The sequence below is a fragment of the Sceloporus occidentalis genome, unplaced genomic scaffold (genome assembly GCF_023333645.1).
Source record: "Sceloporus occidentalis isolate IW3139 unplaced genomic scaffold, rSceOcc1.0.p SCAF_216, whole genome shotgun sequence".
Taxonomy (NCBI): Eukaryota; Metazoa; Chordata; class Lepidosauria; order Squamata; family Phrynosomatidae; genus Sceloporus; species Sceloporus occidentalis.
The window spans coordinates 461,962-741,627 of record NW_028317196.1 but is presented as its reverse complement, the minus strand read 5'-3'; the positions used below and the strand labels follow the sequence as shown (position 1 = coordinate 741,627).

General features: G+C 46.5%; 9 protein-coding genes and 1 pseudogene across 9 annotated transcripts; 9 read left to right on the top strand and 1 right to left on the bottom strand.

Moving 5' to 3' along the window:
- Positions 1-18,154: 18,154 nt before the first annotated feature.
- Positions 18,155-27,124, top strand: LOC149277360 (mRNA-decapping enzyme 1A-like). The gene is made up of 8 exons (XM_089503032.1): positions 18,155-18,289; positions 18,969-19,009; positions 19,729-19,856; positions 22,769-22,835; positions 23,403-23,544; positions 25,019-25,687; positions 26,675-26,875; positions 27,044-27,124. Exons 1-8 carry the CDS (start codon positions 18,155-18,157, stop codon positions 27,122-27,124), a joined length of 1,464 nt encoding a protein of 487 aa, XP_089359158.1.
- A 2,400-nt stretch (positions 27,125-29,524) lies between these two features.
- Positions 29,525-41,273, top strand: LOC149277359 (transketolase-like). Its single transcript, XM_089503031.1, has 14 exons — positions 29,525-29,631; positions 34,668-34,785; positions 35,346-35,459; positions 35,712-35,809; positions 37,064-37,255; positions 37,361-37,479; positions 37,968-38,161; positions 38,367-38,531; positions 38,852-39,008; positions 39,979-40,109; positions 40,222-40,305; positions 40,552-40,645; positions 40,872-40,994; positions 41,086-41,273. The coding sequence occupies exons 1-14, from the start codon at positions 29,525-29,527 to the stop codon at positions 41,271-41,273; spliced, it is 1,884 nt and encodes a 627-aa protein (XP_089359157.1).
- A 14,019-nt stretch (positions 41,274-55,292) lies between these two features.
- Positions 55,293-73,295, top strand: LOC149277358 (protein bicaudal D homolog 2-like). Its single transcript, XM_089503003.1, has 7 exons — positions 55,293-55,526; positions 66,689-66,901; positions 69,069-69,221; positions 69,483-69,923; positions 70,046-71,047; positions 71,436-71,587; positions 72,992-73,295. The coding sequence occupies exons 1-7, from the start codon at positions 55,293-55,295 to the stop codon at positions 73,293-73,295; spliced, it is 2,499 nt and encodes an 832-aa protein (XP_089359129.1).
- A 7,958-nt stretch (positions 73,296-81,253) lies between these two features.
- LOC149277357 (FYVE, RhoGEF and PH domain-containing protein 3-like) lies at positions 81,254-108,562 on the top strand. The gene is made up of 19 exons (XM_089503030.1): positions 81,254-81,293; positions 97,149-97,307; positions 98,597-98,774; positions 98,934-99,486; positions 100,769-100,858; positions 101,058-101,194; positions 101,622-101,778; positions 102,819-102,957; positions 103,119-103,177; positions 103,855-104,001; positions 104,377-104,469; positions 104,805-104,884; positions 105,028-105,058; positions 105,818-105,919; positions 106,134-106,199; positions 106,671-106,772; positions 106,959-107,114; positions 107,375-107,515; positions 108,338-108,562. The coding sequence occupies exons 1-19, from the start codon at positions 81,254-81,256 to the stop codon at positions 108,560-108,562; spliced, it is 2,655 nt and encodes an 884-aa protein (XP_089359156.1).
- Positions 108,563-115,420: 6,858 nt separating this feature from the next.
- LOC149277356 (sushi domain-containing protein 3-like) lies at positions 115,421-124,310 on the top strand. The gene is made up of 5 exons (XM_089503029.1): positions 115,421-115,493; positions 120,344-120,532; positions 121,928-122,075; positions 123,113-123,253; positions 124,136-124,310. The coding sequence occupies exons 1-5, from the start codon at positions 115,421-115,423 to the stop codon at positions 124,308-124,310; spliced, it is 726 nt and encodes a 241-aa protein (XP_089359155.1).
- A 5,454-nt stretch (positions 124,311-129,764) lies between these two features.
- LOC149277355 (caspase recruitment domain-containing protein 19-like) lies at positions 129,765-133,804 on the top strand. Its single transcript, XM_089503028.1, has 6 exons — positions 129,765-129,780; positions 132,009-132,151; positions 132,345-132,501; positions 132,731-132,790; positions 133,198-133,269; positions 133,689-133,804. The coding sequence occupies exons 1-6, from the start codon at positions 129,765-129,767 to the stop codon at positions 133,802-133,804; spliced, it is 564 nt and encodes a 187-aa protein (XP_089359154.1).
- A 2,527-nt stretch (positions 133,805-136,331) lies between these two features.
- NINJ1 (ninjurin 1) lies at positions 136,332-136,979 on the bottom strand. The gene is made up of 2 exons (XM_089503027.1): positions 136,766-136,979; positions 136,332-136,483 (listed from the first exon to the last, which is right to left on the bottom strand). Exons 1-2 carry the CDS (start codon positions 136,917-136,919, stop codon positions 136,332-136,334), a joined length of 306 nt encoding a protein of 101 aa, XP_089359153.1. The 5' UTR covers positions 136,920-136,979.
- A 14,013-nt stretch (positions 136,980-150,992) lies between these two features.
- On the top strand, positions 150,993-184,026 carry LOC149277353 (serine/threonine-protein kinase WNK2-like). Its single transcript, XM_089503024.1, has 26 exons — positions 150,993-151,634; positions 162,376-162,548; positions 162,735-162,955; positions 163,491-163,648; positions 165,770-165,858; positions 166,379-166,598; positions 167,981-168,248; positions 168,973-169,172; positions 171,461-171,592; positions 171,953-172,048; positions 172,355-172,798; positions 173,874-174,161; positions 174,342-174,463; positions 174,991-175,147; positions 175,229-175,345; positions 175,516-175,686; positions 175,858-175,903; positions 176,042-176,155; positions 176,429-177,447; positions 177,654-178,207; positions 179,907-180,121; positions 180,327-180,536; positions 181,326-181,424; positions 182,789-182,833; positions 183,436-183,680; positions 183,754-184,026. The coding sequence occupies exons 1-26, from the start codon at positions 150,993-150,995 to the stop codon at positions 184,024-184,026; spliced, it is 6,318 nt and encodes a 2,105-aa protein (XP_089359150.1).
- Positions 184,027-189,930: 5,904 nt separating this feature from the next.
- On the top strand, positions 189,931-199,088 carry LOC149277352 (constitutive coactivator of PPAR-gamma-like protein 1 homolog; annotated as a pseudogene).
- Positions 199,089-206,902: 7,814 nt separating this feature from the next.
- LOC149277351 (lysine-specific demethylase PHF2-like) lies at positions 206,903-252,550 on the top strand. The gene is made up of 22 exons (XM_089503005.1): positions 206,903-207,000; positions 231,529-231,614; positions 231,941-232,055; positions 232,762-232,922; positions 233,831-233,972; positions 235,131-235,317; positions 236,013-236,175; positions 236,868-236,955; positions 237,065-237,171; positions 237,522-237,613; positions 237,936-238,025; positions 238,679-239,095; positions 239,918-240,031; positions 240,288-240,403; positions 240,755-240,933; positions 241,115-241,188; positions 241,444-241,601; positions 242,356-242,621; positions 246,157-246,252; positions 247,688-247,797; positions 249,451-249,715; positions 252,462-252,550. The coding sequence occupies exons 1-22, from the start codon at positions 206,903-206,905 to the stop codon at positions 252,548-252,550; spliced, it is 3,213 nt and encodes a 1,070-aa protein (XP_089359131.1).
- Positions 252,551-279,666: the final 27,116 nt, after the last annotated feature.

The window sequence follows — 279,666 nt, the reverse complement described above, 5'->3', positions numbered from 1 at the left end:
AAAGCGCTCCAGGAACCGACTCCTTGCGTCATCCTCGCACTTCCTATCGCGGTGATCAAGACAGAAAGACGGAGGCACAAAGTCCTGCCGGCGGAATCAGAGACAGAATCCCGCGAGGGAACGCAAGTAATCCCAGGGTCAGCCTGACATTGTTCCTCAAACCTCTTATCTTCTAATGAGGAGCACAGAATGCATGCGGCATCGCAGCCACAGCCGTCCTGCAACAACTCCCAGCACGCGCAGCCGCCGAACCCGAGGATTTCTCAACAAATACACCTCCTGTTCTATTTCTTTTACTTCTCGATGACATTTTAATCCAGAGACGTGTACACATCTCCGACTACACGAGCCGGCAGCAAGCTCGGGGGCCCTGCTCTGATGTAACGGCCCCCCGAGGACGCCGCATATTAAATATTCCATCAGCTCGCAACATGAAGCGCTGCGTCTCCTCCATCCGAGACCCCGAGTCGTACCTGGAAGAGTTTAGAACTCCTGCAAAGCCAACGGCCGGGGTTTTCCTCCTTCCAGAGCTGCTCGGAAAAGGGAATTTTGGCCAAAATTTGCGTCCAGACTTGGGGTTCTCTGACCCTCCGTATCAGGTTCTAGGTTTTTATCATCACTTGGTTCGTTAAAGCGTTTGTTATTAAAGCGAAGCCGCAGCGTTTCACATCTTGCTGGGTTATTACGATGATCGGAAGCAGATACTTTGTTTCTCGCAGCCGGAAATGTCCCGTCTGCCCCCCCACCCCCCCGCGAGGAGTAAATCACTTTAAGGAACTCATCCGCACGTGCATTTTTCGGAGTTTCTTCCTTACATAACATTAAACAAAGCTTTAAATTTGGTGTCATAAATGTCACTTTGTCTGGAATTTCCAAATATTTGCGCGTTGCTGCGATTGGGGGGGGGGGGGTTGAAGTAGCGTTTATGATATTTATGTAAGCGTGACAGCCCGTCTGCTCATCATCGCCGGATTCCGGTACAAAGTAAAGCTCCGGGGTTACAGATCACGGCGTGCAAACCCAGCACCGGTTCAATGAGGGCACGCGGGGCAAACAGCGGCAAATCCCACCACCCCACCCCGGGCGTGAGAACGGACTCCGTCTGCACCTAGGGGTACGAGCCGGACCCGGAACATCGCCTGCAATAGTAAATCACCCGGGCAGACAATGAGGGGAGCGGACACGGTATAAAGTACGAACGCTGGGTTCTAGAAGCCGTACAGAGCAGCACGGAGGTTCTAAAGTCTGGGTTAATACCGCATCGGGTCCTATGGGCGCTGGACCTATGGGCTAGAACAGTTACCGCATGAAAGGCTGGAAAATAACTCGCTGCAGAGAACCCCCCCGGGATTCCAGAACCTCCTAGAACCGCTCTTGCCTCTGCCGATTCTGACCTTGAAGTCCCAATATGGAGGTTTCCCACCGGAACCGGCATCAGACAGCGAAACGTTTGCAATGCCAGAGAACCGGCATCAGACGGCCGGCACATGGAACGCGTCGGTGTAGCGAGGTCTCCGGGGGGCACTCATCGATCCGTACTTTATAAAAACAAATTCATCTCCTTCTAGATAAAGAACTGAGAACTATTCCCAAAAGACACAAATCACCAGCATTACAGCAAAATACCCCCGGGGGGTCCTGATGGGCAACAATAGGTGACAGCGTTACTGCGAGCGGACCCTCGCTCAGTGTGTCGCTCGCACCTCCGGCGCTCCAGGGGTTAAATGAAGTCCCTTCTTTCAGTGTCTTAAATCTTTTTAGCAAATTCTGATAAAATGATTTACCAAACTGCGCTCTCCTGAACCTTATCAGATGAAGAGATTATATATATATATTACACACACAAGCTGCTGCGCAACCCTTGGACTGTAAGCTCTTGGGGGCAGGGATCTGTATACCCCCCTGCTATCCCGCTTTATAAAGTCCGTATGATTGCCACACTGCTGTACTGCCCCTTATAGCACGAACTGCCCCGACCGCACGCAGAAAGAGTCCGTAACTCCTCCAGCGGCGCGCTCAGAAGAAGCCGCCGCTCAGCGGATGCGGCCGGTGAAGCCTCTGAAGCTCCACTTTCTCCTCCGTGTAATTGTGATCGACGGGGGGTGACTAATATCTGTCATCGGCAGCGAGACATGCGGGGGGCTCCAGGCTGATATTTCAGTAACTGGGGAAGTCACAAAAAATACAAAACACTAAAAAAAAAAAAAAAAAGAGGAGACGGGGATCCGGCACCAGGAGCCCCCGGGAGTCACCAGGAGCCACCCGCCGCCGCCTCACGGGGACAGCCAATCCTCTAACAGAGAAGGAAATCCAGCAGGGGTTTAGAATGTTCGGCCTCTTGATGAGAAATGCCCCCAAAAGCCCCCCATCTCTGTTATGATGTCACAGATTTAACAAACATCCCTGGTGGGTCAAAAGGGGGCTTCCAGCGCACAATAACCCTGGGGCAGGGTATTTAATAAAAGGGTATCCAGGGGAGGGGGTTCTGCGATAAACGAGACGCAGTACCCCGATTATGAGGGAAATAAAGAAAATCTGTAATAGCCGTTATATAACAACCCGGAATCTCAACATCTTTACTAGAAAAAGAACAAGCTGACAAATAACTCCATTCTCTCACATTTAACCCTTTTCTCTGCAGATTTCTCCCAAAATGCTTTAATATCCAGCCCAAAACCCCCCACCGCCGAGCGGATCCCACCCGATGCCGGATATTCGCCTATAGATAAAATAAACGTTCCGAGCCACGAATACATAGAACATCAAGAAAGATCCAAACATCGGACACGTTCCCCGACACCGGAGACGCGGGGGAATTAACCCCTTAAAGGAGCCCTGCGCGTTAAAGTCATGACCGGGCGACGCGACATCATGCGTGTGCGTGCATTCTTTAGGATTTCATATTAAGAATTTACATATTTTAGGGTTTTTTTGGCCGATAAAATGGTTTCAGCAGCTTTTTTATCATTGTGTCGAGGTTTTCCCACGTGGGGCAGCGGGGGCCACGCAGTAACCTTCCACGAGCCCGGAATCTCCCCCAAAAAGGGATCGGAGGAGAAATAAAGGCACTTTGATGAGCGGTGAAGACACCGCCGCCCCCCGCGTGATGAAGTCCAGGAGGGGGAATTATATGGACAGGCTGTACAGTCCTTAATCCATCACATAAACACAAAAGCTCTGCGGGGCCACGGCGTGCCGGAGACATTATACAAACCTTACACACGCGTGCACGACACACGCACACTACCACACACACATACCGCTTTATCCTATAAGCCGACGGAGTGATGGGGGACACCCGGGAGGACTCATAAATATATCACTCCATATATACGGCCATACGGCAGGCGCGCCGCCCGCTCCGGCTGTCACGGATATAAACACGTTAAGCTTTCCGTGGATCATGGAACATAAATCGCTCTCAGTTACTTGGAGGTAAAGAATGTAAAGAAAAGCGATTTATACAGAGGAGTCGGATAATGTATGCGACGCGCGGCTTGGCAGTGGAGGGGTTAATGCCGTCAGGTTTTATTAACGTGATCCGTGGATCAGAACACGGCGACTGCGAGTCCCAATACACCGACAGCTTAATATTAACTCTCTATCTGCCGTGTGTGAAAGCGGACCAGAGACGGCACACGAATTACCAGAATGGCTAAAAACAGTGGGTGGGGTGGCACGGTCCGGCAGGGGTATACAGAGGGGGAGGCACGGTCCGGCAGGGGTATACAGAGGGGTGGCACGGTCCGGCAGGGGTATACAGAGGGGTGGCACGGTCCGGCAGGGGTATACAGAGGGGTGGCACGGTCCGGCAGGGGTATATAGAGGGGTGTCACGGTCCGGCTGTGGTATATAGAGGGGTGGCACGGTCCAGCTGTGGTTTATACAGGGGTGGCACGGTCCGGCAGCGGTATATAGAGGGGTGTCACGGTCCGGCTGTGGTATATAGAGGGGTGGCACGGTCCGGCTGTGGTTTATAGAAGCGTGGCACGGTCCGGCTGTGGTATATAGAGGGGTGTCACGGTCCGGCTGTGGTATATAGAGGGGTGGCACGGTCCGGCTGTGGTATATAGAGGGTTGGTACGGTCCGGCAGGGTATACAGAGGGGTGTCACGGTCCGGCTGTGGTATATAGAGGGGTGGCACGGTCCGGCAGGGGTATATAGAGGGGTGGCACGGTCCGGCTGTGGTATATAGAGGGGTGGCACGGTCCGGCTGTGGTTTATAGAAGCGTGGCACGGTCCGGCAGCGGTATATAGAGGGGTGGCACGGTCCGGCTGTGGTATATAGAGGGGTGGCACAGTCCGGCAGCGGTATATAGAGGGGTGGCACGGTCCGGATGAGTTATATAGAGGGGTGGCACGGTCTGGCAGCGGTATATAGAGGGGTGGCACGGTCCGGCAGCGGTATATAGAGGGGTGGCACGGTCTGGCTGTGGTATATAGAGGGGTGGAACGGTCCGGCTGTGGTATATGGAGGGGTGGCACGGTCCGGCAGCGGTATATAGAGGGGTGGCACGGTCCGGCTGTGGTATATAGAGGGGTGGCACGGTCCGGCTGTGGTATATAGAGGGGTGGCACGGTCCGGCAGGGGTATATAGAAGGTTGGCACGGTCCGGCTGTGGTAGTCCGGTAGGGGTATATAGAGGGGTGGCACGGTCTGGCAGGGGTATACTGAGGGGGTAATACAGGCGGGTAGGATGCTGGGCGCTGTACAGGGGACTATAAATGATGCTCTGATAATGGGGGATGTGCTGGGGTCATACCGGGGGTGTGAGGGTAAAGTGCCCTGGGTACTGAGGTATCAGGGTGTGTACAGGGAGTATCATGAAGGAATCCCGGGGTATCAGGGGGGTCCCGGACATGCTGAACACTCACCTCCGGCCGGCTCGCCCGGCTCCTCCATGGTTGTGGACCCGCTTAGGCTGCCCTAGCCGCCCCCCATGTCACTTGGGCACCGGTCGATCCCCGGCAGCTTCGGCCGGCATCGCGCTCACATCCGGGCGACCGCCGTTCTCATGGTAACCGCTCCCCGTCTCCAGCCGCTACTTGCTAGTCTCCAAAGGGTTAATCTGCAGTGGGGGCGGGGACGACAGGATTAACGCCCTCTTGGTCACGTGACTGCCAAAGCGGCTTCGCGGGAGGCACGAGGGGAGGGAGAAGCAGTGAGGGAGCAGCATCCATCCTGTGATTGGCTGCCGGCTCTGCTTGTGGCCTGCCTATTGGCTGCAGCCTAGAGACACTTATCTCACTGCAGGATGGTTTATACTGGTCCCAGTCTCTGGAGTTTAATGGTTATACTGGTCTCAATAATATTGTAGCTTTCTGGGTCACAGGGTCCGGGTCAATGAAGAAAAATATTAGTGCAAATAAAGCGGGAGAAAAAAAAATCAGTTTAAAAAACTATTTACACTTTTTTCCCCCCATTAAGTTTTTACTTTTTCTGACATTAAACATGGAGGGTTTCGGCCCGTATCGCCATGCTACGCACCCAGTATTGGCAAACTTTTTATGCGACTGTGCCCTATCGCGGGGTATTTCCGTAGCTGAGTGGGATATTTAGAAGGAGAATAATGGGGTTTATTTACCCCGTTTAATTTATAAAGCCGTTTCCTGCTGTTTCTATACACATTATCGGGGCTTTTAGGGCCGTAGAACCCTGCGATACCCTCATACCCAGCAAACATTCTGACCTCCTAGACAAGAGGGGCACATAGGTTTGGGGTACAGAGAGGTGCCGGACCCTCCCCCCCCATATCATGGTTCAGCCCATTCGCAGGAGAGATGAACATCGATACGTGATTCGGGGAACATAAAGTTACTTTAGTTTCAGGTAAAACTCCAGAATGCAGGATTGATAAATAACCTCGCTCATAAAAAAAAAACACACATTTTTTTAAATGCATTTGGAGACAATGTCTAACTTTACAAAAAGCGTTCCGTCCGATCCTCCCGCCGGCGCTGCTTCTCACAACCGAAAATGCCCGCAGCTGACGCAGAACCTCTTGGGAAGGCAGGCTAGGGACGGAACGTGCGCTGCCAGCCTCAGTGATCGGGAAATTAATCAGCGCTGGGAACCCAAGCGGGATTAGAGGCTATTAATTAAACACAAATCGAGTTTGAGTCTTATAATTAAAATTCCATAATATTGGTTCTCGTCGGCACAAACTGCAAAAAAAAAAAACACGGAAAAAAAGAAAAGAGGCTAATTCCGCAAGGGAGCCTCGTTTGCCTTTCAAAAAAAGTTTCAAAATTCTTTCCTGATTTTACTTTCTGATTTTTTCTTTTATCTTTAGTCTCTCGGGTCGAAAAAGATTTCTGGTTGGGTTAAATCCCCCCCCCCGCAAAAAGAAAAAAAAGAAATCAATCAAATCAGCAATTTTTCTATTAAAAATAGAAACATAACGCCGTGCGCCCGTGGCTTTTGTTAGTCGGGAGTGGGGTATCTGCGTTGTTCTGAAGAGACGTCATTAGTCGGGAGGCCTTTGGCCCGTGAGTGCTGGGGTTGACGGGAGGGATGGCTGGAGATAGCGCTATCTGCCTCTCCCGGCCATTAACAGCCATCTGCTTTCCGAAGCTCCTTCCAGCCGCGACCGCTACTTATTTCCGTGAACCGAGGAGGAAAAAATCACAAGCGGCCGGCTTTCCGAACCTCGTTTTTAATTATTTCTGAGAAATATAAGATTGAGCCGGAACCCGGATCCTCCGGCACTTTACAGGCAACGTCTAAAGCGGATAAAGCATTAGAACGCTGGCCGCGCTTCAGATCTCCGGATAAGACGCGGCTTTTATGCACTTTGTCAGTTGCCTGATTCTCTGGTATTTTGCCTAATTCTCCGGAACGTTTTTCCCGATTTCTTTCCCTAACCAGAGAGCCGGAAAAAGCACCAAAAACACCAGAAGCGCAATATATTCCGCAGGCTTTTTACTGCAATCGCGTCACTTATGGAAGGTTTTTGTAGATGAACACCCCGTTTCCTTCGATTTGTGGCATAAATTGTCACCCTGGGAATGTTTAAACGGCTCTTTTACATTATTTCGGTCGCTCCACGGTTATTGGATCCTCGAATGCGCATGTTGCACGTACACGCCATGGAACACAGATAACGGAGGCACAGCTGTGATGGCAATAATAAAAAAAATGGGCCACTTTTATGGATTTGGGGGGGGGGGGAGTCATAAAAGAGCATTAATAAAACAGATGTTGTTACTGGACCTCCGCTGACTGCACCCTGCCGGCGAACCTGGGAGCTTTCTGGCTCCCTTGCGGGATGTGGATCGGTGGTCCCGCGGACATCGGGGGCAGCCCCGCTGATTTCAGTGGACGGCCCCATTGACGTCGCAGGACGCACACCATTTTTGGAGGGGAAGAGGGCAGGGAGTGGGGGCCGCAACCCCTGTAGAGTTTCCCTGTAGCGATGCGGAGAAGCGGCGATTTACCCAGAGTCTCCGGGTGAAACCCAGTAAGTTCCCAGGTATGGCTTCCTCCTCCTTTTAGGGAGACAGCATGTTGGAGGTGGCCTATGTACCCCAAATGTCTTGGACTGGGCCAATAGACTGGAATTGCCTCTGAAGTGCTTTGATAGAGCGCCCAGTGGGGATCATGGGAATTATAGTTAAAGTGGGGCTCTGCGGACGGGATGTGTATTGAGGACGCAGCTTCTCTTCCAGTTGGGTTGTCCATTGGCTTTTGCCGTCGTACCCCCGAGGGCTTCTCGCGTTACCCGGTGCTTTTACTGCGAATGCAAATTAAAAGAGAAGCTTTTCTTCCCAGTGTGAGTGAAAAGGATTCTTTGGGAGCACCTGCCTGCTCGCGGATCCTGTTAGCGGAGAGCGCGGGGCAGAATTACGTTACTCATCCAATATGCATGATGAATTTTAGCCCGGGGCTTTTCCTTTTTGCCAGCTGCGGGAATTTGACAAAACGAGAAAGATTCCGGGCTAATTACTTTTGTAGCAGCAGGAAGTATAAGTCCGGAAAGGTGAAAAAAGGCCAAACTAACTATCAACCCAAAAACTAGAGAGTTCTTTAAGAAGATCCTTAGATATAGCGACGTACCGATACACCGACCAGGGGCTCGGGGCACAACGAGGGCTAAAGCTTAACGTTCAGAAACAGGATTTGCACTAAAATTGTGGCTGCGTTTCCAATAAAACGTTACAACTCATGACGCACTTAAGGAATAAAGACGTGCCGCGTGACGCCGGCTAATGCAACCTGGGAAGATGGGAGTCTTCCTTGGACACTCTCCCGGTTTCGGGGTACCCCCAGGGTGCGTTGGCTTTGGTGTTTCAGCTGCTTCAGGCTACGTTGCCAGGTTTCAGCCAAGTGTGAGACCCCAACGAAAACTCCACAGTCAGTTCTACAGCAATCATCCATACAGCGACCCAGCAGGTAGACTCTGCCATGTCGCAAGACAACACTATTCCAAGAGGGCACTAAAGAGGCCAAGAGATGCTGGGGGCCTGGGTTGTGCGAAGCTTGGGGTGGTTATCTTATGCCCCGATTTCTCTGCTACATTGTGTATCCATGCGCTGTTTGTTCCTTAAAGAATAACCGTTTGCACACCAGCAAAAGGAAGATATCAGAGCCATAGGAGATACTTTCACGGGACAGAGGGACCTCCCGGCCACCCCACCTTTGGCAGGGGGCCTGGATAATATCCACAATTTTTTGGGTTATCTCAGAGGGGCAGATAACCTTTTGTCACGGAGAGACAGACGGGCAGCCTGGGTGTAAAAATAACAGAATATCGTGGATGGGGACAGTCAGTGACCGTCGGGTGAGACTGCAGAGGACGAGCAGCTAGCTGGGCCCACGATAAGAGAAGAGACAAACGCACTGATCGCGTGTATGTGGGAGGAACATGCGCAGGTTCTGTTCTGCTGAATATCCTTCACACCAGAGCTTCGGGGATTTCGATTTAAGCTGAATTCCTCCGATTCGTGCTTTTCTTTGAAGTTAAATCCCAGCCTGTATTTTTAAGCATGTTGGAGACACTTTGGCACAGATGGGTTAGAGAGCGCAGCCGACGGCAATTGAAGTGATAATCAAACAAAAAAGGGATTTCCTTAACCCTTTGTGTCAAAGACTATCATAATTTCAGTTCCAAGAACGATCAAATCCTTATGTTTAATGCACTTAAATGTGCCAATTCTTAAACGAAAGGATACATATTGTACTAAAATGTAACATTTATGTAAAATAATGTAATTTCTTGATTGTTAGAAAGCGGCAGTTTTTAGCACGCGTGACATCGTCACAGATCGGCGCATTCATCTCCTTGAACTCCCTAGAACTCTTTCCTCATTGGCTGTCTATTCCACGTCTTGTTACATTGTTACAGGTTGTTCTAGAACTTGCGCAGGAAACAGGAAGTAGGTGTACTTTAGTCACAACATTAAATTTCATAAAAAAGTCTTAAATATAAAAACGTTAAAAACTTCGAAACCAATGAGAGTGTTTTTCTGTTTCGTCTATATAGTATTATTTCAGGTGACAGTCGCGCTTTGAAACTCCCTTCGCCCCCGCGGAAGTCTCTATGGATATACGGATAACACGGTTTTTCTGCAACGTATTGTTAAGATCGCGAAGCCGTTGCGTTCTGTCACAGAAGGCGAGCTGCAGAGATGGTAGAACATGGAGCGGGAACCGTATGGATAACAGGAGAGGAAGATAGAGTAAGCGTGTACGTGTGTGTGGAGGCAGGGATATGTGTGTAAGTGTACAGTGGTAAGATGAGTGTGTCTATGTCTCTAAGTCCTTATGTGTAAGTGATGGTGTTGGAGTGAGTGTGGTTATGTGTACAGTGTTAGAATGTGTGTTGTTAGCATATGTGCATATGCGTATGAGTGTGCGTGTGGTATGAGTGTATGTGTGTTAATTTTTTGTGTTAGCAGAGCAATGTGTTTATCTATCTCACTGCCCTAGGCCCAACTAGGGCAGGATCACCAGCCGCCCCGACCTCAGTCTGCAGCACATCAAAAAGGTACGTCGTGCCTTTAAGACGCTGCTACCAGAAATATGACATGTTAGTGTGTATGTAAGTGTATGGCGTTAGCATGAATGTGTGTCACTGTATGGTGTTAGTGTGTCAGGGGTGTACGCATGTGTAAGCGTACGGTGTTACTTCTTTATATTTACAGAATATAACCTAAAATCACGCGCTTGTTGCTTGTATTCGCAAGCAGGGATTAACAAATAAACACCACAAATAATACATAATAGTAATATTATAAATAATAAGTAAGCACATACTGACGGAAATGCGCTTGGTCAATATTTCTACAATGTGTGCGATGGAATAGCATTCGCTGAAGTTGGGGGCTGCGCACAAACTGCTATAAATAGAAAAATTTAACTATTTCACAAATTTTTTAAATCCTTACCCAATCAAAACTGCACTGAGGTTCACAGCTCCCAGGGGGGATTTCATAGAGAGGAAAGCTTCACTTTCCCATAAAAATAGAATCTTATTATTTGTTGTCGCAATAAAATATATCTTTTCATAACCACTGATTTTTTGCCTTTTAAGTTTTTTTGGGGCGTTCTGGTGATAAATTTGCACGTTTTAACATAATCTGATCCGTGGCCCATCTCAGGATGTCTGTAATCAGCATAATGTCCTGTGTTCCAAAAAGCTCATTTTATTACCATTGAACGCTTGCTCCTAACTGGAAACAACTTGGAATCTCTAACGCTGCTAATAATTACCCTCCTCGCTGCAAAATGTTGGAGGAAAAATAAAATAAAGTGAGAACGCATCAAACGTTATTATTTGGGGAGCAGCAGGACGCGCGTTATGTCTGCCGCCGTCTTTTATTAGATGTTCCGTAAAAGTATCTCTGAGCTCAGGGAAAAAAAATATTTTTAGAAGCGGCAAAATAGCAGGTGTAAGATAATTACTTCCACACTTCCCATTGTGGATTATTTTAGTTTTAGCAGCAAAATTTCATGGGGTTCCGAGAACCCTTTCAGCGCCGGAGGGCTGCGGCACGTTCTTTCCGTAGGGATGGGTTTTGGTGGATTATTTTATTGTTTTATATAGCGCCATCATATTCTGCGGCGCTGTCTATTACTCTCTAACCTGTGCAAAAGGATTCAAATCTAAGGAGACTTTCAAGAAATTCAGATTACACTAAAATTGTGTTTTACGTAAACTCGTAACTACACTGTATCTATATACAACCTCTCTAGATCGTACTAAGTAGTAATTTTATATAAATAGCTAAAGTAAATAGATAAATAAAATAAAATCTGCACAATAACCCTTTAATGACTCTTTAGTCGCCTTTCATTCTTTATTGTAATTCTCCTACAGATTAAAATGTTCTATACATGCGCGAGGCTTAGGGTCTTCAGTCCCTGCCATGTAATATAAATCTGTTTTAATAAGGCCACGTGCTTAACTGCATGAGTACAAGAAGGATCATAAGAGAGAAATGTAGAGGTCATGTGACGACGAGCCGACTTTACGAGACGTAAAAAAAACAACGATATTTATCCGCAAAAAAAAAGAAAAAAATAATCGAGCAATTTCCCATTTTTGTTCATTTCCTTTTTTAGTTGCTTAGGAAATTCAGATGAGATTCTGCAGGGAATGCGGGAAGAATGAACAGCAGATACGTATGAATTTTACTGGCGACGCATGGAAAAACACGGAGCGGACACGCGGACAACACGCAGGTGACACGTCATCATTTTAAGCCCCGTCCGGACAGCTGGGGCCACGCGAGCAGAGATTTTTCTGTGATTTCGACTCTTTAAAAAAAAACAAAACATACAAATATTTTTTGGGGGTAAAAAGCCATGTTTGTGCAACATTAAAGCCGACCCAGACACGAGCGAGATGTCCGGGGTAACCGGGCTGTCAGCCGCCACGTTCCGGGGCAGATAAAGCTCCGCATCACGTTCTCATTAAACATTCGCCTTGATCTTTGCCGGAGTTTTCGCTTTGAACGCATTCTGCCATTTTTATAATCTGACGGGCGCTTTACGAGAAGGAATTACGAGCAGAAATTCTTTTGAAATGTCAACATTTCAGAAACTTTGACAATAACAGCAACTTTTGACTCGGAGAAATGGATTTAATTTCTAAAATAAAGAGAAACTTTTAACCCACAACAAGGAGCCGCTCTTCATTTTAACCAGAAAGACTCGTCTGCGCTAAACCCGCTAGAGCATTTCTCAAGCGGGGGCGCAGGTAACTCACGGGGTAATTGTGCCAGGCGTGGGGGGCAATTCATTTAATCTCTAATCACAAACTCAATCTGCGGTATGACTTCCCTACCCAACGTTATAATGGGGTTACCAACCAGCCCCCCCACACCGGTTACCCCACGCTCAACGCTGCCACCCACAGGCTGCAACGATCTGCCCATCTAACCCCAAAATAAACCGCCCCTTATCCTCCCCACAGACAGTGCCCCTACACAGCAAGGCCTGCCCCAGACGGTACTACTAGCAGAGATGCCCTGCAGACCTACCCTCTAAGAACTGCCCCTCGCACCCCCCCCCCCATGTACAGGGCATCTCCATGGCCAACCCAGCATAAAGACAATAAAGACCCAAAATAAAAGCCAGAAAAACATTTAAACCCCGATTCCCCGCGTTTTATGACGAGTTTTATGAGTTTTTTACTCTTTAGTATAAATTTGTTGATTGTGCTCCTTTGGGCAGGTCGTGACTCATAACTCCGCGTGAGACGTGCAATAAACTCATTATAATTAGAAATATCAGTTAACAAATAGACTTTCTCTGCCTACAAAGTATCAAATGTTTTTAACAAGAAAAAACCCGTTAAGACTGAATTTAAAGTGACTCATTCTGTAAGAACCGAGGGCGACGATGGAAACGCAGACGCGTTAACGGTTCGAGAGCCACGGAGGATCCCCCCAAAGGGAGACGTCGGAGACCCTACCGATTATCTACCCGTACGAGCCGGGTCACTCAGCTGCTTTCATGGAAACAAGGAAATTTCTGGCTGTAACATAATTGCAAAAGGGTTTTCTAACCATCAATCATCCTTTTAAACTTAAACTTGGATCAGCGAACACAACCTGCCATTGGAACGCAGGAGTGATGGGAGTGATAAAGGGCCATTGGAACGCAGGAGTGATGGGAGTGATAAAGGGCCACTGGAACGCAGGAGTGATGGGAGTGATAAAGGGCCATTGGAACGCAGGAGTGATGGGAGTGATAAAGGGACATTGGAACACAGGAGTGATGGGAGTGATAAAGGGACATTGGAACCCAGGAGTGATGGGAGTGATAAAGGGCCATTGGAGCACAGGAGTGATGGGAGTGATAAAGGGACATTGGAACACAGGAGTGATGGGAGTGATAAAGGGACATTGGAACACAGGAGTGATGGGAGTGATAAAGGGACATTGGAACCCAGGAGTGATGGGAGTGATAAAGGGCCATTGGAGCACAGGAGTGATGGGAGTGATAAAGGGGCTCTCTGTATGCCGTTTCCAGCTACAATAGTAATTTCCAACATTAACCCCGTCCGCACTGAAATCTCACCCCAAACCTTTAAACGGTAGGGTATATATTTACGTTGCCCGTGTCTCATGCGAGTGGAACCCCTGTATCCCACACAATTATCAAATCCTATTTCTGCAAAATCTTCGCAACAAATGGATGAAAATTCTCAGAATGGAAAGCGAGAGGCAATTAAGAGCCCTTGTGACGTTTTAGGGTAAATCAAAGGATTTTCTGGCTGATCGCATCTTCCTCACCTATACATCGTTATCTTGCTGCGTGGTCCCCGGCAGGCAGGCGCTGCTTTGCTGCGACTCCCAGAGACTCCCTCCGGTCACGGCTACCAAGCCGGTATCCGCCGAGCCCAGGATTTCTAGTTACTCGCCCCGTCCGGCATGCGCAGATACGCTGGGAACGGCCATCACACGCAGAGAGGGGCTCTTATCCCGTCCAGCTCGGTCACGGCACTTCGCTCCCTGTAATTACTTAAGTGCAGGTGCAGAGCCCTCACCTGTCGCCTGCGTCCCATTAACCCTTCCAGGGCTGCACTGGAGCGCGAGATCATCTGCACGGCGACGGCTCTTTGGACACAGCGTCCAGCATGTGCGGGGTTAATGCAGGTGCACCACGCCGCCGTGCACTCACTTTGTGTTTAGTTAAGTATACAAAGCAAGCAATCGTGGACTTAACCAAACACAGGGAACAATCGAGCCGTAATCCGAAGGGTCGGGCGCTCTTTCCTTACAGCTGAATCCAACTTCAGAACGGTGACACGCGGGTGACGACGCAAACGCAACGGAGTGGAAGGCATTACGCGCATCATTAGAGAGGGCAAAAAACCCTCCTGGGGTAACTTCGCCCAACCCTGATTAACAAAGGGGTACAGGAGTAGGAGATCGGGGGTAGCCGGGATAGGACTCTCCGACTCAGCTAGTTAAAGGATCACTATTAGTAGTCCTCGTAAATTTAGGGTAGCCAGGATAGGACTCTCCGACACAGCTAGTTAGAGGATTAGGGTTAGCAGGGCTACATAGGAGTTCAGGGTTACAGGGGTAGGATTATCGGATTTGGTTAGTTAGGGGTTCGGGGGTTAATTTAGCAGTATTAGGGTAATTAGACTCGGCTAGTTAGGGGATTAGCAAGGTGAGGGTAATCAGAGTCCGCTAGTTAGGGGATTAGGGTTAGCAGGGCTCGGGTGATTAGACTCAGATAGGGGATCAGGGTAAGCATTAGGGTATTGATGGATGTCACCTAGTTAATGAGGATTAGTTACCATGGGCTGGTTGGTTAGCAGGTCAGTGTTTAGTAAATTGGGGTTAGAGGTTTAGATGAAGTTATGATTGTTATAAAACTCCACTGATTTACCCCTTGGCTGCCAGCTGCAAGCCGCCCCCAAACACTGAAAAGGTTAATTCCATTATAATTAAAATGAAATCGTTCCATTAGCTGCCTCACATCTGCCAAATTACTAAACCCAGATCTCTCGTTTAATTTTCTTTTAATATTTCAACAACGTGATTTAATATTAACAGCAGTTTAATCCCCGGCTCTCCCAGACGCCGGCGCGGCAGCAGCAGCAACGCATTTCATTATCATTAGAGCGGCTGCTTTTACATCCTTTCTGTGTTTCTGTTCTTAGATGATCTTGTAAGTTTACTCACGATGAGCACCGACATTAAAATAAGTCAATAAAAAGTCCCCCAAAACGCTCACCTAATAAACATTTATTTACCGAGGAGTGCACGTCAATTCGGGGAATAATCCACATTCCGTGAATTAGAATTCACAGTGAACTGGCTACAGTATCACCGAATTTCAGCTGTATAACGGGTTGAAAAATCAGAGATGGAATACACTAAATACATTTCATTTATAGAATTTATTTTTCTAAATATATGTAGACTTTATATCAGTATAAATATAATTTAATGATTTTTCAAAATATTCAAAATGTATTTAAATAAATAATAATATTGAATATAATCAGTTTATTAATATTCTCTGTGAGCTTTAAATAGAAGAATTAAAAATAATAAAACTTTTGTTAAAAAATAAAATCGCATATTCTTGTAAAAAAAAAATTCTAAATCTTCTCACTGAAATAATTTAAGAATAAGAATTCAGGGTAGAATTTACCTTAAAGCACCTGGATCCGGGGTAACGTCATGCCGGTGAGCCTCGTCGTGCTGAGACTGGTCGCACGGTGCGTCCCGGTATCGGGGGAGCAGGCTGCCGGCGGGGAAGGTATCGGATATTACATTACCTGTCGGCACGAGATACGGTTTCTAGGAGATAGCTGATAAATTATTCATCCTTCCAATGTTCTTGAGCCGTACAAGGGTCGCTCTCTACCTCTTTCATTGATATAGTTTTATTTCAGACACTGTCTTATCTGCCCCCCCCCCGATATCACCCCACCCCAGGGGGCCTTAATATTATACCCCCTAAACCGGTAGAAAAGGAATGTTTTTTACCAAAAGAATAGTAACAAGGAATTTGATATTTAGCATCTGATACCCCCCCCCCCCCCGGGTAATAATAATAATACATCGCTGTTGCTGTGTTACTCACCCAGGGTAAAGGACTGGCACATAAACTCGGGGTGTTCAGCGGTAATGAAATAATATTATACTAATATTAACTATGTGAGCGCCAGGGACCTGCCCCACTCGCTGTTCTTTACGTTCCGGGGGGTTTCACGCGAAGCGAATGCAGTCGTCGGCTTTCCGAGTCAGTGGAGTCTTTCCACGCGATGCGGTCGGACACCAAGGTGAACGTCTCAGATTCATTCTAAACACGGCTTTTACACAACGACTTTTATATTCAGCGGAAAGAAGTAAAGCCGCGGTACCGGGGCCCGCGCCGCAGGTCACCGCCGTAAGTCGAGTTACAGAGAAAATAAACCGTTTTCACGTAAAAGCGATCCACTCCGATTACAGAGCGTCTACTCGCAGAAAGTGACTCGTTGTCGCCGTCTGTCTGGTCACCGGTGGCGCTTCTTGTAGGTTGGGTCGAGTTGATGGTGGAGTCTGTCGGTGGAGTTGGTTGTGAGAGTCAGGGTGTGAGTCTTACCAATAGTTGAGTCTCTCGGGTGAGTTTTTCGGTTGAGTCTCTCGGGTGAGTTTTTCGGTTGAGTCTCTCGGGTGAGTTTTTCAGTTGAGTCTCTCGGGTGAGTTTTTCAGTTGAGTCTCTCGGGTGAGTTTTTCGGTTGAGTCTCTCGGGTGAGTTTTTCAGTTGAGTCTCTCGGGTGAGTTTTTCAGTTGAGTCTCTCGGGTGAGTTTTTCAGTTGAGTCTCTCGGGTGAGTTTTTCGGTTGAGTCTCTCGGGTGAGTTTTTCAGTTGAGTCTCTCGGGTGAGTTTTTCAGTTGAGTCTCTCGGGTGAGTTTTTCGGTTGAGTCTCTCGGGTGAGTTTTTCGGTTGAGTCTCTCGGGTGAGTTTTTCGGTTGAGTCTCTCGGGTGAGTTTTTCGGTTGAGTCTCTCGGGTGAGTTTTTCGGTTGAGTCTCTCGGGTGAGTTTTTCGGTTGAGTCTCTCGGGCGAGTTTTTCAGTTGAGTCTCTCGGGCGAGTTTTTCGGTTGAGTCTCTCGGGCGAGTTTTTCGGTTGAGTCTCTCGGGCGAGTTTTTCGGTTGAGTCTCTCGGGCGAGTTTTTCGGTTGAGTCTCTCGGGTGAGTTTTTCGGTTGAGTCTCTCGGTCGAGTTTCTCGGGTGAGTCTCTCAGGTAAGGAAGCTGTGTTGAGTTATGAGTCCTGTCTGACCTTTACTCAACTCCGCTGCCAATTTGAATCAAGTCACAGAGTCGAGTTTACTTTAGTAAATGGACAACTGGCCCAGGTCCAGCCTTTCCAATTAATTGCCCCGGGGCAACTCTAATGTCAGCTCTTCAAACGCTAAACTTTGTGAACAGATCCCCCCCGACTCACCTGTTTGAAATCACTGGAGACAGAGCTTCCCGGGGAGGAAGAAATGGACGCAGGAGGCCGGTGAGACTAGTCCGGTTTGTGTCCGTGATCCGGCGGTTGGCGTGAGCTGGTTGGGAAGGTCACCAAAGGGTTACACAGACTGTGCCGGAACGGCGTTACCGACCCCGCCGTTCAGTGGTTTTACTTATTGTAACAGCAGCCAATAGATATCAAGTGCCGGGGCCCCTGACTGTGCATACCCAATATCACAAACGTCTTAGCTTTAGGGGGTCGGTTAGAGGCAGTTATTTGTGTAACAGGGAATTTAGAAGAATAATGGGGTTTATTTCCCCGTTTTGTTTATAAAGCCGTTCCCTGCCGTTTCTATACACATTATCTGGGATTTTAGGGCTGTAGAACCCTGCGATCCCCTCATACCCAGCAAACATTCTGACCTCCTAGAAAAGAGGGGCAACGGGGAGGAGAGAGAGGGGCAACAGGGGAAGAAAAAGGCCCTCAGGGCTATGGGAGAAGGACTACACAGACCAAGCAGGGACACTTAGCAGGTATTCATGCTGTGTGTACCCGTGTCAGTGTGGCCCCTGGCTGTGTGTTTCGGTAACAGTGCGTGGTTCCTGGTTGTGTACAGCAGTAATAATGTGGCCCCCGGAGCCCCAGTCCCGGACCAGGCGGAACGTTTCTACTCTAGGAACGCTTGTGCCGCGGCCAGGCGGGGATTTAAGCTGTTGCGCTGGTTGGCGTCCGGTCACCGAGATGGAGGTTCGGGGTAAAGCGGGGCAGGAGATGAGTCTGGCTGCCCTCCGCCTCACGGACCCCTACATCAGGAGCATCGTGGACCTGACCAGCCAGGTGGCTTTATACAGCTACTGCCCCGGCACCGGCCAATGGGTGAGCGGCACAGAGGGGCAGGGAGCCGGTACACGGGAAGGTAGGGGCATGGAGTGGGTACAGAGCGGGCAGGAAAGGGGGGTACTGGGATAGTGAGTGGGGGCAGAGGGGCACGGGGGGGTACTGGGATAGTGAGTGGGGGCAGAGGGGCACGGGGTGGGTACTGGAATAGTGTGTGGGAGCAGAGGGGCATGGAGTGGGTAGGGATGGGGTGCTGGGATAGTGAGTGGCGGGGCAGAAGGGCACGGAGTGGGTACTGGGATAGTGGGTACATAGGAAGGGAGGGGGCGTGGTGGAGCACGGAGTGGGTACTGGGGTAAGTTGTTGGTACAGGAGGGGCAGGGAAGGGTACTGGGTGGCATAGAGTGGGCACAGGGCAACTCGCCTATGAGACTCATGGGGAGGGGTAAGACGGCAGTTTGACTCCGGGCTCTGAGGGGCTGGCAGCGCAGGGTGAGTGAGGTCTGGTCACCCAGTAATACGTGCTAACCCACAAGCGGTGAGCGGAGGGTACTTTGGGGTTCCCGGGTTCGGTATTGGGGATAGCCGGCTGCCCCTCCCCCCACGTGTCTGACAATAAAATCGCCTGCCAAATGTACATGATTTTTTCTTCATTTTTAAATCTGGAATTTCTGTAATTCTATTCTTCTAGTTCTCATAATATTTTTTTCATGTTTAGGAGAAGACGGATGTGGAGGGCACCTTATTTGTGTACACCCGGTATGTGCGGGGGAGGGTTCTCCGAGTTACCCCTCAGAAATGTATATTAAAGATTAAAAAGAAAAAATGATTTCTACTATTTCCCCGTTTTTTATTTTTTTTTTATTTTTTATTTATTATTTTGTTTAAGCTTTTAATGAACTAAAAACCCGTAGCGTTGATTTCGTTATTTTTTCCCAAAATTTTCTGATCCGCAGCCCGTATTTCACTGTTTTATATAAATCTTCCCCGATAAAATGCTGTTTGGGGGGGTTTATTGGGTTTCTGCGTCTCGCTGCTCTGGACGGCCGGGAGCTCCAGGCGGGGAGAGATGTCAGAGCCGATTTATCGCGAGCCGCCGAGCCGGCGCTAACCGAGTCATCGTCCGCGTGTGAGCGGGCCCGGCATGTTCCGGTCTCTGCGTTGGCCGCGCACGTGGAATATTCCGGGTCACGTATGTAGAGTTTCTCCGTGCAAACTGCCCTTATGGGGCAGAAATGACATGTATTTGCCCCATCGAATAAGATAACCCTCTAAGTTACTATGTGACTGGCCGGCAGCGATGTCCCCGACAGACTGCAGCTAAACAGACCTGAGCTGTTCTTAGTTGCAAGTCGTGCGCGTGTTGTGGCCACGGAACCACGCCGTGTACAGAAGGGCTTCACGTGTTACATATGTGATGCTGACCGCTGGCTTCTACTTCCCTAACCTGATCGTTTTGTGGCCCCCTCCTTTTGCAGGTCGGCCTCCCCCTACCACGGGTTCACCATCATGAACCGGCTGAATATGAACAATTTGGTGGAGCCGGTCAACAAAGACCTGGAATTTCAGCTCCACGAGCCGTTCCTCCTGTACCGGAATTCCAGCTGTGAGTCCTGCGTGGAAATAATGCGTGGCGGTTAAATGTGTACAATTTGCCTGCATTTTTATTATTTTTCTTTGTTTGCCGTGTTACTCTGTGACGTGGTTCGCTCAGAGTTAGGCAGCCGTCGGCGCTGGTGATGCACTTCTGCCGTGGCACACCCTGACTGTTATCCCCGGCTTAGGGTTACAGGATTTATTCCTTGGTTCTGTGGTCAGAGGCCACCTTTAATAGATAATGGCACGAGGTCAGCCCACAGAGCTTACACTCTAGAGGCCGTTGGATGGGATCAGGCAGGTCCACGAGGCCGGATCGGAGGTCCGTGGAAGCTGTCTGGTGATCTGCGGAGTGTAGCGAAGACTCCAAGGGACATCTTAACTGGTATCTGTGCCACAAAATTCATCCGTCCAACGACGACGTGACGAGGAGGACACGCCGGGGGCCGCTCCAGCATCTCCAGGGGCCAAACGTCTTTTCTCTGAGTGATTTCTGTCTGCGCGGAGGGTGGGCGCCACGGGCCGTTTCAGCGGTGCCTGGTCCCTTCCTACGGGTGGATGACCACGAGGAGATGCGACTTGAAATCCTGTGCGCTGCAGTTACTATGGCAACCGAGCCTCGGGCTAATTCTAGCCGGGAAGCTGGAAGCCCCGTGCGCCGTCCTCGCTTCCATCGCACGTAGATCTCGATTCGTGGCTCCGTTTAACCCCTTCTCTGCTGGGACATTTTGAAACCTTCCATGCTCGTTAATGTCGGGTTCTGGGCGGGCTTTGAAGGAATTGCTGTTTGGAGCCGGAGTTGTCGGCCTCTGCCGGGCGTCAGATCACGAGACGTGGAGGGAGTTGAGAAACGTCTCTGTAGCTGGAAGAAGGAATCCGCGTCCGTTCTGTATCCCGACGCCTCGCTTCAATGTCCTCCGAACGTCGCCGGGCTCTGGAGGCATTGCTAGGAATCCGGTAACCTTTCCACGTGTAGACGACGTGGCCTTATTAGTCCTGGGTGTTAACGGTCATTTTATAGGGAATCTGCAATTCAATTCTTCAGGGCTTAGCGGGGGTTAAACGGAAACGGGGGCAACTAATTGGAGTTCTGCAGCAGGCCGCGGAATCTTTCTCCCCGCAGCGGTTTTAATCTCTCCGGGTCGTGAAATAATTCCTTCAGACGTCTCCTTAAAATTTTCTCGGCCGTTTATAGAGTTTGGGCGGCTGCGGGGGGACGGGGGTCCCAGGGTGGGGGTCCCGGCACGCGATCTGCGGGTATAAAACCCGAAACGCTGCTTCTATATTATTTTCTGTTAATGCAAAAAAAAAGATGCTTCTCTCTCTCTGATTGGTGGAAGTGAGGATCGCCGGATCGCTGCTAGATCTCCCCGCAGGTCCTCGGAGGTAGAAGTGCAGAATTGGCCCCAGGCGTGAGTTTGAGGGCAGATGCCTTCGGGGGCCACTTACTCCCCGGACCTGCGCGCCGTTTAGTGACGTTCCGCCGGGATCCGTTTTTAGCTTTTTAACTCTTAATAAACTCGGTCTTTGGAGAAAATAAATCCTCGCTTTGTCCTGCGTGCCTGAAACGCGTCGTGTATCCAGACGGCTCCGTTTGCCGGGATTATTCATTCTGGAAAGTAAACGAAGGTTTTTGTCCAAATCCTGTGGGATCGGAATGTTTTTTTGGCCTCTCGGTGTAAAAGAACCATTTGTGCAGAGAATGAGGCGGAGAACGCTATCTGTCGGCCCTCGTGCCGGCCGTGCGGACATCGCGTCCGGCAGAACTCTGCGTTGGCTGAACATTCGCTCCCGAAATCTATCTGCTGCGTAGATGGATTGTGATCTGCCAAGTACGTCGTGTGGTATTCCGTGCAGGGAATCGCCTGCCGGCAGATACATACCCCTAGCGATTGCACCTTTTATGGGTGTTTTGAGACATAAAACCGGTATTGTAGTGGGCCGCGCACCGGGGGTTTTTGGCCAATTTTGTTAACATTTGTGGGAATCTGAAATCGCGCGTCTCCCCCGCAGCCCTTTGAAAGGATCTCCCTGAGGGCCGACGGGTGCTGGGAGACCGACGCGGGTCTGGAGCGTGGCTCCTGGCTCCCCGGCCCTCCTGGCCCATTAAGCTGCCTCTTCTAATGTTTTCGCTCGACTTCAGCAAACAAGCTTAAAGCCACTCGAGTTTGTGATCCGTATCCAGCCGGGGGATCTCACCGCGAAGGACACGCGTGGCTTCCTCTGAAACGTGCAGTTGTCCTGGTAACGGGCAGGATTTATACCCCGGGGGGCAGGTAAAGGAGAGGATTGTGATTGTGCAACCGATGGATAAAAAGGAGCCGTGCACCCCCCCCCGGCCCCGCTTTATCCGCCCGCGGGGTGAACGCTCATTCTTTGCTTTCTGTGGAGGGCCACGTGTTGTGTTGCAGGAGATGAAATCGCGTTGTCGGTCGCGTCGGGGCTGCGCGCACAAACGTTATCACTTAACGAGACTACTCGTTTATCTCGGTTCTTGAGCCGCGCCGGCGTGTCTGCAGTCGTACCTGGATTCAGTTATTATGAACGCGGTGTTTGCCAGACCATAAGAATTGCAGGTTTCCTAAAATGACCCAACAAACTTTCCCGGCGGCTCTGAGGCCGCACGCGGCGGGCGCTGGCTGCCGAAGCGAGGGGCGGATTATTTGGGAATAGTTGGGCCGACCGGAAGAACGTTGTATCCGATGATTTATTGGCCGATTATCCGTTACTTTGTTTCCATAGAAACCCTTCCTTATCACTCACAGCCAGCCCAACTTTACTTAGCTGCGAGTCTGTTTTAATAGGTGTGAGTGACGGGACTGTGTACTGCATGCCCATGTTGCCCCCTAGCTGCACGGGGAGGGGGTGTCCGTGGTGCCTCCGCGGGCGGTTTGGGGTAATCTCCTCTCTTCTCTCTCTCAGTGTCCATTTACAGCATCTGGTTTTACGACCGGAGTGACTGCCAGCGGATTTCCAAGCTGATGGCGGAGTAAGTACCCCCCCCCCCCGGGGGCTTTACATTTATCAGCCCCCCCCCCGTGAGATATCGTGACGGCCACGCGCTCCTTATAGTGCTGCTTTAAGTCCGGGGAGTCGTTCTTTGCTGTATATTTCCGGTCCGCGTGCCTCGTGGGGTCTGCTGTCCAGCACTGGCACGGTGAATGTGTGTCTGGTACCCGTTTCGCATCTACGCCACGGGGTCTTTATGTACGGCGCCAGGATTTTGCCTGCCGGTGGCTGCACGGCGCATGCGCTGTCAGTGGCTGCGCTTATGATGCCACTAATGATGAGGGTGGCTTAGTTTCTTTAATGAGCTCCTCGTCCATCTGGAGGGTAGCGGCGCTCTGCGCAGGGAGCGCGTTGTCCTGAAAGAGATGGGCTTCCTTCTACATGACGGACCATGCGCAGCTTACCCCGGGGCGGAGGCGCAGCGGCTGCACCTGTTCAGGGACGAGGCTTTCAGTCTTTTTTTCCTGCTTCTCGACCTGAGCTCGCTGTGTAAGGAAGGGAAGGGGTTAATGGGGGATTAATATATATGTTTATTGTGTGACCGCAGGGTGGTGCGTCAGGAATCGGAGAGGGCAAAGAACAGGAAAAGCCCAACCACGGCCAGCGGTGCCAGCGATCGGCCCATCGACATCTTGGAGATGCTCAGTAAAGCCAAGAACGAATATGAGAAAGTAAGGAGGGGGCAACACGTGAAACGCGAGGGGCAGCAGCAGGCACAGAGACGCTCGCTTACATACAAACCCAGAACCTGCCGCCATATCGGCCCCATCCGGCCCGTCTTATCCTGCTGTAAAGACTCAAACCTTAATCAGTCGTTGGTCTCGTCTTAGATTCAGGAGCCGTATGTCTATCCCATGCATGTTTAATACCCTCACTGTATTACCCTCTACCACCTCTGCTGGGAGGCTGTTCCATTTGTCTACCACCCTCTCAGTAAAGTAAAAGTTCCTTCCATTCCATCTTAGTCTCTGGCTGTCTTCTCTTGTATTTTCCTCCTACATACAACCATTAAACCCGAGGCCGGGCCGGGAGGTGTTTGCTGAGCCTCTGCCTTCCAGATGGATCAGGCGGTAATCCGGCTGAGCTGCCCACGCAGGGTTTGGCGCGGTGTCCGCCTGGCGTAGCCGCAAAGTCATGGGGGCCGAGTGACTTAATCCTGACGTTGGAAAACATGTTAATCCCGCGAGTCCTGCATCCCATGCGAGACGCGGAGACTCCGGGGGGCGATGTGCGGCCGCGTTACTAGCAGCGACTATTGTGCCGCCGCAAGCTGGACGCGGTGTCGGTGACGTCGTAACATGCGCAGATGCAGCTAGGGGTGCGTCGTTTGTTTTTAATGCCCCGTTTTGTGACATGCGATTTACGAGGCTCCTTTTGCTTTGTTTTTAGGGCCATGTGTTAAACGATGTGAGTGTCAGCTCTGGGGCTCAGCCTGATGCACGTTTGACCAAAGCTGACTCCTTGGAGACAACCGAACCTCCCGGTTCATTTCAAGAGAAGGTATGAAAATGATACGGAATGCCGGGGGGTATAGGGGGATTAAGCGCATGTTCTGCAGACACGTGCTCGGAAGCTTTGGGGGGGTAAGTGAGACACATCGGGGGGGTAGTTGTCTGGCTGATTTTATTGAGTGTCTGTTATCAGCAGGCAGCGCCTCGTGCGTCTCTGTCTCGGATGGTGTGCGGTTTTTACCATATGCCGATAGATCGCTGGGTTTTTATTCACTTCAGTGACGATAACATCTCAGGCCATCTGTGAGCATTAGCCAGCGGAGTGCGTGCGCCCGTATGTGCCACGTTATCCCAAACGACAGCGGAATAGCATGGGGGGCGTTCTAGTGACGTATCTGACTGCGCCGGGGCGGCAGGCGCTCGTACGCCGCTTCTGACGAGTGCACGCCGTTCCCTGGTGGGCTGCTGCCATCTAGTGGACTAGCGATGTATTGCGATGTGAAGCTCTTGCTTGGTGAAATTCAAGTCCCCCGATCCGTGGCCAGGCTGTGTTACCCAGAGGGACAGGCGATACAAACCCCCGCTGATCCGGTCCTACCGGCCGAGCGCTCTCTGGAGATGCGCGTTCCGAATAAACTTCCAGGCCGGAAAATTGGTGAAATTTTGCTTTGAATGAAAGTTGTAATTTGTTTTTTTTTCCCAGCCGGTGCAGAAACACCTGACGGTGGAGGAGCTGTTTGGAACCTCGTTACCCAAAGAGGATCCTCCGCTGTCCAAGTACCCGGAAACGAACGAGCTGCTGCTGCTGCCGGAGACGGGGGGCCACGGGCTGTTCCTGCCTTTCTCGTGTGAGCAGTCGAAGCAGCCAGAGTCTCTGATCTTCAGCTCCAGTGCCAGTGACTACGGCCACGCTGCCTGCAAAGCTCCCGTATTAATCCCGCAAGCTGCAGCTTCACAACCAGACTCTCGGAAAATGCAGGCGTTCCCGGGGAGTTTGAGTCCCGCTCCGGGTTTATCGGATGCCCCCCTCGGTTCCACCTGCGTGATGCACGGCATGCGGCAGACGGGGAGGCAGCCGTCCCCGCTAATGGGCCAGTCGGTGTCCGACCTCGGCGACGCTTCCCGCAACCGCCAGCTCCTTCCTCCTGTGGTCCCTGTTGGCCTTGGCAAGATGCCCAACATCCCTCACCCGGACGCCGATCTCCTTCACAAGCTGAAGCTGACCCCGCAGGGCGAACCAACCCCGTCTCCTCCGATCAGCAAAGCCAACATTGCGCCCAAATTCCCCGCTACGACGAGCCGACTTGCGACACCAGAAAGCTTTAAAGGAACTTTGCCCAAGACGGCGCCGTCTGACGGTGTGCTGCCGGCGGCTCCACAGGTAAACCCGTCAGAATGATGTGTTGCTATGGTTACTGTGATCGTTTTAACACAGACCGTAAGTGTTCTTAATCCATGGGATCTTCTCCCGTTATCCGGGCGCAGCAGCTCACGCTTTCCCAACTTGTATTTCTTGCTGTATTGAACATCCGTCTCATCTCATGGCCCTGTCTGTCCTGTGGGGCCAAAACCCCACGATATATAGATAGATATATAATATAGTAAATCTACACGTCTTTACATTTCCTTTTCCATTCAGGTCCGGAAAGTGCTTTGTGCCGCGTTTCTAGAATATAGATTAGATTGGGTGTTCTGGAGCCGTTGGGTCGTTTGGCTTGTGTCCTCACTTACCCCCTGTGTGTACCGAGCCTCGCCCTGGGTGCTTTCTCCGGAGGGTATTTAAAGAGACGCTGCCCCGTTTGCCCAGCCCCCACGCGTTTGTTCAGGGTGGCGCAGGAGCTGATAACAGTCGGGACGCTGCCAGCCGCTCTATCTGTTCTCTGTAAAGTTGGCAGAATCCTTCATTATTGGGGATTTCATTCCATTGAAAGGGAACAAAAAAAAACAAAAGCCTCGGCTGACTAATCTATAGAAAGCGATCGGCCCCGAGCCTGACGGGAAGCTGTTTGCATTGGTGTGAAACGCGTTGGTTACTCAGCTCTTTTCAAGCAGGAAAACTAAATATAAATTGGTGGCAAATGATGTGTTAACCCCTGAGGGGCCGGGTTAATGGCATGCAGCACACTTTACACAAACTTCCCACAGCCTTTCCCCATTTAGGGCTCGGGGGGGACAGTTATAGTTTGGTTGGGGGCTGGGAGTACAAAGAACGGGGTCATTTGTAATTAGTGCTGCAGTATATGCGCTGTTTCTCTCCTTATCTTTAGCGGACCCCCGGTGGGTCTGTCTTTCCCTCGGTACGCCATCTGGCGTTGGGGTTTATTTTCTGTCTGATCTCCAGGTGTTTATACGATTCTCTTTCTCACAGTTTGTGGCGCCTACATCCACAGCGGCGGCGTCGGTCCTTTTGTCGCCCAGCGTCTTCGCGCAGTCAGTCCAAAAACTCCAGAGTCAGGACGGCAACGCGAGGACGTCCTCACCGGTGCCCGCGGCCGGCGAAGTGCTGAGACCCAACGCGTTGGCACTGAGCAGATCTCAGCTCCAGGAAACCTTAGTCCATCTCATAAAGGTAACGTCCCCGGGGGTCATTTAACCCCTTATGTGCTTGCGTAGCTTTAGTGAAGTATAGAACAGTTATTGATTTATATAGCGCCATCATATTCTGTAGTGGAGTAATTCGTGGCGTGGACACCCGCTGTGAAGTCATTTTCTGTAACGGTTTCCATTCTTTTTCTAGAACGATTCCCGCTTCCTCAGGACGGTTCATGAGGTTTATTTACAATCTCTCGCCAAGAGCTTCGAAAACATCCAGCTGTAAAAGCGGAGCCGTTGGGAAGCGACGTTCCTTTCTTACGTGGATCGGTCTGATCTCGTGCTTTTGGTTTAAGGAGATCTTCGGGGAAGATGTTTGGAAACCGACCTCCGAGCAGCAGCCAATCAGACGATGGAGCGCGGCGAAGCGCCGACATTCACGGGACTCTGACTCCTAAATCATTTCTTTCGTTTAAAACGATCGTAAAAGAAAACCCGTTGTTGCTGTTCGCGGTGCGTTTGGATCTATGCAGGAAGGCTGCAGCTGATGATCCCGCTATACAGATTTACGTTACGGGGGTCTGCAGAGCCCCCTCTATCCGTGTAAAACGTTGGGCGGTTCGGATAGTGGCACCAGCATCCTCCGAGTTTGGCTTTTTGTTTAACATGTTGCCAGGGTAACGGGTCATATAATTGTCTTTTAAGATGGGTTAAAGATTTAGATTTTCTTTTGATTGGCTGAAAACATTTTTTTTTAAATGGCTTTTAAAGCCGTCCTAGATTTTAAGCTTTAACTATTTGTATATTTCTTTTAAGATGAATATTAACAGGAAAAACATTTTTTAAAGCTGCCGCGCTGGACGCCGTCGCCCGTTGGGTGTGAAGGGATAAGGATCGCCGGCCCGTCCTGCTTTGGCTGTAGTTATCTGGTTTGTAAGAATGACTTTCAGTTTAAAGTAATTTTTATTAAAATGAAGCAATATTTTGGCTGCAGACTTCATTTTTGGAGAGAAAATGTTTTACGTGTTTTCTGTCCGTGAAGATAATGGCGGAATTTTAACGTTTCAGATCGCAGCCCGGAGTAACCAAAAAAAACGTTATCAAGAAAGATGTTAAATAAAAGATTTACTTTAAACAGCATTAAAAAGAAAAAAAAGGAATATTAAACTTGTTGTTTTTGGCACTTGCACGGACCTTGCACGCTCGTTATCGGGGTCACCGGTGTATCTCTGCGACGTGACGGGGGCTGCGAGCGTCCGGACGCGCTCAGATGCTCGCTTGGGACAGCGTTGCGTGTTGTGGACGCAGTGAGACTCCAGCACATTCCCTGCATGTAGACTGAAGCGTGTGCTGTAAATGCGGCGACCCCCCTGCTGTCTTAGTCCAGGCAGCATTCGCATGCAGCTGTTCTGTACATGCGCCGTTGCGCACTTATGGAAGAAGGAGCCAGTGTTTTCCAGCAATGCGTTAGTGTTCAGATAGCTTGCGTGTGATTGGCTGGAGTGGGCGCTCTGCGGAGTCCGTGTAAGAAGTGTACCCCGGTATGCTCCTCGCTTTCGGTAGAGCTGCTGGGGGAGGAGTTCAGAGACGGAGGAATTCCTGCGCCGTGAAATGCGCCGGAGTCAGAAAAAGGCCCTGGTATGAGAAATGCAGAAATGAAATACAATCTCGCTGCTTCGTCAACGAGGGGGAAGCTGATTCAAATAATAAAGTAACGATTGTCTGTCATGGGAGGGTATTAGATATACGGTGTGTGTATATATGGTATATACGGGGTGTGTGTGTATATATATATATATATATATATATATAGTGCTTCCGCGGCTCTGGCGGAGGCTTCGGGGCTCGGTTCCGTCTCCCGCAATTCGTCTCGTTATGATGAGTCAGCAGATTCATCGCTCGAAACAATTTAACTGAGAAACTTCCTGCATCGCGATCGGTAACAATGTAACCCCCCCCCCCCCAACAAACAAAGAGGGGGCCCCGGTTACTGGAAACAGCAGATGGGGCCAGCAGGGGTGTCCAGGAGCCCACGAGAAGCAGAATATATACCCCCTACTGTCACTCCGCATATACCCCCCTCCTGTCACTCTGTATATATATATACCCCCATAATGTCCCTCTGTATATACCCCCCCCTGCTGTCACTCTGTGTATATATATATATATATACCCCCATAATGTCACTCTGTATATACCCCCCTCCTGTCACTCTGTATATATATATATATACCCCCATAATGTCACTGTATATACCCCCCTCCTGTCACTCTGTATATATATATATACCCCCATAATGTCACTGTATATACCCCCCTCCTGTCACTCTGTATAGATATACCCCCATAATGTCACTCTGTATATACCCCGGACTGTCTCATGTTGTCACCCCCCCCCCCCCTAACGGCCTGTGCCTCCTCCTCGCCGCCTACCCCTTCCGTGCCCTCCCTAATGCTCTCCCCATCCTCTAACCCTTCCCCGGTGCTCTCCTCCCTCTCCGTACCCTCCCATTCTCTGTACCCAACCCTGGCCCAGTCCCCGGCCTCGGTGCCCGGCCCACCCCGTCACCCGGTGCCCACCCTCTCCGTCTCCTTTATTGCTCCCTGGCTGCTGCCCCACCTGCTGCTCCAGCTGCACGGACTCCACGCCTGTTACCCGCGCACTCCACGCTAATCCCGGCTCCTTCATGGCGGATTATCACAAACCCGACCAGCAGACCCTGCAGGGCCTGAAAGACACGGCCAACCGGCTGCGGATCCTCTCCATCAGGGCGACCACGGCGGCTGGCTCCGGGTGAGTTATGGCGGGCACCTGCCTTATATAGGTGTGAAGCGGATGGTACCACCTGCGGGGGAGCCCCGAACACATTGCGTGCAGTGGGGGTGACTCTGAGTTAGTGTGTAAAACCTGGGGTAAAAGATACCCCAGCGCCCCTCCTGCTCAGATACCCCACTGCCCCTCCTGCCCAGATACCCCACTGCCCCTCCTGCCCAGATACCCCAGTGCCCCTCCTGCTCAGATACCCCAGTGCCCCTCCTGCCCATATACCCCAGTGCCCCTCCTGCTCAGATACCCCAGTGCCCCTCCTGCTCAGGTGTCTCAGTGCCCCTCCTGCCCAGGCTCCTCAGTGACCCCTTTCCCCAGGTGCCCGCGATACAGTGCTGTTGCTGAGGTGAGGGTCCGGGGTTAGGGCAAAAGTGAGGAGCGTGCACTCTGAGGTGTAGTGTGTACAGTGAGCCATGACACGGAGTTGGGGTTTTGTAAATACCGTACAGGTGAACGGCCGCTGCTCCCTTCACCTGCTGACAGGAAGATAAGGGGTTAAATAGTTTGGACTCTGTACGGGTCGCTGAAGATTCTTTTATTCCGGTTTCGGTATTTTGGACCCCGTGAGATCCGCCCCTCGGCTGAGATGTTGGGGTGACCTTTTGTGGCCCCTGTGATGTGTTATTTATTATTGTTGTTATTATTATTTATTATTCTTACTATTATTTATTGTTATTATTCTTACTAGTTGTTGTTGTTAGTATTTATTGTTAGTAGTATTATTTATTGTTATTATTAGTATTATTATTTATTATTATTATTAGTAGTAGTGGTGGTATTATTTGTTATTATTTATTGTTTTTAGTAGTATTATTTATTGTTGTTGTTGTTGTTATTTATTAATATTATTATTATCTGTATACACCTCTGTTATATTCTAGCACCGGCGGGAATGAAGCTGCAGCTTGCGCGCGGCGCTCCGTATATTAGATCTCATTATTTTATATAACGGGCCGTTTATCTCTTCCGTCCGGCTTCATTATTTAACCGACGACGCGCTGGAGCAGCGCCGCACTCCGTGGTATACAGAGGGTTAAATAAACCAGCGAATAGGAAGCAGTTTTTGTGTTTCTGGTAAATGCCCCGTCGGGGGGTAAGATCCGCCGGTGGTAGGAGGAAGCCGTGGACATTACCAGGGTGTGCCCCCGGGGTGCGGCCGGCAGGGGCATTAAGGATCATTCTCCGGGTTGACAGTTTCTGCAATTCCAGTTGCATCTTGTTATGAGTCTGTCTACAGGATGATGGGAGTTGTAGTCCTCAGCAGCCGCTGTGCCAGAGTCTGCCCCTTTGTGCCTCTGTCCATAAACCCCTAATCTGTGGTAACTGCCCCATCAGCCCCCAGTATCTGTGGTAACTGCCCCATCAGCCCCCAGTATCTCTGGTACCTGCCCCTTCAGCCCCCAGTATCTGTGGTACCTGCCCCTTCAGCCCCCAGTGTCTGTGGTACCTGCCCCATCAGCCCCCAGTATCTGTGGTACCTGCCCCTTCAGCCCCCAGTAGTTGCGATGCCTGTCCCTATTACCCCCGAGTATCTGTGGTAACTGCCCCATCTCAGGCTCAGAATCAGGTAAAATGGGGACAAAGGAAGAAAAAACATTTAATTTTTTGACAAGTTTTGTATTTGCCCCCCGGAGATGGTAGATGCCCCTGGCTCTGGCCCCTGGCTCCGGCCCCCGGCCCCGTTTCGGTCCCTCGTTGAGAATGAGAAACAATCCGATAAAAACCCTGAGAATGAAAATAAAACGAGATTGGAAGAAATTCCTGACCTTCGGCTATTTTTACTCCGAGCACCAGGGCCAAAACCTTCAGGGGCCCCGAATTCTACAGCGGGTTACCGGGTGCCCACGGTGCCCCCAAAGCCGCCCCCCCAGGGTTACAAAGAAACCAGTAAGGTATTTATACACATTTCCTGCCCCCTGCCCCGGGACCTGTATGACGGGGCATTTTGGGCACTCCTTGCGGCTCCTGCTCTTTAACAGGATGCAAAATGATCAAACGATCAGCCAATCAGGAGGCTGCATTCTGAAAAAACCTTAAGAGCCATCATATCAGAACGAAAAGCGCGATCCGAACCCCCCGAGAATGGCGTTATCCGGGGGCTGCGTGTAAAGCTCTATGTTGTTAATATGTAGCGTGTTCGGCACACGGATGTTTTTTGTCCGGATTTGACAGGTAAAGGAAGTCGTTTTTTATGAAACTGGAGGAGATTCTGATGAAAGAGTAAAAAGTGATAAAAAGTTACGAGACCGGCTGTTGGGAAAGCGCTGGGGGGGAAAAACCGCAGCCAGGAACCGGGGAAATTACAGCAGCCCCCGGTGGGGCAACTTAAAGAGGAAATACAGCAGCCCCGGGGCAGTTTGAGGAAGTTCTTCTCTTTTATCCGGTTGTTAAAACAACAGAAACTATTCATTCACATTAACCACTGCACAGGGGGTATTTCTGTAACACGGGGGGCAGTTCTGCAGCACAGGGGGTATTTCTGTATCCCGAGACCCCGCTGACTCGCAGCGTAAGTGGTTTATGGAGTTGCTCTAAGTGAGTTTTAGGCAGGATTAGGAGTAGTCTCGGCTCCGGTCTGTGTTTCGGTCGGGGGCTCCGGTCTGCGTTTCGGTCGGGGGGCTCCGGTCTGCGTTTCGGTCGGGGGCCTCCGGTCTGCGCTTCGGTCGGGGGGCTCCGGTCTGCGTTTCGGTGTGGGGGGCTCCGGTCTGCGTTTCGGTCGGGGGGCTCCGGTCTGCGTTTAGGTCGGGGGGCTCCGGTCTGCGTTTCGGTCGGGGGGCTCCGGTCTGCGTTTCGGTTGGGGGGCTCCGGTCTGCGTTTCGGTTTGGGGGGCTCCAGTCTGCGTTTCGGTGTGGGGGGCTCCGGTCTGCGTTTCGGTCGGGGGGCTCCGGTCTGCGTTTAGGTCGGGGGACTCCGGTCTGCGTTTCGGTCGGGGGGCTCCGGTCTGCGTTTAGGTCCGGGGGTTCCGGTCTGCGTTTCGGTCGGGGGGCTCCGGTCTGCGTTTAGGTCGGGGGGCTCCGGTCTCCGTTTCGGTCGGGGGGCTCCGGTCTGCGTTTAGGTCGGGGGTTCCGGTCTGCGTTTCGGTCGGGGGGCTCCTGTCTGCGTTTCGGTCGGGGGGCTCCTGTCTGCTTTTCGGTCGGGGGGCTCCTGTCTGCTTTTCGGTCGGGGGGCTCCGGTCTGCGTTTCGGTCCGGGGGCTCCGGTCTGCGTTTAGGTCCGGGGGCTCCGGTCTCCGTTTCGGTCGGGGGGCTCCGGTCTCCGTTTCGGTCGGGGGGCTCCGGTCTGCGTTTCGGTCGGGGGACTCCGGTCTGCGTTTCGGTCCGGGGGCTCCGGTCTGCGTTTAGGTCCGGGGGCTCCGGTCTGCGTTTAGGTCGGGGGGCTCCGGTCTGCGTTTAGGTCGGGGGGCTCCGGTCTCCGTTTCGGTCGGGGGGCTCCGGTCTCCGTTTCGGTCGGGGGGCTCCGGTCTGCGTTTCGGTCGGGGGGCTCCGGTCTGCGTTTCGGTCCGGGGGCTCCGGTCTGCGTTTAGGTCGGGGGGCTCCGGTCTCCGTTTCGGTCGGGGGGCTCCGGTCTCCGTTTCGGTCGGGGGGCTCCGGTCTGCGTTTCGGTCGGGGGGCTCCGGTCTGCGTTTCGGTCCGGGGGCTCCGGTCTGCGTTTAGGTCGGGGGGCTCCGGTCTCCGTTTCGGTCGGGGGGCTCCGGTCTCCGTTTCGGTCGGGGGGCTCCGGTCTGCGTTTCGGTCGGGGGGCTCCGGTCTGCGTTTCGGTCCGGGGGCTCCGGTCTGCGTTTAGGTCGGGGGGCTCCGGTCTCCGTTTCGGTCGGGGGGCTCCGGTCTCCGTTTCGGTCGGGGGGCTCCGGTCTGCGTTTCGGTCGGGGGGCTCCGGTCTGCGTTTCGGTCGGGGAGCCCCGGCAGAGACATTATAATTGGCTTTTTTTCTTGTTTTTCTGTGTTTGGAGTCGCCGCCGGCTGCATTTCACGCTTCGCAGTCACCAAAAGAGCGAAGTCGCCCTGACTCTGCAAATCGCGCATTAAATGCATTCCTGCTGCTTGGAACGTTTGGCCCAAAATTCAGAAGTTCATGCGCGGCCAAAGCCCCCGTCCTCCAAATCACATTATTATTTTTACTATTATTATCATTATTATTATTCATTTTAATATTATTATTACTATCATTATTATGAATTTTATTATTATTATTATAACCACGTCTCCACCACTCGCACAGAGAATATATTTCCCAGAATGCCCCAGGCCACCCGCACCTCATTGGCTGCCTGATCCGTATTTATTGAATTCTTTGTAATTTATGCTTGACAACCGGAGGAGGACTCGGCACCAGGGGGGTAAATTAATGCCCTATTGATGCACTTGCTGGAAAGACGTTGCCATATCAGCAGCAAAGTACAGATTTTTTGTATGTGTTTAGGGTAAAAAGGCAGATTTGTTTTCTTTGCCTCGTCGGCCCGGGTTTTATTCCAATAATATCTTTAATTTCTGGAGTTTTATGTTTTTTTGCCTGCTCCCCGTTTCAGGTTTTGAAGAGGAGGCGGTCACCTGTGAGCACAGGACTGGGAGTATGAAACAAGCATGTTGGCTGCTGTGACTAATCTTTGTTTTGGTTGAAATAACAGATTTAAGCGAGTTTGTGTGTGTCTTGGAATTAACCCCGTCATCTGTGCTGTAAGAATGAGTAATCATATTTATGGAAAGACGTTTTTCCCGCGTGGAATGCGCCGGGCGCTCCCAGTGTCTCAGTCCTAACATGCATGGTAAATACCGAGCGATGTTTACCCCCCTCCCGGGATCTGTGGGGGGTAAATAACCCCGAGGATCTGCCCTGGCTGCTGGAATATGGGGGCAGTTAACAGCGGGGATTCTCTATTAGGAGTCCCGTTCTGCCTGCAGGATTCCTCACCTTAGAGGGAACACTCCGGGCCCTCCATAACTTTCTGTCGAAAGCCCGGGAATGAATTGGTTAATCTTAACACGCATGTTCTTTTTAACCCCTTAGGCACCCGACGTCATGCTGCAGCTCAGCGGAGATCATGGCTGTGCTGTTCTTCCACACCATGAAGTACAAAGCCCAGGACCCCAGAAATGCCAGCAACGACCGCTTCGTGATGTCCAAGGTGGGGGGAGATGTCGGCAGAAACCCCTCTAACCCCCCCTCGTCCACCCGCCAACCTGTTATCACGCCCAGCAAGGGGGGTGACGGGGAATCGGCTCAGTACCCAAAATACAGAATCCAAGCCCAAAATGTCTCATTCTGCCAGTAGGGCATTCGGGGTGGGATATAAAAGAAAGAATAGTTTGCTGGGCGAAAGGAGAATTGCAAGCTCTTTGGGGTAAAATCCCAGAAATAGACAGTTTTCAAGTGGCTTTTACATCCTGCAGTCTGTTCCAAAGAGCTTGCAATCTGTCAGCGGGAATGAACTCCACTCCATGAAATATGGAGCCGATCAACATTTTCTTGGGGTAAAATTATCATAAAAACAGCTTTGTTACCCCATCAGCCAAACAGGACGCTGCCGGTACCGGAGCAGTAAATTCCTGGACGCTTTCCAGTCCTGATTCCCGGGGAAGCTGTCTGCTGTGTTTTGCTTCGCTGTCCGTGTTTTGTCTCGTCCTAAAAAATGCGATTTGGAAGTGTGAGAACGATGGGTTTGTTTCCCGTTTCGTTTGCCTTCAGGGTCACGCCGCGCCGATCCTCTACGCCGTGTGGGCAGAAGCCGGCTTCATCCCCGAGTCGGAGTTACTGAATCTGAGAAAAATCGACTCCATCCTGGAAGGTCACCCGGTGCCGGTGAGTAATAACGGGGGAAGACGTTTTCTGCTGCGCACTTCCTGACGAGTGGGCGACGTGAGAATCCATAGAAGAAGCAGAGCGGAAACAATAAAAACAATAAAAAGAAATCAAAACAACACTTAACGTACAATTTCTGCCAGAATATTAAACTTTATAACAGTCAAAGCCCCTGAAATCCCCCTTTTTAACTCTTTTTACCGCGTCGCATCCTTCTGGGTTCTGATGGGGAAATTTATCTTAATATTTTAGAAACAAGAATTTGTCGATGTGGCCACCGGATCCCTGGGACAAGGTCTGGGCGCGGCGTGCGGCATGGCGTACACCGGCAAGCACTTTGACAAAGCCAGGTAACGTTTACACACTGGTGCAATGTGGTGCCATCGCTATGGCAACCAGATGAATATATTGGGTTATATTTACCAACGACTCCGGAGTAATGTGACAAATCGGGAGTAAAGAAGGGATTTTTATTTCTTCTGTATATCTTTTACTTTTATTCGCTGAGCCGATGTTTCCGTTAAGCAAAGGGTTAAGGACTGTCCCCGCCCCCCTGTATAAATACCCCTGTGTGTCGCGCATGGTTATTATGTAACCGGTGAACGCCTCAGTTGAGTCACCGTGACCAGGAAAGAAACCCGGCCGTTCCTGGGCTGCGGAGATCGCAGGGTTAATGAATTCCAAGCGTTTGCAACATTAATTCTAAAGAATTCTGAACATAAAGGGTGCCGAGTATCACTCGTAATATTTAACCATTTGTGAGTCAGGGATCCAGAGGTTAACGGCAGACGCTGGGATTTACTCCTGATATTTCCTGATCCTGGGGTCTCGTGCCCCAGCCCCCCCCGTCTCGCCTGCTCCCCGCGCGTTTGAATGCGTCAGCCCGGCGTGTGTTCACCTGCACAGATCCCTTCTCGCCTTCGCCTTGTCTGAACTTTGCTTCAGGTGTTTCTGCTGCTGTCGGGGCGGGAAAAAAACACAAAGCTTTTCACCGATAAAGAACTTTTTAATGTTTTGTAAGTTTGGGGGATAATTTATTTCCCAGAATGCACCGGGCCGGTTAATAATTTTTATATTGCTGGCACCGACAGGGCCGCTGTGTCCGGGTCCAGCAAATGGCCGAACTTTCCTCCCGCGGCGGCTGTAAATTATTGATGGGTCTCTTCGCTCGCTCTGTAGATTTCAGCCGAATGTCGGAATTATTACAATTCTATCGATACAAAGAATAGCGTTTGTTCCGTGGATGGATTCCCGCCCGATGCTTCGCGTGGATAGTATAACGATTATAACGTGTAGAATAAATTGGGGTACCGTCACTTTAAGGCCGTGTCATTGTTGACCCGGAGTAACCAACGGCCGACAGCAGAAAATCCAAACTGTTTGTAAAGAGCAGGGAGAGTAAATATTATCCTGGCCCTGACGGACAGACGATGCTAAATTTAGAACGTAGATAATATGTTAAGAAGGCGTTCGAGAGGCTTCTGTCTGCGATGGTGAATAATAGCGAAATAATAACGTTTAATAACCTGCATGATCTTTCCGTTTCAGCCGGGGGGCGGTAAGAACCTGGTTATTTGATACGTAATTATATATTCTTTCCTCAGCTATCGTGTATTTTGTCTGCTTGGAGATGGGGAGGTCTCGGAAGGCTCCGTTTGGGAAGCCATGGCCTTCGCAGGGTTTTACAAACTGGACAACCTTGTCGCCATCTTCGACGTTAACCGCCTCGGACAGAGCGACCCGGCTCCGCTCCAGCACAAAGTGGACATTTACCAGAAACGCTGCGAGGCCTTCGGGTAGGAATTATAGGGTTAATCTTTAGTAACTGTCAGCTCTCCGCGTCCTGTGTCTCGGGGGTTCCTAATCTGCCTGCTTTACTGAATCCGCCGTGTGGCCCCCAGGTGGCATACGGTTATCGTTGACGGACATAGCGTGGAGGAGCTGTGTAAGGCGCTCTGCCCGGTGAAGAACCAGCCGACGGCCATCATCGCCAAAACATTCAAAGGCAAAGGGATTCCAGGTAATTCATTCGATCTCAAATCCGGCAGAACACACGACGCGGCTGCCGCCCCGTTATTATTGTTGTTATTATTATTATTTATTATTATTATTTGGGAGAAATCAGTAAACCTGTTTAAAGTCCATCACACATAAAACACTGCAGAGGAACCCAAAAGTCACAAACTGCCATAAACATGAATTCCGCTAATAACCAGCGACCTCCTCCGCTTTGAAACAGATTAATTGTGCAAATAAAATAGAATTGTGAAATTCAGAGGGATGGAGAAATATCGCTGCTTCCCTTTAACGCGTTTCGCAGCCTCTGAGGTCGGATCTCACAATCTGAAGGTTTCTTCAGGATCCTGTTTTTTTGGAGAAGCTCATCGCGTCGATCTTGATGCAGATAATTTGGAGATAAAAATCAGATGGTCCCGGAAAATATGGCCTTGCCTTTTCTTTGTAATATTTGGTTGACGCAATAAGAATTGTTTTGTTCTCTTGCCGCAGGCGTGGAAGATAAGGAGAACTGGCACGGCAAGCCCCTGCCCAAAGATCTGGCCGAAGAAACCATCAAGGAGATCGAGAAAAAGATCCATAACAAGAAGAAGTTGTGCCCAACGCTGCCTGAGGAGGACGCCCCCGCCGTCAGCATCAAGAACATCAAGATGTCCTCTCCACCCAGCTACAAACTGGGAGAGAAGGTGAGTCCGCTGCTGGTGGGACCGGTTCACTGGGTTCCAGACTCGGACTGGACGTTAAATGCACGGCCGTCGGTTCTTGCAGGAATGTCTCATTATCCGATTATCTCATAAAAGACTATTTCTCTCTCGCCAATACATTTCCGTTTTCCGGAATAAGCTGTAATTTGTGAGGAAATCCATAAAATATGACCATCGTTTCTTGCAGATCGCCACTCGGAAAGCCTACGGGCAGGCGCTAGCCAAGCTGGGCCACGCGAGCGACCGAGTGGTCGCCTTGGACGGAGATACCAAAAACTCCACCTTCTCAGAGCTCTTCAAGAAGGAGCATCCAGGCCGTTTCATCGAGTGTTACATTGCTGAACAGAACATGGTAATGCTTTCCTGCGCGCTGCGGCCCAAGCGCTCTCCAAGACCAACCGGTTATTCTGATCGCTGCCAGTTTGGGCCCGAGCTTAAAATATGTATCTGGACGATGACAGCAAGCGATAGAACACAAACTGTATAAAGTTAGTCCAGTTTTGAGTAGTTTTGAGTAGTATTCACAGAGACAGGTAAGTGCGCCCCGGTAAGTCTGACCACAGAAAGCTGGGAGGTTATGGCAGATATGGAGTCTAATCGCTGATTTGTGGAATAAGATCCAGAAGAGTCCGGAATCTCCTCTTTGGCTGACGTTGTTTTATTTTGGGGTAGGTGAGTGTTGCCGTCGGCTGCGCCACCCGGGATCGCACTGTGGCTTTCGCCAGCGCTTTTGCCACGTTCTTCACAAGAGCTTTTGACCAGATCCGGATGGCGGCCATTTCTGAAAGCAACATTAACCTGTGTGGCTCGCATTGCGGGGTGTCCATTGGTGAGTTAATGTCTCATAGTTACCGTGTTTCTTGTCATGAAAGAGACTGATATTCGCCGGGGCGCGTTCGTGGCCTTGGCGTTCGTGGTAATGTAGTCTCGGGTGACTTTTGATGGAGACCCTCGAGAAGATCTGTTGGTTTTTGCTGCTACTTATAAGAGCTTGACCCGTGGATGTCGGGGATGCCCCGCTGGCGGCCGTTGGTGGCAGTTTGTGGATAGAGACACATCCTTGGTTTAGAACCCACCGTTACTCTGTAACAAGTGCTATTTCCTCCCCAATGGCCCTGATTTTGTTGCTTGACAATAAACCGCATCATTTCTGCAGCTCGTGTGGAAACCTAAAACAATTTTGTAACTCATGCTGAGAAATTGGGTGCTTCCTGAAGCGACACTTTCCTGCCACACGTGTAATAACCTTTGTGAAACTCCTTGGATAAAAGTAACGCTCTTTGCTAACTTCAGTCGCCGTCAGTTCAGAAACCTTAATCCCCGACATGAAATATTCTGTCCTCTTCCCGAAGCCGCGCAGGCGCTCTGTACTCTGCAGACCGCAGAGCTCGCAATTTACAGACTTTATCTGCTCTTTTTTTCAATCCTAATATTCTTTCTTTTAGTTTTCTTCCTGATTTTCTTCATTCCCTGCTTCTATCGCAAGCGGATAGGTGTTTCCAGGTAGATCTGTGTATTCGCAGCATGAGTTTGATTAACATGCGTGGATTTTGTGTGCAAACCTCTGGCCATTAAGGGCTTCATTGTTTCTTCTCTTATCCCTCCCCAGAAGGCTCCAGGTTTTTGGGTTTGAGTTTCCTATGTTACTGTCCAGGAAGTGAATGAATGAATGTTCTTTTTTTATCTCTCGGTTATATTCATTCTCTCTTTCTTCGCTTTGTGCGATCGTATGCATTCGTTGGCTTCTGACACTTTCAGAACAATCGGGTTCTCAGTAAACTGATCCTTCTTCCTTCCAGGTGAGGACGGACCTTCTCAGATGGCTTTGGAGGATCTCGCCATGTTCCGTGCGGTTCCCACAGCGACCGTTTTCTACCCAAGCGATGCGGTGTCTACGGAGAAGGCCGTCGAGTTGGCTGCAAACACTAAGGTGCAGACGGGCATTCGGGGCCCCTGTTTGACATTAAACATTTTCTGGCTCGTTAGATGTTGGAGTATCCGGGTCACCCCAACAATTACCTTTTATTTATTATTTCAATCAGGGAATTTGCTTCATTAGAACAAGTCGCCCAGAAAATGCCGTCATTTACAGCAGCAACGAGGAATTCAAAATAGGACAAGCCAAGGTCGGTACCCCGGGGCTCGCGGGAAACGTCCTCTCGATTTATTCAGATAGAGGGGGTGAAGCCGCATTAAAGACCAGATGATTTACATTTCCCAGGGATTTCTCACACTTTATTCCAGCCTGGATGGACATATAGATATATTTACACTCGTGTGTGTATATATATATATATATATATATATATATATATATATATATATATATATATATTGTAAATATATCCCTTTTCCCCAATTCGCTGTATCAGGTTGTGGCTCAAAGTAAAGATGACCAAGTGACGGCCATCGGATCGGGGGTGACTCTCCACGAGATCCTCGCCGCGGCCGAGCAGCTGAAGAAAGGTGAAAATTAGTCTTTTTTTTTTTTTTAGAAAGCATAAACTCTGTACATTTTCTGAAATTTACAAACGATTCACGATTCCATCTAAATAAATGACCTCAACCCTTCTGAGTTACATGAAACGATTGTCATTGCATCTCCTTTATAAGAAGGTCAGGAATGAGTTGTTTTATGAAATTAGCCTGTAAATGGTGTATTACATTGTTAAATTTTACTTCTGTTCTGTAGAGAAAACGTATATCCGAATCATTGATCTGTTCACCATAAAGCCGCTGGATCGTAAGACCATCCTGGAAAGCGCTCGGGCCACCAAGGGGAGGATCATAACCGTGGAGGATCATTACTATGAGGGTACGTAGGGTCCGGGCGGACGCTGAATGGATGTTTGCGGTGAACGGAGAGCGCTGACCCCAGACATCTCTTTCTCTCCCTGTCGGTTCAGGAGGCATTGGAGAAGCCGTCTCCGCAGCTGTAGTTGGAGAGCCGGGGATTACAGTCAAATCTTTGGCCGTGTCTCACGTGCCCCGTAGCGGGAAACCCGCTGAACTGCTCAAGATGTTTGGCATCGACAAAGACGCCATCGTGGAGGCGGTGCGTGCCGTCGTGTCCCAAACCACCAATTCCGTGTAGCTGACGGCCAGTAGGCGCAGAACGAGTCCGCAGCACTGTAATGACCGTGTAATCGCCATTTTATTTCAATAAAAGCTGTAAAAAATATGCTATTTTGCTTCCTCCGTCTTGCATATTCTGTGTATTATTTTAGAAATCCAGTAAACAGCAGATCGTTAATGCCAAGAATCACTTATATTAGTAAAAAAATAGTTTTTAAGCATTTTCCAAACACACTCTGAAAGCTTTTATATAAGACAAGAGGGGAGGATAATAACATTGTCAGGGCTGTAGGGAAGGGGTTAAGTTGTAAACAGTTTATAAACAGGGAATTATATTCTTATCACAGGTACAGCGTCTTCAGGTTCACAGTCTAAATGCAAGGACTACATCCCGTTGGTCTAAAATCTTCCTTCAATACTATGTTTTATTATCGCTGTTTTGGTAAACCTGCAAAAATCACAAACAAAATTAGTATTAATCACTAAATAGAAATATTTTGATGGCGGAAAAGCTTTGCACATTGTGACCGCGTAGCAATGGAATTAAATACATTATAGGGGCAAAAACAGTGAAGTCAAGACATTATTGGAACAGTTAATGCTAAAAAGCACTGAAACAAACGCAATCTGTACAAAACTTTACTAAGATACATGGGGGGCAAACTAGATATTATAATAAACCCTACAGAGTTTTAATACTCCCATCGTCACATCCTGCGCGGCGGCAGAACATGATCCAGGCGCTAAGGGGTGAGATCTGATTTAAATGCACTTTGTTTAATTAAGAGTTAATCTCTAAAAGAGGGTGAAAGTCAATTTACCGGGTAGGGGGGCTTTTCGGAGGAGCGGCAGAAAAGCTTCCACGACGCTGCGGATTCGGTGAACTAAAAAACAACAAGATGTTTTGGTTAATATCTGTGTTTGTGCCTAATATATATATTCTTATAGCTTTAGAAACATAACAATTTCTTACTTAAACCAAAGTAAAATCCAATGGTTTCGAGAGACGCAAAAGAAATGAGACCGATTCCCGCCGACACCGTCCAGTCTGAAAGACAAAAACACAATGGGGCTGGTTACGCGATCAGGGGCCCGGATCAGGGGCCCCGTCCATCAGACAATGGATTTGGGTCATTGAGAAAACAGCAGGTGAATCCTTAAAACTGATCAAAGGGGAGAGACGCCTCTCCAAATACGAGAATAACAGGAAAGGATTCCTCAGCTCAGTGCATTTATTCCGGGGGTTGCTGGTTAATTAAGGTGGATTAATTTGTCGCAATTAATAAGAAGTAGCAGACATTTATATCATTGCTCTTGAAAATGCCACCAAATATCGCGCCGTCTGGAAGCATGAAATCTCCTGCCGCCGTATAATAACGTGAGCTTAACGTGCACCCCGAGCCCGAATCTAGATCTACGCAGACGCTCGCGTTTCCGCACCCTGGGTACGTACCGGCGTAGTTATACGAACAGACCAGAGAAGCCCCGACCGCAAAGCAGATAATAATAAAATGGAAAAACTCATCTGGGGAAACAGAAAATTGTGATTAAAAATATGAAATAGCTGAGAAAACATTTCTGGCTTTCATTTCTTTCTAGAATAAAGTCCTGTCTTGGGTTATAATCCTGGCCGCACTCAGATGACGCAGGCATTGGGTCAGATGACCGGGGCCCGTTGTACAGCCCTGTGGAATATGATGGCACTATATCAATAATAACACCCTGACGGTCTTACCGTCCTTCCTTATGCCCCAGCTTTTCCTCTGGGTCCTTGGACGAGGCCTCTCATCTTTAGGGAAAATGAGAAATGTCATTAATTCGGTGGCTCAAACATCCAATAACCGGATTTCAGGGGCACAAAGATCTTACAGCCTCCCAAAAATGATAACGGTCCTCTGCGGGGACATTACCTTCATCGGGACTCTCCTCCTCTTTCTTTTCTTTCTCTTTCCCTCGACTTCTCTCTGTTGACAGTAAACACAGGTTTATAAATGATGTCACAGACGCCCCCCCGTCGTTACCGTATACCGGAAGGATCTGGTACCGGTGGCCTGCTGGGAGTCCCGATTCACTTTCCTGACATCTTTAGGATTGGATTCTAGAAATAACAGAAGACGGCCAGGAAAACATTAACTCTGTCTCCCGGCTCGTGTTGAGCTCAACGGACAATAACCAGATCAACCCGTCTCACCCTTTGGCTTTTCCTCAGTTTCATCTTTTGTGGGTGAAATCGGTGTAACCGGCGCTACCGAGGCAGTGGGTCTCGCCGGGCCTGGGGGTGAAGAACGAAGGGTTTGTTTTCTTCATGAGAAACAGATATTGGAGAGAAATTCAGAAGCTACAGAAATTCAGTAATCCCATGAAAGGTTAGCGTGGGGGCCGATCGGACGGCCTCTAGGTGGCGCCCCCTGACAGGTTTGGATTTGACCCAGATACGGAGTGCAGACCGACACCGATTACCCGAATTAAGTAAAACGCAAAACTGGGGACAATTCTTCCAATACCAGCCCTGGAATTTTATCTGTGACAAATATGACCTGCAACTGGCTTTTTTTTTATTATCTGGGGATCACGGCTCAGCCCCCTATTGCCTCATTTGCACCCGGGGTGATGTCACAGAAGGGTGGGGGGGTCAAATTACTTTAGGACCCATTTTTATTCTATTCTGTGGATTGGCTGTTCTGTATTTTTATGCTCTATACGTGAACAGTATGTTCGTTCTATTGAGATAGACGGATAGATAGATAGATAGATAGATAGATAGATAGATAGATGATAGATGGATGATAGATGGATAGATAGATAATAGATAGATAGATAGATAGATAGATAGATAGATAGATGATAGATAGATAGATAGATAGATAGATAGATAATAAATAGATAGATAGATAGATAGATAGATAGATAGATAGATAGATGATAGATGGATGATAGATAGATAGATAGATAGATAGATAGATAGATAGATAGATAGATAGATGATAGATAGATAGATAGATGATAGATGGATGATAGATGGATAGATAGATAATAGATAGATAGATAGATAGATAGATAGATAGATGATAGATAGATAGATGATAGATAGATAGATAATAAATAGATAGATAGATAGATAGATAGATGGATAGATAGATAGATAGATAGATGATAGATAGATAGATAGATAGATGATAGATAGATAGATGATCGATAGGATAATAGATAGATAGATAGATAGATAGATAGATGATAGATAGGATAATAGATAGATAGATAGATAGACAGATAGATAGAGAGATAGATAGATAATAGATAGATAGATGGAGAGATAGATAGATGGAGAGATAGATATATGGAGTGATAGATAGATAGATATATAGATGATAGATAGATAGATAGATAGATAGATGATAGATAGATAGATAGATGGATAGATAGAGAGATAGATAGATAATAGATAGATAGATGGAGAGATAGATAGATGGAGTGATAGATAGATGATAGATAGATAGATAGATAGATAGATAGATAGATAGATAGATATATAGATGATAGATAGATAGATGATAGATAGATGGAGAGATAGATGATAGATAGATAGATAGATAGATAGATAGATAGATAGATAGATAGATAGATAGATAGAATATTAGGAGCGTTGGGAGGCCCCAGTCACATGCCTGAAAATCTGGATAACTGGATGCTCTTTTTTAGTGACTGGAGGAATCCATCCCTTAAGTTTGAGATCAGATCCAGCTTCTTATCTACAAATAGGAAAAATGTTCAATGATACACTTACACACACTAACACAGTCCACCCAAAACACACACTCATTGTAACACACACACTCATTCTAAAACCATACACTCACATGCTCAAATACTATACACTTAAACACACTAATACCATGCATTTACACACACTCACGCTAATACCATACACTTACACGCACTCACTCTAGCACCATACACTTACACACACTAACACCGCGGGACACCCGTGGATACTCACCATTCTCTTTAGAACTGGGAAGTACTCCGTAAATTTCTTCGTTATTCATATTTAAGAATAAATAAAACATAAGTATCCCTTTCGGTCCTTTCTCCTTCACTGAGTTCAGGATTTCTGTCTGTTTTTCGGAGGGGTCGGTGAGCTGCTGAAGCTGAAATATAAAAAAAGAGACAAAAGTAGACAAAAAGCCTTTAATGCTAAAGAATATTAATTGGGATCCTTTATCTGTCATTTCATTTGGGAATTCCCTGTAGAAAGCCCCAGCATGTGGATTTATGTCACATGATGAATGTATGTATTACCCATAGCCTGAATTATTAACCCTTTAGATTAAGGTGAGGCTGCACACATGACCATATCTGCCATTATCCCATCCAATTTGTTTATCGGAGACTCACCGCCAGACCTTCCGCCTCCGTCAGCAGAGACACCGACTTCGTGTAACAAATCCGGACAAACAGATCGTAGGACGGATGATTCTCCTTCTGAATAGCTTTTAAAAAGTCTAAATCTTTGGCGAAAGCCTCTTCAAAAACATCTAGAAACAGAGAATACTATCGGTATCACGAGGCAAGGAGTGCGATTACCTGATGTGTAGATGGCAATTGTTTCTGAGTAAACCTGATGGGATACATTTCTATAATCAATCAATAATTCTAAAAATCTAAAAATGTCAAGAAACAACCCACGGAGAGTATCTTTGGGGATCGAATCTGATTTCTAAGAGTGGAAATGAAAAAGTATCCCCCTGGAGCTTTAGAGAAATGTATCTTAAGTATTTTAAGCCCGGCTTACCTTGCTGGTCCGGGGAGAGCTCGGGAAGCGTGAATTTGCTCATGTTGATTCCTGGGGAATATTTGGGAGTTTTATGGTCAGAGATCATTCAGTGAGAAGGAAGAGACGTTTGAATCATTGTTAGTTTGAGGGCGGCTTTTGGTCGCCATCCCTAATATTTTACAATCATCAGTCATCGTATTGCATCATTCAGGAATGTAAATCGATGAGAAGGGAATAATATTCATGTGACCATGTGACTCGTAAACCCCAAATCATCGGCTTTTTCACCCATCCAGCTGGGCTTCGGCTTATATAAAGCCGCGGTTATAGGCAGGACCGTCAGGGGCAGCTTGAAGACGAAATCTCCCGATTTATTAAGCAATTTAATAACAAGCTGACGGCCGGGACGGAGCTTTAACCATCTGGTTAAGGAGGTCCTAAGGGCTCAGCTTCCGTCCCAAGGTTATTTCCGAAATATTCCGGGGTTTACAGTAAATTTATCTGCCGCGTGATTCCCCCTCAGTAATCTCGGTCATTTGGCAGAAATAAAACAATCTATAACTGGTAAAGAAATGTTTCCTTCTCAGTGACATCACTAATGAGCCGCAGATCCCTGTGTTATTACATCACAGGGTTTGTGTGACTCAAATCGGGGTCTTTCTGTTGTATAATAATAATGAGAAACATTTCACCTCTCAGGCATCATTCCTCGATTATACATTAAAGCCCAGATTCTGTACAATAAAGCCCGGGATTAAATCCCAGCTCTAGTCTATACATTTAGTCTCCTATTTAAAACGTATTACGTCATCTTGGGTTTGCATTACTTTTATTTTACTTCTCCTACTTTCGGTTACACTTCGGAATTTAAATAACAGACGCAACTTACAACAATCTAAAAAGAGTCTAAGTCATCGTGTTTCCCAAAAACCAGAGAATTTACATTAAAACTAATTCCCGATTAGCCACGGCTGCCACAAGCAGTATAAACTTTACACGCCAGGTAAAACCTGCTAGAAGTCGCTAAACCCCGAGACATCGTTAAAGCAGATTAAGGAGGCTTTAGGAGTTCCTGAAGGATCCTCTTCAGAGAAAGGAGTAGAATTGAGGAGACCCAGCAGCTGGAACCCGGCCTGGGCACCGCAGGAGTTGTACTCACCGGAGCGGAGGGGTCCACGGGCCCTTTGGACAACGAAGTAAATGCAGGTACGTGGCTGCCGCGGGAGGAACGTGAATACAGGTTGTGCGAGTTTCTGCCTGTCTGCATTCTCCGGGTCGATGCTAATTTGCTTTTTGTGACGTCACGGCTGCTCCTGACAGATCTGTCATCCAAACAGTCCTCGGAGGGGACACGTGATTATATGACACGGTCTCCATCTTCCTACAGGACCCAGCGTAATAAACTCCATACCGACAAAGAGAAACCATCACATCCTTCAGAGCTTTCAGGGAAACTTTTATACCCAAAAGAAAGCCACAATCCACATGGGGTGGAGGAGCTATGGAGCTTTTTCCTCCCCTGTGCAGCTCGATAACATTAACGGAGAACATTAAAGTCATGGATCTAACCCGATTTCCCCAGCCTCGGAGAAAGGCCACAGACCAGACCTTTTATCTGTTCCTTCAATCACGTTATAAGCTGACATGCGCATGTTCCTCTACCACAAATAGTTATTTCTAATTCTGCTGCCTCCCAAATTACAAGAACTCAGCAGGTAGTTTAAAGGGACACGAGAAAGTACACGGAAAATTCTGCCTCCTCTGCCTGGAAGTAACACTTAATGGGGCAAAACTATGGTACATAGGTCAGAAAGCAACAAAATGATCACATAGGACGTAGTGGAAAAATACGCTTTGTTGATCCTGTTTCAGCCGAAGACGTTTTAGACCGAAGAGTTTATTGCCTAAATCTCTACCACCAAAACCAAGAAACCTTTCCATGTATCTACGACTTCTGGAATAAACATGATCTTCCGCATGTTTTGCTTCTTGTTCTAAGTTGCTGGTCCGGTATTTCCATCTCTCTGATTTTATAAGGAAGTTTATTACGCGAGGAGTTATCTGCCGTATTTTCAGCTATAAACGGAGCACCCCGCAGCCCCGGGGCAGAGGGCGGCAGGGCGGAGATCCACGTCTCTTGAGTCACCGTCAGGCAATAATGCAGCTTTACCTGATCCGAGGGAACCAGCCGTCCTGTCTGGGCAGGCCCAGGAGAAGATCTCAGCTCTCTACGATGTGTCGAAACACGGAGACCAATCGACAGGGCAGGTATCAACTGTGATGTGTATGAAAGAGACCCCCAACTGGAAGGAGGCAAAGTGGTTGGGGGTCTCTCCCATATCTATAAACACAGATGGAAATAAAATAATCAGATCGGCTTCCTGCTAAGATGTTAAACTGTTTTACATCAGACAATTTCTAAGTTCTAAAACTCAACTGCCCAGAGACCCCCCTAGAAGCACCAGAAAAATGCGGTACAATCAGTCCTCACCAGCCACTGTATCAACCTCTGTTAGTGGCCCTGAGCTTAATGGCCGGATGGTAGTAGATCCGAGATTAGTGGCCCTGAGGCTGGTGGTTCTGAGGTTAATGGCTAGAGGACCTGAGGTTAGAGGTTACTGACCTGAGGGCTTGGGGCCACGCAAGGACATCTCCTGAAGATCAGCCTCCCAGGTATTTGCTCAGACCTGGTAGGAAGACACAGATCCAGACACTTTGTATCATCCAAATGGATGAGGATAACGGCACTAAAAGTGCAAGATTTTCAGAATTCCAGGCTCTCCAAAACTTCAGATTCAGGTAATAAAGTACCGATACTTTGGCATGTCCACAGCTCCGCCTAGTGGCACCCCTGTGCATAGCAGGTTCACATATTCCACATTATTCCGATGACCGCGTATCTTTATAGCTTTTTACTTTACGGTAATGCTAGCGTTAATAATGCTATTGCAGACTTTTACAATGTAATTTATATTTTGCGGCAAAAAGCGGGAAAATAAAATAAAGAATATATATTTCAAAAATAACAGACTTTGCTGCTTTTTCTGCACGGATGGAAACTGCTCCCTCTGTTAATATTTAATATCAAACATTTCCAAAGTGCCGCCTGCGAGGTGGGCTTTAGCAGAGGAGATAATCACGCCTTTAAGAGGTGAACTAGGTCTGTCTTTAGGGCCCCTAGGCAAATAACGCATAGGGGTCCATTGAACACCAACAATTAACTTAATAAACATTAAACATATATTATATACAATATTACAGACAAACTAAGGAATGCACTGCAGTACCCGCATCCACATGAGATGCACACTGGTCGCTGCCATGATCTGAAACAGGAATTCAGTTATTATTAACCCCTCTATCTTTGACAAGAAAAAGCCTAATTTCTGGGGGTCATACAGCCCCGCAGACCCTGCACCGCTCTGGCCCTACAGTCATGGCAGCTTCACGTGGGAACCATGTACATCATGCCAAAAACATCGTACATAACAGCTTACAATCTAACATGCAGGCTGGTAAACAGTGAGGCAGCTTGGTGTCAGTAATGAAGGCGGACAGTTAAATGATATAATTCAATTTGTCCTTTAATTAACTAAATGCTAAAAAAAAAATCTAATGTAGCACTAAATTTTAAAAAGAAAACCAGCCTGAAGCTTCCACTGAACGCCCAGTAGATGTCGCTGTCGCTGTATATTGAATCATAGAGCATTCTGGGCAAATATTAACCAATGATAAATACACCACTGCATGGCGCATGGCGCATGGGGAACCACCGCAGCCTTCCTGCACGAGGAAGAGACTGATTAAAGAACCCCCCCCAAAAAAAACCAATACCCAACAATCACAGCCCGCATCCTAATTCATAGGGAGAAAAACAGGGGTCTTTTAAATGTTATTGCACTATCCAGGGGGAGAAGATTTCAGTCCGGTCCCGCGCTGTTATGGCTTCCAGTTCCTGGGTTAAAGGGGCCAATCTGTATACCCCAACTATAAGAGCTTTTATTTTCACTCCCTGATAGGAATTATATGGTCCCTAAGCAGCCGCCAGAGGACAGGGCTGCGTCTCAGTCATTTTCACTATTGATTTGTAACCATCGTGCAAATAAATTATTCAGTCCGGCAGTTCTGTCTTTCACACAATTTACTTCCAGCCAACCGGAGACTTCGGACTCCAACAAGCTTAGAGGGTCTTTAAAGGGATATTAATGATAACAAAGGAAGAACATAGGGCTTTGAGGCTGAGCCATAGTTAACCCCTTAATGACAAAGCCCGTACATTTACAGGCTCAAAATGCATTGCTTTCAATGGGTTTTGGGACCGCCCATTGTCCTTATTAAAGACAGGAGCTTGGCCCCTGGGACCCTTGAGAAGCGACTGATGCTCAGATCTTTGGGGCCAGGTTCATTGTCAATGGAAAAACAGACAATATTGATCAGTTGGCCGGTCAGATGAACTCATAGAACGTTGTGAGGATACTCGCCAAAAATTCAAGTTTTATAAAATCCACTGATGTTACTGATATTTATCAGTCTATTTCTGATATAAAAATCCATGAAACTGGGCCTTTTTAGTGTAAATAACTGGGTGCCCGCAGCATGACACTTCCGTTCTCGCCTTCTCACGGATAAACCGATGGTGTCCTCCGTGTGTTTGCAGGTAAAGAAACATAAAAGGTTGCATTTCGTTCTTTGTTAAAATGAAGCAATTCTTTGGCCGGGATCCGTTGTAATTAATCAACGTGAATCGCTCGAGAAGGTTTAATCTTCTTAGAAAATGCAGGAAGCCTCACTTTCTTCAGAAAGTAGGGAAGATAATTACGCCGTGAATCAGGGGCGCTCGGCTAACTTAATTATAACAATTAGAGGGAATGAACGCCGTTCTGCCGCCAGTCACCCATAATTATTAGAAATGTTTTATTTCCATTCATCCGTTCAGACAGGGAAGACAGGAGAATATATTTCATGTATTTATACAGAGAAGCCAAAAACCATCACACCATGTGAGGCTCTGTGCCGAGGAATGACTGATCCCGTCGAATGGGGGAAGAATGGAGACCGATGAATGGGAGACGCAGATAAATTGGGCTGAGGGGGGGGGGATTAATTTCATGTATCTGAAAGGCGAGTAAAGCTCGCGAGGTGAATGTTATCAGCCACTTTATAACGTGAGTTTAATATGTAAAGACGGAGGTATAAATTGCTCTGTAATTGCACAGCCAGGCTTGGACATGCCTGTAAACATACATCACGGCTGTAATCCTGGCAGCCACGGGGATCAGCTTCTGGCTGCACACATGAGGTGTAAACGCGTGTTCGCCAAGGCGCATTGTTCTTGCTGACGATGCACTTTGAGCAAGAACAACAATTACGAAGCAACGTATCGGCATTAAATCAGAGCTCCTTCCTCCCGGAATCCGGGGCCGTTCCACTTTTGTACTCTTTGCGTGTTAAATAAAGCTTGTATGGAGGAGCAAGCATGTGAGCGGACACGTGAGCCCTCCGTGCTCTAAATGGACTGTTTTATAGGATAGGGTATGTCGCTCAGATTTCTTTTAGAGTCTTTTAGAGTTGTCCTTCAATTGCCTCAATCGCTATAAGAGACTCCAAGTTCATTGTTTCATTATTCCGGTACAGGTTCGGGGGCACCCACATATTAATCTTCTTTTCTTTTCTATCAAAGCGCCCCCCTCACCTTCGCAAACACTCGCATTACTGAGGGTCGGCCTCCATGGTGACCTCAGCTGCGAGACTGCTGGATGCCAGACACTTGCCGCAGCCGCTGCCAGATGGCGGGAGAGAATTTCAGAGGCTGACAGTTGCCTGGGATTTCTGCGTGATGATCATATGCTGATCCACAATTAGATTTTCTGTTTGTCAACCGGATTCGCGGACCCCCGACTCTCCGAAACGGCAAAGACTTAATCCACCGTCTTCCCAGCTGCACCCTTCGGCTCTCAGATCTCTCCCCATTTGGCTGACAGCTGTAACTAAGTAAAATGGTGACTTCTTCAAGAGTTCTTCATGGATTCCACAATCTATGGCCAATAGCAGAACCCATGAACCATAGGAAGGGACTGTCATGTTTGAGATGGAGCCGCAATTAACCCCTTAAGGACAATGGGTTGTCCTTAAACCCATTAAAAACAATGCATTGTGAGCCCGTACATGAAGGGGTTAAATTGGGCTCTAGAACCCACCTCATTATTCATTGTATTTAAACTTCTGCATTTATGTTCTTCAGGCTCATATTTTCAGCTCTGACATACACCAAAGTGAAGGGCACTTCGTCCGAATTCTCCCCGCTGTGCAGATTGCAGAATCCATCAGCCTTTCTATAAACGTTCTATATACACGATATCGAAGCGTAGGAATTAGGATCATCCGGAACATGACGGCTCCTCTTCAACCACATTATTAACATGATTTTTTTACAAAATGTTTCCAGTTAAAACAATGTAACAATACGACAAATTATTTGTTCTTTGGGGATTACAATCTAAAGGAAACAATGATACTAATTATGATACTAATGCTGACGATGTTCCCGGCCATCGGAACCGCGTCCTCATTCCGCACGGAGCCAGTCGATGGTGTTAAGAAGGTGATTTTGGTAGAACTCGGGACGCGTGATTAGAACTCAGAACTCCGTCTAATAAAGCCCTTCAGGGTTTTAGCTGTTTACACTGAGCCGTCTCTGTCTTCACTTCGGTTACCTGAGTCCGGGTTCTCGTGTGGCCCCCGGGGAAGGCAGTAAAATGAAGCGGGTGTTGCCTCGTTTTTTTAGAAAAAAAAAAATAATCCAACTGCTTCGGCCTCAGGCTTCTCATCACAAGCGATTAACAGGGGATTGACACAGACTCCAGATGATTAAAAGCAATCGGGAAGAAATGAAACGTCAGGATTTTTAAAAACAGCAAAACCGAAGAAAAATATTAATTATACTATATATATAAAGGATTGCACTTATTATTATCATTTTATTTATTACCAAGCAACCAATTGAATCGCCCTGCTGATTGGATCACTCTTTTGGTTATTATGGTAAGAAGATAAAAAATTTTCTCTTTCAATTATAAATATTATTTTCATTTCTTTTTGCTTTCTTGGAAATATGTTCAGTGGCTGAGCGCCTAACGCTTACCTCCCCCGGCTGGGATTCAGGTCATGTGTCTGATTATTTAAAGAACCCGAACCAAACAATTAAAGTAATTAAATCAGACGCTCCTTAAAAAAAAAATCTAATAGTTTAAAGTGACACTTAACGTTTTAGCAAAGTATGCACTATGGTAAAGCGAGCGTTACGGCCGACAGGTGCCAAAACTCACGATAAGCCCAGCCATTCCCACAAGGAATTGTGGAATCCCCAATTATTTGGGTAAAATGTCGTCATTATGGAGCATCTTGAGGGCAAAAGCCGCATCATACAATGGACGAGCGTGTTTGGGTCTCTTTAATGACACCTGAATATGATTTCATTGATTTGATTTGCGTAAGGAGGAACGCTCCTTGAGACCGCGTGACACCTCGCCAGGGGATCGCCGAATTCCACATCCACTCGCGACCCCTCGGCAGCAGAAGGGCTGCTTACCAAAAGCGCAGGCCTCAGAAACACGAGCGTTAGAGGATTGGAGGAGGGATCCTCCAGAGAATGATGCGTCTCTGCTCCAGACGTATATTTTAATGAAGTCAATTAAGAGGCTAACGAGCAGCGTTTCCGCTGAGAGTTCAAGAAACACAACGTAGCAAAATATTAATGTGTTTCTTTGTATTTTAGAAAAGTTTTTGTCGTTTCGTAGCCGAATTGTTTTATAGTATTTTCACTGTGACGGTGTTTATAATAAGTGTTATTATTGGGGAAGCAGGAAGTAGAACGTTGACGCTCCGGCACAACAGGAAGTGAAGGCAACAAAGGTGCTTTCATTCCGTGAAACACGCTTTGTAACAATGGCGAGCCGCAGAGTGCCGTGTACGGAGTCTTCACGCCGTGGCCGGTTCTATGAGTCCCGACGTATTATTATAAAACATGCTCACTAAACGCAGCAACGGAAGAGATTTTCATAATTCCAAAACGTTTCCCAACTTCCCCGCGCTTTCCCTGATTTTTGGGTCTTTAAGTACCAAGTAAGCTTATAATTCATCGCTGAGTCCTCTGTTATTCAGCTGTAGTCCTGTCAGACACTTTCAATGTAGGGACTGTAGGAAGCGGTACAGGAATTGTTGGCGCTATATAAATAATAGTAACATCAAAACAGCAAAAAGAAAGCAAGATTTCCATACCCACATTTTTCAAAGCATCAGCTCCAAATCCCCCTAAACGTGCATTATTTGGGGAAGTAAGCAGTCTGCGGGAGCATTTGCCGAGGGCGGGGGCAGATAGTTTAGAGGAATGCTGTGAATTACCCCATATTCCGGGCATTAACCGCTTTCCTCATAAACTCCTCTTTATCAGAGTCCCCGGAATCGCCAGCACCTCTTACTTCCCCGTCTGAACCAAAAACATACAGATATCCGGTTACGTTTGGTGAAGGGTAGATACCAGCTGACGCCATGGGACGATCCTGAGGGTGCCGGTCGTTAACAGCTACTTTTTCCTGTCAAGGGGCCCTTGTGGCCTAGTTTTCCTGACAGGGGCCCTTTGCTGCATTTTGGCGGTAATTGTCTTCCATATATTCTGTTTCGTGCTGGTATTATGTACAGGGTTATGATATATTTATTATTATTTTATATAGCGCTGTCATATTCCACAGCGTTGTACAAACCCTTGTATACGATCTGAAGCCCCTCCTAGAGGTGTCTAACTAAAAAGCCCATCATTAACCTTTAGTGACAATAAACCCCCGCTGATTCCATCATACTTGGCTGTTTATTGTGGCCACAGGGCTAGTTGAGATAGTGGGGCACTGCAGACTAGGCTTGTGGCGATTGCCACCCCCTGTCAGACCCCAGTCTTCCTCAGCAGCACGCTCCCCACTCTCCCGCCCCTGCCTACGGTCAGTGCGCATGCGCAGTGCCCTCACACACGTTTTCTCCCTGGCCCAAGCGAGTTAGTGCGCACTCTCAGTGCCCTGAGGCGGCAGAGGGAGCGTCTGCCAAGCGTCAGCCCCGCCCAGGCTGCTCTAGCTCTGCCCATTGTATGCACTGCGGCCGCCCGCTGGGTGTTGGCAGACACTCCCCGTGCCTGCCCCTGGCTGCGGCTCCAGGCCAGTGCGTGTGAGGAGCAGGGGCCCCGCACGGTGTGTGTGTGTCAGGAGCTGGGGCCCCGCCATGGCCGCGGATGACGAGGAGTACGAGCGGCTGCTGCTGGACTCGGGGTCGGAATGGCTGCGGTCCGAGGTGAGGCGGCTGCTGCGAGAGCTCAGTGAGACCACTCGGGAGAAGATCCAGGCGGCCGAGTACGGGCTGGCGGTGCTGGAGGAGAAGCAGCAGCTGCAGCAGCACTACGATGAGCTGGAGCTGGAGCACGACACGGTGCGGCACGAACTGGAGCAGCTCAGGGAGGTAGGTGCAACAAGAGGGGTGGCAGGAAGAAGGGGGGACAGGGGCAATAAGATGAGTGGGATGGGCAGTAAGAGGGGAGGTGGGGGCAAATAGAAAGGAGCTTGAAGCAGTAAGAAGGTAGACAGCGGCAATAGGAAGCCCCTGCTGTGCCCCATGACCAGGGGACATTAGCAGTGGCAGTGGCAGGGGTCAGGTACAGGGAGGTTGTACCTATGACAGTGGGGTGAGAAGAAATAACAGCAGGGCACAGCTACCCTGGGGGGTACCACATAGCAGGGGGGTGTCCCTGTGAGGGGTGCGGGGTTGTCCCTGTGTGCCAAGAGTAGGACCCCTAAATAAGTGGGATCAGGGGACCTGTCCGTGGTTCTGGAGAGACCCCTGAGTGACGTGGGGGAGATCCCTGAGTGATATAGGAGAGACCCCTCAGCCGAGTATTGGCAGAGTGGAAAGCCCCTTACTGCTGCCACACGGACCACCTTATTGCTTCTAGGTCCACCCTTGCATTGCCAGTGCCCCCCCTGTGTATACAGCTAACCTGACAGTATACGCATGCCCACAGTACAGAGCTGCGCAGAATTCCCCTTACAGCTTTATAAACCGCCTCCTGCATTTGCCCCGGAGGGACCCTGTGCCGCCGGAAGGCAGCTGCAGCCCCCATCTTCTGCCCCTCTCCTCCTCGCTAGTAATGTCCCTGGATTTTTGGTGGGACTGCCCAGCGTGTTCGGGAAACATACGTGTCCGTGACACCCGTGGAGCTACTGCTGCTGCGTGTGGCTCTGGCAGGGAGGGGGTTAATGTTTTTTTGCATTTGTGGCAAATCGCGCTCTTTTCACAGTTCTGGAAAAATGTGGGACAGATTCGGTGGGTTTCACCCGCAGGAGATTATGACGGCTTCTTATTACACGATTTCGGGGGGATAAATGAGAACACAGACCAGAATGTTAAAGCCCCTTTCTGGGCACGCAGCGGGGATCCGGGGACCCCAGCAGACACGAGCCGAGTTATAGACGCAGCACCGAGCAGATGTGGCACCGTGTCGGGAGCCTGCGCAGAACGTCTCAGCGCCCTTCCCAAGACATCTGCTCCCCGGCCTCCCCTCCTCCACTCGGAGCCGGAGTATGCGGTGGGATTTCCTCGGCTGTCTCACAGACGTGAAGAGAGGACTCTTTCCATAAACCCCCTTGTGAGGGAAACATGCGCGGGCTGACGACCCTGGCTCCGACAGAGTAGCTCGCCGGCGGGGCGCGTCAGGGGGGATTTGGCTTCGATGGCTGGAGCTTCCTATGGAAATATTGACAGATCGCGTTTTCCGGGATCCACGATAGATAAAAGCTGCGCCTGAATTTGCTTTGAACAGTAAAGGAAGCAGGGGGGGCTTCCAGAGGCATGCGCATGCAGGGCTCCCGCGCATTCGATGCATTCTGTTTGCATGTTTGAGCCCTTCGGCCCCTGCTCTGGTCTGTAGGGTCCCTGGCGGGGGATGGGTGGTCATAGAACATAGTTTTTGTTTTTCCAGCTCTCGTAAAGTGGGCTCTGGCCGAGGATCTTCACCGGGCCCCGTGGGCCCTTGTCTCGGGGTTCCATAGTAAAGCAGCCTTGGAGGACTTTTGCCGTCCTGTTCGGATTTACTTTTCGTTCGGTCGCCGAGGCCGGCAGCGAAATGTGGAAAATTCTCATGTGTTTGGATAGCGTGTTCCATGTTTTTATAACACAAGTCATGGCGCAGGGAATGCGGTCGGACCGTCCCGTCTGCCCCGCCGGCTGCAAGAACATGTTTACCTTACACGGGATGTTTTACGTGTTACATGTGAAGAGTAATGACTGGACACAGAAGCCCTGCAGTGGCGGTATATTTACTAATAAATCCGGGGACGCAGTAGCCCCCGGCGAGCGGGAAACGCGCAGGTCGTCGGTGGTTTCGGGGCCGGAGCGTCTCATCTGTAAATGTTCAGCGAGATAAGGAGGCAGCTTGTTGGGGCATTCGTGGTATTTCTGGAATGCCAGCTGAATTACCTCCGGAGTAAGGCGGCCCCGGGGTGTTTACAGAGGTGCAGGGAGTAGGGGTATGGCCAGAGAGAGTGAGAGTTGGACTAGTAATTACCAGTGAGCGGCTGCGAGGAGTTCTCCATGCGCGGGGCTGTGTAGAAGGCCGTCCTTGGAAAGAACACAGAGGGTCACCGGATTTCCTTCTTATTCTTGCTCTGTTTATAGCGAAGGCATCGAGTCAATTCCTGCCGGGATACCTAGACTGGCAGCAGAGAGCATGCTTGGACGGGATGTTAAGTAAAGGGGTTAATAAAGTAGAGGAGGGAATTTATTTCAAAAGGAGGAGAAAAGTTACAACGAGACCGGAATTTAACGCTACAGGATCAGAGACTGAGATGGAACGGAAGGAAGTTTTACTTCTACTGAGACGATAGTAGATAAGTGGAACAGCTTCTCAGCAGAGGTGGTAGAGGGTAATACAGTGAGGGGATTAAACATGCATGGGACAGACATCCGGCTCCTGAATCTAAGACGAGACCAACAACTGATTAAGGTTTGAGTCTTTACAGCAGGAGAAACGGGCGACTAGACGGGGGCCGTCGGGAGCTCTATGTGTGGAGCCGGTCCGGTCAGCGTTTATGGTCGGTGTGGGCAGAGCTTGTGAATGAAACGTCTCGCGTTGATACATTTTATTTCTCTCTGGCTGTGAAGTTGATTGTAGATTTTCGGGGTAACAATGTATCAGAACCTCGTTTACACAACACAAAGGGGAGACGTGGATATGGAGGACGGACCCCCTCGGCCCCCGGCGAGAAGAGAGGCCGATTCATACGCGAGGCTCGTGTTTTTGGGGGGAAGGGAGGCTGTGAATGGCGGAGGCTCATAGCCGGACCATCTCCCTGGAAACCCCAAATGAACGGCCTCTTTCACACGGCAGCCGGGAGGGCCAGGAGGGCCAAATATTTCTGCAAGGCTGTTATTCGGGAATGACGTGCGTCATAGTAAACAGTTCAGGGTTAGGAGGGGATCAGGAACTAACCAGAGATAACTGCCCCTGTAAGACATCATAGTCAAGACTAACTAGGCAAGGGCCAGCGAGTGAGACGGTTATATATATATATATCCTGATGAATGGAAGCCTCGGGCTTGGGGGTCCCATCAGCAATCCCCCCCTGGTGGATGATGTAATAAAGGCTCGAAGAAAATGGGTTCTGAACCCCCAAATCCTGTGATCCTCTAACAGAACAGACATTTACAATGTATCGTCTCACGGCCTGCAGGGAGCTTCGCGATGACATGGATTCGAGTCCCCGGACAGGTGTCCTGCGGGAGCGGCGGACCACGCAGATAACACCCCTATCCCGTCATCACTTCTCCTCTCGCTGTACAAACTGTCGTTTTTGGCAGCGGCATGAAAACCTCCCGTTTTTTAAACCTTCCTCACCGACTCCGAGCCCCTACTCACGTGCTTTCCTAATTCCTTATTGTTTTGTTGGCAGGGCCCGGATTACCATGTCAGAGAGATTCTGCCCCGGTACGTGGGGGCTTTAGGGGTATTATAATCCCCATTATTCTGATTAATCAGGACCGGCCGGAGCGTGGGACCCTTCTGTGTCTGATTCACTCCTCCGGCATCCATCCAGCTCTGTGCTTCTTGTTACTGAGCAATGCTCTCGGCCGTTGAGAAGTATTCGAGGTCTGGACAGCTTGTGCTTTTTCTTACCCAATGATAATAATTGCACTGAAGTCTCAGTTTGGCCCCCAGAACCCCCTGACTCTGAGAGGCTTCTGTAGACTCTAGGCCCGGCGGTCAGCGGCAGGCTCTTTCCCGCCGGCAGAATCGAAATATTTCTTTTTAAGAATGAATTAACCCACACGACCAATAAGACTTCAGCAAACCCCTTCGCTGCCGCTGCTTGGTTTCCTCCGGTGAGGATTGGCACCCACAGGCTACCGTCATCTCAGTCTGTGATAATCAGCGTGCGATTCCTCAGGGGTTAGCGTGCATCTCTGTGCTATCTCGCCTTCGTCAGCCGCGTATGGACGTGATGCGCTGCCGGTGAAACACCTTTTAGACGGAGACCGGAGCTTCGCATCGTCCGAGGCGGCAGAGAACCTCGCTGTTACGCGATGTCACGGAAAACCAACACGTGGAAAGGTTTCCGCTCGCGACGAAATTATCCGGATTAGAACCGTTACGTCTGAAGCTGAGAGTCTCTTTCCTGCATCTTTCCGTCTGCGTTGTTCTTTGTTCCAAAAACGGATTATTTGCCACATTACAGAATCCCCCCAGCTGTACTTCAAGCAAGCTCTCGGGGGTCCTGGGCAATAGTCACGGCTGTCCACCGGGAGCTGCACACATGACGCGGCCCCGTCAGGGGAGTCTGTTTTTGGGGCAGGAAGTTGGGATTTTGGATGTGTTGACAGATGTTCTGTAATCTGTATCATCAGAAGGCTAGGTTACTCCAGATTACGCTCACTCTGGCTGTTTGTGCGCGACATCTCGCAGCCCATCATTGGCCCGTGGCAGCGAGTCTCATGGAGCTGCCTTTCTGTTTGAAATTCTTCACATAGAAATCTGGAGTGTTATCTTTGCTAATAACCCCGGGGTCAAGGGCGTCACTTGAGGTTCCGTGAGATATTTCCGGCATTCCGTGGGTATTAAATATCCAAAGTCTGACGGCAACGTTTCAAAGTTCTGATTGCGGCAGCAAAAATCTCGTCCTTATGTGTGCGTCGCAGCCGGAGGGCCGGGTCGGCCCTTGAGGGATCGCCCGACTAATGTGTAAATAGCCTGTTCATCATAAAAGACAATAACCTGTTGGCTTTAGTCATTTAGACACCGTGTACGAGAAATGCCGATCCACCGAGGCGTGGAGACCGGTTTGTGGCGCCCGGTAACTCGGTGCCAAGTTTGGGTCAGTGAGGTGACAGAAGATTCAGCCGACATAATGGGAGGTGATTTAACGCGGCAGCCTAATCCTGATTACATTCATTCACGTTTGTCTCAGACGGCGTGTGATCCCTTCCCAGTAAGTAATACCTTTTGGGGCAGGCAGGGCCACAGATACCCCCCCCCCCTTCCTTGTCTCCATGGGAGATACATTTCCGTCTGTCGGCCATCGGTGATGTGTGTGCGGATAATTGGTCGTGACCTTGCCGCACCGCGCCGGCCAATCTGTTTGAATGGATCGCTGTAACCTATTTAAAGGGACACCGCTTGCCCCCTGTAGCTCTCTGTAGCCTCTCTAAGCTAATTTGGTCGGACGTTGTTGATAACAATGGACCCATCAACAGATTATTTTAATTAGGCAGAAAAAAAGCGTGACCTGAGATCACACAGCGAGCGGGGAGAGGGTCGGTGTGTGCAGAGAGCACTCCCTCCGTGCCGTACTCACTCCCTCCGTGCCGCGCTCGCTCCCTCCAGGCCTGCTTCCGTCTCTGAAAAGCATGCCGTTAAGAGGATGATCACCTAAACAGCAACGTACTCTATTTCCTCTTTTTTTATGCTCCTTCATTTGCATACAGTGCCGCGTGGTGATGTCACGCAGAGCTGATGTCACGCAGAGCTGATGTAGGCCGTCTTTATCTACCTCTTTTCCAGTCTTCTTGTTCCTGTAATCTTATCCATCCATCCAGAATGGATTTGAGACCCCAAAGGTGCGCTTTGCGGAGGCTTTAGGGCTCGCCCCGGTGGGCTCTCAGCGAATGGCTTATTTTTGCAGATATTTTGCAATATTTTGCAGAGGTCGGGGGGGGGAATTCATTTGGGGACCATTCACAAACATAGAGCACGTGACTCGATAATGTGTTTTGATCACCGTATCCCACCAAAGCTTTACAAACCCCCTGGGGTATCCTCCAGCCAGGACAATACTACAGCCCCAGCCAGCAGGGAGGCAACAAATGGATTTATCTGCCCCGGTGCAGATGGGGTCACCTTCCTCGTAACTTATCCATAGTTAGTATTTGCCATTTTTTATTGTTATTCCACCCATACCCTCCATAGAGCTCAGGAACCGGATAGATTAGCAGGAGATGCCCCGAGACTCTGCCCGCAGCTGGCCGCTACGCAGGGGCTTCTCATTTGAATGCCGATGAATGGAGGTTTGTGTCCAAGAGACAGCAGCTGCGGGTAATTCTGAATTACCCCGGCCGTCTCATGGGCAGGCGGGTTAAGACTGGCAAACGTCTCTGCCGGCGGTGCCCGCGAAAGCTCGGTGTATAAAAGGCCGCGTGTGCCGGATTCGCTTGCAATCAAACCGTAATCTCTTCTAACCGGCGCAAATTTAAAGCTAAATCCCCTCTCTGTGCTGCACGAGAGGACGGATCGCTGCTATTGTAGAGACAGATTAATGCTGCGGGACGCTGTCCAGCCTGCCGGGGTGGGGCACACGCACTGATTGGCTGTTGTGACATGAATGTAGAGTTGGGTCTGTTGTGTTAATGGGAAGATTTTTCACATCTTTGTGTAACAAACGATAAGGAAAGTGAGGAGCGGAGTGCCAGGAGTTGTGTGGTGTGTGTGGACGGATATACCCGCAGAGATTGCGACGTGGTTTCTGTACACAATGCGTGTGTATACAAGTGAGGGCATGCGCAATGGGGATAATATGCATTAACTTCACGTCGGGCAGCTCCGGGAAAGGCTCGCTGGCCTCGGGGACACTCTGTGGATTGTATGTGGATTCAGAGGCCCTTCCAGCTGAAGATCTCTGAGCGGCCGAGCTGAGCTCCCAAGGAAAAAGCATTTGTAACGAGGTTGTATAAAAATAGCCCGGAGCCAGACTCCGGATCACGTGGCGGCAGCTTCCCCTCCTGCCGGGGTAACGCGAGGGGGATGGAGCGCGAAAAGTCATGTTTCCTGCTGTGCTCCAAATCCAAACAATGCTCCTCCAATGTTTCCTGCTGGACGCGCGCGGCAGGGGCCGTTTAACCGATTACCTAATCAGTGGAACCACAGCAGCATAACCCGGAGAAGGGCTAAAAACTGGAGTCCTGACCGAATGGGTTAATTCCACGTCCCCTGGTTACTATCCCAAAGCCGCCTGGAGTAGCCATTCATCATAGTCTATGACATAATACGCTAGGTAGCCTTCCAGCTCTTGGTGTAATTAACCCACCCCCCCCTTTCGGGGCTATAGAATCGGGACCTGGTTCTGTGGCCCCTGCAGGCCGTTGGCGATACCGTATTTAGCAAAGAGAGACAGACAATTCTAAGAATGCTGCGGCATACGCTGCCAGACGTAAACATGGAGCCGGTGACATCATCTGCTTAACTCCTTCATCCCTGAAACCATCAGCCATTAACACTTTCTATTACCAGCAGAGTGGAGAACATCTTCTAATGTTACATTTTAACAGCGTGTATCGCCGGAGATATCACGGACGCGGCTGCCTCGGCTCGTGTATTAATCTGAATTCGCTGCGTTTGGCCCCGTCGGCCCGAGCTGTTCCATCAGGATCGGGTTTTTTTGTGATGTTCTCAGACTCTGCTTTGATTCCTGGATATCTGGAGTCCCACAAAGTGTCTTATTAGGAAACGCTGAACTCTGAAACTCATTTCCACGATCGTTTCAGGAAAAGCAGATTCCAGACCAATATCAGGACTGAGCTGCGCGTTCGCTAAATCCGTCCGCCTAATCGGAGCCAAGAGATTATATTTACTGTGAGCTGCTTGCGATATGCGACCAGGGGCGGGGTGGGGGATTGGTAGTCAATTATTCATCAAAATGCACTTTTGTGTTTTTACTGGATTTTGAATAAATTTGACTTAAATTCTGTTTCTGAGACACGTTTGTTGCAGTGGTTGCCGCTGGTAACCATTGGGTTTCCTCCCCATGACGTCTCCAATCTCGGGACTGAGGCTTAATTTAAATCCCCCAAGTAGGGGTATTTCTCGTGTTTCCCCAAGCCTCAAGTATTAAGCCGGTATCACAACCTCATGCTGACGAGTCCCATTAAGGATGAAACATCGTCCACGAGTGGTGATCTGGCTATTGCACCTCTTACCCGATTTTTGTCTAAAGGCTGTCCTGTACAGCGGGGCAATTACTTTCAAGGGTTCCATGTATAAAGTGGATATAGAGGCAAAAGGCCTTATTTGCATGTGCCTACCCAGAATGCCTTGTGGTTGTGGCAGCCGCATGAGATTTATGAGGGAAAAACAAGCCTTCTGGCTTGTCTGGTGTCTGTAGATGAGTGTTGAATAATAATACTTCTACTACCCCCTTACATTTAAGTGGAAAAGTTTCCCATCACCTTTACTCACCGTAACTTATGTAATATTAATATAATAATAATGGATTCTAGCGAATCTTGTTTAGGAGTCTTTTATAATATTATATACTAAGTGTATGTTGTCTCATTGGCTCTTATTTAATATAAGATGGATATTATACGGCACTGCGCCATTTGGCTAAATATTATGATTCAATTTCATTCCTTTAAAAGAAAAAAAGGCGAAAGTGGTTAATATATTCAGATCATTCATTATAACGGGAGGCGACGCGATTTATTTTCACGGGCTTTTCTTTGAATTGTGTAAATGAAGCACATTTGTCATCTCATTCAGTGTTTTCCCTGCTAGTTTCCATGGTGATTCCTTGTGTTGCACAGATTTAAGTTTCTTAAAATGTTAAAAAATTTGGAAACTATTTTTTCCTTTGTTTGTAAATTTAAAAAAATGTAATTTTTTTTTTTTTTTTTTCATACACAGGTTTTCTTTATTTGTTAGGGAAATGCAGCCGATCTGCATATAATTCACTCGCTAGTACCGGCAGCTCGCGTGATCCTTTCTTCTGCTTTGAAATGTTTTAAAATCCCTTTAACGCTCTGTTGATGAACCCAATGAACGCCAGCATTTAGGAACCTGCGTCTGTCGTCATGAATAAGAGTCGCTAATGCCGACTGGTTGGTATTTATAGCGGCTCTGACTGTTTGGGGCAATAAGGAAGTTTCCCTAAAATAAACCTCCAGATAACATTACAGCGTTTTCATCCACGTTATAAATAGCGGGTTTTCTGGGTCTGATGAAACGGGACACCAAAAAGACCAAGAAATGTTTGTGTTTTGTACGTAGACATCGGACACAACTTGGAACGCAGCAGTGATAGGAGTGATAGGACCCCATCACTCTGCAGCTACGTCCCGACATATCCTCGCGCGTTAAATAGTTAAGTGGGTGACGTCTGTCATTTAATGAGCAGTTGTACCCGGCGCCTGCGCGGCTCTCTGCGGCATTCTGTCTGTAATCAGAGAGCGCTCGTTACAAAAGGCTGTTTGAGGCGGCCCGTGCCCTCCTTGTCTCTGGCCCAGGACAATCGGTGTCCTATTTCAGCCGTGAAAGGGGCAGCGTGGCTCGTGTTAAAGAAGCCTCCGTGATGTCTGGAGCTGCATTTGGTGTAACGGAATCCAGAACGTCTCGTGTGGCTCGTCAAGAAGTGGATAATGATGTCACCGTGAGCTGTGATGTCAGAGACTGGGGTTATTCTTCCGGCACAGATCGTAATCGTTCTAACAGAGCGGCTCAGGGACTGATTGTTACAGAATGTCAGTTTTTGGCGTTATCTTTGAATAAAGGGGTTAATGTTCCGGTTCTGTCATTAGTCGGCTGCCCTTAATTAGCCCGGGAGCCTTCGGTCAGCAGAACCGCTCGCTCAGCATTAATTACACCTAAATACGCCTAAAATAGTAAAAAAAAAAAAAAAAAATCTGTGATTCGATTGAGTTACATTTGGAACATTGTGATTGGCTGATTGCTGAGTAATGGAGACGCTGATGGATAAAGATGTCCTAGAAGAGACCTCCAGACCGAGAGACGTGGAGAGGTGAAGAGGTCGCGCGCGTTTCAGCGACTTCTGCTCTCAACCTTGTTGTCTTTTAATCCAGGGATTAGTCCTTTCCATGCGCGACGCCACGCACGGTGCTTGTGACAGCCGTGGTTTGGGGGGGTCTCATCTACTTAGACAAAGCCTGTGATATTTTGAGACGTCTCTTTCGGAAGAGGAGCCTGGAAATTACGGGATTGCCCCGTAACCAAACCCCGTTACTGGGCAGCGAGCGTTTCATTATCGTTAATTTGCACATATCGGCCCCCCGTGCCACGTTCTGCCCCATGGCTGCGCGTTGCGACCATCGCTGAGGGGCAGCTATGAATTATCCATCGGCTGCTGACCTATTTTCAGCCAAATCTGTCTAAGGGGGTCATTGGATAGCCTGGGGGGACGGGGGCTTTATCTGCTAATGTGCAATTAACATGATTCTGTGTCGCTTTTTCCATCCTTGGATTTTGGGGATTTGTGTACCCTCTACCACTTCTAATGGGAGGCTGCTCCATTTATCTACCATTACTGTCCAATTTGAAGCCGATAGGTAACAATCTCCATAAACATTTTATTTTTGAAAACCTTCCATTATTGTGTATTTTCTGAATTTATAGACTTTGGTGTCGCCGGCGGAGAGGAGCTGATTGCAGCCGCGTCGCTGCGATTTATTAGTGGCAGCCCAGCCGCCTAACCCCAGAACATGAATAATACATACAGCGTGGCAGCGGTAGACGAGGCGTTTTGTTGGAACGATGGCTGATTTTTACTTCCGCACGTCATTCACCGTTAGCACAAAAATGGCAACAAAGGGTTCGAGCTGAAATAAGTCGTCGGTTCAGACGCCCGTCACCCGTTCTTTCCATATGATTTTTTTCTGATCGCCATATACCAGCCCCGCGTGGTAGGAAGGCACGGGGGGGGGGTATAACGTTGCCTACGGGGCAGTAAGACACGCAGAGGCTTGTTATTAATCACGGAAGCTGTTCTTGCCCGTGACTGATGGCCGCTGGCCGCCTCGCTGTCCTTCAGGGTCCCTGAATTCACTGCATTGGGGGATTCGGGTCGTTGTGTTCCGCGGGTTGCAGAATTCCTCCATCTCCGGCTTCATGACGATGACCCCGGCTGTCCTCGCAGCCGACCTTTCCTTCTCCGAAGGCTGTGGATTTCTAGACATCTGAGTCTGATAGAGAGGATTATGTGACGTGGGTCGGGGCGCTGGCTGTGAGGGGGATTCACTAAACCGGCAGTTTAATGCACATGATGAAGGGCTGAGTGACGTGTGATTAGATTGCTAGCCCTTGAGCCTGTGTTCTCGGGGGGCTGTCAGTAACGTTACCCTCTGCTCCCCAGGCTTTCGGACAAGCGCACAGCAACCACAAGAAAGTCGCGGCAGACGGGGAGAGCCGAGAAGAAACGCTGATCCAGGAGTCGGCTACGAAAGAGGAATATTACATGAGAAAGGTCCTGGAGCTGCAGACGGAGCTCAAACAGTCGCGCAACGTTGTGGCCAATACCCTGTCTGAGAACGAGCGTCTGACCTCCGTCACCCAGGAGCTGAAAGAGGTGAGACTAATTCCCGCAGCCCGGGGACGTAATCCGTATCCGCACACGTCCACGTTATTAACCCTTTGTACATGTGGTATCCTCCCTTCTTCGTTCAGAGAGCCGGGGGGGTCTGTATTCAGAATAGCTGCACTAAAGCGACAGTCTCCCCATCTCATTAAAGCGCTCTGCAAGTAACCCCAACGCACCTTAATAGGCATCCTTCCACTTACCTGACACAGAAGCCCTGCGGCAGCAGCCTTCCTCCTCCGAAGTCTGACACTGATTGGCTGCAGCATTAACCGAGCCAGAGCTGACTCGCGGAGAGTTTATCGCCTGCAGGGAGATGTTTTAGGCTGAACGCGTCTCCTTCACTGCCTGGGGAAGGGGCAAGTGCACATGGGGGTGACGTGCGGAATCCCCCCTGCATTTACGTAGCCGTCTTATGCATTAATGTACGTACGGTGGCCGAAGCGTCGGGATCCGGATCTCTGGGGACCTCGCAGTTATCGGGTGTTCTGCCGGCTGCTTTTCCGCCAGACCCCCTTCAGACGCGGGCCATGCAAACAGAAGCCGCGTGAGTTAATGAACTAACCCGACAGAAGTTACCCGGCAGCTAAACGAAAAGTGTTTGCTCAAGAGAAATGCAGCCAAGTTCTCCGCGTCCTTCTGCAGACGCCTGGAGCGATGAGCCCGAGAATCGCGATTAAAGGGGAAATGCCAGGAAATAAACACACATAGAGTTAAAACTCCCCAAAAACATTATTCCCAGGACACCTTCCCTTTAAATAGACGATCGGAGAGTAAACAGGCGCTGCTGGCTCTACGGACCCCGCAGATGCAGAACAAATTGATTTGGAAGGGAGGACCGACTCTGGAGTGAAATGGACACAGTGATTACCCGCCATTTGTGCGACAGAGGAAGCTGCAGCGTGATTCGAGCACCGTAACAAACCGTGCAACGGGATACTTTTTAGGGAGAATCCAGACAGACACAGATGTTTCCAATCAGTAGCGTTTGTATCAAATCCCAGAAATATACCCCAAAAGCTTCCAAACCCAGCATAATTCTCCATTTTATAGTTTTTTTGGTAATTAAACCCTTTCTTTGTCTCTTTTACTCGTCTGCGTTCATTTAGCGCTCGTCTGCTTTGATAATTGTCCTAATTATGGGGGAAGCTGATTGTGATGCTAATTCTGTCTGGGTTTGCGGATTCAGATGTTATACGTCCGTCTTACTTAAGCTAAAGCTGATTTAGCACAATGACTCCCACTACGCTCAGTCAGCCATGGCGCCGATCAAATCAATTAGATTAATTAACACGCCATGAAAACTGCCTCCGTGTAACCGGTCGGGGGGGTTTACAGGGTATTTAACCACCGGGGGCTGTGGAATGCCGCTCCCTGATTGGCTGTGCAGTCCGTATATTTTAGAAACTTATTAAAATTATGTATTTAAAACATTTTTTTAATTAAATGGAGTGGTCCATCGCAGAACGGTGGTCCCGCTGACGTGCAGAGCGGCGGTCCCGCTGACACGCAGATCGGTCGTCCCGCTGACGTGCAGAGCGGTGGTCCCGCTGACACGCAGAGGGTTAAGTTGCTTGGCGTGCAGAGAATCTGGAACATGATGTCATCGGCTGGAGTTATTATCTTGTGTCTGAAGTTATTTCAGGGAGTGACTCATCCCGGCAAAACAACTCAACTTCCCTGTTTCCCGACGGCTACACAGCATGCGCGACGTTGTCTTTCAGGTGGTTACAGTGGGTTAGGTTACTGGACCGCGTCCAACCAGCACCGATCACTCGCAGGACTCCCGTGTCAGAGGCGCGCCTGCTGGAAGTCATAGAGAATAAGGATGGAAGAAACGACCCGTGTGTGGGTGGTTTTGTTATCTGATATGTGCTGAGCTTTAGTATTTTTTTATGTTTAATAAAATCATTAACATTATCTGTATGTTCCATTTCTGGCTGGTGTACCCGCCGGAAACACTATCCTCGTGTTAGGCCCCTCCCGTTTTGAGTGACATCATCACCGCGCGCTGCGCCACTTGAGCTTGTGCTTCCCGCTGAGCGGTCAGGTTGGAGAGCGCTGGGGTCGACTGTGTGTGCCGGAGGGGCTTGTGCTTCTGATTTAATGTTGGTTTTAGCAGCCCTGACATTGTCTTTTTTTTTTTCTTTTATTGTAGCTTAACCAGAACGTGGAAGCTCAGAGGTCGCGCCTGCGTGATGACATCAAGGAGTACAAATTCCGCGAAGCCCGACTCCTGCAGGACTACACCGAACTCGAGGAGGAGAACATCTCCCTCCAGAAGCAAGTGTCCGTCCTCAAGCAAAACCAGGCAAGTGTCCTCCAACCCTTCAGCTTGTGATCATTATAAATATCTCCGTCTCGGTGTTTATAAACTGCTCCGGGGTCCTGAGATCTCATGCATCGAGCTGCTCCATAAATCAAACTCCGTGTACGTCTAGCACTTCTTCCCCGCACGGCCCCATTGGGTGGTCTTCTACTGTATGGTTATTAGTCCTTTAAAACGTATAATTAAATCAGGTGGGAGTTTTTCGTTCTTTTCAGTGTGAATTTACGAATCCCCCTTTTCCAGGTGGAGTTTGAGGGTCTTAAACATGAGATCAAAAGGCTGGAGGAGGAAACCGAATTCCTGAATAGCCAATTGGAAGACGCCATACGGTTAAAGGAGATATCTGAGCGCCAGCTGGAGGAAGCTCTGGAGACGCTAAAAACCGAACGGGAGCAGAAAAACAACCTGCGGAAGGAGCTGTCCCATTACATGAACGTAAACGACAGCCTGTACAGCAACCACCTGAACTTCTCGCTGGACGGCCTGAAATTCAGCGACGAAATCACCGAGCCCAACAACGATGACGTCGTCAACGGATTCGAGCAAAACGGCATCGTTAAGATAAACGGCGATAACAGAATGTCCACCCCCAAGAAAAATGACCCGGCGCCAAGTCTGGTCTCTGATCTTCTGAGTGAGCTGAACATCTCGGAAATACAGAAGTTAAAACAGCAGCTGGTGCAGGTAGGACCCCACATCACCCGCTCGCTCCAACGCTGTATAGACCTGTAGTTTTTTTAGGTTAATGTAAATGAACGTGTCTATATGTCTTAATTTGACATTGTGGTTTTTTTTATATACATCAGATGGAGAGAGAGAAGGTCAGCTTGCTGTCTACGCTTCAGGAGTCCCAGAAGCAGTTGGAGAACACCAAAGGCGCCCTCTCGGAGCAGCACGACAAGGTGAGCAGACTCACGGAGAACTTAGATGCCATGAAAAAACTCCAGGCCACCAAGGAACGCCAGTCTGCGCTCGACAACGAGAAGGAGAGAGACAGCCACGAAGACGGGGATTATTACGAGGTCGACATCAACGGAGCGGAGATTCTGGAGTGCAAGTACAAGGTGGCAGTGTCTGAGATCCACGATCTAAAGGAGGAGCTGAAAGGCATCAAGGCCAAATACGACGAATGCGAGAGAAAATACGGAGAGGAGAAGAGCCGGTATGAGAGCGAAACGCGCGCCATGGCCGAAAAGATTTCCACGTTGGAAAAGTCGACGCGTCTGGACAGAGATCAGGTCGTGAAACTGGAGAAAGAATTGAAGAAAGTGTCCGACGTAGCCGGAGAAAGCCAAGGCAGTCTGACGGTCGCGCAAGATGAGCTGGTTACTTTTAGTGAGGAGTTGGCCAACCTGTACCACCACGTGTGTATGTGCAACAACGAGACCCCCAACAGGGTCATGCTGGATTATTACAAGGAGGGTAAAGGTGGCAGAAACAGCCCTGAAGGGAAAGGTCGTAGGTCTCCTATTTTGCTTTCAAAGGGTCTTTTGAGCCCAGAGAACGGTCCAAGTGACTCCGGATCCCCAGTGTCTCCAGTACCGTCTCCGGTTTCTGACCCAAGAAGGGAACCCATGAATATTTACAATCTCATCGCCATAATCCGTGATCAAATCAAACATTTACAAGCGGCCGTGGACAGGAACACTGAGCTGTCGCGGCAGCAGGTGGCCAGCCAGGAGCTCGGGCCGGCGGTGGACAAAGACAAGGAGGTCCTCATGGAGGAAATCCTGAAGCTGAAATCTCTACTGAGTACCAAGAGGGAGCAGATCGCCACGTTACGCACCGTGCTGAAAGCCAACAAACAAGTGAGTGGGAATACGACACGGGGGTCCCGTAATGACCCCTTTAATGCTAATTTATTCACGGAGTGACGCGCTCCAGAGAAAGTAGCTTCAAATTCTAGACGGCGGGAAAGTCCTTTTGCAATTAATCTCCAAAGCGTCAGAATGCAAATCTGGGTTTAAATGATGGATATTGTGCATTCTAACATATAACATTATTTCTCCATGCATGAGGTCTCATTTATATCATTTTATTAATTATATTGTCCTCTGGTACCCGGTCCTCTCGGTTTTGGCATCACTCAGGGTCCCCTCTCGATCACTGATGCCCCCCATGTGTGGACCTCTAGCTGTCTCGGTAGACATTGCGATACGGGGACATTCCGTAACATTGTCTCTGTGTTGCGTTTAGACGGCGGAAGTCGCGCTCGCCAACCTGAAGAGCAAGTACGAGAATGAGAAGACGATGGTCACGGAAACCATGATGAAGCTGCGCAATGAGTTGAAAGCGCTAAAGGAGGACGCGGCCACCTTCTCATCTCTGCGAGCCATGTTTGCGACCAGGTGGGTAGCCGATCACAGCTGAGGAATACGCATCCCAGCTGCTATTTTGTATGTGACACATTTTAATAGAAATTATGCAGAATTCGGGGGGGGGGGGGGGTGATGTTCTCATTCAGAATCCTGTTTATCATCTTGTTGGTGAGAATTCCCAGTTATAGTCAGTTAACGATAATGTCCGATAACCAGAAGAGAAACCGGGAGAGAAAGTCTTTGCCTCAGAGTTTAATGAGCGTTCATTGATGCCCCGGGTCACGCAAAAAGGTCACAAACAATGCAGAGGTCGTTCCGTACCGAGGGTACTTCTCACATATTATAAATAACGATCTCAATGTGAACTAGAAATGACTTCCCTTCTAGAGCCAGAAGTCTGAGACAATGTATCACGTAGCTGCCATTTCTGGGACCGAGGCAGAGCTGGCGCGAGTTATTATATTATTACTACATTATTTGTACATCATTATTACATTGTTACATTATGATAAGGACACAGCGGTCGGAAAACCTGGGAACCCCACAAATACAGTTCCCCGCATTTGAGGCACTTATAATACATAATATATAAATGCTAATTATATTTTCTGCTCATTCACTCGCCCGCGAGAGACGAGTTATCGCTGAGCTCGCGACTTCCACCCCTTTTCCCCTAAATCCGGCACAACGTCCTTTCCATTTGATTAAAATTCTCTTCACGTCAGTAAATTCCATTAGAGCCTCAGATTTCGTCTTTCGCTTTCTCGCTGAGTGCCAATATGAATATTTCATGTACCGAGAGCCGCCGTAGATTTTCTCGTGTTTGTAGGCGTAGTAAAAGCCGCTGGAAGGAGGATCACCTCCCGGTACTAAAAACCCCAACCCGTCTTTTGAAATCTGGCTTTTACATCTTTGTTTGTTCTGCGCTCTGGATTGCGAAGGGTTATTAGCCGGTGTGATGGGTTCTGCTGCACTCTCTGCAGGGTGTCGCACATGCCTGCTTTTAGTGTGGTGAGCTTAAGGATCGCTAACATACTCTGAGGCGCAGTACGAAGGCTCTGTACCTTTACCCAGACAGGGAGAATCCATGTTAATCTTCATCAGAGTGTTATGTATCACTATAAAGCTCCTAGCGTGTGATTTGGATGTCAGAGGTGTGACCGGAGCGTGTGTTAAGGGACAGCTCCACATCTTACTCCGCACCAAACATACCTGCCGTAGAGCTGAACCTCCGCTTTCTGTTTTATTCTTAATCCTAGAAAAGACTCAAGTAATGAACGACATCCCGAGCAAGCTTGGAAAAATGTTCAGACACGTTAGGAAGTTTTACTTTACTGAGAGGGTAGCAGATAAGTGGAACAGCCTCCCAGCAGTGGTATGCATGTGGTAAATTCACGTCCGTGTCTTCCCCGGTGCTTCTCTGTTCTGTTGCAGGTGCGATGAGTATGTGACCCAGCTGGACGAGATGCAGAGGCAGCTGGCGGCCGCCGAGGATGAGAAGAAGACTTTAAACTCGCTGCTGCGCATGGCCATCCAGCAGAAGCTGGCTCTGACCCAGCGCTTGGAGCATCTGGAACTCGACCACGAGGCCAAAAGGGTCCGCACAAAATCTGCCTCCAAGCCCAAGAGCAGTAACCCCAGTGTAAGTCAAATCCGCTCCTGCGCGGACAAGTCCGAGGGGTCTGTCCTCAACAACCAGGTTTACTGCAGCGAAAAGTACAAGATCTGCTGTGATTAGCCGAGGCGGGTCGCAAACACTCTGTTTTTTATGCTTTGGGTAACCGCATGAAGCCCGCTGTCTGCACTGTCGCATTAACTGTCATAACGTGTAAAGAGGTGACCGCCGGGCTTGGCTGCCGCTAACAAACACGCATGGAGCATGGAGGACCGGGATCTGCCGCGACTAACACGTCTCCGCTGCGTCTCATCGTATCTGTTACGCAGAATGGGAAAGGGCCCAGCAATGAGCTTCTCGTGTGGCTCGCGGAGTAGGCTGCCGGGGGGCTTTATAATTCCTCCTCCTGGAAGCAGCGGAAGGTGTAGTGATGGAGGTGAGCGATGTGTCCGTCCGGGGCTGGTTCTCCCTGCAGGCGTTGAGAAGACGTGTCCCTTATTGCACTGCATGGTTTGCTCTTTCCGTTTAGTAAAGCACAACGCGGACCCTCAGATTAGGGCCACATCCTTTACTATATCCCACGTTATTAATAAGCCGTGTCTGTTGGCTCGTAGTCGGCTAGGAGTTGGCCCCGTATGTGTCCAGCCACTAAATGGTGGGTGACGGCCGGACCCGGATCAGCAAGGCGTCACCGGCTTGTCTGACCCAACGATGATCAGTATTTCCGTGTGTTGCTTTAATTGGGGAATGCAGATCTGGTGTCTCCTCCGGGGCTTAAGTTCCAAGACGTGAAACATTTTAACCATTAATAAACCACAAACTCCTACCCGGGTTTAAAAAGCTCGCGATTCACCCCTGAGGCGGGAGAGCTTGCCGGAAACGGGCATGCTGTCGGGGTAAAATACGGTGATTTTTGTATATAAATGTTACTGAACCTGATTTTTAACCCTTCCAGTGCCAGCGGAGCAAACTGCAGAGCAGAGTGCTGCCTGCCCGTGGCATTGAAATAGTTAAATAGCAATCCCGCTGTTTCCTCGCATTCTTTAAAAGGAAAGAAAAGTCTGGTTTCATGAACTTTCTTTCCGGAGATGAGGGGAGGAAAGTGCTGGGTGCGTCATGCAGGTTACGGGGCTCTGCGTTCCATGCGGAAGCTACACGTTCCGCAGAACCGGGTATTAAAAAAGCCCGTTTGAGGCAAAAATGTGTACTTCTCAAATTGTGCCTATGCAAAAAAAACGTGAATAAATTGAGAGATTCGGCTAAAAGCAAAGTTCCTATTTGGCAAAGTAATGAAAATAACGGCACGTTTTCTGGAAACGGAGGAAACCCGTTGTTTGAAGTGCCTGCGTTTTGTACGCGTTGCCCCGCAGAGCCGTGTTGGGGGGGGGGAGCCCCTGGGCCGTCCTGTCTCCTCATCCTCATAGATTGTAAGCAGTTCGCTCCCTGTATTACCTGCCTGCTTTCCGAGTGCGTCTGACCCCCTCGACGCATGCTTTAACCCCCGCTTGACATGCGCTTTAACCCCCGACACACTTTAATCCACTTGACACGCTTTAACCCCCACAAGGTGCGCGGCTCTGCCATTGGTCGATTTCTAGATCGTTCGTGGAACTTTTTCTCACCAAGCACTATCCCAAAATAGGTTTCCAGTCGTTTGGTTTTAAAATTCCACAAAAACTATATTTATTTGTCTCATGTAACTAGTTATAAAAAGTACAAATAATACCACAAAGCAAATTATCCCAGAAACCCTTTATTGTCCTTAAAAATGGATTGTAAAAGCGCCGCTCGTAGCATTTCTTTCCACAGATTTTGGGTCTCATAATAAAAAATATATGTATCTGTCCCAGAAGCCCCGTATCCACAATGCATGTAATTTGTCTAAAAATTCAGCAGCCATTAGCAGGCGATGGAACCCCTTTGGCGACTGTTGCCAAGCACGAATCTGATAGAAACTGCCCCAAATATATTCCCGGGGGGCTGGGTCGCCCGTTCGCCATGCTGTCGTCATAAAACTTCTGTGATTTGTGAATCTTGTGATCCAGCCTCCGCTGCTTGGGCTTGTCGATTTAACCTACCTCTCCGTCGGGGCCGCACTTATTCGGTTTAAGAGACCCTCGCCACTTCTTCCCACTGTATCTGGCATTAGCCCCCCCCCCCAGACACTAATATCTGCCTCTTTGGGGTACTTTTGCTTCGCTTTCAAACTAACTTTCTCCGGAGCTTCTTCACGGAATGCGAAGTATCTAACGTTGGTTTTATGTTTCCGTTTCCAGTTATAGAGTAGTCCCTGAAGAAGACCGTTCCGTCCGGTGCATTGATTTGCACAGACCCTCCACTAAAGCCCCTCCGTGCCGCTCTTAGCAGGGGAGAAAAACCACTTCGTGCTCCGGTTCCGTGTTACCGGTTGCTTTATCACGCGGCGATAGAAATGTCTCCATATAATCTCTAAGCTTTACCGGTAACGTACACTCCCATCCCCCGCACGTTCCTCGGACGGGGTCGCCGCTTCGTATTTTCACGTCAGATACTCCGCTTTGGTTAAACCCGTGCACTTTTTATATTAGAGTATTTTACTTTTTTTTATATTTCATGTAGTCGTGTTTTGGATCGAGGGCCGTATGGATTATTAGCCCAAAAACGGAGGATTTTTGTTCGTTTCTGAAGCTTTGTACTTGTTGATTTTTTTATATCAGCATGATGCAGGGAGCTCGGCTAATGTTCCGATTTAACACACGCTTTGGCGTTAAATATATATATATTATATAAATTTATATGTTCTGTGCAACTATAGCTTTCTTTTGCTACAATAAGTATTTTTTGGTGTTTTAATTACTGGTTTTAACTGCCATGTTCATTAAATAAAATCCAGGGTCTCCAAGTTTTGGGGTCGTTCTCATATTATTATTCTTAGGAATAGTTTAACGTAACAAGGAAAAACTTGACTTGCTTTTTGGTTAAAAACAGTAATAGGCACTTGAAAAAAAAACTGTTTAATGTAGTATTACCTAAAAACACCAGAATATCTGGTTTTTAGGAAATGAAGAATTGCTGACGAACTGAATTTTCTACAAAAGTTCCACTGAAATTCCAAATTGGAATTGTTCTGTTTCCTTGTTTATCGTGCCAAATTCTGGTACATCTAGAAAACGTAAATTCTAAAGTTGTCCATTAACGAGCGTTCTTATGCCTTTGTTACCGATGACTGCCGGCAGTGCCTTTCTCAACTACCAAGGGAATTTTAGACAAGTTTTGGTTTCAAAAAAATAAATAAAAATGAAACCAGTTTTTTGAAAAATTAAGGACAAGAAAGAGCAATAAGTGCAAAAAAAAAAGGGAAACACAAAAAATTGCTTATTTTAAAATTCAGTAAAATTGCTTATATTTACTGAAAGAATTGTAAAAAATTCTGTTGGTCGGCGATTCTTTAAAACGAGAGATCTTTGGTATTTCAGGGATCCGGAGAAAAAAAAATGAAAACTTTGTGAACCAAAATGAAAAGCTTTCACCTTTTTTTTTTTTAAAGCGATACGAATCCTTTGCCGTCCACTTAACGGGGTTCCGGGTGTCGCGCCGCCGGGTCCCGCGTCAATGTCGGCTTTTGCATGTTCTGTATAAACGCCGTTCTTTTCAGGAAACAGAAGCTGGAAATGGCATCAACAAGCGTGAAATGCGTCGGCTCTGCACGTTTGTCGAGGCCGCGGCAAATGTTTGAATTGGTTACTCTGTAAAATGACAATTTTTATAAAAAAAAATTTATATAAAATCCAAATTCCACTTAAGTTTGAAAAAGTGGGGAAAATTCTGTTTGCTGGAAAAACGATCTTTTGTGGGACTTTTCTTGGTTCTCCTCTTTTTCAGTATTGATCCTTAAGCTATGATTTTATCTGTTTGTGGGTATTTATTTAAATGGTTTGTTACGTTCTGTATTATGTTTCTGTGCATTCTAGTGACAAAGTGTTTCCATTTTTTTGGGTTTGCACGTCCTCCTGCCAAGTAACCTTTACACAGATCCGATTGTCAGCTCATAAGCCAACACTAAGTATAACGGTGTGTCTCGTGTGTTAATGACATGTTAATGCAAGGTTTGTGATTAGAAGGCGTCTGTGTAAAGGTAATCACGTATCAATAAAGGTGATTAAAGGCATCTGACCCGTCTCTTTATTACTCGGAACGCTCCTGCGTATGGCCGTTAAAGTTAAATAGTTAAGTCTGAGGTCGTTCCATTGGATTCCCAGGAAAAAATAAGACGTTCAGGAGAAGCCGACACGGTCTGTGTTACACGCCAGCCGTTATCAGACGCTCCATTAAACGGTTAAAGTCTGCGGGATGCCTGCGAGCGGCCGGTGAGTGCCAGGGAGTTCATGGCCGGGGACGCCGAAAGCTGTGCGTGTACTGATAATGATTTGTGTAGTGTGGGGGTGGATATTTCTAGTAATGATACCCGCGAGATATTAATACCGAGCAGCTGAATATTCTGCAGGCCGGACGTGCTGCGCTGCCATTAAATGGCCACTAGATGGAGCCCTGGCGCTGCATACAGAGAGCTGCCTCCCCTGCCCCGGGTTAGCGGTTGTGCGGGGCGATCCGCACAGGTTTATTACTCTTCACACGGGGACCGGCGGCCGGGTCGTGCTCTGGGGTCCGGTATCCTAACTGGGAGCGTCTATCACTTATCCGGCTCACAATAAAGAGAGAAACCCCCGGGGATCACTCAGCCGGCCCTCGTCTAAGCATTGCGGGTATTGCCGCAGAAAGGGCTGCGCATGATGTGAGTTGTATAAAGTTCTGCACCCCCGCAGCAAACCAGTGAAGGGTTGTTTCAGTGCCTTCCCATGAGCCTCCTGCGCATGGGGAGGTAAATGTGATGGCTTGACAGTAACTGAACCCCCTGGGATTAGAAATGAGTGATTTAGACACCGTGAGCCCAAGCGGGGGGATAATCAGCTCTCAGTCCCCGGTATTTCAGGTTAATCGGAGGCGTCCGTCAGCCGAGGAACATGTTATTCATTCCCGCGGTGCGAGCACTACCCAGAACCGCCCCCCGCGGCAGGTAAAGAGGGTGCAGCTTCTGCCATCGCTTTAACTTTATGCTGATGGGTGTGAGAGGAGAACTGGTCTTGTATCCAATTCATATCCGACTAGTTGCTATGGTGAAAAACATTTAGAACTTTGCACCAGAATCCCTTTCTCTGTTTGTACATTGGATAAAGTGGGCAACGTGCATCTGCCCCTTTTGGGGGTGCGATTCAGTAAGCCCCCCAAATGTCTTCCAGACCATTAGACAGTTTCAGAGCTCGGTCCCCCCGATCCATCAAATAGTCCACGTCACGTCAGAGCACGTCGTTAAATGTTAGTGAAACGCGTGGGGCGCGTCGTTGCTGAACCTCACGTAATCCTAACCTGACCTAGCTATATAATAACCCAGAGACACACCGTCCTCCGGGCCAATGGGGGGATTTTCTGCCGGTGACTGACACCTTCAAGCAGCCAATCAGTGGCAAGAACTGTCAGATCACGCAGCATGGCTTTATTTTTATTATTTTATGTATTGCCATCATATTCTGTAGCGCTTTACTACGGGTAGACAGGACATAACAAGCAGTAAATAACATAATAATTCGACTTACAGAAACAAGAGGTTTTCAGTTTTTGCCCCATTAAAGTCCTGGCAGAGGGTTAGGGCTTCTTTAACTCGACGGGGCATTAGGCTGTCCAGGTAATTGTTTTGGGGTTTCATTAGGTTCATTGCGGATTTGGGACTGAAGGGAAGCAGCCGGCAAGACGTCTGGCAAAACTTTGGGGATTTGGGTTAAATATTTATTGCCCTTTGAGGTCATTTTTAGCCAAAGGCTTTTCCTTTCTACACAAATCGTCAGTTTTGCAAACAGATCCGAGATCACAAAGAAGTTTTGTTTTCTGAACGTTCTCAGAAACTGGAGAAAAGCACATGAGAGTCACCACCGGAACCGCGGCGTAACCCGTGAATGCTGCGGGGTTCCTGACGCCTTTCTCTGCACCCGTCTGGCATTGAGTGGAAATCGCGCATAAAAACGTACAATAAAAGCGTTAAAAATCCGCCTCGTCAAAAATTCTTTGTTCATTGTAACTGGGTCGCTCTCCGTTAAAGGCTCTGGACGTGGGGGAGGTGTTGGGTCTTGGGCTGTGTCTGTAAGATGGAGGATCTGAGCAGAACTTTGGGGCCCCAGGAGCCGGTCCCGGGTGGCAGCTCTAGGCAGTTAGGACACTGATGGGGCTTTAAGGAGTGAGGACGGCTCAGCTGGAGGTGGCAGGAATGGTCTTCCAGGTTCAGGAGCCTTCAGCACCCTGGACAGCGACACGCAAGAGCGCCAGGAGACAATACAGGTGAGTAACGATACTGGGGTATGACATCATAATCCAACAAAAGCCCATCAGACCACCTGCTCATAAGGGCATGCACCCCACGGCCCCTGTATAACTGCATTGAATAAGAACCCCCTCGTCACACAAATAGCCCCCCGGGGTCAGGATGCAGGAGTTCTAAAGGCAATTAACCTTCACTTTTATTAGAAACATCTCAGTTTAACTCCCTAACCCACGATTAAATACGTCGCCTGTGCTGGGGGGCAGCTAGAGGAGCTGATCAAGAGGGGCATTCTTTTCAGTGGGTGTGGCTAGAGGCATGGATGGGACAGGGCTTTCCCAGACATTTTATGTGTGTAACATTGCAGGGCATTTAGAATAATGGGGTTTATTTACCCCGTTTAATTTATAAAGCCGTTTCCTGCTGTTTCTATACACATTATCGGGGCTTTTAGGGCTGTAGAACCCTGCGATACCCTCATACCCAGCAAACACTCTGACCTCTTAGAAAAGAGGGGCATCAGAGGTTTGAAGGCCAAATAGGGACTGGCCAAATTAAACAGGGACACTTGGGAGGTAATTTCCCATCTATAAAAAAAGAGTTTAAAGACATCATTAATATGCAATTAATTTCTTATTAACCCTTCCTGCTCCTCTTATATCACGGCCTCAGATCCACTTAGAAATTAAGAGCCCATCTTTAGGCCCCCCGGAAGCGGTCGCAGCTGCTGCCGTCTCTCACAAACACCCCGTCCGCTCCTCGGGTAACAGTTGTCTCCGGCCGGGTTACAGAAAAATTTATAATAGTCCGATTGTCATCGCGGTGTCGCTACGACGGCGTTGGGCACACTGAGAAATTAGGGGCTGTTAACTCTTCAGGACCTGGCACACAGGTTAAATTATTGTTTGGTTTGTAGAGCGTCAGATGGGCAACAGCGGGTTTGGGAAAGACTGGCAGAAAAGGGCAATGATCTGCAGATTCCCCCCCAATAGCTGCACCCCGAGTCACCCTAACCAACACATTCTAAAAACCTATGGAAGGAGCACTGAATGGTTCCAGTTAAGGAAATCCTACAAACCTGCCTACAGCTCATTCTGGGGAGGCCTTTATTTATTAACGCAAAATAGGACTGATTATGGGACAAAATTCTAAATGTAGAACAATCACCATGGAAACCATTGGAATATTGCAACTTCTCCGATGACCAGTTGGGTCAGCGGACAGTTTCTCCAGACAGCGGTATTCGGAGCCCCCCCCCCCGAGACCCTTTCGCTTCTCAATGCCTTAAAAATCTGAAATAAAGGCAGGAAGTGGGCTGTGCTTGGTCCGAACCGCACAGGTGGGAGGGGTGGGGCTATTTTCAAACAACACCTATTTCCTGTTTGGCTTAAAACAGATTTTCATGACCGATTTCACGGCGGGTCCTGCGGGGGCAGACAACGGATACTAACCCCTTCATAATGGTCATAATGTATAAAACACACTTGGCTGCCTGTGAGTGCTGAGAGTCAGGCTCGCTGCCCCCGGCCCCAGTGATTGGCTGTCAGGAGTGGGTTGGGTTCTGCCTGTTAGAGGCTCAGCTGCAGGATCTCCCGGCTCTTAGTGAATACAGACAGCTTCTTCCGATCACATACTGCCCGGGAGCCCTGTGATGCCAGGGATGTAAGGGCTTGAGGTAACCAGGAGGTTCGGGGCATTCATTCCAGCAGAGAAGGGCAAAAGGAGAATGAGCACCATGACCGGTAACAGAGCCGTCAGCCATGCCGGGGCAGAGGGTGAGTTTGGGAAAAATTTTGGGATTTTACTGGATTTGGGATTTAACCCTTTATTTCCGGCTCTGACATGGAGGCTCTCGGAAGACGTTGGGATTCGGTTGGATCTTTAATAGATTCTCAATGATTTAATGTCCTCTGATAACAATCTTATCTATTAACCCATTGAGAGCCAAAGGGGAAGCCTCGCTATAAAGTGTCTCTTTGCTCTCCGGCACTCGGAAGGTTAAGATTTGCCGTATTTTATTTTTAGAGTCTGCGCTCCCGGGTGAAATGAGTCTCTTACAGACATCTCGCTTTATTCGAAGGAATCGGACGCATTCCTTTTGGTTTAAATAAAGGGTTTATTGTCTAATTTTGTGGGGAGTTCTCGGGGTCCGGGGGGCTTCTCCGCTGACGGTACATGGAGTTTGCTGCGTGTTTCCATACATACTCCCTACAGTGCTTCCTGGTAACAATGTATATAAAAGTTTACTGGAAATTGCCAAAATGAACTGGTTTTAACAAATTTATGGTTAGTGAATTCAGTGACCTTCAGCACGGAAAGGGTTAAGTGAGATGTCATAGCGCTATATAAATAATAATAATAACACACATTGTACAGCGTTGGAGTATGACAGCGATATATAAATAACAACACACATTGTACAGCACTGTGGAGTATGATTGCGATATATATATAACACATTGTACAGCGCTGCGGAGTATGGTGGCGATATAAATAATAACACATTGTACAGCACTGCGGAGTATGGTGGCGATAAATAATAACAGCACACATTGGACAGCGCTGCGGAGTATAACGGCGATATATAAATAACACATTGTGCAGCGCTGCGGAGTATGACGGCGATACATAAATAACACATTTGCGCCTCAACGTGGTATTAGCGGTTGCACCAGGGCAGATTGTGCACGTTATGGGGGCTGCTTGGTAGGACAATGAAATCCCACCAAATCTGCGCCCAAAGTGACTCCCCGGTAATCTCCTCCTCTAGATAAGGACTGTTTGGACTTCCAGGACACAAATAGTTAAATCCCATATTTTTCGTTTTTGACACAGAACCCACTGGGAGATCGGCCCCTGTCAGCCCCATCCGGCTCCCGTTTTTCCTGCTGTAAAGACTCAAACCTTAATCAGACGTTAGTCTTGTCTTAGATTCAGGAGCCGTATGTCTATCCCATGCATGTTTAATACCCTCACTGTATTACCCTCTACCATCTCTGTTTAGGATTGATACCTTTCTTGCAAAAAAAATACCTGCCATGCTAATTTGCATAATTATATATGCGTGACATTACAGAAAGATAATGTGCACCTACCCCCCCAATATTTCCTGTCACAGAAACATAATGTGCACCTACCTTCCCCCCAATATATCCTGTCACAGAAACATAATGTGCACCTACCCCCCCAATATTTCCTGTCACAGAAACATAATGTGCACCTCCCCCCCCAATATTTCCTGTCACAGAAACATAATGTGCACCTACCTCAGTTTACTTTTATCAGTGCAGGCAGGAGTTGGGACATAAGGCTTTTTCCTCCACAGGCAGCGAGCTTGCACAGGCCGGCCGGTCTGCGGATGCTGCCAGACTCCAGAGCGCTGGGGGAAGTGACGTCATGAAATTAAACATCACTTCCCCCCAGCGCTCAGCCTCCACCAATCACGCCGTCGCGGCACGTAGCGCTGCGCTAAAGACTCTCTGGGTGCTCCCCCTCCTGCCAATCACCCTGCCTGCCCTGCAAAAAATACTGATGCCGGCAGGGTACTCTAAATACCGGCTGTGCTGGTGAAATACCGGCCAGGTGGCAACCCTACCTCTGCTGGGAGGCTGTTCCATTTATGTGAAGTAATCACACTTGATTGAATCCAGTTTGGCTGGTAACTTGCTGCGGTGCACGGCCACCAACATTTGCTTTTTTAACAGCTGTGGGGCGGATAGCGGAATATTCGGCAGATGTAGGAAGCTTTGGGACGACCGGCTGGTGAACGCTGAGCTGCTCCCCAGGCTGGCGGGGGGTTAATAAGGGAGGTAGGTGGGTAGTAAAGATACTCGGCTCTGGAGCGGCCATCGGAACTTTGCGCGACATCTTTTTATAAATTGATTTGCAGGGAATGAAGAGGAAATACGAGTGCGGGGGGGGGGGGGAGTGTCTGTGAAACGTTTTGGGGATGATGATTCTCTTCTCGCCGAGGAGCCCCGTCACACTTCACAGGAAGGTTGTTATTTAAAGAGATTACCGGAGACGCGTTCCGCGAGGCCGCCACGCCGATCACACCATGCGATGACACGCTCTGCGAGACGCGGAGAACAAATATATGGCCGATTTATCGTTTATCCGTTACGATTGGACCCGCCGGGCCCTTTAAACACATCGCCGCCGAGAGCACCCCTAAATATATCCCCCCCATTCCTTCCCACCGGTCTGCGTTATCACCCTAAATATCCCCCAAATCTTCACTCAATCACCAGATCGATTTCTTTAAAATTTTGGGTTATTTTAGGGGAATTTGACCAATTTCTGTATGTAATTGGAATAGGTCAGTTTAGTGGCAGCGACCGGCGGCATTTGAGGCAAACGGGGGCCAAAGATCCGAATCTAAAGGGCGTCCGTGGCTCAGAATGACGTCGGAAACCTTATCGCCCGGATTCTGCTAATAACTCGTTCCAGTGTTTTTCCCAGTTCTGATCTAATAAATCCACGGAAAAAAAAAGTTTCCAAAACACAGGAAGGTCCCCTGAGAAGCCCCCGACCTGCCGGCCCCCGGTTACATGCCATTAACTGCGTCCTCCCCATTCCGAAACCTTCGTTATTTCGCTTGGATCCTGAGCGTCAGGTAGATATTAACCCCCCCCCCCGCCCTGAAAACATTCCCGAGGAGGGTGAGTTCCCGGACCCTCCAGAACCTGCCGCCGAATCCATCGCTTTTTGACGCAATATTTCCATCGGTGAGTCGCCGACCTGTTTAGTCCTAGTTGGAAGCCCCCCCCATTAGGCCGGCAGCCCCCCTCCGTTAGTGTTATTCACTAAAGATCTCTTAGATTAAGGATTAGATTAGATTTATTTAATTATACACCATTAATTTGTGACATTCTATCCCCGGAACGGCTTCAGCCTCCTGATCACTCGATACGCTGTAACCTGCAGTCGCGTTGGTGGAGCTGTATTATTTTTCTTCGTTCCAGTCTTTTAAAATTTCTTGTCATTTTCCTCATTCCTGCGCAGTTGCTCGCTTCTCCCTGACAGTCCCGTCATGGGACATTTTCATCTGGTCGTGTTATGTTTCAGGCGCCGCCAGGGCAGGTTGTACGAGTGTTTGCATTGACCCAGCGAGGGGGCAGGGATGAAACCACCCTACGGGGCTCATCTAGTAGCTGGGGCATTATGACAGATCGTTTTCAGCCGGCGGATCCTTGCTGTGCTCCCTCTATAGTTTTTGCTGTTTGTTTTTCCCATTGTACAGCGCTACGGAATTTGATGGGGCTATATAAAAAAATTAATAATAATAAGTTTGTGCGGAATGAGTCTCCTCCTGTGCCTGCGATACTGCGCTCCACCAGCAGGCGGCTCCATCGCTTAATATTAAACATCCGTCAATGAACCGTCGCCGCTGCAAAGGGTTCTGGGAACGGATTGTCGGAGCTCAATGTATCACCTTTTGATATTGAACAATATGTATGTATTAAAGTTTATTAACCCTTGGAGGTCTTTAAGCTTTATTATCAGTATTATTATTATATTAGTATTATTATCAGTAGTAGTATTAATTATTTTTAGTATTATTATTATTGGTATTATTATTATATTAGTAGTGGTAGTATTAGTATTATATTATTATTATTATTATTAGTATTCTAATATTATTATTGGTGGTAGTAGTATTTATTATTATTAGTATTTTATTATTATTGGTATTATTAGTATTGTTTAAATCAATGTGTTGAATCCAGGACCCCCAATAGCCCCCCCCCCCTTACCGCTGGCTGCTCAGGATTATTTCTTCCTAATTTTGAGAATTTTTATTCTATGTGTTTTTAAAGCTGCGACGTGGCAGAAATTCACGTGTTTTTGGTGAAAATATTATTGTGCTTTTAGTAAATACCCGCTGGGTGGGAACGCAACGTTTTTATTTAGCTGTAAATGTGTATTTTCTAGCAGTAAAACCGTATGTGTGAAGGGTTCTAATCATCCCAGCCATTAATATATTTAATTTCTGCTGAGGTTTGACTCGGAATGATGAGAGTTGGAGGGACGCAGGTGGCCCATCACTTAAAAATCTGAAAACTTCCCAATCGGTGGATAAACGCAAATTAATTGCGCCCTTTGATCAGATGTTGTAAATAAATCAATTGCTCTCTGACCTTTTCAGTCCATTCATTTATCGCCCCAACAAGGTGTTTTATGGTGACTTATTTGCTGAATTCACTATTGGGTCAGGTGTTACAGACCAGCACCCGAGGGGTTAAGTAAATTGTGTTTTTTGAAGACGTCTTTGGGGGCTCCCGGAGGGGGGGGGATTTGTGAAGCTTTTGGCCTTTTAATAGATGAATGAACAAGAAAAAGCCCTTAGTCAGAAGACTGAGCGGGGGAGGGGAGAAGCCTCTGTTGCTAGGAGACAATAGATAATCTCAAAATGTTTTCAATGAGTCATCATTTGGAGTGAAAACACATGCAGCCGCGGAATATTAATGGGTTACTGTCTCTTTAACAACCCCCATCCCAAAAGGGGGGGGGGTAAAACCTTTCCCCCATACCACCTGCCGGTACCTACCTGCTGGCCAAAGGGGTAACTGGGAGCCTTTACACCAATTATTGGGGTCATGGGGCAGATTCTCGGGGTCTCTGGGTTATGGGGCAGATTCTCGGGGCTATGGGGCTGATCCCCGGATGGATATAAAGGTGGGAGTCTTGGGGTTGGGTAATTTTTTATTTGTTTTATCCTCATACCCCGGCCGTGACCCGTCAATATTCTGAAGGGCTGGGTGCAGCGCGCTCCGCTACCCTCTCGGGTCCCAGTGAAGGGATCTCCTCCGCAGCCGCTGCAGGAGCTCTTGGGGATTTGATTGACAGCTCTGGGTTCCGAGAGGCTTTGCTCTAACCCGGATTTGCGCGTTCTCCTCCCGCCGAAAAAAACTAACCATTAACTCTTTACAATCCCGGGTCCAGAACCACCGCGGTGGGTCGGAGGCCCCAAAGTCCTCAAACAACAAACTGCGAAGTTCTAGACTCCAAACCCCAAAAGGTTGCGACGAGGTTCTCTGCATCCCGGAAAAATTCCCTTTTTTTTTTATTAGTTGACAAAAAGGGCACTAAAACTGTCGCAATCGGCAAGATGGTACCGCGGGTTACTATGGCGACTGCTCTGTTTTTATCACTTTGGGTCCCCCCCTGCATTCATATCATTCTTAACCCGGTTTTAAACCGAGGAATCTTTTCGGAGGCCGCTGGACGAAAAGCAGATGTTTCTATCCGGGATCAACGTCTCTTTTTCGCCTGCACTCGTCCTCCCCGAGAGATTTCATCCGTCGTTCCTCACCCGAGTGCCGGCTTTTGTCATCCCCCCCCCGCACATTTATTGCCATGGCAACAATTCCAAGGCATTCTGCAGCCTGAAAGTACTTTCTCCCTTTCACGCGCATGCTGGCATTGTCAGAGCTCAGGGCGTCCGTGCCGCTGAGGATGAAGGACGGGGACCGGCCACTGGGCTGAGGGGCCTCGCTCATAGATGAATAAATCGACCTTCAAATGACCTAGAGAATAACCCCCCCCCTGCTGCGGATTTACCCCCTGGATTTTATCGGAGAGGGAGATATACCCGGTTCCCGAAGGGGCAGATGGTCGGCTGGTTGGCGTCTGGCGGGCCGTGTCGGGTAAGGTCTGACGTTCTCGTTCGTGGTCCGATGAGGTGGGTTTTTGTGTTTCTTGTCTCGTTGTGGCGATTCTCTGCGGACGTCGTTCGCTGGCTCTCCGGTTACACGTGTCGTTCAGGTGCCTCCGACGGGAAATCGCAGAAAATCCTTTCGCTTTGTTTTATTTACTAATAAAAAAGGATGTTTGGAACCGATCTCTGCAAATCGGGCTTTCCTGCGTGAGATCTGCTAATGTCTACATGTATGTGTAGAGACGTGTGTGTGTGTGTGTGTATATATGTGTGTATGTGCGTGTGTATGTATGTATGTGTGTGTATATATATATGTATGTGTGTATATATATATATATATATATATATATATATATATATGTGTGTGTAGAGCAGAGACGAGCGTGTGTGTCTGTGTGTGTGTGTATATATATATATATATATATATATATATATATATATATATATATATATATATATATATATATATATATATATATATATATGTGTGTGTATGTGTGTGTGCATGGATGTGCAGACCGGCAAGCCCAAAGCACAACTTTAAGGGATAACCCCCTTTTAACCCTTACAATGATTGGCTGCATGCACGGCTCCCATTTCATCTGAAGGAGAATATCATCCTCTGCACTCAAAAGGTTAAGCCCAATGACATGTTGTGACATGATTTCGATGATTGGGTTAACCCTCGCAGTCCACGTTCCAGCTGCGCAGAGGTTTGGGTTTGATATCTCGTTATCGCTCGATGTATTTTTGTCACGTTTTTCTGTAGATCGCTCGTCGTTACCGTTGGCGGCCGAGTCGTTCGGATTCTGTGGGGCAGAAAGAATGTGAATCCGTTTCCCATCAATGGATCTTTTTCGATGCCAAAGTTGCCCTGGCGACTGAGAGACGTTTGGGGGGGGGGGGGTCGTTCTGGGAAGGTTTCTGGGGCTTTATTGTTGGCGTTTTGGCTGGGGGGCCCTGGTGACTGAACCCCTAGGGTTGCGCATGCAGGCTTAGGGGCCAGGGTTTGATTGTCTGCGTGCCTCCGGGCAACCAACAGGCCGACATTTACATGTCAATAGTTTGTCTGGTAATATATCAGACAGATCTGTATCTTTATATAAAAAGCAGGACGGTAAAAGTGATTTTAGAACTTCTCGGGGGGGGGGCTTTATACAATATCTGTGATTTAAGGCGTTGTATCCTCTGTATTAGCAGAGTTTAGATCGTCGTATATGGTGTATAAGGGGGGGTGTGTTGGCCGCAGGTCTTCCGTCATTGTATATTTTATGCAGGTTTTTATAATCCTCATAAATTGAATCTTTATCTTCGCCTTTTAATCTGCAGCACTTTAGAGGGTGCAGTACCCTCGGGAGCCAGCAGAGGCGCTCCGTCATATCCGGCTCTGTCTGCAGTTTAACAGACCGTAATCAGACGGGAAACCGGGCGACGGATCCGGGGCGCTCCCCGCGCATTCCCCACGCATTCCCCGCGCATTCCCCACGCGCTCCCCGTGCAGATAGAGGATGGTGATGGCACCATGACGTCCTCCGGATACCGCGTGTAAACACGCAGGGCTCTAATAGCGGCTCCGCGTTACGGAACCATCTATACAGGATTTATATAAATCGTCTCCGGAACAATCCCCGTAACCGCTCGTCTGGAATCACGCGGGAATCCCTTAGCCGTGGAATGTTTTATTAAATCTATTCTTTTAATCCCATTTCAGGGTATTCTGGGTAACGTTTTGGCGAGCCAGACATTTGCTATTGAAACCGGTTTACAGATTACGGAGGGCCCAACGCCAGCCCTCTAGGGCCGTGACTTTGGTGTCCCAGCTCACGCCTCTCAATTTAAGAATCTTTAAACTAGTTTCTTTTATTAAAATGTAATCATTAAACTGTTCCGTTTTCAGGCTGGGATAGATAGAATTCCTGGCCCGTTTGCGGCCCTCGAGGACCATGGCTGTGCAGCTCTCTGTCAGGGAAACTATAATAAGTGAAAATGTCACAAACATTAAATGGCTTTGGAAATGTATAAATCTGCGTCTCTCGCTGCCCCACGCGTGTAACACCCAATTTCCCAACCGTTTTTTATTTATTTATTTTTTTTTTTGTAATTCAGCTTTTCGTCTTTGAAGGTCAGAACGACCGGCCCGTTAATCTCCGCGGTTTTCTCTAATTAACTAATAATCAGCGATTACTCGGCTCTCCGCTGGGTAGGAGACGTTGGCCCGGTGGGTGCGCGGCGTCGGTGGCTCCCCGAGTGGATTCCGCGCTGCTGGGAAGTGTTTGCCGGAAGGTTCCGGATCCTCGGCGAGTCATTTATTTATCAGAATTTAACCCATAAAAGGCTTTGTCTCGCAGGCAGGAGCGTTTGGCTGGGAACGAAGTTCTCCGACCCGAGAGGCCGACGAAGCCGGAATCCCAAGAAACAATAAAACAGATTGTGCGCAGGCTGTAAATCTCCAGAAGCGAATAAAGCCCTTTGCGGCCGGTGAGGATTAATCCTGAAGCCGCTGCCGGTTCCCGATCTCTATTTAATAACCGCGCGTGACGGCGGGCGGATTACACCGTCCGCCATGAGGGTGATAAAGCCGACGGAATCTAGAATCCTACAAGCTGGCCCGCGGAACGTCTCTTCGGAATGTTCAAAGGTCGCTGATTAGTGATGATAATGCGGGGGCCGCAGGAGAACGTTCCGTTAGTTGGGAAGCTGTGACACGTTTCATGTTTGGTAGACTTGGCTACTTGTGCCGATGGAATTTTGCCATCATGAAGAACACTTTGATGCTCGTTATGCGCTCGTAATACCCACGGCCCGGATTTAATGACTGTCGACTACATCACGATGCATAAAAAATATCGATCTCTGGGCTCTTGGCTCCGTTTTCTGGTATAATTCATGAAAATGAAGAAAAGTCACCAGAACATCAATCTACGTCGATGGCCTGAAGTCGTGGAGGTTCCGCGTGAATAGTCATGGAGTCTCTTAAAATCGATTAGAACGCTGAACAGTAATTCGTCATCACGTGGCCCCCCCTGTCCATAGGCCCCCCGTCCAGCACTCCGGTCCATCGCTCCGTTCAGTCAAAATATTTATTGAAATTGTCCGGAAGATTCATGTCCGAGAAATTCTTTGCCTTCCTAGACGTCTAACCGGAGAAGGACCTTCGTGTCTGGAGAGTAAGGACTTGTCTCGTGGGCCGTGGATCGCCGGCGCTTCCTTCCATGGTTGGTAATGAAATGTTTGCGTTACGAGGCTGTTAACGTGTTGTCCCAAGAGCTGATGATTGGACGGAGACACCGTGCGTGTTACGGGGAACAGATTCTGCCGCGATCACTTTGCATCATGTTATAAAATGTTTGTCGGGATGCGTTGGCCGCGCGCGGACCCCCGGGGCAGTGTCTGCCCTGTTTGATATCCATGCGCAGTGACAGCACGTCAAGTCTTCTCCCGTCTACGAGAGAAGAAGGCGGCCCCTCGGACACTCCATGTGTGGCCCTCGTGCTGCGGATGTAATAACCGAGACCTTTGTGAATTTTCACTCCAGGCCCAGAATCGTGGAATTAAATGGCGCCATCGCCAGGCACTCGGGGGAACTGCAGGGACTGACATGAAGACTTCCTTCTTGGCCAATTTCGCTCATTTTCTTTCTCGCTGCTGCGTTTCCTGTCTTTTTGGTAAAATCAGATACTGAAGTAATAGTGTATTTTTCTCAGCGCGGGAGCGGATGACTTTTAAGATCCGGCAGATAGCGCCACTGGCTTCGCGTGTTTGTTGTTCTCGTACATGTGGACGGGGGAGGCTCGGCTGCTTCAAGCTGTTGCCCTGCGGCTACACCGAACAAACGACTTTCAGTAAAGCAGAGGTCACGGAAGTCTTCGCTCTGAACACACTTTATCTGCGCAGGAAATGGCTGCGCTCCCTCGGCTCCGTGCAGAATACCGCGGGCACGTTCACTACACGGCGCAGCCATCTGCCAATCACAACTTCACGTTAAAGATGGTTGGTGATGGGCAGTAAGTGCCCCTGGGTGGAGGGGCAAATTCAAGGGGCAAAAGAATCAGATTCCAGGCATGAAGGGCCCGTCCCAGGAGCGACTCTTTCATAAAAAACACAAAACCAACCCAGCCTGGGGTCAGATTACATCACACCTTCAATCAGATCAAATTTAAAGGTGATGATGTCATAAGCGTAGATGAAGCCAGGATTAAATGTTTGTCCTGTGTGCGCCGGGTGCCACTGACATCATCGACATGCTGTAGAGACTCAAATATAGTCGTTGGTCTCGTCTTAGATTCAGGAGCCGTATGTCTATCCCATGCATGTTTAATCCCCTCGCTGTATTATCCTCTACCACTTCTGCTGAGATGCTGCTCCAATTGAAGTATAATAAAATGATTATGAATCATTTCTAGATGTTGTATCTGTTTTCTGTAACGGCCGGTTATTTGTAAGGTTTGCTGGGGCAACACCTGCTGTTAGTGCAGTCTGGCAGAGCCCTGTGTCCCAGGTGGGGCTGGTATTGTGAGAATCCCCTTTGTGATACTCCGGCGGTGGTTCAGGTTCCAGTATGGGGGTGGGGGGGGGTAAAGCCTTTAATCTTTCCTCGAGAGGAGAAATCCCGGATTAATGTATTTCCGGCAGGAACTGCACCTGAGCATTTACTAATACTGCCTGTGTCTGGGGTATTTACACAGAGGGGCAGCTCAGGAAATAATCTGCATTTATGGAGGCGCTATCCGTGACGGTAATAAAAGGCACTTTAAAAATCAGGTTTTTGGGGCCGACGCTGTTTTTTAATGAAAATCATATGATTTAGTCGTTAACATGAAGGGGTAACATAGATCATGCCTCCCAACTTCTACCCTGGGGGCGGAACTTGGGAGGTATGATCTGTCACTCAAACCGGCAGCGCTACTGTGCATGTGCGCAAATCTAAGCATGAGCAGTAAGCTGCGACCCCCCCCCCGAGCCGAGAAGTGGGATGGGGGATAGAGCGGGAACATCGGGACAGTTGGGAGGTATGCATGTCTTAGTATGTTGCGTGTGTTTATTCGTGACACGTATCACCTGACCTGTTGCAGGTTTAAACAGCGTTTGAAGTTCATCAAAGGGAATCATTTTTCATTCTTCTTTATCCACGGCCCGGGCTGAACGGATCCAGCAGAATTACTGCTTTAAAGACGCTCAAACAAAAGCCTTTTCTTCCCTCCTCCAGGGGAATTTACCGTTCAACGGGATAATTCACACGCCCCGTACAATGTATAGTTAAATCAGCGAGCCGGCCCCGGTGTAATGTATAGTTAAACTGGTGTTTAATGCCCTGGCTGTCATGTGATTAGTCGTCGTTGACGGTTGCCGTCTGTAGAGCGCGTTGGAAATGTTTGACGTTTTATAATCTCGGCATGGCGGTTATTTGTTTTATTTTAGCAAATTCAGAGCCATGTTTTAGTTATTGTGTATTTTTAGTAACCTGACCTGTTCTTGGCGCCGACCGACATCGGAGGTCACGCAAATTCAAAGGGTTAATAAGCAACCACAGCCCCAGGCCTCTATATACCTCGTATCATTTTCATAAAAATCCCCATGAATGGATCCGCTTATCTTTCTGTAAACTCATCGTTCTATCCGTGTCATCCGTACGCGTTTCCCGCCGTTACTTCAGCTCCACCAATCGATGCGCATTTTCTTCCTGTCGCCGGGCGCTGCTCCTATGTGGTGATTCAACGATGGGGTGGGGTCTTATAAAGTCAAAATGGTTCCATACATGCTGGGACCCCAAAGTAATAATGCTGGCTGGCTTTACGACGAGACACCCGTCTGTCTTATTTACTAAGGTGAAGGAAGAGACGATGAATTCGGTGACAATGTCAGCCGTTCCCCGGTGGTCTCTGGTGGCCTCCGGTGGTCTCCAGTGTTCCTTGGTGTTCTCCGGTGTCTGAGAAGCAGATAAAATGTTTTCACGAGGGGTTCATTTCTGCAGCAACACCTGAATGACAGCAGTTCCTGGCAGAGCATCGCGTCACGAAGCAGAAATGTAAACGTTCTCCTCGAGCTCCTCGCCTTCAAAATAGGAACTGAGTGCGAGATGCAGGAAGTGTGCGGAGAGCTGACAGCGGCCGCTGCTTCGGGGAGGTGAGTCACCGGGCTCCAGGCTTCACAAATTAGGTTAAAACACAGGATTTCTGCCGCTTTCTACGGGGTCAGAAGCCCAAACGTGATGTTTTTGGTCCATCATGACGTCGGAGCGCTGTCTCCTTTCCGTTTTATTCGCCCGGGGTTGTTAGTTTTACTGTCAAAGCCCCACCGAGCTGTGACCAGCCCGGGCTCTTTGTGACGGTGATGGCCGGGCGGATATAAATGTGAAGCTTCTGACCCTGCAGGGTGAGCTTTTTGGGTAACGAGGGGCCGCGTTCTGGAGACCCCCAGGTTGGTTGCCGTCGGAGGTGAATGGGGGTGGTTGCCGGTTGGGTGCAGGATGTTGAGCTCCTCTCTTTGTTCTCCGGGCACCGGTTGGGTCTTTTGGTTTAGTGATTGACCCTCTGTGGAGTTTTGATGTTGACTTTATTTACCCAAAGCTCTTTATGTGAGCTCTTTGGGACAGTGTTCAGAAGGTAGGTCTGAGCCTTTTACTGTCACCACACTCCGTCCCAAAGAGCTTGCATTCCTCTAGGTTTTTGGGTTTTTTTGGGGGGGGGTGAGCTGATCAGAGGATGCTGGGCCCCTGACCTGCCACCTGCTGCTCCTCTGGACCCCTGGCTTTGCACCCCGCTGCTCCTCTGGACCCCTGGCTTTGCACCCCACTGCTCCTCTGGACCCCTGGCTTTGCACCCCACTGCTCCTCTGGACCCCTGGCTTTGCACCCCGCTGCTCCTCTGGACCCCTGGCTTTGCACCCCGCTGCTCCTCTGGACCCCTGGCTTTGCACCCCACTGCTCCTCTGGACCCCTGGCTTTGCACCCCACTGCTCCTCTGGACCCCTGGCTTTGCACCCCGCTGCTCCTCTGGACCCCTGGCTTTGCACCCCACTGCTCCTCTGGACCCCTGGCTTTGCACCCCGCTGCTCCTCTGGACGAGGGGCTGCAATGTTGTCTTAATAGAATTTCACAAATCAATCTGATTTCCAATAAACGGCGTTCAGAAGCCCAGAAACGGCAGGAATTGTCTCCGAATTCTGACTTAAGGGTGACTTGGCTGCGTTTTTACTGAATAAAGCGTTTAATTGGCGACTTGCGGGGACAAGAGCGAGAATAAAAAAGGAATCCAAGCCATCCTGAAAGACGGGTTTCCCGCCCCGAGGGCCACGAGTTCAGATAACGGAGCCCGGAATAAACGCGGGAATGTTTACAGAGTCCGTCCGTCTCGCCCGACGCTTTATACGGACGGGTTATTCTCACCGAGACCTCCAGGGCTGGAAGGATTTCATCTGGAGAACCGGTTGCCGATACGTTGTTACCGATGCGGCTCAAGGAGAAATGTAACCGGCGACAGGTTCACGACGGAGTCTCGGGGTTAATGTGATGGCGCGGTGCGCTGCCTGCATTCAGGTGGAAACGATGTATCCGGTTGGTATTGATATCCGTGCAGGAGGGATCCGGCGGCTCGAGAACCTTCACAACTATTTAGTGACGTAAGATTTGGGCGGTCAGGAGACCGTGCGACGGTCTCGCTCCTTCCCGATGACTGCGGGGATTAAAACCGAATCGATGACTGAACGCAAACAGAATATTTTAGAGAAAACAGACATTCCTTTAAATTCAGATAATAACCCTAAATCCAACGAATTTGTGAAAATCCTTGTTTCTTGTTCGTCTCCCGCGTGTCCCGGCCCCAAACCGCTCACGTTCTCGGGCATAGTTTTATGATCCGATGAAGTTTCATGTATTTTGTTTTTGGGGGGTTATGACATCATGGAGGCGACTTATAACGCCTTAAACTGCGGCATCAAAGAGATTCCAAAGATTAAAGGACCGTCTGGAGGCCGAAGCTTCTTCTCAGATATAATTGGCGTCAATGTCTCGTATTTACCCAATTCAATTAACCGTTTGAACGCCTGCCTCCTATGCACAGTATGCTTATAACGTGTCGCTACGTCAGTGTGTCCGACGTCGGCCCCTTGTTGGTAAGCCTCGGTTCTCGGGTTAAGTTGGGGGTGGAGGTTCTGATTTTAAAGGAAACGTTGAGCGATTCGGGCAGCAGAATCATGATTTTTTTGTATTTGTGTAAACTTTTGGAGTGTTTTTTGTGAACGTGAGCGTCTCCTTCCTACGATCCACTAGCCATAGACGTCCGGCAGGGCAGAGACTTCGAGGGCGCCCGGAATGAGGGAGAACCGTGGCTTTTATAGGAAAACGGTCTGTGCTGAAAGAATTAAGCTGCGTGGATGAATGAAACGGAACCAGATACCGGAACCACCGGTGACTGTTTGTCGCACCCAGTAAATCCGGCTCTGGATGTGACCGTGTGCCACCGGACAAAGCTTTTGAGCCTTGGAAGTGTTTGTTTCCCGGTCTGCCGGTGAAGGGCAGTCAGCCGGTTGAAGGGGGTCTGCCGGTGTTGCGCATTCCCCTTTCTGTCTCGTCTGGGTTTATTGGCACATCGATGACGAATCGCTTTCCTTCGCCGATCTGTTTTCCTGTCAGCGCGAAGATCGAGGGCCGAACATGAAAGTTACCTTAACGTTCAGTCCCTCTGTGACGGTGATATATAAATCAATAACACACATTGTACAGCGCTGTGGAATATGATGGTGATATATAAATAAAAAACACACATTGTACAGCGCTGTGGAATATGATGGTGATATATAAATCAATAACACACATTGTACAGCGCTGTGGAATATGATGGTGATATATAAATCAATAACACACATTGTACAGCGCTGTGGAATATGATGGTGATATATAAATCAATTACACACATTGTACAGCGCTGTGGAATATGATGGTGATATATAAATAATAATCACACATTGTACAGCGCTGTGGAATATGATGGCGATATATAATAATAATCACACATTGTACAGCGCTGTGGAATATGATGGCGATATATAATAATAATCACACATTGTACAGCGCTGTGGAATATGATGGCGCTATGTAACTTAATAAAGGACCCCCAAATCCCCCTTTTGTATGACGGCGGCCGAGGGATCTCGTGTTAACGATTCTCAGCGACTTCATTGAATTGGCTCTGAAGATTCCAGACGGTTTTCTCCAACATTCCGGTCGTTTCCATCAGAGAATTCCCGAAACTCGGCTCTGAGGCGCAGAAACGCGGAATATGAAAAGTTCATTGGACTCGTCTGCCTCTGACCTAAATACCTCCGCCGCTGTCTCATCCGCTTCCCTGCTCGTTTTAGGGAGAAAATTCTGGTTTTAGAGATAAAAAAAAAAAAGGCCTGCGTGTTTTTATTTAACCGTTTGCTGGAATTGGTGCCTCTCTGGCTTCGATCTGGTTGCATGGTTAGAACATGCGCGGCACTGATTGAGTTTTTTGGGGTGTTTTGTACAGCCCCCCGTGATATTAATATATTTCACAGTAAATTCACTTCTTGTGGTCTCGCTTTACAGAGTTTTAGGGAAGCTGAATTATTTAAAGATATTTGTTTTAAATACCGCAGGCAGAAAAGGGGAACAGATTCCGAACCCAATGATATCGCAGTGCGGGGGGGCAACCGGTTGCCCGATGATTGCCCTTCGGCGCCTATTATTATTACTATTTATGTTATTACTGATATTATTATTATTATTACTACTATTTGTTATTACTGATATTACTATTTGTTATTACTGATATTTATTATTATTATTACTATTTATAATATTACTGATACTATTATTGTTTAATAATAGAATGCGCGTCCGGCCGAGTGCGCTGCGGGCGTCAGCATGCGGTGTGGGAATCTGTCTGCGTGATGCATGTGCGTCGGTCTGCAGACTTTAACTTTTACACCCTTTTTATTTCTGTGTTTCCAGGTTTCTGTTCAGCATCTTTTCAGCCGAAATGCCGCGTTGATGGGGGTCCGCGTGGGAAGCTGCAGCCGGCCGACCCAGTAAAATGCATCCAGCAAACTGGGAGGAAATGGAAATGCAGAGCGGTCCCAGCGAGAAGTCCGGCTGCAGGAAAACCGCAAGGTGAGAGCTTTCCAAATAAATGGGGCTCAAGGAGAGCGGCCGCCGGTTCTGGGGATTCCGGGGTCACAAGAGTTAATAATGAAGAAATAAGAGGATCTCCCATCGGGTTAATAGATTGTAAGCTCCGAGGCGCAGGGCCCTCTCCTCCTCTCCGATCTTATTGTCGATATGTCGACCGTCTTATTGTAACTGCGCTACAGAGTCTGCTGGCGCTATATAAATGCGTGTTTGGCTTCGTCACCCCCTTTATACACGCGTGTTCACCCCCTTTATACACGCGTGTTCATCCCCTTTATACACTCGTGTTCACCCTATCATACATGCGTGTTCACCCCATCACAAGCGCTCTGCCTTCACACTGAGCATTTAGTATGCTCTATTAAAACCCAATAGAAAGGGGCTTTGCCGTGGGTTTGCTCGGCGCTGTAGAGACGTTTGGTAAGAATGTTACTTAAAGCGGAGATACAAACAAACGAGGAAGGAAGGCAGATGGTGGTTAGCCGCAAGCTTCGAGAAGGGCCGACGTGGGAGGAAGCGGGGGCCTGGCAGAGATCCGCGCCGGGGGCTCAAACCTTCTGCACGTCGTTCAGATTATTAGCGGGATCTTTCGTAAGACTTTGGAATAATTTAACCGTTTGGCTGCCGCTGAGGATTGAGGTAACCGTACAGCCGGCGGGGCAAAGCCAGCAATGTGAAATGCGTCGGGTTACTTACAAAAGTGAGATCGTTATCCGGAGGGAGCGGGGAAAATGTCTGTTAGGGGAGCTGATGGCCAAATCCAGACCAAAAGACCGGGCTTTGTTTGGCCCCGGTGCCCGGCTGATGACATCATCCTGAACCCATATGCAAATGATCTCCTCCAAAGACCAGCCAATTTGCATGTCGGGGCGCGTTGATGAGCTCAGGGGTTTACGTTTCGTCTTATCTACAGATCTGCTGCATTTCTGACATAACACGGAGCGGCGCGTTCCCCGGGCTGTATGTATTGTAAACATGTTCAGTGTTATTCATGTAAACTCAGCCCAGACACGGCTTTGCCAGTAAACACGCTACATACACGGCTCCGCATCAGCCAGGGTTCTGCACAACTTGGCCCCAGATTAATCCTTTGTAGCGCCCGCCGCGGCAGGGGAGTCTGGGTCACCCGTCTGAAACCACAGCCTCCTGGTACAAAATAAGGTCATGCAGGGGCAATTACCACCTGAGTTCAAGCAGGACGACACTGTGCTTTCTCTGCAGCTAATTAAGACCTTTGGATTGTGATCTTTCTTTTTCTGCGTTCCCGCTAGTACCCCCTAAACCAGATCACCTGAAAGCTGGATTCCCGGAAAGGACCAGACAGCGGATTCCGCCAGCGCCATCCAGACCCCTGCCCTCCGTCCCCAAACCCCCTCGACGTCCCGGGGCCCGGGAGCAGAACAGGCCGCCGGACATCAGCATCCTCATCGAGAAGTTCGAAAGTCTCAGGTAAATAGTCTCTGCCCCGCGGAGGGGCATCTGTGTGATAAGTGCCCCCTGCTGCCCCTAAAGATGCCGTACATGATGTCTTAGAAGCGCGTTTCGGGGGCCGCGAACGTCCGTAAAACCTAATCACCCGCCTCAGTATTATCTTTTTCTGTTTCCTAGGCAACCAGTCCAACCCGCGAAGAAACAACGTATCAATATTAATATGGAATTAGGATCTAAATCCTCGAAATGTCCTCGTCTGTCCTGCAAAGACTCGGCCGCAGAGATCGCAAGCGAGGAGCGGACGGCGCCGGAGGATAACGAAGCCGCCAACTGCGAGGCTCTGAAATTCAAAGGACTGAATATCGCCGACGGCAACGGGGAGAATCCCGACGGGATCCTCGAAGACGAGCCCCGGAGAGATAACGGCAACGAAGACTTAACCATGGACCCCAACGACAACGGCAAAATTCCCAACCGAGACAGCGGGATTGACAGCCCCTCGTGCAGCGTGGTGGGGGAGGTGTTTTCTAGCGACGACATTGCGGACCCCAAAAAACTTACTTTGCCCGTCAACGCCATGGAGACGGGGAAGGACAGAAAGGATCAGGCTTCGTCTGTGGACCAAAAGCAGGACTTTCTTCAAGAAGAAGACAGCGACATGGACGAAGGAAGCAGTGAGGAGCACGACTCCATCGACGCGCTCAAGACGGACCCCATCGATTCTGTGAAGGTAGGAACAACGTCTGTAGAGCATTCAGTCCATAAACTGAAGGAGGAGAAGTGTTAGAACCGGAGGGCCAGAGATTGAATGTAAGGAAGTTTTACTTTACTGAGAGGGTGGTAGATAAGTGGAACTGCCTCCCAGCAGAAGTGGTAGAGGGTAATACAGTGAGGGGATTAAACATGCATGGGATAGACATCCGGCTCCTGAATCTAAGACGAGACCAACGACTGATTAAGGTTTGAGTCTTTACAGCGGGAGAAATGGATGACTAGATGGGGGCCAGATGGGACAGGCAGGTTCTCTGTTTCTGGGGGTAACGTTCCTGATCATCTCAGATATTTTCGCTTCCTCCACAAGAGACTCGGGAGGCTTCGGTTATCTCCGGCCATCGAGGGCATCAGATGGAGGCAGAAGGTTTAGATTTCCGGATGGGGGGAGGTGCTGCGTGGTTTTAGAGACCATAACGTTTCACAGGAGGATTCTTCTAGATTAACGTTCCGGGTACAGAGAGGACGCCAGGAAGAAGTGAATGTTCCGGAACAATATCGGTTACGCCGCGCGCTGCGTTCGCCCTCCCCGGGGACGTTCTGGAGCCGGATTAACCTTTAATTCTAATTCCCGGCATTTTATTCTGGGAAGAAATTCTAGAGCAGAGAGTTCAGAGAACGTCGGGATGTGTCCGGAGCTGCGGTTCCAGGGCCGCTGGGGGGAGTTGCGGGGCGATAATGGAAATATTGATCGCCGGCCTGGAAAGCAATCAATAGAGGAAGTTTAACGTCCCGTCAGATTCTCTCTAGAGACTCTCGGAGGGTATCGGTAACGACCCCCCCTGCACCCCGTCTCTCCCCGTCTCTCATTAATATATATTATTAATCACTCTCTCTGCGGGTTTATATTTAATCAGATTTAATGTCTGCCGGGAGGCGGTGAAACGGTTTCTTGCAGGTTTTTATCCGCACGTTCCCGGTTATATTATCACAGAATCACATCCCCGGGGCAAATATCCACCGACACAAATACCCCCCCGTCCCTGACTACTTCCTGTGCTCGGTGTTCGCCGCGTCCTTATCTCGCACGTTTATCTCATGTTTTTAATTCTGAAAGTAAATTTCCACTCCGGGGTCACTTCCCAGAAACAAACCCACGCGTTTCACTCCCGTCTGGAAAAACTCAATCACTCAAATGTTTAGAAAGAATTGATTTTGATCCCAAGTAGTGAACTGAATCCCCAAAATATTAATAGCATTTTCTGTACTCTGTAAAGTATATTTTTCTGGGTTTTTTTCAGTGTACGGAGCCCCAGAAGCTGTTTAATATCGCCAGCGAGCTTCTTCATACGGAGGAGGCGTACGTTAAGCGGCTGCATCTCCTCGACCAGGTACCTTCTTCTGTAGTAAATTCATTGAACGATCCGCAAACCTGTTTAAGGCGGGAGCCGCTGGGTTCTCTTCGGGGAAATTGGTTATTTTTCACTTCTTTCAGATCCTGATACTTAAATATTCAGATAAATTCACCCCCTTTATTCATTCATTCACTTTATTTATTCATTCGTTTTATTCATTCATTTCTACCCCCAGGTTTTCTGCACTAAGCTGGTTGCGGCCGGAATTCCAACCGACGTAACGAACGGAATTTTCTCCAATATTTCCTCCATCTATTGTTTTCACGGTCAGTTTCTGCTGCCGGAGCTGAAGACGCGAATAACGCAGGAATGGTGAGCTTTCTTCCCCGTTATTATTGGTACCTTTTTTGGCTAATTCAGTTTATTATCCTTAACCCCGCGTGCGCCTTGCATTCGGGCTCCTTAGTTCTCTAATAAACACAACTGGCTCCCGAGAACTTCTTTGAGAATGTTGAAGTTGTTTATCATTCTGTGGTTTATACGTTAGACCGGCGGACGGTGAACGCGGACCCCGTGCGCTTCTCGCTGGTTCTCGCGGGGTCCGGCCTCTGAGCCAAATTTAGCTAAATATCAATTATTTGGATAATGAATAAAGTCCGATAAATCGGGAAGTCCTGGGATTGTTTCCGATCCGCGGCCCCCTCGGTCGATGCCGTTACGAGGCGATGTTATGGAGAATTTATGAACAAATGATGGTGTTTTTTCTGTAAATTTGGCTTTATTTCACGTATTTTTTAAGGGACTCCAATCCGCGGATAGGCGACATCCTCCAGAAACTCGCTCCTTTCCTGAAGATGTACGGCGAATATATAAAGAATTTCGATAAAGCCATGGAGATGGTGAACGCCTGGACCCAGCGGTCGGCCGTCTTTAAAGACGTCGTTCACACCATCCAGGTTTCAGTTTTATTCTTTTCGCTTTTAAAAATACATAAACTTTTTTCTCATTTCCTAAAAATGTGTAGTAACTAAACGTATGAGTTTTATACCCGAAATTTACTCCGCGGCCTCAGAATTCTAAAGGCAAATCGCTTTATCGACCCAAACCTCGCAAATCAGGAGGAGCAGAGTGAGGCCTCCGTTGAAACTTTTATTTGTAGGATTTTGGGGTTTTCCAAATAAAAGCGAATCTCTGCGCATGCGCGACGTTCTGCCGCTTGGTTGCCTCTGTTATCAGCGGCTTGTTCGTTAAATGATTTATCGCTCGGTCATTCGGCGGCTCTTTGCGGCACTCGGCAGATTGAGTGTTAAATCCGCGGCCTCCTTATTTCCCTCGATTATTGACGTTTCCAACAATTTCTACGACCTTCATACGAAACGAGCCCAAATCAATAACGCGGCTAAAAGGCGTCCGTCGCTCGCACGCAACGTCTGATCCTTACAGAACCCGTAAATAATTCACATCGTTCCAAAGGCAGAACCCACCAGCAGATCGGCCCCATCCGGCCCCCGTCTAGTCTCCCGTTTCTCCTGCTGTAAAGACTCAAACCTTAATCAGTCCTTGGTCTCGTCTTAGATTCAGGAGCCATATGTCTATCCCGCGCATGTTTAATACCCTCACTGTATTACCCTCTACCACCTCTGCTGGGAGGCTGTTCTGCTTATTTAACCCCCACCTTCTAAAGCAATGGAACGTAATAATTGAAAGAGGAGCTGCGTGGGAATATCTGTAACTACCTGGGATAATAGAGAACGATCCCCGTTAGATATATGAATGTTATTTCCGTTTCTTCGCCCCGATTTATACTCAGAGCTGGGAATTTAAGGCCGTTTTGATATTTTTGTAGCTTCCGAACGCGTAACTTTGCGTAACTTTGCGTAACTTTGCGTAACTTTGCGTAACTTTGCGTAACTTTGCGTAACTTTGCGTAACTTTGCGTAACTTTGCGTAACTTTGCGATACTTTGCGTTTAGTTTTTGCTTTTTCCTCCCCGCAGAGGGACGACGTGTGCGGGAACCTGACGCTGCAGCATCACATGCTCGAGCCGGTGCAGAGGATCCCGCGCTATGAGTTGTTGCTGAAGGATTATCTGAAGACGCTGCCGGAGGACGCGCCGGACAGGAAGGATTCAGAGAGTGAGTCTCATGGAGGGAACGACTCCCATTATCCTCAGCCCCCAAGTCCGTAAAGCTGACGGTATCGGCGGGTCCATCCGTGGGGGGGTCACTTACGATCCTGCCGCGTCACGCGTGTTCCTGGGGCCGGTCACCGGCTGAATGTTTATTGTTTGTTGCAGAGTCCCTGGAGCTGATCTCCACCGCCGCCGACCATTCCAACGCAGCCATTCGGAAGATGGTAAGAAGCTGCCGGACGCCTCAGCCGGCCGTATGTTCAGTGATCGCGTTCTGCGCGGGTCACGTCCCGCAGAACATACTAATGTCACGCTTACGCTTTCTTTTCATGTATTCGGCATCTAAACGCTGTTCATGGTGTAAGCCTGTGGGCCGAGCCGTCTGCACCTAATGTATTGGGTCGTCTGTCAGTTCTGGTTCTGTCCGACCCTTTGGATCTAGGGACTGTAAGAAGCGCTGCGGGAGTTATCATTTATATAGCTCCGATTCCCGTAGCGCTTCTTGCAGTCCCTACATTCAAAGGGTCTGACAAAACTAGAATGGAGAGACGGGCAATTCCTCTGATCTGTCTCTCTCTCTCTTCTTTCATGTGCGTCTCTGCGCCTGCGCATCACGGTCTGTCTCTCGTCTTATCTGTATGTGTATGTGTATATATATATATATATATATATATATATATATATATATATATATATATATATATATATAATGTGGGTCTCTGAGCCTGCGCGTCACGGTCTGTCTCTCGTCTTATCTGTATGTATATATAGGCGCAGAGAGACACATTATATATATATATACATACAGATAATACGAGAGACAGACCGTGATGCGCAGGCTCAGAGACCCACATTATATAAAAAAGCTGATTTTGTGTTTTTATTTATTTTTGAACGAAAGGAAAAGATGCACAAACTTCTGGAGGTTTACGAGCGTCTCGGGGGAGAGGAGAATATCGTGAATCCGGCCAACGAATTCATTAAAGAAGGACATATCCAGAAATTATCTGCTAAGAACGGGACCACCCAGGACCGCTACCTCTACCTGGTGAGAGGATTCTCCTGCAAATGTATTCTGGATAATAATAATTAATACATAAAAATAATAATAATCTACAAATAATTAATAAATATATTCATATTATTAGTGGATTATTATTTAATTGTAGATTGTTACTATTAGTAGTATGTGTAATATTAATATTAGTGGATTATTATTTCATTGTAGATTGTTACTATTAGTAGTATGTGTAATATTAATATTAGTGGATTATTAACAAATACTAATAATAATAATCTACAAGTAGTTAATAAAATAGTTATCTACTAATAATAATAATGAATACTACTAATAATACGAATATAACAAATACTATTACTAATAATAATTAATAATAGAATAATGTGTTTTCTTGCTGTTTAGTTTAATTGTATGCTGCTTTACTGCGTCCCCAAACTGCGGCTGATGGGGCAGAAGTTCAGCGTGCGCGAGAAAATCGATGTTGCCGGACTTCAGGTCGGTGTCTGTGGAGTTTAAATCATATGCCGGCTAAGTGTGTTTGGTCTTCAGACCAATCTTAAACTTCATGGAGAGGGTGGTAGATAAGTCGAACAGTCTCCCAGCAGAAGTGGTAGAGGGTAATACAGTGAGGGGATTAAACATGCATGGGATAGACATACGGCTCCTGAATCTAAGACGAGACCAACGACTGATTAAGGTTTTACTGCAGGAGAAACTGGCGACTAGACGGGGGCCGACGGGGTCCAATGTCCTGGGGGGTTCTAGGCTTCTGTCTCCTGGATACAAACCTTTTTTTTTTTTTTTTTTTTTTTTTTTTTTTTTTTTTTTAGGTCCAGGAAATTGTGAAGCCGAATGCATCTCATACATTTCTAATAATAGGGAAGAAGCGGTCGCTGGAACTCCAGGCCAGGTATCAACAACTGTTTAATTACATGAACCGTCTTGGGAGCGGATTTTTCTGGCTGGCTGGGCAGTATGGGAGTCGGAGACCAGGTGCCAAAAGTTTGGGTAACTGTTTGGAGGACTTAGTAACTGTTATTAATATTATTGCAGGACGGAGGAGGAGCGGAGGGACTGGATTCAGGTGAACAGACTTCTTTTTTTTTATTGGTAACGTTGTGTTTGTTCTGCTCGGCGGGACTCTTCTCAATCATCGGGTTTTTTTCCAGGTATAACAGGTTAGGTTTTAGCTCCTGGCCGTGTGCTCCGTATCCGCATCGCGCTCCGTATCCGCATCGCGCTCCGTATCCGCATCGCGCTCCGTATCCGTATCCGCATCGCGCTCCGTATCCGTATCCGCATCGCGCTCCGTATCCGTATCCGCATCGCGCTCCGTATCCGTATCCGCATCGCGCTCCGTATCCGCATCGCGCTCCGTATCCGTATCCTTTATTAGTAAATTATGAAGTATCCACAAAGTGAATAATGATTCTCGCAGAGATGTAACGTGGAGCTGCAGCTGCCCGTCCTGATCCTGCAGGGGCAGCAACTTCCTCCTAAAAACCTAGCTATCCAAATATAACCCCTCCCCCGCGGAGCGAAGAATCCGAGCCGCTGAATCCCCCCGAAGCGACGCGTTCGCAGCGAGGGGCTTGGAGATTTGCTTTTGTTGGCCAATGGGATAAACTTTCGGCTTTCCTTCCCGAGGACGCCACGATGATAAATACTTTTACTGGTCAGAAGTCGGCCAATGGGAACGCTGCCTTCCTCCAATCGCTTAAAAAAAAAAAAAAACGCAAATTGGGCGCTTTAATTTTTTGATATTCTGTCCCAATTGCCAGAGTTCCGTGTTCTCCATATTATTATTATTATTATTATTAATTATTATTTCTCTCCGTTTCAGGTCATTCAGGCGACGATCGAAAAGCACAAACAGAACAGCGAGACGTTCAAGGCGTTTAACAGCTCGTTTTCCCGGGAGGACGAACATTGTCCCGACTCTCCCGTAAGTCCCGTCATTCACTAACCGTGTTCCCACCCTTTCGCTGCCGGAAGGGGGGGGGCGAAGCGGGGCCGGTGGGACTGAAATGGTTAAATTGGGCATCGGGACGTAAACGTGGATTATTATCTCCGTCACGCTTTAATTATAAAAAAAGGGTTAATGAGCAAAAAGTGTAAATTAGAGTGAAACATAAATGAATATATTTGAATTCTTCCAGATACCGGCGAGCGGCGCTCAGTACGATTCTACCCCGGGGTCTGACGGCTGCGGCTCTCCAGGAGGGGTAAGTGCGTCTGATAATTACGAAGCGTTTAGGGCTCCAGCTACAATTATAGAATTTTCTTCTACTAGAAAGGGGTTATTGAGTCAAAGTCGAACTTTCTGCGGGTAAAATTTATTTATTTTTTTCGTTTTTCACAATTTTTTTGTTGGCCACAGGGGGGCGGTCACGCGCAGAGACAACGGGGTGCTTTAAAATAGAAACCGAATTAACACATTTACCCCCCATCAGTCGCATGCGTGGAAATCGCACGTTACGCAAGCAGCGAGATCCGCAACCCGGCGGCCGCCTTCCGTACATTTATTAGAATTATAATAAGTGGGATTTGTGCACCAAAATAATTGGGTGTATTTATCATTTATTGTGCGGTTTAAGAATTGGAATCTTCTGCCATAAAAAAACCAAACTGTTTTATTGACGTAACCACCCGGCCCCCAAGCCGTTAATCTGCGGTGTTTTCTTTCTGTTTTGAAGCCGGACTACTTCAGAAAATCTAAAATAAAGAATTGTAAAGGCTGCGGAGAGAGCTTTAACTCCATCACGAAGCGGAGGCATCACTGCAAGCAGTGCTCGGCGGTAAGAGAAGACCCCCCCCCCGCGCCCGCTGTCTCCTCTCTATCTAAACGGGGAAAAAACTCCAGTATTAAATAAAAGAATGAATGAAAAGTGAGGTTTTTAATGCTGGAAACCCCGCTGTGGGACGTCTCGTTGGGTTTCGTGGAACGAGGGGCCGTCTGACTCAGATCGTTTTCGTTATTTTAGGTGATTTGTGCGAAATGCTCCGAATTTAAGCTTCTCCCAGAAAACGGGAGGCATCACCGAGTCTGTAAGGAGTGTTTTCCGCTGTCCGCGGCCGGCCCCTTCTCTCCGGGGGGAGCAGATCCTGCCGGCGAAATAAAGAAGAAATCCAATTTCGAGGTAATTTTTCCGGGGGAAATGAATGAAATCGATGAGTAATGACGGAGTCCGCCCGGTCGTACGTTTTAGCCTCGTTAGGATCCCCGTTTGATTAATTTCCGTAACCGCCGGTTTATTAACCCGTTCTCGTCACCGGTGCCGACGTTTCAGCAGCGGCTGCCGGCCGGTAACCTGACTGATTGTAGAAAACGTTTCTTTTTATTTGTTTTTGTAAATTCTGTATATCTGGGTGGATTTTAGTTCTCGTTTTTTCCTTTTAGACGAGAAATTCATTGTCTCCGGAGAACAGCGTTTTCTGCAGTAACCTCCTTTTTCTGGAGAAGGGGAAGACCTGGAGCAGGGTCTGGGTCTGTATACCCAAGGCTGAGCCTCTTGTGCTGTATCTTCAGCTCTGCGGTCAGGTGAGCGATTTATCGCGGGAATAAATGTTTAAAAATGTCATCGATATCTCCGGATTCTAAATCAGAACGGAGAGCAGCCAATGGGAGACGAGCCGAGCGGTGATGACATCACTCGTTCTCTGTACGAACGTCCGCTTTATGATGGTTTTATATGTAAAGTAATAGACACCCCGAATCAAACTGGTCATTATCCTGACATCATCAGATCGGGTCCAGAAAAGCCCGGCAGACTCAGTGACTAAAAGCAGAGCCGCGGAGTGAGGTTTAGCTGAGCGGAGGGGAAGCCGATACGATTTACTCGCTTATCGGGCAGGCAGAAAATACCTAAACATGAAGAATGAAGTATTTGGCCACGAAAAGAATGCCCGGACTTTATGTTCTGCGGAGTTTACTGACGAGCGGATCAGAGAGCGTCGCGACGCTCGCTGCCTCCATTTTATCGCCGCCGTCATTTCTAGCCGTGAAGCCGCGGCTTGTGGGTTTTATCGGATCCATAAAACGTCGGATGCCTCGTCCGGCTCGCCGTCGCCAATAAATCCACAGATGTTACCGGGGAGATGAAACTTAATTCGTGGTCCGTGTTACGAGCCTGGAGTTTAAAGGGTTAAAGAAGTTCTCAGTGAGGCGCTTGCGCTCCGTGGAGAATCTGTAACCGGCTCGCTGCGCGCGGTACGTCCCTCGTCTCCGTAACTAGGGATTTATGGGGAATATCCGGCCCTGAATTCGGCCCCCCATAAAGAGTGACTTTGCGCTAAACCCGGTTCCTCCTCGTCCGTCGGAATTTAAACTCTGGATTCTAACGATGTTTCCGTCTTTTTGCAGGACGGGAAATCCCCCCGCGCCGTACCGCTGCCCGGATACGAAGTGAGTTTAGCCGGCGCCGCAGACAAGCTGGACCTAAAGCACGCGTTCAAGCTGAGCCAGTCCCAGCAGACGCTGTTCTTCGGCGCGGAGGATGAGGAGTTACTCGGCAAATGGAAAGGAATTCTCAGCCGGGCCTCGAAGGGAGAGGTTTGGGATGAAACGGACGAGCCGGACGAGGCGTAGGAGCCGCTTCCGATCTTCTTACAAAGTGTCCTCCAAACGGCGGGTCCGGAGCCCCATCGCGTAGCTTGCTGTACGTTCTTGTGTTGGCCGACCCGGGGCGCTGCGGACCCTCGGGGGCCGTTTTCTGTGGCGTTTATCCCGTCAGGATGTCGTATTTCCTTGAATGGGTCGATCCGTTAGATGTTACGCTCTACGGCTCCGCTGGTTTTCTATATAAGTCTATTTAAAAAGAGCTGCACCTTGTCCGGTGACGACGTATCAATAAATCTTTAGAGACTTGGCACGGCGTCCCGTGGTGCTGCGTCCCGTGGTGCTGCGTCCCGTGGTGCTGCGTCCCGTGGTGCTGCGTCCCGTGGAGTGGGAGTCCTGTGGCGGAGTCTTGGCTTCCATAAAGTTAGCAAAGAAGAGATTGTGGCCGGCCACGGGCGTCCCTTCCGCATAGTCCCGCTTCTCGTGGAAGCCGCCATCTTTTGGGATGAAGGACTTCTCTATCGAGTAGCGCTCTGGTCTGTGTTGACGCTCGTGGAGTCATGAGACTCAAAAACTCGGGGGGGGGGGCGCTGTAAGCATTAATAGAGGGGGCTCTTGCTGTCGGTGAAATACCCCCCCCCAAAAAAAATCTTCCCCCAAATGAATCCAAAATCCAAGCACCTTCACCACGTTTCAAGACGTTTTATCGAATGTTTGTTAACCCCCTGTGTGTCATTCCCACGAAACGCGTTGCCCACGTCTGGTGCTCAGAGGGTTAAAACAACATTATCAGTACTGCTGGGAAAATATTTTTTTCTTTGTTGTTATTTCGGGTTAATCTGGTGTAATTTGTGATTTTATTTATGATTTGTAAATAATGTTAAATACAGATTTTCAGACATTTAAGAAAAAAAAAAAGTTTAAGACGTTGAGCACAAAGCGAGGGGATTTTACAGAAAATTGTCTTTTTTTTTTTTTTTTTTTGTCTGTTTTTATATTTGTCACTGTTTTTTGTGTGTTTTTTTTTTTTTTTTGTTTTTTTTTTATAACTTCTTTAGATGACTTGCAGGTCCGGACTATAAATATATAAAATGTATTTAAATGGTAAAAAGCACCTCGACTCGCGGTTTAATAAGAATAAAACTTTTGAGAATTCTGAAGATGTATTTTAATGTTTTTGCTTTCATTTTCTAATCGCCGTGGTGACGATATATCTTCTTCCTGAGTCAGATAATGCGTTTTAATCAAAATCACGTCCTTTTCCCCCGTTGTCTGAAGTGTAATCCTCGTTCTGCGGATCCCCTCGGCTGGGAGGCTGTTCCACTACAACCATCATCCATTCATCATCTACAACCATCTCAGTAAAGTTTATTTTTGGCAAAGAGTCGGCTTTAAACCGTCCTGAATGAACTAAAATTCTATGACCCCTTTTTACCAGAATCAATGGTAAATGTTTAAAATGTCTTTTTTTGTAAAACCATACACCTGGCTGGCTATCTTTTTTTTTTTTTTTTTTTTATATATAAAAAAATGCTATTTTGAGACTTTTAACAGAATTGTTGCCAATAATAGCGATTAATACTCAGATCCTTTTGTTTCTGATGCCGTCGCAGGTCAGGCGATGTTATGAGTAAATTTTCTCTATTTCTCTGTAACCCCCTTTTTAAGAGAAATGGTTATTAAATCCTCCGTTATCTTTTATTTAATATCCCAAATTAATTTAAATCGTATAAATTGCTCGGGTGACGCAATAATAAACGTCGAGTGTAATAATGAACTTCTCTGGAAAATAAAAGTCACTTCTTTAGGTCGCCAGTGCGTTTCTTGATATTTGCAGTTAATTGCCGAAGTCTCGGGTTTCCGTGGAAATCTGTTGACATGTTTTTTTTTGACTGTAGTAGCCTCGACTCCCGGGCTAGGCCCCCTGCAAGAACCAACCAACCATCCCCCCAATAAAGACACGACAACCATAGATTTTGGGTGTAAAAAAGGCCACAGCCGAAATTTATTTAAATGCAGGCCATTGCCACGCAGACCTAAAACCAAAAATAGGTGCGTTAACAGGACAATGACCAACACACAGAACAATAAATAACATAAATTAACATAATTCAACATTAACCATTTAATGTAAACCATCCCAAGCTTACCAGGTTATCCAGGAACCACACAGGGAAGGACATACCGAGATGCCCAAACCCAAACCTGAGGTTCCCAGTTCCACCTACCAGGAAACCTCCCAAAACCAATGCTCTCCCATCAGCATTAACCCCCTAGATACCTGGTAAGCTAACGCACGACCGTGACAACAAACACACACCAGAAGAACACACACACAAAAGGAATAGGGAGGGAGGGTGGGACAAAGAGTGAGTGTCAGGTGAGCCAAAATGGAGACTGCTCCATTGGCGCCAAACCCCTAAATAGCCCACCGTTAACCCCTCCCCCCACATTCAAAAAATGCCGTCAGGACCTATCCCTGCTCGGCACACAGTCAACGGCCCACTAAGGCCCATTCTGAGCACGTGGGCTTCATTTTGCTTTCTGACAATTTTTTTGGTTTTGAATTTCATGAAATTGCCTAAAATGTGTTTGAAGAAGATAAATGCGTGGCGGGGGGAAGGTGAAGGTGGGAACTGTGGATCTGGGTGGGTTTTTCCATCTCTCAATCTTTCTGTCCAGATGGAGCCCCCCGAGCCCCCCCAAGCTGGAGGCCGAGATAACAGAAGCCGGAAGTCTTCCTTCTGGAAATGCCGAGACCTTCGTCTATGAGCCGCCTGAAAAGAGCGTTTATTTTACGAAGAATGTAAAACGTGCGTTTGCTTGGAAAACAATGATGTAATGATGTCATCAAAAACGGATACTTTACCGGTTAACGAGATTAAACGAGCGGTGCATGAATTTCTAACGAGGTGTGTTTTCGAGGTGTATTTGGGTTATCAGTAATTGTTACACTTTTGCCGTCTTGAGCGTTGTTGAACTATCGCTTTACGATAAAAGGCAGAGAAGCCGCAAAACAGCCAGAATTAGAGGCTCCTTCAGCTGCCCCTGGGGGTAAATGGAATTCACGAGACTCTAAGACATTACGAGCTCCACAGACAACGAGGTTAGACCCTTATAGCCCCGTATTGGGGTCATTGAGTTAAGTCGATATACCATAGAGAGGAAGAGGCTGAGATACCTCCTGCCGGCAGAGATAATAACGTCTTATCCGTTTCATAAAGCTGACGGAGGACGCCGTTCCTCGGTTCCTTAATGTCCGTCCCGTGTTATAGATGATTAATCGGTGTTCTCGCGTTTCATCAGACGGCTCCCGGCCTCTGTTTAGAGTGATTAGACGAGGAGCTGAATGCGTCTGCCCCCCACCCAGGCACCGCTTCACCCGTAATGGATCCGCCGCGTACCCTTAGTGTGTCGGCCGTCACGTAGACCGCGCCAGCCGGGAAGCCTGATCTCCAATCAGCGAGATGCCTCGTCCCGCCTGCTCCTCCGAGTTCCCAAAAAGCGAAGGGAATCCGATTATTTTGCTCTTAATCCGCGAGAATTCCTCCCCAAATTGATAATAGACCATACTAGGCATCCTTAATAAAACCTAAACACGGTGCAGAGTCAGGTTCTTTCTCGGAGACGGAGACCCTCTAACACTTTGAGATTAAACGGGGGGCAACAATGGCCGTTAATCGGGGGCCGCAGCTGCACGGCTGCTCCGAAAATGTGTAGTAAAGACATGAAACCCAAAGCCAGAGACTGGGGTAATTGGCGGGGGTGCGATGCGGTCGCGCATGTGCTCAGTCAGATGTTTCATGGATATTGCGTTTTGAATTTCCGCATCATTTTACAGCTCGGAACCTAAATTCAGCAGAAATATCAAATTAAATGCGATTTCGTTCAGAAAAAAACCAAATGGTGCGTTTTATATTATACCTTAAATGATGTATATTTGCCCGTTTCTGTATATTTTTCGTGGGGTAATCTTTGACTTTTTTTTGCCCCTGTCTGATTTTTGCCCCCCCTGCGCGCGGTAACAAAATGCCGATGGATCTGTGAATGGGAAGCATTTGGGAAAATCCCTTGGTTTTGATGAGCGAGATGTTTTCTTTGTGTTCCTGCCGGTGATACTCGTTACTTCATTATTTCACAAACCATTTCCCGCACCAAACGAACAGTCGCTTTTGAGGATAATTATGATCATTTCAGTAAATGGGATATTTCCAGATGCATTTTTGCCCCGGCTCCAAATAGACACCGGGGTATTTAACCATTTGTTTGCCGAAGGGAATGTGCACCCCATTCCTGTAGAATCTTTATACCGTATGTCGGAGCCCCCGGGAGCCCTCCGAAAAGTCTCATTCCACCAAATAATTGTTTCCAGTTCTTATTTTCTAGGATCCTTCCCGTATTAATGGCTGATCCGGTACTCGGGAGACTTACTGGAAGATGAAATCCATTGATTGTATTTTATCTGCGATTCTCGAATTTAGAAGAAAGTGTCAGAAAAACAACAATCGCTTATTAAGGATCCTCGGAAAGTGTTCCTTCTCAGGCGAAAAACCAGCCTGACGAGGTTACCCTGTCGCATTTACACCTTTGGAAAGAGAACCTAAGTATTTGGGGATATTACTAATATCTTTATTATTATTACTCATATTATTAATAATAAGGACTCTGAGACTCTGTGTTGGTAATAAAAGCCGGGACTTGCGCGTTTCTCTCGGAGCCGCGTAAGGTGAGAGGGTCCGGGGAAGAAAGGTCTCGATCTGTGAGCGGAGAGACGCCGCGCTCCTCAACACAAAGACGCCATTGATCGCAGACACAATGGGGCGCGAAACCTCCTTCCAGGTCATGCTCGCCTTCTCTCGCTGCTCCCACCATGCACCGGCGCTCAAACCCAGCAAGTAATGGGTTAAGTTCTTTGTCCTCAGAATGAAAAATGATGCAATAAAAAACGAGTGCAGGTTCTGTAACTTTATTAAACTTCATTAAACTTCACCGATTTCTTGGTTTGTTTCGTTGACATTTCAAGAAGCTGTTAATCCGGAAGCCGCCGTTATTCGATCAGAAAAGGAGACTTTTCCGGGGGGGGTGATTGTGGTGCAGAGACGGGGTGAACGATAGAAGTCAAACTGGAAATAATAATAATAATAATATCACTTGGTCTCTGACTTTGGGGTTCGTTTTTTCTCTTATACTTTCTGCGATGACCTCACAGCGAGCGAACGGACAGGAAACGAGATCATTTCTCGGGTTGGTGGATGGGTAGGAGAGAGGTAGGGAGGATAGATGGATGGATGGATGGATGGATGGATGGATGGATGGATGATGGGTAGGGATGGATGGATGGAGGGTGGATGGATGGATGATGGGTAGGGATGGATGGAGGGTTGATGGATGGTGGATGGAGGATGGGTAGGGATGGAGGATGGATGGAGAGGATGGGTAGGGATGGAGGGGGGGGGGTGATTGGGTTGGGTTTGTGTTTCTATAGATAAAGGTTTATCACAGACATCCAGCAATGACATTCGATGTAATGTATGAACGCGAAGCCCCCTTTTCTGCCGCAGTCTGCGTTTTGGTGACTTACGGGCAGATCTGGTAATGAGTCCTCCGTGTGGGGCTATTATCTGCCCTCCTGTCTCTGAATTACCCATCAGGCACAGGATGCAGGCGTGTCGGAGGGGAGTCCCTGCAAACGGGGAAATTATTTTTACATGCGTTGTGTTTTAACGTCGATTGTTTGAATATTAAAACTCGTTTTACTGTTTCGCTCAAATAAAGCTTCAGATTTCTTTAAAAAAAAAAAAAAAATTCCAATCGTCCATAAAACAAACTGAACTTTTTTGGGGGATTTTTTTCTTAAATTTCAATTTTAAGAAGTTGGTTATGTTTTTGCTTCCAGGTCTATGGTGGCTGAACCAGGTTTATTTCTTTGTATAATTTTTCTAGTTCCGACCCCCACCTGCTGATCCCCACTCACCCCGAGTCAGGCGCTGGGTGATGATGTCATATCCGTGAGCTCCCAGGCATTACCCCGAGGAGCTGGATCTGGGTTTCTCCCTGTGCATGCCTGAGAAAGCTCCCACATCTTCAGACTCAGGGGAGGTTCAGGGGATGTTATTTGCGGGTGCTCAGCCATAAAGTATAAGGGTCACCTGGTAATCCCCAGTCCGGCCCTCTGTTGGCCCCTCGTACTGTAGGGTTAATGCGCTGACGTGAGATGAAATTTCCCAATTTAGTCAAAGTTCCAGTTTAAAGAATGGAACGGAATTCCAAGCCAAGTCTCCATAGTGACAGAGCAAACACGTGAATTGTGAACCATATCGCCATAGTAACACAGCGAACCATCTGACTGCAGTTTGTGTGCTGTAGCCCCGCTGACCCTTCCAGCCCGAATAGGTAGCGGTGACCCTAAGCGGCGTGTAACCCCCCGGAGGACATGACCCGCGGCACAGGCTGCAGACCCCTAACAGCTCGGCCCCCACGTTAGATGAACACAGATTCTAAGAACACCCGCTCCGCTTCCACTCCTGCTGAGCCTTGGGCGGCGGTGATGACACTCGGTGGGTGTCCGCAGTACCCCGCGCTGGCCGGCAGAGGGCGCTCACACACCCCGCACACACCGCTCTCAGGGGCAGATCCAGGCAGATCTCTCGCTCCTTAACTGTTTCTGTCCAATCCAGATTACAGATTAATGCCCCAGCAGGGCAGGACCCGGGCCAATCCCCCCCCCCCCACTCCCCATGCATCCAGAAAGAAGATTGCTGGCTCATTAAACCTCTGACAGGGCTGGGATCCAGCAGGTAGGGGCAGATTCCCGGTGTGCTCCGCGCAGGATCCTCACCTGCCTCCCTCTCTGCCCTCCCCGGGTGAGGACGGGGCTCCGGGAAGAACATGCAGCTCGCAACAGCCTCTGTTCTGGATCTTTCAAGGACTGTCCTGATCACAGAGGGAAGAGAGACCCCAGGTAAGCAACAGCCCCTGCTAATACCCCAGCATGGGGCCAGGTGAGGGGCAGGATTCTACCAACTGCCCCTTACTCCCAGCAGGGCATTACCACCACTGGGGCAGTTAAATCAGGGGCTGTGAAGGTGTCACCCTACAGAATACACCGACTTCTTTTAACTGCTTGTGTGCTGGACTACAAATTATACTATCTCATGAACTACAAAAGGTTAATACTTTATTGGGATTATTACCCCCCCCAGGGAATGGGTTAATGATAGAATTATGACTGTATTTATGTGTTTAACCAGCTACATGCCAGGGTCTTGGGTACAGCCTTCCACTCTGGCACTCAGAGGGTTAAAGTGCATAGATACTGGGGCATTACTGGTGGGGCTGTATTTAGTCCCATATGGGGCGGTCTGATAAAGCAGCTGTGGGGGGGGGGGGGGTAGCAATAATGTTTCCAAAATGTAGCAATCTGTACATTGTGTTCTTTGTATCAGTTATTGGGGGTTACATTCGCATTGAAAGCTTAGAGTTTAACCCATTTGAGGGGCTTTAAAAGATTTTGTGAGCCAATCTGGGGTCTGCATGGGGTACTGGGGGGTATAATTATAGGATTCAGGGCAATATCTCCAGCTGGCGTCCACCGAACCCCCCGGCTTTCTCATCAGGACGTGTCCGTGTAATCGATTCCCATATCTCACCCTCTCTGTTACGGGATTATTTTTCTGATATAAACATTAAAGGGGTCCCGGGGGTCAGCCGGGGGTCAGCCGGGGGTAAGTATTAAGCGCAGGTCGCGAAGTGTCAGGTGCTTCCACCCGCATGCCGCTATCTTCTGAAATCCCCGGCAGCTTTTCTTATGAAAACGTGAAACATTCTGTGTCCTTCGGGCGACTCGGCAAACATTTACCCGGAGGGGGCAAAACTCCTATCCCTCCACGGCGTGCGGCCACCAGCGGCTCCGGGTGACGGGAATCACACGTCTAATGAGTGACCAAAATCGTTATCAATTGACTTTGTTGGGCGGAATGTGCCGGCGCCGTGATAACTTTTTGTAAACGATTGTAACCTTTTCTGGATTAATAATCAGCGTTCTGGGTCCGAGCGGGAAGATTTGGGGCGCAGTCATTGATTTACATTAAATACATACGATGGCGTTAAAACATTTATCGTGATGTAATATTACTCTAGATCGCCTGTACGTTAGCAGCGGTCCTTTCCGCCGTCCTTCCAGAGATCTCTGGGGGTCTACGCAGCTGCTAACGGATCCAACCTGACGGAGATTGGGCTTCGTTGGGGGTCTCACGCCAATGCCCCCCCCCCCGGTTAGATCCGCAATCCTCGTGGTCTCCAGAGCGATGGGTCGGGTTCCAGCTTCAAGAAACCCACCACGCTCACGTTTGCTGCGAGTTCCACCGCTGTGACGACTCTTTGGGGACCGTTCCTGATCTCCACGAAGTGAAGCGTTTAGCTCTTGAGTTTTAACGATCTGTTCCCGGGCGAGAGATCCGCGGCAGAGAATTCTAACCTCCGCGGATAAACGGATTAAAGTAAACGCGGCGCATGACGGCGATGGCCGCGCTCCGGGAAGGCGTCTGTTATTACCCAGAGATGGTCCGTTAACCCGGAGTAAATTTCAGCGTCTGGGATGAAGTCGCATCGTTTCCGCGTGGCTTGGGATCCGTCATACGTGGGAAATGTTCTAAAACACGTCACCGTGGCGCGTTACATAGTTACAATGATGACTGATTGGGTAACTTTTCACATACGGGACAGTTGCGTAGAACGTGAATGTTCTAGAACGTGAACCGATCCGGAATCCTTTTAACCCGAGTGATCTGTATTGGGTTATTTTTGGAGGTTACAGATCCCGTTATCGTCCTCCGCTGGCCGTTTATTGGAGGAAGCCCTGTCGGCAGATTTAGTTGATTTATTGGCCGTCCGGCGGAGGTTCGGGGTAGAAAGCGGACTCTTTATCACCATAAGTTGCCCTCACAGACACTTTGTGATTCCGAGGAGTCCCGCGGCGTAAGGGTTAACAGTCTGCGTCAGCATTTAACATATTAACACATTCTCCGCCAAGTGAGCAGAGTAGCGGTGTGAGGGTCCCGCGTTGACCCCGTCACATTCGTAGCTATTCATTGGATGGTGAATCCAACATGGTGGCCAATCCGATGTACTTCTCGTTCATAATTGTAATTGTGATATTTGGTGACGTTTACGGGCACTTAACCCTTTTATACCTGTTGGTTCCGATGTGACAGATCTGGGATATGTAGACCCCGGGGAGCGTTCACTAAGCCGGCACATTTTCTGCCGGGTGCCGGATGCACAGAAACAAACGGTTTGTAGTCGCACAAAATGTCAACTCATGAAAACAGGAGCCAAAAGCATCGAACATCTGGTCTAGAACTCATTAAGGGCGACGGTTTGCGCAGGCAGGGCCATTTACTCGAGAAAATGTACCCCTTGTGGCCCTGGGTAGTTGGGGTAGGTGGCAACTTAATTTCCCTTGAAATGGGATAATAGCTGCATTAATCAGCTGTTCCGGGGGTCCTAGGGGGAGAACGTGGCATTTAGAACTGTTTTTTTCTCTAAAAAGTGACTTTTTTCGTTTATTTGAGGCCTCGTCGCCTCCATGTTTTCTCTGAACAAAACTTTCATATGAAATACAGAAATATCCTCTATATGGGGGGGGGTCTGTTTGCCTGGATATAAAATATTCTATAATAATAACAATGATATGATAATAATAATAATATAACAATAATAATATGATACTATAACAATTAATTAATAACAACAATAATAAAATGATATAATAATAAAATAATATATAATAATAATAATAATAATATTTATAATAATAATATAATGATATAATAATAATATTTAATATTTATAATAATAATAATATTTATAATTAATGATAGTAATAATAATATAGGGTACGCAACACGAGGATAAAGCTTTCACTAAGAAACGGTCCTAAGAGACGCTTTAAGAGGATCACCCGCTGAGATTAAAAGCTGATTTTCTCCGCTGCGTCTCTCCGTGGAACGCGTGAGAAACATCTTTCTTCTGATTAGAGATCCGGAACAGATAGAGAGGGGGAAGTTCCGGTACCAGCTCTGGGGTCGGATCCGCCGGGGCGCGTTTTGCTGGGATTGATGGGCGCTCGGCGATCAGAGATTAAGTTGGTGTCTCCTTTGGTCTTCATGTTCCTGGTCTGGTGGTCACTCTGGGAATGAGACCGTTTGGTTTGCTCCTTGCTCCTACCCAAGGGCAGATCGGCCCCATCCGGCCCCCGTCTACTACCGCTGGAGTGAAATTTAGCACCAGGGGACATGGCACCACTAGCCAACATTATGGGGTACGAGCCCCCAATGTAGTCCAGCTCCGCCCGCCCTGCTGTGTTAAGAGGACAGTCTTTAATAGAAGCCCTCTCTGTATTTACAACATTAATTTATTTATATTGTGGCCCCCGCTCCCTGTGAATGCAGGATACCGGCATTTATTCCACCCCACCGTAATCATTCTAGTGCAGATCCTGCAAATTCTGGAAACTCGTTGTAATAAGATGCTGTTTCTCGCTGCAGAAAAAGCTGAGTCTGCATTAAGAAGTCAGAGCCTCGCCGCGCTCTCCTCACCCGGCGCTCGGAATGAGAATCCGCTTTTTTCTCCTCTGTTTAATCCGCGCCGCGTTAGATCCGGAATTTCAATTCCGAAAAGCTGCCAGCATCGCAAATTGAAAGCCTTTTCCTGTATTTTTTATCCTTTTCTTCGGCCGGCGGCGCGCGGAGAGTCTGATTATTTGATGCCGGGTTGGATTTTGGGGTAAATGCTGCGGCGGCTCCAGCGCATCCCATGCAGATTCTTCAAATAAAAAGATCCATTAAATTTGGTGTTTTTTAAAATTCTGCTTCACTGATGCCCCTTGCACTGGGTGTGTGTGTGATGTCACCGATGCCCCTTGCACTGGGTGTGCGTGATGTCACCGATGCCCCATGCACTGGGTGTGTGTGATGTCACCGATGCCCCTTGCACTGGGTGTGTGTGATGTCACCGATGCCCCATGCACTGGGTGTGTGTGATGTCACCGATGCCCCTTGCACTGGGTGTGCGTGATGTCACCGATGCCCCATGCACTGGGTGTGTGTGATGTCACCGATGCCCCATGCACTGGGTGTGCGTGATGTCACTGATGCCCTCTGCACTGGGTGTGCGTGATGTCACTGATGCCCCATGCACTGGGTGTGCGTGATGTCACTGATGCCCTCTGCACTGGGTGTGCGTGATGTCACTGATGCCCTATGCACTGGGTGTGTGTGATGTCACCGATGCCCCATGCACTGGGTGCGTGTGTGATGTCACTGATGCCCCACACAGAGAGGACACGGCGGGTCGGCAGAACCTCAGCGCTGGGTAAACATTCATTAGCAGATCGGTGACCTCATCACGCGGGGAGTCATTTCATTGCGGTTCAGGAACTCAGGCAGGTAAACGGCGACCGGCTGAGCAGGAGGAATAAAGAGATTTATTGGGAGCTGAACGAGAATCTGTGCTGCTCGATCCGTACAATAACCTGATCCCCAAATAATGATCTGCTACCGGTGACGCGCTGGAGATGTTTGGAGCTGTTTGACCCGGTTCTCTTCCTCCTCTCTTTCCTCCTCTCTTTCCTGATGAGCATGAATTACTTTCGTTTGCAGACGTTGCCGGATTCTGATGTTCTCCACGTTCTTCAGAACATTTTTCGGTCCATTGGATGGACTCTTTCAGTCTTGGTGGCCCCTTGGCCACGGTCCAGTCGTTGGGTTCTCTGATCCGTAGCCATACCTGCCACTCTATGCTTCCTCCTAGGACAATGCCGACAGGTCATTCCCCCGGAGTCCGGCTCCTTCCACGTTCTTCATGGGAACGGTACGTCCGTTGGGTCTGTCATCGGGTTCCAGTGCTCCCCAATGCACCAGTTGGTGGGCGAAGGAACGACGACGTGTGTTTGGAGAGGAAACGGCGTGGCGTGGACGACGGGGACCCCAACGTGCAAAAGTAAGGAAGCCTGTAGCTCATCAAATGGATGAACCCAAAATGTACATTTCTGAGGTGGTTTGCTGTGAAATGCTTTGGGTTTTGGGCGGTCGGCCATTCGGCCCCCAACCAGTTGCCCGTTTTTCCTGCCCTTAATCAGTCGTTGGTCTCGTCTTAGATTCAGGAGCCGTATGTCTATCCCATGCATGTTTAATACCCTCACTGTATTACCCTCTACCACTTCTGCTGGGATTCTGTTCCACTTATCTAATCCCCCCCCAGTAAAGGGCTGCTTTTGAGAAATATATGGAACGCGACAAACCCCCCATGACCTGGAGCATTTCTGCCTTGAAAACACGCGCTGTGAGTCATTAGTTGATAGCGGCCCAATTCCTGACAGATGGACGGACTCTCAGTTTATCTCACACCCCAGCTGTTCCGTATCTATCACACAAAAACAAGGCGCGGGGGGGGCAGCATTATTTACATAATAGGGGGCGGGTCCCTGCATTATTTACATAATAGGTCTCTTCACCTTGAAACAGTCAGCGACATCTCAGGGGCTGCGAGAGCTGAAATGCGGGGGGTTTCACCCAGATACGTGAATTAGACCCCCCCACTTACCCTGCGGGGTAGAAAAAGTCTCTTCCCACCGAAAAAAATTCTATACATATTTTTTAATTTGTGTTTAAAATGAAAAATCTGCTGAGTAGATGTATGTAGACTTTCTCTCGCTGCACTGTAACCCCCCCCCCCCCGGATTATCAGGAGTCGTGGGAAATTAAGCTTGCGAGCAGGGCTCTCTCCACCAAATGTATCGGTTTGTCTTAGTCTGTCAATTCTTGTCTTGTCATATCCCTTGAATTTATGTATTGTATTAAGCGCTGCGTAAACTGTTGGCGCTATATAAATAAAGGATAATAATAATAAATAAATTCATCGGACGTTTATTCAGCAGAATTTCCCATTTATGTTCAAAATAATTGAACTTGAAATTTTTTAAAGATACCCTGTTATTCTAGGTTTTAGCGCCCGGACCGCGCCGTTTCTTTTAATGAAGTTTGATGAATAACGAGGTGTTTCGGCGGAGTCGTTCGGAGCACTGAGCCACCGCTGACGCCGCTCTCCATCTGTCCGCTGCCCACGGAATCACGACTAAAACTTTCGGGACAAATTAATCACAAATAAAAGAATTTTGAATAAACCAAAAACAGACTTTGGGCTGTTGGGGGAGACGCATGAATGATGGGGTTACCTCTGCCCTGCCCCCCCCGGCCTGCCCCCTCACTTTATACAGGGGAACGCCCTGGCTTTTAAAATAAAAAAAATAATTAAAATAAATGAAATACATAAAATATTTTTTTGATATAAAGATTTTTGGGAATTAGTTGTTTTCTTCTTTTTGCATTTTTTTAGCGCTGTTGAAGTCCGATGCGCTTGGATTTAAGGTCGCGGTAATCGCCTCCATCGTAAGCTGCGCTGTCATCCTGCTGATGTCGATGGCGTTTCTGATTTGCTGCCTCGTCAAATGCATGAAGAGGAACGAAAGGAAACGCTCACAGAGGTGACGGGGAATAGATGAAGGAGTCGCGGCTCCCGGCGGCCTGAGCTCTCCGACTACCTGAGCCCCCCCAACGGCCTGAGCCCCCCCCAACGGCCTGAGCTCCTCGACAACCTGAGCCCCCCCCGACAGCCTACGCTCCTGACAGCCTGAGCCCCCCCGACAACCTGAGCCCTCCGGCGGCCTGAGCTCTCCGACAACCTGAGCCCCCCCAACGGCCTGAGCCCCCCCCGACGGCCTGAGCCCCCCCGACGGCCTGAGCTCCCCGATAACCTGAGCCCCCCCGACAGCCTGAGCTCCTGACAGCCTGAGCCCCCCCGACAGCCTGAGCCCTCCGGCGGCCTGAGCTCCTCGACAACCTGAGCCCCCCCGACAGTCTGAGCTCCTGACAGCCTGAGCCCCCCCGACAGCCTGAGCCCTCCGGCGGCCTGAGCTCCTCGACAACCTGAGCCCCCCGACAACCTGAGCCCCCCGACGGCCTGAGCCCCCCGACGGCCTGAGCTCTCCGACAGCCTGAGCCCCCCGACAGCCGCTCCAACACATGACACTCTTCACAAATAAACTCGGGACATGAGTTGTATGTCAGGTTATTCCCCCTTGGGTAACGGCTGAGGGTGATAGGCGGCGGTGGAAATGTCTCTGGAAAGCGTCAGGATTTCATTCCGATTAACGATGATTTTGTGTTAATTAACTGGAAAGCAAATAATGAAAATGGCAAAAAACAAACATTCTAAGCCGTTAATCTCCAGACGCCGGGGAAACTCTGTGATGTCATCTGGGTTTAATGCAGCGAGAATGTGGGGGTTACTGCCTGGCGCCCCCAACACAATTTACCCTCCAACAAACCCAAACGGTGATATCGGCGAGTTTAGGAAAGATCTTCTTGATCCCGAAAAGGTGGAATTTTGGTGAATTTTGATTTCCCTTACTTTATTTCGAATGATGTAATAGTAAACGGAAGCTGCCTGCGCACAGGTGAGTTTGTAAGAACTCGCGTCTCCTTCCATCCTTTAACCCTTTGGGGGGTTTTCTTTCCGCAGAGAGAAGGTCATCTGGCATCAGATAGACTGCGAGGAGCTGGAAAACATGAAGGGCCGGAATAATAATAATAATGCGGAGCGCCGGCGGCCCCCGCTGGACGACTGGCTTAATATGGTTTACGAAAACCGCGGGTTCTGCAGGTGAGGAGAAAATAGAACGACGCGCGGCGGACATAAGACTTCTGTGACGCGACCAGACGGCGCTCAGGCCAAACCGTGCTCTGCATCAGTTACTTTGTAACCTTTAATGTATAAACAGGTAGTCTGTGCAGAGCTGGACCTCCTGCCGCCATTCCACAGATACTTCTGTTCGGCTAAACGGGGCCTAGCGGCCGGCAAGCGCCCCGCCGGATCTGTTCTGTTACTTCGTTTATTCCGCGGGGCGCGGGGTGAACACGGACTGGGCAGCTTCTGTAGGTATTGGGGTCTTTAGAACGGCCCCGTTACCCACGGGTCACCTCCTGAGCGTAGAGACAATACATACTGACCTGGGGTCGTGGGGTCGTGGGCTAGGGGTCACCCTAGAGGTGTGCCAATGTGTAGCAACCCTTCGGCACCTAATGGGTTAACGGTATTTATTCTACAGATTTAGATCTTTTCAAGCCGTTTTTTTGCCGGCTGAGGTTTCCGTTCAGCGGATTTCACTTCCTTTCAGAAACTTCAAAAAAAGAGACAGGTGTAACCGGAAATTCAAAAAACAGAAACCCACAGCCGTGTGTGCTGAAATCTTCATTAAAACCAGACAATGCGGGGTGGAACATCCTCCCAGCAGAGGTGGTAGAGGGTAATACAGTGAGGGTATTAAACATGCATGGGATAGACATACGGCTCCTGAATCTAAGACGAGACCAACGCCTGATTACAGCAGGAGAAACGGGCGACTAGACGGGGCGACTGAGGGGCAGATTGCGCTCCCACCCATTCGTGGGGCAGTAATATACGGGGGGGGTTGTGAAATGATGTGTTTGGCTGTTACTTTAATGTTCTATGAATGATGTAAACGTCCCACGTTTCCTCCGCCAGGGGCCACGAGGCGCGGGCCGGGAGTTTGCACGCCGCTGGCTGCACGGACGGTAACCGCGCATGCTTTCCAGACAAGCAGATATCCGGCCGCCACATCTCGGTGCAGACGGTGAGTGGCGTCCACGTGGTGGAGGTGTACAGCAGAGACCAAGACATTCACCGGCGATACGAGTGACGATACCGACGGAGCCGAGGAATCCTGTGCCTTAAAACTGCCTGCGGCTCTCCCTGCGCGTTTCACTCGACGTCAGCGGAAGCGAAGTGCGTAAAGTTTCATGTGTTTGAAGACACGGCGGCAGCCACGGTTCACAAGTGGATTTCCACGCCTGCGCCACAAAAGATACACCAGATCTGATGAGAACCAACTTACCTTATACCACATGGTGTGTGTGATGTCACTGATGCCTCAGCCACAGGATGTGATGTCACTGATGCCCCATGCACAGAGTGTGTGATGTCACTGATGCCTCAGCCACAGGATGTGATGTCCCTGATGCCCCATGCACAGAGTGTGTGATGTCACTGATGCCCCATGCACAGGGTGTGTGATGTCACTGATGTTGGACATCCTTCGAATGGTACTTTTGCAGACTCGTCCCTGTTGGGTACCGGGTGAAGGGGTAGTTTTCAGACCGGAAGAGGGTCTTGGCCCTTCTCCCTGGAGAAACCCGTGGCTTCGGCCCCCTGTAATCCATAATGACTCTCAGTCATAAACGTGTCTCGCTGGTCCACACGGGGGACTCGTGACTTCTGCCCATTACAGATCTCATTGCGTTTTGGCCGCGGTTTTGGTGGAAAAATCAGCCGACTGGACGAGCCAAATGGTTCTTCTCTGCGTCGAATCCGGGACGTTTCCCAAAATGTGAATTTCTGGATCTCCTTGAGGCCGTTCTACAGAAAAGCTCAATTATTAAAACCGTCTCAACTCCAAGGCCATTTTAATGCAATTTTACCCCCAAAATAACTGCCACCTAGAAAACAAAACATGGTCTCAAAACACAGGGCGGCCATCTTGACATTTTATTGGGTTAACATTATCATTAAAGAGCTTGCGATCTATACCCCCCCCCAATCGGCTGCTAAAAAAACAAAATGGCCGCCCGCAGGGAGCATGTTCTGCTCTTATTGCCCCCAATATGTCAGCGAGAGGCACACATTGGGGGGGCAGGGGACCCCGCACGTATTATTAAAGCCGCTTTAGGTACAATTCCCTCCAAATGACGAAAAAAAGGAAATTCTTATCATTTTAACAATTTGACACAATTTAAAATGTAAACGTTGTATAGATTCCAGGCGTTCTGTCTGTTTTCTAATTGGTTGGGCTGTGTTCTTTGCACATATATGATACATACGGTATATGGAAATGCAATTAAACATCTTCTTTTCTGTACCGGGTTGTCTTTGAATTTTTTGGGGGTCTCTCATTGGATCACAAACATAATGGGGGTCTGGCCGTCGGTTCCAGCGCAAACCATTCATTTTCCCAATTTTAGCATTGGTGCCGCCATTGCGAGTCTCGGTCAGGGCGGCAGGACGACTGCGTCTTATTGACCGCGATGACCATCGATTGCTGTGGTAACAACTACACTTTTAAAATGTTGCACCTGAATTGTTCTTATAAAAAACACAAATAACATTGTTTTTAAGTTGCAGGAGGGGAATCATCGCGCGGCCCTGGACGGCCCTCGGCAGGGAGTGGAGGCAGAAAAAGAGGGGTGAGCAACAAATCTAAACAAACCAGATAAATGCGCATAAAATATTTTACCTGCACAGGAAACTCAACGAAGCGGCTGGGTGACCCCCAGAAACAGACTGCGGTGCCAAGTAACTGAAACGGGGCAAATTGAGAATGCCCCCCACCGCCCAGATCACCCTCGCACTCTCTATGCCTGCCCAGAGTACTTTCTGGATCCAGCCAAGGGTTAATTGTCCTTTGGGCAGGGCTGGTGGGCGAAGTGTAACTGGTGTTTGAATGTTTATGTTGGCGACCAGTTACCTCCAGGGGCAGTTATTCCCTCTGCTGGGCAGGTGGGAGAGGGTATTAGCTGCAGCCTTTTAAAGAACCAAAGCGCCACCTAGTGGTGTAATTTCAGTAGGCGCCTGAGATCATTAGCCCCTTCGTGACAAAGGCTGATTTTACTTTTTGTACCCTTTGTGACAATGGCCGTTTTAACATTTCTGCGCTGCTCGTGTTTAGCTGTAATTTTCTTCTTTCCCGTTTACTGAACCCACACACATTAGATATTGTTTTTTTCAGGACAAGAAGGGCTTTCTTTAGATGACATTGTTTTGATTGTATCATATGATTTACTATTAAAAAAAGTATAAAATATGGTGAAAAATTTAGAAAAAAATGACTGTTTCTAACTTTTAGTTGAAAAATCTTTTTCTCATCTATAAAAGGTAATAAAAAAACCTGCTAAATAGATTCTAATATTTGTCCTGAGTTTAGAAATACCCAATGTTTTTATGTTTTTTTGGGTTTTTTCTGCACGTTATGGAGCAATAAGTACAGGTAGCGTTTTGCTATTTCAAAGCCATTTTTTCCAAATCTGGTAATTCTTCCCCCCATGTGCCATTTCGGGTATCTTTGAAGCCGGCCAATGCAATTTACCCCATCAAATCATATATTTTTGAAAACTAGACAGCCCAGGGTATTCCAAATGCTGGTATTTTAACCCTTTCCAAGCACTTATTCTACCATCAGCCTTTGTCAAACTTTATGGTAGTAATTTTTTTGCATTTGTTTTTTCACACACATTTTACTTTAGGTATGAATAAACAGGTTCTGGTATATGTCACTATCAAAAAACACCCCAATATGTGTTTAGCAACATCTCCTGAGTACAGCGATACCTCACATGAATGATTTTGCCTGGCTGTTTGGGGGCAAAAGGGCCACATTTGGGGCATGCACATTTTTCAATGTTGAACTTTGGCATTTGGGGATCCACTGCCCATGCCCTATTTGGTACATCTTTGGGCCGGGCCATTTCAGTGTACCCAATAAAGCTATATATTTTTGAAAACTAGACAACCCAGGGTATTTCAAATGCTAGTATTTTAACTCTTTGCATGCACACATTTTACCACGAGCATTTTTTCAAAGTTTGCAGTAGTATTTTTGTGTGTGTATTTTTCCCACACACACCTACTTTATGTATGAATTTACAGCTCCTGGTATATGCCGCTGTCACACGACACCCCAATATGTGTTCAGCAACATCTCCTGAATACAGCGATACCCCACATGCATGGGTTTATCATTTTTGGGGGGAACTAAAAGGCCACATTTGGTACGTGTGCATTTTTCTAATTGGAAATTAGATGTGTGGCCATCCTTCCCCCCGTGTTAATTGGGACCTTGTTGAACCCAGTCAATTCAATTTACCCCATCAAATCATACATTTTTTAAAAGTAGACACCCCATGGGCATTTAATATGCCAGTATTTAAAATATTGTTTTAAGCTAATATGCTAATTTTAGGACTTGCTCACAAAAATATATTTTTTATATATATATATTTTTTTTTGCCTTTTTTTTTTATTTTTTTAACATTTTTTTTCAACTTGAAGGTTCCCCTGATAGTGACATCAGTGGGAAATTATTTTTACATTTTACTGTTTTTTTACTATTTTTTTTCTAATTATTATTAATTTTATTTTATTTTTAATTTATTTTTTCTAATCACACTGTGATTAGAAAGCTGAGCTCCATTGACTTGCATGGTTGAATGCAGTACCTGTAATCAACCTGCATGTGGAGCCAGAGTTCTCTAGAGGGTCAGGAGACTGTCTAGCAAACTTTTTAGACTTTATTGTTTTTCTTAATTGAATTTTCCCGGACCGCCGCCATCTTGCTGATGGCGAAGATCACCGGCAGCTGCGGCTGTGACCGCTCTCCGGAGCGGTCACAGTCCATCCCCAGGTAAGTGTTTGGTGTCGCTGGATGCCTCCTGATCGAGGCATTCCAGCGACACCATTTAAGTTGATCGCCTCCTAAACGCTTTTAAAACGGGCGTCCTCCGCCATACAAAGTATGGCGGATGTTGACGCCCCGGGGAGGGGCCAGAGATGGCCCCTTTGTGCCGATAATGGCGTTGCTGAATGCCTCGAGGTCGAGGCATTACAGCAACGCCGTTTCGGTGCAGAAAGCGAAAATAGATCGCTTTCTGCACCCGTTTAATGACGTGCCGGTCCTGGCACGTCATTTGTCGTTATCGACTTGAATTTCCGTGACGTGCCCGGACCGGCAATTGTCATCAAGGGGTTAGAAATACGAATTATTATTATTATTGTTGTGGTTGTTATTATTATTATTGTTATATGATATTATTATAAGAAGTAGTAGAAGTAGTATTCTTGTTATATGATATTATTATTATTATTATTGTTATATATTATTATTGTTATTATTATATGATATTATTATTATTATTATTATTATTATTATTTTTGTTATATATTATTATTATTATGATATTATTATTATTATTAGTAGTAGTAGTAGTAGTAGTAGTATTCTTGTTATATGATATTATTATTATTGTTATATGATATTATTATTATTATTATTATTATTATTATTATTATTATTGTTATATGATATTATTATAAGAAGTAGTAGAAGTAGTATTCTTGTTATATGATATTATTATTATTATTATTGTTATATGATATTATTATTATTGTTATTATTATATGATATTATTATTATTATTATTTTTGTTATATGATATTATTATTATTATTATATGATATTATTATTATTATTATTAGTAGTAGTAGTAGTAGTAGTAGTAGTATTCTTGTTATATGATATTATTATTATTGTTATATGATATTATTATTATTATTATTATTATTATTGTTATATGATATTATTATTATTATTATTTTTGTTATATGATATTATTATTATTATTATTAGTAGTAGTAGTAGTAGTAGTAGTAGTAGTATTCTTGTTATTTATTATTATTATTATTATTATTATTATTATTGTTATATGATATTATTATAATGTATCCCCCCCCGATTCGGATTTTGACACCAGATCCCAAATCCTGGCTGCTGTATGAGACGGTAACAGCACCAGGGGATGCACTATGATGCCCTCAGGCCTCATATGCCAGTAGTAGTAAAATGCAGAACTGTGCAGCACATGGGTGGAGGGAGAGGAGAGGGGAATCACACTTGGAATGGAGCAGATGTAGTACCAGGGCTGGAAATGGCTGACTGCTTATTGGGGCTTCGTTAACCCGGTGTGGTACTGGAACCAGCGCAAAAACCCGCTCTGTAACAACCCTGTAATGGGTTTTACATACATGCCGGAGTCTCTTTACCAAAGGGCCCACAGTTTGATTTCACAGAATTACATGCATGGGATAGACATATGGCTCCTGAATGTAGAGAGAGTGGTGATAAATGGAACAGCCTGCAAGAAGGGGTGGTAGAGGGTAATACGGCTGCTTAACCTACCATGAGACCAACGACGTGTGTTTCTATGTTACTATATAATTGTTATATTACTACATGATAAGTTACATTATATATGTTACATGTTGTATTATAGGTGTTACATGTTGTATTATAGGTGTTATATGTTATATTGTATATGTTATATGTTACATGTTATTCTATAAATGTTATATTATATATGTTACATAGGTGTTACATGTTGTATTATAGGTGTTATATGTTCTATTGTATATGTTATATTGTATATGTTACATGTTATTCTATAAACGTTACATTATACAACATGTAACATATATAATGTATTACGCTCAGGGTTTAGAGAGGATAAAGTTATTGGAACCGGAGATTATTTGATGCCTTTGGCTCGGGATGTAACATGGCCGCGCGTGCCAGTGATGCCTGAGAGCTGAGGGGTTAAAGTGCAGCTTCCAGGGGCAATTGACTGTTCCACCTTAAATGTGCCCAGGCAAGGGGCGGATGCTGTCGGGTGTAACGTGAAGCTTTTGGGTTTGGCTTTTGGCTGCTGTCACCGTCAGTCACCGTCAGCCATGGGAGGGACTCCGTGACTCAAACGAGGAAGTCCTCGGACTCCCAGCACAGGAATCCTCCAAAGGTGCCCCTGTCTGTGACCCCACCATGACGGGTGAGTGATCGCCCCCCCCCCCAGCTCTGTGCCAGCGAGTGGGACTGTGAAGGGGAGCTGGGCAGAGGAGCTCACACTCTACTACATTGTATCTGCAGGGAAGGGCACTCTGTTAACACTAAGTTCTTTGTTAACCCCTTAATATCCAGCTGGGCCTGCAGGGTTCTGGTGGCTTCTGCTTCACTGGTTAAGCCGGTAGTTGGAAATTTATAGAAGCCTTTACTTTTTTTTTGCAACCCCCCCCCCCAAAAAAAACCAGTAACTGCAAATGTGAAGGCGGTTAAAATAACTCCTTCAGCGACTGCAACTCCCAACATGCTCAGCCAGAGACTCCATTTGCCTGACAGACTCGCTAACGTATTCCATAGCGCTATTTAGTTTAAATAATTGCATGTTTATGACGGGGCATTAATAAATAGGGATATTTTTAGCATGTAATACCCCATCGTACAGATTATAGGCGACTCACAGGGGTGTGTAGTGTCTGTCACTTTAAGAACACATTCGTTGTGATCCCGCCGTTCCTCAGCATTAAGCAGACAGAGTCCTGTTATGGGGAACGGTTGGAAAGGATGCATGAGGCAGATAAATGGCTCCTGAATCTAGTTACGTGGAACAGCCTCCCAGCAGAGGTGGTAGAGGGTAATACAGTGAGGGGATTAAACATGCATGGGATAGACATACGGCTCCTGAATCTAAGACGAGACCAACGACTGATTAAGGTTTGAGTCTTTACAGCAGGAGAAACGGGCGACAAGACGGGGGCCGGTGGAGGCCGATCTGCCGGCGGGTTCTGGGTTTCTATGTTTTATAGGGGAGTCCGAAGCCCCTCCGCTCTTTATAATAATTTGTGAGTCTGAGATCCACCTTAAACCCGCTTGGATTTTTCATCTGGAAATAATTTCATTGAGCGACCCGCGCGGCGCTGCCGGGAAATGCCGTTTGGGTTATTAATAAAACATGGAAAGCGGGTTACGGCAGAGCGGCCGCTGGTTGCGTTTCTGAGTTTGAGCAGATTTGGTAAAATGTTCTGTATTTTGTTTTTTCTGCCCGTCCACGAAGGGTTAATGCTCCGGATTCCTGACATTCTTCGCTTCCTTCCGGACTTTTACCTTCCGAGACGCTTCTCATCACCAATAACATTCCAGTCAAGGTTCTAAATGTGGGGTTGTTACCATGGAAACCAATATGCTTCTTTTATTAGTGCGTCTCACACCTCTAGGATTAGTAACGGCCACACATGTCTAAAAACAGCCAATAAACAGCGCTTTAGGAAGATCTATACTAAAAAACAATTATAACATTTTAAGTTTCGGTTTGGGAAACAGCAAAATGTTGAATATTCCCAATTAACCCCTAATTTTCATTCAAAAACTTGTCTTTTCTTTTTGGAGCAAATGCTTTTAAGGTTAGGACAGACTGAAGGCAAGGTCAGGGGCCACGCAACAAACCAAGGTCAGGGGCCAAATCACCACCAAAGAGTCCCGTGCTGACCAACAAGCCGTCTACTGATGGCCCCATGAAGGCCAGGGCGACCGCGTTCACTTCCTGTCATGGCTGTTCACAGGAAGTTATCAGGCAGCCCTGGGATGTCACCGGAATGACCAGGTGGAAGGAGTGACCGTAATTCATTTTCACCACCTGGCGGACGGCACAGAAATACCGCAAATTATTGGCAGAACAGTTCCCATGCGCTGATAGCGCTTCCTCCAGACCGTTTCCTAATCCCCCTTTTTGACGTCTGTTGGCAGATAATTCGTTCCGCGACCGGCTGCAGAGGGACGCCGCGTATTTAACCAGCTATGGGAGGCTCAGCGAGCACCTCGTGGACAGAATCGTTTTACAGCTGAATCGCGTTTATCCCCAGATCCTCTCCGATAAAGAAGCCGAGAAGGTATCGTGACGCAGTGTGTGCCGTGCCATGTGACATCACGGTGTGACATAGTGTGAGATTGTGTGATGTCACGGTGTGGCATAATGTGATGTCACCGTGTGACATAGTGTGACATTGTGTGATGTTATGTGTGACATTGTGTGCGACGTTACATTGTAACATTCAGAGATAAAGCCCAGCTTCTCGCGTCCAGTTTAGAAATCCCAAAACTGCGGTCCGGACGCGACTGTCGGATCTCCTGAAACATCTGCAGAGAAAAGGAGACCTGGCGTGTCAGGAGTTTTACCGAGCGCTGCGGAATAACGGCGAGAAGCTCTACGGCGCTTTACCGAGCCGGAGAAACATCGCTAGTGAGTCACACAAAGCGGCGCCGACGACAGTAATGTGGAACCGACGCGTTTCTTTAATATCGTTAAGGAGGCCGCGTTTCCCCCGTGTGTTCCCGGCCCCCCTCTCTATCCTCGCCTGTTATGGTGGCGGAATCTCGCGTGGCGGCGCCCCCCCGGGGGACGATATGATTTCGGGGGTCGTGTGTTTTTTGGGTTTTATTGCCTTTTAAACCTCTTTTTGTTTTTCCAGAAACCTCTGATCCGGTGGAAATTATCGGCCCCCAGGAGAAAATCGTTTTAAACGACCGGGGTGAGTACGGAGAGGGGCGGACGTGCTCAGGATCTGGCGGTGGCCCCGATGGACTCCCCCCCGACATACGAAGGGTGGGGTATCAGCCGGATCAAACAGATTGAACCCGTCCCTCTGACTTGTCTGACACCTTTTATTGGGCCAAACAAGATAAAGCCCTATGAGCTTCCAGGACCTCAGAGGTCTCTTCATCAAATGATTTAATGTAAAGGAGAGACTTCTGAGGTCCCAAAAAATTGTGTGATTCCAAATCTTTCCGTATGTTGGCCCAATAAAAGGTGTCGCTTCCCACTAAAGACTGATTCGGCAACATCGGGAAGTCCACTTGTTCTGCAGTCACCGATCGCGCGGCGTGTGCCGAGACACGTGTGCGGTACGCGCTCTGATACATGCTGTGCTGTTTCCAGGACCCGTGTTTTTCCTGGCTTGCTTCGGCGTGGCCGCGGGGTTGGCGTTCGTGATGTATCACAATAATACAGGTAGGAACCGGTTAATCGGAGGTCTGATCACATTACATGTATTTATATAGCGCCAGCAGATTCCGTAGCGGTGTTCAGCGGACATGGACCTCGCACGCAGATTTATATATATACGGGGGGGGGGGGGGATATGGCGCTCAGAATACGGCAAAACCGGAAACCGTTTACAGAAATATCTGCCTATTACACAACGCATCGCGATTATCGATAAATACCTAAAAAGGTAAAAGTATCCGAAATTCTAAATAGCTGGAAAAAAGGTGCGACCATTAATACCTTCCCCAGCGAGCTCATCTTAAAACACGTTTGGCGTATTAAGATGAGAGAGGTCTCTACAGTCTCTCCATCACCCGGCTTAGCGCATCAGGAGTGCACTCGCTTTAGTCATGTGATTAAAGTATTTTGTTTATTTTTTTTAGAGGTAAAAACCGCAGATGCATCTAAAAGGGTGTTAGAATTCACCGCCATCGGGTTCGGGCGACACATAAAAAATATTTTAATTTCCTTCCTGGACGAAGCGTCGCCGATCGAATGAAAACCGTCCATCCAGGCCACGCCCACTGTGGCTTTGTGGGAGGGGCTTCTTTCTACGTGGCATTTCGACAAGCTTGCAATGACCAAAGAACTGCGACAATGGTAACCGACGGCATTAACCCTCTGAGTTCTGAAAGAGTGCATCAATTCTCATCCTGCTCTTACTCGAAAGGGTTAACACAACGTGTTTTTTTGGGCTACGCTTTAAAATGTAACCATGCACTTACTGTATATGCAAATGTATTATTATTATTATAGAAAATGGGTCAAAACGGGTAATTTCTCTCGTATTTATGTGTGTTTTTTTTTTTTTTAATATCGGTAATACGTTTATAAAATTTATACCAACGTTTTCCTGCATCCAAAGAAAAAACATCTGCTGTTGGGACGCCAGGAAGGAGTAACCGTATTATTTGCACGTCTGGCGTGTAAAGGGTTAATGCTTGTGATATGGGCTGCACTGGCGCACGCTCACCCCGTACGGTAAAACTGGCACGTTTTTAATCTGTTCTGCATATTTCGGCAAATCATGCATTTCCTGCACTGTTTTTTTTTATTATTGTAAAGTTAGAATTGTTTCCAAACCTCCTGTTTTTGTTCAATAACTTTTAAAAATGTTTTGAAACAAATTCCGTGATTTCCCTGCCGCTGCTCAGCCGGAAGAGACGGTCACATTGTGTATGATCCTGTGTATCTTCGATTTTATCGCAATAAAGAATACTTATTTTTAAACTTTATTACTCAAAAGTAAACGAATGGTTTTGTCTTTTTTTTGTGCAGATAAGTAGAAAGTTTTTTGTTTTTTTTTAATCTGGTGCAGGATATTCTCTGGGTACTTATTTCTATTATTATTATTTTACAATGTTTTAAATCTATTTGTCTTCAGTCCAGCTCCTGCTGATTGACCCCTCGGTGTCTCCCTCTAGTGGCCAAACGGATCATTTACGTCATTTTATTTTAAGTTACTACACGCTCCTTTTTGGTAATTCGCTAAGTGGAGAGGCCGGTTCAGTTAAAGGTTAACTGACCCGACTTGCTCACACTAGTAAACAACTTGCGGATTCACTAATCTTTTATTTGTTTGCAACGACACGCGAGAGTCTTTAAGTCTAAATTTTGTGAGCAACGGACGAGGGCATGCGACTTCAAAAATAATAATTATAATAATAAAATAATAATTAAAAAAAAGTGAAGCGATGGTTGGACAGAGACGCCTTCTAATTGACATTAGATTATAGGATCATGCATAGGGTCTGAAGGATAAGGAAATTTCATTATCTGTAAGCAAGAAAGAAAAAATTTTTCTTAAAAAACACAATTTAATAAAAAGTGGTTTCAAACCAGTCTCTACAAAAAAGAAGGCAATGCATGTTATAGATTGATTCTGTCGGACACAAAGCATGTGAATAGATCCAGATTTGCAGCAAATGTGTTGTGATATATAGCACATTCTCTATAACGTGTATCTATCTATATATTATCTATATATTCCTTCTGTAAGTGCGACTTTAATGCTGAGAAATATCACTCATTTATGAGAGCCAAGAAACTAACATCATGGGGTACGATAAAGGCACCTCTCTGCGCCGGGGCGCGTATGCGTCATACATGTTACAGGTAACCGTGCACCAATGGCATTATATGTGACCCCCCCATTATCAGCTGGTGGGGCAGAAGCTGCAGCCCTGCATGAAATCTCGCCTGGGCTGGAGGGAGAGGCACGGGGCGAAACCCCAACCCAAAGCCGCAGTTTAAATAAGAAATATTTACTCCCCATATTCAGAGCCAGACCAAAGTACGGGACGCCCTCGCCTGAGTGCCTAACAAACGAGCGACGGCTATTATATTATATTATAAACCATATTCTGCTGCAGAGATCTCAACCAACTGCGAAGCGCGCGGCTCCTCAGCAGCAGAAGCCCCGGACGGGACCCTCTTTTGGGGATTTGGTCATTATTTTTGCATAATTTTTTGTTCAGAGTCCAGAGACAAACGAAGAATCCTTTGCTCGGCAGATTACAGCGAAGCTGCGGGCGCCATAATAATTCTATTACCACGCAGAGAGATTCACAAAAAACCCTTCTGATTTACGGCCACGTTGGCGGCAGTCCGAGCGTCTTCAGCCTGTGCCCGCCGTACGCGGCTCTGATGCCCGGGTAGGAAATATTAAAAAAAAACAAAAAAAACCAACATATGGCATTGTCGGCCGGGTTATTACCGGGAAGACACGCGAGGCTCTGCGTCACGGCCGGGTGATCCGCGTCGCATTCATTTATTACGCTGCAAAATAAATTAAAGCCCCGGCGCCTCCGCCTCGCCCAGTCGGGATCAGCACCTGGAACGTTAAAAGGAAGAAGGAAGGTTATCGTCGGCCGTGGAGCAGGTCACAGAGGTCACATGTTCTGCATTCGGTTCTATCAGTCCGGCCCCCGTGGACCGACCTCGGAGCGACAGCCCTGGGCTACCGGCTAACGCTCAGCCGTTATACTTTACGTCCCTGATGCACTTGGTCCGGGACTCACCAGATGTTACGACTTCGTGGATCCGTCTGCCGGCTTCTGGACCCCGAACGCCGTAATGAAAATATTCACCACGACGATGATGAAGACCAAGCCGGTGGCCGCGTTGTTGAGGTCGTCCAGTTTAGCGTGTTTGGCCGGGTTATTCAGATCATATTTCACTGAAAAATACAAGAATGTCGCAATTAGTGATTTACAACGAAGCAACGCATTTCTGGTTTACGTGGCTACACAAAACAGGGCTGCAGAACTACTGAGAGGGAAGTAGATAAGTGGAGCAGCCTCCCGGCAGAAGTGGTAAAGGGTAGAACATGCAAGGGATAGACATACGGCTCCTGAATCTAAGGCGAGATACAGCAGTGGAAACGGGTGACGAGACGGGGGCCGCCGGGGGCCGATCTGCCGGCGGGTTCTGGGTTTCTAGTTTAGTTCTGGATACAAACCGATAAAAATGAGCAGAACTCCGACCACGACCTGCAGCGCGAGGGAGAGGCTGATCAGGACGATGAGGGGGATGTAGAAGTCGAAGCCGGGCCCTTGCTCGATGACGGCTTTCAGCTGCGACGCGTTGGCCATCAGCAGGGCGACGTCCAGCATGCTCTCGGCGGCGCTCTTCTTGTTCGCGTAGTGATTGATGTTCAGGTTCCGGTGTCTCCTCTCTGTTGGGCTCTGAAACCGAAACAAAGAGAACGCGTGAGATACACGGGAAGCCATCGCACGCGCTGCTTTTATTGTCTCTTATCTGAATCAGCCGCTGGGAGTTGGTGGTCCCCGGCGCAGCGCACACTGACGGCTTTGTCTCTGGAAATTCCCAGATATACAAGCGGTCTTTGTTATATTAAAACGTTTTCTGCGGACCTCCGGATCCCGGAGACCTCCAGCTTCTGGTTAAAAGGGTTTCTGAGGTCATTGTTAACCCTTTATGTAAATGATCATTGGGGGGACGTGGAAATGCCCAACACTGGATGACATCACACAGTTAATTACCCCAGCCCGAGGGCAGCTGCGTAAATAACACCCAGTGTTTCCCAGACAGTCGCGGCGGATCTGGTGGCGCTTGAAGTTATTCTGTATGTGATAGCGTGACAGCCAAGCCTGTAGCATGTTACACGCATGTCAGGGGGAAGCACGCAGAAAAAGAATACGCTGCGCGGCAAACACAACAAAGCCGCCGCCGGGAAGCCTCGTCCCGTTTATCTCACGGATAAATTTACCGATTTCCCCTGATATTTGGGGAAAAGCCTTCGATGAGCGTTAGAAACGTAAAGCAATTCCGAGGCTCTGACCTTTGAACGTTTTCTGTAAACTTCATCCTCCGAGAGAAAAGAAAATCCGGCCAAGCGGAGAAAAGGCGAGAAAAGGCGGCACCGACCCGCCGACCAGCCGAGAAAGCCGGGAACCGAGACGCAGCTCTGCCTCCTGATACTGTGTGAAGATACAAACTAACGAGTGTGCTGGGGTGCGTGTGTGTGAGTGTGTGTGTGTGAGAGTGCATGTGTGTGCGCGTGTGTGCGTTCGTGTCGGGGGAAACCACCTAAAAACCAGCGCCATAAATCACTGCAGATCGGTCTGACGTCCGGACAGAGCCCAGGCCCAGTGGGAATTGTTTTTATATACAGAAAAAAATAAAAAAAAAATAATCACTGAAATGACTCGATAGGAGTCCGAGGAGGCCTTCACTTTATGCGCGTTCAGCATCTCGGTGCCAAACGGTGCCACGCGTGACATTTTATTAACTCCAAACGAAGACAAAAAAACACGCGGGGGCCACAGGGAACCCGAACCCCCAACCTGCGCAAACACATGAACAAGTCTAAGAAGATAATTCTCACCATAACCCGAGAGCCCAAAACGGCCCCCGGCCCCTCGCACGTTAACCCTTAGCGCTTTCTGTATAGGCGTATAACCCGCTCCATCACCCTAAGGGCCCCTCACAGCAGCCCCGGCGACTCATTCCGATTATTTACTAAACTCAAACAACGAGAGCCGCGACACGAAGCCTCCGCGCGATCCCGGCGTGGTTATAAACCCTGTAAACTGTATATAAAGCGGTGCCGGGTACGACGCGCCGCCCACAGCTTCATTAATGTTTCCAGTTACAATGCTTCAGAAATTCCACCCCCCTCCCCGTCTTTAACTCTTTGTGCCCTGGAGGGGGAAGGGCCGCTCTGCTGTGTGCGGGAATGAGCTGCCCTCTCCTGAGCGTTCTCCCGGCAAACAGGAAATCCCGACGGAAACGAGCGATCTCTCCGCTGCACTCTCTTCTCTCTCTCCGCTGCGCTCTCTGCCCTCTCTCCGCTGCGCTCTCTGCCCTCTCTCCGCTGCGCTCTCTGCCCTCTCTCCGCTGCACTCTCTGCTGCAGGGGCCGGCTCAGTGATTTAACTATACATTATACATGGCCGCCTCAGCCCCTACTGCAACCTTAGTGAATAAACCCTGTGACCCAGTTAGATTTCCGGCCCCAGACACGGCATTCATAATAATTGTCGTTTCAGTCCATGTATAGGGGGGACACGGCCTGTGTATAGGGGGGACGCGGCCTGTGTATAGGGGGGACGCGGCCTGTGTATAGGGGGATGCAGTCTATGCATCATTTACAGGAAAAAAGGCACACAATTTGCATATGGTCAGTGTTGAAAGGGTTAAAAGGTTACCATGGACGCTCTAACATTGTAGCCGGTTTGGGGACATTAAATATTTTGACTGATGAAACCAAAATATTTTAACCTCCTCTCGAAAATGTGGTGCTTTTAGTAAAAAGGTTCCATCGTCTCTCTAACTGATGTCTAATTACCCCAATTTACTACCCCTTTCTCCGACGCTCACTTCCTCCTAGAAACCCGTCCACCCATCCGGCTCGACCGAGAAACCACCGACGCTGCGACATTTCCACTCTCTCCTTCCAGGGAATCTCGTGAGAGCGGCCAAAGAGAGCCGAGCGAGTATAAGTGTACGGTGTTAGAGAATGTGCGTGTGTGAGTGTACGGTGTTAGAGAATGTGCGAGTGTACGGTGTTAGAGAATGTGCGAGTGTACGGTGTTAGAGAATGTGCGAGTGTACGGTGTTAGAGAATGTGCGAGTGTACGGTGTTAGAGAATGTGCGTGTGAGTGTACGGGGTTAGAGAATGTGCGTGTGAGCGTACGAGGTTAGAGAATGTGCGTGTGAGCGTACGGGGTTAGAGAATGTGTGAGTGTACGGGGTTAGAGAATGTGCGTGTGAGCGTACGGGGTTAGAGAATGTGCGTGTGAGCGTACGGGGTTAGAGAATGTGTGAGTGTACGGGGTTAGAGAATGTGCGTGTGAGTGTACGGGGTTAGAGAATGTGCGTGTGGGCGTATGGGGTTAGAGAATGTGTGAGTGTACGGGGTTAGAGAATGTGCGTGTGGGCGTACGGGGTTAGAGAATGTGCGTGTGAGTGTACGGGGTTAGAGAATGTGCGTGTGAGCGTACGGGGTTAGAGAATGTGCGTGTGAGTGTACGGGGTTAGAGAAAGTGCATGTGAGTGTACGGGGTTATAGAATGTGCGTGTGAGCGTACGGGGTTAGAGAATGTGCGTGTGAGTGTACGGTGTTAGCGTAGGCTTTGTTTTTGTGAAGCGGTTCTCTAAATGCAATCGTTTAATCTTTTAAAACGACTCCCATGGACAGCGACGGGTTAAACTCTCCTGCGGCCCCTGCCTGGTCGTCTCCTCCAGCGATTGGCTAAAGACTCGGACCCCCCCCAAGCCTTTCGGATGTCTTGGAATTTCCAGAAATGAAAGCGAAAGGGAAGAAAATTCCAGACGTAATGCGGGAACGTACCCCAGAAAAACCGGACTCAGGGGGGGCAATAAATATAATACCCCCCCCACACAATAAACCCAATTAATCGGAGCAAATCTCATAGTGATGCACCCTGCCCGGGGGGTCATTTGGGGCACTTTTACCCAAATCACATAACGGATTTTACGTGGTTGGAAACGCCTTGCTGGCCGCTATGCAAATGAGAGGGCTTCAAAAGAAGGTAATTTGCATATGGTACACAAAGTGGGAGGGGCCAATGCTTTCAAACCCATGCCGCTGGCATAATGACTGCTATTATTTATTGATCAATATAGCGCCATCATATTCCGCAGAGCAGTACAATGACCAACACCAGACAAGCCAAGTATGGCGTTACGGACACACAAGGCGATTGGCTGCTTGCCATGAGAATCACCGGGCCGGGGGGGGGGGAGGCGAGGAGCTGCAGCTTCTCTGTAAATTTAACCCTTAAAGGATTCATATTATTTGTATTTAATGGTAATTTTTATACATGTATTCTTTTTAGTGAGGCCGTCTGGGGCATTTAACTGCCCCTCTACCACGAGAACGAACCCCCCCCAAACCCCAAAGGAAAAGCTCAGTAACTTTATGGTCCTCCAATCACAGCGGAGTCTGGATTTCGGTGTCATTTTGGTTTAGACAGCAGCGCCACACGCCGGCCCCCGGGGTTAAAGCCGTTTGCAGCCACGTTGGGGTAGTTTGTGGCTGCGGAAGCAGGAGGTACATTTTATAAACATTATTGGTCATTACTTTTTTTCTGTTTTTCCCCCCCAAAATCCAGCCATTTGTCGGCAGGCGACGGGAAGCAGTTTCTCCTTTTATTAAACGCTCAGCGGCGGGTGACAGAATTACCCCAGAGGTCACGTGACCCTGTGAGATTCCCCGCGTTTAATCAGCGTAGTCACCATTGTCCCAGTTCAGTGGGGGTAAATAGTGAAACTCCCCCAAACTTTACAAGCGGCCGCTCCTGGACACAGAAACCCCCACCGGGGCCGGCCGTGGCGGGTGACAGAGAGTGAAGAATCCACGAGGGATCCACGCGCTACAAACGGGGCGTAAAAATATCCCGGGAGGGCAATAGTGACGCTCGTGCTGCACCTGCTACATAAACACAAACCCTACACAGCGTGCGCGATACATACCATCCACGCGAAACTGACACAGGGGTCACAGAGCCCCCCAAACCGGGAGACAGACAGTCATGGGACCCCCGAAAACCGGGAGACAGACGGTCACAGGGCCCCCAAACCAAGAGACAGAGAGTCATGGGACCCCCGAATACCGGAAGATAGACAGTCATGGGACCCCAGAAAACCGGGAGACAGACGTTCACAGGGCCCCCCAAACCGGGAGATAGATGGTCACAGGGCCCCCAAACCGGGAGATAGATGGTCATGGGGACCCCCAAGCCAGGAGACAGGCTGTCACAGAGACCCCCAAACTAGGAGACAGTTAGGGGCTCAGTATAAGTCATGGGGCGACCCCCTGCCCCACGAAACTCACTCCTGATAATCAGAAAGCCCCCCCATCCCGGGGGTATTACAGACCCATAAAACCCCCAGAAGGAATGAGGTCCCAGCCGCCTCCCGGGGGGCAGATGCTGATTCCGCGGCCCCCCCCCAGATGCCCCCCACACACCCCGCTCACCTCCTCGTTCAGGAGGCCGACCTCCCGCAGCCCGTTCAGCTCCATGTCCCCGGCGCCGGCGCTCATTCTGCGGATTCTGAGAGCCGGAGAGTCCGGGCAGCGCGGCGCGGGGCGGGGCAGGGGAAGTACCGGGCGGGGCGCGGGGTAACGGCACGGAGACAGCTCGGAAACACCCGGGGCAACTACACGGTGACAGCAGAGAACCGGGAGTACAGCACCGGCTACACACATGGGCCCCAGCATTACTGCCCCGGACACACACAGGGGGCCCCAGCATTACTGCCCCGGACACACACAGGGGCCCCAGCATTACTGCCCCGGACACACACAGGGGCCCCAGCATTACTGCCCCGGGCACACAGATTGGGGGTTCTATCAGTTCTACCCCTCACTATTCACTAAATAAATTTATAAGGGTAATAATAGTCACTAAAGCCCCCGTCCTGATACTCTTTGTTCGGAGTATTTTGGCCCCTCAGATACACGATCTCGGAGAGGGGCCACTGAGAGCCCCCAGCCAATCAGAAGAGGCCAGCGTGGGAGAAGATGGGCTGTTTGGGGCCCGGGGTGTATACAGGGGCCCCTATCTGTGTTTTAACCCGGAACACTGACTTTCCCGGCAGCAGGCACCCCCTCTAATACCCCTTGGTCCAGCAAATACCCCGTTCCCCCCAGCTGTACCATTGGCAGTAGTACTTTGGATATGGGGGTGATCTGCTCCAAAAAGCGAAAACGGGTCACAGAACGGTCACCAGCCACGTGTCGTAAAACGGTGTAAAAACACAGAGAAAGCGTCGTTATTCTTTAATCTTCGGGTCTCGTGGCAGAAACTGTAAAACCCAGGAACGCTTCATAACCCAATAAAAGCAGAAATTGCCCCCGGGGCAAAATCACGGCCTAGTATTAAAAAAACCCAGCACATTCCTGTGCAAGCAACAAGTGCAGTAACTAAGAAGGGGTTAAAAGGCTGGTTATCCATTTACATTATTGCCCCATGTGACCCCTGCTCGTGTCGCCTGAGTGCGCGTGGGGCCCGGACCTTCTTGGGGTTTCCTGACCCCGGAGCGCCCCACGGACTTTCCAGGAAAGAAACTGCTGGTTTTAGGAAGTGGATAAGTGGGGGGGATTTAAGGCGGAGGGGGAAGTTTTAGGTCTTTTCGGTGTATTTTCTCAAAAGAGAAAATAGTATCTGAATCTAAAGGCGCAGATCATTCCGGAACCTGCAGAAAGTTCATCTTTAAAAAGGATGAGGTTTTAGGACAAGATTTAGAAAATTAAGGGTTAAAGTGAAATGTCGGACGGAGCCAATTGGCTGATTTTAGGGGCTCCTCGAAGCCCCTGGGACCCACAGTCAGGACGCCACCTAAAAATTAGAATACGAAGAACTGCACTCCCCACGGGAGAGACCACCCTGTTTATGCCCCCCCCGGCACTGGCATTCACCGGCAATGGCTTATGGGGCGTTCATCCCCCGAGGGCGTTTATTACGGTACAAACGTGCCGAGTGCGAGGGGACGCGGCTGCCATTCGAGAACGGGTGATTTGATAAATAATAAATACCAAGCCCCGTATAATATATATATATATATATATACACACACACACACACACACATACAGGGAGGCTTCGCAGTCCGCCACGGCCCTCGGCATCATGTACCGACAGCCAGGGATTCCCCGGAAAGCGGCCCCCTCCTGATGTATGGTGTAGTTAACGCTGGCGCCACCTCTCAGCCTTCGCGAGAATTCAGAGATGAAATCTACTTTATTGCGTGTGTTTATTGGAGCGGCGGCCCTGGAGCCTAAAGCCCCACCGCATGAAATCCCATTGAGTAAAATGAGATCGAGACCCCGCGCCGCTCTATAAACCGCTCCAGCCCTCTAATTCCAGGAAGACCAAAAACCTAGAATTTCACTTCCACTAAAAAAGAGGAAACGAGATATTGTGAAAAAAGAGGAGAAGCGCGATAATCAGGAACTAACGCCTTCAGCTTCTAATTCTTCTTAAAAACAGGCCTCGGGTTCCCAGAGACCAAACGGACATTTTCCTTCTTAACGGCAGATCGTCCGGCCGACGTTTTTACGGGAGAAAAGGGCGAAATCAGTGAATTAATCATTTATAACGATGCTTTTCCAGCTTCCGTCGCATTCCAGGTCGTTTTCTCAAGTTTTACTCGTTTTCCCAGAGCTCCGGAAATCAATCCACAGAAAGCAACTTCTCTCCGCGGGATGTTAACATCTTCACTGCCAGCGAGGCCGGCGGCTGCACGTCGGGGCCACACTGGACGGAGATACAACGCAAAAGGCCGAGGGGGATCAATGACATCACATGTTGGAGAACTGATGGCATCGAAAGTAACGATATCGCTCAGATAAAAGAAACATCGCGACATAATTCCAATAAAATATATTTCTTTAATATAAACACGACCTTCCGCTAACATATTATCATTATTATTATATTATTAAATATCATCTTTATTATATTATCATCATTATATTATTAAATATCATTATTATATTATCATTATTATATTATTGGTATCATTATTAAAAAATATTTGTCTTTGACGGATTGGATACAAGACAGAGCCCGAAAAAGCAGAGTTACAAAGTAACAACAATAATAATAACAACAATAAGAATAATAATTACAATCAAAACAAACAATAATAGTAACAATAATAGTAAGGAAACGCAGTAGGATCATTTGATTGACATAAAATGCATCAGAAATGGACCAATGGATGATGGAATCTGGGTCCGGCTTCAATCCCATTGGACAGACAGGGTTCTAATGTAAGGGCTGTTAAAGTCACCTTTAGGGGTATTTATAGTGATTATGTCCCCGAGGATACGTCCCGTCTGGCTGTGATGCTGGTTTATTGAGCATCAAACATGGCCAGAACTTTCTGTGGCTCCTCATCCAAAGATCATAAAGAAATAAAATGAAAATAAATACTTTGTAACTGTATTTGGGAACGAATCAGAGCGCTGGTGGAAACGGCTGATGAATGTACCCAGAGCACTTTCTTTGTGTGCCTTAAAAAAGGCAAATAATAAATATCCGGGGTTTACAAATAAAATAGTTTACTTAGTTTTACTTTACTGAGAGGGTGGTAGATAAGTAGAACGGCCTCCCAGCAGAGGTGGTAGAGGGTAATACAGTGAGGGGATTAAACATGCATGGGATAGACATACGGCTCCTGAATCTAAGACGAGACCAACGACTGATTAAGGTTTGAGTCTTTACAGCAGGAGAAACGGGCGACGAGACGGGGGCCGGATTGGGCCGATCTGCTGGTGGGTTCTTGATAAATACAAACTGGCATTAACAAAAAAAAACCAGACCTTGGATTTCAAAGGTTTTTTTAATCTTTTCTTTTTTTGGAAACATTTGGGCAAAAACGTGACCCATTGTTTTTATCAGTACCCAGACACATGCTGCGCTGACAGAGAGCGCTTCCTTCGCAGCCGTTATCTTTATGAAATTTACTCTTAAAATATAAAGGCTTCTCGCCCTCAGGATCAGTATCGACATTAACTTTTTGTTCTGATTGCAAACAGTTATTCTTCGCTCTCTGATGATGTTTTTATTTCGGAAAACATTTTAAAAAAGGAGCTATTGCAAATAAAATGTGAATGTCTGTCCAAAAAATGGAATTTGCGCATGTTTTTCAGTTCTCAGGGTGAAAAGAATCTTAAGCATTAAAACCCGTTAATTCTCTTTTCAGCCACTAGATGGAGCCTGGAAACTTCCCATAAAAAGTCAGGATGCAGCGTCGGTATCCGCCTTTTAAAGGGACAGTGTCGGGGTCGGGTCGCCCGCTGCGCCAAGGCCTTAATAGCTTATTTTGGTTGGGTAATCTCAAAATAAATAATTTGTTAAAAAAGAAAAAAAACATTTAACTATATGCTGCAGACCAAGAGAAAAACGGTGAAACGTGTCACAAATTCAGGGACTCACATTAATCCGGGGAGGATAACAGTCTGTGCTCCGGCATCCCATAGAGCAGGGGCGTCCAACCTGCGGCCCTCCAGCTGCTGCAGGACTGCATCTCCCATAATGCTCTTTCAGCTAAGGGGCTGGCTGAGGAGTATGGGAGATGTAGTCCTGCAGCAGCTGGAAGGCCGCAGGTTGGACGCCCCTGCCATAGAGGCTCTGCATTTAGCTCACATGGGCCTGTTGGGAGGATAACCCCATAGATTGTTCATCTGCTGTAAACGGCTTTCTAGGCCCATAAAACTAATCTGACAACAAACAATGTGTTCTCTTTCAGACTTTACATCCAGATAATTCTAAACAATTGCAGCGCATTATCCGGGGGGGCATTCACTCCGTTCCCCGAACTCCTTTCCACGACACCTTTCTGACGTGATCTGTAATATTTCTTCAAAGTCTGAAGACATGAAAGCCGCTCTGAGCCGACACAATAATAAATTGGCTTTTCATTTGGCTTTGATTACGTCTGCCGCTGACACATTCACAGGAGGTATTACGACTCAGCAGTGATCTGTCGCGGCCAATGGGCTTTCTAGTATATAAACTACAGAGAGCTGACGGAATTACCGACAATTCTTCTATAAAATGGGAACGTTCCCTAAAGCCGAAGTTCCACTTTACTAAGCGGTGTTTAAATGCTCCTGCTGCAAGGGGGCTCTGGGCTTTTCTAGAACTCCAACCATGTCTATTCACTAAAGTGTGAACGCTTGTGAACTGGGGAAAAATGTGTGTTTGCAGCAGAAAAAGTGCAACTTGAAATCTCACTAAAGCTGACTCACATTTGTACTCACAAAACATTAAAAAACAACTTGTATGCCCTCGCCTGTAACGCACAAATTTGAAAGTCTTCTGCTCTCACAAAACAGCAATTAGTGAATCTGTGGAGCCGAGTTAACCCTTAACCAGGTGCACAAAAGATTCAGCTATGGGAGATTCCGGCCTGGCCTTGGCAGACAAAACCCAGACTAATTCAGCCCACAATTACAGAATAAGGATTTACCTCCATCCACCAGGAATCATAAATGACATCACTTTCTGATGTAAGAGAGAGCTGTGGACTGGTTTGTGCCAAACTAAAACATCTCCAGCAGAGTTATACCCCCAAATACCCCATCGATGTCAGAACGCCTCCTGTTACAGGGCGAGATTATTCCTGCCGTTTTCTAATTTGCATAAAATAGCTCGCATTAAACGCTTCTCCAGAGTATTGCGGGGTCTTAAGCGTCTTGCGTTTTCATAAAATTACTTAAAAGCAAATCCTTTCACGCTTACCTTTGAAGAAGCTACAAGACTCTCCCCACAGACGGCGTCTGGGGCTCTCTGGTAAAAAGGCGCTGAAATCTTTATAATAAGATGGAAAGATTCGTTAATAGGTGAGAGCCCCCTAAGACGAGCTTTTAATGAAACGCGACGGCTTCACATCCAGCAAACGGAAATCGCCGCTCTGAGGCTTCTTGTAGAGACGTCAGTCCGTTCCACGCCACGGAACCGCTCAACGTTCATGTGAAAGGTTTCGATTCTGACACGCGTCACGCAGTCACGGCTCATGACATCATGGTGTACACGGCTGCGACTGACATACTGCAGCTTAGAACATGAGAGATGGAAGAGGAACGACTCGTGTTTAATATTCAGGAGACGCACACGACTGATGCTGTAATTACTTAAAGAGCATCTAATGGTTCCGGTACCTGAGGTTACGAAAGGGTTAATGTGCTGGTTATTGAATAACATACAATAGCCATGAGTGTAGGATGGGGATCCCGCTTCCCCTTTAAATGACGTCACACGACTCGTTCAAACACCACATGCCCCTGCTGGTGCATTTTGGGAAACATTTTGATTCAGGGACTGCCCTGACGATTTCGGGACAGATGGTCCATATGTTTGTAAGTATCCCTCACTATATGGGATTAGTGATCACACAGCTGGGGATAAAAATCCAGAGAGGTGTAAAATTACACCGGATACAAGAGGTGCTTTAACCCTTTAATCAAGCTTAATTCCGGACCTTTCACTGGGCAGATCTAAAGTTACAGAAGCATTTGGAGCCTCAGAGGTCTCTTCAGCTTCCTCGTTTTACGCGCCCGGTGAGTATTCCTGCATCTCAGCCGCAATAAAACTCCGAATAATGAATGCCTTTAATCAGCGTCTGTAAAAAGTTTGAGCAAATGAGACATTTTATTCATAAAATAACCCAAAACGGTCGGAGACGCCCCGGACACACCTCTGATCCGTTTAAAATATCGGGGCTTGTTAACTAAACCAGACTGGGGCATTTAGGTCCTGGGACGCGTTGTTTGTACCAGAACCGGACGGTTTTGCTGTGGCGGAGGTCGGTCGGTGACTCTGGCTGATTGGGGGTCCGGCTGTTACATCACCTGGAGTTACCCCGCAGTTTATACAATAAGTGCCCCGTTAGGGAAGCAATAATCTGAATGCAGGCCTGAGATATACGCGGCCTCTGGAGCTCTTCTCACCGCCGGGTTTATGGAGAACCTTCTTCCAACCATCTTTGCGTGAAGACCAGGCGGGCGATAGAATTGTAACCCTGATCACCAGGTTAGTCTTGCGGCCCCTGCCGGTCTGGGCCACGCTGGAGACCCCGTAAAACCTTTAATGTTTGTAGAGACCGGGTGGGAGAGCAAAAACGGTGAAATTAGAGCTTTGTTGGCCTCGTTTCACCCCAAACAAGGGTCGGCACCGACATTGCTCATGGCCGACACTTACTGGGGTCTGCGGTGGACCCTCGGTGCAGACACAGGTGCCCTCATACGGATGCTTTGCCTGCCCCTGAATTATATATATATATATATATATATATATATATATATATATATAACTACCTGTTTCAGCCCCGATCGCGCATCACTATCGATGTATTGAAGATGGTTTAATAAAACTGTGCTAAAGTTTGAAAGTCCCAATTTGTGGGATATTTGCTACATTCTCCTCCAATCCACCCAAAAAAGAAAGAGGGAAGAGAAGAGGACGTGTAGGGGATAAAACCCACCCAAAAGGTGTGGATGGAGACCAGCGATTGTTCCTGTGAGAAATTTATTCTAAGATATGTAGATATTCTGTGAATTGTGACTGCTCACCTGATGTCAAGCAGGTGTATGTGATTTAATATGGGTTAGACCTTGTAGTTACTCACTGGATTAACCTCTGCCACCTATAATGGATGGCTGTTCCACTCATCCACTACCTTCTCAGTAAAGTACAATATCCTAGTTTTAAACGAAATCCTCTTTTGTTTCTGGTGTTGGGCCAACATCTTGAGTTGGGAGGAAAGCCGGAGGCAACTGAATTGACCTCCTGGCTCCTTTCTCGGCTGCCCCTGATCCAGCCCCTCGTTGCCGTCAGACTATTTTTAATATTGAGGGTCTGCAGCCAAAATCTGCGTTACCCCTTCCTGTCCCACCTGTGCTATCACATTAACTGCCCACCATCAGCAGCTAACCACGGAATGGGTTAATAGCCGGTCCCGGGCAGCCCTTGTTTGTATTTTTTTTTTATGGTTATTTGACTCCTCTGCTCTCCAAGAGGTTCTGCAGCAGCCCCCGCCCGCCCGCCGCCTCTATTATATTAATCAGGAAACAGACAAAAAAAGACACACAAAGGAAACAATGAAACAATCTGCCGATAAACAATGTTTCTTCCAGAGATTCTGTATGGGGGGGGTGAATGGCAGGCAGCAGGGGGGGGTCCTCCCCACCTCCCATGCAGTGAAGCAGATGATCTGGGAGGGGCAAATTCACACAATCAGCCCTTTTTGGTCCAGGGACAGAGAGATCCCTCCCCTGCTCCACCTTCTCCTCCCTGTATTGGCCACATCTCAGCATCCTGGACCAGCAGCCGGTCTGCTTAATGGGTAGGTGGGCAGGAGACAAGCCCCCCCAGGACACTGTGCTAAGAAGGGGCAGAAGGGGCTGCAGAGAATACAGGGAGCTGTCAGCGGGGGGGGGCACAATGCAGAGCCCTGGGCATGGCCGGTGGGGGGTGTACTAGCCCAGGCTGGAGGGAGGGGGCTTTTTATGAAAAGGGACAAGTTCAGTCTCCGCTGCCGGAGTGTCGCCGGATAAATGTGAGTATTGTGTTTCCCCGGCATGCATCCTCTGTGTATTCCCATCCAGCAAATCAGGAGTTAACAGCTGGCCGTGTTGCTGCAGCTGCACATGGAGCCCCCCGGCAGCGCATGCTGTCGCATCACAATATCACGAAGGTTTAAATGCAGTTTCAGTGCCCCCCCCCACACCCTGCTGCAGGTATACTGCGTGCCAGCGTGCCAGGCCCCATAACCCCTCAACCCACTGCGTGCCAGCATGCCAGGCCCCATAACCCCTCAACCCACTGCGTGCCAGCATGCCAGGCCATATGCCCACTGCATGACAGGCCCTGTTACTCTCTAAACACACTGCGTGCCAGCATACCAGGCCCTGGTACCTCCACTCACACACCTATGCCCACTTTGTGACAGTGTGCCAGGCCCAACTACCCCCACTCACCTATGTAAACCCACTGTGTGACCGTGTGCCATGCTTTTGTACCCACACTTAAGCCCCTAAATTCGCTTAGTGCCAGGCCCTTGTACCCCCACATACCTTCTAAACACTCAGCATGCCAGGCCTAATACCCCCTGTCACACCCCTAACCCCACTGTGTGATAGTGTATCAGGTCATAATGGTACGAGAAACACCCCAAAACCCATCTATACCCCCAAACTATCCCTGGAGGCTGCCTGGAAGTCTTTTATATATGCAGATCACATGATATGTTTCATAGCTTATTACGTGATGCGCGCGGGGGTTGCAGGCCCTTGATGCCCCCTACATTTCACTGCCTATCGGCTGATCTCTGTAGGGGGCAGCCAGCTCCCCGCGTGTCTTGTGCCGAGGGGGGTGGGTTCTGCTGCTGGCCGGTAACGATCTGGGTGGGTGGCTTTGCCGAGTGTCCGCTTTGTAATGATGTGTTTCCACCACACAGGCTCACTATGGCTTCGTGACAGCCCCTGCAGCACAAACACGAGGAGGATCTGCAGAGATCAGGGGACAGCTGGTGGATCACCTTTCCATGGATGCTTTCGTTACTGCTGGTGCTGGTGGCTGCGTCGCAGGCTCCTGCAGGGGAATCTGTTAAGTTTTTCGACGAGCTGGAATGAACCATGACTCCAGAGGACTGGGTAGACTGGGAGCTCAACCTGCCCCCTCTGATCTAATGGAAAGCGGCCTTGGTGCCAGGTTGGACCCAGATTCGAGAGTCCTACTCACAGCCGAATCCAATGGGAAAGTCAAAATCCACGTTCATGGGCTAATGAGTGGAGTGGACCACATGGATGCTGCAATGTTAAACTCTGGGAGTGATGCCCAGCTGGCCCCTGCGGTGAAGGACAGCAAGACGGTCAAGCTGAGGTTCTTGAGAAGGACTGTGGTGGACTCTGACCAGGAGGAACCCCCCGTTTTAGACTTGACTGATTCAGAGCACCAGAATAAAGTAATCCCCATCTCCAGAGCCAGGAGAGCTCTTGCCAAGCGGACACATGGCATTAGCGACCAGGACTCTGGCACTGAAACCCCTGAACCCAAAGCTAGATCTTCCAAGGGCAAGATCCCAGATGAGCCTCCAGAGCTGCCTGGAGAGCCTCAGAACAAACCCGAACCTGGCCTTTCCAAAGATGCAGCAAAGTCTCAAAAGGAGGAAGAGGAGGACAGCGAAGAGGCGGACATGAAGGCTGTGTCAACGTCTCTCGATGGCAGGTTTCTAAAGTTTGACATTGAAATAGGAAGAGGTTCCTTTAAGACTGTGTACAAGGGTCTGGACACGGAAACCTGGGTGGAGGTTGCTTGGTGTGAGCTGCAGGTGAGTGCCGGGGCTTCCATACCTTTTTGTCATGTCCTTCTGTCCTTATGTTTGAGTCACCAGAGGCTCGTGCTGCTGCCGTTACTCATGTTTTTAGGGTTAAAGTCGTATGTCAGAGTTTAGGTACTGATGAGCTTTCTAGTGCAGGGACTATGCGCATGTCTTATTACAATTAGATTGGCCATTACAACGCAGCTAGCACTTCTATTATAAATGTAAATATATTTCCTATGGTTTTTTTTTAGTTTTTTACTGCATCTTAAATCATCGAGAATTTACAAAATCCATGGCTAAGCTTTTTCTGTGCCGGGCTGTAAGAAACGCCAAGAACCCGCAAGTAAAATAAGATCTAATTGTGATTCTGGTGCAGTAGGTTTGCACCAGCCGTTGCACGCAGGAGGTGGTAGATAACCTTGTGTAACGTTTTGGAACCTTTGAGGTATCCGGAATCCCCAGGTTCTCTGTATCGGCCGTTGCACCTTCCTGGCGTTTAAAGAAAATTTCTTCCCTGGGCCCTTCTCTTAATCCCGTGAATTAAGGCAGAATGCCCGGTGTACTTCAGACCTGTGGCTATCAGAGGGTTAACGCCTGGGAACTGCAGCATGTTTGGCCGATAATGCGTCGATTGTTAATTATATGTCTTCTAACTCGGCGTGACAGTCCCTGGAAACTGGTTGATAGTATAACATAGATGTATCTGTAATACCATAAATATTAGTTAATTGCCCCTTTTAACCCGGTTCCTGCTCCTTGGAGTTCTTCAGATGCTAATAAAATGCCCATCGCTGGAGTTGAGGTTATTGCTCAGGATTTTTCTAGAGCAACTTCCAGAGAAATAAACCCAAAGTGGACACTAAACGTCTGTAATGCCCCCCCCCCCCGATGCTCCGGTTATAGAATAGTTTGGATTAATGACGATGAATCTTTCCAGCGTCACACTTTGGGTATAATGTTTATTTGGGCCGAGCGGACTTTGTTGTTCTCGGCGTCCACGGATTTACTCTGTTGAGGGATTATGATAATACAACAAAAATGTCCCAAATAAGGTTTGACAGAGCAGCCATGTTTAATTTCTCACTTACTGCTATAAATAGTCCCAAAGACTCGATGTTCTCTGTATCGTGATCTCCTGTACAGTTGGTGGAAATCGACCCTCTCCAGGAGTGCCTGCGTAATAAAACAATTGGTGCAACGGGTGAATTTTCACATTATAGTTGACTTGCTCGTCGGAGTGATGCTAAATCATCGAATTCGCAGTATTTGGCCTGTATCATGGGCACCCTCGGCCTCTTCGCCTGCCTCGCTGTCTCCAGGTTTATTTCATGTTTTTGTAGGTTTTCTGAGATGTGAATAAGTTTCTCGATTCTAAATAACGATAAAAAGAAACTTATATTGTGAATCCGACTCCAAAATCCAAACTCGGTCGATGAGCGATTTGCTGTGGTGGGAGGATTGAGAAGAAGTCATTGTAATAAAGAGGGAGAGAAAGAGGGACTTTCAACCCTAAATCTTTGCTGAGGAAGTGGTACTTTGTTGGCTCCTTCAGGCAGAAGTATCCTCCAGAAAGATTCCTGACGAAGGCCCTCGTGCCTGAGCCAAAGAAATCTATGAGTAAACCGAGGAAAAAGACACAATATCAGGTTCTTTGTCTCCATGACCAGGTTGGACATCAGAGGAATGGAGCTCACCTGCAGTTCTGTTCGTCTCTGTTGAGGGAATCACGTTCTAGGTTCACCTGGATGAAAGGACCTTCCTGAAAGTGATCGACAGGATTAGTTAGTCCGTGAAAATCTAATAATCCTGTAAAATGTATCAAACGAAAACCTTGACTGAATAGATAAACTTTGGTCGTAAATCCCCCGCTTCTGGAGAGATTGAAAATTTGTGGACGATTCCAACGTCTTTAAACCCTCTCTGAAGTGGCGTTAAAATGTTGTGGTAAATCGGGACTATCTCTGAGTAGTTTTTGGAGAGCTCACGATCCTGCGCCGTCCCGTCATCACCGACCCTGATCCGGACAGCCTGCGCGTGTTCCACGGCTGATCTCTCGCTTTGGTTCTTTGCTGAGACGCAGAACATGAATGATCCACAAACATGGGCTGATCTTACAAAGAAAGTCGCGCTCCTCGTCCACTTACACCAAGGGCTGCTCGTTGGGGTCTCAATGAATTCCTCCTCATTGATGTCATTTCGAGCTGATTGTTGTAATTAGATCCGCATTTGTTCTTTATGTTAATGACGTGTTATTGAATCAGAGCTGGATTGACGATGACGAGGGGGCCCTGGCACTCTGACCAGGGGCCCCCTGATGATGTAAACGCAGCTGATGGCTGAATGTATAGGGGCCGCGCTCCTACATTTTTAGCTTTACGCGGCGAGTGGCCGGCCATATCCAGCTGGTGGCCGCTCGCTGCGCTCGATCTACTGCTAGAGGTCGGGTGAGACTGTTGGCCAGCTGCCCGTCGGGCATTTCCCGTGTGCCAGATGGCTCATTCTGGGCCTGCTGGGAATATTGGCGACACATCCCAGAGAATCTATATGGACAATTTATCCTTATAAGAAGGGGAAAAAAAAGAATCCCGCTGAATTTTTGCTTATACTCTAAAATCTTATTGTTTTATTTTTTTTTTTATATAAATATTCCCTTTTGAACTTTTTTAAATTATTTATAGCAAAGACAACCAAGAAATTGGAGAAACCTACTTCTGCCCCTGATGACGGCATATTACCCATTATGGGTCTCGTTGTTCCTGATCAGGTCCTGTACAAGTTGCACTGAAGGACGGTCTGTGGAGTCGTTGCCCTCGGGAAGAGAATATAAAAGTGAAATTTTGATAACAGAGCTAAACGTTCACCTTCTGCCTCTCCGGACTCATTATTTTAATCAAATCTCTAAAAATGTGTATTAAGAAATATTTGGCTCTATATCCCTTCACATGTACTGTGTGACTGTTTGTCATTTGAAATTTACCATGGATCTGACACTGCATTTTATTTTTTGTGACCCCCCCTTCTTTCTTTCTGTATCCTTATCGTGACGAACCAAAGAAAACATAAAAAAGAAAAAAAACTTTAAATAAAAAGTTTAAAAAAAAAAAAAAAAAAAAAAAAAGAAATAAGCTCTGATTTATAGAGTCTATAATGGGATTTAAATGAGAAATATCTTATGTTTCTCCTTTTTTGGGAGGATATTTTTTATTGGGTACTGTGGGGAGGAAATTGAGGCAATAAATACTAATTTCTTGTTATAGCTATAGGGCGCACAAGTAAACAATTAATCTGCTTGTTTTCAGGTAGGGATACATAGTTGCTGGAGCCGGAGAGAGAGTCTGCCTTACGGCAGCCGATCTGGAGGTTCCGAGGCCATGGCAGTTGTAAAAATTGCTAAAAAGTTCTAAAAATACAGCCAGTGGACTAGAGGAAAAATGCAGGTATAAGTGAGATGACAAAATTGCATTGAAGGGAAAGCGGTGAATAAAAGGAAAGTTTGAAAGTATTCAAGAAAAGTAGAATCTTTCCTCTTAAAATCTGGGGCGGCCGTCACATCGACGATATCGGCTCAAAATCCCATTTTCCGCGTGTTTTTTGTAGAGGGTTAGGAAACAAATATGAAAGCCTTGGAGCCAATGTGTCCTTGGGTGACGCCGGCTAATGTCTGAAAGCAATTAATTAAAATTACAGTGGATGGAGCATTAGGGACAGATGGAAAATCCTCACAGGTATTTAGGGAGCTTTAGTCCTGTAACGGTCACAACGCTCTTTCAATCTACAATGAATTGTTTCCTTTTTTAATGGTTTTTTTGTTTATGTAAAAATTTAAAAAAAGAATAAAGGGGTTTTGGGAAAATTACATTTGACGTTCTAACATCTGTTTTGTTCTTCACTTGGAGACATTGGCAATACATTTTTTGTGTTGTAGAAAAATATTGTCCCTTGGATTCAAACAATGGATAAAACCTGGATATTCCTCTGGGGACAATAAGACATCTAAATAGTTGGACATTTTTAAATATCCTTTTCCATTAGCAACCTTTTCGAAGATGTAGAGGATGAATCAACATAGATAAAAACAAGGTTATGCATTTTGTAGATCAGAATGAACTGGTAATACATTACAAATGGAGGTTACTTTTGGGGGTTTTCTGTCTTTAATATAGCTTAAATAATTTTTACATTAAAGTCGCCCGGTGACGGTGTTCCATTTAGAATGTGGTTGATGAGTCCACATCACAGTAGCTGTTGAATTGTGGATAAGCAGATTTGGGGCCTAGTGGAAGAAAAGGAGCATTTATCTTTTTGAATGCCGTGGGGTGAGTAATGTGTGGTACTTAAGAGTTACAATAAGAAAGACCTTTAACCCCCCCCCCCCAAAAAAAAGGCACGAAAGGCATTTTATATGATTTATTAAAGAGCTCCAGTGCCGTGTGAATAGGATACGTGTAAAACGGCTTATTCTGTGAGAATCCCAGTTTTATAGGCTGCTGATTTCTCCGAGCTTGTGAAACGGTTGTCGGGTTTAGCTGGTTTTATGATGGAAATGACTGTAAAGTTACCTTTTGAAAGTCACACTTTCAGAAAAAACCTCCACAGGCTGCAGAGATGGGTGATTTGGGGAATGGATATTTGATGAGCCGTCGGGAATATGATCAGCCAGCCGGCGTCGGCTCCACGGTCCGGTTAACGCCGCTCGTGTTCTGATCCGCTTTTATTGCGTTCGTAGCACAAGGTCGTCGCTTTGTTGCATTTTACCCGTTTTACTGGATTTTACTCTCTTTAAGCCTGAAATCTCTCGCACGGTGACTTGTTTGGGCCCCCATAGCACACGGGCCAGTTAGCGAAAGTCCTTTGTATGAAGATATGGAGTCTTTGGTAAAGATGATATCTGAAATATAATGAATTTCCAGCTTTTGAGACTATTTAGGTTTCTTCTTTTTATCTTTGTTCCAATTTATTGGTTTTCCCCAAAGATGTTCCCAGGAGCTTTTCCCCAGACTGTTTCTTGAACGCAGGTGATAATCAGGCGCTCTGTTTACAGGATATCCTTAGGAACCCGGCTGGCCTTTCAGGAACGTAATTGCTAATCCCCAAATTAAATGAAGTGAGAATTAATCTCCTGTTTATGAAAGCCGGTCTTAAAGGGACGTTCTCAATATGTGAGAGATGACGTAAAAGTGCACATTTCTTATAACCCCCAAATATCGGGTAATCTAATCAATAACGGCCCCTGCACTGGTTGTCACATCTGTCGTATTTTAGAAACCTGCAGAGAGAACGGGTCCTCCTCTGCTGCATCCGGGGTCCTCTCCCTGCCCCCCATTGCATTTCGGAGATTCCCTCTCGCTTCAATGCAAACCTCGGCAGCAGAATGATTGATCTGGAATTGGATGTCGATGCCGCTCATGAATAATCAGGTGTTCTGCGTCCTTTGCGAATCGTTAGCAGGGACCTGGCCTGATCCCTGAGAGGCGTCACGGAATGAGAATGAATCCCGGCTACCTGTGGGGTGTTATATAAACCTTGAATCATCGGGCTGGTTGACCTTTAACCTTATACTCGGGGAGTTAAGTCTTTGCCCTAACCTTTCAAGATCCACTTTACCTAAATCCAGTAATCAACAAACTTCCGAGGTCACGAAAGCTCACATGGCGCTTCCTTCGTGCTGCCCGATAAAATGCATCGACTTCCACTGAACACTGTGAGACTTTCTCCCTTTCTCATTTTTTTCTCTTTTTTTTTTCGCTCTCTCACGCTCTCGCTCTCGCTCTCTCACTCACTCACTCTCTCATCCAAGGCAAGATGGTTCTGACTCAGAAGTGATTACGTTCCTATAGATCTGTGTCTATTTCCAGAACGCGTTTGCGATGGAAATGGCCGATGGGCCCACAGACTGATTTCTATCGCACGCGGGTAACGTCCAGGCTTTCAGGAGATCTGTCCTCAAATAATTCTGTGTGATCCGGTAACTACGGCTCTCTCTTTATCTCTGGTAAACCTCAATTTAACAAACGTGTTACTTTCTATTTTACTGAATATGCTACGTTTTAAGGCTTTTCTTTGGGTGATAATCCTTTTTTGCATCTTTCCTGTCGCCTCCAGAAACACATTCTAGTGCTTATCGCCTGAAATAACCAAATCACGAGTTGCATGATGTCTGCTCCAGCTTTAAAGATATGCCTGTGCATGTTGGGTGTGGGATTCCCTAGTATCCGGTAACGCCGGTCATTGTGCTGCATTTGGTAGACCAGCCCCGCAAGTCACTGCATGTTCTTTAGCAAAGTATTTAACAGAAAATAAGGCCCGCTCGGCCCGTTGCTGCAGTGCGATGCCGTGTCCTGCCTCTTGCAGCCTCATGTCCTGCGTCATACATGCGCTGCTTTACATCGGCCTAATCTGCATCTCATTTATGTTTTTTTAATGACCCGATAATGAACGCTGCTGCTTAAACAGGTGCCGACAAAAAACGCCAATTCTCTCTCTGCCTTTTCTTGACTCTTTGCAGTGAAAAGCACCCGGCAGGGTCTGAGATTTCTTGTTTGGCTGCGTTGGCAATATCTGCAGTCTCCGGCGTTGTAGCTGCTGGCGCGAGTCCCAGCCGAAGGTTCTCCACCTAATAAATATTTGATGAATTTATCTAGATAGCAGCCAACGCTTTTATTACTGGGGAAAAGCTTCGCCGTGCGGGGAGATCGCGCATGCGGCGTGACTTCAGCTGCGGACCCAATCTCGGCCTCGTATCTGGACAGGTTCTGTTTACCTGTATTCAGTAACGAGCGCCGATGTATAAAGAGACGCACAACCCTCCGCATGACCCCATTACTGCAGCCGCGTGGGGGCCGAAAACTACTACAGAGAATATTCAGCCTCAGATTATTGCAGAAAAAATATATTTTTTATTAAAGTAAAGAGCTGTTTCCGGATTGTACGACAGGCGGAGAAATCATAATGAAAATAGAAATGTCGTCTTTTTCTTGTCATGGTTATTAGAAATCACTAGCCTGCCAGACATAGACTTTGTATGAGGCGCCTAGGGGTGCCGTACATACAGGGGGCTTCAGGCCATGAGATACAATGTTAAACTCCCCCCCCCCCAAACGGGTGATTTACTTTTATTATCTGAGCTTCTCTTGGTTTGACGTACCGGCGGAATCGCGCCGCCGCTTGGCTGTGTCTGTCCGGCAGCTCGGTGTCCCTGGGATTATTCTGGCCCCTGCTGCCCATAGGCGCTGATACTAAAACCGCACCGGTAGCCGTTTGTGTGACGCTGTCATAAATGTCTGTTTTGTTTATGGCCAAGTCTTTAGAGGAAGGACATTTCCGGAGCTGGCACTTAGGTGACTGCTCATTGGGCTATAACATTGATTTGCGGCCTTCCCCAGGCTGCGCGACCTTTTATAACGTCCCTCCAACTTCATTTAAATGTAACTTCTGTGGAGCTACAATTCACCCCGGAACTCACGGCAGCCGTGTCTAAGGATTCTATATCTCTACAAAATGGCGGTAGCCCCCCCCCCGGTTTAACCCTTTTATGCCGCTTTACCGACGCACGGCCTCCAACGCATAGACCGTTAAACTCCATCTTGGAGTAAATATGGAGAACTCTAATATCTCGGTTCCTCGGTCCAAACATTAAACTCTTTAAACGCACTTGTTGAGTGATTTCTGCCAATTCCATGGGCTGCGCATGTTTATTTCTTTGCCCCCCCCATCGCACAGAATGAAAATCTAATTTCATACAGAAACCCTGTAACGTTCTCATTAACCCTTTGGGTGCCGGCAGGAGGATTATCTGCTTCTTGGGTTAATGAAAAAACGCGGTTTGCCTTCTCCGGGGAAATTACAGATCTCTGTGTAACAGATGCTGGAGATTAGGGAATGAGGACGTTTCTGAGACCTCCGATTGCTTTTTGAGTAAACGTTCTGTTGGTTTTATTTGTTTTTAACCTGGATACAGAAAATGGGTTCTGGGTGCTGCTCTAGAACCTGAAGGATTCCGACATATGTGGAGCCCGTGGTGAGGAACTTTCTCTGCACCAAAGGCCGTAACAGAGGCCGCTGCGCATCGGGCTTCCCGCTTTTAGCTGCTGTTACACAGAACCAGATTTTATGAATTTAAATTGAATTCATTGGACCCCCAACACCCCTATAAATAGTAACCCCGGCTTATTGATTAGGCGGAGGTTCAATAAACACAAGGACGCCAGTTTCCATGGCAATGTCTTTGAAGGTCCATAGACCATCAGTTAATTGCCCACCACCGACCCCAGTAAACATACGCCACGAGCACGTTGGTGCCGACCCCCGTCAATAAACATGGTCCTGATTTGCTCATAGTGGCCTGGGGGTGTCTGCTGAATGCCATTGAGAAGTTAGACGCCGAGGGTGAACCCCGAATTCCTGGACGGCTGTTCTGGATACACTCTAGACCAGGGGTTCTCAAACTGCGGCCCTCCAGCTGCTGCAGGACTACATCTCCCATACTCCTCAGCCAGCCCCTTAGCTGAAGGAGCATTATGGGAGATGTAGTCCTGCAGCAGCTGGAGGGCCGCAGTTTGAGAACCCCTGCTCTAGACCCTCTCTAATCCCAATGCTCCCGGTACGTGGCGTTGGGGAGCGGGGGTTCTGTACCCTCCGTCAGATTCAGGGTTCTCACGTCTATACGGATTATTTTACCCTAGGAATCTCATATCCGCTTTACTTACTGTGGTTTTTAATTCTCTTCCTTTATTGCCTTTTTTTATTTTTTCAAAACATACTATTTTGGAACAAAAGCTTTTCCGGAGAGAACATTGATGTCCCGAGGCTTTAAAGTCTCTCTTTTTTTTCTGTTTCTCACAGGAATCCCGGTATTTTTAATGTAAGGTAAGGACTCCCTGATATACGCGGAAAATCTATATATTTAAGGCCATGTTTTCATCCTTTTTTATAATCTATTTTGGGTTGGGGAGAGTCGATTAAAGTGCGTTAGAGTCACATGCAATAAAGGATCGGCGGAATATCGAGTGAAATGGGTTTGGGAACGCGCAACTTCCTCATGTGCCCAAAATATCGGATCGATGTATCTGATGTCATTTAATGCTCGATGCGTTCTCTTGTCAGCCGGCAATATTTAATGTGAAGCCGGGCCAAGTTTGAGTGACTGAGAACATAAGGAGAAGGGATCTGGAAGATCTCCAATAATAAACAATTAAACTCAAGCAAATGAAAGTGACTTTTTTGAGTGAAAGGATCCAAACTCCTGCCGGTTGGGAACTCCGGGGCTGGTGCCTCTTACCTTTTGTTGGACGATGTCCGTCGTGCGTTATTATTACACAGTAAATAGGTTCGCTTCTAGATATTTCCCTGAAGTTTTTCTCCATTGCGCCAGGACTTAATAGTTTTAATAACGATGATTTTGAAAAGTATGTTTCAGACCGGACGGGCCAAATGGTTCTTCTCTGCCGACTCATTCTATGTTTCTGTTACTGGGAATACTGATTCTGAACTTTCGCTGCCAAAGGAAGGATTTGTAGGATTCTACCGAGGTTTTCCCCAAGATACTGAAATTTAGATTTTTCAATTGATCCTTAAATGCTGGTTTCTCCAGCACCGATTTCTCTGACTCGGTTGGATGTCCGTGTTTTGTAGACGGCAGTCCATCCCGCAGCGCGTGGTGTCTTTGTTCAGTTACCAGGACAGGGATAACGATCGCTGTTTGCTGGAGGCAGCGTTTCCTTGGTGGAAGAGGCCTTGAGGGACTCGGATGAGAATGGATTCTCTGGCGGCTGCTGATGTGTGCCGGCTGCGGACGGACAGACTGGGATGAGAAGCGGCTGGAGACGTCGCCCTTCAGGAAAATGCTTGTTCTCTTGATAAACTTGGAGAGTTTAAGTTGCAAGTAACTGTATCCAGCAGGCGGGATAAAAATGTCTTTTATAACTCCGAGTGGACACGTCGTTAAGAGGATCGGTTGCAAACCAACACTTAAAATATTTTCAGTAACAATAAGAAAAGTATTTCCCCAGATTTTGTTTAAAAAACAAAACAAAAAAAAATGCGCATCAAGCAGCCAATCTGAACAGAGCTCAGGTTCTTGGGGGAATACTGTTTAGAAGTCTAAAAGTTATTAAAAATGAATTCATATTTTTGACACCAAAAGGGTTCTGTCGGAAGTTTTTATTCATTTTTTTTTTTTAATCCGCGCGCCTTTTTTCTGCCATGTGATATCTGACTGGGGCAAGTAGGGGTTTCCGGCATAAATATTTCATGATCAATGCATTGTGTGTTCGCCTTCAGCTTTACGGCCGTGATGGGCTTGTGTGTGTTTTGTAGATGTTGAGTGATGGCTTTTAATAATAAGTCCTCGGTGTCCCCCCCCCCCCCCCCCCCCCCAGTGCCGGGAACGCTCACCGAATTACCTACTAATTACTCGGACTCTGCTTGTGATTTTCAGATCATTCTGCGCTAAATTACACTTTTAACTGTAAATCTCTGTGTTCATGCAATGGTTTAGAGACAACCTTATTTTTGTAATTTTAAAATTAGACTTTATTTTCCCATCGTTCTGTCTGTGTTTATTCACCAAATTAAAAGGGAACTTCTCATCAACCAAAAAATATATGATTTTTTTAATTATTTTGCAGGAAAAAACAAAGCAAATTACCTTTCGTGTTCCTGTTTGATATGATGATATAGATGATGTGATTTATATGGCCGGATAACTGTCAGACTTTGCATACGATAATCGCCTGACTTTACTCCTCAGGACCGCAAGCTGACCAAACAGGAGAGGCAGCGCTTCAAGGAGGAGGCAGAGATGCTGAAGGGTTTGCAGCATCCGAATATTGTCCGGTTCTATGACTTCTGGGAGTCGTGTCTGAAAAGCAAAAAATGTATTGTTCTGGTTACAGAACTTATGACATCAGGGACACTAAAAACGTAAGTCCTGCTTTGATTAATGTTGGTTATATTTTGTCCAGAAGTAGCCCACGGGATGTTTCTCAGACACTCGTAAACACTGTATCCAATGTTATATTCTTTAGCTGTGAATGAGCGCATGTCCGACGGCTGGTTTCTGTAATAGAGGTCATTTAAGTGACCCTGATCACTTTCTGATCCTTTCAGATACTTGAAGAGGTTTAAAGTCATGAAGCCAAAGGTTCTCCGAAGTTGGTGCCGGCAGATCCTGAAGGGTTTACACTTTCTGCACACGCGAACCCCACCAATTATTCACAGGGATTTAAAGTGTGACAATATCTTTATTACGGGACCTACTGGCTCGGTGAAAATAGGGGACCTCGGATTGGCGACTCTAAAAAGAACATCATTCGCTAAAAGTGTTATAGGTAATAACGTCGCTTAGAGCCCAAAACATACCTTTGGCTAATCGCTCTGCATTTCATAGGTTTTTTTTTTTGGTTTTTTTTTGTTAAATACTAAATATGCTCAATATGCTTTAGAAGCCGTAGTCCGACTCTTTGTAATGCAGAAGGTCCCGTGCAAATGGTGGAACCCATGCTCAGGAGATCATTGGGGGTTTTTTCAAGGCGGGTTTGAGGCCATTTCTGCCCCAGTTGGCCGCCATTGATTTGAGTTAAGGATCTAAAATCTAAACCAGAACTGGAGGGCAAAAATATTCTTTGGAAAACATTCAGGTTCTTGGAGTAAAGCTCAAGAGAACGTTGTAGTTATAGAGCGAATCTAACTGGTTCAATAACCCCAAATGAGGGGATCTTGGCCATGTCTTTTGGATGGGCCAGAGACAAACAATTGGTTTTTAATTAGTGGTGGTTGGTTTGAGGAACTGACAAACAATCCGTGTCAACGTGAATATGTTTTTAAAAATGTCCTTGCTTTTTTCTCGATTCTCCTTTTGCGCAGGAACGCCCGAGTTCATGGCGCCTGAGATGTATGAAGAGCATTATGACGAGTCGGTAGATGTTTATGCTTTCGGGATGTGTATGTTGGAAATGGCCACGTCTGAATATCCGTACTCTGAGTGTCAGAACGCCGCTCAGATATATCGGAAAGTCACCAGTGTAAGTCGGGGACGCTATTTTTATTGTTTCTGTGTTTAACTTTGCTGCATGATGCACTTTTGAGTGAATGGGTGGAATAAGGGGTAGGGTAAAGGGTGCTAAATTCGAGGCAAGAGCTGATGTGAGCGGGCAAAAGAAACTAGGAGAATAGAGAGAAATTGCTCCAAATTCAGCACTCCTTTTATCCCCTGAATCTCTGTGATTCCAGATCTTTGCCGCCGCTCCTTCTGCTTCTCCATTTTTTTCCTGAACATCCCATTTACTTCTCCTCCACAATTAAGAAAACAATCCTGAAAAGCAAATGTAATAAATTCAAGGTATCCTCTTTAAAGACAATTCTGAGATGAGCTCAACGGAAATCAATACATGTCTCGTCTCTTCTCTTTCAATAAATACCCGTCCCTGCTGATGCAGCACCCCCCACCCCGGGTTTTACTCTGCTAATCAAATTTGGTTGGTTTAACCCCTTAATGCATAGACACCGATGATTTAGATACCGCATTCATTGACTCATTCTGGGAGGGCTGTGGGGGCTCTAATGGAGCCGGCCATATGCTGTATCCCTCGGGGGGCCGTGTAAAGGCACACAGCTTTCACTATAGTGCGGAGAGGTTTGTGGTGGGCCCAAGGGAGCCTTAAAGTGACATATATGATGAAACATTTAGATTCATGGGCTAGCTTCGCCATGTGTCACACTTCTGCTCCAATGTATGATAACAGAAACAAATGATTTGCAATATTTTTCATGAAATCTATAACAGATCTTGTGTCTGTACAAAATGTATGTTGGTCTTAGAACTTTCCGCGTGTTCCGACCTCTCGTTAATTTATGGTCCGTGCGTTGGATAGAGATTTGGTCAAATGTGGACTCCAATTCCAATAATCCTTTGCAATGGATTCAAACACCTACAGGATCCAATCCCAAATCAAAAAAACCCTGAGAAAGTAGTTAAGGTTTGAGTAAACGCGTAATAGGTGACGGTTATTGATTCCGGTGTCCTTGTTGAGTCTGATAAATACATTTCTCTGCAGCTCCATGTTAGCGGCCCTGCGATAGGGAACTATTAAGTTAGAATCCAGTGAGATTTATTGATAAGACTGTCCCAGAATGGCGTGTGACACCGGCCACCGGCATAAGCCTAGACCCTGGGATGCGGTAAACCTGGAATTCTCAGGTATCGCGGTTTGTTTTTGGTGGTTAAGGTGCCAGTGATGCCTATAACCATTACCGCGCTGCAGAGGGACCCGAACTCCTGCGCATCATACTGTAAAAGATAATTCTCTGGATTCTAATATTCTAGTAAACGCCTTTTTAATGCTGGAAACGGATTGTGGTGCTTCTGACGGCAGTTAATGATTATATTCCACTGCTGGACAAGTAGCGATCAATCTGGAAACGATGAGCCGCCTGGTGTCTCGGAGCTCCCCGCTGATCAAGGTCAATTTACAAGCTGCTGAGGCATGAAGCGTTTCCTCTGTCTTCCAATTTACAGGACTCTCCGGCCAGCCGCTGGCAGAAACGCCGTCACCGGGAGGATTCCGGAACCAGCTGAAACCAACCTGTTCCGTAGTGTGTCTAACCGGCCTTCAATCTGGGGGTCTCCATCATATAGGGGGGTTTTGTAGGTGCACCAAAACTGCACCAGCCTTCTGTATCTTTTCGCTTGTATCCAAAGCCTTAGTGCTCCTGTTCGTTACAGCAAAGCTCCAGGACACAGGGTTTCTCCATCAGGATTATGAAGTTTTGGCACTTAATATCTTGTGTGTCCCATTTAGTTGAACTGAAGGATAAGCGAAAGGATGAATGATCGTGATATTGTAATATAACGTGTGTACGTAATATCATGTAGGTCTGCAGCCATCGCGTGCTCTAGAACCGGTCTATGCCTTCAGCTATCAGAACAGACCGGGATGCGCATGGCCCAGCAACCGTGCATTTCATAGAATATGTTAAACGCGGTATTATGTATGCATTGTAGTCCCGCACCATGAATATATCCATCCGCTATATTTTGCTTGTCTAAGCTTTAAAGGCTTTGGTTTTTTATTTTCTCGATGTTATTTGACTCCACAATGTTTGCATACAGATGTTGGTACTTTTTTATTGTGTGCTTTTCACAGGGTGTCAAACCCGCCAGCTTTGAGAAGGTGCCGGATCCAGAAATCAAAGAGATAATTGGGGAGTGCATCTGCAAGAACAAGCAGGAGAGGTGAGTACAGGTCGCGTAACCCATGAAACGGAAGCGGCCGATGGTGGAATCATCGTAATAGAGATGTGCTGCTTCTCGTGCAGGTCGCGTCTCACCAATTTATTGGCAGTGAGTCAGCTAAAGTTCGGACAGCCTGGCTAGATAATGCTCTGTCGTCGAAGGTAGTTTATTTTATCCGGAACAAATACTCTCTCCAGGAAAGAGAATGTACAGCCTTAAAAGAGCCTAAATCCTAGACATCGGCCTCTAAATTCTGTAAATAAACATTTATCGGATTGTGAGCTCAGCGGGCCGGGGTTTCTGTAAACTTGCACTAAGCAAATCTGTATAGATCCAGATGTTTTGTTGCGATCGGTACGAGAGCCAAGTTGTAGACGGCATTTGTTAAGTAAGACAGACAAAAAACACGGAGGCCGTGAAGACCGCATATTTACCTGTAGCGTGTAAAGCCGCCTGTACTGTAACACTGTAACTTTACAAAGAACTAAATGATTTTAACCAATGGCTTCTCCTCCTCCAGATACGAGATTAAGGATTTACTAAGCCATGCCTTCTTTGCTGAAGACACAGGGGTGAGAGTGGAACTGGCAGAGGAAGACCACGGTAGGAAGACCTCTATTGCCTTAAGACTGTGGGTCGAAGATCACAGGAAATTAAAAGGAAAACCCAAAGACAATGGAGCCATTGAGTTTACTTTTGATCTGGAAAAGGAAACTCCTGAAGATGTTGCACAAGAAATGGTAAATATCCTTGGAACATCCAGGTTCTTGGCAGAATTTGACAGCCTATATTTTAAAAAATTAATGGTGAGGCTAAACTTTCAGCGAGTCTGTTTTGAAAACGGGCCCCCTCAAAAAATTCCTATTAAAACCTATCCCGAGAGCTTGTAGCCACAGAGAAGAACGTGGTGCCAGATTACCAGTTTGTGCAATGGACTTTCACCTTAGGAGGAACACTGCTGTGGAGAGACTCTACCAGAGCAAGCGGCTTTTACTGTAGCGATTACCAGTTCAAGAGCATCTCGGTAGCCAATAAACTTAACTCGGTAGCCAGTAAACCGGACTGAGAAAAGGCTTTCACAAGATGACGCTTCTGTGCTGTGTTTTTACATTCGAGAAGCCGGAAAATGTTTAGACGCAAATGCAGCCCCGGTGACCGTGTGTTCCAGATCAATAAAGCTTTTACTGAGAATAATTCTAGAGTAATTAATACCGAACAACATGACAGCACCAGGCGAGGCACAAAACAAAAACAGTTTTTAGAATGGATTTTTTTATTTAATTTTTTTGCATCTGCAAGATCTTATTTAACCATTTTTAGAATTTGACCCCCATGTAGTATAGGGTTATTTGTACTCGGACAAAGCTTATCATGGGAAAAACTGACTTTGTTTGAGATGGATTTAATTTTCTCTTTTTCCGATATTATTTTCCTGTCTAACTCGTCGTCCTGGACGAGATGCTGCGTTCTTTCACTCTGACTTATAAGTAAATTGGCCTGAGCTCAGGATTAATTCATTAATTGATCAATCTGTGGATTTGAATTTGTTTTCATTTAGAACAATGTTAGACTTTCATAGTGATTATGAATATAAAAGTTAGAAGTTATTTTAACCAAAAAAAGGAAGAAATGGAGCAGAGCGAGAGGCGAGTAAGGAGGATTTAACTCCGAGACCATAAAATAAAAGGAAATGCGTTTGTCTAATTATTCCAATAATTTGCATTCAGAGGATTATCAATACTGTCCGCATCAATCATTAAACAGACTGTGAGGCTATTTTCCGGTCAGGGTAGCGCGGCTACGTTTAGTAGTCCGGGTGTTTAGTTCTGTACATTTGAAGGTGACCTATATTGTGAACCCCAGATTCGATACGTGGCAGTACAGCGTGTATGAACAATCCTCATAAAGACTCTTAATGACCTCACTTAGAACAGCAGTGTTTGCTCTTTAAAAGGCGTTCTTGTTGGCTTTTGTGCTGTAGGTTAACTATATTCAAACTAAGCTAATATTTATGACCTATTGATTTTTAAACACAGAATCAATATCAATATCCATTGTGCACTTAGCTCATTCTTTTAAAGAACGCATAAAAAAGCCACCACTGACAAATGTTTCTCCTTAGGTTGAATCTGGATTCTTCCATGAAAGCGATGTGAAGATTGTTGCCAAGTCTATAAAAGATCGAGTTGCGTTAATCCAATGGCGGCGGGAGCGGATGTGTCCCAAGAATGGGGAGCACGAAGTTCTGGACCAAGGGCCTCAACATCCAATGGTTCCTCTTGCCCACTCGTCCCACGTTGGCCAACATGTCTGTCCAGATCAAGAGGAACTAGATACTGACCAGCGCGCGTTTCGTTCAAATCTTCCCGCCAGCATCACGTCCGTGGCATGTAAGCGCATTGTACGGGAATCAGAGATAGGAAGGTGTGATGGTCCATCTGTGGGATGTCACCACCTTATCTAGCCCCATGCATGTTGGAGGTTATGGTCTGACCATTGGATTAAATAACGTATTAAATATTTCACTTCTCAGGAACATGTTCTGTATTTCAAAGAGATGGATCCTTATTGTGTTGGTTCATAAAACAGTCTTTTAGGAGCCTTGAATGTTTCGGGTTTTATGAGCCTCTCGTAAAGAAAACAATTGGATTATCCCCAAAACGCTGCATTCATGGTCCTTGGGAATAAGTGCAATGGGACTGAAACCATTTAAAGCAAAAACAGATTGGTAATGCAATTAGTTTGGGGGGCAGGTGAAAAGCTTTTCTTCATGGTTCTCAATATTAGTCACTTAAATGTATTTCTTTGGGAGGGGCAAAAGGTTTTGCCCATGCCCCAGCCCAAATGCCAGGCTATACGGCAGTCGTACATGTACCTGGTGCGCGATGCCGTGTACATAATGACCATAAAGCGATGACCTCATGATGGAATAATCCTCGGGGCATGTGTCCACGGAATCCATAAATTCAATAAATTACAAGATCTGGAATTGAGAGTTCAGCATGATTTGCGTTACTGATGTGCCGGTGCGTTGACGGGTTGCTGGTGACGTTTTTTTGTTTCTTTTTGATCAATGTTTGAGTGTTAAATTCTAAACACTTTTTTGTTTGGCAGCGGACAGCACTTTTGACAGCGGTCAAGGGTCCACCGTGTACTCTGACTCACAAAGCAGCCAGCAAAGCGTGATTTACTCGTCTCTGCCAGACTCTCTACCCCCTGCTATCCAACGAGTTTATAGTCCACCCATTATGGAGGGACAGACGATGCCCCAGAGCCCTCAGCATCAGCTGGGACATTGCCAGCAGACGCCAGCAGTAAGTATCACCCTCTTCAAATGCCCAACGCCGTCATTCATCCTGTGGTGCTCTACTGTGTTAAATGTCATTATTCTGTTATTCTGCGTTTGTTTTACTTTCTCCTATTTTGCATCTTCAAGTTTTATTGAATTTTCTTTTGTATTTTCTCACTCTTTTTCTTTGTTGACGACTTTAGCTGTGTATTGTTCCGTCATTTGCTCTAGAGCTTTTTGTGTCAGATATTTCCGCTGATTGCTCTATAGAAACTTTAACAGATTATTTTCCTGACCCTTGCCTCGGGCTCTGCTACCGTGGTGGATGTAGTCGTTCACCAGCTGAGCTGTCCGATACAGACAGACGTTCTGAGCGTTTACTCGGATGCTGCATTGGGCAGAGGGAAATGCTGGGTTCTTTTGCCCACAGATGTAGTCCTCACATTGATAGGGAATCCAGTGTAGGTGGAGAACTGAACTCTGCTTGTTCTTGGCATTCAGACAAGTACTTGGTCACTGATAAAAGCTTGTTGCATGTGGTTCCTTTTTCATATTGTTCTTCACGGCGTCACAGTGACCCTTTTGTGACTTCCGCAGCAAAACTAAGCTCAAATTCACCCGTTTCTATGGCACCCGTTCACAATAAAACTTCCAAAGATTTGGAGACTGGTAGCGCGACCGTGCCCAATCCCATTCGTTTTACGAAGTCCATGGAGTTTGAGATGCCGCGCTGCGAGACGTGTCTAGCCCACAGTCCATGCAGGAGACATCCAGAAGGGTTATGTTCCATTTCACATTCAGACTCTTCTGCTTCGTCTGCTAATCACTGCTCCTATAATCTGGAAAAACATCCCGTCGCCCTGACTCCGACGAGAGGTCACAGAGCTTGTGGACAAAGCATGGACTTGCCAGGACTGCATGAGTTACTCCACCTTATAATTGACCAGAACCCACCATCTTCCAGAACAAAGCAAAAAGGTGGAAGCCTTCCCCAAAAGGAAATCCAGAAAAGCAGGGACCAAAAGATCTCACAGGCAGATACTAAAAACGTAAAGAACGATGACACAGACTGGAAACTAAGGCGTTCTGTAGAGCGTTGTTGGGCTAGACCGCCAGCTGAGAATACGGGTCATGAAGGGGTATGTTGGAACTTTTAAAGAACGTCTGTCTTCATGCCCTAAAAGTATATCGTAATTTTTCAAGTCTCCCTACTGTTCGGGCTTCTTGGCTACCGCTTCCCCTCTTCTCCTGATGTTTAATACCTACTCCGTTTAGAGGTTCTGTAACCCGATTTTACCTGCGACTAATCCCAGAACCCCACTCTGTAAATGTACTCGTTTCCACTCGGAACACAGCAATAATTATGTAGATTGACTGCGGTAAATGGTGTACCAAAAAATGGTCTCCCACACACATTCATCGAATCTCCTTTTCTACTTTCCTGCCCATGGTAGAATTGTTTTGGGGAAGGTTTTTTTTTTTTCTTCTTCTCCCCACAAACCGATCTTGTTGTTGCCTCCTGCCGTTGATTTTACTTTCATAATCCGATGGTTTTTGGATGAATTTGATCTTGTTTAATCATTCCCAAGTTTTGTAGTAGGTGCTTTTATTTAAATCTCACCCCGCCAAATATGTAGCACCTTTTCCAAGATTATAAAAAAAACTGGAAATTTATATCCAGCAGAAAAAAAAAAACCTTGACGAAACTTCCAGATTTAAAATAAACAGCGGAGGGAATGGAAACTCAAAAATACTGATATTTAGGCAAATTCTTACCGGATGTTAGTGCCGGCCGAATGATCTGCGCTGAAATCAGTGTTTTGTGTAATTAATTACGATTTCAGACCTTGCTTGGAGTCTGACCTGTTATGAGATTTCTGGACACTTTTAATACGGATCATTCATAGAACTTTACCAGTAAATGAACCGCCTTCTAATCGCTTCTCGGCACCGGGGTCGGCGGTTCCCCTACCAGCCGCTTCGTGGTGTGTCTGCCAGATTAGCGCCTAGATGGGAACATTCAACGTTTCCTGATTTATTTTATATTCGCGTCTCCTGTGTCACCCAAAAGAATCTCCGTATATTCGTGTTCTAGGATCTCTCCTGCACCCAGCGTCGTCTCTTCTTACATGTTGTCTGTCTCTCCCAAACCAAGCCCAAGCTCTCGTTAATGTTGTTTTCCATGTGTATGCCCGTTTTATTGTTTGCGCGTATTGGATTGACATTTTATGGGCCGTATTTGACCTGAAGATCTATAGAATTGGCCCCCAAAGAGTGCTCACTTTTTAAAGGAATTTTTTTGTTAACTTTTAGCACGTGATATCGGCACCAGCCCCTGTTCTGGCGCAGCAGTCTTACCCAGAACTGAGTGCGTACCCAGGGATGCAACAAACCTCTGCCCCACCAGTGCAACATGGAGCAGCCCCGAAAGGAATACCCAACCAGGTAATACCAAAACTGCCCCCAGGAGCGGGCTGACCGTACAATAACATTATATAAAATATAGTGTCCTCCAAGCCGGTCTTTTCTGAGTTTTTATTCAATTACAATAGATGAGGTTGCTGGGAGCAGTTGGCCAGATCGCTATTTCTCCTTTCAGTAAAATCGCACAATTGTTGTCGATGTTGTTGCAAGTCAGCTGTTCTTAAAGCAATGTAATCACGAACACTCGGGGTCTGACACACAAATATATTGTGTTTTTTTATTTTTCTACTATCTTGCTTTGCTTATTCTGTGTTACAGCAATCCGTGCAGCACCCCTCCGCCTGTCCAATGCCCCACTCTCCTCATACCTTCTTCTCTCAGTACCAGCCCCAGATGCCCCAAGCGGCAACGACTCCGCTAAAACCATTGCAGATTACTAATGTATCTCTCCAACAGCAGCCACTGCCCCCTTCGCAGGTAATTGGTCTCATTCTGGACAGAATAACCAAAGTGGGAATGGGGTAGATGAAGGTGGAGCCGTTCCATGAGTCTTACGGAGTCCTTTAGCGGACAGATTCTTTGTGCATGTTTAATGGACGCTTATATTAGTTACGAATCCAGAAATGTTATGGGTGCTTCCCTCATGTTGCTTTTTTCCATATTAATCTAAATCTACATGCATGCAGTTTACTAGAAAGCGCCATTTATCAAAACGCTAAATTCACAGGTCAAAAGGTAGATTGAAAACAATTTATTTTTTATGTATTTTGCCTTGTTTTGCAGCTTTCCTCGTATCCTATCATTCCTGCAGTTACTCCTCTTTCAGGATTTGAGACCCTCTCTGACTTAGCTGCTGTGTGTATGACCCCCCTGCCTGCTCCCCGTCACTATGTCCCGCCAGGTGTGGTCATGCCTCCCGCGGTGCCTCCACCCCAGCCGGTGCCACCAATCAACCCACAGTTGACGTTGCCTTACGAGGCTAACGTTATGGCAAATATTCCTTTGTTAGCACAGACCACCATGCCCACATTGCCAACGCCGCAACTGCTAGTCCGGCCGCCCCAGCCACATCAGACCTCGATTCAGCAGATCATTCAGAGCGACGCAGCCTCAACCCATCACCTCCCAAATATTCAGACAATGTCACAGCAATCACTCCTTCCACCTCCACATCATCCCAGCATAAACCATCTTTCCGATCAGGGATCCTCGGGGGCGGGTAACAAGGTAACTCTTTTCCTCTACAAAACTAGTTATTCTTTAAAGTCGCTGTTCTTGCCGGGCAAAAAGGCTTCGGCAGGATATGAAACTGGTGGATCCAAGAGATCATGTGTGTCATTTGGAGAGAGGGCAACCGTACACGATATGACTCCAATCATATCAATTACACGGCATCTGCCGCACACCTTCATCTGGGCATGTGTATCACATGAAAAATTTCAAGTAGTAGTTCATTTTTAACCAATTTGTGTGTTTTTCAGAAAAAATCCACAAAAACAGTTCACCTTTTTTAAAGTATGAAGATAACCAAAGGGCAATGTCCCATAACTACAGAGAATATATACAAGGCAACGCTAGTCCTAAATTACTGCTGATCAGAAACCTGAAGGCTAAACAATAAAATATTCATACAGATAAATAGACACTGGTTCCTTTTAGGTTGGAGGATGGCTACCCCATAAATACTGGATATCGGGGCCGGTGGTGGTCCCAGGCAATCATTAGGGGTATACAGAGTGTGCAGAGTATGGACTGTTGGGTATTTTTCAAACAAAATGAACTCCTACTTTAATATTTTGACATTACCTTTTGTGAAATCACATGCTGTGAAATATCCATTCATGGGATATACTATATATCAAAAAAGACCACAATTCTTCCCTATGACATCATTAACTGGTCTTTTTTTATCCCCCTCTCTCCATTCCCCTCATGTCTTCATATTAAAGATCTGTTTAATTTACTGTATTCAAGCCTATGACATCATGTGAATTTCTAGCTATGTGTCTATAACAGGAAACTGGTGTATTGAAATAACCTAGCAATGGTGTATTTGTTTGGGGTGTTTTGATTTTATGTTTATATATTTTGTTTGTGTGTGTGTGTATGTGTATGTGTGTGTATATATATATATATATATATATATATATATATATATATATATATATATATATATATATATATAAGCGTATATGTGTGTGTATGTATTATATATAAATGTTGTCCCTCCTCTCCCTTTTGCAGAAGGTTTTGATTCCTTTATATTTCTTGTTCGCATATTTAAATTCTTCGTACACCATAGGTTGCTGGGCTTTCTCGGTATTCGGTGGACATGGCAACCCCCGTCGCAGTAATGTCCGTGGCACCGTCCTCCATCATGTCCCCACCTGTGCACTTCCAGTCTGAAATGCCCCTTTTGATTCAAGGACAGGAGGTTGTTTCTCGGATGACTTACACGCACACAATGGCGGAACCTCCGAGCATGCCTGTTTATTCAGGCAGCCTGCAACCCGACATATCCCAACCATATGCGCATCCAAACCACGTTGTGCACCCAGCTGCCGGGACAGCTACCGACTCAGGACAAGAGGTAGTGTGTTTAAATCCAACACGTCCTTGTAGTCATCTTAAAATTACAAACTATTGAGAATTCTAGATTTCTGAATCCAGTGAAGTCAATCGCTAGTAGATGTGTCCTCACAATGGCATTTTTATCCCGAGCTGAATTATCAGTAAAGTCTATTACTTCTGATGTGTTCTCTCGCTGTAGATTATATTATGTGTTGTTTACAGCAATTTTCATCGTGTTGCTGAACACCACTGGAATCCTTCTCTGTTTCAGGAGCTGATCGTGCAGGAAAACCAACCGATCCCTGGCCAAAGCTATGAGAAGTAGGTTTCCTTGTTATATATTTTATTTTATTTAAGAGGTGAAACATCTCAGGCCCTTCGCTATTCATATTGACCGCCTTCCCAAGTGCTCTTCTCCTGCAGGAAGGGCCAATGGACAGTTGGATATTCCTTCAATGTACTGGAATAGAATAATACCTTTACAACCCACTTTATGTAATGCAGCATGGCTGTGTTGTGGCAGACAGTCGGTACAGGCCCAGTAGGGTCCAAACGCCCTGTGGGATCTGTTCTCTTGCGCAGAGGGATCAGTTGGTGCTTATGGACCCTGCTGGCTTGGCCTGTACTTCCAACGACCTACTCTGTTTACAGCAAAAGAGGAATAAAGTGGGTGGCAAAGGTAAGTTTCGATTTATTGCATTTAGAACTTGCTGTTAAATGAAATGGTTTGCAATATTTGATTCAATTGCGGTAAATTAATGTCTCTTTCAAATATAATGCGTTTATCACCAGATGGCCATCATTAGTATTCTAAACATGACCACCTTTGGTTTCTGTCCCTCTAAAAGCTATGTAGGTTCAGATGCTGCATCTGGGAAAGAAATGAGTGACGCCCCAGAGAGCACCCATGGCGCTGGCAAACAAACAAAGAAACATCACCGACGGTCCTCCCGAACGAGATCACGCCAAGAGAAGACCAGTAAACCCAAGCTTACTATTCTTAATGTAAGCTGGCTCCCCCTGACAGCCCCGTGTCCGTTATTATAGCTGGAATTGGGTGTTTAAGCTATAAAATGTTTCCTGTAGGTTTGTAACACTGGTGACAAGATGGTTGAATGCCAACTGGAAACACACAACCATAAAATGGTGACATTCAAGTTTGATTTGGATGGAGATGCCCCAGATGAAATTGCCACTTACATGGTAGGAACTCTGTCCTTATCCATTGAGGTTTTTTCTTGCTTTTTAATTCTGCAGACTTCTCAAAAAGCAAACTGAAGCTCTTTTTGTATAAAATTAAAATTCCTAGTAGGTTGTGGTAGCTTTTTAATTGCTAGGTATGCATAAAACAGATTTTCTGCACCCTCGTGTAGGTGGAGAATGAATTCATCCTGCAGTCCGAAAAGGAGATTTTCATCGAGCAAATGAAGGATGTGATCGACAAAGCAGAGGATATGTTAAGTGAAGACACGGAAGGTGAAAGGAGCTCCGACCAAGGGGGAAGCCCCCAACAAGCCAACGCATTTCACGCAGAGACACAAGAGGTACAATACACTTTCTACACATTCAATTTATGGTTTAGCATACTGTCGACCTGACCCCAATACCGTAATGAGATCTAAACATCTCACAGAACATCCGTTTTAATGTATATATTCATGCATGTATAAAGTCATTTTATAAAGTATCATTGTGTCTTTGTAATCTTTTCAAAGGAAAACCACCACAGCAAGGCAAAGACGCCCGTTTACCAGCAGAATGGTAGGGACTTTCAAATGCTAATTTATCATATAATTCATAATCTCCTGTATTTGTAGAAAAGTATACTTCATAAAGCTGCCTTCATTGTACCGTCATCTGATTGTTCGATACATACTAACATTCTAATCTTTCTCTTAGTTTTGCATACAGGAAAGCGGTGGTTTATTATATGTCCCGTGGTCGAAAATCCCAACGCTGGTTTAGAGGAGCAGACAACCGCACTTAAAGGCCAACAGCCGAATAAGCTTAAAGGTACCGGCTCCCAGAAATTAATATAATTATACTTTTTAAAGGTATCTGTGACCACCGGGCCGGTACCGAACGTTAGTCCACCGGTTACAGGATGAGATAAAAAATACAAACAAATTGTCAAGATTTGAGAGGGCGGATTTTAAACAATTATTGTCTTACTTTTTCCATAAATACGTCTGCAAAGCAAGATAGAACAGGAATGTCTCTTCTGGACTAAAGAAATCTCACTTGTAAAATCACTTTTTTTCATGTTTTGACTTTTTTTGTTTGCAGAGGAAGAGGTTTCTGAAGGTTTTCAACTGACGCGTTCTGTGCAAACTGATAAATCGACTTCCTCTGTGTGCCAGCTTTCTGCGTTAGATCCTGGTGAGCCCACCATGGAAATCCTTGCCTCTGTTACACAGTCGTCTTCTACGATATCGTCATCTGATTTACAGATGCAAAGTGAGCTGTCAACTTTGACCCTTCCTGAATCCCATTCCTTCCTCCACGGTGATTGCACAACTCTTGGAGTATCCAGCACTTCACAGCCAGTCAAAGAAATTGAAGCACACTCTGCAGTTGGGCATGCTGCTTCACCAAAAGATGCTTGTGACCCACTGACTACTTCGCAGTCTTCAGCAAATGTGATCCAACCAGCTGAACAGGAGGCTGGTACCCCACCTGCCGATTTATGTTTCCAAACTGCCAAAAATTCAAGAGAAACCGCGCAGTTGGATTATACTCCATCTGCCAGGGATCCACCGATCAATATTCCCCAGGAAAAAGAGCATCGGGCTGAGCATTCTGTGTTGTTTGAATCAGATGTTGGCTCTCCTGTTGTAAAACAGATCACATCAAGCACTTGCTTGGACACATCTTCAGATATTACAGAAGGTCCACCAATTCCTTCCCAAGGCTGCTCCTTTCCGGCCACGGTCCAGACTCTAACATCTTTAACATTACCAGTTGTGAACTCCGGTATTCAAACTGGAAATCTAACTGAATCTGATGGGGAAGGTCCACCCAGAGTGGAGTTTGCAGATGACACGATCAAAAGCTTAGATGAAAAGTTGCGTACGTTGTTATATCAGGAATATAATCCGGCAAACATGAATGCGGGAACCCCCGACAACTCTCAGAGTCTGGAAGGTGCAGCGGAGGTCATTTATTTGCAGCCGGTCAATGGAGGGATAACCTGTGACCACAGAACTCTCTACAAATCCCTCTCTGCGCCAGAGGATTCGGCTCTGTCTGCAGAACTGCTCAGTGGTGTTACCGACGCAAGCAAGTACCACTTACCGGAAAACCGGGTAAGTGGAGAGTGATTTTCACTCGTATGGGTAGAATATGCATTATTAGGAGCACCTACATAGTAACAAAAAAAAAATCTTTCTTTACGGTAAAAAACGTTTAATAAGTAGTTATTTCTATATATTTGGTTATAGAATTGACCTTAGGTAAACTTGGTTTTCTTGTCATGTCTTTAGAACATGTTTTTTCTTCTTCTTCTAAAAAGGGGGATTCAAGGAACTGGAAGATACAAGATCAAAATTCCATGGACTCTCCTTCGCAGAAGGCAGATGGTGTCGACGGGTCACCTAAAACTATTGGCAGGTTTTCTGTGATGAGCACAGAGGATGACGTGACTGCAAATTCACCAAATTACTTAAGATTTTCTGCCCCACCTGATGTCTACTTGGATCAGCTCCCTTCGCATCCAGTAAAGACCTCCGTTCCACGAGCACACACCTCCTCCCCTATTAATTCCCTCTTTTGTGGACATGTTTCCAGTGATTCTGGTGATGAGCTTCCTCTGTCAAAGTCCAAAGATGCCCAACCATCAACCCCGAGCAAAGGGTCCACCAATGACTTTATCAAGAAGGCTACTGCTTTTCTTCATCGAAAGGCCAGTATGAAAAGTCCCGATTCTCCTCACGGACCTAATCCACCCAAGACCCCTTCAATAAATGTTACCTCTTTCCATTCACAGTCTTCATACATGAGCAGTGATAATGACTCTGAGTTTGAAGATGCAGATATGAGGAGAGAACTCCAGGGTCTTCGTGAAAAGTATGTAGAACTTTTTATTCAGCATAATTGTATTTATTTCACAAACAAGTATGGAATATAGATTAGAAAATGAGAACATGTTAACTATGATATATTTATGTGGTCATCTAAGGTTTAATTCCCCTGTCTGCTTTATAACCCATGTGGCACTTCTAAAGTTACCTCCAGGGCTCATATTGATGGTTTGGAGGTTTTGAATCATCTGTTTAGGAGGTAGAGCAAATGGGAAACCTCCTTGTTTCCGTAACACAGAAAGAATAAGAAAAGGTTCTTAAATTATTTAAACCATTTGTAGAGAGCAACATGGCAGATCTGGAAATGTTTTCCTTGTTTACCACACCATGGCACTTGCTTTATGTTCTATCTATAAGGGATAAAAACTTCCTACAACAAATAACTCCTCACCCAAAAATAACCACAATCCTTATACGCAGGATCTCCTTTCACCGATTTCAATGGTTTCCAAAAGTTATTGTCTAACTTTGAGTCACCAACCATTTCTCTCCGTCCTCCTACGGAATTGATGTGTCTCCATTTAAATAATTACTCCAGAAGGACATCTAATCGCTTGCGTTTATGGGCACGTTAATTATGTAACACAAAAAGCCATATATGTTTTCGGAGTACGTTCTTTCTAGCGGGATGAGTCACGCCACAAAGTGCCTTTTGTTTATTTTTTCCTTTGTATAGAATTGGAAATTAGAAGTGTGTTTGACAAGTAAAATTACTATAGTAACTTCTAATGGAGTATAAAAAGCACTGGTGATTCATGTGGATTTACAAGTCTTCACTAGAACATCAGACATTTCAGGATTCCTCGTAAAACAGGGACACAAATTGTCAGGGATTGCAAATACTTTGGTCGATCATATTCTAGTGAATTATATTTGAAACTTTATAAAACGTGATTCGAGCAGTTGAAGTATTGTTGGAATAGCTCATCTTGGGAGCATTCTACTAAAAAATGGGCCCCCATGTAAACTTAAAGATTTTGGGTTTCTTATCAGATTTGTAATAGAACCAAAGGAGGAACCCAATAGATTAACTTTTTTTTTTCCTTGTTAAATATTAAATCTCATTCAGGGAAAACGCAGAAACATTTTAGCCACGATATCTGCAATAATGATTTGGATTTCCTTTCAAAGAAAGTTGTTCCGTTACACAGAAATGCATTGATCCAGAATTATGCTCACGCTGATGTCTAGCAAGGAAGGCATCCATTACGTTGCGTTTATATCGCAGATTCTGCATAAAAATAAAGTCCTCCTTACTGCGGACATCATGCTGGTTTAGGTGGTGGCTCTTTCAACCAGTCCGGTCTCCCCTGATGGATGTCTCTCCTTCTTCCTTATAAAAATAGGGAGTCACACACATGCTTTAAATCCACAAACTCGGCCCTGGTGAAACCAAAATATTGATGTTTTAGCTGTGAGTGTTAAGAGTTATGTATAAACCAGTTGATTTTAAAATTCCGGATACAACGTTTCGAGATGAAAACCTCTTCCCAAAGCTGCCATCTTTTGCAATTCAATCTTTTTGATTCAGATCAGGTCAGGTATCATTTAAATCGATTTAAATAGATTTGGGTTTCTCCCTGTTTGAAATGGGTATTATTCCCAGCACAGGGGGTGCTTGTAGGTGTCCATTAACCCCTTGTTTCTACTCATCACCTGATTTCTGATTCTTGTTTCCTCGTCAGACACATGAAGGAAATCACGGAGCTGCAGGTGCAGCAGAAGAGGGAGATCGAAGCTCTGTACATCCGGCTGGGGAAACCGCTCCCCCCAAACGTGGGATTCCTGCACGCAGCCCCCCCAAGCAGCCGCCGCCGGAGGATCAGCAAAAATAAACTAAAGTCTGGAAAACTTCTCAACCCTTTAGTGCAGCAACTAAAAACCACGACAGCTGCTACTGGTACGCGGTGCTATATTATATATATATATATATATATATATATATATATCATTACTTTAAATCCTGTATAATTAATAGTAAAGATCAATGTGTTCTGTGGCTTTTTCTCTCACATTTAATTGTCTGTATTGAATGCACAAAGGTTTTACTTAACCAAACGCTAATTCCATGCAAACTGCCGGTGAAATGTATGTTTTTGATCCAGGTAACATCTCTGTGGATTGCAATGGATCTCCTGCCAAGGATATTGTTAAATTTCAGCAGGTCGCAGGCTCCTCTCTGATGGCGGCCGCGTCCCCGAGTCAGGGGGTACTGACGCAGCAGCCTTGCTCAGTGAAAGTCACTGTGTCGTCTGATCATATCTGCTCCGGGGTGGTCCGCGAGGGCGTTGACCTGCATGGCGTTCCTGGGCAAGGTGATCTGTCTTTGCTGCTCTTGCCTTTTTAATTTAAGATTTTGGTCGCTGCATAACATGCTGCATTAGCCAATGGGCGGGGGTGATGGCTCTGCGGCCGCCTGCTGCTCTGCATGTTTCGGTCTATCAGGCGCCATGTGCATCTCAGGCATCGTTTCCAATGCTCCGCTATGCAGTCTGCCGGCTCCATGCTTTCTGTGAACCTTTCACAATGCAAATATTATTCTGTGCGATGTGAACTAAAGGACTTCAGGACATGCAGATAGAAATATAGTTTAAAAAAAAAAAAAAAGGTTGCGGAAGAATTTACCACAATTTAAGTTTCTCCTCAATATGTTGTGCTTTAAGACACCTAAGCAGGTTGCCATCTATGCCTCTATCCCAGTTACTGATGTGAAACGGGTTCGGGCTTCACATAGGGAGCCTGTTTTCTAGGCTGCAGCAGGAGGCAAGTAGGTGATACGAAGTGATAAACATCTACTGCTTCCATTTCTGCCTGTGTGGCATGAATTATTTATATAGTGGCATCATATACTGTAGAGCTGTACAATGGGATAACAGTCGGTGAAGGACACGCATTTGTCTCCAGGTGCACAGAGGCTCCTGACGGGATTTCCATGCAAAGGATTGGGGGGGGGGCTTGTTCTCTGCTTGTGCTGCGGCTCGTTCCTCTGGCGATCGCGATCGGGGAGCGATTTGTTGCTTTGCTGACTGATGTAGGACGTTGATCACCACAGTCTATACTTTACCTGCGTCTTTTTGTTTTTCTCCCTCTATATTCCTTTGCAGGCTGGACCGTTTATCACCAAACGTCTGAGAGAGTCACCTTTAAGTCTAGTAGCAAACCTCGCACCAGATTCCTCAGTGGACCTGTGTCTTTATCCATCTGTTTGTATTCTCTCTTGCATTTAATCCTCGTTCCCCCTCCCCGCAACCGCCATCTTTTTCTTTCTGCCGCGGCCTCGTAGGAAGTGGGGAAAGTGCCCGTCGTTTTGCAGAAGATGCTTAACCCATGTGACGAGCCGCTTCATAAACAGACTTTATTCTAAATCATTATTCTTGTGTTTGATTATAAACGATTGCGACAAATAAAACTAATGAGATCCAGGTGATCTCCGATTCAGGTGCAAGTGCCGTGGGTTAAGTTTCTCAGTAGTGAGCCTCCGTATTTATTTTCCCCTTTAACCTGCTTTTATTTGTGTCCCGCCACGGCCCTGTGAATGTGGTGCGCGCTGCCCCCGACTCATGCTTGGATACTAAAACATGCGTGAAGAACTTGGCCTGCACAGCCAGGCAATGCTTTACCCCCATGTTTTTTTTCTTTTAATGTGCTATTTTGGTTGAGCTGTTTCTCAGTCCCATATTTGTTTTAATGTGAAGATTTCCGGTCCCCTCAGAATCTCTCCCACTCCTCTTTGGCCACTAAATGTCAGTCAGCACTGCAATGACCCATATCCAAGGAAACCTCACTTCTATATAAAACTATCACTTTATTCATTATTCTTGTCTGTTACTCGGTTATCTCTTCTCATTAAGTAAATGCTTCGCTTCCACTCACCCTTTCTTCGCAGTCCAGCAGATACTTTCTGTGCCACCACTTCCCGTATGGCTGAGACCTGAAGAGTTGGCAGCACCCGGTGGGCGGAGCTAGCTCCTGACAGAAAACACAATCGAGATGGATCATAGAGTTGAAGGAGGCCTTCTGGATGACTTTTTTCCCCTCCATTTGGGAACAAGTCCTCCAACTCCTCTCTGATACAGGAAGTAGCGGCACGGAGAACGATTTACCTGCTGAACTGAATGCCGGATGGCCGGGGGGGGGGTGTGTGTAATAAAATAGGCCTTAAAACCCAACCTTTAAAAAATGTTTTTCTATTCAAGCTTTCAAATGTTTTGTTCCAGACCTTTCTGCCCCTGGGTTGTGACTGGAAACGCTCACACATTGTGACATTTACATCTCCTGCACAAAGTCTATACGTTGTGATGTTTACTCATTATGTACAAAGAGTAATTCTGGTGCCACAAGCAGAGCAGTCGGCAGGATCACTCAATTTGTTGCCTTGGCGATTGCACCTGAATTGCTCCCTCTCTCCAGAGCTCTTGCCAGTTGCCATGGTGTTTTGTAGTATTTTTGTGATATTCCTGTGTTACATCTGTGTGCCCCCCCCCCTGTGCCGTATAAGCTCACACTCTGACGGGGTCTGTCTGCAGTCCTGCCTAATGCTGTCTGTCTGTATTGTTTTACCTTGTAGGGTCCACATTGAAACGGCTCTGTCTTGGCAAAGAACACAGCAGTAGTAACTATCCTTTTTCTGATTTGATTTTTTTATTCGTATTTTAGCATGGGATGTCTCGCTTGTGGTAAAGCATTTGTTCGCTTGGGAAGCATGCGCGGCCGTGGCATTAGGTATTTTGCAGGTACGCCGTGGAGTGCTCGCGCATGCACGCCCTGGAAACGCTGCCGGTTATCGGCATGTTATGTGATATCTGTGATCCGGTTCTGTGATGTGTTCTAGATGACGTCTCAATTCCCAGCTGCTAATTTTTTTGTTTAATTTTGTATTCTCGTTCCGGAGAGACAGAGTATGGAATATTTTGTTGGGAACGCTGAGCCCGGGCACCCATAAAATGTTTTTAGCAGTGGTTCATGGGAGTTGTAGTCCAATTACAGAGGGGGGGTCTGTACCTAACTGTTACCACGTCTGATTATTATTTTGGTCCCTCAAACATTCTCCTTATAGGACAATCTATATTATGAGCGTTCTCGATGTGAACAGTAGGAGACGTTTAGACAGCTCTGAGGACGTGTCCTTGGGAACGAGAATACGGCCAAGAAAGGGAAACTTTCAAGTCTCAGCTCGGAATTTTATAATAACAAAGGATTTTCTGCAATTTCTAGGATCTTCAACCAGCAGCTTGGCTGTCGGCCCAGAGACGTCTTCAGCTCCTCCATTGGCCGCCCAGCAAATCCAGACCAACAATAGCAACAACAAAAGGGCCACGTTCACGGACGACCTGCACAAGCTCGTGGACGAATGGGCGAGTAAAACCGTTGGGGCCGCGCAGTTCAAGCCTTCACTGAACCAGCTGAAGCAGTACCAGCAAAGGCAAGATCTGGAAGGCAAACCAAATGGCACCGGCGGGGTAAGTTTGGTGCTTGGAGAGTGATTGTCAGACTTTGGGTTCGTTATAAGCAGAAGTCTCCTTCTCTACATAGGTTCATCGCTCTACGTCTGATTCAGGAAGAAAACTCGCTCCGGTACCCAGCGTACCTTCCTCCGTTCCGGCTTCCCTCGCTGGAGTTGCGCAGGCCGGCTCTCTGCAGCCCTTCAGATTGCCCCTCTCTCAGTATACCGGTGTTTTCCCGACGGCTGCGGCGTACGGTGTACAGTGGCCAGGGATTGCAGATAGTCAAACATGCGCAATGTTCCCCATGTCAACCCAGCAGCCAGCTAGAAAACCCTGCGGCCCAAACATGAAGATCACGTAAAGCGATTGCCTTGCTTTCACCAGACGTCCAAATGTGAACAGTGTTGCCCTGATCCGGTCCCGTGTTTTTGGTTCTGTTTAGCCGGTGCTTGCCAGGCCTGCGGTGCGTTACCTGCAGTACATATTGCAGCTGTTCTTAGCACTGCGCCAACAGGCTTACGGTCGGAGGCTAAAACCTCACCTCGCCACACACTGCAAAGCATCCCCAGCAATCGTGTTTCCTCCCCGGTCAGTTTGGTGACATTTTCGCCTTTCCCCTCATGGCAGACATTTGCGTATTTCACGGTTTTACAAACCCGACATGTAAAGCTACTTGAATTAATTAAGGATATTATGAACCCTGGGGCGGTTTAGTGCCTTGATATATTATATTCCGGTGTATCTGGAAACATCTTAAAAATAAATAACTAAATGCAAATAAAACATCTTACACAATTCACAAAACAAACAAAAATCTCAACAATCAGATTTTATTTTTACACTTTTCTTTCTCCAACGTAATTTGTACAGAGAATTGCCGGCTAAATGCTTGTTTATTTTGAAAGCCTTGGATGTTAATTTAACAAGTCCATTCGTTACCCCCCCCCCCCGCTACCTTCATCTATTGACCTTCACATATTTCATTTTTAAAATATAAAAAATCTAGGGGAAAATGAGCCTCCTATGTATTGTTATATGTCGCAGAATTAACAATTTACCTGCTGAGTTGCAGATCCAATGCGCGGCACAGCGGAGGCATTAGAGCAAGAGCTTAGATCCCGGTGGGAAGCGGGCAGGTGGAACGCGTGGGCACCCTATATAAATACCTTGATATCGCATATACGTGGAAAAACACCTTAAGGTTCCGAGTTGGGTCATGTGACATAAGGTTGTTTCTTTGTATCCCACTTCAGGCAAAGTTTTTCAATCGGAAACAAAACAAAAAAATCTTAAAATGTTTTTATTATTGAATTTTTATTGTTCACTGCGTTGGTCTCCATGGTAACTGGGGAACCCAGTATGGCCTCCGTGGCATTAGCACCTTTGAAATTTTCCCAATCAGGGGCCCAGCGTTAAAATGATGATGATGTCTTCAGGCTTCTTTTTGGTTTTGACCCTCCACACACTTCTGCGGTGGTCACAATGTTTTGTGCGAGAGAATTACCCCTGGGGCAGATGCATAAGGTTGTTGCACCCGCTCTGTAGATAAGGCTATAGCTTCTCATGTTGTTTTTGAGGACAGTCGCTTGAAGCGACTTTTTACTTTTTGGCTGCAGACAGCTTTACCAAATTGGTTCCTTGGGACGCTTTTTTTGCGGCACTTTCACCATGTAACACGTTAACAAAGCAAACGAAATCTTAACCGTTCATTCTAACACCCATCATACATAATCGCGGAGCGGAAAATGCAGTAATAAGTGGGATTATTGTAGTTCCGCATCCCTTGTGCACTTTTTAACACATTCACGGAGCTGCAATATTTGCACATATTAGTAATTAATATTTGAAATTTTTTTATATATATTTTGTGGCTATTTTTCCCCCTTTCCAATACATTAAATAAGCTGCAATGCTTTTCTAAAGCTTGGATCAATTGATAATATGTGTAGCGTGTGTCACAGGGGCTTATTCACTAAGGCATTGGGCATTTCATCTTTAGCCAAAAAAATAATCAGAATTTCAGTTGTATTTTGAACACATTCTGGGTGGTGGATTCCGGGAACCTTTTGGAGTAAATGTTTCCATGTTAGGTGTTTGTGGGTTGCCCTGAGAAGCGATATCATTTGGCCGTATTTATCGAGGCTGGAGCCATTTGGAGGAAAATTGGTAAAGTTATAGGAATCCAAAATATTCCTTGAGGTTTTTTGGAACGGCTCCTTAATAATAATAAAATGGTAAAACTGGGAATTTTTTTCATCTGTTTCTACAATCCAAACCACTGGCTGGGTTCTAATTGTTTCAACTATTTCTATTTTAAAATGTAAAGCCTGACCCTGAAGCGCAGATATACAGTGAAGCGATGGCAGGCAACCCGTGTCGGTGGATAATAGGAGTTGTGGTCGATCAGCAGCTTGCGGGTTTGCCGACCCTGCATGTAGACGGCTGCTTTTACCTGCAACGACTCAGGATGGTGATTGCCCTGCGCTGCCAAAGCTGTGAAATGTATAGTTCAAACATTGTCACTGTATCTGTTTTCTCCCGGTATTCCATTTCCTAGGCGATAGCGCGGAGTTTTCTGCCGGGCGACATCCTTCCCATAGTAAGAGATTTCTGTTCTCCTCATATCTTTGATTTTAGATCATGTGCATACACTTCATGAGCCCCCCCCGGCTTGCCCTGATGCTCCTAATCGCTCTTGCCTGTTGTATAGCCCCAAAACGCTGACGACGTCAGCAGCACTACATTCGCAATATTGTATATTTAATTAAAATAAACATTTTGTGCTTGACTTTGTGTCCCATGTCGTGTGTGCGAATCTTCTCGCGGATCTTAAACGTGTATCTAGTCCTCTTATGTATTTTTAAATGCTTTTTGAGGGTTCATGGTCCTTTTTGAACATTATTCCCGATTTGAGTAAAGTTCCCTTTTTTTAAATCTTCCAAATGGTCAGTGAAACGGATTGATTTACAAACACCCCTCTCTCCTCCAGGTGGGACTCGTTCCTATAAGTTGAATGAATGAATTTGGTTTAAAATGTTTGTTCACCAGAGCAATTTAACCCTTTAATAGCGAACTTGTCAATACAATGAGTGTCCGGTAGGGGGGGAGCATTGTTATAAACTACATTAATATACTGTATATACAGCGAGTATGTGAATATATATAATATACTTTATATGCACATTATTTATAAGTGCTGCACCGCGAGCGAAGAACTGTTGGCGTTGTATGCTGACGTATAATAATAATAATAATAACGACAAGTTCTGAGCATATGGAAGTCTGATTCTGGCGACTGTCCGGTGTATGGGAGCGTTGTCTGCATGGCCCGCCTGCGCCTCCTGGTGTCCGTGCAGCAGATTACAGTCCAATCGCATTTGTTTAAACGTTTCAGAATATCGCCTGTATCTTTACATTTTTCATATATTTTCACCCGTGGAAATCGCTTTGCCGTGTCATCTTAGTTCTCATTTCTATCTAAATGAAGGCCGGGCACGTCTGTATTTTCCATCAAAATTTGGCTTCTCCTTTCAAAAAATGATTGTAAATTATATCTTGGGGTCTTCTGCGCCTTAAGCGTTATTCTTTATTAAAAAAACTATTTATGTACAGCAAAAAAAATCCTATTCCTGATAATTCTGTATACGCCGTACAGCAGCCCATCGGTTTTATGGGTAATCTGGGAAGTCACCTGAACAAGGTGTGGCGGCAGAGTCCCTCCCCAATTCCCCCCCCCTGCGAAGCCCTGCTGTGCGGGATCCAGTATCCCAGGGATCGTGTGAATCGGCGTGCGCTCCTTCTCAATTCTTTTCCTATTCATGTTTTTTTTTTTTTTTTCCTTCCTTGTGTCTGAGGATTTGCGTTTCCTTGGAAACGCTCTCCTCGCCAAATGCCAGGAGCTGTAATGAGCCGATATATAAAGCGAATGAAGTCGATGATTGTAGTAAATATTTTAACTCTCTTCAGGAGCTACTCGGTTGCCCAAAAGACTCGACCGTAGAATGTGCGACGTTATAAGAAAAATATCCTCTATTTTAAAGCCTTGTATGAAACGTCGTTATTTTTAACAATATTCCCTATTCCAGCCTTTACTGCTTCGGTAACCGGAAATGAATAAAACGCGCGATAAACCGCAGATCTTACAGCAGCGACGGCCCAGCCAGCACCCCGAGCCTTCTGTGAAAGATAATGGGGCGAGAGGCTGGGGTATGGTCTTCTGAATACGACAGAGACGGCTCTCCAGACCGAATCCGAGCTTCCCGCCGCCGTCCGTCAGGGCTCTGCGCTCCGTCGGGTTCTTTTAGATAAGAGATAAACCATATGTGTTTTTATTTCTGTGAAGCACTGGGGGTCATGGAAGTAATCGTTATAAAAAATAAATGTTTTGAACATGAAAAGCACCGATCCGTCCGAGAAACGTTCGCGTCCGATACGTGTTCCGTAACTCCCGACAGGTGCCGGTTCCTCTGAGAACATGATTCATTGTGTATCCTCTAAAAAAAGATTAACTTCTGCCACGTTCTGCCCCGCGCAGGGTTAAAAATGCTTGAACTCGTATTAATTGTCTTGCGCAAGCTGCGCTCCCGGTAACGGATCTTTATACTCCGCGTCCTATCGTACGGATCGCATGCGGTTTCCAGAACCGGCTCTGTTATTCCCGCGGCCGGTAACCATCGTCTGCCATTCGGGTTTCCAAGCAACCGGGCCGTCCGAAGCGAGCCGGGGGGAGAGTATCTGGATGAGGCTTCCACCGTGCGGCGAATGCCGATTCATTTATTCATCGCAGAGTTTATAAAAAAAATGAGAAGCCCAAGCGGTTTTGTGCAAAGTAACGGTTCCCTGAATTTTTATCTCCTTTCGTGCCTGGGGGCCGGCGAGATGCCATAACGCCATCATTTACCACGAGAACCAAAACAAGACTTAACCGAGCGCCTTCTCCACGGCCAAGCACATCCGGCCATCCACAAACAGTGACATTAAATGTCCCCGGGGGGGGGGTGTTTGTAAAACATTTGCTGTCCGAGTGAGTTTATGAGATGAAAAGAGGGTCCCAAACAGTGGCCCCCGGCTCTTGTGATTTCCCCCAAAATAAATCTGATCGCTTTCTCCTGGATTAATAAACGATCTGTTTTTAGTCAATGAAACCTTTTCCTTGTATTCCGTGTACTTTGCTGGCTCCTGGTCACGTGTGTTTAACCCTTCGTGGTTTCTGAAGCCATTGAAAGTAATGATTCCTGGACCAAAGCCCTCCGTGGGAAGGAAGGGTGGGTGAAAGGAAGCGCCAGAGGAAGCGGAGGCCGGAGGAGCGCCGGGAGATCTGGTGTTAATTATAAATACGAAGGCTTAGAGTTATCAGCCGGTGCATTTACTTCTCCCTCCGCGGCCAGCGCGCAGTTTCCCGGGTTTGCCCTCTGCAGGGGCAATAACACAGAATAAGCCGTGGCTTACCTGGGGCTACAGAGCGCAAGTACCCGAGATATTTTGGGGCCGCACCTCCCCTAACGGCAGAATAAACTCACTTCCCCGAGACTCCTGCTGGGACCACCCATTCTGGGGAAAGTTCTAAATGATGGGCAATCGCCATGGAAACCAACGGGCTGCTCTTTTGATTGCTCCGCATACAGCACATTCAGACTCATACGTAGCAATGTAACGGCTCGTGGCTTGCCCCCTGGAGCTGATTCTGGCACCGGGCACGGATACGCTGTCGGTGCCAGCGGCTCATCTGCCACCCTGTAACGGGGGCTAAATGGCAGTAACCGTACCGACGGGTGAATGTTTCGAAGCCGTGGGGCAGGTGCGGGCTACACAGTGAGCTCAATAGCCCACCCTGTGGCCTGTGCACGTCTGACACGAATTAGAACCCGGTGGGGGCAGGTTGTAAACAATTAGCACCCAATGGGAGGGCACTACATGTGGCATTAACACCCCATGTGGGGGCAGTATATGTGGCATTAGCACCCCATGGGGGGCAGTACAGGTGGCACTAGCACCCCACGGGGCAAAATATACACAACATAGGGAGGGGGAGTTATTCGGATGTCACCAGGTGGTACACACCTATCTGTCGCTTGGAGAAACTGACAGCCACCGACCCCGCCCTCCCCTGGCTCCTCCCTTTCCGGGGCTGGCTTCCTGTCTGCGTCTGTGTGTGAGCGAGCGGCACATGGCGGCCCCCCCAGCTGCATCCTGCCCCCCTCCGCCGCCCCGCAGCCGCTGCTGAGCCGCCCCCAGCCCGTGATTCCGCCCGCCCGACCGGCCCGCCATGGGGGTGCAGGGCTTCCAGGAGTACATCGAGCGGCGCTGCCCGGGCGCGGTGGTGCCGGTGGAGCTGCAGAGACTGGCCCGGGGGGCCCTGGTGGGGGGCGGCCGGCAGAGACCCCCCCAGAGCCCGCTCCGCCTGCTGCTGGATGCCGACAACTGCCTGCATCGCCTGTATGGGGGCTACTACACCGACTGGGTGTCCGGGGGCCAGTGGCGGCACATGCTGGCCTACCTGGCGGCCCTGGCCCAGGCCTGCCTCTCCGGCAACATCCAGCTCCTCGTCTTCTTCAACGGCGCCCTGGACAAGGCCCGGCTGCACGAGTGGGTGAAGCGGCAGGGCAGCGAGCGCCAGTGCGCCCAGCACATCGTCAGCCACGTGCATGGCAAGGGCACCCCGCCGCCCAAAGTCTGGTTCCTGCCGCCGGTGTGCATGGCTCACTGCATCCGCTTGGCCCTGCTGCGCTGCCGCGTCAAGGTGAGGAGCGCCCCGCGGTACCGGTTCATCCCGAGCCAGGGGCTCCTGCGGTAAAGCTGCACCCCGAGACAGGGGCCCCTGTAGTATTACAAAATTAGGAACACCTTTTAGTGTGAGCAAAGCTGCACCCCGGAACCGGGAACACTGTGCTGCCAGCCTGGCGCCCCGGGTACAGTCACCCCGCGCCCCGGTACAGCGCTGTCAGTGTACCGTACTGTAGTATAGGGTGGATTTGTGGTCTGGCTCTCCGCTCCCTTCTCGCCCATGTACTCTGTTACACGCCGCGTTGTGGGCGCTGCCCCGTAATCCCATCTAAATCCGGTAATCGCTCCAAGATTAAAACTCAGACAACATCGGTGACGACTCGCCCCGTCACTCCGCACACAGGGTTAATTAACCGCTTCACTGCTGAGGGTATCAGGAGCGCCGAGTACCTGCCCCTGTACCTGCCGGTTAGTGGGAAGGATACGGGGGGGGGGTCAGTTTATTGTTAAAATGCTTGAATTGTTTACTGTGGACGGGACTGGGTGCCGCCAGCGGGGCATTAACCCCCTGGGTACCAGCGCTCTCTGATTTCACGGCGCTGTCAGGTATCCCAGGGATTGGCCGCCGTTTGCGGGATCACCTCCCACGATGTTAACCCTTTAGCTACCAGAGGGTTGCTCAGTGCAGATACCCCGAGAAATGGGGCAGTTTTTGTGTTGCTGTGCGTTAGAATTCTGATACATATGACTTCTGAACCGGCGGCGGCTACGAAAGCTCGGAGGAGGATTAGCGTTTGGATCGGAGCCGCTGGTGACAGCTGTCGCTTTATGAGCCGCTGCTTCCAGTCATTACGTATATTTTTAACGGGACTGCGGAGGAAAGCTCTGCGTTTCTTGCCCTTTTTATTCTCGCGATGAGGTGGATATATTTCAGAGACGTTCCGCAGTCGGCACCCTCGCGGGGAGTCCGCAGAAATTCGACCCCATTAATAGTAGAGATCGGCTCTTCTGCGGGCGAACCTGAGATCAGGACGTGGCCGGAATCTAACACTAGAGAGTCAGAGGCTGAGATGGAATGGAAGGATGTTTTACTGAGAAAGTGAGAGATGAGTGGAACAGCCTCCCAGCAGAAGTGGTAGAGGGTAATACAGTGAGGGGTATTAAACATGCATGGGATAGACATACGGCTCCTGAATCTAAGACGAGACCAATGACTGATTAAGGTTTGAGTCGTTACAGCAGGAAGAACGGGCGACTAGACGGGGGCCGGATGGGGCCGATCTGCCGGTGGGTTCTGGGTTTCTATTCTCTTGCTGGCTGTGTGGAAATCGCTGTGGCGTCTCCTCGGGCGCCGGTATAAGGAGCGCTCGCTCTGCACTTCCATCGTTTGCTGGATATTATTTAAGGCGTAGTATCACGCGGTGAATGTCGTGCGTTTCCTGCGGGGGCCACGTTGGAGGCCTGTGTGAGAATCTCGGTCTCCCCGCTCCGCTGAGTCCTGCGTGGAGGAATCTGATCCTCGCGTTCCACCTCTTGGCTTTGTGCAGATTATATTCTCGCGTTTCGCGCCATTCACTGTTACTTTACAAGTTGTTTTTTATATATATATATAAAAGGACCCCTGTAGGTATTAAAACACTTCCCTCTCACAGCACCCCCCATAGCCCGCTCTGTGCCCCCCCGGTGCTTTTCGGGAGTTGGGATTGGTTAATGGGGCACTTCCCCCGTTTCAGGCAGGTAGTACCGGCAAGCTGGTAAATGTGCTGCCGGCGACCTTTGGACCCGCGATCATCACTTTCTGTAACCGGCAGACTCCAGATTATGCTAATGAGTTAACCCCTTGGTGGCTGTAGGCTGCATTATCGCTTTTTCTTTTGCGTGGCTGCTGGAAGTGGTTCTTCCCTGCCTCATCCACACGTCAAATACGTCAAACACAGATCCCACCAGCCCGTCTGCCCGGGTCCCCGGCACGCGCGGGGGCTCTGCCCGGGTCCCCGGCACGCGCGGGGGCTCTGCCCGGGTCCCCGGCACGCGCGGGGGCTCTGCCCGGGTCCCCGGCACGCGCGGGGGCTCTGCCCGGGTCCCCGGCACGCGCGGGGGCTCTGCCCGGGTCCCCGGCACGCGCGGGGGCTCTGCCCGGGTCCCCGGCACGCTTCAAGAAGTTCCACCAAGGTCTTCGGTGTTGATTTTTTTGCTCTATATACCCGTTAACCTTTTTTTCACCCCACCAGGTTGCCCAGAGCATTGAGGATCACCACCAAGAGGTGATTGCTTTCTGCCGAGAGAACGGTTTCCACGGCTTGGTGGCGTACGACTCGGACTACGCGCTCTGCAACATCCCGTATTATTTCAGTGCCCACGCGCTAAAGCTGAGCCGCAACGGCAAGAGCCTCACGACGAGCCAGTATCTGATGCACGAAGTGGCCAAACAGCTGGACCTCAACCCAAACCGCTTCCCCGTTTTTGCTGCTCTGCTGGGTACGTTTTATCCGGCGTTCATCGAGCGAGCGCTCGGCTCTGGCGTAGGTTCCGATATCCCCGAGATATAAAGGGAAGAGCGTCTCGGACCTCAAACTAACGGAGAAAAGCTGTGGTTTCTGCTCGAAAATAGCCGGTTGGCCTCTTAATGTAATTTATCTAAAACCTGTAGTGAATGCGGCCTGTTGTCACGGCGACCAACTCCGTTGCGGGGGTTTAGATGCTAATCCGGTGTAGGCTGAGCCAGACGTGAGACGCTCTGCAGAGTGACTCGTATTGAGCCGCCTTGGCTGCTGTCTCCACGTCATCCAGGGAACGGTCCCCCTAGTATACCCGTCCAATGTGTCACAGAAAGGGCCGTTCATTCTGGAATAGTGTAGAACGTTCTGCTTCCTGTCACTTGATGGATATTATCTGAACCGGCTGTAAAACGCGACGTCTTCACCACCCCGTCTCTTCCATTTTTAGGTAATCACATTCTGCCCGATGAAGATTTGGCCGCCTTCCACTGGAGCCTCCTCGGCCCTGAACACCCGCTGGCGTCTCTCAAGGTATGAACGCCCCGGAAACTGTAAAGCTGTAATAAAGACATTAAGGGACCCCTGAGCGCTGACTCTGATACCTGCCCCTCTCTACCAGCGAGGCAGCGGGACTGTTACAGACTGGATGTAAAACGCGCTGGCCTCTATCTGCTGGTTGTCGCTTTGTGTGATGGATTCCAGGCCGCTCCGGTTTAACATTTTTTTCCTACGCAGGTCCGCGCTCACCAGCTCGTATTACCGCCCTGCGATGTAGTGATTAAAGCCGTCGCCGACTACGTGCGCAACATTAAAGACACTAATAATCTGGATGCCATCGCCAGCGATGTTTTTCAGCACTCGCAGGTAACGAGCAGGCGACGCGCGGAGCTAATTGGGTGGATTTTGGGGATAATCTCAGAAGGAATTGTCTGATTTCTTGATACCATGTAGAAGAGAATAACGATGTCGGGAGGAACCGTCTCTTTTTATTCAGTTTGTCCGAAAGACTAATTTCCTTTCTTAAAAAGTCTCGTTACCGTTGACTTTATTGCTGAACACGTTTTCATTCTGATGATTAAAGTATTTTTTCCCTCTTACAGTCCAGGACCGACGACAAAGTCTCCCGCTTCAAGAGAGCTGTTGGCTATTACAGAGCCACCAACAAGCCCTCGTATCCCGCGGGTCCGCATGCAGGTGAGATGGACCTGTCTGGGGCGCTGTCTGCCAGCGATGCTAAATAATTACAGGCTTTGCCATTCCTCTGCCTGTGCCACATCGCTCGCTTCCCTTCGGGTAAAGTGCCCAGACACTGGGGGGTGTTTTACTCCATAATACCCCACGAGGTGAAGGAAGAGTCCTTAGCAGGTATACGTGAGCATGGCCCGCATTACCCAGGTTTTAATATTTTGTTCATTTGCCCCCCCCCTCTGGGCTGTGAGTTTGATGCCCCCTGCTGGCTGAGAATAGAGAATATAGAAGGCAGATCACCGATAGCCTGAGAACTTGGCCCGTGCCATTCTTAAGCACCAGGAGCGTTCTCTTGTCATATCGCCTGCTGTAGTTGTAGTGAAGGCACGATTGTGAATCCAAATGTCTAGTTTGTAGAATTTCGCTTCAAATTGTTTTCCTTATTGTGTTAAATTCTTGATTGTTATTTTTCTTGGTGCAGCCAGGACCGGTCCCGGTGGAGTCCCTGGTATTTCGCCACCATACAACCTGAACATTCCGCACGCCAACGTACAATCAAAGCCCGCGGTAAGTGGCTTTTTTGCCATGAAATATTGGCCGTGTTTGCGGTTCGTTCTTGTTCTGTTTGCTGTTTATTAATCACTTCTTACTTATTCTGTTGTAGGTTCCACGCGGCACTCCCGGCAAAACTCCGTATCAGTACAACCATCCTGAACCCGCTGCCGGAGCCAGAGCTGCGCCTGAGCAGAATAACTACAGTAACATTCCTAGTGACGGGAAACACACTCCTCTGTACGAACGGTCGTCCCCAATAAACCCGGCGCATGGTGGGGGCTCGACCCAGGCCGACCCCACCTGCCCTCCCAGCTCTTCACCTTCATCCTCCTCAGACAACGATGAAGGCAACGAAGGGGGATCATCCAAGTGAGTTCTTTAGAACCAACTAATAGAATGTGCCACGTGGCCAGAATGGAAAATGCCAAATCTACCCGTCCAGCAGCTCTCTAGGGGGCTTGGAGCGAGTCCTGTGTCGATGGATCATGCCCCCATGTTGCGTTTCAGGTTACTGTTTGTGTTAAAGGAGTGGGGGGGCTTTAAAGTTTTTGTTGAATAGCACAGTGTGGTTTTTGTTCACATTATGTGGCAATAACCTGAATGAACGGTGTGAACAGGGGGAGGCAGATAGTGGGTGCCTTTCGGGCATGTTAGAATCTGGTAAAGTTCACTGTATACTGCCAATCGGGTTCGACAAACACTATACGACTTCGCTTTCGCAGCAGTTGTACTTGACGTGTTCTCTGTGTTCAGTCATGTTGCAGGAACCAAGTCTGGTTGGGACAAGAAGGGAAAACCAGAAAAGGCAGGCAAGAAAGACCCCGGAGACCAAGCAAAGGTAACTGACCGGCGCGTGGCAGCCGTGGGTCGGCTTCTGACGCGTTTAGTATTTTAAAACCCCTGCTTTCTGGCCGTAGGTGGACAATTCTTCACCTGCCTCATCTGGTAACAAAATGTCAGAAAAGAAAGGAAGCCAGGCCAGTGGTGCGCAGATTCCGTGCCTGCTGTCTATGCCAACCCGAAACCACATGGATATCACTACCCCACCTCTGCCTCCTGTGGCACCTGAAGTAATGAGAGTCGCAGAGCATCGGCACAAGAAAGGGTTAATGTACCCCTACATCTTCCACATCCTGACAAAGGTATTGTTCTTCCCAACCTCTCAGACGCTGCTTACATGATACCCGTTTGCGGTGATCCGGGAAGCGTGGCGGAGTATTACCCGCTGCCCCGGTCTCCTGCACCCTCTAGATGAGTTTAGTTGGGCACCACGTTGAGCTTTTTGTTTTTCTATTTTTCTTGTTTTTTGGGGTCAGGGAGAAATTAAAATTCCAGTTGCCGTTGAAGATGAAATGAATAAGGACCTGCCCCCGGCGGCGGTGCTGTACCGGCCTCTACGCCAGTACGTTTACGGGGTCCTCTTTAGCCTGGCAGAAAGCCGGAAGAAGACTGAAAGGCTGGCTTTCCGCAAGAACAGGATGCCCCCAGAATGTGAGTACCCGCGCAGAGCAGGGGAAGATTAGTTAGGGGTCACAGCTAAGCGTTACGTTACGTTGTCATAATAAAGCCCTAAAATTTTAATTCAGCTTTTAGTCTTTTTTGTGATATTTTTTCACTTGTGTTACAAGGTTGATGTTTGGTACAGCTTAGTTTTTATACGTTAGATTACCCGGTGATTATTAAAGAATGGGCAGCCTACAAGGGGAAGTCGCCCCAAACGCCTGAGCTGGTGGAAGCCCTGGCCTTCAGGGAGTGGACCTGCCCAAACTTAAAGAAGCTCTGGTTGGGTAAGGCGGTGGAGGATAAAAACCGGAGGATGAGGGCTTTCCTGGCATGCATGAGATCGGACACCCCAGCAATGCTGAACCCGGCCAACGTTCCCACTCACCTTATGGTCCTGTGCTGCGTCTTGCGGTAAGTGGATCTCCGCGTCTTCTGCACTCGGCGTGTTACACGTAGCTTTGCCGGGATTAAGGCGTATCGTACCTTTTATTCCAGGTACATGGTGCAGTGGCCAGGAATCCGAATCCTGCGCCGTCAGGAGCTCGATGCCTTCCTAGCACAGGCTCTGTCTGCCAAAATGTATGAGCCGGACCAGCTGCAGGAGCTGAAGGTAAACGGCCTTGTGCATCTGATAGCGAATGTTTAATAATGGAAGTGGGTTATGACTGTTTGCTTTTAATTCATTCACCTAAAGTGTGAGTGAGCGGGGATCAGCGTGGATCCTCTGTCAGCAGCAGCCATCAATCCAATTATACGATTCAAGCTACTGGTTTATCCGCAATGTGCTCAGAAACTCTCCCTGTCTTCACGTTGGATGGATGCAAAAAAAGGCCTCTGCTTTATATTTTTGCATTTTGGCTTAATTTGATATTTTTGTACTGTAAAAAAAAAAAAAAGTGTAAAAGTGATTCTTGCAATTTCAGATCGATAACTTGGACTCCAGAGGGATTCAGCTGTCTGCTCTATTTATGAGCGGGGTAGATATGGCCCTCCTGGCGAATGACGCTTGCGGACAGCCCATCCCTTGGGAGCACTGCTGCCCCTGGATGTATTTTGATGGGAAGTTATTCCAGACCAAGCTCATTAAAGCCACCAGGGAGAAAGCATTGCTCATTGACCTCTGTGATGGTCAGGTATGTGACCACCTATGCGGGTAAGAAGGACGGGGACGGCTACTTCATGGCTGCGGCTTTTTGTTGGATCACTGGCGGCAATAAGTTTAATCTTCATACCTTTGGGGTATTGCAGTAACATTTTGAGTTGCAGCCGTCTATATATCTTGACCAGAAAGGGTAATAATCTATCTGCAGGTAAAATAGAGGACGGGTCTTACGTTTTCTTGGGATCCGAGTTGTCCCTAGCCTTAAACGCAAGAAAACCTAGTGGGTTGTATATCCTTACTGCCACTTTTTTAATCTGTCTTTTATTCTGATTTAGGCAGAACAGGCTGCCAGGGTAGACAAGATGCGTCAGAGCATTCTGGAAGGGCTACATTTCTCCAGACAGAGCCACCCGTTACCATTCCCGCCGCCGCCCGTCATGTCTTTCTATCCCCCTGCCATGTACCCTCGGCCATTCGGACCTATACCACCACCTCCAGGGAGAGGGTTCTCTGGTAAGCCTCCTAGTAATGCATGAAGGTGACTCCTTGGTAAATCATTACTACAGAATCTGTTTTAAATGTTCACGTTTGCAGATTTCTTTCAGCTCGTCTTCTTCCCTGTCTGTTTAGGGGTCCAACCTATTCCTTCTCATGGAGGAAAGCTTGAGATTGCAGGCACCGTGGTCGGACAGTGGGCCGGAGCGAGGCGCCCGCGCGGCAGAGGAACGTTTCCCCTGCAGGTTGTTTCTGTGGGAGGACCACATCGAGGGTACGCATTGTATTCAGAGTAACAAAACTGTTTACCCCACCAGCCGGGCATCACAGCCAAACCGTGGGGACGAGAATGACTATTTTTGACGTGGTACCTTTTAAGCCGCACAATTAACATTTATAATTTTGTATGTGTAACACACAGCTACACTTCTGATCCAACAAACTTCTTTTGAAATACAGGCGTCCCAGAGGAGTCATATCCACCCCGGTTATAAGAACGTTTGGAAGAGGGGGCAGATACTATGGGAGAGGATCTAAAAACCAAGCGGCACCTCAGGTAGGGTATCTGGAAAATGTGATTAGCTGGAGTCCACTCCGGGATTGTCTGCTTCATGTGAATATTTCGGATTGTACATGTCATGTACTTTTCCAAAAAGTTCTATGCGCCATCCCAGCTCCGGTGCTGATGAGCTTAAAACCGCTAGGACTAAAATGTCACGTTACGGAAGCTCGTGGACTGGCTGGCGTCTGTTCATGCAAATGCTTTGGGACCTGATATTTCCAGTTTAATTGCTCCACTTCATTAGTCTGTGTTCGCCTATGAATTTTTGGGTCCATGGCCAGGATTAGAATTCTGACTGCTTTCTAAGAATGCCAAGAAAGTTGATTTCAATTGTGAGATTTTCTTTTTCCAAAATTTTTTTTTTAATGTTTCTTGTAGCTATGAAAACGCAGAGTAATCGAAGCTCCTTACTGTTTTCCAAAATGAGTTTGGAGGTCCTGTTTGTTGGTCGTTCTCTCAAGATCCTCTTGTTTTTTTAACTGTAGATCAAACCTCCATACGCTGCTTCAGCGGAAGAAGTAGCCAAAGAGCTTAAGACGCAATCGGAGGGGTCGAAATCTTCAGCCGTATCATCGGATGGATCTGTGGCAGAAAACGGGGTGGTGAACGAGGATGTGCCAGCGTCCCAAGTAAACGGGGGCTCTGAAGACGTGGGGGCCTCCAATCACTCTGAAAGTGCCTTAAGCAATGACTCTAAAACGTGCAATACCAATCCTCACTTAAATGCACTAAATGCAGACAGCGAACGGCCCACGGACGAAAGTCCTGAGACTGCTGTCTTAAAAAAAGAAGAGTAAGCTTATTTTTCTAGAGGGTGAAGAATGTTAGAAAGGTCTGGGTAGGAAGATCTAGAAGGAAGGAGCCTACAGTTATGTACATTTTTTCCTTTCCGTAAGTGAAAAATGAACATTGGAAATTCTGATCCCTCTGTCAGACAAAAAAAAAAAGTTAAAAAAGGAAAGATTTTATTTTTTAACCAGTTGTAGTCAAACTGCTACAGAAAAGCCAAGAGAAATGAAGAGCATTTGACTCCCATATACTAAAACACATAGAAAGCTGTAACTGGTTATAACAGAAACAACCGCTTCTAGTTCTTTCTCGAGCTATTAAACTACACTAGGTTTTTGGCAGTTTTTTCAGTATAGCTTAAACTATTAATTTGTAGTGTTTGGCACCACCTGTTTGCCATTATATTTGATTTTACGTAATTGTGTCACGAAGCTGGCTGTCCGGTTTTCCGATAATGAACGTAGAGACGTGGCACAAGCAGTTATTTGTTTAAAATTTCACCTCTGATGTGTGCGACCTATTGGAACAAAACGCGATAGGGTAACACTTCAGATCTTAAATACTCATATTACTAAAGCGAGTGAAACCACAGAAAAATCAAGCAACTTTTTTTCTTTCTTCAAACATATGTGTTGGGAACGTTTTCCGTGAGTTAATCCCAAGCATCCGTGAACAATGAACTGTGTTTTTTCAATCGGATGTAGACCATTTAGTACTTCTACTGACCTGATCTCCTGCATGGTCCATCATTTTTAAGTGTGTAGGTGATATTATGCATGTTATTGTCCTAATTCTGCCGTTCCTAAAAGTAATGTGCCCATCAACAATACACAAAAAAATAATAATCAGTACTAGTTCGTTGGAAGATGTTTAATATGTTTAGTCGCCGACTGATCTTGCGCTAACCTTTACAATTTTGTGATTATCGACCTCTGTTGCATTTACTCTAAAACACAAAAAAATTATCTAGGCGTTTTAAATATTGACGTTACCCTGTTGTACTCATTGCTGTAAGCATTATTCTCTGTTGCTATTTTATGCTTTCTTTAACAAATATAAAATTCTGGGGGGGGGATTCATAAAAAAAATTTAACTGCTAATCCCTCTTCGTTTGGGAATCTAGTCTCGGCAGAAAGCAAAGTATACCTCTCGGCATATTTTTTTGGGTGTTTCTCTTAGTGTTTCCAGACTTTTAAATGTACTTTTTTGAAAATCAGAATCCCTTCTTTGTTTTCATTTAATACTGATGCTCTTCATTAAACATTAGTGATCAGAAATGAGCTGTCATATTTCCAGTCCCTTCCCGCAAGAGATTAGTAGGCATTTTAATGTAAGTTGAATGGAGTTCTGCCCCAACTCATGGATTGTGCAAGAATGAACTACTGTTGGGTTTGGCTGGTCCTTGATGGATTGCGGTGTGTACTGTTTGAAGGCTATTGAATGCAACTTACAATGCTTAATAAAAATCTTTATTCTTTTAGTATAAAACTGGCTCATGTTTTTTCTTTTTGTACCGACCATTGAGTTTGCTTGCGTAAATGGCCAGGTTGAGTTAATCTGACATGAAATCCCATTAACTTTTAAATATGCAATATAAAAAAAATTACTAAATGGGGTAAATCGAGCTGCAAGTTCTTGGGTCCAGTGTAGAAGTAAAATACTGTTTGGTTATAGAAACAGTTGTCCTCTAACACGCCGAGAAAGATTGATTGAAAACGCTGCCTTTGTTCACTGATTGAATGATTATCACGCATTTTGGAGAAAAATCAAATGTGCCCTCAAATTATTTACTAAATAAAAACCTTCATATTTTTAAATAGTTTTTTGCCTAAAACTGAAATAGTTCCTCGGGTGAGAAAAGCTTATGAGAGAGTCTCGGAGATGCTGTGTTTCGGATATTGGCAATCATTTTACATTTTCCAAGACATTTGTGCTGAAGCATTATTTCCTTCCATAAAGAACGCAAGTGATGTAGATAGAGGCTCGAGAGATTTGATTTACCATCTCGGGTGGTGGGGTAATTTCACAAGGGCCAAGTTTATATGTAATGCACTGAACTGCGCCACCCACTGGCCAAAGCGGGGATAACATTTTAAAAATAAAATGGAGGAAGCATGAGGGGCCATTCATGTGGACAGAGCATCTCTGCTCGACATATAACGACCTGGATATTATTATACATACTTCACATGGGAAAACAGATTGATCATTAGAGCATAAAGAAATGCTGTTGTATTTGGTCAGCTTACTAGTAATGCCAACCTGCCCTCACTGAATACCCCACTGACAGGTGACTGTACTGGCTGCCCCCTTTGTGCCACAGACACATTGGTCAGAGCCTGGTATGCTAGAATGTATTATCTGTTTAACAGAATGATTTACGAATAGACTTGTGCATTCAGATTCATACAAATTGCAAATTCAACAAAATTTGCCAATTTCATCAATTTATATTGGTCACCTAAATGATGCCAGATCGTCCACGAAACAAACGCAAACAAATCAAAAAGCTCAAAAACATTTGCTGTCTCTTTCACTCTCGTCTCCCCATCTTCTCTGCTGACCACTTCCCTGTCTCGCATGTTGCTGTTCTCTCTTTCTCTGCATCTTAGCAGACATGACCCCAAAATGGGGGAGCTTCTGGTGTGGATCTCAGAGGATCGGATGTCACTGGAAGCTCTGCCATTTTGCCAGGTTATGTCTGCAGAGATGCTGACGAAGAAAGGAAAGGGAAGATAGATGAGGAAGGAGAACCATATGATGCAGAACAAGAGTATGTGAGACACTGAAGTGGACACGTGTTAATCTTACTGTAAAATTGTGTATTAAATTTAATGTTACTGTTCATTTCACTCTACCCCTATTGTAAAAGCACTACAGAACACGTCTTATCATTACTTATAAACCAGAACTACTAAATCGATATATAAACAAAGGAGGCCAGAACAAAGTTACTTTCGGCTCACTGTCAAATATTACTCAGAAACGGCTTTCTTGGTATCATGCTGGGGAATCCTCAGATCTGTGATGAAAACAGTCTTTAGATAAACCTCACAAAGGAGAATGAAAAAAAATGTTTACAAATCTAAAATTGCATGTTTCCGTCTCATCTTTGATAAAACGCAAGATGCACAGCCTATAGTTTGCTGTGATATTCACATGAAAACTACATGTCAGTCTCATTCTTATAATAGTCATTGTACATTCATTTATAAATTATTCTGGTGCAAAATTTTAAAAGTGGTCACATCACCATAGCAACCAGTGGACACCCCCTGCAGTTTTTTATGCTAAATGCCCGTTGTATTAAACACTTCTAGACCAACAGTAAGAATGCTTCTTCCCTAATTTCCAGTTTATGCTTCATATGTAATGTATACTCAATATATATTCATACAAACCTAATCCCATCTTTATAACCCGTTAAATTCCTGTATATTCCTTATATACTCTCTGGCCGTATAACCCTGTGTATTCCTCGTATTATATACTCTTCGGCCTGTATAACTATCCTTGTCCTTCCTCATATTTTATATTATATACTCTTCAGCCCGTATTTAAAGGCATCTATTGGATCTGATAGCACAGTCTTTGTAGGTAATGAATTCCACATCTTTACTGCTCTTGCTGTAAAGAACCTTTTTTCACAGCTTGAGGGGGAAATTCCTTTCTCCGAGTCTGAATGGATCCCCTCTTGTGCGGTTTTATGAATCAGGTCACCAGAGGGCAGTTTGTATTACCCCTTTATGTATTTTTTGTAGTTACATAGTATATAAGGTTAAAAAAAGACCATCAAGTTCAGCCCTTCTACCTAAACTTCTTACTCTTGATCCAAAAGAAGGCAAAAAAACCCTAATAAAGCTACTTCAAATTCCACCATCAGGAGGGAAAAATTCCTTCTTGACTCCAAAAGGCAATCTGATTTCTCCTTGGATTAAGCTCTCAAATATTAATTCTATTTATAGCCCTCTATTTCATGCCTTTGTAAAAAAAAATATCCAGACCCCTTTTGAAGGCATCTAATGTATTTGATAACACTACCTCCCTTGGCAGTGAATTCCATACCTTTACCACCCTTACTGTAAAGAATCCCTTCCTTTATCATCTATGAAATCTCCACTCTTCCCGTCTCAGAGGGCGACCTCTTGTTCTTTGTAGATTTCTGCTAATAAAAAGGTCACTGAAGAGCTCCTTATATTGGCCCTGCATATATTTATATAATGTATATTGGCCCCGCATATATTTATATAATGTTATCATATCCCCTCTAAGATACAGTTTTTCTAATGTAATATTAATTTTGTAGCCTTCTTTTGCATGTTTCTAGTTCCAAAATGTCCTTTTTAAGGACCGGTGCCCAGAATTGTACCGCATATTCAAGGCGAGGTCTTACTATTGACCTGTAAAGAGACAAGATGACATCCTCCTCCCATGAATCAATACCTCCTTTTATGCATGCCAAAACCTTATTGGCCCTTGCAGCTGCTTGCTGGTGTTGCACACGGTTGTCAAGTCTGTTGTCTACCATTATTCCTAAGTCCTTCTCATTGGTAGTTTTCCCCAAGGATATTCCATTCATAGTATAGGTTGCATTTTTATTATTTTTACCATAATGCATAACTTTGCATTTATCTATGTTGAACCTCACCTGCCACTTACATGCACAGTCCCCAACTCCTCCTGCAAAAAAAGAAGAATCAAGATTAGTCTGAATTACCCTGCCTAATTTTATGTTTTCGGCAAAAACTGTGACATGGCTCTTGATGCAGCTAAGGAGACAACAAATTAAAAAGAAGAGGACCCAGGACAGACCCCTGAAGCACTCCACTTAATACCTGTGTACAACCTGAGAAACATCCACTCACAACAACTCTCTGCATTTTATTTTTAGTCAATTTCTGATCCACCTACAGACATTTGCCCCTAAACCTATTTCTGTTAATTTGTAACCATTCATGTGGAACCGTATCAAATGCCTTAACGAAGTCCAGATAAATCACATCTATGGCCAAACACCCAGATCTATATTTTTACTAACTTCTTCATAGAATGCTAATGAGTTGGTTTGACAAGACCTATCCATGTTGACTTCTAATCGGATTATGGACTGAGATATGATCTTGAATGTATACCTTTAGCAACCCTTCAAATAATTTTCCCACTACCAAAATTAAGCTTACTGGCCTGTAATTTCCCGGTTGAGATTTTGATCCCATTTAAATATGGGCACAACATCTGCCTTGTGCCAATCTAATGGAACTATGTCCGAGCTGAAAGAATCCCTAAAGATTAGTAATAATGGTTGGGTCAGAATTAGGTTTAGCTCCTTAAATAGCCTTGGGTGTATACCATCCGGTCCAGGGGCCTTGTCTATCTTAATAGTACTTCATTGCTTGAGCACTTTTTCTTACACCAGCCAATCCCAGGTTTGCTGTAATGGTTTCTTAAAATTAGTCAGCAGAGAAGGGGCTCTGTCATTGGTTCTTCCTTGGTATAAACAAGAAAAAAAGTATTTGAGATGTCGGCTTTCTCTCAGTCCTAACAGTTTCCTGTTTCAGATAATAAAAGACCAACATTCTCTACCTTTAACTTTTTTCCATTTACATACTTAAAACATTTCTTGGGATTCGTTTTACTCTCCTTGGCAATTAGTTTCTCATTTTCCAATTTAGCTATTTTAATCACCTTTTTGCAGGCTTTGTTGGCATCTTTGTATGCCATAAATGATACTACCGATCCCTCACTTGTATAATGCTTAAATGCCATTTGTTTATTTCCTGTTTTACTTGCCTGGTAAGACACATTGGTTTTGATTTGCTTCTTTTGTATTTGTTTCCCATAGATATATATTGGGATGTGTAATTTTGTAATGCATGCTTAAAGGTATTCCATTTGACCTCTGTGTTTAATCCAGAGAACAATCCATCCCAGTCTATACATTCCACAGTTGACCTTATTCCATCAAAGTTTGACCTTCTGAAATTGGTAGTAACTTGGATTAGCAGTTACATCACTTTGTCCTGCATCAGCCAATCACATGTTTGCAGAAAGCTTTCTGTAGCATTAACTTGCAGACCTTCAGGTTTTGGTTCTTCCTTGATATAAAATAGAAAAAAACAAAAGATTGAAAACGATTGACTTCTAGTGATCTTCACCAACCAATTTATCAGGTTCAGATTTCGATGGGTCCTTTTTTTTTGCCGATTTTAAAAAATATGGCTTTTCCATGATGTGATTGGTTATCCGTTTTGTTTTCACTTTAGCTGCTTTGATCGTTCTTATTCAATTTGTATCTTCATATTTCGCAGATGATGCTGATCCATCTGATTTATGTCTTGGGTCATCCTTGTCTTATCGTTTCCTGAAGTCGCAGTTGCGTCAACCTGCTGGTTTTGCGTTTTTGGAAGCTATTACTCTTATCCTCTGCTTCTTCCCAAGAAAAGTCTATGCCACTTGACGATCTTCACCAGTACCAGCATGTACTACATCTTTAATACTACAGACATAGCCCTCCACCTTTCCTATTTGCTCTGTCCTTCCTAATCCACGAGTTGGGGCCCCACTTATATTAATGAAGACGGGGCCCGGGGACTGATGTAGCGAGGGTTTCTTGGCAGTCGAGGGGCCGTACGCGACCGTCGCTATTGTACAAAGGAGTATGGAGCCAACGTGTATAGTAAGTGGACAGTGTAGCTGAGAAGACTTGTGTATTTGTTGTTTGTGCGTAGCGTGAGCTGTGTATGTGAATTTGTGTCTTTTGCACAATAAATTAAAAAGCACTAGGTGTGTGACGTGATGTTTGACATCTGTAGTGAATATACAGTCCGTGTAATGAATGTAGTGCCGGTGCAATCTGTATGGCATGTGCAGGGTGTGCAATGTACTCGGTGTGTGTGTATGTGAATATATATATATATATATACACACACATACATGTACCCATTGCGTGCCGTGTGTGCATATATAATGTACCCAGTGTGTGAGCCGTGTGTGTATATATATAACTGGCGGGTACATCGAATGTAGTGTGTAGATCCCCACTAGGCGTGTTCCCCGTATGTGTGTCCCCTCAGTGAGTGTGCCCTCATTTAGTACCCCTAGTATGTGCGTGTCCCCACACTAAGTGTGTGTTCACTCAGTGAGTGTCCCTAGTATGCGAGTGTCCCCCATTAAAGTGCCCCCAGTATGTGTCCCCTCAGTGAGTGTGCCCTCATTTAGTACCATAGTATGAGTCCCCTCACTAAGTGCCCCCAGTATGTGTGTGTTCCCTCAGTGAGTGTCCCTAGTATTTGTGTGTCCCCTCAGCGAGTGTCCCCGATTAAAGTGACCCTAGTATGTGTCCTCCCAGTGAGTGTGCCCTCATTTAGTACCCCCCAGTATGTGTGTCCCCTCAGTGCGGTTCCCGCCATTCTCCTGTCGCTGAGTGACCCGCGGTGTGTGAGGAGGCGCGAGCCGTGCGGAGCCTTCGTGGAGCCGTGCGCGGTGCCAGTGTCCCCGTGTACTGTGTGCGGTTCTGTTGTGTGGCTGCGTGCTGTTGTGTCACCGATGCTGCCCCGTCCTCCCCGGGCGAGCTGTGCTGCCGTTGTGTTGTTGTAGTGTGGCTGTGTGTGTCGTTGTGTGTGTGGCGCGGGTGCTGCCCCCTCCTCCCCGGGCGGGCTCTGCTGCTGTTGTTGTGTTGGGGCAGGAATATGGCGGCGGGTCCGGTGCGCGCCGTCACTGTGTGTGTCAGTGTGTAGCGGCGGTGTGTGGCTGTGTTCGCGGTGTCTTGTGTGTGCGGCTGTGTGTCCCCGGGCCGGGCTCTCGTCGTGTTGGAGCAGGGAACATGGCGGCGGTGCCCGTGTACTGTGTCTGCCGCCTGCCCTACGATGTCACCCGCTTCATGATCGAGTGCGACGCCTGCAAGGACTGGTTCCACGGCAGGTAACCCACGGGGGACACGCGGGGAGTTGGGGGGATCCGGTGCTGATGAAATATAACCCCCCATACACTGTGCTGTGGGGGAGGGGGACCCCACCTTTATCCTGTTGCCCCCCCAGTCATGGCTGTCTGCTAGGAAAGAGGATAATGTGTTTCTGTCACCTTACAGTAAAATCATCCTACCCCAGCTATAGCCCCATCTGGCTTTGCCCCTGTATCCCCTTATAAAAATCCCTTTTGCCCCCATGTAAAGCATGGGGGGGGGGGCAGTCATCCCTCCCGGTTTGTCGGTTTGTTTACCCCCCTCATCACAGTGTATGGAGGGGTGGGAGGGGGACGGGGGTATTTTTTCTGTTTTTGTTACAATGACATATTGCCGTCACCGGCTCTGCCGACTGTCAGGGTTGTTGGTGCTTTTTGTTTGTTTTGACAGCCATTGTTTGCCGTCAGCCGGGTGGGGGGGGGGTCTGACTGGTTTAAGATTTTTGCAAAGCGACCCCAAAGAGGGCATCACAGACCCTCACTGACCCCGCTTCATCCCGCAAAGTAAAGTTGTCTCGCACCCCAGAAGTGGAACGCTAGGATGCATCGCTGGGGCGATTGGTGGGTGGCTTTTGGAAACATTAACCTCTTTGGGTCTAGAAGAGCACAGGATGCGTTACCATTTACAACTCTGGAATGTACAGCATTACAAATCCCGACGACAAGGAAAAAAAAAAAGGGGGGGGGGGATTTCTGGAGGGAGGCTAAAGTCGTGGAACAACCCTTCGGGATAGAAGTCGAGAACCGTAGGAACAGCCACGTTTGGAGGCGCTTCGGCTGTAGGGCTTGGAGTGTTTTGGTGGCACGTCACCCTTCCTGTCCCCAGCTGTTGTGGGTATGACATCTCCTGCGAGTCAGGGAGACCATCAGCGAGAAATCTTGGTCCTCTCCTAATGCGCTTTGAATGGGTTTAGTGGCAGTGAATGGGGGATCAGCTGGTCTCGCTCTGCCCGCTCCATTGACAGGCTAACAATAAGACGCTTGTGCTGCTTCTTCCCGATATTCAGGCTTCAGGACTGGCGGGGAAACAACGGCTAGGAGATTCAGGCCGGAGCACGGAACAGGGAAAAAAAATGAATACCCTACGCAGGTCAATATTTTAAGGCATGCCAAACTGGGGGAAAAGTGCAGGGTAGAACAATGAGGGGCAGTCGATTGCTACGAAGATAGCTCGGCCACCAACATCCCAAGAATGCCTTTTATGCTTCTCTGGACTATCGAGCTCTCGGTGTGCGTTCCGGCTCTTTCCGTTTCCCTCACGTGAATTTCTAAGAGGGTAACAGAGCTTTGTTACTGTAATCAGGCATCACAGCGGCTGGGGCAGTCTCATGTCGGTTGGGTTTTTTTTTTTTGGAGTGCTCTAGTGACTTGTTTTGCTCTAGGGGGCTTTATTATCAAATATGCAATAACGTGAAGTTCCGTAAGATGCGTTTGGGAATTATTATTTGCTCAGCGTTTAATTCTGATACCTGCAACTCGAGAAACCAAAACAGAATGAAAACATGGAGGCTTTTTGTTTTTGCTACAGCGCATAAAGTGTTAATGCTGTGATGTTAATGCCACTTCCCTGTGCGAGCTCTCGGAGAGCCTGTACGGTGACCTGAAGCTTCCAAGATGCGCTGCAGTCTGTCACGGATATTACAGATGTCAGGCAGACGCAGCAAATTACCGGCTGCCCGTAGAAATTCCGCTGGGCGCTCGCTCCCGGCTCAAGAACATCCGCAGACGCAGACCTTTTTGCCAATGTCACCCCGCAGAGTATCCTCTCCGACCAGTAATTACATCGTCGAGAGACAATCACACTTTAGTTATATTGACATCATGTTGATTTTGAAGCCAGAAAAAGTGCAGTCTTACTTGCCTGGCATACAAGGGGTGTAGAGGGACTGCCTCTCCCACCGACAGATAAACAAAGATCCGGCATCAGGGGGCTCATGAAGCCCGTGATTTAAAGCCGCGGTTCATACCTTTCTATTAATAAACATTAAACTGACGTCTGTTTTATGACAGGACTGTCTTAATATTAAGAATGTGGCTCTGGTACTGGATAAACAGTTTGTCGCGCTCGCTGCGCACAGTCAGGAGTTTGGATTATTCCTCTTGCTTGTTAAGCGAGACATCTCCTTATTACACCAACTCCGTGCTCTTTCAGTAGCCGGGGAGCACGTTAGGTGCGTTACAGCTCCTGAAAGCACCAGGGGTTCGGTCCGATTGTTTAGATCTTTGTTTGTCGGGAGGGGAAGGTTATCGCTCCTAAAGCAGAGGAATTGCATGTTGGGCAGCACCCGATACACACAAAGCTCTGGATCCATAGTTAAAGCATTGTTGTGCGGCTGCAAGGAATGTTAGACACAAACTTCCCCACACACGTTAAACTACCCAATACAGAACAAGGAAGAGTTAAGATCCAACAGAAAAATGTTGTGAACCCCTGTATAGCGCACGGTCCACCTGCAAACACTTACCAGGTTAGTGGGCTTTCTATCTGGGAACAGACCCTCAGAAACCAACCGGGGTACAGAAGGCCCTACAGATACCAGGAGGCTCTTCCCAGAGAATTGGGGAACCCCGAAGCCTCCCCAGCACAGATCACCTGGAAGCAGGGATCCCACCAGGCCCTGCAATGAAAATGATTACATGTGCCAAGTGGGTCCACTCTAAGCCACAAAAAAGGGCCACAATGTTAACAAGTCTGCTCACCCTCAGCCACTGCAGACTCTCCCTGATGAGAAATAATGGAAATCTATTTCCAAAGAGTACCAAACTTACCAGAGTAAAGCCAAACCACCCAGCTCCTCACACGGTAACCTCCTGAGTGCAACAAAAAAGTGTAACTACCCCCAGGTGAAGCCAGAGCTCAGCTTATTACCCTCTTCAGCTAGGTTCCAGATAATAATTAACCCCCTCCCTGCTGGTGAGAAACACAAAGGGAAACCGCTTTTTAGATTTATAATTGGAACATTTGTGAAACTCACAAGGCTGTGGACAATTGAGTCAGTAGGACCCTGTTTAACCCATTTTTAAGAAAGTCCCCTTTGAATCTGGATAAGCATAGAACCATAGACTCTGCTGCCAGATCGGCCCGTGTCTAGTCGCTCGTTTCTCCTCCTGTAAAGCCTCAAACCTTAATCAGTCGTTGGTCTCGTCTTACATTCAGGAGCCGTATGTCTATCCCATGCATGTTTAAATCCCCTCACTGTATTACCCTCTACCACTTCTACTGGGAGGTTGTTCCATTTATCTACCACCCTCTCAGTAAAGTAAAACTTCCTTCCATTCAGCCTCTGACCCTCTAGTGTTAGATTCCGGTCTCTTGTAACTTTTCTCCTCCTTTGAAATAAATTCCCTCCTGTGTTTAGGTATTTCTGTGTTTCTATCACATCTCCCCTCTATCTGGGGGATGGTTAATGGTTAATCTTTCTTTTTTTCGTAGGATGTTTAGAGGATATATAATTAGTGATGCTTTTTTTTTTTTTTAATGCTATTTAAAATTAGACTCCGTGGTTATTGTGGGCGATATAAACGCGCCCCGAATGATCTATCGTACCAGTGAAAGCAGAATACCCTCCACGCTTTCTGTTTTAGCGGCGTGTAATTATCCATTGATCTTAGAATTCTCGTGCGAGAGAGGAAGTGTTTGGATGATTCCGCTCGTTGAAAGCAGCACTCTCTCCGAGACATAACGGGCACGTAGAGAAACAAAGTGTTTATTCAGGTTAAGAATATGGGAATCAGTAAGATGAGATATCTGTTTGACACTTGCGTGAAGTTCCATTTATACAGAACTGTGTTCTGGGAGGCAGAACCTGCGCAGATTTCAACTTTCACAGGGACCAATGTCTACACCAACCGTGCACTAAACGTGTAACGTGTGAAGAGTCACTCGAGGTGCATCTCAGAGATCTCAGGTCACACGGGGCTCGGAAGCAGTTCTGAGCTGAAACGCAGAGCAAACCATTAACGAGTAAAGAATCCGCCGTCTTACAAACTGCCGCAGAGCGCCAGTGCATAACTTACAAATATTACCCCCAAAATAAAACACGCGAAATATGTGCCCTACCTGATTATCCAGACCTCAGAAACATTAACTCCCTCAGTAACAATGAATCAGAATCAGTGCATCAGCAGAACAGCTGTGTAAATATTATCCACTAATATGTATTCAAATATAGGTTGCTTGTTTTCCATGTTTGTGTCAAATGGAAATTATCATCACAATTAGTTCACTATTAGAATAATAATAATACTCCGTGTCTGTTGGCGGAGGCTTCTGTGTTCGGCTGATCAGTCTGTTAGGAGTCTGTTTGGAAAACAGATTATTACGAAACATAACTTCTTCCCCAATCATTGTCTGTCCCGATCGCCTTATTCTGCTTTCAGTTTTTATTTATTCATTTTGTTCATTCTTTGTGCTGTTTTGCTTAAACAATTGGGTTTTTTGTTGAAAATTGGTGCATTTATATATATATATATATATACCGGTATATATGTATGTGTGTGTAGTATATATTGTAAGCCATTAGTGGATTAATACAACACTGACTATGGCTGACAAACCAAAACTAAGTAATGTTTTTAAGTTTAAAAAAAAAATAAAAAAATACTTACCTGTAGCTTTGACAGCAATACCTGCCCATCCATGATCCTTTGGCTTTCTTTGGCATCCTCCCTCGCGACCCGGCAGCCTCCTGACACTCGGAAAGCTGCAGCTTATTACATCACATGCAGCGTAGCCAATTGCAGCCTTATTGTAGGCGATGCACAGCTTTACGCAAAGGGGCATCTTTCCATACAGAAGCCCTTTAACTGCCTCTTGTCTCTCTGTAACCTAATTAACTATTTTTTACTTTTGTGTTTCTGTGAATTGGCTGGATCTGATTGATAGGCGCACTGCTAGCCAGTGTTTTGGGGATATAAAGCTCCTGTGTTTCATTCCTTCAAAGGCAGAACAAAGTAAATGCGATGTTTGTACCATCTCACCTCCTTCTATATCCCTGCTATTGTTTGTACATTAATCATAATAACGCAGTTCCTGGGCACGTTCATCCAGATAAACTGGTTTCTCTTCCACTCAATTTCCAGCGTTCTTCGCACCTGAGAGCATAACTGATCAGAGCCGTAGTCCGAAAGCTGCAGAGATGGGTGCCACCTGGCGGCTCTCATTTCTTCCCACCTTTTAGGATCATTTATACTTTTTCTGGTGGTATAAATTTGTTCCCAGTGACATCATACGTGTCCAATGCAGAGTACAGGGGTCACAGCCAAAATGTCCACTCCAGGTTACAGCAAAGCTTAGCGTTTACTTGGCGTTTCTTCGTGCTGGTCATGTGACACTTTCTTCCGCTCACATTAAGATGTGGGAAGATGGAGATGCACGTCTGAAGTAAGCGTGACTTTGGCTGAAATATTAGCTGGCTTAGCACAGTAGGCTGGACACGCCGAGAATAAAATGTCACAACACTGAATAGAGAATGTTTTGGTTCACTTTGATATAGTCCCAGAAAATAGCAGACGGCGGGGCATCTCACACTAAATGTACATGATTCCTGGCCCTCCGAGAGGGTGCGATGTATAGCCACAGATTCATTTTATTGGTTACTGATCCCTGGGGGAGCGAAGCGGACATACTTTAGAAAGACACAGAAAGTGTGCGCTTTATAGCATTAGTGCGGTGCATCATGAAACTGGGAGGCCGCAATTAAATGTAGCTGAGTCCGTGTAATATCTGATGCTGTTTCTGCTGCGCTGGTGGTTTAGGGAATGTAAAGATTAACTGAGACCCTTTAGCTGCCGTGAACATGCAGGTGCATTCTAGAGTTACTGTGAATGCTGAATTTGATCACTAAAGCGCGGGAGTGAAATGGGGAGAGCTATAGGTAAAATCTTCCATGAAGAACGGGTTGCCTTCAATCACCTGGAAATACACGCTTCCAGGTTTTATCACCAAATCCTCTTTAGTCGCCAGTGCTGAAAATCATAGGTAGGAGCTAAGAATAACATTTCACAATTAATACAATCTGTTGTTTGCCTAAAAGTTCTGGGTAGCTCTCCAGTAAATGTCATTTTTTATGGTTTTCACAAGTTACGAGGATGTTGTCTCTCACATTAGACTGTACAGAGACCTTTGGCTGGCCAGGGGTAATAGGCATAGTTACCTGCCTGGGGTGTAAATAAAAGTGTGGCATTATACCCCGCTATTCATACAAGTCTTGGAAGTTTGGGTTCTGAATAGGCCAATGAAAGTACTCTGAGGCGTTGACAGTGAATAAAGTAAATCAGCGACATCATAGGCACTGGATACATATCTGTGTGTGATGTACATCACAGTGTTGTTAGGATAGTAAGTACTATGTGTCGTGGAGGATAGACAAAGTAAATACTGTCTCCCTTCATATCCCTCTTTAACGTAGTGATATCATGGGTTGATTTTGTCAACCTACAACTCTGCCCTCTCTCTCGCCAAACAGCTCTACTTCTCCACTCTCATATCCTCTCTTTCTTCCAACCCACGACGCCTTTTTTCTACTTTCAACTCCCTTCTCTGTCCCTCCACACCCACACCACAAACCTCTCTCACTGCCCAAGATCTTGCTACCTACTTCAAAGAGAAGATCGAGACTATTAGAAAAGACCTCTCTTCCTTACAACTCCCTCCTACACCACTCACCACCACCCTCTCTACTCCTACTATACTAACTGCCTTTTCCCCTACAACCAAAGAAGAGATAGCCACTCTTCTTTCTTCCTCTCACCCAACAACCTGTCCCCTTGACACCATCCCTTCACACCTCACAAAGTCTCTATGTCCATCCCTTGGTCCATCACTTACCCACCTATTCAATCTTTCTCTATCATCTGGATCTGTACCATCTGCCTTCAAGCATGCGCTAATCACACCAATTCTAAAGAATCCTTCCTCAGACCCCGTCTGTTTGACTAACTACCGCCCTATCTCTCTGCTTCCTTTTACCTCTAAGCTGCTTGAACGGATTGTGTACAATCGCCTCACTAACTTCCTCTCCTCTAATTCCCTCCTTGACCCTCTACAGTCTGGTTTCAAATCTCTTCACTCTACTGAAACAGCTCTAACAAAAGTCTCCAATGACTTGCTCTCTGCCAAAGCTAAAGGTCACTACTCTATTCTAATTCTACTGGATCTCTCTGCTGCTTTCGATACTGTTGATCACCACCTTCTTCTTGACTCACTTGCTTCTATGGGCATTCGAGATACAGCTCTCTCCTGGATCTCCTCATATCTGTCTAACCGTTCCTTCTCTGTCAACTTCTCAGGCAACACATCTTCGCCCCTTCCACTTTCGGTTGGTGTCCCCCAAGGTTCAGTCCTTGGCCCTCTGCTGTTCTCTCTTTATACTTCCTCTCTTGGCAAACTAAGCAACTCATTTGGCCTCCAGTATCATCTATATGCAGATGATACCCAAATCTACCTGTCTTCTCCTGATCTCTCTCCATCTCTCATGTCCCGGATCACCAGCTGCTTGTCTACTATTTCTTCATGGATGTCACAACACTACCTGAAACTTAATCTTTCTAAAACGGAACTCATTATCTTCCCTCCCTCCATCTCCACTCCACTACCTGAATTCTCTATCACCATTAACAACACAACAATCTCTCCTACTAACCAGGCCCGATGCCTTGGGGTCATCCTTGACTCAAACCTCTCCTTCATCCCTCACATTCAGTCCCTCGCCAGATCCTGCCGCCTGCACCTAAAAAACATCTCTCGTATCCGCCCATTCCTCACCCAAGAATCCACAAAAACTCTGGTTCATTCACTTATCATTTCCCGTCTTGACTACTGCAACACTCTTCTGGTTGGCACTCCACTGTCTCGACTCTCTCCACTACAGTCTATCCTTAATGCCGCTGCTAGGCTCATCTTCCTTGCACGTCGCTCCTCTTCTGCTTCCCCCCTCTGTGAAACCCTCCACTGGCTTCCGATTACCTTTAGAATTAAATTTAAGATCCTGGTACTGACATATAAGGCCATCCACAATACCGCTCCTCCGTACATTTCTGACCTCATTAGCAAATACTCTCCTACTCGATCCCTACGTTCCTCCCATGGGCTAAGGCTCTCCTCCTCACTCATCACCTCTTCCTTTTCCCGTCTACAAGATTTCACTCGAGCTGCCCCATATCTCTGGAATCTGCTCCCAAGGAACCTTCAGAATTCACCCTCCCTCCCGACATTCAAGAAACATCTAAAAACCCACTTCTTCAGAGAAGCCGCACCATCTTAGCTGCTAGAACATCCTTGTCATTGATACCCCCACAATACCTCTCACCCTTTCTCTATGCCTTATGTTTATCACCCCATTTTCCCTCTAGATTGTAAGCTTGCGAGCAGGGCTCTCTCCACCAAATGTATCGGTTTGTCTTAGTCTGTCAATTCTTGTCTTGTCATATCCCTTGAATTTATGTATTGTATTAAGCGCTGCGTAAACTGTTGGCGCTATATAAATAAAAGATAATAATAATAATAATAATTTTGCTGCCTTTCAGTATGGCATGGTGTGGTATAGATGAAAGTTGAAGTTAAAATGTAAAGCAAACTGTCTCGAATAGGAGTTACAGTGAAATGAACGTGCTTCACCATCCCCAGGAGAACGTCTCACGGTATCATCCCTCCTACTGTGGATAAAGTAACTAAGCTGAGCGTAGAAGAAGTGGGGGTTGGGCTGACCGTAAAGAAAGCAGGGGTGGGGCTGAACATAGAGGAAGCTGGGACAGGCTGAGCGTAAAGGAAGCAGGAAGTACCATCCTCGTGTGTCCTGCAGACCATTAAAATGCACACAGAAATAATCTTTGCCAAATAAAAAGTGCTCTATATGAGATATCACCTTATATTTAGCTGGTGCTGTTTCGTTTCACCTTGTACGGTAGATACATGTTCTTTCGGCTGCTGTTGACCTTCAGCTCCCTTCATCCTCCATCAGCATCATCACAGCTGAAGTTGAAAAGAGCTGCACAGATGCAGGCGGCTGGCTCCTTCTCCGGATCCGTAACCCCCCCCCGTATCTTGTGATCATTTGTCACGTTTGTGTGCAGCCGGGTCACGCTACGGGCATTTCTGTTAATATCAGTTTTGTTAGAGGGAACGGAATTATTTGCATGATGCGTCTGCAGCGTCGGTTCTGTTTGTCACTGATGCAGCTTCTCCGCATCGCACAGCCGCATGTCAATACTTTGCATAACCGGGTATGACAATACGTGCTGTTGAACCAAACGGGAGTTAAGCAGCCTGATAACGTGTTGTGAGTTTGCCGCCTCGTACCCGGCTCAAGAAAAGAAACTGCAATTGGGAAATTAGTGGTGAGAATCTAAACAAACATTTCACAACGAGCGAATACCTCCTACCTTAAACCATATCATACCATAAAAAAAATAAAGGTGGAATTACATTTTTTCTGCGTCTGCCTGATAAAGGGAATCAAGTTGGACTAAGGACTCCATTTTCTCCTAAGCTAATACCGCTCAATCCATTCTTCTTATCAGGATAACCTTGCAATTGTCCCCCGTATGAGGTCACTTTCCTCCAGTAGAGGTTTCTAACATCCTCTGTCTTTTATTATTTGCTTTCAGTATTTCTGGCAACTCATTACAGTCCAGAAAAGCACAACAAATGCACAGATTGTTCTGCGGGAAATACCAGACGCTGCTTTCCAGCTAAGACTAGCGACAGAAATGCCTTGTGTTCATTATGTAATAAAAAGAAGGCTTCTTAAAGTGAAAACCACAAATGGAATCAATACACAACACCATAAAATTAAAAGTAGAAGAAAAAAAAAAAGAATGGTTTCATTTTAAGCATTGAAAAAAAAATAAAGATGGGGATCTCTGTTATCTACCAATAACCCAACAAACATTATCTCCTTTCCCTACACATTGTTGTGTATCCGTACTGACAAACTGTGAACAGTCTTTATCCGGTGGAGAGCTTATATATTTTATTTAAAAGGTGTAAGTAATGATATAGTTGGCTTGTTATTGTATATCGTTTAATTCCATAATTAAGGTAATAGCTGGATAGCAGTATAGCCGTATGATGGGGACCAGACCCCTTTTAAATGGCGGATGTGTTGGTATCATAGTGTAACATATGGATATAAAGTACATTTTGTTCATCCAACACGCTGTGGTCCTAAAAAAACACCATCAGGGAAGCTAATATAATGTTTTTGGGATTGTTACATATGCTTCGGGATCCCCTTCCAGGTGTATTCTGCTGTATTACATTTTATTTATTAGCTATCGTGTGTATCTTGTTTCTTAAATATGATTTCGGTGTGTTTGCACTCGAGTATTTAGCAGCAGGGTGTAATTTGCATAATGTACGGCACAGCTGGCCAGGCACTTGATCATCCGAGCAAATGTAAAATTTGTTAGAAAACAAAAGATTCCTGCCACTGTATGCCCCTCCGGATAAGCCCACAGAATGGCATTTGGAAAGAAATGTTGGCAGGATATACTTCAGAAGCGCAGTAAATACTAATAAACCCTCCTACCAGCTGCATACAATAACCAACAGAAACAAATATGGAAGGAAGGATCTGGGTATTTTAGTGCAGACATAATGTTAGGAACTCGGGTTAACAGAGATTTAGGGATTTGTATAAAACCCATAGAGGTAGCAGATGGACTAGTGCCCAACATCCAAGACACAGGGGTTAGTGCCCAACATCCAAGACACAGGGGTTAGTGCCCAACATCCAAGACACAGGGGTTAGTGCCCAACATCCAAGACACAGGGGTTAGTGCCCAACATCCAAGACACAGGGGTTAGTGCCCAACATCCAAGACACAGGGGTTAGTGCCCAACATCCAAGACACAGGGGTTAGTGCCCAACATCCAAGACACAGGGGTTAGTGCCCAACATCCAAGACACAGGGGTTAGTGCCCAACATCGAAGACACAGGGGTTAGTGCCCAACATCCAAGACACAGGGGTTAGTGCCCAACATCCAAGACACAGGGGTTAGTGCCCAACATCCAAGACACAGGGGTTAGTGCCCAACATCCAAGACACAGGGGTTAGTGCCCAACATCCAAGACACAGGGGTTAGTTTCCAACATCCAGGACAGATTTTCAGCTGTTACCCCTTGAGTGGGTATATTTTCAGGATACTGTTATTATTGTGCTGTAACGTTTACATTTTTTGGGGATGTTTCCAACTGAATGTTGCTTTTTGATATCGTCTCTCTCGTACTCGCTGTTTGCAGTCTGGGGACGATGTGTTTATATAATATTATATTTAGGATATTGAAGGCAGCTGTGGTGGCTGATACAGATCCCATGTGTTCAGTGGTTCATATAGTAGCTGAAGAGTTTGGTGCTTAGGGAATTAAATTGAAGTGGAACTTACACAGACTGTGCCAGCGCAGGGCCGATAGGCACCTGCCAGTGACACTTCTTCTTGTGGTTTACCATCTGTGGTGCAGCTGCCCTCACAGGTGCCTAAGGAGACGTGCGCGACGCTTGGGGTATGCTGTGTGCGCAGACCCCGTGTATTCAGCCCGGCCGTACATCCCCAGGGAAAGTTTCAGCGGAAATAATAACTTACAGCTTCTAGTTTCTCCTTTCAGTAAGTGATTTAAAATGCTTTCTCTTCTTGGCAATACAGGGTCAGGTACAGACTCAGGTGCCTACCGGTGCTGCAAGTTATCTCGAGATTGTGAGTCCCTCTTTACCTAATATTGTCCATTCTTCTTTGAATGTGTAGATGTAAGACGTACTGTGTTGTAAACACAGTGGAGAAGAGTTTACAACTTATTGTCCCTTTTATCACTACAAATGTTCTTAAATATGTTTATTTATTCTTATTTATACATGTTATTTGTTAGATTATTGCACTTTACAGACTTGACTTTCATTCCAGTTTAATGAGAACCAAATGAGCCTCTAAAACGTAGGAATCATTAGCAGTATCTCTGTATTAGTTTCTGATATCACTATTGTCTCAGCCAGCTGTTTACACCTCATACCCACAAAGCTTCCGAAATGTCTGTAAATGTGTCTTGGTGTGTACTGTTCATGTAAAGGTTAACGATATCGCAAGTGACCTTATCTTCAGATGCACTCAGGATGTCATAACAAGACAAAGACCACCATGGTATAGTGTTGTAGGAATAAACAGAGCCTGTCCAGATTTATGAGCGCCGCATACCAAACAGCCGATCAGATCACTAGTTTATTAATAAAAAGCGAGTGTCTCAAATCCAGCCAGAATACCAGCGTCCTCCGCGGCTGCCGTTTGTAAACTGATGTATTTCGGTGTCGTGATTCATTCCCTCGCTGAATGCTGTGTCGTGCGCATTCAGAACACGGAGCGCCGCAGTGATTTCATTCATTACGCTTTATTTATCTCCGCTTTCCTTGTCGTTTTCCAATCACTCCTTCATCTGTTGGTATTTTACAGGCCTGGACAGGACCAGGTAGCCAGGAATCTACAGACGGTGGTCCCTTTGCGACGTTTTATATTGATCTCCATGTCAGCGTTATGCCCTTAAGCACAATGATTTTGGGTTCTTTAGGTTCATCTTGTCAAATATTTGCCCTTTTCTTTTTAAATATTGTTCTTAACTGTATATAATCACTGAAAGAAGAAAAGCCGATCAGAATGTCTTACTGGACAGGCATAACCGCTGAATTAAGTAAATATTGTGGAAATGTGGAACGTTTTCCCACGTTTTTGTTGACATCCACTTACAGCCCCGAGATGCTTCCTTTCTTGGCCCCCGATATGTCCAAACCTGGTAACGGGTAAAAGCTGATGGAAGGAGCCGCAATGAGTGTGGACTGCTATAGGAATCACACAGCCTGCATGGTTCCTCACCTGTCCCTGGGGCAGCCACCGGTCGCCTCTTGGTGCAGATCGGGAAGCGCATGGTCTGGTCCAGCAGAGTCCGTAGGATATTAGCACATTTATTTCACAAAACAAGATCTTTCCAAACAGATGGATTTTAATTTCAAAGCGGTTGCCATGTGCATCAAGCAGCAGACCAACACACACAGTCGTATTTACACCATTTAAAGGGAAACATAATTTTTATTATATTGAAAGAGGTGAAGAGATCAGCCGTACCCCCTGATTAAGGAGGGAGTGCATTCTATATATTTAAGCTGATCCTGATGATGACATTTTCTTTTATATATTATTTTATATAATATGTAATATTTGTCATCCTGTGTCTTAGCCCTGAATCCCATAATGGAACCCCAAAATATAGAAAGCGCCTTCTATTTATATTGGGCCTTATTTATGGTAAAAATAATATTTATTCCCTGCTGCCTCTGAGCTGTCGCAGAAAAGTAATAGAATTAGCAGAAGTGTTTGTACTTTCGTTCTCCGATGTGTTGCCGTATTATCCATTGTTTGGCGCTTCCTCTGAAATCTGCAGCAAGCGTCTTGATATTTCCATGTCATTGTTGTAGCTGTTAATGGTCGCATCAAACCATAAAACATACCTTTCGACAGCAAATATGGATGATGTTTGTCCCGCCGACCACTCCTTGCTACACTTTTACTGCCTTTAATGTGTAAGCGCTGCTCTGTAAGGAATCCTGCATTGATCTGTAACCTAAATCACATTTTCGATAGATTTCCTAATAAATATTCTGTACATTTTATTAAACTTTTAAACGTAAGCGCATTGCGCTGAGCCATCGCTCATATAAAGCAGATGTATCAATTGGGGAGATGTATTTGTGTTTTCTCACATAATAATTATTTATTTAAAGCATTCTTCCAAACACACAGCATTTAATAACCAGCCGTACGTCTTAGGCCTGACTTATCAACATATTGACTGTACCGAGAGCTGGAAGAAAAACCAAAGTTTGCTTATATCCTGACACCTAGAATTTAGTCATCTGAGCCTCATACTCTTTGGCACACAGAATAGATCATGTCAGCCCCCCAAAATAACGCTGTGAACAGCGCTTTCATATTTTTGGGATACATGCATCATATTATATATTATATCAGTTGAACATTTACACACAAAGCACCCAACTCTTAAACTTGACTTATTTGTGTAGAAGTCGGAGGCCAGTTTGATAATGTTTGGGAGTCTGGAAGGGGTTTTACCCACTGAGATCAATAGAAAGCGGCACAAAACTTTAGAAGCCAGGTGTGAAAAACTAGAAGCCATGAATACCTATCTGCCGGGATTTTTCCAGCCGGTAAAGTGCCACTGGAGAATAAACCGAACGTTAGGAACAGACCCCACTTTGTTGTGTTGACTTATTCATAGTATTGTATTGTCCCCTGTGTGAAAGTACATTAAATAGTTCTTAGGCACCGAGTTTGTGCGCCAGGAAGATTTGCTCCATTTAGATATTCCAAGGATGATAAGGCTGCGCTCTGATCCAAAGCGAAGGTGTCTCCACTAGATCTTCCGATAATCTTATCTGCTGCCTGGAATGATCTTTGGTGGCCGCAAAGTGATCCATACCACGCGGAACCCTAATGTAATAGGATGGAATGTCATTAAAAAGCCACTAACCCTGATTCCGAGGTGATTGGAAGCGAGATTTCTAGTGTGAATGTAGGTATTAGACAAGCCGGTTCCCGAGGAAGCCTCCAATCATCTGAAATGTAAATCTGGAATTTACCCGCATAACCCACGCGGGGTTTTCTTTCAGGCTTTGCAGCCTGAGGGGTCCCAGAAAGTTCAGTAAGAATGTAACGTAAATCAGCGCACCTGATTTTTGACAGATTGGTTTTCTCGCATTTTGTACGCGGGAGGAAAGTCCGTCTGAAAAGCCCTGGCGGCATTGCTCAGTCGGTGGGACGGGGCTATATGAAGTTTATTGGGTTCGGAAAAAGCACGCCATTAAGCCGCAGCTATGATAAAATATACGCTTGTAACAATAAATGTAGCGGGTTGATTGTAACAGCTTTTTTTTGTTAAATGTGTTTACAGAGAAACAACTCAAAGTGACTATTAATTGAAACATTGAATCTCCATTAACAGCAGTAATCAACAATTTAGATGACTAATTACAGAGACATTTATCAGACGGCATTCTGGGCTTATCACGAGCCGTCTGAAGGAATCTTAAACTGACTCGTTAGCGGTTCAGTAAGACTCCGATCACGAAGGTTAGGAAAAGACCACCCTGCTGTAACATGGCCGTTCGGGACACATCGCAAGTTTATTGCCACGTGGACGAGCGCATTCATCGAAATCCTTTCTGCACATCGCTTGGCTTCTTAACTGAAATAGAAAGCGGACGGGAGACCGTTGTGGGCTTTACGTGTTCTGTTCAATTCCGACTGGGTGATGAAGACTGTACGAACAACGGAAACATCTCTCGTTTCTACCTGCGCTGTCGCGGGCTTTCCGCGGCTGTCTTTACCACCCAGTGTTTGGACAGAATGTACAGAACCGCTTACTGATTATGCCTCAAACAGATGTTGCTCTTGAGGATTTTATAGTCTATATTCCCCCCGCGCTCCCTGGAGGATATAATTATGCATTTAACATCTAAAAATGTTAACTTCTCAAAGACGGAGAGCGACGAGGTTCCACAGGAGTTAAATGGGTTTATTCGCCAACGTGCTTTTAACCGTTTCAGTGTTAGGAGGATGAAAGGGCTGAGCTGTAACAATATCTCACATGAAATCATCTGCTGCAGTGCCGCCGGAGGATAGCAGTGAAAGTGTTGTACGGTGGGGTATGTTTGCTATAAATCATTAGCACTTTACACCCATTCTGGTCAATTCTACGGAGATAATGGAAATGATTCTGGATGGAATTCAGCCTGGCAAGTAATCCTAAGTGACAGTTTTTAGGACTCTTTTATCTTTAAGAATTATTTTATTTCTAAAAAGGCTGCAAATAGTGAATTAATAACAGGCCTCCATCAAAAAAAGGACAACACTAAATGAGTAGCACTTACTGGAGGGATCGTCCGTTCAGAGGCCAGCGGGAGCGAGGGTCTGGCAGCCCTGCGCATGTCATGAAGCTAGATAACCAAACAAATAGTAGTAATAAATACGTCTGCAAGACCTGTACCGGCTTCCAGCGATACCTGCCGTGTAATGCCTGTCCTGCTATGGAAAAAGTCATCAGGACTGAAGTCACGGGTTCTAATATAACAGGGCAGAGATAAATATCACGATTGAGGGGGACCTACTGACCACAATAAATAAATAAAATGCGAATCTTTCCATATTGTCATGGGGAGCTCTCCTAATGAACTAACGCTCCCTTAATTCTCAGTCATTATATATATATATATATATATACACACACACACACATGCAGCTCCTAAATTGTATACTCAGCTGCAAAAGCAGTAAAAGTATAAAAGGCCAGCGGAGGTTTGAGTCTCCTTCGCCTGCCCTGTGTAATTGGCTTATTGACTGACCCACACGTGAAATGGCTCTTGGTATTGAGGTGATCGCATTGACTTCACTTTGTCTCCTGGGTGCCGTTGGTCTAAAATCTCTGCTCCTCTCACAAACCCGCATCAGAACAGCCTGTCTGCACTTTCTAAAAATGCTCCAAGATATATCTCAGAGGTCTGTGTGTTTGAGAGAATGCTTCCATTATCCTGTATTAACCCTCAACAGAGTATGGTACACAGCGCACAGGAGAGCGTTAAAGGGACCATCTGAAGCAATTCTTATATCTGAGGGACTGTTGCCTTCAACTGGCCTGTAGACCAAGCTGTGACTGTGTGTGTGTAATATCTAAAATTTACCAGCACGCTGACTGGCAGGATCCCATTTGGTAACACAGTCACTAGGAGGATCCCATGTACCAGCGTGCTGACTGCCGGGGTCCTGTTTACCAGCATGCTGACTGTCGGGGTCCCGTTTACCAGCGTGCTGACTGCCGGGATCCCGTTTACCAGCGTGCTGACTGTCGGGGTCCTGTTTACCAGCATGCTGACTGTCAAGGTCCTGTTTACCAGCATGCTGACTGTCGGGGTCCTGTTTACCAGCGTGCCGACTGTCGGGGTCCTGTTTACCAGCATGCCGACTGTCGGGGTCCTGTTTACCAGCGTGCTGACTGTCGGGGTCCTGTTTACCAGCATGCTGACTGTCAAGGTCCTGTTTACCAGCATGCTGACTGCCGGGGTCCTGTTTACCAGCATGCTGACTGTCGGGATCCCGTTTACCAGCATGCTGACTGTCAAGGTCCTGTTTACCAGCATGCTGACTGTCGGGGTCCTGTTTACCAGCGTGCTGACTGTCGGGGTCCTGTTTACCAGCATGCTGACCGTCGGGGTCCTGTTTACCAGCGTGCTGACTGTCGGGGTCCTGTTTACCAGCATGCTGACTGTCAAGGTCCTGTTTACCAGCATGCTGACTGCCGGGGTCCTGTTTACCAGCATGCTGACTGTCGGGATCCCGTTTACCAGCGTGCTGACTGTCAGCATCCATGCAAACATACGCTTGTCTCCCACTCTTGGCGTGGTTGTAGTCACGGTTTAGTGGCTGTAATTACTTAGCGAGCTCCATGTGTCAGAAATGTGTGTTACGGGCCCAGTTCAGAGATGGAGAAGATGAGACGTTTCTCTAACTCTCCAGATTAACAAAGCACCGGATGAGTGGTCTTAATTACTCTACATAGCTAACCTTGCCGTGCGCCTCGTTTGAAAACTGTCTTCTTCCACGTTAGCAGTAAAAATTCCTTTAATGCCACCCAACGCTTATCTGGTTTGTGGAAGTTTCAGAAATACAGAGTTGTTGTGAATGAATCTTTTGACGTCCGGGGGAAACGCACATTGTGAGAGGCTCTTACGGCGTGATAATATTCAGGATACCGTTTCCAGGCGGTGCGCCGGATCCAAGCTGGTAACTGACTTTCTTGGTTTGTGGTTTAACCGTTGCTTTGAAGCGTTCACCAGCTGGTTCATGGCGCCGTCATCAGCAGTCGCAGGGTGAGCGCCACAACAATGAACCGGCTGATCGCTTAAATGCTTCATTTCTTTAAATCTCGTCCAATTTCAAGATATTTCAACCTGTTTTATTTGCTGTTGTCTGACCCCCCCCTCGGCTCAGTCTGTCTTCTGCCTCAAACCCCCCCCATTGGTCACAATCTGATTGTAAATCGCTATGGAATCTGCTGGCGCTATATAAATAAATGTAATTCCTGTTCCATTGAACCGGGCGATGGATGCTTGTGGTGCGGCTCATGTTAATGAAAAAGCAGTCACCAAAATGGATTTCGTCGAATGATCCTCTGCAGCAGTTTAACGCGGAGCAGTTTTGGGGTAATGATGAGACATTGCCGCCTGCGTGTTCCTCCACCGTCACCTTGTACTGACGACTCGGCGTGGGCAGGTGATGGGGGGGTAAGTAATTGTAGTATACCGTGTCCGGGGTTTGGCGAGCTGTGCCCCACATTCTGCGTATTTGGAGGCATCAGGGGGGTTCTGTGCACATTTGGCAGCATCTGAAGCCTGAGTGTCTCCTGGCTCCGAATTCATAGAATTCACCCGGCATTGTTCTCCATTCTGCGATGTTCACGCTAGGCATCCCGACAGAGCGCCGCTCGCTCGACGCCGAGGCACGCCGGAGCTCCGTGGCTATAAATCAGCGGGAAGCAGCTTCTCTCCAGATTCCCCGCAAGTCGTTATGAAACGTTCCTATGAAAATAATAAATGCGTTCTATGAATTATATTCTGATTGTTTGCTGGGTAAGCAGCTTTTTACAAGTTTTAACAAAATTCAGTAAATTATCCCTCTTCGGCTGACAGTCGGCTAAAATGGCGGATTGCCTCGCGAATCAGTCGCTCCGATGAGATTTGTTTTTCACCTTTAATGAGTTTCTGTTATTTCGGGGCTTTATCCTTAACCGTAACTTTTTAAAGCACATTTAGCGCTGAGAGCGCGTTGCGCTAATTGTTGCCGCTCCGAGCTGAGCAACGATGACTTTTTAGCCATTTCCCTGGAAAATGCAGCAAACAGTTACTTCTGGCAAAAAGCGCGATCTTTCAATTAACGTAATGAGTCTAAGTTTATCAAACTGGCTGTTTTCCTTCCTACATAAATTTCACCCAGATGACGAGGCATCAGACGGAGATTTTACTCTAAAAACCAAAGCAGTCGATAATATGAGCAGCAGACGAGGTGATATAACGTTATCGTAAGCTTCACAGCCATTGTGTGTATTTGTCACTGAATCATAATATCTGCTGTTAATAAAATAAACGAAAATGATAATATTTTCAGTATTTACAGAAAAAAAGCTGTCAGCAGAGACCGCGGCTGCATCTCGTGTGACTTCGTATTTTGTTAAAGGAGAAGCCTCTTGAAAATGTATTTCTCTCCTTGAGTGTAAACCCCGGCACTGTATACATTAATAACCCCCATCACTGTATACAGCAACAACCCCCATCACTGTATACAGCAACAACCCCCAGCCCTGTATACAGTAATAACCCCCATCGCTGTATACAGCAACAACCCCCAGCCCTGTATACAGCAACAACCCCCAGCACTGTATACAGTAATAACCCCCATCGCTGTATACAGCAACAACCCCCATCGCTGTATACAGCAACAACCCCCATCGCTGTATACAGCAACAACCCCCAGCCCTGTATACAGCAACAACCCCCAGCACTGTATACAGTAATAACCCCCATCGCTGTATACAGTAACAACCCCCAGCGCTGTATACAGTAATATAACCCCCAGCGCTGTATACTGTAAAACCCCCCATCGCTGTATACAGCAACAACCCCCATCGCTGTATACAGCAACAACCCCCAGCCCTGTATACAGCAACAACCCCCAGCACTGTATACAGTAATAACCCCCATCGCTGTATACAGTAACAACCCCCAGCGCTGTATACAGTAATATAACCCCCAGCGCTGTATACTGTAAAACCCCCCATCGCTGTATACAGCAACAACCCCCATCGCTGTATACAGCAACAACCCCCAGCCCTGTATACAGCAACAACCCCCAGCACTGTATACAGTAATAACCCCCATCGCTGTATACAGTAACAACCCCCAGCGCTGTATACAGTAATATAACCCCCAGCGCTGTATACTGTAAAACCCCCCATCGCTGTATACAGCAACAACCCCCATCGCTGTATACAGCAACAACCCCCATCGCTGTATACAGCAACAACCCCCAGCCCTGTATACAGCAACAACCCCCAGCACTGTATACAGTAATAACCCCCATCGCTGTATACAGTAACAACCCCCAGCGCTGTATACAGTAATATAACCCCCAGCGCTGTATACTGTAAAACCCCCCAGCGCTGTATACAGTAGTATAACCCCAGCGCTGTATACAGTAATATAACCCCCCAGTGCTGTATACAGTAATATAACCCCAAGCGCTGTATAGTGTAATAACCCCCATCGCTGTATACAGTAATATAACCCCCATCGCTGTATACAGTAATATAACCCCCCGCACTGTATACAGTAATATCACCCCCCAGCGCTGTATACAGTAATATAACCCCCCAGTGCTGTATACAGTAATATAACCCCCCAGCACTGTATACAGTAATATAACCCCCCAGCGCTGTATACAGTAATATAACCCCCCCAGCGCTGTATACAGTAATATAACCCCCCAGAGCTGTATACAGTAATATAACCCCAGCACTGTATACAGTAATATAACCCCCAGCGCTGTATACAGTAATATAACCCCAGCACTGTATACAGTAATATAACCCCCCAGCGCTGTATACAGTAATATAAGCCCCATCGCTGTATACAGTAATACCCTCCATCACTTTATACAGAAACAACCCCCATCGCTGTATACACTGATAACCCCCATCGCTGTATACACTGATAACCCCCAGCGCTGTATACACTGATAACCCCCAGCGCTGTATAAAGTAAACTCCCTTTATCTGCAGACCTGGAGCCGCCGTTGCTGTCAGTCATGTGATATTTTGGGTGACTTTTCCGGCTAAGTCTGAGCTGACGCTTTATGGCGATGCTAATGAAGTCCGTCCCCCCATAGAATTTCATAGACTGTCTGAAAACATTATATTATGGGGGAAACTACCTTAGAAACGTATTTTCAATCTGGTTTTAGTAATTCTTAATCACACGGAAACATTTTGTTACGTCGAGCATTCGATTTTTTGATTTTTATTTGTCCGTGCTGCGTGAATTACATTGAATTGTGCGTGTTGGGAGCTGTATATGTAAGGTTTTGCCTCGTACCCCCGATCTCTTCCACTCGCTTGCGGTTTATATCTTGTTATTGAATGAAGCTTCATTCGTCGCAGACGCACATTGACAGACAGCACCTGCTAATTCCTAGCCCTCCATGGCAGGCTTGTCTCTGTGTATGTGTGTACAGTGTATATGTATGTACAGTATGAATGTGTATGTATGTCTGTATGTATGTACAGTATCTATGTACAGTATGTATGTATGTACAGTATCTATGTATGTGTATGTACAGTGTGTATGTATGTACAGTATCTATGTATGTGTATGTATGTATGTATGTACAGTATGTATGTATGTATGTATGTATGTGTATGTACAGTGTGTATGTATGTACAGTATGAATGTGTATGTATGTCTGTATGTACAGTATGTATGTACAGTATGTATGTATGTACAGTATCTATGTATGTACAGTATCTATGTATGTGTATGTATGTATGTATGTACAGTATGTATGTATGTATGTATGTATGTGTAGGTACAGTGTGTATGTATGTACAGTGTGAATGTGTATGTATGTCTGTATGTATGTTTGGTATGTATGTATGTACAGTATGTACGTATGTATGTTTTACTAAGCTGTGATTCATTAAAAATAATCACGTATACAGGGACTTTTCACTCAGAGACAAGCATCAATTTAAACCCACTTTGTAACTTTCAGCGAGAATCTGTGTGCCTTTTATATGAATTATTAACGATGCGTTTCAGTAATGAAAATGAATGAATGTGAATCAGAACATAGAGCTGCTTCGTGATTAAACTGCTCGGGCTGATCATACGTTTAATGATGTGAATTATATCCATAATGCTAGGTTTAATGTGGCTGTGCATGTACCTGGAGCAGTGGCGCCCTCGCAGCCGGTGTTACAGCATCATCAAGTGATCGTTAAACGTTTAAATACGTTAAACGTTATCATTAAGAACGCTTCGCGTTGTTCTCTTTCGTCGGCTATTTTCTTTGGATTTCATTTGACTGAAAACGTTTTCAGATCTTTGTAACATTTTAATCAACTTTTAGCCAACAAGAAAATGGAAAAAAATGTGATGATAAGCGAAGGAGCAAATCCAAAACATTAACAAAATGATAAAATGAGTGGAACCGTAGCAATTTCTAGGGACACTGGCATTCACTTCTTACCCCAGCCGGGGGCTAAAGTGAAGATAGGGTTAAAAAAAGGAACAATCGACTTTATACATTTTAATATTTCAAAATGGCCGCAATAATCGCTCTCCGTGTTCTCCGTCTGCCTGATCCTGATTCGTTCTGCTGCACAACCAACGGAGATCGCGGTCCGGTGAGCGGATTTACATTAATCAGGAAAATGCTTACAATTTCAAGCACACATTAAAAATAATTGCTGGTTTCATATGTGGGGTTTCCGTATGCCGGGGGGGGGGTAGGCTTTCATTGGTGTGATTTTTATTTGAATTTCCAGGAGATGAGTAGACATTATTTACATTATTTACTAAAACGTACTATTTATAATCACTGTGAGTGCACGGCGCGGTTACACGGTTACACGTATAACGTTCAATAAGGTATATTTGACCGTAGATTTCTGTGTTATACATTGAAAGGATCTAGAGCCCCGTAACATGTAGTGCCAATAATATAAATACACGGGGAATAAAATGATAGATACGTTTATGATATCATCGGCAGATGGAGTTTCCTGGCCGCGCTCCACGCGTTGGGTTTTTTAATGGAGAGGGTGAAGCGTTAGGGTCTGGTGGTAGACGGGGGGGTGAGACGTAGTAGATGTGAGATGTTGGAGAGGTAAAGCCATTTCTTCTATTGTGTAATGATTCCAATCTCAATGTTCGATTTCCCATTGGCTGGAAACACTTTAGAAAATGGCCGATGATTACCGGTGGCAGCGCTCGTCCCAAAGCCCTTTACTGGTGGTTTATGCTCAGCGGTCTCCCGGTCAACCCGTTATAGATTGTAAGAACCGTTTGTTTTTGACTCGTGTACATCTCACCGAGCCCGGCAGATTGCTTGGCGTTCATACGGTTCTCGGCACATTGAGTTTGTTTCCGTGTCTGTCGGCCTGCTGGGCGCCCGCGCTCCGTTTGGCGTTGGAGCTGCCAGATGCACCGCTGGGTTTGGAATGAATATTAGGCCACCACGGGCAGGAGGCTCGGATGTCACAGATGCCATATGCCAGGCTCTGTGTCAGATTTATTACCTATTACATTAAACCGCTATACGTAACGCACATCGCCTGCAGCCCCCCCTCTCTTTCATCCGTTAGACTGCAGGAAGACCTTTCTCCTTCCTTTAGGACGATAACAATATGAATTTTAGCTGTAACTGCCGGTTTCTGCGGTGCTCCTGCTGGTTTTCGAAGTGTTCGTTATACAGCGGGTGTCATTTACATGTAATAAATGCAGTTACGATGCAGATGTAGTCCGTGTGATATGGTGACGTTGCGCGTGCGCCCGCGGCTCCTAGTTTGTGGAATCAGAACGTCGTTGTTCATTAAACGATCCGGGGGGCAGCAGCTGCCGCTTTCTGCTGACGTTTTCACTCCGTGTGAAACACGATGATGGTCGGGGGCTCCCGGAATAAGCGACGGGCGCGGCAGACGTGGACCCCGGCAATAATACTTAAACCGTGTCGGGTTCTGAACGGACGTCGTAATTGGGCCGGGGGGTTTGGTTTCCTTTTTACAGAATTAAAAGATCGCAATAGGCTGCAAATAGAACCATTTAGAAGATCTGCCCTAAAAGCTACTGTGAAGCTTCCACTTTCGGGATTTTAAGCTTTAGCTTCCTGATGGAACGTCACGTTTAGTGGAGGTCGCGGATCAAGGTGATGCTTTGTTGCTGAAGGGGAAACTAGGAGATGCTCAATGTGTGGTGACGTTTCCACGCAGAAGAAAAGGGGGCGCAAATTTAATGGCAGACAAGGAGAGGTCATTTGTACGCGTGGCTCTCTCTCTGGTGTTTAGCCCGTGGACGTGGGTTATTACATGAGGCCATCTTTTCTTTTGGGGAATTACCTAGTGGGCCACATTTGGGAGATCTGGAGAGGGTCGGTCTCCTTCCCGGCAATAAACCCTTGACAGGAACAGCCTCGGCGTGAGAAGAAACCCTCGTGTAGTGATTGTTCTGAGCGCTCGCTCTGCTGGAACATGTAAATGTGAATTATTCATACTAAGTGCTGACATCTTGGCCTCCATCCACAATTAGCACAGAACTGTTAGATAAGAATAGTTAAGGGACATAAATGAAAGAGTCGCCGGCAAACTAATGTTTTATTTCAATCCTTACAGCTGTGTTGGCGTGGAGGAAGATGAGGCGCCCGACATTGACATTTATCACTGTCCAAACTGTGAAAAAACCCACGGGAAGTCTACGTGTGAGTATAATATGAGTATAAATTAACTCTTTGACTGCCAGAGAAGCTGCCGGCATTACACCGGGGCATGAAGCAGAGGGATCGTATATAACTAATTAACCCGGTGGTGTGGAGGACGCCTCATTTACGAAGCTGTGAGTGACGGCACCATATAGTGCGAGACAGAAGCGTGACCGCCATGCGCCGTTCCTACAGGCTGGGAGCACATGGATGGCAGGGGATTTAAAGCTGAGAATATTTTGGCACACAAAGAAGTTTACTGTTTTACAGGAAAATAAAAGGTGTCCCTTTTGCACGAGAAACAATGATATCTTGTGTCATTTTAGTGAAAAAGAAAAGAAACTGGCACAAACACGACACAGGACAGGCCACGGATGTGAAACCCGTTCAAAACGGCAGTCAGGTCTTCATAAAGGAGCTCCGAAGTCGAACCTTCCCCAGGTAATGTGTGCGGGAAGATGGGGGTCGTGTAGAAGGTTTATCTGAAGCTGGAAGGGACGTGTGAGCAGAGACATGTTTGCCGGTGATCACAATATATTTCCCAATATCGGTGCATTTAATGCATCCCCTGCATATGTTTTCTGAAAATGCTCGTGGAAGTGACAGATGACGTTTCAGGATAAGTCCCTCGGTCAGTCAGAAGCCCCCAGCTGATCGGAGTCCTGTATACAGGGCCAGATATTGCTCTGCGCAGCTCCTGACAGCGTCTGACTCCGGAGTAAATCCAGCTCCCTCCGCGCTGTAGTTGGGAAGCGTGTACAGGCAATACAACCTCTGGTACTCGACTGCCACAAATCACTCCTCAAGCTGGGCACACGGAGGCTTCCTGAACACAATGTGTGTCTCCAGCGTGAGCTGCCGCTGCCATCACGTGTGAGCGCCGAGAGTGCCGGAAATCTCCGCAGCGAGGAGCCTCCTTGTGGCCGCTTCCAAACTTCACAACTCCGAAGGCTTCCAATCCGAAAAGGTCCCCTAGCGAGAGTCTCCGTGTGACTGTGATGCGGTTGGAATGTAACAGTTTGTCGATGTGTTTCCATCTAGTCATTTATTATTAAAGTTATATTAATGATTCGCTTCCGATTCTTTTACTTTACTGAATTAGATTTTATCAGAAATACTTTTCTGATTTAGCTTTTATTTATTTCAGTGCCGAGGACGTTGTTACAAAGTTAAACGGAGCCCAGCTCACAGTGGAATATTTTGAAGACACTGGGTTTACAGAACCAATTCTGGTGCCAAAGAAGGACGGTTTGGGCCTCTCTGTACCTGCGCCTACATTTTATGTCAGCGATGTAGAAAATTATGTTGGTACGTTTTTGTTGGTATTTGATTGACACGGGATAAAACCTCTCTCTCGGGCGACAGATCTGAATATAATTTTATACACATATCAAACAGACAAGTGATAATTCATTGGCTGATACAATGGACCTCAATTCTCATTGTTTGTTACCCTGCATAAGTATCATAAATCTCTGCCATATTATTTACTAACACTTTTGTACTGCCGAGCATGCGCTGCCGTATCATTCTGTAATTTGCACCTTTAGCCTGGCAGTTTAGTAACTCTGATAATGAGGAACGCAGCTCATTATCGACCGTCTTGTCGAATTAACTAAAATATAAACACCACGTCCATTGAATTGTCAGCTTTAGCAGTTTTAAAGAATAAATTCAGTTTAGGAACCACATCCAGTCGGGCTCCAGCGGTTTCAGTCTGTGGAACGGGGGCTCGTCTCTACTTAGGGACACGGGCCGCGCAGGTGGACAACTCGGCAGAAGAACCATGGATCATGTAAATATTTATCCACAAAACCTTGGTTGATTGCACCAAAATCAGTGAAAATAGGATGTAAAAGAATAAGTGCTTTTAACCAAGGTACTGTGCCTATGCTTTCCGTGGAAGCGCCTGCTTTGCCCTTGAAGTCACTTAGTGCCACCTTGGCTTTTTAATACTAATTGTGCCCAGAGGGCATCCTGCGATGTATAATTTTACAAATCAGTAAAGGGATGTGACGGCTCAGGGGTCCCGGCAGTGATGCCAAAATCGTCCACAGGATGATTAATGTCTTCTACGGAGGCTATTTCTATTCTGCTTCTTCTGTGTACCAATAAATCCTCTGACAGCAGAACGGTTAAATATTCCGCAGCCTGAGACCAAATCAATGTAACCTGAAGACCTTTAATGACTGATGGATTCTTGGCATTTTTCTTAGGTCCGGAGAGAGTTGTTGACGTAACAGACGTCACCAAACAGAAAGACTGCAAGATGAAGCTGAAAGAATTTGTTGACTATTATTACAGTACGAACAGGAAAAGAGTCCTGAACGTCATTAACCTGGAGTTCTCAGACAGCAGGTAGGGGAAGGAACCGGTTTCATTTGTGTTTTCTTCCTATATGTGAGCGCAGACCCTTCAGTTACGGATCGGGTTCTGGCTGAAAAATGTTGTTATTTATGATGCTTTCATTTGTAATCATTTGTTTAAAGCAGAGCGGTCACCGAATGCTGCAAAAATGCTGATATTTTGCTAATTAGTCACCCATAGGGGTAAAGCTTTGGTATAGTATACACGTATAAATATAGCGTTTATAAATATAAGTATAAATGTGTATAGGTATATGTATATGTGTATAGGTATATGTATATGTGTATAAGTATATGTATATGTGTATAAGTATAAATGTGTATAGTTATAGGTATATGTGTATAGGTATATGTGTATAGGTATATGTGTATAAGTATAAATGTATATAGTTATAGTTATATGTGTATAAGTATAAATGTATATAGTTATAGTTATATGTGTATAAGTATAAATGTATATAGTTATAGTTATATGTGTATAAGTATAAATGTGTATAGTTATAGGTATATGTGTATAAGTATAAATGTGTATAGTTATAGGTATATGTGTATAAGTATAAATGTGTATAGTTATAGGTATATGTGTATAAGTATAAGTGTGTTACGTCGGCACTCGATGCTCCTCTCGCAGGAAAGCAGGAATGTCAGACTCCGGTGAGTGCATGTTCTTTTAGTTTCATGATTATTGGGAGATTACTGCTTTGTCACTTCTATGATGATAATTAGTAGAAGGCGGCAGTATCGCTTTGGGTGATGTCATTTGGTCCTCATCAGGATGAAGAGCACTTGTAATAATTATCTGTGAAAACACTCAGTTGGTCTTCTACTCCAGCGCTAGAAAACACGAGAGGTTATGTACTAATCTCTCTTATAATTCACAGCAGTCAGTTTTATGATGTATACTCCATATAGTCGCTGTAAGTGAAGACCGGTGTTATCGTCGGCGGACGGCATAGTCATTCACCCCTCGATCCTGATAGGGTGACCGTCATTACACTTGTTTTGTGTTTCATTAACATGACGTTTTATAAATGATGCATCTTTAGAGAATGAAGACGATGCTTTTATTGATTATAGTTATAATGTGGCATTGGGGTGCCGGAGAGCGTAGCGGGTGGTATTTACCTTCACTTGTTCTATTCTCCCGTAGAATGTCCAGCTTTGTTGAAGCTCCAGAGATAGTAAAGAAACTTTCATGGGTGGAAAACCATTGGCCCGACGACGCACTTCTGGCAAAACCTAAAGTCACCAAGTATTGTTTGATCTGTGTGAAGGATAGTTACACCGACTTCCACATAGACTCGGGGGGAGCGTCCGCCTGGTACCACGTACTGAAGGTACATCGCCTGCGTCTCATTCCTAAACACAATGCTGAACGTGCAATCCTTCCGGATGTTAGGAAAGTCCGATTCTTGGATGGATGAGATTATTCAGGAAAGGGCTGAGCATCGCGTTCTTAGACTGGCGATTTTTACAAGATGTAGATACAGCGTACATCGTCATGATAGATCCATCTCCATGTGAATTCTCACTCCCTGACACCCTATTAATCTGTGATACTGGAGGCTCTGCCGCTGGCCGGCGGATGTGTGTTCTGCAGACGGCCCCACGACCCATGATTCCCTCTGCTCTCATTCACTAATGCCACCTTCGGAGATGTTGTGCAAACATTTACAGGGTTCTCTCCGGTAGCGATGGGGTCTTACAGAACACAACACTTTTTCTTCATTCACATAGAGACTTAGCTGGGGAACATGTGGTTTAGGTTCCTGACATTCGCAGAGTTTCGCAGACATGTGGCTGTAGTTCCAAAGGGGTTTCCTGCTTGGAGTTTGCTCTTCTCTCATGTGACCCCCGACCCCGCTGGTGCGTCTTTTGTCACCCGTGTCTCCCATCCCTGTGCTCATGTCCTACTTTACCTCTGGCCTCTTCTCCCTTTCTTTTGTTCCGTGTATTTTTTTTATTTCTAATGGAAATGTCCGTCTCCTGACTCTTTTATAATCCTCACTGCTTCCTCCTGCATCTCATTCAGGGGGAGAAGATATTCTATCTCATCAGACCGGCTTCGGCAAACATTTCCCTGTACGAGCGGTGGCAGTCCGCTTCAAACCACTGCGAGATGTTCTTTGCCGATCAGGTGGATAAATGTTACAAGTGCACCGTTAAACAAGGACAAACACTATTTATTCCGTCAGGTGAGAAGCGTCTTGGCGTCTGATGCAGTGAGGTTTTGGGGAATATTATCATTATCTTTTATTTATATAGCGCCACCAATTTACCCAGTGCTTAATACAATACATATATTCAAGGGGTCTAGACGAGGATTTACGCCGCCGTGTCGTTTGTTAGGGGAAACGTCTGCTGGCGGAGCACTTTGTAGATCTGTAAGGTAGAACGGTAGGTAGTTGCTGTCTGAAGTTGTAATTCTGACCGGTTATTTCAGCCGTTTTACGGATATAGAATTAAATGAGGGGGCGCATTCTGCAAATGAGGATCACATTACTTATAATGCCTACACAATGGCTTCGGGATACAACTGTTATGGGGATCTGTAGGAGTGATTAATCCTTTATTTATGTATTGTTGTAATGCATTATTTTATGTAGACTGGCGGGCCATGTGCAGAATACCCACTGATTGATGGCGCCCACCCTGTCACAGACCCGCACCTCTGTACCCGCGCTGTACCCGGGTCACTCATTTTCTGTGGGTCGGGTGCTATTCACCGTCAGGATAAACAAGGTGGACCTTGGCGTTCTGCCCCGGGGTGCATGGTCCTGGGCTTCATGGGTCATTACCGTCAGCCAATGCTATCGTTATTTACAGAAACTGATCTGTTACTATCCGTGTCTCGGACAGTTCACCTAATAAACTTTCTCTTCTTTAGGCTGGATCTACGCCACGCTGACCCCCGTAGACTGCTTAGCGTTTTCGGGTCACTTCCTCCACAGTCTGAGCGTCGAGATGCAGATGAGGTACGCCCCACAGACGTTACACTTACTTTCCCCGCAGCGCATTTATAACACAGAATTACAAGAGAATTTTGTGCTGTTTTTTTTTCTTGGTTTTTGATGAAACTCACAGAGCATATGAGGTTGAAAGAAGATTGAAAATAGTGAGCCTGACTCAGTTCCCAAACTACGAGACAGCTTGTTGGTACGTGGGAAGGCATCTTCTAGAGAAGTTCAAAGGTACCCTGACTTGTTTGAGTCATTTCCACCCATTAAACCCTTGGCTTTTATTTGAAAGTGATCTGTTAAATTTAGCAATGATTTTGGAGTCAGAAATTGGAATAGTTTTGGGGCCATAGTTACATTGTTACCACTGTGATCAAAAAAAAATTCTGCTCTAACTTAATATGCCTTTTTTGAACTTTCTTAAAGAAAAAAAAAACGTTAAAGTTACACATTAAAGTGCAGTTTATAATCTAGAGTATATACCCTTTCCGTAGAAGCTGATTTTGAATTATTCTGACCCCCAACCATGCCTTTATCAGTCTTTTTAGTGCTAATTCTGGGCATTTTCTTTTATTTTCCGTCAGCTTTGCATAAATCAGGGAAGCAGCCGGCGCCGCACCTCGTTCAAGCAGCCAAAATTCTGAACGGAGCATTTAGGTCGTGGACTAAAAAAAACGTAAGATTGTTTTTACTGCTAAAGATTATATCCATGCGGGATTTCTAGATAAAAGAATAATAGCATAAATAATAAATCCCAACCCCATGTGATTCCTCCCCAACTTCTCGCTATTATCCTTGTAGTAAAAGTCCTGATAGTTTGGGAAGGGCTTATTCCCTGGAAAGACCTTTAAATAATTGCCGGTGACTGCCGCTCTCTCACACCTCCGTACTAGTAAGAGCATTAGGAGGGTAACTAAATGTTTCCTTCGGATTTACGCGCCCGTCTGCCGCTCCCAGTCGCATACCACATAACATTCGTGTTACGGTTTATGTTTTAGGCCCTGCTGGAACATGAGGATGAACTTCCAGAACATTTTAAACCATCGCAGCTCATCAAAGACCTCGCCAAAGAAATCCGACTAACAGAAGTACGTTAACAGTTCTAATTGCCAAGGGGGTTACATGGCTGTTCTGGCTACTTGGGATATTGGCCGGGGGTAGTCGGGGCTGGAGATTACGCGCACCAGCAGAAAGCACCAGCTGATTTTAAACATATATCTATAGGTGTAGATTGTAAGCTTCTCTGGTCAGGGCCCTTCTTACCTGTGTTTTGAGGGAATTATCCCGCGAGCACCTCCCGGCTATTCATTTTATATTGTTTTCCTGCAAATAATCTGATCTGTTTCCGCAGAGCCGTGCTCTATAACGAGCATTCATTCACAAGGTCGTAACTGAAGTATTAATAAGCCTTCCAAGTATCGTAACGTTTGGAAATTTATATACATTTTTACAGATAAGTAACTGCAGCCTCTTCATACCCGTAACCGTCCAAAAATATGAACTCATTAACGCGGATAATCATGAGCCATAGCATCACATTTTCAGCCTTAAAAGTAGGTTTTCGCTTCGGATGAGATGCTGAAATCTGAACGATCTCTGTCTGCCGCCCCTTTATTACAATATTGTAAAAATAGTTTAAAAAGTTAAAGGATTCGGCCCCAACTGAACTGGCAGGACAGGGACATGAACTCAGCTGGCCATCTACTTTAAACCATTGTTTGTTTTTCATGTTTTCTCAAAGAACGCATCAAAAGTAACCAAGCCAGATGCGAGTGCCAACATGAACACGGAAGAAGACAGGGTGGTGGAGAAGACAGAAAAGGAAGAGCCTCCTTCTCCAGCTCCAGAAACCCCACCACCCGTGGAAAAGCCTCCAAAGAAAAAGGCCCCGAAGAATGAAAAGTTATTGAAACCTCCCAAGCCTCCAAAACTGGCCAAATTACCGAAAACGGAAAAGCCACCCAAAGCATCCAAGGTGCCAAAACCCCCCAAACCGCCTAAGGCTCCCAAACCTCCCAAGGATAAGGAAGGGGGGAAGAAGAAGTCCAAGAAGGCAAAAGAAACCCCAATTTCCCTTCCTACCACCCCTGACCTCGACCTTCTAGAGGCTCATACCAAGGATGCCCTTGTTAAAGTGGACACTCCAAAGAAAGGGACGGTGAGTGTGGCTTCTTTATTTTTTGGGTAACGCAAAGTTGGTCAGTGGAGCATTAGATACTAACCCAGGGGCAGATTAGATTCTTAGTGTGGGTTTCATTTTTATATTTGGCCTTGTTCCTATCACTGAAAAGAAAAAATGTCGGTGCGCTAAGCTAGTCTCCGGCTCAAATAACACAAATGTATAATACGAGGCCTACCCAACAGTGTGAGCGCTGCAAATACAGTGTATTGGCTGTACAATGTATACAAAAAACAAAAACTGTCTGCGCTTCTCACCCTAATAAAGTTGGCAACAAAAATATAAACATAATATAAATGAGAGGTTTTGGTTCTATGAATTGGCCAAAGCATAATTAAGCTCACCCGCCACGTCAAGGCGCACTCTCAATAGGGTGAGATCCTACTCTCACCTCCTACATAGCGTTCCTATCACTGCATATCTTTGAGTGAGGCGTCTGTGAAGGGGGCGAAGCATTTCCCAGCAGGCAAACTAGGACCAAGTCGGACACAGAGCTCTGCACTTTCACTGGCTACCAAAAGTCAAGCAGGGCACAGGGGCCGGTAACTAGTGATGCCAGGGGTGATATGGTGAGTCCTCGCTATCTGCAGGGACACGCACTGCTCAGACCTCGGGCAAACAGCTATATGTTATATGATACGACGTAATCCTGAGCTGAATAGCAGGCCTATCCCTAATATGTTTAGTCCTCAAATTAAAGTTATTTTTAGTTAGTTTTCATAGTAATGAAATCTAAGTTATTTTAGTTAGTAATGAAATCAGAGGAATGCTGATCCAACTTTTTGTTGTATGTTTTTTTAGACTCCTAAAGAAGAGATAAATGCCCCAAACAAGGAGGACACCCCAAAACAAAACGACCTGGATAAATTCGAAATCCAGAATAAATGCAAAACAGAGGCCAAATGGAAATATAAGGTAGAGGGGATTCACAACTCAGGGGGTGGGGGGTTAATACGTAGAATTAACACATTGCCGGTGTATGGAAGCAGGGAACAGCCTTCCAGCAGATGTGATAAAGAGCCACAACGTGAACAGTCTAAAGGATGCTCTTTATGTGAATTCCAGAGACATCCAGAGCTTTATGTCCAGGTTCAGCTATTCGCCAATGAAAGAATAATGTGCTTATCTGGAATATTCCACCCATTAGTCTTTCCTGTGAACTTTCTTTCAGAACAGCAAACCCGATTCCTTGCTAAAAATGGAAGAAGAACACAGATTGCCAAAAACACCATTTTCAGCAAACAAGGACAATAAGTTCAAGTTTTCTTTCAACAAGAAGCTGTTTGGGTAGGTTTAAAAGAATGAAGCGTTTCTGGTGACGGCAGCGCCCGTACGACAGAATGATCTTAACTATGGAGGCCTTGAGTGACGATCGCTCCAAAATGGTGTTTTTTTAACCCCTTAATGACAAAGCCCGTACATGTACGGGCTCAAAATGCATTGTTTTCAATGGGTTTAGGTACCGCCTATTGTCCTTAAGGGGTTAAAATACGTTTGTTGGCGTATCATTCTACAGAAAGAGCTTTCCGGCCATTTACGAAAAAGGAACGTAGATTCCTGCGCATGTCTGTGTGTCTGCATGTATTATGTACATCGTAAATTTATGTTTCCTCTCTAACTTTGCAATATTTATACCAGGGCCAAAGCGATCAAGACCCAGAACAGTCCCAGCATTTTTGGATCTCTGCAGAACTTTAAAGAAGATAAACCCAAACCAATCCGAGATGAATATGAATACGTATCGGATGAAGGGGAGCTGAAAATCGACGAATTTCCAATCCGAAGAAAGAAAAGCTCGGTGAAGAGGGAGCTGCCATGTAAGAGATGGTTGTGTAAATAAGTAAATAGAGAGGTTATTAAAGCTGGGATTTCACGCGGATTAGAACTATTGGGCCCGCCGGTTATCTTTGTGTCTGATGTGGGAGGCTTCTTGTGATCCGCACCCTGTGTGTCGCTGAGGGTTATGGGGAGGATTTCTGACGTTTTAATGTATTCCAGTTTTGACAGAAAGTAAAGATATTCCACAGCCGCTTCCAGCAAAGAAAGCCAAAGTTCAGGAAAAAAAGTATAAGGTAAGTAACGTGTTACTCCCCGGCGGACCTTACATCCCAAGGGAGAGCTGCATGAACACGCGACACACGGCCCCCGTTATTCTGTGATGGCAGTAGTTTCATGCTGCACCAACGCCTTGGGGGAAGAGGTTTCTCTCGCTGCGGAAGACACCTCTCGCTCTACAAGGGCTGAAACCTCTGACTGGAGTTCATGATCTCTATTTATCTGCGATATCATCATATGAAGAATGTAACTTAATGACTCTGATGTTCTAGAGCGATGACTCTTCCGATGAAGGCTCTCTTCACATTGACACGGAAGCGAAGCCCACCCGCAATTCCAAAGTCAAAAAGGAGACCGGAAGCTCAGCGGGAATTTTGGATCTCTTACAAGCAAGCAAGGAGGTCGGCGGTTTGGATTATAACGCTAACAGGTGAGCAAAAGTAACAGCGAAACTCACTAAAAGTACGGAATCGCTCAGCGTTCGAGACCCTCTGCAGGAGCCAAGCCACAAACCTCATTTGTATTGAGATTTAAAATACTGCCTTTCTTTAGAATCACAGCTATCAGTGATTATTTTTTATTAATTTCCCCGTAACATCCGTATCAGCCCTTGTAGGAAGAAAAAGATATTTGGGCGGTTTGCGGATGAGGTCCCGTCTTGTTTGGGGATTCGTTGAGATGTAATGAAAAAGCCGTTTCTGTTCCCCGGGGCATTTTCTTTCCCAGGGTCCTTATCCTCCGGTAGAAAGGTCGGTTTTGATGGCCATTTCCCCCATAACCACCTCTACGGGGAGTAGGAAGAGATCATGCTAAAGACTTCCACAACCTCAGCCGTGTCGGGGTCCGGGGGGTAACAGGCAGATGTTGGTAACAATTTCCTGATTTAATTGTGTTAAAGATCTTTAGGACGTTAATTATGTCTGCCTTTAGAAATTCTTTAAATCGGGGTGATCTACGCCGTATACTTTAGGTAAATATTGTGCGGCTCTGGGTAAAGTGGGGTCTGTATAAAACATTTTATCACCATGAGAACAGCCACCTCTAGCCCTGTCAGCGATCGCACGATGGCAGCTTAATTCTGTATATCGGAATTAGCAAATATTGTTTTTTTGTTTGTTCTATAAGTTTTATAGACACTTTACGGACCCAACTTGTAACTTATTGTTAATTATTTTGGCCCCCAGTCAGCCGCCTGCATCTCCAAGCACACAAGAAGCCATCCAGGGGATGTTATCAATGGCAAACCTGCCCTCCGACTCCTGCCTGCAGACATCTTGGAGTCCCAACCAATCCAAGAACAACTCCATATCAGCACAAAACGCCAAGAAATCCGGCAACAAGAGCGCAGCCAAGCGAGCGCCTAAAAAAACGGCCAAGAATAATATCACAATGGAGGACTACGATGAGGATCAGGATAACCTCGGGGCGTGTTTCAAAGACTCGGATTTCGGTGAGTCCCTCGATCTTTGGGGCATCTTATAAGAGCATGTCGGTGTCTTACCTCATATAGAGACCCCGCGTCCATAGTCTATAGCACCTATATATGTGATCCATACACTTATAGGACGCTGAAGTCATGAGCTTGTCGTCCTCGTATATTAGCAGTGATATGGGGGGGTCTGTATATTAGCAGTGATATGGGGGGGTCTGTATATTAGCAGTGATATGGGGGGTCTGTATATTAGCAGTGATATGGGGGGTCTGTATATTAGCAGTGATATGGGGGGTCTGTATATTAGCAGTGATATGGGGGTCTGTATATTAGCAGTGATATGGGGGGTCTGTATATTAGCAGTGATATGGGGGTCTGTATATTAGCAGTAATATGGGGGTCTGTATATTAGCAGTGATATGGGGGGGGTCTGTATATTAGCAGTGATATGGGGGTCTGTATATTAGCAGTGATATGGGGGGTCTGTATATTAGCAGTGATATGGGGGGGGTCTGTATATTAGCAGTAATATGGGGGTCTGTATATTAGCAGTGATATGGGGGGTCTGTATATTAGCAGTTATATGGGGGTCTGTATATTAGCAGTGATATGGGGGTCTGTATATTAGCAGTGATATGGGGGGTCTGTATATTAGCAGTAATATGGGGGTCTGTATATTAGCAGTGATATGGGGGGGTCTGTATATTAGCAGTTATATGGGGGTCTGTATATTAGCAGTGATATGGGGGTCTGTATATTAGCAGTGATATGGGGGGTCTGTATATTAGCAGTGATATGGGGGGTCTGTATATTAGCAGTAATATGGGGGTCTGTATATTAGCAGTGATATGGGGGGTCTGTATATTAGCAGTAATATGGGGGTCTGTATATTAGCAGTGATATGGGGGGTCTGTATATTAGCAGTTATATGGGGGTCTGTATATTAGCAGTGATATGGGGGTCTGTATATTAGCAGTGATATGGGGGGTCTGTATATTAGCAGTAATATGGGGGTCTGTATATTAGCAGTGATATGGGGGGTCTGTATATTAGCAGTTATATGGGGGTCTGTATATTAGCAGTGATATGGGGGTCTGTATATTAGCAGTGATATGGGGGGGTCTGTATATTAGCAGTGATATGGGGGGTCTGTATATTAGCAGTGATATGGGGGGGTCTGTATATTAGCAGTGATATGGGGGGTCTGTATATTAGCAGTGATATGGGGGGTCTGTATATTAGCAGTGATATGGGGGGTCTGTATATTAGCAGTGATATGGGGGGTCTGTATAAGAGTAGCCAAAATATCAGTCATTTCAAAATAGAAAAAAACAAACGGAATAAAAGTAAAATATTAAGTATTTTTATGTAGCGCGCCTTTCTCGCTCCCTAATGTAAGTGTTTAGTAAATTGAACGTGTGGCGCCTTCTGATTCCAGACTTTGATGCCTGCTGCAGGGTAACTTGTCACCAGTTAACCTTTTGAGTGCCAAGAGTTTAATGTTTTCTATGAGCTTCAGTAAGATAAAGTTCGTTTTGCAGAATATTACCAAAATTTGTCATTGTTGCCGAATAGCGTGGTTTATTGCACGGACATTCTGTGTCTCTGAGCGACAGTCCGTGCAGGTAGCGGATCTCAGTGCAGTTGGTAGCGATCTTTCCCGGTATGGATCTGTTTGCTGCGCTCCTGATCCCAGGGACTCTATACAACAGCCACAGCGATTCAGATCAGATTGGGGGTAAAAACACTGGGGTCCTCATATTCCCTTAAATTACTTCTGGATGTGCTCATTCTTTAGAGGGTTTCTTAATTATTTTTTTAAGGGTCTGGGGAGCTTATTTACAACTTTTGCCAAATGTTAAAATACGCTGCGCTCAACCCGATGCGTCCAGGGGACTGAATGCACCATAGAAAGGGGTAACGTGACCAGGACGCCCCCTGCGTGGGGCAGGTGACTTGCTGGTGTTGTTTGATAATATGTACTAGAGGCGCGGCGGGTGCTCAAAGCGTTACCCGCAAAGCCTTCCTTCCCGGCAGCGACACATCTGGCGGCCGCGGCTCACTCTGGTTTATCGCGGAAATGCTACTCGGCACTCTGCGGGCTGACATTTCTCCGAAAACCTGGCGCCTACACTTCTCAGAAAAGTATCTTTGCCGACCATTAACAGCCGTTCTCCCGAGTGTAATCTGGCATATTTAGCGTGTAAAGGCAGCGCGTGGCGGGATATTAATTCAGAATTTTTCATTTGCTGAAGCAGCAGCTGTTGAGAGCAATAAAGCAGAACAAGACCATTGTTTTAAATGTCAAGTTTAAACGCACACAGCTTATAAAATAATTACAGACGCTTCATTGCATTAAACATTATAGGGGAGCAAACAGAGTAATATACCCCAGGACTAAAGCCCCCAGTATCCCTGTCTGATATCATGCGACAGATAATATACCCCAGGACTAAAGCCCCCAGTATCCCTGTCTGATATCATGCGACAGATAATATACCCCAGGACTAAAGCCCCCAGTATCCCTGTCTGATATCATGCGACAGATAATATACCCCAGGACTAAAGCCCCCAGTATCCCTGTCTGATATCACGCGACAGATAATATGCCCCAGGACTAAAGCCCCCAGTATCCCTGTCTGATATCACGCGACAGATAATATGCCCCAGGACTAAAGCCCCCAGTATCCCTGTCTGATATCACGCGACAGATAATATGCCCCAGGACTAAAGCCCCCAGTATCCCTGTCTGATATCACGCGACAGATAATATGCCCCAGGACTAAAGCCCCCAGTATCCCTGTCTGATATCACGCGACAGATAATATGCCCCAGGACTAAAGCCCCCAGTATCCCTGTCTGATATCACGCGACAGATAATATGCCCCAGGACTAAAGCCCCCAGTATCCCTGTCTGATATCACGCGACAGATAATATGCCCCAGGACTAAAGCCCCCAGTATCCCTGTCTGATATCACGCGACAGATAATATGCCCCAGGACTAAAGCCCCCAGTATCCCTGTCTGATATCACGCGACAGATAATATGCCCCAGGACTAAAGCCCCCAGTATCCCTGTCTGATATCACGCGACAGATAATATGCCCCAGGACTAAAGCCCCCAGTATCCCTGTCTGATATCACGCGACAGATAATATGCCCCAGGACTAAAGCCCCCAGTATCCCTGTCTGATATCACGCGACAGATAATATGCCCCGGGACTAAAGCCCCCAGTATCCCTGTCTGATATCACGGGACAGCAGGAGGCAATCATCGCTCCTCTTCACGCAGGAGTCTCTTATGACATCATCGCACGCGGCTGTCGAGCTGCAGGAACAGCGTTCATAGAAGCCAGATATTTATTGCCAGATATTTATTTCTTTTCTCTAATGAATGCATTTCATTTCCATCACATAAAGACCTCATTTACTGTCGTGTTACTTACTGGCCGGACACGGGGTGTAGGGGATTCAGATCTCTGCAAACTGCTCACCGCTTGTAGCCGAAACACCATTCAGGGCGATCAAATAACGCTGGTCTCTGTTTGTGTAGTTTACCCATCTCTCGAATCAGACGAAGATAATCCTGTTTTCAAATCGCGGTCACGGAAGCGAAAATGTTCAGACGATGCCCCTTATAGCCCCACAGGTGAGCACACGGTCCGCGCACTAAGCAATGTCCGCACCCCATTCTTTCCCAGTTTAAATGGAAATCCCAGTAAACGATTGCTCTGGTTTAGCTGGTGGGAAAGCAGTGTTTTTTCAGTTTCTAGAAACTGAATCGAACAAACAAATTGTGAAATAACAATGTATCAAAGACAAGAATTTAACTTTAAAAACAGTTACATTTCCCTAAAACTGAATTTGCTAAAGAGACCCCGCTTTACCCCATAAGGTTTGATCAGTCAGTGGTTATAATGATGGACAGATGTGACAGGGACCTCACGCCATCAACCCCATCCCATCATTCATTGGTTCAACTGATGGTCGCAATAATTTATTCCTGTAGCTTTACAAACAAAACTGGCTCCATTGGCCAAGAAGAAATTTAACTGAAAAAATGCTGCTGGGGTGGAGATATATGTCAAGCGATAGCACTGGGCAGCCAATTGGAGGCATGCATTCTGGATATCTCTTCTCCCATTGGCTGGCAAAGATATGTGACTTAGTGTAGCCCCCCATGACCCTCTTTTAAAGCAAATACTACATTTGCACCTATTCAGGAACAAAGTGTTTAATTACATGTGATGTGAACATAGGACGGACTTCCCTGCGTTACTAAATAACTCCCATCAGAGATAATAAACCCAACTCATATCTCATCGAGCTCCACAAACCGTGCGAGACCCGGTGCTTCCTGCTGTTTATCATCGTCGCGTTTTTAAAACAAATTATATTTAAATAATACTCGGTGATGCCCCCGTTCTGTAGTGTTACTGCCGCAGCACTTGGTCATTCTGGGCAAATGCGGGAGTCTTTACAGGGCTAGCGGCTATCAGCCCGTACAGTTACCCGCCATTTAAAGGCAGGAATTGGTGTCTCTGCGCGTCGGGAAAGGGATCCGCAGCTCGCTATCTCAGTAGCTGCCTAACACCCCGACACGAAGGGGTCCCCGACACGAAGGGGTCCCCAACACTAAGGGGTCCCCAACCCAGCGTCAGCCAAGGAGCACAAAATATGTTTAACACGATGAAAAATTACATGGGGGCATCATTTCCACAATGACCAGTCACACGTCACGCGCTCCGCGGGGAGCGTTTACTTCTGCTGCACACAACGCATTTTTACTTTATGCCACTTTTGCACGTGACGCCGGTTCCCAGTCAGCTGTCCGCTAGGGGTTAAATAAACTTTGGTAATAGCTTAATGAAGTGCAGACTGGTTCTGTTACATTAGTTCTGCCCAAAGTTAATGGGCTGTGATTGCTGGGAGTTAAACAGAAGGCTGGTTTGTTCAGTGTCGCTAAATCGTGTAAATAGCGTAGTTATAGAAGCCGTGATTTCTAGGCTTTTTTTAAAGTGATGATGAAGTCCGTGCCTGTTTGTTATATCTGTGTTAGATCCTCATTAAATGTTTGTATCTAGCAAGAGTTTTCCCCTCCAAACCGCGGCAAGACAGACCAGTCCGTGAAGGGACGAGAGTGGCTTCTATTGAAACTGGGCTGGCGGCAGCTGCTGCAAAACTGTCACAGCAGGTGAGAAACCCTCTGAGTGTCTCGTACCCACAGCACAGTCCCCAGACGCTCTCCCCATACTATCCGAGTGTCTCGTACCCGCAGCACAGTCCCCAGACGCTCTCTCCCTATACACTCCGAGTGCCTAGTACCCGCAGCACAGTCCCCAGACGCTCTCCCCATACTATCCGAGTGTCTTGTACCCGCAGCACAGTCCCCAGACGCTCTCTCCCCATACTCTCCGAGTGTCTCGTACCTACAGCACAGTCCCCAGACGCTCTCCCCATACTCTCCGAGTGTCTCGTACCCGCAGCACAGTCCCCAGACGCTCTCCCCATACTATCCGAGTGTCTGGTACCCGCAGCACAGTCCCCAGACGCTCTCCCCATACTCTCCGAGTGTCTCGTACCTGCAGCACAGTCCCCAGACGCTCTCCCCATACTCTCCGAGTGTCTCGTATCTACAGCACAGTCCCCAGACGCTCTCCCCATACTCTCCCGAGTGTCTCGTACCTGCAGCACAGTCCCCAGACGCTCTCCCCATACTCTCTGAGTGTCTCGTACCTGCAGCACAGTCCCCAGACACTCTCCCCATACTCTCCGAGTGTCTCGTACCTGCCGCACAGTCCCCAGATGTTCTCTCCCCATACACTCCGAGTCTCTCATACCCAGAGCCATAGCTAGCTCCTTTTGCGCCCAGGCAAGAATGGAAAATTGTGCCACCCAGCTATATTTTTACACTGCCCTTACACACTGCCTTTACACACGGCTGCCCATAAACACACATATACACATACACTGCCCTTACACACACCTCCCCATAAACACACATATACACATACACTGCTTTTACATACGACTGCCCTTACACACGACTGCCCATTAACACGCATATACACATACACTGCCGTTACACAACCCTGCTTTTACACACATACACACACAAGCTTACAAACATACAAATACCTACACTGCTCTTACACACACACTGCCCATACACACACCAGCTTACAGCACACACATATACACATATACACTGCCTCTCTCGCCTCACCCTTCCTACGACCCTGCTCGTACCTACAGCACAGTCCCAAGACGCTCTCCCTGAACACTCCGAGTGTCTCGTACTCGCCAGACTCTCTCCCCGCACCCTTTGAGTGTCTCATCCTGCAAATCCCCACACTCTCTACCACAAAGTTTCCAGACTCTCCCTGTACCGTATGTCTGAAAGATGGGGTTGATAATTGACGGAATGTTTTTGTCAGAAACATAATGGAATTTTATCCAATGTCCCCAGAATTCAAAAAAAATTGACCTGGAAGTCTAGAATAATTTTCTGCATATAGATAACAGTTTTGGGTCCATTTCCCAGTATCGGCCAATTAAAACCATTTTAAACTTAGATCTCAAACACAAATACATTTATGTCACACAAAATTCAGCAGGTGCATGATGGGAAATGCTGTGTTATAAGCTCCAGAGCCAAGTCCTGTAATCGTATTAAATCGTTAAACCGCATGAACCGTTGTGGTTTTATGTAGAGTAACGCAATAAAACGGACAGAGCCTTTGCCTCCGCTTGTAACGCCGCCTCTAATGCACTATTTTCTCACCTAGTAGATTTAGAAAAAGCATCTGTTGAATCCGCGTCATGACAATCGTTTTCTTCCTTAAAGGAGGAACAAAAAAGCAAGAAGAAAAAGAGTAATAAAAAGAAGTTGTCACCCAGTCACACAAATACAATATCTCAGGAAAGCAGCTCTCCTGATCCTACAAAGCTGGACTCCCTGAGCAGTAGCCTAACAGACCATGAGTACACGGCCGGGGCGAGCACGTTCGGTGTAGCACAAGTTAACAGAGGCTCCCAGCCCATGGCTCCTGGTGTGTTCCTCTCACAAAGGAGACCATCAGTGTCTTCCCAGAATAACTCCTCTGCCAAAGGTAACGCTACATGTGGACGTGTTTACGGATTTACTGAGTAAATGTGTCGTTTTTGGTGAATTTTGCAATAACGTCTGACCGAGGCACCGACGAGGTGGCTCGTTCATTGTGCGGAACGATGGGTATAAGTAACATGCGTTGGTGATGGGCACCATGTGCGGCATATAAGAGCCAGGTAGACCTACTTAGTATTGTGTCAGGGAAGAGGGATTTGCCCCTAAAGGGTCATTTTAAGAGCCATTCAGCGACTCCTAAGGTCTATACACAGCCGCGCCACGTGGTAACCAGATGCCCGGCAGGGATAGCCGAGGATGGTGATTTAACAACAATAGCGTGTCGAGACCCGGAACTTGCGCAGATCACAGAGGGCGCCACGCGCCAGCTTTCAGTGAGTATATTGTGCGCTCCTTCCGTCCTCACCCCTCTCCCGGACACTCTATTATAGCTCGACTCGCTCCCGGACAATCTATTATCGCTCGAGTCGCTCCCGGACAATCTATTATAGCTCGACTCGCTCCTGGACACTCTATTATCGCTCACCCCGCTCCCAGACACTCCATTATCACTCACCCCGCTTCCGGACACTCCATTATCGCTCACCCCGCTCCCGGACACTCTATTATCGCTCGGCTCGCTCCCGGACACTCTTTTATCACTCACCCCGCTCCCGTACACTCTATTAGGACTCACCCCGCTCCCGGACACTCTATTATCACTCCCGGACACTTTATTATTGCTTACCCCGCTCCCGGACACTCTATTGTCGCTCACCCTGCTCCCGGACACTCTATTATGGCTCACCCCGCTCCCAGACACTCCATTATCGCTCACCCCTCTCCCGGACACTCTATTATTGCTTACCCCGCTCCCGGACACTCTATTATCGCTCACCCTGCTCCCGGACACTCTATTATCGCTCACCCCGCTCCCGGAGACTCTATTATCACTCCCTCCGCTCCTGGAGACACTATTATGGCTCCCCCCACTCCCAGACACTCTATTAACGCTCGCCTCGCTCCCGGACACTCTATTAACGCTCGCCTCACTCCCGGACACTCTATTAACGGTCGCCTCGCTCCCGGACACTCTATTATCGCTCGCCCCGCTCCCGGACACTCTATTATTGCTCAGTTCCGCCTGTGATTAGGGGCAGGTTTTGCAGCAGCCACCAAGCGCGGTCTCTTCATAGCGAAGGACGCGATCGTTTTCATGAGATTATTTTAAATTCTTTAATCACGGAAGGAATTTAGAGATAGTTTCCTTTACTGTTTTTTTACTGAAAACCTCCTCTCTGTAAAGGAAAATAACGAAGCGATTTAAGTTGATAAAAGACGCGTCCATCAAGTTCCCCAATAATTAGCTGTTTGCTTTATAAATCTGAATGTATGAGAATTCAGCAGACCTTCCAGAAAATGCCGGCGACTTTATTTTACGCAACGCAGCCATACAGCGACGTACCCTTTAAATCCTTCCCCTGGGGAAGAACAGTAGCCGCCAGCGTGTGCGTAACGGGACTGTATAGCCGCCAGCATGTGCGTAACGGGACTGTATAGCCGCCAGCGTGTGCGTAACGGGACTGTATAGCCGCCAGCATGTGCGTAACGGGACTGTATAGCCGCCAGCGTGTGCGTAACGGGACTGTATAGCCGCCAGCATGTGCGTAACGGAACTGTATAGCCGCCAGCGTGTGCGTAACGGGACTGTATAGCCGCCAGCGTGTGCGGAACGGGACTGTATAGCCGCCAGCGTGTGCGTAACGGGACTGTATAGCCGCCAGCGTGTGCGTAATGGGACTGTATAGCCGCCAGCGTGTGCGTAACGGGACTGTATAGCCGCCAGCGTGTGCGTAATGGGACTGTATAGCCGCCAGCGTGTGCGTAACGGGACTGTATAGCCGCCAGCGTGTGCGGAACGGGACTGTATAGCCCCCTGCTCCAATCTGACACACGTCCGCATGTAGATTGGGCCAATGTTCTCTGGGGGTCCCAGTACCGCGATCGTGAACAAGAGGAAAACTGCATCCCAGGCAGCTGCTAAGTTTCCTCTGTTTAAAGAAACGCCGTGTCTGCGCTCCGCATGCGCAGCATGGTGCTGCTGAGGTGTAGATGGCCGCGACTACCACAGGCGCAGCATCAATGCCCGGGGCAGTAAATGACACCCAGATTCCTGAGCGAATGATCTGTACGCCAGTTGGCGATGGCGCTGAACGCAGAGTCCTCACTGGTGTACGTCAGAAGCATAGATTTATTAAATCATAGTGATCGGGGGGAGAGAATCTATCGGGATCCCCCTCTGTTTGGCTGACACTCCCTGAGTGGATCCCTGAGTGAATCCTTGATTGAATCCCTGAGTGAATCCTTGATTGAATCTCTGAGTGAATCTCTGAGTGAATCCTTGAGTGAATCCCTGAGTGAATCCCTGAGTGAATCCCTGAGTGAATCCCTAAGTGAATCCCTGAGTGAATGCCAGGTTACTCTACGAATACACGTGAGCGTGAAGGAGGTGGCCCTGCTAATAAAGCCCTGAGAAGCCCCCATTACCAGACTCGATCCCTTTACCCTAAAAAGCGTGATATTGAGTCGTCGGTACGTGAAAGGGCTGTGGATATTATTCACTGATGACCGATGTTTGTCTACTTAGTGAAATTTCTCTGTCGCTCCACGTTCTGATCCCGCGGCCACCGAGCGACCCGCAGTTCTGAAAAGTCTTTTCATCCGCTAAATCTTTCTTATTGTCTATTTTTCAGGTAAACGTACAAAAAAAGGCATGGCCACCGCAAAACAGAGGCTTGGGAAGATTCTGAAAATCCATCGGAACGGGAAACTCCTGCTTTAGTGTTTGCACAGCGGACCTTTTTGCGGCTCTGTAAACGACGCTGACTCTCGGACTCTCGAAGGACTGCAGCGGCGCTCTGCGGACGAGTTAGGAGGAAAACATACCTTACAGTACCTTTTTTCACATCACTTTAATAATTCTTTTTAACTGGCGGCAAGTCGGCCTGTACAGCACACGGCGCTCAAATATTTTTAATATAAATGTCCTTTCTCAGATTGCTGAGAGTGACGAAAGTTTGCAGGAAAAAGAAAAGATGGGTCGTTCCCGTGTGAGGAAAGCGGCTTTTCACGCGGTCAGCGAGTGGGAAGCGGAAACCTTTGATTATTCGGGGACATTATGTACGCCACGCGCTGTATCTGATCCACAAGCGTTTCATTGGAAGCGGCGCCGTGTATTCCTCGTATCACACTACATATCAGCCTCGTCATACGTCGCGACATGGAGGGGACTGCATTCAGGTTTCAGGAATGAGGACGCTCCTAAGGCGACATCTCCTGAACTCTAAAAACTGCCAGCGGCTTTATAAAGAAGGAGATGGCGAGCGGTGCGGGCGCCCAGGACATGGCGTGACGCCGGCGCGTAGCCCCTCGGCTGACAGGAGTCCTTCTCTCCGCGGCGTAGCCAGTAACTGACCGGCCGAGTGTCATTTCCATGAAATCCGCGTCGAGCTTTATAACCATCGTAACCGACGCTTTCCTATCATTTATTTTTATTTCAGGCGCACTTCAAATACGAATCCCCCTGACTGCGGTCAGCACTACGCATTATACCCCAGCATCTCACATTTATTCCCCAAGAGCTTCGCTGAATGCAAAGGATCGCAGGCAGACATGTGATGTCGATTGGCCAGTATCTGAAATGATTTAAAATGATGTCGTTGTTACCTTTTTTCAGCATAAACACAACCAAGTTTTCAGGTCCCTTCTTCCAGCGTTTCTGCGTTTCTGGATCGTGAGGCAGTTTAGATTGCAGGAGTTTGAAGGAAAAATCACACTGGGGGGGGCTGGGTGTTTTGGGCTCTTTTAGGAACATTTCATGGGGTGATTTCTGCCGGGGGACACGTGGCTTATTCAGCAAGAATTATCATTTGGAAAGATGGAAGCAGGCTTTACCCGGGCGGTTTCCCGGCAGGTGGGGAGATTCAGCCTCGGACGCTTCGTTTTGCTGTCCTGGGAAGTCACCCCCTGATATCTCCTCATATCGCATGAGCGACGTGGGGCATTGCCGGTGCTCTGCAGGGCATTGCTGGTGACCTGCGGGGCATTGCCGGTGCTCTGCGGGGTAATGGCGGCTGCGATTATTGTGCCGCACATAGAGGAATGTAATGCGGTGCGTTTCTGAAAGCCGTGGCCTCCACATCTAGATCGGTGCTGAGTTTCTGTGCCGCCCGAGTAACCGGCAGCCACAATTTGCCAAAGTCAGCCCTTCCTTCATGTGAAGCACAAGCCGGCGGGGCATTGCCGGTGCTCATAGTGATGCCTTTTAGTGAAAACACTTTTATAGCACTTTCAAGAATAAATAGGGAGCCCCTGAAATCCATAAATAACGTCGAGTACAGTCAAGCATTCAGCAACCTGGGTGTGTGTCTGCAGGGTGATGATGGGAGTTGTAGTCTGACCCCACTGACCGTCTGTGACCTCGTTAAGCACTTCCATGCCGTTCCCTCACTTCCATCTCCGTGTTTTTCTTTATCGCACTCCCCGGGGTCCTGCGGGTTCATCGTCCGTAGCCCAGCTCAGCGTCCTCAGACAGTCCTCACCCAACACAGACCCACGTGCCACGAAGCTGTGTGCGGATTCAGGGGAGGAATAAGGACCCAGTATATAGTCATAGGACACCGCGGCGAACTGACCAACGATGCAGCTTGTGTTACTGTCTGCGCATGAGCACTTAAAGCGATACATACCATGGTTTCTTGGGCAGGCCCTTAATTTAACTCTGTGAATGCCAGAGGTGTGCGTAGACGCATTGCCTCCCTCGCTGACACTCGCAGTGGTTATTTTCCTTTACAGTGTGTGTATTAAGGCATATTTTTTTCCTAGAATGTAGCTTGTAAATAGCTTTTGAAATACTTTTTTTTTCTACAAGATCAAGAATACCTTTAGACATTTCTTTCTATAGATGTCATTTACATTTATACAAGATTTTGCCGCGTCTAATAAACGATTGACTTTTAGCTTATGTATACACATTATTTTTTATTAATATTTTTGTTATTTTTCTTCTGTTTATTTGCATATTTTATTTTTTTGATATTATTATTATTATTCTTGTTGGGAGAGAAACAGACGTTGCCTGATAAAGAAAAAAAAAAAACAAGTAAATTTTTGTGCAGCCTTCGAATATGTCTTATAGAAAAAAAATCAAAACTATAAAAAAAAAAAGACACAACCTATTTAAAACTTATTTTAAAAACTTCAGAAGAAATACCAGCTCCTTGTTTTAATTCTTGTATTACGAGAGGAAGGCAATTATTTTATTAGCACCTTGTGAAGTATTCTGTGTTTCGTGATGATGTAATTTATTCATGTTTGTAGTCTTTTATATTTGTACATTTCTTAAAAAAAAGCTTTGTTTCTATACACGTTAATGTCTGCAGAAATCTACGGAGGCCTTATTAACCCATCGCTGACCCGTCTTCGCTAATACGCTCCTATGGAAATTACGGCGAGGAATGTCCATTAAATAGCGCCTCGAGCAGAAAGATCCCTTCCATAAAACGTGCCGTTCCTGTCCAGCAATGATATTATCGCTGAAAGCCCTTCATGACGCTTTTATGTTTTTTAAGTTTTATATTATTTGTTTTGTTTGCTTCATGTACATTTTTAAAGTTTATTGTGGCTGTTTTCTGGTCTTTTATTTACAAAATGAAATCAAATTCTCTTGTATCAAGTCAATGGAATCTAAGAAAACTTAGATCAAAGTTTAAAAGAAGTAAAAGATTTCAGGTTTTGTATAAAAGCGTGTCTGTGTTTCTTGTATCCCCAAAGCATTCACCGCGCGAGCGGCTTTCTTATTTTGTGTTTATTTTATAAGATTTTTCTTATTTTTTTTTTGTCTCTTAGTCCATTTCCAGGTTACAGGTGTTACCGATCTTTATACACCACCATTCAAATGTTTGGGGTTTCTCAGAAATATCCTTGTTTTTGCGAGAAAAGTACATTTTAAAATAACATGAAATGGATCAGAAATCCATCGAGGACGGGGTTAATGTTGTAAACGACTTTTGTAGCTGGAAACGGCTGATTTTTAATGAAGTCTCTTCATAGGAGTATAGAGGCCCTTTATCACTACCATCACTCCTGTGTTCCAATGGCCCTTTATCACTACCATCACTCCTGTGTTCCAATGGCCCTTTATCACTCCCATCACTCCTGGGTTCCAATGGCCCTTTATCACTCCTGTGTCCCAATGGCCCTTTATCACTCCCATCACTCCTGTGTCCCAATGGCCCTTTTATCACTCCCATCACTCCTGGGTTCCAATGGCTCTTTATCACTCCCATGACTCCTGGGTTCCAATGGCAGGTTGTGTTCGCTGAGCCAAGTTTAAGTTTAACCCCTTAAGGACCGGGCTCATTTTTCGTTTTGTACCCTGTGGGACCGAGGCTGTTTTGACACTTTTGTGGTGCTTGTGTTCAGCTGTAATTTTCTCCTCACCCATTTAGTGTACCCACATAAGTTATATATTGTTTTTTTCAGGACAAGATGGGCTTTCTTCAGATACCATTATTTTGATCGTATCATCTTATTTACTATAAAAAAAATAAAAAAAACATGGTGAAAAATTGAAAAAAAAACACATTTTATGACTTTTATTTGAAAAATCTTTTACTCACCTAAAAAAGCAAGTAAAAAAACTAGCTAAATAGATTCTACTACTTGTCCTGAGTTTAGAAATACCCAATGTTTTTATGTTTTTTTGCTATTTTTTGTAAGTTATAGGGCAATAAGTACAAGCAGCGTTTTATGATTTCCAAATCTTTTTTAACAAATCTGGTCAGTCTGCCTCCATCTCCTCTTTGGAACATCTTTGAAGCCGGTTAACTCAATTTAACCCATTCAAACCATATATTTTTGAAAACTAGACACCCCAGGGTATTCCAAATGCTGTTATTTTAACCCTTTCCATGCACCAATTATACAACTACACTTTGTCAAACTTTGTAATAGTAATTTTTTTTATTTTTTTTTCCACACAAATTGTACTTTAGTTATAGATATACAGGTGCTGGTATATGTCACTGTCAAACAACACCCCAATATGTGTTCAGCAACATCTCCTGAGTACAGCGATACCCCACATGCATGGGTTTGTCAGATTGTTTGGCTGGTAAAAGGCTACTTTTGGGGCATGCGTAATTCAGGTGGTCATTTGGTCATTGTGCCTCCCTCTCCTCTTTGGAATATCTTTGAAGCCGGTTAACTCAATTTAACCCATTCAAACCATATATTTTTGAAAACTAGACACCCCAGGGTATTCCAAATGCTGTTATTTTAACCCTTTCCATGCACCAATTATAGAACTACACTTTGTCAAACTTTGTAATAGTAATTTTTTTATTTTTTTTTTCACACAAATTGTACTTTAGTTATAGATATACAGGTCCTGGTATATGCCACTGTCAAACAACACGCCAATGTGTGTTCAGGAACATCTCCTGAGTGCAGTGATACCCGACATGCATGGGTTTGTCGGGTTGTTTCAGATTTAAAATGCCACATTTGGGAAGTGCGCTTATTTTCTCCATTTTGGTCAGTCTGTACCTATGCCCTATATTTGAGCTAGGCCACTCCAATTTACCCCATCAGCCATTTTTTTTATATATTAGACACCCCTTGGGTATTTGAAGTGCTTTTATTTTAACTCTTTGTTGAGATTTTTGAGAATTTTTAGCACTTGCTCAAAATAATAAACTTTATTTTTTAATTTAATTTTATTTTTTTAATACTTTTTTTATATTTTTTTTTACACATTTTGCTGGTACTGGATGGTTCATCTAGTGACATCACTGCATAATTATTTTTAAATGTTAGCACATTTTTTTTTAATTTTTTTTTCCATTTTTTATTTATTTTTATTTTTTTTGAATATTTTACTAATCACATAGTGATTAGAAAGCTGGGCTCCATTGACTTGCATGGTTGAATGCAGTACCTGTATTCAACCAGCAAGTGGAGCCAGTTCTCTAGAGGGTCTGGAGACCCTCTAGCGAACTTTTTCGTCTTTATTGTTTTATTTCCCGGGCCGCCGCCATCTTGCTTGATGGCGAAGATCACCGGCAGCGGCGGCTGTGACCGCTCTCCGGAGCGGTCACAGCCCACCCAGAGGTAAGTGTTTGGTGTCGCTGGATGCCTCCTGATCGAGGCATTCCAGCGACACCATTTAAGTTTAGGAGGCGATCGTTGATCGCCTCCTAAACGCTTTTAAAACGGGCGTCCGCCGCCATACAATGTATGGCGGCTGTTGACGCCCCGGGGAGGGGCCAGACATGGCCCCCGATGCCGATCTCGGCCTTGCTGAATGCCTCGACATCGAGGCATTGCAGCAAGGCCGTTTAAGCGAAGAAAGTGATCCTTGATCACTTTCTAAGCTTATTTAATTTTTTGACGGTTCAGGACCGTCAAAGGTCATTTAGTGACCTTCTTGTTATGACGGTCCTGAACCGGCAAAGGTCGCGAAGGGGTTAAAAGGCTAATTGATTGTTAGAAACTCTTTTGTAATTATGTTACAGCCATAAATCTTGTTTTCCATGAAACCCAAACATTTGAATGTTGGTGTATCTTGCACCTGTCACTAGGTGGCAGTGCAGACCAGCGCAAGCTCGTTGGCACAGGAAGCCCAACAGCTGGCCGGGTAAAGGGTATTTTCTAATTTCATATAAAAATTATGCATTGAATGAATTTATAGTATAATCGCGCAGGTGCCAGACGGCTTCTGCATATATATATGGATCTATAAGGAAGCCTCGAAAACGTCTCCCCACCTATTCTCCAAAATGTATAAATATTCACATTAACATTACGATATCAAACGGTAAAATGAACGCGAGGACGCGGGAGGTACGGCCATGCGCAGAACGGGCCCTAACGGGACATTCCGTCTGACCATCCCTGTGAGAGAGCGGCAGCTGGAAGCATTCCTGCCGGTTACAGCAGGTCTCGTTGGCGAAGGATTGAGTTCCAGTTATCTTTTGCCAAAAGACTTGGTCCAGGATCTTAGATTTTTTTCAAGACTTGTATTTACTCACTGAGATTATCTGCTATGAATGAGCTCCATCGCCTCGTGGGACTCCGACAGCAAGAACGGGGCTAATATTTCCCTGCGTCTCCCGCCCCGGCGCAGAACGGCCTGGGACAGAACGCCCCGCTGCAGAACGCCCCGCCGCAGAACAGCCTGGGACAGAACACCCTGACGCAGAACGCCCCGCCGCAGAACGGCCTGGGACAGAACGCCCCGCCGCAGAACGCCCCGCTGCAGAACAGCCTGGGACAGAACGCCCTGACGCAGAACGCCCCGCCGCAGAACGGCCTGGGACAGAACGGCCCAGTGCAGAATGCCCAGCCGCGCGATTTCATGCCTTCCACCCCGGGATATGTCCCGCAACGGGTTTCAGATGCTGTAGATACAGCGAAGACTTTATTACCCTGCATTTCCCCAGAAACCCTGCTGGGCAAAAAAAAATCGAAAGGAAAAAAAATAAAATATATATATTTTAATAATACAAACTCTCTGTAACGAGTATATTGAAGGTAATTTATTCAATTGCAGGTTTTGACATATGTTGAATGCCAATAATTTGTATTTTTGTAAATATACTCTAAAAACGTATAATAATAATAATAAACCTTGCAATAATTGCTGTCGGGTAACAAACTGTGTACTTCTAAAAATACTTTTTATGTTTTATTTTATTTGTTATAAGATTGCAGCAGCCGGGGACGTCCCACGTGTGAGAAGAAATTATGTGGCACTTTTAAAAAAAAAAAAAATCTTGGTAAAAACTTATTTAAGTCATTCCCCTACATATCCAAAGTGCGTGATGTTTTCAATAATCCAGATCTGGGTTGCGCAGGAAGAACGTCTATGAATGAAGTGGTCTGACTGGGATACGTTCGCTAAGTTTGTTTTTGATCTGCAATAAACATGCAGGGAGAGCAAGATCAATCTTAACAATTAGCGGAAAATGTTAAATGCTTTGATCTCACGGCAAGGACAAAAATGCAGAAAAAATAACAAACCGCAGTTTATTTGTGGTCAAGTGAAATAAAACCCAGTAAATGAGGAACACGAGGGAGCTGTTTGTAGAAAAGCCAGAACCCGGAATGTCATGTGATGTCGGGTGATACCCCCTGTAACCAGCCCCCAAGGGCAGATCTCTCCCTGCACATTCAGGGGGCACTTCTGGTTCCGAACAACCACGGTTATTTTAGTTCAAACACCCCAAAAGATTTTGGAATCCAATGTAAATGTTAGTAACTAGAAAAAAATACTTTTGCATTTATGAAACTGGATACGGCCCTGACTTTGGCTCAATAATTTTGCAGCGATTGTTGGACCCCCTCCTTGGGGCAGAGTCTGTATCCCAGGGGCTTTTAGGTAAAAAATAGTACACATGCCCCCGCCAGCAGCACGTAGCAGAATTATGACACTAAACCCGTTGGCGGTGTAGGTGGCACAGGGCAAATAATGGGTTAAACTGGGCAGTGCCAACATTTAGCCACACCCGCTTGTAAATAGGTAAAGTAGGCAGCTGCCCTAGGCCCGGCCCTGGTTCCCATCTCCTCCATCGATAGGAAGGCCCTATGGACGCTTCCCAAGAGTCCCAAACAGGGCATTACTGGGCTCGTGTGGTTCTGGGTGTGTGTTAGGTACCTACTTCTTAATCCCAGAGAACTCGTGGACTTTATTAGTGAAAGTGATGGAGTTTGTGTCACCCGCTGTGTTATTGATTGGGTTCACAGTATTCCTCCCTGCGACCTGACCGCAAATTCATCTCTTTTGCTGTTACGTTTGGCAGTCCCTCAGATAACCTCTAATTCATTCATTCAGCCTGAAACCACGACTTTCAATGATTTATAACAAAGGAGATGTCTGATTAAAGTCCCGCCTCGCACATCTTTTCATTAGGCTATAATTTATAAATCTATCTACGTTGACATATTTTATGTGTTTCTCATTGTTGTTCCCCTATAAAGAGAAGCTGTAATCATAATCAGCGCGTTCCGCTGGGGCCAACAAAGCACAGTGTTAAATATTAGATTTTCTGCTTAAAACAAACATTTATTTTCAGTACCAACCAGACAGCCTTCTCCGTCCTCGCTCGAGACTCGGCTTGTGAGCTGAAGGTGTCTATAGTTCCCAGAGGAAGCGTTACATTCCCTAATCCTTCCTTTATATGAATGAAGTTACCATCACACCTTATGGAGTGATGCCATCACTAATGAGACTTCTTACTCCGCTATAATAACCACATCGCCCGCTTTCTCTTGATGCTACAGTAATGTCGATGCAGCCAAGTGGACTTTCTTTGATCGGTTCCCCATGATTTGCAGTCCTTAAATAAATATGTATTCTGTGTCTCATTTACGCCCTACCCGGTCCGTCCCAGGGCATTCTGTGTCTCATTTACCCCCTAGCCGGTCCGTCCCAGGGCATTCTGTGTCTCATTTTCCCCCTAGCCGGCCCATCCTAGGGCATTCTGTGTCTTATTTACCCCCTAGCTGGCCCATCCTAGGGCATTCTGTGTCTTATTTAACCCCCCACCCCGGACGGCCCGTCCTGGGGCATTCTGTGTCTTATTTAACCCCTCACCCCGGGCGGCCCGTCCTAGGGCATTCTGTGTCTCATTTTCCACCCGGCCCAGTATATTTAGAGCATCAGTTCCACTGCCTGTCTCCAGCTTCTTGGCACAGGTGCAGTGAGACTTTTACCGGCTTACAAAGCTCCGGCAAGGTGCCAAATATTTAAAAAGCAATTATTAGACGTTGCCATACCATGAAACGACGTTCCCAGCTGTTGTACTTAAAGTAGAACAAAAACTTCCTGACTGACATCCTGGCATCATCTACATTTACAAGACATGTAACAAGATTAACGAGCTGTAACAGTCAGACTTCAATTAGTAAAATATGTTTGATTAGGGCTTTGGATCGTTCCAGCGTTATTTGAATGCAAAAAGTGAGCGTTTGGCCCCAAAGATATGAACTGAAATCCAATAGAAAAACTTCATGTGTCGGGATTGTAATTTGAATTAACAGAAACGCTTCACGGTCTGGGGAATTTTATGTGCTTTTCCCTCTTTGGGACAAAATACATTGTGACACTATTCTTCTTTTTACGCTTAATAATAGCGTTATGCGGAGCAGCCAAGTTTCTGGAGGGGGTGACATCAGAAAGCTGCCCCCCAAACACCCTCTGAGGATAGAGATTAGCGATCGCCGGCCCCCGACATGCAGGCACCCGGCACCCTCTTCATTTGTTTTGATCGCTGTAGAGTTTCATGGCCTCGACGGCTTTCATTCAAGATTAATTCAAATATAAAACTCAACCAGCTTTTCGTTGTCAAGTAGATTCCATAAAATTAAATGTGTCGGTGAGGAATGAATATTCTATAAAATGTTACCTTCGTCAATTCCTTTCTTTTTTTTTATAAAAAAGGTTTTTTTGGAGCTTCCATACAAACCACGATATATGCGATACAGAGTATCACATAAACATAAAATTAACAATTTACATATCGGTGTATAATTTACATATCGGTGTATAATTTACATATCCGTGTATAATTTACATATCCGTGTATAATTTACATATCGGTGTATAATTTACATATCCGTGTATAATTTACATATCTGTGTATAATTTACATATCGTACATCTCTGTTACAAATATTATTCTAATAACATAAAATAGGATCCATCAATAGAAAAAATATAAACATCTTTCACCATTAAAGTATTATTATTATTAATATTATTATTATTATTGGTGTTATTAAGATTCCAAATCTGTCCATTTTCTCAAAACAATATTAGAAATCGTTGTATCTACAGAGGGACGTATGGATTCTATATGAACCAAATAACAATGTGTTTTTTATTAGTCATAAAGGCCTATAATATTTCATATAAAAGATACAATTAATATCTGAAAATACATTAGAAGCTCCTTATCGATCCCGTGTCATGACGCCCTGTTCCGCTTTGTCGGGCCATCTCATTAAGATGTCTCATTAACTGCCCCTCCGATCACCCCAAATACCCAAACCAGCGGCATACAGAGCAATTCTGCTGCAAAGTAATAAAAGTGGAGCAATCGCCATGGCAACCAATAGAATGCTCCACTCCCTATGTAGGTTGCCATTGCGCTTCTGATGTTCTCTCTTAGGTTCATCCATCATGTTAATAATTATTGTTTTCTGCATAGAAACGTCCTTCCATGACTATTGTTACAAGGACCGGTATTAACCCAGTCCGTAAATCTGGCCGGCTGAGGCCACTGGGTGTTGGGGACAGTAATCCGGTATCTGAAGAAATCCCCTGATGCCACCTGATCTCTTTCCCTCCGATTCTCCTGTTTGGAGTCGGGACACCGAGAAGTTTTGCCCCCCCCCCCGTCACTGACACACAGTCCACCCGCGGGGCCGTTTTAATTCCAGGGTTAATGTGTAATTTCCAAAAGATGGAATGTTGAGAAGTGTTTAATTAGTCCGGGTCGTTGTGTCGATCAAAGTCTAATTCAATGTGTTGCTGCTCGGGAGGCTGTGTGTGGTCTCCTAACATCACCCTCATTAGCGTCTGATGACATATTTTGTAAAATAACTCTTTCAGCCATTTTTCCGTTATCTGCACTTCCTTCTGCAACGTGCTGTCACAGCATTAAAGTGCTTAACCCTTCCAGTGCCTGAAGAGGAGACCCAGATAGCCCTGAAAGCTTGCACTCTATTATACTTCCAATAATGCTATCATTGTTACCAAATTTGCTCTTTTTCTTTCGATGGCTAACGCAGTAAAACTCTATACTTTTTTTAGTCTAAAGGAGATACTAATTGGAGATTTCCTTGGTGCAAATTCTTTTCTATGATGTCACTTCATTTTTTGACACCTTTGGCTATTATAATAATAATAATTATTTATTGTTTTATATAGCGCCATCAAATTCTGTAGTGCTGTACAATGGGTCCCTGTGATCCTAGGCAGGAAGGGTATTTCTCTCCAGAGAGGAGGGCGATATATATTAATTATATTTTATTTACACCCCTGAGAGTAACGCAGACCATTGCATTTGTGCGTTGATGATTTCATTTGGATAAACTGATTATTAATGTCTGAGGCATCAATTAAAAGTCACAAAGGTTCAGGAGGCACCGGAATCTATCACCCCGTACGTGTCACATTGCACTATCCTTCTTAATTAATTAATATATTTAGAGCCTGGAGTCTCGGAGCTGTCAGGGTGAGACGTCTTTAGACAGAAGGTCAGTGAGAGGAGATTAAAGAGCCACCAGATCAGGCCTTATCTACACGGGGGGGGGGGATCAAACTGATCCATAACCTTCCTGATACCGACCTAGAATCTCCCCTTTGGGGGTCAGAAATAGTCTATGTGGGGAGGGTGATGGGGCAGATACGATGGATGATGGGGGGGGGCATGTGCTATCTGTCCCAGAATCAAATCCCTTTGGTACTAACGAATATAGAATGGGCAGTTGTGGCCCCAGATATTCCTTATACTGCTTTTCTACCCTAATACCCCAACACCTACAGCCACTCATCTGAATAGCAGCTCCTCCAGCACAGGAAATGCTCGGGGGAACGAGTGCAACGGAAAAATGCTTCCCCCACACACCTGGCAAGCATTGATTCAATTACATTGTAACGGGATGATATTTATTGCAACATTCGTATATTTATTAGCAATAATTTGCTTAAAATATTTATCTTCCAAAGGCGCAACATGTTGTGGGAGATTAGTAATTAGTTTTACCAATTATAGCATTATTTTACACAAGAAAAACTTTATTTGTTGCATTAAACCCGCATTCTATGGAGAATTTAATTTACATTTCAGAACGAGAATTTTAGTTTCAAGCTGAAAGTTTAGTAAACGAAATCCTTCTGTGACTCTGCCCGGGGGGGGATAAAGGGAAATATCTGTTTTGTTCTGCATGCGCTGCCAAAAATAATTATTCATTAGTTATTTGCTAAAAGCACTCAGTGCCGTATTTAGAAAAATAAGTGAATTAAGTGTATCCAGGATTGACTTTCTCCAGAAGGCCGGACTGGGAACACTTGCTGGATCTGGAGACGTGTAAACACCGAACGCCATTAGAAGGGGCATCATTTCTATAAGGATTAAACGCGGCGAGGCTGTCGCTCGGCGGCTGATAAATGGTAACTAATAAAAGGGCTTCTTTTCTTCTGTTTCTCAGCTTCGACCAATCATGGCTCTCCCGGGGGTCACCCTTGGCCCCGCCCCACATCAGTCCTCCAGAAGTTACATTCATCTGCTGGCTTTCGGGAGTCCGGATGGATCGGTAAAAGCCGGTTTGTTTGTGGCCAGCTGCCACGTTTGACATAAAATTGATGTTTTTTCCATTAACATCTGACATGGATCCGAGGAACCAAAACAGCCAAATTCACAGCGTCTGTGAAAGCAAATAGAAGCTGCCTATCGGCTCTAATAAAGTAAAATAATTCTAATTAATGATATTGCCTCTGCTTAACATGGGGCGGCGGAGAGCTTGGACAATGTTATTTTAATCTCAGAATTATTCCTCCCCAGCTAACTGCATCTACTCATTGGAGCAGAACTCGCTGTCGGCCTTTGCATCTAAACGCCTGAAAATGGTGATTCACGGCAGGACCCGTTATCTTAATGTAGCCGACGATGTTCAGTAGGTTATTAATGATAATTAATAATAATTAAATAATAATAATAATAATATAATAATAATATAATAATAATTTAGAAGCAAAATCCCCCCATAACCAAAAATGGGGAAACAAATCTTCCTTTTATGGAATTATTTGATTCTAGTAATAGAATATGTTTTCTTTTTTAAATTCCAATTTTAAATGTTAAAAAAAAAATAAAATAATATTTAAAGACCGTCAAAATGTTACGCTGTTATTTGAGATAATTAAGAAGTTTTAATCTATAATTTTTTTTTATCCCCCTGGTTAACTTTTAATGAACACAAATATTTATAATCTCAAAACACCTTTTTGTATATTAAGAGGAGAAAATTGCACTTTTCAGGAAAGATAACATTTATTTTTATTTATAAAGCGCCTCCTGTGAATTTTATGCAAATAAGAAAAGTTTCCTTCTGGGAAAATGCGTTTAAATAAACCTCCTGTGTTTATCTCATGAATGCGTAAACAATACGGAAAGTGCCGGAACCCACAGAAAGCCGAGGATAGCGGATGATGCATTCAGATTAATTACGTTAACACCTTTAAAAAAACGAAAAACTGTATTTTAAGAAAATTTATGAAAGATTTGGGAAACGTTCTTCCACCAATGCATCCCTAACCAGTGCAGTATCTACGCCCCAGCAGGTAAAGGGTTAATGGATAAAAAGGAAAGTCTAATTAAAAAAATTAATACAAAGTTGTGATTTTTTAAAACTTTTTTCATTTCCCAGAAGGAAATCTTTACATTTTTCTGGCTTTCATCTTGATTTCCATGCAGATAATTATATGGATAAAAGCGCGTTTATGTACAGTAAATAAACCAAAAATTAGATATTAACTCCATAAGTGCCATGCCGAGGGTTAATGTGTTACTCGGTAGGTCTCTGTAATTTGAATAATCTCATGGGGGGGGCATCATCCTGGATGAATTCCAGACAATTGTTCAGTCAAAATATTATTTAAATCCGTCAGCAAAAGTTCACGTTTCAGTCTTGATTTCACCGCCGGCTAATGGATGGATTAGTATCGGTACAGTGAGAGAACATGAGCGGCGCGTAAAACCTGACCCGTTACATCGACGACGTATCGCAGAGACAAACAGACAGACAGATAATCAGACACGCCGACCCCAGCGTTATATTTACCCCTTGCTCCCAGGATCCGGCTCATGTCCGGGGATATTAATGGGTTAATGACCCGGCCTTTCATCTGCCTGTCATGGCCGATAAATCTCATCCAAACCAACAAAGACGGATTGGATTTATTCACCACATAAAGTGAGCAGATAATGTTCCGTTTGATCCATCGGATCATAATATTTGACGCCAACTTTCCATTCTGCAATAATATAAAAAATAACAAAGCGTGCGGAACGCGCCGGGTCCGGGACAGACATGTTTAGATTTTATTTCTCTTCACCGACCGACGGAGCTGCAGTCACATCGGGACCTCGCTCTGCAAGCCCCCAAACCGATGTCTGGTACAGGGGCACAACGGCGACAGAAAATAAAAAAATAATCACTTTCATTAATTATCAAAAATGGCAGGTAAATCAGCGTCCGATATGAGGGTTTAGATCCTGAAATAAGAATTATTGTCCAGATCACTCGTCATCCCCAAGAAAAGCAAAAAACGGGTGCTTCCTACTAAAATTTTTTTTTTTACTAAAATCGGAAGATTTTCAATAAGTTCTTATACGGGAACATGAAGCATTTTTTATACATAAAGCTAGGAAACCAAGGGTCACGGAATAAAAACATTTTTTTAATGTTTGCGCCAACAAATCGCAAAATGCCAACGATTCCAGCTTTAAATTTCCCGTATATCAGAAATCATATTTTTTTAAAGAAAAAATAAGCAGCCGAACTGTTTTGATTCTGAGACCGCCGCGGTTCGGATGATAAATCTCAGGCCCCCCGAATGGCGGCCAGCAGCTCGAGCTGATTATTTGTGCCATTTGCTTGTTCACTCCATTTGCTGCGCAGATGACATCATAAGAGTTATTTAAACCTCTTGGCAGCGTTAACTCCGTATGGTTGGCCGATCCTACAGTGAAAATAAATTCTTCGATGCGGGGGGGTTGGATCCCAAAACTTCAAAATGAGGTCATCACTTTTAGCTTTCTTAAGGGTGTTTTATTTAAAAATTCTATATTTATTATTCAAATACTCAAAGAAAAGTTCCCAAAGTTTAATAATATTTTGGAGTTTAGAGGGAAAACTTCGTAAAAGTCTCTTTCACCGATCCGATATCACAGATTCCCAACCTCTGCTTTATCTATTATTCTTATTTATTTAAATATTATTGCCTTTGTTTAAATATTTGCAAAAAACAGGAATCTCCCCTCCACAGGGGGGCGCCCCTGCGCAGGGTATAATATCCAGGGAAGGAACTCGGCTGCTTTACAGACGAAGGTCCGGGGGCTTCTCCGGAGTTTCTGGCGCAGACTGTAACTTCTGCGCCAGAATAATAATGTATCAACAACAACAAAAAACGTGAAAAATAAACTCTCTTTTAGGTAAAATAACAAAAATCTGTATTTGGATTCCTCCCAAAGCTGCTCAAAAGAAAATGGCTTCGGAGTGAGTTTTGGGAGTCCGAGGATCTGACATTAAAGTGTTTTGGGGGGAAATTCTTGTAATTATTATTACCATCTGATCGTTTTTTTTAAATGTATTTATTTTTTCTTGATTTTTGTATTTGTTACAAAAATAGCAGATTTATTAAAACGTGAAATAAATAGCCTTCCGATACATGACGTATTGGTTGGCGGCGGCCGCAGGTGTGCATGTCGCAGCCCTAAGCCCCCCGACTTCCACGGCTTTTCCATTAGCCGCCTCGGCACGAGTTTGGGAGCCGAGATTAATGGCCGCTCTTACGGAATGTGGCGCGCGAATTAATAATAAAGTTTTCCAGAAATGCCACTTTCATCGACTCCACATTAATGACGATTCCTGAATGACTTTATTCAGAAATCATTATTATTTGTATAGATTAGAATTTTCCATCTTTTCCGTCGTTATAATGAAAGTGTAACTAATATAATAATTCATTTTCTGCCAGAAATCATCGCTTAGCAGCTATTGGAAAATCCGACCGTCGGAGATTCTTTCCACCAGAAAATTCATGATCTTTGGAATTAAACGAACGCTAAAATGAGGAGGCCTGCGATGTATCAGAATTATTAAAAGGAAGTGTTGAGTTAATTAAATAAGGGAAAAATAATCCAAAAACGTAAACGCAAAGAGAGCGGCGCGGCCGATAAATTGCACCGGAGACGAAAGCTGCAGCGTCCGGCCGCTAGATGTCCGTCTTCTGGAGACTAAAATTTTAGGAAAACGCATAAAATTATTAGGGCAATTTCCCCACGGCAGTTTCGGGGGGGGGTTATTAATCACAAATGGCTGTTTAAAGATAATTAGATTTAAAGCTCATTAGGAAATCAGAATTTTCATACATCGCTATTAAATGGGTTCTTCCACAACAATAACAAAAATAGAGAAAAAATAAATATTATGTTTACGTTTTTGCTTTTTTTTAACTGTAATAAAACCCCTCGTAAAAACTCCAAATTTACAGCGTCTCGCTCCTCCGCGCCGGACGTACCCGGTGACCGGCGCGCGGATTGTTACAACGTCATTAATAATATTGCGATTGGGTTTGGGGTAAAGCGCCGGAGGTTAAACGAGGCTGGAAATGTCGGCTTAATAACTCGCGGTTTTATAAATTATTATTATTCCCAGAAGTGAGTGCCGGACGAGTGGACTCATTTCTATCGTAAGTGCTGATCGAGGATGAAAAGTCTTTTAAGGAGTTATATATCAGGTTTCTGGTGCTCGGCACTTCATCAAACGCTCTATTCCAGCGCTAAAACCACTCTAACAAGTACGCCGATTAATTGAGAGGTTTTGGAGATAAATGCGGCTTGTCGGAGCCTCCATTAAAGAGTCCGCGCCGGGTGTCTCATTAACTCAACATTCATTCATTAGTAAATCCAGTGAAGAAAGACAGAAGCCGCCTCGGAGATTAATGGTTCTTATCTCCTCATCTCATTAAGATCGGCTCAATTAGGCTATGAGAGAGAGGGAGAGAGAGAGAGGGGGAGAGAGGGAGAGAGAGAGAGGGGGGAGAGAGAGAGAGGGAGAGAGAGAGGGGGGGGAGAGATAGAGAGGGAGAGAGAGGGGGGAGAGAGAGAGAGAGAGAGAGAGAGAGAGAGGGAGAGAGAGGGGGGGAGAGAGAGAGAGAGGGGGGGGGGGAGAGAGAGAGAGAGACGCAGCGTGCCCAAACACTGATACCCGGAGCCCTGGTAACGTCTAGTGTTTATTATATGAGTAACAAAGTAACACAAAAAGCAAGAAGATTCTCAAACAGCGCGCCCCTCGTATCTGCCCCATATCTGCCCCGTATCTTCTCCGTATCTGCCCCGTATCTGCCCCGTATCTGCTCCGTATCTGCTCCGTATCTGCCCCGTATCTGCCCCGTATCTGCTCCGTATCTGCCCCGTATCTGCTCCGTATCTGCCCCGTATCTGCCCCATATCTGCTCCGTATCTGCCCCTCGTATCTGCCTCGTATCTGCTCCGTATCTGCCCCGTATCTGCTCCGTATCTGCCCTGTATCTGCTCCGTATCTGCCCCTCGTATCTTCCCCGTATCTGCTCCGTATCTGCCCCGTATCTGCTCCGTATCTGCCCCGTATCTGCCCCTCATATCTGCCCCGTATCTGCTCCGTATCTGCCCCGTATCTGCTCCGTATCTGCCCCGTATCTGCTCCGTATCTGCCCCGTATCTTCTCTGTATCTGCCCCGTATCTGCTCCGTATCTGCTCCGTATCTGCCCCGTATCTTCTCTGTATCTGCCCCGTATCTGCTCCGTATCTGCCCCGTATCTGCTCCGTATCTGCCCCGTATCTGCCCCATATCTGCTCCGTATCTGCCCCTCGTATCTTCCCCGTATCTGCTCCGTATCTGCTCCGTATCTGCGCTGTATCTGCTCCGTATCTGCTCCGTATCTGCCCCGTATCTGCCCCTCGTATCTTCCCCGTATCTGCCCCGTATCTGCCCCGTATCTTCCCCGTATCTGCTCCGTATCTGCCCCGTATCTGCCCCTCATATCTGCCCGTATCTGCTCCCTATCTGCCCCGTATCTGCTCCGTATCTGCCCCGTATCTGCTCCGTAACTGCCCCGTATCTTCTCTGTATCTGCCCCGTATCTGCCCCGTATCTGCTCCGTATCTGCCCCGTATCTGCTCCGTATCTGCCCTGTATCTGCTCCGTATCTGCCTCGTATCTGCTCTGTATCTGCCCCGTATCTGCCCCGTCGCTGACGTCTTGTCTTCAGTAACATCAGCGGCTGAAACCGCACGGCCTTTCATATGAAGGATTTGCAGATTATCGTCTAAACAAAGTTATTGTAACGTAAAACAAACAAACACCATTAAGTATTTCGAGTAAATAACGATTCTAAGAGAACCTCTAATCCTACAAATCATTTCCAAATGCCTCGCATAATGGAGGGCAAATATTGGGTTAGCGGGGGCTTTACTCGCGGCTCTCCTTCGCTCCGCTCTCAGCTCTCCTTCTCTTTTTTGTGTGGTTTTTTTTTGGGTGATTGCACTGAGATTTGGGATTTTGTACCCATGGGAAGCGCACACCTGATTACCTTTCCACCCCACCAGGTGTACTTGGCGGGATTAAGAGATCAACCGCGTGGAGCTTTTATCCTTTCTAAATATGGAACGAACAATATGGTCTTAGCCGAGTACAAATCCCCATCGAGATGACTTCGGAAATATTTTCGCATGAAAGGTCTGTTGTTTGCAGAGACGTTAGAGGCCAAAGATTCGTAGGAAAAATGTGTGGAGATGCACTCGAAAAAATGGAGCTTTTAGTAAAAATCTGTATTTCTTATTGGGCCAACGTGGAAAAAATATAAATTTCTATAAGCTTCCGAGATATAAAAAAAATAATAATTATAATAACAATAATAACAATAATAATGATGATAAATAATAATACAAATAATAATAATGATAATGATAATAATATGGTAAATAATAATAATATTAATGATAATAATAATAAAATAATAATAAAGATGATAAATAATAATAATAAAAATAATAATTATAACTTTCCAATGTGGAGCAAATGCCAAGGACATCGCCGAATTGTTTGTATAATGGGATAGGCATAAGGCTAAGCTAGATATAGGATAAGGCCGGGACTAATACTTCTTATATGGTCCTTGAAAGTATTATTCCGAGATCGCGGTCCCTGAGTGTCCATCCCTAGTGCTCGGGTTTCAGGAAGTTATTGATAAAAAACTTGGGAAAAGCTGACCTTAGTGTGAAGATTTGGGGAACGGGGTGGATGAGACATCTAACCAGGAGGGACAAAGTTACAACAAGAGACCGGAATCTAACACTAGAGAGTCAGAGACTGAGATGGAACAGAAGGAAGTTTTACTTTACTGAGAGGGTGGTGGATAAGTGGAACAGCCTCCCAGCAGAGGTGGTAAAGGGTAATACAGTGAGGGGATTAACTTATTAAACCATTAAATAAAGCCTTTTGTTGCTTTTAACACTCGTGATAATTAAAGTTCCTTAAATTCAGATATTGTAATGGTAGATATTGTAATTTGGGGTGCATGCGACCCCAAAATGTATAATTCAATGGTTATGTCTTAAACTCTGAGACACCAACATTTCATGTAAACGAGGCGAGGGTGACCGTTGTCACCTCTTCTGTGACCGAGCCAATTCCAAGAAACCCATTTCAATTTATTCCAACTCTTCGGCCCCTGTAATAAAGGAATTGCCGTCAGACGACAGGGCCAGAGACCACTGAAAGAACAAATAATATCAAAATAATCTAAAATTATTACAACAACATTATCACGGAACCAACTAGAACGTGGTTCCTTCCGTGAAGGTGTAAAAAGGAGTAACTCCTCATTTAATTGGATAGGGAAAATATTCCGTCAGATCCCATCCTCCGCGTCGGATCAAACGCCGTAATAACCACACATAGGAAACAGATGGATCGACTCGCACGGCGACGCGAACAAAAAGTCCGTTTCAAACCAAATAATTCATCGTTATTTTTTCTGCATGACAGGCCGCCTGCTATTTGGGTTTTCTTATCTAGAATAGATTTTGGAAAATCTTCAAGGAATTTCAGGTTTAAACTTCGTCTTTTCTGAGCCAGAGGGTAAGGATTTCAGTCGAGCAAATAATGTATAATTCTCTTTTTTTTCTTTTCCCAGTGTTTTGATGTTGAGTATATATTTTTCTTCCATTCGCTCTAATCTTGTTAAGAAAGTACATCGTTTTTAAATGAAAGGCTTATTTTTCCCTTCGGGATTTCAGAAAGTAACAAAAACATGTTGTCAAGAATGTCTTAAAATTCAGTTACGGAAAACGTATAGAATTTCTTCTCCGTCAGTCTGTTCTTAAATGTATGAATCAAGCCGAAAACCCCAAACGCGATTCAGAAAGCGACGTCTGTAGATGAAATCTCTTTTACGGGAGTTAAAACTGGGTAAGAATAACGGAAATAGTCATTTACAGAGAACACGGAAAGACAAAAACCGCCATTTACCCTGCAAGGTTAATCCGCAAAAACAACCTGAACCTCACAGGCTGAGCCGCGACAACAAATAAAAGGAGCCGCTAGTAACAGAGTAACGCAGTCCTTTCAGTCCATCAGGTCCAACCTTCTACCCCCCCTCCTGCTATTTATTATAAAGCGATGCCGGGATGAAGCCTCCAGGAGGGGGCGCCATCTTCAGAGAGGGTATCAGGTTGCCGGGGCCCCCCATGTCTTAATATCGATGATGCAGCAAATATTCATTGCAAATTCACAAACAATGTGGGGGTCTTTCGGAGCGGCGCTGTGTACCCAGCAAGACGGGGGAGATGGGGGGAGGTAATACCCCTAAAAGGGGTAGATATTCAATATTATAAGTACAGGGAGGATTATCTGCCCCAATGAATTCCACCCGCTTACTTTCTACCGTAGAAGGTGTGATGACAATAGAAAAAGAAAAATAAAAGAGATAATTACGAGAAAACCCCCCAAACTGAGTAGAGAAGGACCTGATGGAGGATCAGGGGACATTAACTACCGTTCCTGCAGATAATTGAGGATAATTCCTTGCTTTTGCTTCTCAATTTGCTAACGAGTCATTTCCTCTTCCTGTCCCCATTCCCCGGCCCCCCCGGCCCCCCCTGACACCGCAGTGTTCGTTATTTCGCCGGCAGAACAATAATATTTGAAGAGTCACAGTCGTTAATGCGCGATTACGATCAGACGCTTCTCACAAGGATATGTTTTCCGGCAGAAAGGAAACATTTGGGTCGGACGGGGTTATTTGGGGCAGAACATACAGGGAGCAGGCCGGGGGGGGTGGCGCGCATGGTTTTTATTTTCCGTAATTTTCAGATTACTTTCGATTAGCGTTTTCTTGGAATGATGTGAAATAGATCCGAGTTAAATCATTACGGCTCGTTCCCTGCCATGTGCCACTTTTTTTTTTTAGGCAAATTACCCCTGACCCCGGGGTTACGGAGCAGAGCGCACCGCGACCCGGGGCATTTCCTCCACGTATTAATAGGCCTGTAATACGGAACCGGCGCGCCCCACACTGACTTTACCTTTTCTTCAATAAACGGTGAAATTGTGTTTTTTTTTTCTCCTGGAAGAAGTCGGTTCGGAAACTTCCAGCATCTGCCGCCCGCCAGAAATCAAACTCTTCTATAAATCACGCGTTAGGGGGGATGAATATTTTTTCAGCCTCCGCAGTCTCCCGGTTGGAAGACGTCGGAGGTTTTGTTTTTGTTCTGTTGAGTCGGGGCTTTTAGGCCGCGTTTCCCGCTGTGACGTCGGAGGCCCCTGCACGCCAGGTTTATAGCGTTTGGGTCGAGGCATTTATTAAGCGGAAAACCTGCCCCTGCTCCACGGAGATTTGCCACCCGGGAGCCCTATTTCGGAGGGCGTCGTTAACCCATTCTTGCCCTCGTGCGCCAGGCGGCTTGGCTTTAAACGGCTGGATTTCTATAAACGCCGAAGAGGTTAAAGAAATGAAACGAGAGGAAACGACGGGATTTCAAGAAATCCCGAGCAAAAAATGTGAAGTTCCCACAAATCCCGACAAATCCAAAAATCCCAATAAAGAGGGCAAAATCTCAATAAACGAATAATTAAAGCCAATCGGGCCGAGAGGGGGAGCGCCTGATATTATAAACTCGTTACATTAGGAACGGCCGATTTACATTGTGATATCCAAATAAAAACGGCCAAAATACTTTGCGCAGGTACATGGATGACATCACTCAACCCCGCCCCGCCAAAAAAACACGCAACCGCGGGCGGAATTCTCCGGAAAATTGGTCAATTCCGACAGAACTAATAAAATACACGAAGACGCGCGTTCCGTGGACCCCGCTCTGCGGGATTTGGAGGGGTTCATCTGCCCCGTTCAAGTTTCCGGGAAATCAATGTTTTAACCCTCTTAGCGCTGGAGGGGTATTAATAATTAACATCATTTTTAAAAACAACGTCGTCCTCTTCTGGCCGCGTTTTGGGTGAAGCGAAGGGGCAGAAATAATAAAAAAAAGAAAATAATCACTTAGCTGAATTAATAATTTGATGTCTCTTAAAAAACCCTCGGACTCCCTGGAATAATATTAGTTTTAGGGCTCCAGAAAACGAAGAAACAGTAATTATGGAATTTTTGCTTGTCTTCACTTTTTTTTTAATAATTTCATAGGATTGGCCCTAAAGTGCATCCAGCTGTGTCCACACGCTAGGCCAGAGCTGCCAGGGGCCGACTGCTCTGTACGGTCTATAGGGAAGGGGGCCGAAGCGGAGACAGACGCCGGTTCTCTGTAATTTAGTGCAAATTAATGAATTTACTTGATCAGGAAGTTTTCGCTCTTTTAATGCGGAAATCAATAAATAAACGTAATTAATAATTTAATTTAATGAATAAAATAATTAATCGGACAGAATTTAATTTGGAATAAAATAATATTTAGTAATAAATATAACTAAAAATACACATTTTTGGAGGTCTCGGTGACCGATCTCCTTATTCTATCACCACCCGGTGTTACCTTAATACGGGCCGGGATAGTTTGGGGTGGGGGATGGGCGGTCTTCATTTTAATGGCGTTTTAAAAGTCCAATATAATGGGAATATTTTATATATTAACATAATAAAAACTATTTTATTATTTTATCCCCCAAAAAATATTATCTACATTTTCAAGTCTGCAACCGACGTTGAAAATCAGGCACGCGTACGAAGGGGAGGAATAACGATACGGCTGGGTGGGTGACAGCTTCACCTTCATTCGTAACTCGTAAGCCGATCCCACGCGGCGGCCGCCATATTTATTTAAGAAGAGAACAGCGAGCAGGAGCTATTTAATCCACGACGCCGGGGAGGAATAAAGTCGGGATTTAACGTCAGTCTTTGAAGAGCTGTTACTGTGGCGAGGGGCGATGGGGATGAGTAGGTGGGCCGCAAAAAAATAATAATTTACGAGCCGCTTGGCTTTTATGTGTGAAACGGGTTCAGCCGCCAATAATCCGGGAATTGGGGGGGGGGGGACGCCGGCGGTTCCAGCAGAGAGAGATTTATGAAAACAGTAAATCTGAGATCTGGAGAGAAATTTGGCTTCAAAAGGTTATTGGGATTTATAAAAATATTATATCAGAGTTCCTCGGATCGTTCCGGAATCTTTTACCCCAACGGCTTCATTTACTTTGGGAAAAGCTCAAAACCTGGACTTTTAAATTAGGCAGCTCCCCGCTTTTATTCAAATTTAACACGAGATGTTCCGACACATTTATATCCAGCTTTTTACCCCAAACTGCCCTGGAGTTCCTTTTTATGGCTGATATTTCACATTTTATTTCGAATTAATTTCCAAAACTAACAATTTCAATATAACCTAAAAAGTGATAAAATATTTCTAATTTATTTTCATTCAGAGGGAAAAAAAAAACCAAAAATACTAAATTTAACATTTTTGAAATCTGCATTTTTTTTTTGTTCAGCTCGAGATAAATCATAAAATGTAACCAATCAGAATCGAGGTGATAACCGGCAGCGCTGAAACGCGGCCTTTCTGCCCCAAATATTTTAGTTGAAACGAAATCGGAACCCAAAGCGTAAGCTGCAGCTCGTTTTAGGAAATAAATCTCGTATTAAAACGTTTTCTTTGGAAATAAAATTCCCGACTCTGGAGATTTCACAGAATTTCACATTTTAGGGACGATAGAAAATATCAGTAATTTAACGGCCGTTTCCTCTCCGCGGACCTCAGCTCTGATCTGAACCTGCTGGGGGTATTAACCCCGCGAGAGTCTCGATAGAGCGGAAGCCCCCCCCCCGGTAACACATTACAGGCAGAATATTAAAGGGGCAGAAAGCCGGGGGGGGCAGGGGGGTCCCAGATACTGACGGAAAGTACAGCTTTTTGGACCATTTGAAGTCAGAGACTCGGGTGACATTTCTTGCCATCTTCCTAAAAGCATCGTCCTGCTGCCCCCCAACTGCCTTCATGCTTAGACAACCCAAAGGTTTCAGGCTAAGGTGCGCACAGCCCGGAAGTACCTGCCCTCCTCGCTATCGACAGAAACATCTGTATTTCGTCGGGACAGACGGGTTGTATGGCAGCCCCGGTAATGGTAACTTAACCCGTGAAGCGCAGAGCGTGTTGGAAACCTAAGGTCGCGGGTTCAATTGCACGCACATGTTTTATTCCGCCGGCCCGCATATAAAAATCATAAACATGAGTCATTGGATTTCCACGGAGAGTCTCTGCCCTCCTCGGCTGAGCGGCCGCTCTGTGCCGTGATTTGTTGAAACACTTCAATCCGCTTCCCTTTGTAAATAAACATTAATCAGCTCTGCGTGCGGACGGCGGCGGCGCACACGGCGGAGGGACGCGGTGGCCCCTGATCCTTCAAATACATTCGACTCTTTCACGTTTGATCAGACGGAGTCGGGCCGAGGATCCCGACGGGTTAAACTCTGACATATTAGAATGAAAACCTGCGCGTTTGAGTCCCTCCGGAGCGAGTGTCTATTTTAACCCCGCTTGGGAGGCAATCAGAGGTCTGCAAATTGGGGTAAACAATACAATTTAAACATCGCGCTCAGCCGTATCCACTACCCATGTGTCTCGTTTAATTACACACCGAGTCCTGTTCTAAACAGCAGAGCGTGACCCTGCGGCATACGCAGGGTTAAAGGGACTCTGCGACCCAGATGGCGCATATCGTTTTACTGCTAAACAATGCAATAGCGCAGAGGGTTTTTTACACGTAACCACATGGATCTGTACAGTTCATTGCCGCGTACGTGGCGCTGTCATGGTACCGGCTCGTATCTCCCGTCTCGCCCCTCGGCCGCTAATCACCCCCGACAGCCCACATTTGGCTCACGAGGTTAAATATAATTGGCGATGACAGCAATTGACCCAAAAGGAAATATTAAGCGTTATCCTGGTGAACAGGGAGATCCGTGACGAGAGACGCCGCCATTCCACCCCACAGAAGTCCACGGATTCTGTGAAAATATTAACCGGATCCTCAGGCGTTTGGCCGAATTTCTATCGTTTTACATGAAATTATTATAAACATTGTTAATGTACAGGGCTGCCGGGGGCCCCGGTATCTGCCGGCTCCATAAATACTAAAAAATCCTCTCTCCTCTCCATCACTTTCCCCGCAGACACCGGAAACGTCTCGCTGGATCCTGAACGAACCCAAAAAAGCAGCTTTTCGTCAATATTTTTGCGAAATTCCCGCTGATGACCCCCCATCCGCCACAAATCCCCGCGTTTAACCCATTTTGTGCTGTCGGTTGTTATGCGAGCCGATGGTTTCTTATGAAACGGCCTAACAGCAGGATTGTTCTGTGTCTGCCGATCATCGGATGCGGATCCGTCCCACCGTTTAGCGGAAAATTCCATGAAGGAAGATATTTTGGTTCCTGGAGAGATCCGTGTCGGAGGGCAGGTAACACTATTGCCCCTTGGAGACGGTTTCTGGGGGGTATTTACAGCCTTACAGCCCAACAGCCCATCGCACGCCGACATCTTCTGATAACTTAGTATCTCATTGAAAGGAATCGCCATCCTTTAACCCCTACCTCCCCCGGCCGGCGTTTTGGGATAATTCCGTGCTTTTTACGGTAATTTTCATTCAGGAAAGAAATGGATCTTCTCTAAACGTCTTTAACGAGTTCAGAAAAAAGTCCAAACGTTTATAGGGGGTATAAAGTTTCCCGCTTTCCGAGGGAGTTTGTTTGAAACGGTTGAGCTGCGGCGCGGCATGCGAAGGAATGGCGGCGGGTCGGACTGATATCGGATCGGTCGGTTAAACGCCGTGCGTCGGTTCTGTTCATAAAAATATGAAGCAAACAAACAGAGATTAACAAGCGCAGAATGCAAACAAAGATTCGCTCCGAGTATCAAATCCCATAAATACGCAGCGAAAAATCTCAAAAATATAAAAACTATAAAAAGTATAAATATACCGGTAAACGCGGATTGTGAGTAAGAGGCACCGAGGAATCCTAAATATACATATTTCCCCCAAATCTGCCATTTCCCTTAGATAGGGGCAGGTATAGGGGTATTTCTAGTTACAGGTAAGGGCAGGTATAGGGGTATTTCTAGTTACAGGTAGGGGCAGGTAGAGGGGTATTTCTAGGTACAGGTAGGGACAGGTATAGGGGTATTTCTAGTTACAGGTAGGGGCAGGTATAGGGGTATTTATAGGTACAGGTAGGGGCAGGTATAGGGGTATTTCTAGTTGCAGGTAAGGGCAAGTATAGGGTATTTTTAGTTACAGGTAAGGGCAGGTATAGGGGTATTTCTAGTTACAGGTAAGGGCAGGTATAGGGTATTTCTAGTTACAGGTAGGGGCAGGTATAGGGGTGTTTCTAGTTACAGGTAGGGGCAGGTATAGGGGTATTTCTAGTTACAGGTAGGGGCAGGTATAGGGGTATTTCTAGTTACAGGTAAGGGCAGGTATAGGGTATTTCTAGTTACAGGTAAGGGCAGGTATAGGGGTATTTCTAGTTACACGAGGGGCAGGTATAGGGGTATTTCTAGTTACAGGTAAGGGCAGGTATAAGGTATTTCTAGTTACAGGTAAGGGCAGGTATAGGATATTTC

Bases quoted from the DNA above. Each gene is read 5' to 3' on its own strand.
- LOC149277353 (XM_089503024.1), top strand. From the start codon at position 150,993: ATGGAAAGCGGCCTTGGTGCCAGGTTGGACCCAGATTCGAGAGTCCTA. The intron at 168,249-168,972 runs GTAAGCGCATTG...TTTGTTTGGCAG, and splicing joins CAGCATCACGTCCGTGGCAT to CGGACAGCACTTTTGACAGC. The intron at 175,687-175,857 runs GTACAATACACT...ATCTTTTCAAAG, and splicing joins TTCACGCAGAGACACAAGAG to GAAAACCACCACAGCAAGGC.
- LOC149277355 (XM_089503028.1), top strand. The intron at 132,152-132,344 runs GTATCGTGACGC...TCTCGCGTCCAG, and splicing joins CCGATAAAGAAGCCGAGAAG to TTTAGAAATCCCAAAACTGC. The intron at 132,791-133,197 runs GTGAGTACGGAG...TGCTGTTTCCAG, and splicing joins AATCGTTTTAAACGACCGGG to GACCCGTGTTTTTCCTGGCT.
- LOC149277359 (XM_089503031.1), top strand. From the start codon at position 29,525: ATGGCGGATTATCACAAACCCGACCAGCAGACCCTGCAGGGCCTGAAA. The intron at 29,632-34,667 runs GTGAGTTATGGC...TTAACCCCTTAG, and splicing joins ACCACGGCGGCTGGCTCCGG to GCACCCGACGTCATGCTGCA. The intron at 38,162-38,366 runs GTGAGTCCGCTG...CGTTTCTTGCAG, and splicing joins GCTACAAACTGGGAGAGAAG to ATCGCCACTCGGAAAGCCTA.
- LOC149277356 (XM_089503029.1), top strand. From the start codon at position 115,421: ATGCAGCTCGCAACAGCCTCTGTTCTGGATCTTTCAAGGACTGTCCTG. The intron at 115,494-120,343 runs GTAAGCAACAGC...GCTTCCTCCTAG, and splicing joins AGAGGGAAGAGAGACCCCAG to GACAATGCCGACAGGTCATT. The intron at 123,254-124,135 runs GTGAGGAGAAAA...TTCCTCCGCCAG, and splicing joins GAAAACCGCGGGTTCTGCAG to GGGCCACGAGGCGCGGGCCG.
- LOC149277358 (XM_089503003.1), top strand. From the start codon at position 55,293: ATGGCCGCGGATGACGAGGAGTACGAGCGGCTGCTGCTGGACTCGGGG. The intron at 55,527-66,688 runs GTAGGTGCAACA...TCTGCTCCCCAG, and splicing joins AACTGGAGCAGCTCAGGGAG to GCTTTCGGACAAGCGCACAG. The intron at 71,588-72,991 runs GTGGGTAGCCGA...GTTCTGTTGCAG, and splicing joins CGAGCCATGTTTGCGACCAG to GTGCGATGAGTATGTGACCC.
- LOC149277351 (XM_089503005.1), top strand. From the start codon at position 206,903: ATGGCGGCGGTGCCCGTGTACTGTGTCTGCCGCCTGCCCTACGATGTC. The intron at 237,614-237,935 runs GTAAGATTGTTT...TTTATGTTTTAG, and splicing joins GGTCGTGGACTAAAAAAAAC to GCCCTGCTGGAACATGAGGA. The intron at 246,253-247,687 runs GTGAGCACACGG...GTTTGTATCTAG, and splicing joins TGCCCCTTATAGCCCCACAG to CAAGAGTTTTCCCCTCCAAA.
- NINJ1 (XM_089503027.1), bottom strand. From the start codon at position 136,919: ATGCTGGACGTCGCCCTGCTGATGGCCAACGCGTCGCAGCTGAAAGCC. The intron at 136,484-136,765 runs GTTTGTATCCAG...TGTATTTTTCAG, and splicing joins AGTTCTGCTCATTTTTATCG to TGAAATATGATCTGAATAAC.
- LOC149277357 (XM_089503030.1), top strand. From the start codon at position 81,254: ATGACCGGTAACAGAGCCGTCAGCCATGCCGGGGCAGAGG. The intron at 104,885-105,027 runs GTATCAACAACT...ATATTATTGCAG, and splicing joins TCGCTGGAACTCCAGGCCAG to GACGGAGGAGGAGCGGAGGG. The intron at 107,516-108,337 runs GTGAGCGATTTA...GTCTTTTTGCAG, and splicing joins ATCTTCAGCTCTGCGGTCAG to GACGGGAAATCCCCCCGCGC.
- LOC149277360 (XM_089503032.1), top strand. From the start codon at position 18,155: ATGGAGGTTCGGGGTAAAGCGGGGCAGGAGATGAGTCTGGCTGCCCTC. The intron at 18,290-18,968 runs GTGAGCGGCACA...TTTCATGTTTAG, and splicing joins GCCCCGGCACCGGCCAATGG to GAGAAGACGGATGTGGAGGG. The intron at 23,545-25,018 runs GTGAAACGCGAG...CAGCCGGTGCAG, and splicing joins AAGTAAGGAGGGGGCAACAC to AAACACCTGACGGTGGAGGA.